The 244,987-nt window shown below is 41.5% G+C and overlaps 2 protein-coding genes and 1 pseudogene across 2 annotated transcripts; all 3 read left to right on the forward strand.

The window, feature by feature from the left end:
* The first annotated feature begins 58,375 nt into the window (after positions 1 to 58,375).
* On the forward strand, positions 58,376 to 65,380 carry FAM170B (family with sequence similarity 170 member B). The gene is made up of 2 exons (XM_075528007.1): positions 58,376 to 58,487; positions 64,638 to 65,380. Exons 1-2 carry the CDS (start codon positions 58,376 to 58,378, stop codon positions 65,378 to 65,380), a joined length of 855 nt encoding a protein of 284 aa, XP_075384122.1.
* A 24,715-nt stretch (positions 65,381 to 90,095) lies between these two features.
* VSTM4 (V-set and transmembrane domain containing 4) lies at positions 90,096 to 241,008 on the forward strand. Its single transcript, XM_075564174.1, has 8 exons — positions 90,096 to 90,222; positions 111,064 to 111,462; positions 140,127 to 140,195; positions 156,449 to 156,556; positions 171,856 to 171,889; positions 186,847 to 186,953; positions 189,102 to 189,163; positions 235,883 to 241,008. The coding sequence occupies exons 1-8, from the start codon at positions 90,168 to 90,170 to the stop codon at positions 236,006 to 236,008; spliced, it is 960 nt and encodes a 319-aa protein (XP_075420289.1). The 5' UTR covers positions 90,096 to 90,167; the 3' UTR covers positions 236,009 to 241,008.
* A 1,131-nt stretch (positions 241,009 to 242,139) lies between these two features.
* LOC142422724 (translation machinery-associated protein 16 pseudogene) lies at positions 242,140 to 243,506 on the forward strand (annotated as a pseudogene).
* Positions 243,507 to 244,987: the final 1,481 nt, after the last annotated feature.

A 244,987-nucleotide genomic window follows, 5' to 3' on the forward strand; every position in this document is an offset into this window, starting at 1 on the left:
CTTTTAAAAAAGAAAAACACAAATAAAATATTCTTATCGACTCTAATTCTAACCAAAATGCAAGCTGTCTCCAGTTAAATTCTGCTGGAAAGCACTCAGCGAAATCTATGCATTATAACAGTCATAATAATAAAAGAAATACAATATCACTTAATTATGTTTCAGTGTCTAAAACAGTCTTCACTGGAGGAGCCAGGGTTATTGAAGAGAGAAGAGACTTTTCTTCCTCTCCCCACCCCACTCAATTTGTAATGAAAAGATGGCAGGGGCCAGGGTACAGAGAATTAAATTCGTTTTTATCTTACAAGTCAAAGTAATCACTTTATTCTTTGGCTCTTAGTCCCTGAGATCATTGTAAAAATCTTTCCTGACAGCTTTTCCCGTTCGTTTCAACTTCCTGCCAAGACAATGACTCAAAGTCCTGTGTGGATTCCACTTAAAAAGAATTCTTGGTGAATTAGTTTCTTTTGCTGTGTAACAAATTATCCCAAATGAACAACAGGAAACTAATACAGCAAGATCTGGGCAAGTAGGCAGAGGGAAGAGGGAAGACACTGGGCCCCAGGAAGCAAGAAGAATTCCCTGATGGAAGAAGAATCCTCTTTATGACTTTCGTCTATTTTCTAATTGGATTTATGGATTTTTAACTGTTGAATTTTCAGGGTTTTAACATATTTATATATAAGCCCTTGTGATTAAATACGAGTATTTTTCTATAGGTGATCTGAAAATTCTTTTTCCCATTCGGTTTTCATCGTCTTCTTCAGATCTTTCAGATAGCAAAAGTTTGCTTTGAATTAAGTAAGATTTTTTTTCTTTTATGGATCATGCTTTTGGTGTTATGATTAAGAAATTTTATCAAGTCCTAAGCCCCCAAGATTTTCTTCTAAAATGCAATAGTTATATATTTTATCCTATCATCCATTTTGAGTTCAATTTTGCATCAGGTATGAAGTGTAAAACATTTTTTAATTCTTTGCCTATAAAGATTTAATTGTTGCACATCATTTGCTTGCAAAGGCTCTCTGATACTGGCCATCATTGTATGCGTCTAATGGATTTTCTTCCTTTTACACTGAAAAAGAATCCCTCTACCAATATCACAATCTTGACTCCTGTCGCTCAGTAACAAGTCTTGGATTTAGGTAGATTAATTCCCCCACTTTAGTTTCTTTGGAATTTTCTGCAAAGACCTTCATATCACCTGGAGGCTTTATTCCTTTCTTTCTCATCTTTCTGTGTATATTTCCCCCTTTTTTCCTTATTGGATAGGCAAAAATTTTCAGTTCTGTGCTGAGTAATAGTGGTGACAGTGAACATTTTGGCCATATTCCAGATCTTAGGGGAGAAGTATTCAATATTTACCCATTAAGGATAATATTAACTGTAAATTACTTACTGTGACTTATCAAATATAGAATGCTTATCCTAAAGTTGGTTTTCTGAATTTTTAGTAGATCTTAGGGGAGAAGTATTCAATATTTATCCATTAAGGATAATATTAACTGTAAATTACTTACTGTGACATCAAATATAGATTGCTTATTCTAAAGTTGGTTTTCTGAATTTTTAGTAGATGTGCCCTATCAAACAGAGGATGTTCATTTCTATTACTAATTTCTATTAGTATTTCTGGTCATGAATGGGTGCAGTAGAGTTTTGTGAAATGCTTTTTCTGAATTAATAGAGATAATTATGCAAAATTTCTTCCTTAGCCTATTAATATCTTCTTTAGCCTGTTAATGTGGTAGGTTATATGATTACTTTTTGGATGTTGAACCAGCCAGGCAAATATAGAATAAACTCTATTTAGTTATGAAATATAATTATTTTTATACTTGCTAAATTCTGCTTGCTAGCAATTTTTAAGGGTTTTCACATCACTTTTCATAAGAAATATAAGTCTGCAGTTTTCTTTTTATTGCCTTTGTCTGGTTTTGATATCAAGGTAATATTGGGTTTATAAAAGGCAATGTAGGGATGAGTTGTGTTTACTGTTGCTGTTTTAGTCTGAGTTCTTTCGAGTAGCAAAAGCAGTGAAACAAATATAAATATAAATGGGTGGTACAAAGCATTGCTACTGGGGTTCCAGTTCATACATGCACAGATTTATTCCAACCAAAGCATGGTTCAACATGTCATGGTAAGGCAGACAAGACTTCTGAGTAATACAATTGTCTTAATCTTGGTAGGTTGTCTTTAAAAATCATTGTTGAGGGGCAGGTGTCCACATAGTTGGGATTGAGGTGAAGAAAGCTGATGGTGCCTGGCTATCAAAAGAGATAGCATCTGGGGTCTTAAAGGCTTGAAGGTAAACAAGCAGCATCTAGCTCAGAAGCAACAAAGCCCACATGGAAGAAGCACACCAGCCTGTGTGATCACAGGCGTCAAAGGGATCAGGTATCAGGCATTATCAGAACAAGAAATCATATCATTGTGAATGAGGTGGGGAGTGCAGAGTGGAGACCCAAAGCCCATTTGTAGGCCGTTGGACATCCCCTTACAGAAGGGTCTCAGGGAGGAGATGAGCCAGTCAGGGTGCAATGTAGCAATGATGAAACAAACAACTTTCCTCTAGTTCCTAAATGCTTCTTCAACCCCTCCCCCACTATCATGATCCCAAGTCTACCTTACAAATCTGCCTAGACCAGAGGATGTACACTGGTACAGATAGGAACTGGAGAAACAGGGATTCCAGGGTGGATGATCCCTTCAGGACCAGTGGTGTGAGTGGTGATACTGGGAGGGTGGAGAGAGGGTGGGTTGGAAAGCGGGGACCCATTACAAGGATCTACATATGACCTCCTCCCTGGGGGATGGAAAGCATAAAAGTGGGTGAAGGGAGACGTTGGACAGGGCAAGATATGACAAAATAGTAATTTGTAAATTATCAAGGATTCATAAGGGAGGGGGAGGGCAGAGCAGAGAGAGATGGAAAAATGAAGAGCTGATGTCAGGGGCTTGGGTGAAGAGTGGATGTTTTGAGAATGATGAGGGCAATGAATGCACAAATGGGCTTTACACAATTGATGTATGTATGGATTTTGATAAGAGTTGTATGAGCCCCTAATAAGACTATTCAAAAGGACAAAAAACAAACAAACAAAAAATAATAATTGTTGAGTGAATACCGCTTAGCCCAAGGAATTTATATTTCCATAAGCTTTTTAACTAAAATTAAAGCTAGTGAAGATAAATTTATGTAATTAATCATCTAGGTGGACATCTTTGATTTACCAATATGAGCCAGAGAGCAAGGTCCAATCAAAACAGTAGCTTGATCCAGTTAAATTCAAGGCAGAGAGGTTAAATTCAGTAGACTTTTTTTTATTCCAAAGGGGTAATCCTGATAGATTTTCTCAAAGGACAGACAAGATCATGGAGGTAATTATGAAGAAATTTTCAGAAAATGTAAAGTTGTGCTGGTAACAAAAGGGCTAGGAAAGTCAAGAGGTTTTCTTACATTATGAAAGGTAACAAGGGCAGCCACGTGAGAATTTCATTTAGAAACCTTACCTCATAAGCCTACAGCCTAGATCTTTTTTTAAAATCATTTTATTAGGGTTTCATACAACTCTTATCACAATCCATACATACATCAATTGTGGAAAGCACACTTGTACATTCATTGCCCTCATCATTCTCAAAACATTTGCTCTCCACTTAAGCCCCTGGCATCAGGTCCTCAATTTTCCCCTCCCTCCCCATTTCCCCCTCCCTCATGAACCCTTGATAATTTATAAATTATTATTTTGTCATATCTTGTATTGTCCGACATCTCTCTTCACCCACTTTTCTGTTGTCTGTCCCCCAGGGAGGAGGTCACATGTAGATCCTTGAATCGGTTCCCTCTTTCCAACCCACCCTCCCTCTACCCTTCCAGTATCACCACTCACACCACTGGTCCTGAAGGGATCATCCGCCCTGGATTCCCTGTGTTTCCAGTTCCTATCTGTACCAGTGTTCATTCTCTGGTCTAGCCAGACTTGCAAGGTAGACTTGGGATCATGATAGTGGAGGTGAGGTGGGGGGAGGAAGGATTTAGAAACTAGATGAAATTTGAATTTTCCATCATTGCTACATCACACCCCGACTGGCTCCTCTCCTCCCTAAGACCCTCTGTAAAGGGGTGTCCACTGTACAGCCTAGATCTTGCCTCTTCTTTTTTTCTTCCCTAATTTCCCTCCTCTTCCCTCATCTCTTCTTTTCAGGCTCCTTTTTCTTCCATATTTCCAAGAAAATTTAACAGGAATATAATAAGAGACCCTTGAGGATACTAAAACTGCCTCTTTAATATGGTACAAATTGAGCAGTATAGAATACTTTGGGGCAGGATTGGAAAGATGAAAACACAGCCTACAGAAGTATATACGTGATATGTTGGATGATATTTTGAGAGACAATATCTTGACATTTTGATACTTTTGTATCAAGAGGGTGTTTAATAAGTTCTGTGATTTTGTAACAATATTTTTTGACTTGCCCTTAGAACATTTTACTTCAAGGAAGTGGTTCACACAGCAGTGGGGTCGAACAACAAGCTGTAAGCCTTTGCTGGCTCACAAGTGTCTGGGAGCACTGGAGTCCCTTAGGAAGCAGCCTGGGAACCTCTATTGTGTCACTAGATTGTTGAGATTAATGAATCATAAATCTACCTCCTTTGAGCTATGCAGGGTGTTTAGCAACTACTCCCACTGAAGTGGGCAGACTAGTCTTTCTGCTGCAAAAGACCTTTTCAGAATATTGAAAAGCAAGGATGCCACTTTGAGGACTAAGTTGGGCAGGACCTAGCCACGGTATTTTCAACTGTCTCGCATGCATGTGAAAGTTGGACACTGAATAAGGAAGCATCATGGTGCTGTTGAATGATATTGAAAGTGCCATGAACTATTAAAGGGACAAGCTGCCCGATGTCTCCCTTCACCCACTTTACTCTCGTCCTTGCCCCAGGGAGAAGGTTATATGTCGATCCTTGTAATCTGTTCCCCCTTTCTATTCCACCCTCCCTCCACCCTCCCAGTAACACCACTCTCACCACTGGTCCTGAGGGGCTCATCGGTCCTGGATTCCCAGTGTTTCCAGTTCCTATCTGCACTACTGTACATCCTTTGAAGGGAGTCAGGCAGTGTAAGATATGATAAAACAACAATTTATAAATTATAAAGGGCTCATAAGGAAGGGGGGACCTGGGAGGGAGGGGAATAATGAGGAGCTGATGCCAAGAGCCCAAGTGGAAAGCAAATGTTTTGAGGCTGATGGGGGTAACAAATGTACAAATGTGTTTGATGCAATGGATGTATATATGGATTACAACAAGAGTTGTATGAGCCCTCAATAAAATTATTTGAAAGATGCATGGCCAGAGTTCCCCTTAGAGGCAAGGAGGGCAAGACTTCATCTTACACACTTTGGAGATACAGTAGAAGAGACAAGTTCTTGGAGAATGGCATCATGCTTGGTAAAGTAGAAGGGCATCAAAAAAGAGAACGGGCTTAGAACTTCAACCAGATGGATTTTCACAGTGACTACAACAAAGGGCTTAAACATAAGAGCAATTGTGAGGATGGGGCGTGACAGGGAAGTGTTTTACTCGGTTGTGCATAGGGTTATCATAAGTAGGAGCTGATTAAATGACAACTAACAACAGATGTTAGTTAAAAGTTCCCAATTCTCACCGTTGACATTAGTGATCAGTGCATAACTTTGAATAATAGTTGTTTTAGTTTAGTGCTGAAATAAGAGAAATACCACAATTGAAAGGCTTTAACAAACGAATGTATTATCTCATAGGTTAGGAGACTAGAAATCCAAGGTCAGTGTGCTAGTTCTCAATGAAGGCTTTTCTCTCGACATTAGTTTTGTGGGAAGTTCCTATCTTCTGTCAACGTATGTCCATCTGTCATCAATCGTCTGCTTCTCTTACGAAGTTTATGATGTAGCGATCTGAGGTTCCAAGGACATGCTATTCCCATGGCTTTTCTTTCTTCAGGGAAGTAGGCTCCTCTAATACCTGTTCACTTCTCTCTCATTTCATCTCTTGTAAGATAAAAGGCATTGCAGGCCACCCCTAGGAAAACGCCCCTACACTGGATCAGGTGTTGCAGCTCACCTTTGATTGGTTTACTACACCAGCTCACATCACGAGGGACCTTCAAACAACTGTCAAATCATCGATGAGTATTGCCTAGCAAAACATGAGCCCCCAATAAAATGATTTAAAAAAGAAAATATATAATTTTAAATAATAAAAGACAACTAATAGCAAAAAAAATTGAGACGTGGTTTGAGGTAACACAATTTAATCTGTGACAGTACTATTAGCTGTTCCTCTTTTAGGTGCATAGCCATTTACTATAATATTATACTATAATATTATACTCTAACACTGGCAGTGTTTTAGTTCAGAATAGACGTTGAAATGTTCTGGGGTTGGGGGTCCTGTTTGTTTTCTTGACAATTAATGTGATGTCATTCCTTTTCAACTGTCATCCCAGGACAATAGACTATCTGATTATTCAATTCAATATGGCCAATGCCAGTTCACTTCAGCTAATTCTTCTTTATTTCTAAAGAATTTTATTAGTAGCTAATCCAGACAGCATACCATTCCACAGTTCAATCATGCCAAGCAGTGTTGTAGAATTGCTACCAAAATCAGCTTCAAAACATTGTTTTTCCTTCTTGAGCTCCTTGACATCAGCTTGCCCTCACCTTTCTCCTGTACCTCTCAGGAATCCTTACCGCGTCGCTGCCTCTACAGCTCCACCTATCCGGGGGTTCATATACTAAGAACACGTAACAAAGAGTCAAGATGGCTTCCAAGAAATGACAAAATACAACACAGATAAACCCCAATGTGAAAAAAAGCCCAAAGGAAAATATTAAAAACTAGATCAAGCCCAAACGCTATCAGACAGGAGATCAAGTGACAGGTTTTAACCATTCAAGTCAGATTTGCCTTTTTAATCTACTATAGTTGTCGCTCCAATACTCTGTCTGATAACCAGGTTATTCCCATCCCTCACTTATGGTTAAGTGAAAGCACCAGAAGCCTAATCCCTGTGTGGATCTGTCATCCATAGCCTTCTGCACACCAGAATCTCACAACTTAAACTCTGATACTATTCCCCCTTTGGTATTGGATTATGTAATTTACAATCCTTGGATCACGGATGTGGGTGTGCTTCTTCTGTGTGGGTTTAGTTGATGTCACACTTAAGTGGGTGCTTTTTTGGAAACAAATTTTAAGACCCTAGATGTTTTCTATCTGATAACCTGGCACCATTTAATTTCTTCACCACTTTTTATTATAGCACCCATTTCTTCGGTTTTTCCTTCATGGGGGTGAGTATGGAGCAGGGCTTTGTCATAAGAACTAATTGTCCTTGAATTGGTCAGCTCACTAATGGTTAACAAAACTATATTTGTTTTTTTCATTTTCATGTCTTCCAGTTGTCCTATATTCATATTTAGTATCTACCTATTATTTATGCATGTTTGCAGTGGTTCCTTCTCATTTGGAGTATGCCCCTATTATCCTTTAATTACCTATAGGTAATATCCTCTGTTTCAATCCTGATAGCAATTAATTGATGTCTTTTCTCCCTTTTTATGTTAGTAATGGTTTGCCAATTTGATGAATCTGTTAAAGTCCATCTTTTTGTTTTTCCATTTTTATTAATTTCTGCTCTTAGTATTTACTTCCTGTGGTAGTTATATATTCACGTGTCAACTTGATACATAGAGTAGCCTCTACTGGGTCACAACTTGATGGTACCTCCTTGTGGGCATGGTCTTCTCATAAGAAAGGTCCTGAGAACCTCCCCTCTGTCTCTGCTTCACCTTCCTGTTGATGAGCCACTTGGAGCCATGTTGATGGCAGCAAGAACCCTGAAGATCCATCTACCACCATTGGATCTATAAGACTTTGCACTCACCAGCCTGTGATTTTTCTGCATCACTGTGTGGTTGCGAGAGTCTGAAGAAAGATTTATGGACTAGGATAAGACTTATGGGCTTGATCTGGACTGGGTTGGGCTGTTTGCTTGATATATAATTGCTTTTTGGTATAAAGTTCTCTCTTATACATATATGTCTCTGGATTTGTTTCGCTAGTCGACCTAGTCTAACACACTTTCTTCTGATTGTTAGGACTTGTTGAACAATAAAATGTAAATAAATTTTAGGCTCTTTTTTTAAAACTTGATTATTTTAAAAGCTGAATAGCATACTACCCATGATTATATCATAATTTATATTGCACTTTCAAGTTAATTATAACTCGTGATGATAACATATCACAGAGTGAAACTGCTTCATGGAGCTTTCTTGTCGGTAAACTTTATGGAAGTAGATATTCATCTTTCCACCCACTGCTGGATGGTTTGTACAAGCAAACTGTGGTTGACCAGCAAGTGCAACCTGTTAGTGGCACCAATAGATCTTCTTTGCTTTCTTTAGATCTTCTTTTCTCAGCTTTTTTGAAGTGGGATTTTGATAATTAATTTTATTTTTCTTTTTTCTAATGTAAGTATTTAATGTTATAAATATTGCTTCAGTTACATCTCACATATAAAAATTATTTTCTCTTTTGTTCAGTCAATATTATTTTTCCTCTTGAGATTTTTTTCCCTGACCCATAGTTTATTTAAAAGAATCCCTGTGCTTGTAAAGGTTAGGGTATTTTCCTAATTCCAGTGTGATCAGAGAATACACTCCAAATGCCTTCTTCTTTATCCCAGAAATGGTCTATCTTGATATGTCCTATGAGGATTTTTAAGAAATATGTATATTATGCTGTGGTGGCATGGAGTATTCTACAAATGTTGATAGCCTGTGTTACTTGATGGAACCTATTTTTTTTTGTATATTATTGTTGATGTTCTGTCCAGTTGTTCTATCAAATGTTGAGAAAGTGGTGTTAAAGTTCATTTATCATTTCTTCTTTAGTTTGATAAGTTTTGCATTACATTTATGCTGCTCTACTGATTGATGCATAGATACGTTCAGTTTGTCTCCTTGTGCATTGGTCGATGGACTTATCACAATTTAGTGTCCCTCTGATTTAGAATTTACTAAATGACGATAATTTTATTAGGTCTCTGGCACTGATCAATTCATTTGCTCTGAAATTCATCTGGTATGAATATGGCCATTTCTACTCTCTTTTTAAAAACTTTTATTATGTATTGGGTCAAACTTCACAGAGATCAGTTTTTCATTCAACAACTCATAAACTTTTCATTTTATGGCACTGATTGCAATTCCCTTAATATAGCATCACTTATCCCACTTCCCCCTCCGTCTTCTGTTTGGGTTTCTACTTCTTTTCCAACCTTTCTGAACTTGGTCTTTGGGTAAAATTTTGCCCTTTTGATCTAAAAGGGCTGATGATTCTAAGAAGGGCAAGTGCCACCAGAGTCATTGTGCCCCTTGTAGCCTTTCCTCTTCCCTGGGACCTGAGAGGTCAAACCTTTTTTCCATGAATCCAATGGCATGGTTGCTATATGCTGGGCTGCCAGCTCCAAGGGGAACAGTTTAAAATCACCAGCAGCTTTGTGGGAGCATGGTGGGGCTTTCTACTCCCATACAGAGTACAGTCTGGGAAACCCTCAGGGGCAGTTCTACCCTCTTTTATTGGCATCAATTCAATGACTGTGAATTTATTACTTGGCTAAAAATTAAGCCTACTTTCTTTTTTGTTCATAAATCACTTTATTGGGGGCTCTTACAACAAACCATGCATCCATTGTATCAAGCACATTTTTACATATGGTGTCATCTTTTCAAAACATTTTCTTTCTACTAGAACTCTTGATATCAGCTCACCTTTCTTCTCCTCCTTCCCCCAACCTCTCATCCTCATGAACTTTGGTAAATTATAGATTATTTTTATATCTTACACTGTCTGCTGTCTCCCTTCACACATGTTTCTGTTACTTGTTCCCCTTGGGGGTGGGGGTGGGGTTATACATCAATCATTGCGATCAGTTCCCCCTTTCTCCACTTTCTCCACTCACCTTCCCCTTACCCTCATGGTATTGATACTCCCATTACTGTTCCTGAGGGGTTGATCATCTGTCCTGGATTAGTTGTGTCAAGAGCTCTTATCTGTACCAGTTTACATATTCTGGTCTAGCCAGATTTGTAAGGTAGAACTGGGGTAATGAGAGTGGGGAGGAGGAAGCATTAAAGAACTAGAGGAATGTTGTATGTTTTGTCAATGCTATACTGCACCCTGACTGACTCATCCATTCCTTGTGAACCTTCTGTGAGGTGATGTCCAATTGTCTACTGATGGGCTTTGGGTGTCAACTCTGATCCCCCACTGTTCACATTGATGTGGTTGTTTGTTTTAGGTCTTCTGATGCCTAATACCTGATCATGTTGACACCTCATGATCACACAGGCTGGTGTGCTTCTTCCATGTTGGCTTTGTTGCTTGCCTTGAAAGCCTGCTTTCTTTATATTAATGCTTGTGTGGTGTATCGTTTTACATTTTTTACTTTTAATCTACTGATGTTATTATATTTGAGATGAGATTCTTGTATACAACATATACTTAATTTTTATTCTGTTAATCTTTATCTTTTAATTGATGAATTTACATCATCAAGAAGTGGCAAGGTCAAAGAGAATAGAAAGTTTCAAAGGAAAACTCAAGAAGTCAAAGTAAAATATTATAATGAGTTGTGCAAAGATTCGGAGTTAAAAAACCAAAAAGAAACAGCACAGTATATACTCAAATGCAAGAACTGAAAGAAAAATCTTAAGTCTTGAGTTGCAATATTGAAACATTCTATGGGCAAAATATTGAATGATGCAGGAAGCATCAGAAGATGGAAAGAATACATAGAGTCACTGTACCCAAACCCCAAAACTTGTGAACATCCCACCCTTTATCGAATGTACAAATGTGCTTTACATAATTGATGTATGTATGGATTGTGATAGGAGTTGTATGAGCCCCTAATAAAATTATTTTTTAAAAAATGAGGAGCTGATATCAAGGGCTCAAGTAGAAAGCAAATGCTTTGAGAATGATGATGGCAACAAATGTACACATGTGTTTGATCCATGCATGTGTGTGTGTATATATATATATATATACACATATATATATACAGTGATAAGAGTTGTACAAGCCCCCAATAAAAAAAAGAAGGTAGCATATAAGTAAGAATCAATAGTACTGAAAGAAGAAGTTTCAAGCTGCATTGAAAGAATTAGCCAAAAATGAGTTTCCAGGAATTGATAGAATACCAATTGAAATGTTTCAACAAGCTGATAAAACACTGGAAGCACTCACTGTTATATGCCAGGAAATGTGGAAGACAGCTACTTGACAAACTGACTGGAAAATAGCCATATTTGTGTTCATTCCAAAGAAGGGTGACCGAACAGAATGCTAAAACTACAGAACAATATCATTGACACCATGCGGGTGCAGCAGTACATTGACTGGGAGCTGCCAGAGGTCCAGGTGGAATTCAGAAAGGGATTTGGAAAAAGAAATATCACTGCTGATGTCAGCTGGATCTTGGTTGAGAGCAGAGAAGATGAGATAGATGTTTACTTGTGTTTTATTGACTATGCCAAGCCATTCAACTGTGTGGATCATAACAACCTATGGATAATCTTGAGAAGAACAGGAAATTCAGAACACTTCATTGTGCTCATGTGGAACTTGTGCAGGGATCAAGAAGCAAGCAGAACAAGGAAATACTGCATAGTTTAAGATCAGTGAAAAAAGTATGCAGACATAATGAATTCAAAAGAATGATATTTAGGTACTTTCAATGAATTTAGAGAAAATTCAAGAAAGAGGCAGATGAAATCAAGGAAAGCCCAGAACATTTTTTTAGGATAACCTAGAGGGAAAAACAATAAGAAGAAACTGACAGAATAAATGAAAAATTAGAAAATATGCTAAAACAACAAATAGAAATTAATTGTTGCTCAAATATGCCAAAACAATAAATAGAAAATTAGTGCTTTTAAAAATAAAGAATTAAAAATATGGCAATACATTCAAATGGCAAAGGAGTAGAATTGAACAAGTAGAGGGTCACACTAATGAGCTTGAAGACAAATCTCTCAATACTAACCAGATAGAAAAAAAACAATTAAAAAAGTGAAAAAATTCTAAGAAAGTCAATGGGGGCACAAAAAAGAGGCATAATTTACATGTCACTCCAATTCTAGAACAGGAAGGAGATTCCCACCTCACAAAAGGCGCAAAAGAGAAAATTGTCAGAGTTGTTGGAAGAAAACGTCCTTAATATCATGAAAAGACAAGAGGATGATATGCATCCAAGAAGCTGAAGAAAACCCAAAAAGGATAGATAGGCTAGACCTTCTGAAAGAAAAGCTATAAGGCACATCCTAATCAGATTTTCCAAAGCCAAGGACATGGAAAGAACCCAAGAGTGCCTCAAGAAAGACATTTGAAAAGTATCTACAGAGAGTACAAATCAGACTAAGCCTGATTTATCAAAACCATGCAACAACCACGCAGGCAAGTCAATCAGATCGCATGTGTAAAATCCTGAGAAAAGAAATCCTACCAAGAATCATGTACACAGAAAAATTGTCCCTTGACTACAACCGCAAAATTAGCACATTTCCAGGTAAAGAGAAAACCAAAATCTTTGTTGATGAGGATTGGCCCAGTCATTTTCACAACGGACTTGATGATGCAAGCCCAAGGCAGCCATGTGTCCACTGGCATTTCTGAGTTGCTACTCCTCCCGCACGGAGTCTGGGTCCCGCACAGAGTCTGGGTCCCGCACGGAGTCTGGGTCCCGCACAGAGTCTGGGTCCCGCACGGAGTCTGGGTCCCGCACAGAGTCTGGGTCCCGCACGGAGTCTGGGTCCCGCACAGAGTCTGGGGCCCGCATGGAGTCTGGGCTATATGAGGCAAAACAGAAAATCCAGGGAATTCACCACAGCATCACATTCCTGGTGGCGCAATGGCGACGGTTTGCCATCTTCTCTCTGTCTTGGAGAGTAGTCTTATTTATGTTTAAAGAATGTAATATTCAGGGCTTTTAGTTGTACTTAATGTGAGGCATCGGGAAAAGTATACCTGCTTCATCTTTCTAGAGGTAGAAGTATGAAATGAATTTTGAAGAAACTGGGGAATAAGATGATTTCAAGTAATGTATCTGAGAGGGGGACTTACTCTGTCTAGCATCTCAGAGACATATCTGTGAGCTTGGAAGCTCCTGAAAGGGTCAGTTCTCTGTGAGGGAAGGCAGCAGAAGGAATGTCAAGAAAGCATCTTTGGGGGAACCCTACAATCCTAATGTCCCTACTGAAAGGCACTGCTGGGCAGCTAAGAGCCCACGTTGACCTGGAGGACACACAGACAGCATGCGTTCTACTGGCTCGCACATGAAACTACCCGTCCTTCTTCAACGTCATTGTAAGCATCAGTGGCGTGGCCGTGTTCTCATTTGTCGGCGTTCTCATTTGCTCACCAACATTGCTTGAGCTGCTCCTCGTATTAAATTTTATTTCATTAAGTAACCTGCTAATGTTCTCAGGAAGATGAACTTAGCTCACTCTCTTTGTATAAACATGAAATAGGTGGATATCTGGGGAGAGTCTATGTGATGCTCAGCTGTAAGTACCCCAGGAGCTGATGCAGACCCTTGAGATACACTTCAAGAAGTCACTTCCAAGGAAGGAGACAAACGCTCTGGAGCAGCGTCAATGGGATACTACAGAAGGATGGACACAGGTATACTGGGACTTTCTCTTTCCTTAAGCAAATATTGATTTTCATCAGACTTTTTGCTGGGCCACAAAGATAAGCAAAGCCCTAAAGTGATGGAGTTGACAGCCTGTAGGAAGTGAGTTTCAATTTAACATGCTAAGTACTATAAGGAAGGAAGAAAAAAGTCAGGCAAAAGAAACTCCTGGTTTATACCGGGTGTCCAGAAAGACTTCCTAGAGGAGGAGGCCGAGGAAACAGAAATCAATTCGGCTTCTGCCTTGCTGAAATTCTTCAGTAACTTCTCATCTCTGTTGGGAGAATCTAACTATTTTCTGTGGCCTACAAAACCCTACTTCTGTAGATCAGTCTACTACTACCCAAGCTCCATCAGACCTCCAACTTGGCACCTCTGTTCCTTGCATGCATAATGTTGTTAAGCATCAAGTTCATGGCACACTCCTTGCCGTCAGCCTTCCTCAGGGGTGTCCTCTGCCTGGAGTGCATTCTGTCTCCTTCTAAAAGGCTATGGGGATGATCTGACTTGTGTTAGAGCAGATGTCCCTTCTTTTTTCACCACTAGTCTAGCCCCTCACCCCACCAGTTTCTGTCCTGCAAGCCACACCCTAACGAGTGTGATGTGATTAGTGTCAAAGGTGAATTGAATTCTCAATTTCCAGATTCAATCCATAGGCACGATGGCAAGGATGGATCTGGCTGGGGAATGAGGGATGGAATCCTGAAGACTAGAAGCAGCTTTTGCTAAAGAGCTGGTGTGAGGAATAAAGCTGAGAAGTTGCCAAGCCAACTGAGGTGCTTGTTGGGTTTTGTCAGAAAGACGGACTTTCTGCAAAGGGTTTGAAACAACCTCGGAAAAAGAAAATCTGAGAGCAGTGCAGCAGGAAGGCTTATGAATGTTGTTGTTGGCTGCCAATAAATTGGTTCCCGACTCATGGAGATCTCATATGCAATGAAATGAACACCACACAGCCATGCAATTGGCTGTAGTTGTGACTATTATAATCTAAGGGTTTTCATTAATTTATCATCAAACTTTTCTCCCTAGTCTATATTCTTACTTTAGCCTGGAAGCTTTGCTGAGAACTGTCCAACATACAAGCTTTTATTGGCAGGTAAGTGGTGGCTGCACAGGTCTCTTGCTGGGCAGCTGGGAGGCAAGAATTCTACCCTGGACCCACCAATGCCTAGTGAGACAGACTGGTAAGGTGCAGTTACTACATCCTCGGGGATAGAGATGAGTGGCTGGGTTTTGTCAGGGCCAAGTAAGCAGGGTCTACCACTGGATTCTGAAAGTGCACCGGCACTACTGTGTTCTTTGCTAAGGCCAGACAGTGAGACTGTTTAACCTGAACCTGTCCTTGTCTCGCTAGAAGACTGTATGAAGTAGGTAGGCCAAGAGTTTGCAGATACTCAGAGGGACTCAGTAATCATACTCAGAGCCCTGGAGAACAGAGGCTGTCAATGTTTCAGAGGCCATTTAACCACATATGCACACCAACATGCTTTGTTCAGCCATGCCGGTGTGCAGCTCTTCTGTGGACTCACACAGACTAGGTTTGACTACTGGAGTTTATAACTGGGGTGAGTGACCCTGAGGGGGCTCCCGCCCTGTGACATGAGGCCTGCACCTCTCACACAACAGTCCTGGAATTAGAGTCTCCATGGATATCACACGTATGTCCAACATGCAGACTTGTCTTGCTCCCCTTCCAGCTTTTGCCTTGTGAGAAAGCTACCTGAAAGCTCAGCACCGCCTGAGTCAGCAGCACCCCTGAATTTAGAAAGGGCTGGCAGGTGGGCAGTGAGTGTTGGGGGAGGGCAAAACCACAGCTTTGGAAATACGAGTGAGTGAAAGGCAGCTTGGACTCCACTTGACTCCACTTGTCAATATGCATTTTTTGGCAGGCCAAATTCTCAGATAGCTGTGTTTCCTCCCCCTCCATGGCAGGACCTGTCGGGAGCACATTTACTTTGGGAAGGCATGGCATTTGGTCTAGAACCTGCCTGTGCATCTGACTGGATCAGCTCCAAACTGAGTCTTGGGGGATTCAGTTCTTCCCAGGAATCTTAGCCAGGTCCCCTTCTGTGTGGCACAGAAGAGTGCACACATCAGAAGGGGATCACCGGAGACAGATATGCAGGTTCTAGGGTGGGAAACAGGTGGGGCCATGGTATAACTTTGAAATATTTAGAGGTAGTGCACATGTTATCCAAAACAAACCAGTTACCATAATGTCGTTGTTGACCGTGACTGTGACATTTTAGAAGCAAATATTTAGAGAGACCATTCTTTCAAGGGTGGATTCAAACTGCTAACCTTTCATTTAGTGACACTTAACCAGTCACACCACCCAAGGACTCCTATGCAAATGTTCGAAACTGATTTGAAGGAAATGAAGGTCAGAGTGTCTGACCCAGTCTTTAGCACACAGTAGGGCCCTGTTAAGGACCTTTCCTAATACATGGAGGCAGACCATCCCACTTGACCTCCCTGACTCTGCCCAGGTCCCATTTTCCCAAACAGGAGGCCTGCAGTACTGATAGCTTGTCTGCCTTTCTCTGCAGTCTGGTGGCCCCCTCCCTACTGTCTGGGCCAGCTGTCCCACAGCCCTGTTACCAGGGCACATGCTCCCCCAGCCCAGTCCCTGAGGACATCAGAGGGAAGCTTCCCAGAGGCTGGAGAGCACAGCATGAATTTTGCATGAATAATAATAACCCTACCACTTAGCGGTTATGCAAGGCTTTCCTCTTCCACAATACTTTACCGCCATTAATTAGTTATTCTGCATGGCTTCCAGCCTCCCTGCTGGCTCTGGGAAGGCAGGCTCTAAGAGATTCCATCATGAAAATAGGCCTCTCTGGTCTGAGGCTCAAAAGTCAAGTGGCTTCAGGAGGCATCAGCACAATAACTTCTGGGAATTGCTGAGAATTATGCACTTGAAGGGTCGGGATGAGCAATTCCCTCTGATCCAGCCCCTCCCAGAGTCGCTCCTGGTGTACTTATCTCAAAGCCTCCCAGACAGCTGATGAGGTCAATGGCTGCAGTTGTGCTTGTAGAAAGACAAGACCTTCTCTCTTGCTCCCAACTCTACATAGCCTCATCTCAGGCCTGCTCCCATCCACTCTTGGGTGCAGATCAGCAGGCTGCTATGACTAGGCCCATTTCAGAGGCTCAAAGTGAGCGTCCTATTGGCCCCAAACCAAGAGCGGAGTAAAGAATGGCTGACCAGGGACTCAGGTCTTCTGGCTAAAACGTGTATTTCCTTCTTTTTGAGGGTCATATGGAAGTTTCTGGTCCCAAAAGAGATGAACTTAAGATGGAACATAACCTACCTCAATGAATGTAGGGCCTGGTTGGGGGTCCTGACCTTGAATCCCTTGTCGGGCCTTCCCTGATCACTTTCACCCATACTACCAAGGACCACTCCAAACCTTATTCTCATCCCCACTCTTGGACTTCCAGTTTCCCTCGGTCACTCCCTTAAGGCTCTAACAGCTACCTGGTAACATGTGGCGCACTGTTTCCATATGTTGCCTCTTCACCACTTTCTGGCTAGAGAGGGTAGGCACACCTCCCTGGTACACATTGGGAGTGTCCACCTCCCTGGAAGAATTTCCAGTACCCAGAGCACCTTAGTTCCACATTAGGCCTGAAGCCAGATGTCTGCCTCAAGCTCCTCCATTAGGCTGAAAGGGTATTGATCAGCTTGGCTTCTGTGAGCTGAGTGTTTTAATCCCAGTGTGTGAATCTTTAAGAATTAATTAGCAAAGATTGCTCAGGAAAAACAAAGTGGGCAAAAGACGATACAGTCTGGTCACCAACCATTATTGTTTTCCTCTTAATTACAAAGCTATTTCTGGAACCTAGAGGCATTTTGTCTTATGTTTCAAAGCATCAGGTCAGCCTCTTCATCCTCCAGGTGGCCTTTCTCAACCTCCCGCTCTTGGTTCCTTCCCAGGATGCCATGCCCTGGCCTGCTGACCCGTCACCAACACTGTAGGCTATGGAAAGCCCCAAGACCCTCCGCTTATCAGCTCAGGACAGCAGTAGGTCAGTCTAGAAGAGAGGACAGAGCCATTGAAGTAGAACACAATATGAACAGACGCCAAGCCCCTTCCACCACCAAGGAGCCATGTAGCCTCTTTTACTACAGTTCTTCAGACAATAGCTTTCCTCTCTATTTACCCAGGACCCTTACTACATGCACAGTGCCATCCAGTGTCTGTCTGACATGCTGCAGCCCCGCTATCCACTTCTGCCACCTCTCTGAGCCTGTCCTTCAGGCTGCCTCGGCTTCCCGGCCTTTCATCGTGGCTCTCCCTCTGCCTGGTTCTTGACAGTACCTCCTGTGCCCTCAAGTACTCTGCTAGCGAAAGGCTAAGAAAATGGTTCTGAATCGTGGATGGAGGGAGTTACAGCTTACTTCCAGTACAGAACTGTCCCAGAGAGGAGGCAAAGGACCAGCGCCATCCACCTTAATGAGGAAGGGAATAAATGAGCCCCCACCCACTTCATAAAATCCAGGCCAGGCAGTCTAACATGACAGGGTTCTGTTGTGACCCTTTGGGCCACGTCTTTTTACAGGGAGGTTCGCGATCAAGGGGGCAGAAAGCAGGAAACAATCTTTGTTGAACCCTTTTCAATTTGTCCAGATCTTAAGTCCCTATGTTCAGATGGGAAAGGTAAGGGCCAAAGTCCCACTGTGGTGGGAAACATCAGCGGACTCAGCTCCAAGTGCGCATGGAGATAGCCATGTTCTATTGTACGTTACTGGCCCCCTTCCCAGTTCTCCCTCCACCAGCCATATAAGCTGTGTTGGCTTAACACATGTGGGTGAGACCGATGTACACAGTGCAATTCCACAACGCCCAGATAGGAGCTTTCCCAGCTCAGTCATGGATTCAATGCTATCACTTGGTGTGTTTCTCCTTATGTGTGGGAATGAACCCAAAGGCACACAACAATGGGTGCGTTTAGCCCCTAACCTTGATTGCCATTCAGTGCGGGAAACCCGATCGTATCCATTCAACCAATTTCTACTTTACGTCTCAGTAGTTTGGGCGTAACTGCTCTGTCAATTCACATTTTTCCGTTCACCTTCACCTAACATCTTTTGAGAGCGGAATCTGTATTTCAGAGGATCTCAAATTTCACTCTGCAACTTGAGCATTCTTCATGACGAAGAGCCACCGGTGGTCCGGCGTCAGCAGGTAGATGTGATGAGATGTGGCAGGGATTGTTGTGGACCAATAGAACAAGGCGGTGGAGAGCTTCTAGCAGAGGCAGCTCTTGAGCTAGGCTAGCCATTTTCTGGGGACTGAAGAAGGCCCCTCAGGCAGAGACCCACGGCTGCAGACGCACTGAATGGCAGGCATGCTTGGCTTGTGGATCCCAGCTCTGAGGAAACAGTGCCCTGCGTCGTCTCTTCCCCTCTTAGTCAATATTACTCTGACCTTTATGTCTTTCGAGGCAGTTCCTAAAGTTTACATAGAAGTCCTTGGGCAGTGTGACTGGTTAAGTGCTACTAATTATCAGGATTTCTTTGATTGCAGATAAAAGGACCTTAATCTAAGCAAGTAGGTGAAACCTATGAAAAAGTAGGTGTCTGAAGGTCACTGGGGTGTTGGAAAAGTCCAGGGAGGGGTGCTTCAAACACGGAGGGATTCAGAAGCATAAAAACTACTTTAGGACTCAGTCTCAACTCTTCTGAAGGTGATTCAGTCTTATCAAGTCCTTTCACCTGATAATGGGGTGGGGGCTGGGGTGGGAAGGGGAGTCCGGGCTCTGTCATCTCCGGTCCTCCACACCGTCAGGGAACCACTGCCAGGAGCTAAGCATTCCTCCTCCTCAATGTTGTTCTCAGCGGCTCATACTTGAGTCTCATTAGCTGAATCAGATCAGCTGCACCATCCCGGCATTAATCACTACCAACAGGAAGAAGGGATATGATAATGGGAGGTCCTTGAGAAGTCCTTGTGACTTTCTGATCTTCTGAGTGATTCTTTAAAAAAATTCTTTTTAATTTTGTTGTGTGTGTGTGTGTGTGTGATTCTTGACCCTCTTCCCATTCAAACTTCAAGCCCCTTCATGGGGAGACATGGGGCGTGGGATGCTACTAAGACTGCCCAGCAACCCTTGGGCAGGCCATTCCTGCATGCTGCCCCTGTTAGGGGATTGAAGATGACCAGCTTAGCAGCCCCACACATTTCTGACCCCATCCTGTAGCTGAGAACTCTGGAATTCATGAGACCCAAAGTTAAGAGAGCTTCTGTAGCATTTCAGCTCCAAGTTGAGTGTGTCCAGGTATGAAATGGCCAACATGAGGGCTGTTTCTGCCTATCTGTAGTTCGGGTCCTTATAGCAAGCAAGCTGCAAGCATATCACTGCCTATAGCTGGGGATCCCCAGCCCAATTCTGCCCAAAGGATGGCACAGCAATGTAGCCCCTACCAAAGATGTCCTGCCAGATATTGTAACACAGAGGGCTGCCAGGAAGGGGTTCCCTGTGGGCCACACTCCTGGCTATGCCTTGCTCTCTTGCCTTGTGCTTATGTCAGTGACCAGTGTCCACTATGTGAACCAGTCTGCAACCTGCCTCTCACTTTCTGGGCCCCAGGTAGCATGAGACGCTCTTAGGAGGATCTTCCATTTTCAGGAAGGCCCTGAGGAGAGCGGTTTCATTCTGCTCTGCAGGGGCAGGGGGGGGGGGCGGGGGGGCACTGCAGAGAGAGCTGGAGACGGTCTCTGTGCAGTGAGGACACCGTGGCAGGTCGCTGAGCAACCGTAGCAGAGCGGGTCTGCGTGGACACTGACATGGAAGCAGTGCCCCTAAGTGGAGAGCCGGCAGAAGGCCTTTGTGCGCGTTTGCACAGGGCAGACCTTGAGGCGTGTGGGGCAGAGGTAGCTTGCAGGTGGCTAACTTGCTCAGAGAGCCTGTGTGCAGGGCTCTGCCTGACTGAGCAAAGCAGGGGGCTCAGAAGTGGTGCTGAGGCAGTGGGGGAAAGGCAGGCTGTTGGGTGTGTTCTGCAGCGGGGAGTCTTGTGCTATTGTTCTATATGGATGTAGAACAAGGGCCAGGGAAAGAGGGAGCGGGCGCTGGCAAAGGTGGCCTGCATTCAGGTTTAAGCAGGGCCTCCTGCTCTTTGATCCAGGGTGCAGCAAAGACTGGGTCATGCCTTGGCAGGCCTTCTGGTCACAGCTCTGGGTTTGGTTCCTGGTTCATCCTGGGCATTCTGGGAAGTGTGGTGCCAGGGGCATATAGGAGGTGGCAGGGTGTTAAGAGTGGGGTGAGGTGAGGACTGTCTTTCTGCTCTCCTGTTGTCCTAACAAGTCAACTGGTCAGCAGAATTCCTGTACCTTCCCCATCAAGTGAACCTGCCCGGATACAACTAATTACCACCCAGCTCTCTTGGATGCTCCCCGGGATCTGGCTCGACTCCTTTGAATCGCAAGTCCTTCTTCCACTGCTGCACAGGAGCCCAGAGAGTCCCAGCAGAAAAGGGCAAAGCAAAGATGTGAATGTCTGAACACAGGGACCACTCTACTTGCAACCCAGTCAGAGGCGTGCAAGAAGCCCAACTCTCCTGGAGCCATCCATCCTTCGGGCACTTTGCAAAACCAGGAGAAATCAAGTGTGGGTGTTTTAAGGCTTCTATGGTCCAGGAGGGGCTCCTCTGCTTTTGGCCCCAGTAAGAGGCAGGGACAGACAGAGTTAATATACGTATAAAAGATCTTTGCCCAGGGACTTAGAGCATAAGGGTCAGGCTCTGTGGAGATTGGAAGCACAGGAGGAGGAAGCAACTTGAGGGATTTGTCTCCCTGAGGAGGGGAAAGACTGCCGCCCTGTGGCAACCGGAGATCTAACAGAACTACCAAGAGCTGCTGGAATGAAGTTGAGGTGGCAAGGCTCTGCCCCAGCCTTCTTGTCTCTTTTCGTCCCTGAGCAAACCTGACCCACTATGTGTAGTTCCTGGAGCCTCTCTTTTGGACTGGAGGGAGCCAAGATGAAGAATAGGAGCACCTGTCTGGGGTCAGGACTCAGGTGAGCCTCATGGCTGGGTGCTGAACTCCCAAAAAGCACTGGGGACTTGGATGAGGGTACTGAGCTAAGCCCAGCAGGGGAACCCCTGTTAGGGAAGGGTAGAAGAGTCAGGTGCTCAAGAAGTCTCATTTGGAGGGTGAGGTTGATGTGAAACTGTGGAGACTGGCTGCTATGCACCCAGGAGGACAGGCTGCAGCCAGAAGACGGGCATTTTTAATAGATTTTATCTTCAGAGCCATTTAAGTTTACCGAACTTTTATATAGCAAATACAGAGTGCCCCCATTCCCCACTCTCCATCATGCATACTCTTTATCATGTTATTAAAACTGGCGCTCTTGGGATACATTTGTTACAACCGATGAACTCAAAACAATACGTGATTATTCACTAAACCTTATACAGCCCCTCTCACTTACTGACATGATTGGGTCCCAAAGAACAGATCCTCATGTGAAAATCAACCTATGAGCAAATGAAGGATGTCCACAGGAGATGGCAAATGAACAATGGCTACATCAGTCCATCACTGTCAAATTGCCACACCACCGAGAAACATACCCGGTGAAGCTGATACACAACTTTGTTCATCTCAGCCAGTGTTAGTTTTGCCTTGCAACTCAAAGTCATTGCTACAAGACATACTACATACACAGAATAAATGGATACAGTTTTTTTTTACTATTGCTGCAAATGTGAAACGTTAGGATAAGATAATTGGTACGTGGGGAGAAGGCACAGTTTGCGTTAGTATTCAGTCTTGCTATTGTGCAGTCCTATGGCATGATGTGTGCTTAGCATTGCAGTATCATGGAAACTTCTTTCCTTGCTTTGAAAATTCCCTCTTTTAACGACCACTACAGTTTTGCTAACGGTCGTTTCACTCATGGGCGTTCTCATTCCTGCTCTGGGCTCACTCTGGTGGTCTAGAACCCAAACCAATCTGACTGCCATCTAGTCAACGCTGACTTAGAGAGACCCCTCCTGGGTTTTCCAGCCTGTAACTGTTTACAGGCTTAGAAAGCTCAGCCTCCTACCACGAAGCTCATGGTGGTTTCACACTGTTGACCATTTGTATTGCAGTCCTATGCGTAACCACTACACCCTCAGGGCCCTTCTGGTGGTCTATGCTCCCTGTGTACATCTCCCTCTGTGTGTGTATGTATCTCTATGTGTCTCTTTGGTTCTGTTTCTGTGTGCGTCGCTGTGTTTCTATTTGTATCTCGGTGAGTGCCGCTATGACTCTCTTGCCCTTCTTGTAGCTCTCTCGCTAGCGACGTGCTCTTTCTTCTCTTTCTGCCATAGCTACATCTCAGACTCTTATGTGGTTTGGCTGACTATGCAGCCCAGACCCTATCAGATGGTAAGGACACAGTTTTCCCACCCCAGGATATCTCCTAACTTATTTGAAGCAGTAGACAAAGGGATGGAGCATAACCCAGGGCTTCTGAGAAATGACAGCATTGAGGTGGATGGACAATATGTGTATGCATGGTTGTGTCCCTTGTGGGGCAGTGTGCTGGGGGAGAGAGAAAATTCCTCAAAGTTTCCAAAAGATCTGGGACTAATGCAGAGCAGTGCGTTCGCTTTAGAATCTCCAAACTTAATCTCTCCACAAAGTTAGGCCATAAGAAAAATGTCCTAAACTAAGAGCGCCATCTCCATGCCCCTAAACAATAATAAGATGCTTTGTAACGCTTCCACAGAATCTATCACCTGGGGCGCCCACTATAGGGGGTGCTTAGCAGACATGGCTTTGCTACTCTTGAGGGACCAGTGCCGCTGCAGCATCTGCTCTGCCATTCAACCTCCTGAGGCTTAGAAATCAGAAGGCTGAGTTCTTGAGCTAAGCTGGAAAAATGAGGAGGTCTACTTTAATTTATAAGGTGTGGAGGAAGTAGCTCTTCCTGCTTCTGCTGCTACCTGAGGATTAGACATGAGGTTCAGGATTGACTGTCCCCTCTTCATCTGCCCTGCTCTCGCACCAGCCTCTAAAGTCTCCGGGTGCTGTCATTTCACTTTGCCATTAATGGTTTTGATTTTACACCATCTTCTGGCTTCCCTGGTTTCATTTCGGAGACCAGCAGGGCCTGGTTGGGCAGGGCAGTGTAGCACAGAGGATGGGAACTGCCGTTCAGACAAGTGGGCTCACCATCAAGCTCTGCTGCTTACAGCTAGCTCCCTTGGTCCTTCAGCATGTTGTCAGATACTCAAGTCACCAGTACCTTGGTTATCCAGAGGGAATGATTACAGTGCCTAGCTCATGCGTGTTGTTGTATTTAGTGTAGTAATACAGGCATTGCACCCAGTATCCTGCTTCAAGTAAAGGTCAATTAATGAGCTTCTTCCCCTGTAAGAACTCTGTAGGGTCCATCTACAGCAGTGGTTCTCAACTTCCCTAAGGCCGTGACCCTTTAATACAGTTTCTCATATTGTCGTGACCCCAACCACAAAATTATTTTCATTGCTACTTAATAACTGTAATTTTGTTACTATTATGAATTGGGCGATCCCTGTGAAAGGGTTGTTTAACCCCGAAGGGGTCGTGATCCACAGGTTGAGAACTGCTGATCTATAGGGACTATGACCGTGGCTTGTGAGCTGTGTCCACATCTCAACCTTCAAACACTAGCTAGAAGGGTGAGGCCCTTCACATAGCTGTCAGTTTGTCATACAGTGGTGGCGTAAGTGTTTCTATGATACCGAAAGCTATAGCACCAGTATTTCAAATACCAGCTGATCACCTATGATGGGCATGTTTGAGGATAGTTTCCAGACTAAGACATATCAGGAAGGATGGCTTCGTTATCTAATTTCAAAAATCATACCCCCACAGCTCCATAGATCACAGCAGAATATTATTTTATAGAATGCCAGAAGATGAGCCCCTAGATTGTAAGACACTTAAAATACCAAGTAGCAGCAACAGTGGACTTGAGCACAGTGGTGATTGTGAAAACAGCGCAGGACCAGACAAAGTTTTGTACTGATGTACATGGGTTGACATAAGTCAGAGTTGCCTCGATGGCAAGTAACAGCAGCATCTGTGCCTGTGTCATTCCTAGTGGCAAAACCATTTGCAGGGTGCTGTACCCCACTCAAGAGACTTGTAGTCTGGAGGTGGGGCATCAAGGAAAAACATTAAATGAACTAATAATTGAGAAGCACTTAGGACAATTCCTGGTATGCAGTGGGTGTCATGTAAACATTACAGAAACAATACGAGTATGATCAGTGTGATGGAGTCGGTACTATGTGTTGTGAGGGCACACAAGAGGGGCAGCTAACCCAAGTCTGGGGGAACACAGTATGTGTGATGGTTAGATTTATGCCCACTTGATGGTACCTGTGGGGTGGAATCCTTAGGGGTGAGGCTATTTTTAATAAGAGAGATATTGGAAATCTCTTACTTACTCTCTCTTGGCCTGTCTCCTTCCTGCTTGTTTGGACTCTGTGACTGCCTTCAGCGGTGGGCTCATGTGGGCTGCTGACCCTGGAGTTGTTGGTGCCCTGCCACATTCCCACCAACCTGTGTCCACAGGATTCTGCCTCTACTGACCTATAATCTCCATTCTCCCACTTCACCTTTCTACAGCATCACTGCAGCGATGTGAGTCTGAAAAGGGCTCTGGCTGGCATTGGCCCATGCACTTGAGTTGGCCTGTGCTGGGCTGATTTTTGGTTTTGTTTTTCTAGAAAATCCAAGCTAGCATACCATGTTACTAAGACTTAATCAAGGAGGGAAGTGGCAAAGATCAGGCCAAGCAGAAGAAAGTTGCAGAGAAGGAGATGACTGCTTATTTGGGGAAGTGTAAGATTAAGAGCATAATGTCATTCTTGGCTGCTAAATGAGTCTACTCAGAGGTATCTCAGAAGAAAGGCCTGGCAATCTACTTCTGAAAACCAGCCAATTCTAATCTGACACATACAGGGTCACCACAGGTTGGAGTTCATTTGATGACAACTGGTTTTGTAGGTGGACAGCAGGGAGCTAGAGAGATAGGTGGAGGGCGGATTGTAGGTCTTGGAAACCATTTTAAAACACTAGTTTGATTGAATTCGAAGACACAATATTCCTGGAATGAATTTTTTGAGAAGAGCTGTAATCTCCCACTATAGCTCCAAGGTGCTCTTTAACAATTGGGATCCCATCTATGTGCTCCTGCAGTGGTGACCTTGAAGGAAGGGATAAGTAAAGCCAGTTCCCCAGTACTTGTTTTCAGGGCGACTGGGAACATGGATGTTTCCTATGCCCATCGGTCACACACAGCGCAATTGTAACCACTCTGTGTTTTCTTTCTTTACAGATGCTAGGGAAGCTCAAGTGTTGGCAAAACTGAGTCTGTTGTCACTGAAACTGGTAAGTTGAGGCTGAAGGTCACTGTGTGGGGTTGCCATGGACATATAAATAGAGGGCTAGCCTTTGTTCCCCGTGCATCAGTACAGAGCAAGGATCCCTGAGTGGGTTTACCTGCTTATCCTTGGGGTAAGGTGCTACACTAAAGCCTGGGAGAGTTCTAGTCTCCGTCTCAAAGAGGATATGAAACATCACAAAAATGCCTCGTTGACTCTATGCCATATGAGCATCCTCAATTCTGCGATGGCCTCCCTAAAAACATGCATTGCCCTGGTCTGGATCCCAAAGTGCTGCTCCTTCCACAGAGACCCATCTACTTCTCTCATTTCAGAGGCTCACGTTGAGATGTAGAGGAGTAGGTACCTCTTTTTTCAGCCCAGTTGGTTCCGTTGTGTGACAGTAGAGGAAGTTCTTTGACCATTTTCTCCAGTAAACATCAAGTCCCTCAAAGATGGAGACAGGAGCTGCCTCACTTTTTACATTCAGTACTAACACACGAGCAGGTTCACGTATTTGAGACATTAGTAAATGAATGAATGAAGGGTTACCAAACAAAGGGATGCAAACATCAAAGACATGAGCCACTGAGGACGGAGTAATCAAACCTGTCGGGCATTTACAGAGGCCATCCTTACAAAATGGGAATGGATCGGATACCTGAAGGAACCTGGGTGGTGTTCTGAGAAGAAGGAGCAAACGTGCATGATGGGACAGGGGGAGAGTTACATTTGCTTCCTGGGATTGGAGGGTGACTTTGTCGTAAATAGAACGGAAGCCTTTGAGCTGGACAATGACTGGTTAAGCCCAGGGTTCTCTTCTTTCCTGGACTGCAGATGCCGAATATGTCATCGTGGTAATGATGCTGGGAGTTGCCATGTCCATGGATTTCCTGGGCCTGAAGACATAAAGCCCAGGTTTGCTACTGACTCAATGGAAAGGACTCCGAATCCAGCAGGTGGACCCCCATATCAGCGGAGGGCCTCCATATATTGATCAGAGGAAGGCAGAAAATCTTGGAAGACACAGAGCTGGTCAGACGAGGCAGGGTGCAGTGACTTTTGTCTGTGTCTCTGCCTGTCCCTTCTCTCAACACCCTTTCTTCCTCTTTCTCTACTCTCTCCCTTTTCCAGCCCCCTTCCTCCTCTCCCTTATATCCCTCACCACTTCTCTCCCTCCCTTTTCTCTACCCTCCATTCTGCTTCTCTCCTGAGCATCCTCTTTCCTTCCTTTGCTCTTTTCACATCTCCCTGTCTTTTTCATTCAGTTGCTTTAGTATTCCTGAGAATACTATTTCCTGGGGAAAAGAAGTCAGAAATGCTGAAATTAGTTCCATATAGAAACTTATATTCTGCTTTACAAATGAAACAACCAAGTAAAATTGCTCCCGGTGTGGGTAAGCGGTAGAAGGTACTCATCATGCAGGATTCACGTGATTTTTTTTAATAGTTTGAGCACATCCCACCCTGAGTCATGCTGAGTGAAGCCTCATGTCCCAGTCAGAGCTGGGCTATTTGGGTCTTTGGTCCTGTAGCGCTGTAGGGGAGTGAGCCTTTCAAACAGATGCCAAGTAGTTTGTGAGTTCTGATACAACGTAAATTTGCAACCACTCCTTCCTAAATGTGACCCACAAAAAATGACCTCTGTCATTAAAACAACTCAGCAGTTTTTCAGGATGTGTTCATGAGGGTGAGGAAGAAGAAGCCTCACTGTTTCAGGAAAATGTAATTATTAGCTGTGGAGGTATTCAGGGATAGGGATAACCTGGGCCAGGAAAAGGGCAAGGGTGAGGCAAGATCACTCTGACTTCCTAAGATGCTGGCATAGGCAAGGGTAGAAGAAGGTTAATGGGTCACAGGAGTTTGATCATTGATTTTTCCATCTCTATAAATAAACTGGGTGAGAAAACAAATACTTACTCATGTAGCAGCTAAGCAACCTGATCTCTGGAGGACAGCAACTAATAAGAGGGCCAGGACCAAAGGATGTAGAAGGTAGAACTGGGCAAAGACAGACAGAGAGAAATAAGGGACATCCTTAGTCCCACCTGTGTGCCTAGCTAACGAGTCGCAGTGACTGACTGGTCTGGATTAAAGAAGTAATTACTGTGGCAGAGGGGTCAGGGGTTAGTGCAGTGTGGTATGGGTGAGTGAGAGTAAACACAGAAAGTGCAAACAGCGGTTCATTTGGCACTCCTACTTTAATAAATGACTATTTTTAAAATCCCTATCATCCGTTAGCACAACAAAAACTTTTTTCAAACCTAAGTTTGACCTACAAGGCTAAATCTCCATTCTGATGTTGTTTTTGGACAATTAAATGTGCTCGCGTCAGAACCGTCATTATTACCCAATTGCAATGATTTTTGAATTATATGATTTTTCTGCACACTACAACCATGAGCTCTTGTTTTGTTGCTTCCATCATTTTTATAGTTCCTATGTCAGATTTTCCTTATATTTTAGCTACAATATTGTGGGAAATAGTATTTGTGAACCCACATTAATTTTTTTGAGAATAAAGTAGCATTTGAAGAAACACTAGTTAATTCAAAAGAGGCTTCTGCTAGGTAACAAATAATGTTATGATTCAATGTAGAAAAATTTTACATAACTTTTTAAAGTATTCACATAATCAAAGAAATATTGCATTTGAGCAATTTAAAACTGCATGACGTATTATATTATTAAAATCGATAGTAAACATTACTAAGTGCCTTAGACTAGGTTCTCTACAAAAGCAAAACCAATGAAGCTTATATACATACATACAGATAGATATTTAGATATAGATATCAAAACCAAACTTGCTGCCATTTAGTCAAAGACGACACACAGCGACTATATAGGGCAGGGTAGAACTGTCCCTGTAAATTTCTGAGAATGTAATTGTTTATAGATTAGAATCCCCGTTTTTCTCCTAAGAAGTGACTGGTGGTTTTGAAATTTGGACCTTGCAGTTAGCAGTCCACAGTGCTAATCAATTAAACCTCTTCAGATATAGATGCAGGTGTAGATAAAGAGGTTTACTTCAAGTAAATGATTCATGTGGTTGTATTGGTGGGCGAGTACCAAGTCAGTGGTTAAGATGTTAAGTTGGAAGCTTCTCCTGAGTCAGAGAGCTTCAGGAGCTGATAAATACAAGATATACAGGTAAGACCACAGACTGCTAACTCAAGCCGCAGAGAGCAGAGACTAGTGACTCCCAGGATCTGCAGCCAGATCATGATGAAAATTGAGAGAGCTTTGCTGTCTCTCTCTCTCTCTCTCTCTCTCTCTCTCTCTATATATATATATATATATATATATATATATATATATATATATATATATATATATATATATATATATATATATATATATATATATATATATATATGACACAGGCCATAACTTCTTTCAGTTGATTAACTACTCATAGAAAAATAATCATTGGATTACTTTATATTAGATCTCATCATGGGTATGAATACTGCATAACTGTGAAACCACTGAGACTCATGGCCCAGTCACATTGACACAACCTTAACCATCATTGCACACATCTTGTCAACTTGACACATGTACATGACTTCTTAACCATGTTGTTGTTAGATGTTGTCAAGAATAAAACAGTGTCCAGTCTTCTACCATCCTCAAAATCATTCTTATGTCTGACCCACTGTTGCAGCCACTGTGTTAATCCATCTTGTCAAGGGTCTTCTTTTTTACTGCCTCTCTACTTTACCAATTATATAAAATCTCTCTCTAAAAATAAAGAAGACAATAAACAGCAATACTTGCACCTGGCACTGTCAGGCAAGCATTGTGCTGCTAAGCACAAGGTTGGTGGTTCAAACTCACCAGCTGCTCAATGAGAGAGATGGGGCATTCTGCTAAAGATGTGGCTAGCAATCTCCAGCCCCAGAAACCCAACTTAGGGTCACTATAGATGAGAATAAACACACAATAATGCTTTAATGAGACAATCAAATCCTATTCTGATTCCTTGTTTTAAAACTTTAAAAGAAGAATCTATGGCTAATGGATCCATATAATAAACTCAGAGTGATCCAAGTTTATGTTACTTGTACCACCATCTCACACCCATAATAGTTACTACCGTATTTACCATTTGTTCTGTTTGAAGGTATTGGAAACATCAAGCAGCTCTTTTGGACTATAGTATACCTCTTCCTGGGTCACATTTTGTAGTTTGACCTTTGGTGTTTGCTAGGTATTGTGTCTAATTACAGATCAAAAAGAAATGGTGAATGATGAGGTTTTGTTTTTTGAGAGCATTCAGCAATGTCTTGCAAGGTGTCTGCTTCAAGGCCATTCCAGGCAATAGCTCAATGACTCATCAAGTACACAAAGTCTCAGCTATGACAGACACTTGTTCTGTTGGTAGCAGTGATTGGGTAAAATTTAGGGAATCAGTGTCCCCAGGTTCCTGATTATTTTCTCACATGTCCCCATCCTATGTTTCAGGATCTAATTACTTCCCGATAAATATGCTCACTTTAACTTCAGACACCAATTAAACTTGAGAATTAAATTGGTGGTACAATCCAACCACTCACAATATGGATTTCGTTTTTGGTGATATCAGTTCTGTTAATAAGGATTTCTTATAATAACAGAAGCAAGTGAAAATTTTGATGTCTTTTATGTGGTGTTTGGACTATTACTCTGAAACCCCGAGTCCAATCAGCATTCTCTACACATCTTGACAAACTTTCAGCAAAGTATTAAATATATGATCACCAAGAACTTTAGTTCTCACCAATGCTTGACCTATTTGTGGCAATATTTTCATCTTAATATTATCATCCATGTCTCTTTAATGGAGACAGACTTTTCAGGACCTTTAAGACTAGTCAAAATTGAGATTCATCTTGGAAAGCAACCCAACAATTTTGTTAATCAAGGGTCACTTCACTTCCGGTACCAAATGTCTTAGGTTGGTTTCTCTAGAAAATCAAAAGTAATGAAGACTATCTTGTATAGACTCATACTTCAACCCAGTGCTCCAAGATGTGAATGCAACATGCTGGCATGGAGTATGGAACCAGTGGAGAGGTCTGAGGGGCTGGCCCCAATCCTAACTATGTGGACACCTGCTCCTCCCCCAAGAAGAATTTATTTCAGAGGACAGCACTGAGGCTGCAGCTCAGGGAGTGGGACATGTCTGATCAGAGCACATGGGAGCAAATGAAGGGTGGAGAAAGAAAGAGTGGAGTACATCCTGGCCTACCATGCCTTGGGGACGATATTCCCACTCAGAGCAGTCAATCCTCAGAAAAAAACCTTATGTCCGGCCCCACTATGAGACACAACATCCCTCACTGACCTATAGCCCTACAAGGGACAACACTGGAGTCACAGTGTGGGAATTCCACCCGATCTGATCCCACCACACTGAGGCAAAACACTAAGGGAGTAGCAACACAACAGCAAGGGGAACAGAGAAATGAAGTCCCCAGGGAATACCAAAAATAGACTTTGAGGCCAGGGTGTGGCACCCCATCAGACTCCACTAGAAAACATTCCTAAAGGCCAACAAAAAGTCCTTGAACTAACTATAAACTTTTCTTTGTTGTTGTTGTTTTTTGTGTGTGTCATTGGCTTGTTGGTGTTGTTTTGTTTTCTTTTGTTGCTTTGTTTTGCTCTGCCTTGTTTTTGTGCATGTTATTATCTCCGCAGGTCTGTCTAGATAAGATAGGCTGGATGAACAACCTGGAGGAGAAAACAACAGGACCGACAGTTTCAGGGGGACATGGAAGAGGGGGAGGTGGGGGGAAAGGAAGTGGTGTTAACAAACATAGGGGCAAGGGAACAACAAGTGATCCAAATCAGTGGTGACAATGGAGTAGGAGGCTTGGTAGGGCATGACCAAGGGTAATGTAACCGAGAAGAATTACTGAAACCCAAATGAAGGCTGAGCATGATAGTGGGACAAGAGGAAAGTAAAAGGAAATAGAGGAAAGAGCTAGGAGGCCAAGGGTATTTATAGAGGTCTAAATAAAGGTATGTACATATGTAAATATATTTATATATGATGAGGAAGTAGATCTATGTGCATATATTTATAGGTTTAGTATTAAGGCAGCAGATGGACATTGGGCCTCCACTCAAGTACTCCCTCAATGCAAGAATAATTTGCTCTATTAAACTGGCATTCCATGAAGCTCACCTTCCCTACACAATTGCTGAAGACAAAAGGGGTGCATAAGCAAAAGTGGTGAAGAAAGGGGATGGTGCCCAGCTATCAAAAGATATAGTGTCTGGAGTCCTAAAGGTTTGAAGGTAAACAAGTGGCTATCTAGCTCAGAAGCAATAAAGTCCACATGGAAGAAGCATACCAGCCTGTGTGATCAAGAGTTGTCAAAAGGATCAGGTATCAGGCATCAAAGTACAAAAGTCATATCACTGTGAATGAGGGGGTATGCGGAGTGGGGACCCAAAACCCATCTGTGGGCAACTGGACATTCCCTTACAGAAGGGGTGTGGGGAGAAGATGAGCCAGTCAGGGTGCAGTGTAGCAATGATGAAACATACAACTTTCCTCTAGTTTTTAAATGCTTCCTCCCTCCCCCTTACCCACTATCATGATCCCATTTCTACCTTATAAACCTGGCTAGACCTGAGGATGTACACTGGTACAGATAGGAACTGGAAACATGGGGAATCCAGGACAAATAAACCCTTCAGGACTAGTGCTGAGAGTGGCGATACCGAGAGGGTGGAGGGAAGGTGGGATAGAAAGGGGGAACTGATTACAAGGATCTACATATAACCCCCTCCCTGGGGAATGGTCAACAGAAAATCAGGTGATGAGAGACAACAATCAGTGTAAGACATGTAAAAATAATGATTTATAAATTATCAGGGGGGAGGGAGGGAGGAAGGAGAAAATTTGAGGAGCTGATACCAGGGGCTCAAGTTAAAAGCAAATGTTTTGAGACTGATGAGGGCAACAAATGTACAAATGTGCTTGACACAATGGATGTATGTATGGATTGTGATTAGAGTTGTACGAGCCCCTAATAAAATAATTTTTAAAAAAATAGGAGAAAAACTGGGCTTTCTATTCCTGAAAACAGTTACTGTATTGGAAATCCTCGGAGAGTTGCTATGAGTCAGCATTGACTCAATGGCAGTAACTTTGTTTGTTTTAGAGGCTTGTCGTAATGCCAAGATCTACCAAGTATGCAGTTGTGAACTCACTAGATGTCCTGGTTCTGCTTATTGGGGTAGAACTCTGACCTGCAGTGGGGCTGGGTCACACTAGAAGTGAGGGGAACCAGAAGTGACTAGGTGCCAACAAAGTCCAGAACCTAAACTGCTGCCTTTACACTGTTCTACCTGGTGCCTCTGGGGCTGTATAACATGGGAGTCAGTTTTGGATGGTCATGTGTGTCTGCAATGCTCACTACATGGCTTTGGGGTTCTCTGTTGAGTTTTCTTGGCATGGACTACAATCTTTGATTATAATCAAAAGAGTTTAAGTAATGGTTGTGGATCTAGACTTCTTCAGTACAGTGGTCTTTTACCAGCCACAAAGAAGGGCTCAGAGATACACACCTGACCCAGCCAATCAGTTGCAGAGACATAGTGATGCTCCCAGTCACCAGGCCCCCTCCCCTCAATGAATGGACATCTGATTCTTCCCATGCTCTCTCCATCTTGTTTTGCTTCCTTAAGCTATGACTGCGCTATATGTGCTATCATGAAGAGAACACTGAAGGTATGGACACTATAGCAAGAGGTAGTGACAAAACCAGGTGGTACACAGCTATCAGGAAGAAAAAAGGAGCTGAGGTCTTAAAGACTTGCCTTAAAATAAGTAGTCATCTAAAAAGAGGCATCAGCTTGGATGAAGCACACCTGTGTGATCCAAGGGGGGTGGGTGGGAATATATATATATATATATAATAAAATTCAAAGCCCGAGGAGAGAATGACTATCCAGTTGTAACAGAAGGCTCTGGATGCCAATGTAAGCCAAAAAACAATTTGTAATGTCTACACATGGATTAAGCCTCCAGTGAATTCTCTCTGAACATAGTTGGAAGGTGTAATAACATCATATCATTTGATGTCTCTTTGACGTATTTTAAAGCTGTTTCCATTTCTAATATGTTCTGCTTCCTTTCTGAGTACGGTTTTTCTTTGGTTTTGTCATTGTTGATTTTGGGGGCTATGGTTTTCTGTATAGGTAAATCTACAGGGACAGTAGCTGGTTATCCTACCGGGGATAGGAGGAAATAAGTAGCTAACAACAATAAGAACAAGAACGAAGAAGGTGTCCTAAAATGTGTGGGGAACTAACACGGAGGGAGCTATGACGAGGACTCTATTCTCTGAGTGATAACAGGAAATCTGGAAAGGCAGTATTCCACCGTAGGAAAGCCTCCACTTTGGAGAGTTAGAGGTAACGTTCAAGTACATTATCCTGCTTTAAATATCATTTCCACGGACTCTCCCCTTAACAGCTATGCTGTCTTCAAGTGAGCACATGCTTGATTATATCTCCCTATAGAAGCAGACATTATCCTTTACTCTCTCTACCTGCGGTGACACCCAACCCCCCCTCCCCCCCCGGTACCTTCCCTCAATGCAGGTGTTACTGTAGATACCACCCACCTTGTGACACATGTAACTATGGAATACGCATGTCTTAAGGCTACCTATAAATGTCCCAAGATAGCAAAGGCTCGCTCTCACTTCTCCCACTTCCATGTGGTCAATCAAGAAGAACTGAGGTGAGCATTTACCATAAAATGTGTCTGAGTCTTTGTGTTGGAATAACATGTACCTGCTTGGGTTTGATCTTACCCCCACTGGATTGCTTGTCCCTCAATCAATATAGTGTGAGATAAGTGGCTTTTCTTCTATACCTACTGTGCCCATTATACTTACCTCAGGGGACTCATGTTGTACTTGTCCTTTTGTGATTGGCTCACCTCACTTAGCATAATTTCCTCCAACTCTCCCTGTGAAACAACATGCTTCATGTGATCATCAGTGCTTTTTAGTGATGCATAGTACTCCGTTGTATGTATGTGCCAGAGTTTTCTAATCCACACATCTATCGATGGGAATTTAGGTTGTTTCCAATTCTTTGTGATTATGAATTGAACCACAATAAACATTGGAGCACAGACGACTGGTCCTGGTTTATTTCTTACCTCTTCTGGGTGTATGCTCAGTAGAGGGATAGCTGGGTCAGAAAGTAGTTCAATTTCCATTTGCTTTAAATAACACCAGATTGCTTTCCACAGAGGCTGTACATATCTATACCACTACCAACAGTGGAGGAGATTTTCTATCTCGCTGCATCCCCTCCAGCACTTGTTGCTCTCTTCTTTTCTGATTTGGGCTATCCTCAAGGGTGTCATAAGGGGAGAAGGAGGGAGATGATGGCATGGGGGTTGCAGGGCACTAACCCATCCAGGGGGAGAGTATTGGTTATGTTTACACAGAATTGGGAGCTTGCATGCAAACCCCATCACAGCACACCAAACCTTGATGGAAACAAAACCACATGAAACAATGCATAAAAAGATTGGGCTACAGGGCCGGCCCCAATCAGAGCCAAACTGACCCCCTCCCTAGAAGTATGAGCTACAGAGGACAACACTAAACCCAACAGGTTGGGGAGAGGGGCCAGCATGCCATGCCCACATGGAAGTAAACCAAGAAGAAAAATGAGAAATGGACTGTCTAGACACCCTATCAATCAGCACACCAAGTCTGGAGGGCGACATATCTGCATGGAGCTGCTAAGACAGAGAGGACTGTAGGGTTGACAACAGTACTGACATGCTATCCCCTTACTGGAGCATACCACAACAGAGGACAATACTGGGGACACACAGAAGGGAGTTAGTTCGGTCTGAACCCCCATAGCAGGGCGAACCAAGAAGGGAAAATAACAGATCAACAATGGGAGCAAAGCAAAGCCACAAAGCCCCTGAAAATCCCCTAAAATAGACCTCAGGCTAGGAAGAGCAGCTCCCAGAGTTCCCCAGTGGGGAGACAGTCATAAAGGTCAGTGGACAGGCCTGGAATTATATATGCTTTTTTTTTCTTTTTTCTTTGGGTTCTTTTTTTAATCTTTTGTTTTCTTTTTGTTTGGTCTCTGTTATTGTTGGTTTGTCTACTTATATAAGATAGCCATGGGAAGCAAGCACAAGGAGAAAGCAACAGGACTGAGGGTCCCAGAGGCACTTTAGGAAAGAAGGTGGTGGGGGAAGGGAGCAGTGAACAAATAATGCCACAGACCAGGGAACAACTAGGGAACTAAAATCAACAACAAGGAGGACAAAGAGATCTTGGGCGTCTTGGAGCAACAGCAATCTAGTTGAGAGGAATTTTAAGAGGCAGAAGAAGGGTGAGCATGAGGGTGTGGCAAGAGGAATGTAAAAGGAAACAGAAGAAAGATAGAAAGCAAAGATATGGATACAAGTATAAGCATAGGTGTGTACATATGTAAATACATTAAATCATAAAAATAAAGGTATTGGTTTAAGTACATATATTTATATGGCAGTACAGTGAGGTAGTGGATGGACTTCGGACCTCTGTCATGCCCTCCTTCAAAGCAAGAACACTTGGTTCTAACAAACTGGCATTCTCTGATGGTCACTCTCCTAGCACAGTAGCTGAAGACAAAATGGGTGCATAAGCAAATGTGAAAAAAAACAGATGGTGGCCAACTATCAAAAAACACAGCATCTGGGGTCTAAAAGGCTTAAATTTAAACAGGTAGCCATATAGATGAGAAACAACAAGCCCAAATGGATGAAGCACACCGGACTGTGTCATTATGAGGTGTCAACAGGACCGGTAACAGGCATCAGAAGACCCGAAACAAACAAACAAACAAAACGTATTGTTGAAAATGAGGGAGGTCGGAGTAGAAAGCCAAAACCCATCTGTAGACAATGGGACATCCCCTCACAAAAGGATAACAAGGAAGGGATGAGTCAACCAGGGTGCAGTTAAGCACTGATGAAACAGGATATTCATCTGGTCCCTTGAGGCTTCCTTAGCTCCCGTTATCATGACCTCAGTACAGCCTTTCACTGTGGGCTAGACCAGAGCATTCGCATGGATACAGATAAGAGATAAGAGCTCAGGACACATAGAACCCAGGAAGTGGAATGGGAATAGCAATACCAGAAGAGTACGGGGAAAGGTGGAAGAGGGGAGGAAGGAGGAACTGATAGCAACGATGAACACATAATCACACACCCACCTCCAGGGTGATGAACAACAGAAACCATGCGGAGAGACAGCGATCCATGTAAGATATGAAAATAATAATAATTTATAATTTATCAAGAGGTCATGAGGGCTTGGGGGGAGATAGCAAAGAGCTGATACCAAGGGGTCAATAGAAAGTAAATGTCTAGAAAATAATGTTGGCAACATGTATACAAATATGCTTGATAAAATTGATGTATAGATTGTTTGTTATAAGAGCTGTTATAAAAGTCCCCAATAAAATGATCTTTAATAATAAAAAATGTGTCTGACTCCCTTATTTTACTTTCTCTCCTGTCTTTCTGAACCTCTATGACATTACCATCATCCCTATACATTATTGCCGCACATTTGCACCTTCTGGCCCTTCAGTCTTTGGAGGCTGGTTTCCTCTGACAAAAATGGATTGTGTTTATGATTGTACACGTTTTAAAATATGAATGAACTATTGAATTGTATATGTGAATTATATGTCAATAAGGCTGTCAAAATAGATTGTTATTCATTTTCTCTGTCCTGTAACACATACAAAACTCTTTCCAAAATACTGCCCCTATATAGCTACCAATAGCAACTTTGCTTATTCAACTGATGATTTCTTTGCAGTTCTTTTTTATAAAGTTTTACTGAGACATAATCCAAATATCATATAATTCAATAGTTCAATCATGTCAAGAAGTATAAAATCATTACCACGGTCACTTTGACACCATTTTCTTTTTTCTTGTATTCCTTGTTATTGGGTCCCCATTTCTTCACCAACCTCTCCTGCCATACCACCAGGAGCCATTAATTGAGTTACTCTATCTATAGATTTCACCATCCTGGATTTCACATACTGAAGAGCATGCACAAATATATGCACAAAGAGTGAAAACTAATACAAATAACAAAATAAAACAGAGCAAAATCCTGGTTGGAAGAAAAAATACTGAAAATAAGAACAACTTTAAAATTAGTTGAATGGGAGATCAAATGATAAGGCATTACATTTTATCTAGTTATATATGCTACATCCCTCTTTCCAATGCATTCTTTATGTTAGCAAGGTTATTCTATCCCTGTGTTCCTATTACGGAAACATAGTTAAATTTTTATTTCCACTTATACAGATACATAATATTTTTTCTAGAACTCATTTTTTATTAGATTGCTAATATATTTGACATTTATTGTGGTGTAAGGTAGGTGACAAAGATCCAATTAGCTTTCCCCAAATATCAATCCAATTATTTCAGTATTATGCTTTTAAACACCCTAATTTCCCCAGTAATTTGGCTGGTATTATCATATAGTCTAAATATCCATATTATCTTGGATATATTTCTAGAATTTATATTAGTTTAAAGTTGTATTTATGAGTATTTATGTGCTAACATCTTAAGAAAACCTATGGAGGGTTCATGGTAATTTCCATCTAGGTAGGGCTCTTCCTTTTTAGGAGTTGCTTAACTATTTTTGCACACTTAATCTTTAATATAAATTTCAGAATCTTTGTCAGATTCTATTTATATGAACAAAGATACTTGTTCATATACATAGACATTTTATTACTATTGCATTGTATTTATATGTTAAAGTGAAGGAAATTAACTTCTATAAGACATTAAGCATCTTCCAAGAAAAGTAACATTTTTTTAGTCTGCTTTTGGTATTTCAAGCAAGGCTTAAGACTTTGCACATCTGACTATTTCACATTTCTTGTTCAGTTTAATCATTTTATGACATTTTTGTTGCTTTCCTCCCATTATGTCTTCTGCCTAGTCAGTGATGCTATATTGAATTTGTGTGTGTGTGTTAACATTATAACTGGAAATTATATTAAATACTTCTACTGTCTTTGCTTTCTTATTAAGTCTTTTAAGTTTTCACAATATTATATCATCTGCCAATATACAGATCTTCCCAATTTTTATAACTTTAATTATTTTTCCTGCTTAATTATCTGAGCTTAAACCACCAAAGTTAAATAATAGTGAAGTAGTGAGCATATTTGCTGTTTCTGACCTGTGTTGGAATCCTACTAAGACTATGCATGCTGGCAACAGGGCTCAGACATATGTATTTCATTATGAAGGAAGTTAAGGAAGTATACATTAGTATTTACTTTATTGAGTTTTCATTCAGAAATGTTTGTTGGAATTTGTCCCATGTCCTATCATCATTAATGGAACAAAACTTATTCTCAGCAGATATACTTCAGGGCTGTCCTAGAAAGGAAAATAACATACCCATGGTTGTGCTTGTTTTTTTTTCTCTTCTTTTTATTGATCGGCATCGTTGTTGAAAGGTGTAGTAAGAGGCTTGTGGTTAAAAAGTCACTATCATTTACAGATGTCCAAAGTCTCTTTCTCATAGCGTTTCTCACAGGACTGCCTAATTCACTAAATAGTCCAGTCGGCAAATGCTACCCAAATCAGACTTGGTGTGTAAAGCATTTCACTGCAGGTTAGCTAGTCATCACAATTAAATCGATGTTTATCTTGCATTTTGGATAAGCCCTCCCTGGTGTCAAGCGTGGGAAGAGCTGTTCTCCTAATTCCCTGCACGTATGCTGGCTAGGTCGAGCCATTTTAGGCCTAGTCTTTACAACATCTGAAGAAGTCTTTTAACTCCGGACTTGTTAAAGACGATGTTGCTAGGTGCCATCGATTCACAGTGACCCTACATACAACAGAATGAAACTCTTCTTGGCCCTGTGTTACCCTCACAACTGTTGTTATGCTAAAGACAATAGAAACCCAAATCAAGCTGGCTGCCATTAAGCTAAGTTGGTTGTTATTTCTAGTGACCCTATGTAATATTTCTGAGACAGTAAATATTTATGAGAGTAGTCTCATCAAATTGGGTAGCATCTGCTGGCTTGGATAGTTGTTGAACTAGGCATACATAGTCTGGCTATCAAGAGACGTCCTTCCTTGGAGTAGCTGGTGGGATGAATCACTGAGATTGTGCTTAGCAGACCAATGGCCAACCCATGGTATTAAAAACAATGGAAAGAATTGACTGATATCTTCTCCTGTTCAGGCTGATGCACTAATACAAAGAAGACTCTGAACAGCTTATAGTACAGATATTAAAGTATCATATACAAATTACATGCCCTAAAGACCTGTTTACATTGTGTTTTGACAGATAAGTACAAATGCTTCAACTAAAGGATATGTCAATAGGTCAATAGGTCTCTGGGAATGGCTTTTTACCTTTGGTCATCAAAGTGAATGGGGTTTGAGGTCTTGGGTTTGGCAGACCGAAAATAAATATAGATTGAGCCCTACCTGAAAAATGCTCTTCTCCCAACCCCTTCTCTGTCTGACACTGGTTTTTAGGTTCCTTTTTTATACTGTACCAGGAAATGTTTCTTCTTGCTTGGGTTTAGTGACTGGTGCCTTCATACCTGCTTAATTGTGTGTGTTGCCTAATCTTACATCAAGACTAGGTAAAGCATAACTACTCTGCCAATAGAGCTTCAACATAATTCTCTTTCTCTTCAGACATGTCTAGGCAATCGAGATGTAGCAAAGCAGGTTCCTCAGGAGAAGTTCAACAATTTGGACAATTGCCCATAGTTCCCATTATGTTATCTTTTATCTGATTTGATAACAGTGTTGTACATTAACTTTCTTTTAAAATTGGTAACTTAAAGCAATAACAATACTCATTGTACAATACTGTGTACAAAATAAAATAAACCATCTTGTAAGGTACCTGTTAATTTATTTGCATCTTTTAGCAGCCCTTTAATAAAAACATCTGGTTTGTGCATAGTAAAGACACTCACAAATGGAAAGTGAATGCATCTGGATTCTCAGTAATCGTTTCTTTTCTAAATGCAAGCGAATCTCTCCCTACTGCATCTCTCCCTACTTTATATAGATTCTCTTGTACCACAAATGGGCCCTGCTTGTGTTTAACCCCCATATAGTATCTCCTGTATGAAGAATAGAGAGAAGTACATTAAAGACTAGCACTTCTTCTTGAGCAATAAAGGTTGGCATGTCACTGCTCGGGAGTGGAATATCCCTGGCTTATACCCCAAACTAAGCTTAGTGGTTTTCATCTATGGTAGTCCTGGAAGTTGTCTGAAGCTCTTCTTAACAGTCCCTGTTCATTGGAAAGGTGTTGGGAATGGGGCTTCAATGAGACACTCTGAAGTATTTGAAAACATCATCTTCATCTCTATTGGTGATGAAGACAATGTTGTCTTCATCTCTTTTGGTGCAACCTCCTGAATCATTAGGCAATTGATGCATGGCTGTCTCACCACTAGTTTGGGAATAGACCTGGAGAGGCCTTGGGCTTAAACAAACCCTACCTTTCTTCTTCTGTAGGTTCTAAGATCACAGGAACACATACAGATTCAGGAAAGCCTACCATGACCAAAAGAACATCCTGCCCAGAGGGAAGGGGACCAACAGCCCTCAAATGCTGAGAACAGTCATCCCAGCATGGGGGAGGTGGGCTACAAGACACTGCAGGCAGTCCAAATCCAATGAGATTAGTGGCTTGGTATGTCAGGACTTAGTACCAAGAAGAAAAGGTGGTATGATGGGAGAAAGTTATCTGGCAAAGCAATCAAATTAAAAATATGCAAAAATCTATACATCAAAATATGTTGAAGTACAAAGTCAACACATTTCGAAGTATGTATATGTAACTATGTAACTATGCATATTAGTAATACAAATATCACAGAATTCCAAGAAATAATGAGTACTTGAAAGAGTTAATAAGTGACTTCTTTTTTCATTATCAGACTTCAAAAATTACTAACTATACAAAAAATGTGAGGTAGATACTACAATATCAATGCTATTATGATTTTCAAATATGATCTGTTAATATCAGTTGATATCCTCTGGAGTTCTCTACAGCATCCTTGACACATTAAATAAGAGATGAGAACAGCTTAGATTGGGGTGCTGGTAGCAAGATGCATTGAGGACAGGCTGAGGTAGAGCTGAACGGGCTTGCTGTTGGATAGATTTGGTGGGAGTAGTGGAGAAAAGATTCACTCCTAGGTTTTGTTTTGTGTAATGGTCTTGATAAGAATAGGGTACCATTTATTAAAATGTGGAAAGCCAGAGTAGTTCTAGACTTTAAGAAATTTTCTGCCAGTGGGTGTTGGGTTTCTTAAATTATGATATCATTAGAGAGTTTAAAGTAGTTCTTCTCAATATCAACATATCAAATTTGGAACATATATTAGGAAGCCTACAAAGCTACAAAAATAATCTCAACAAATAATAAAGAATTGAATTTATGCTCTATATATTGATCAATCAAAGAATTAAAAATATTTAGGAAGATTGCACAAAAATTATTTCTTCGTTTGTGTGGTAGTTATATAATGTTGTGTCAATTTGAAGATATAGAAGTGAAGTGGTAGAGTTTAGGCTGTCAATCAGGTCACAGCTTGATGGTACCTCCTGGTGAACATGGCCTTCTCACAAGGAGGATCATGAGACTCTTCTCTCCCTCTCTGCTTCACTTTCCTACTGTTGAGACACTCCGAGAGCTAGAGGAGCCACATGGAAACCTCACCAGTACTGAGATACTTCCCCCACCACTGAAACCTCAAGACGTTTCACCTACCAGCCTCTGATCTTCCTGCATTCAGCATCATTGCATGTGCTGCATGAGTCTCGAAAGGAATTTAGAAACTATTATCGGACATACTGGCTAATATCGGACTTATGGACTGGATCTGAACTTGGTTGGGATGTTTTCTCAATATACAATTACTCTTCTATGTAAAGCTCTCTCATACATATACATAAGTGCCAATGAATTTGTTTCTCTAGTCAACCCACCCTAACACAGCTTTGAAATCTTAAAATAGTTTCAAAATTATCTTTGACGGATTCTAGAGAGTCACAGAATACTGTATCATTCTAACTTTTCTTCCAATAATAAATAATAAAACATAGAAAAACAACTCTTTAAAGGCACTGAAAAGCCACCAAATACAGGCAGAAATCAAGGCCAAATTGGTTCTTGAACAAAGAGAAGTGGGTGACTCTACATATAACTGCTTCCAAACCTAAGCAGACAGAGATATTGGTAGCATAATAGGTTATGACATGGCTGATAACATAAGGTCTACAGTTCAAAACCACCATTGGCTCTGAGAGAAAAAGATGAGGTTTTATACCCCTCTAAAGATGTACAGTCTCAGAGACAGTACATCTGCCTGATAGTGTCACAATGAGCTGGAAATGACTCAACTGTAGTGAGTTTGGTTTGGGAACCCAAACTGAAGCAACTAAAGTGGCTTCAAGAAATTTAGGAGAATAATCTAAGAAAAGAAGGAACATGAACGAGGGAAACTCAAAATCTGAATAGTTTTAAATACTTGGCAAGGAGCACCGATGACATAGGGGGTTGGCTACATATTGAACTGCTAACCACAAGATCAGCAGTTCAGACCTATCAAGATTTACAGCCTTGGAAACCTGGAGGGCCAGTTCTACTCTGTCCTACTGGGTTTCTATGAGTCAGAATTGACTTGATGACAATGAGCTTTGTTTCGGTTTGCTTTGAAGTATGTGACAGACTCCTAAATCGGACATGCACATGTTGAAATGACAGGAAAAAAATAAACTAGGTGGAAAACAACAGATGGAAGTCAAAAAAAGCTAAGCAGAACTTTGAACAGCTGTTCTCTTCCAGGGAGAGTTTGAGGTTTAATTCTTTTTTAAGGTAGAAGGACTTGCTGAACATATCCAGCTTGAACTTCCTGAGTGCAAATGGTTAACACACTAGATTCAAATGTACTTGAAGGAAAGGCCTGATAATCTACTTCAAAAAAAACAACAACAACCAGGCATTGAAAAGCCTTATAGAGCACAATTCTCTTCTCGCATACATGGGGCTGCCCTGAGCTGGAGTTGACTTGATGGCATTAGCTTTAAGAGTGGCTACTTTGTAGAGCGACTGCCTAGGGCAGTACTACATAGATGGCTTATATTCGGTAAACAAGTTCTGTTACTGAACTACCAATATCCACACTCACTCACAGTGCCTAACAGGACAGAGTCGAACTGCGGTATAGAGTTTCCCGATGCTGTAAATCTTCATGGAGGCAGAGGGCCTCCTCTTCCTTTGGAGGAGCGGGTGGTTTGAACCAGTGACCACGTGGTTAGCAGCTCAGTGCTTAGCAGATCAATACTTAAGCGGTATACCACCAGGGCTCCTCATGAATTACAGACTATAGGCTTTGTACATATTACAAGAATACAGGAACATAGAAGAGTTTTATGGAAATGAGCAAACCTAGATAAAATGGGTACATGGCCAGGAAAATCCAAGACTGCCTTTAAAGACTGTGGAAACAAAGTATAACACTACACAGACGAAATCCTGGGGGTGGGGAGAGGGCAAAATGAAAAATAAAAATTGTAGCAGTCACCAGTAAACTTTTCTTCAGTCTACATAGTTATTTTGCCTACTAACAGCACATAGGTAAATCCTTTCCCTATATACTTACCACTCCTTTTTGCCTTTTAAATCTCTTGATGTTTTTACTGATTAAAATTAATTTTGATGTTTTAGTTGGTCTTTTAAAATCTGTGTCGTCTATAAACCACATGCGTTCAAACATTTGGCACATATTTGAGAATTTCTCTAGGGCAGATGGGCTTTGAACTCCTAAATTTGGCCAGGATGGAGATGGTCCAAGTGATGTCACTATGGAGCATGCGGTCTCCCAGGCTTCTGGCCCTCTGCTGTCACACCAGAAGCATGTTTTTCTCCGGCAGCAATATGATAGCAACCCCTGAGATTTTACAGCTGCCCTTAAAGAGTGCAAGACAGAGAAGACAGGTTGCGTGGGAAGTTGAATGTAGTGGCTTCAGTCTTGGCGAAAAGTGTCCCCCATTCAGGGAGCAAATTGGACAGGATGAGCTAGGAGTGCACTGTGGCAGAAAGGATCACAACATGGCCAAAATAGACGGAAAAGCAGCCATCGGGTACAAGAGTAGCTTGTGGGCCTTGTTAGGGCAGTGGACCTTGGTCAGATGAGCGACTCTTGCAATGTTAATAATGGGGAGAATTATTGGGGGAACATAATACACAAAGATAAAATTCCACATGTTATTTTGGTGAATAGGGACTGGGATCTTAAAAGCTGTGAGTGTCTGTATAAGGTGCAATTGCTGGTATCTTCCTGATGGTGCAAAGAATAATGATGAAAATTGAAGGCGCATGGAAATAATTAGCCCAATGAACAATGAACCATAAATCATTGTCTTCATGACCCTGAGAACAGAAAAAGTGCTCAGTTACCCCTACCAGCTTCTCTGAAAGAGAGTGCATTAAAAGGCCCTAGTTACTGTGTGTGTGTGTGTGTGTGTGTGTGTGTGTGTGTTTGGGGGGGATTGTGGAACAAAACTTAAAGTTAAAAAAAGAGACCAGACTTGCTACCCAGACAGAGACCAGTACTACTAAGATTATGATCCATAGTCATTAAGTCTGAAAATAAACACACCCCACAAGGATCAATTTTCAGGCAAACAATATACAGGTGTAATTAGGGGAATAACACTAGTATGGTACTCACATATTAAAATAATCAATCATGTGATAAAAAGGTGGCATTTATACAAGAACAAGGTTCATGAGGGTTAAGAAAGAAACAGCATAGAAGCAGGAAATATTGAGAGGAAGTAGAATAAGTGATGTTTCATTGTGGAAATTACAATCAGTGAGATGAAACAATGTTTATGAATTATTGGATGAAAAAGTGCTATGCCTTCACCTAATTCACAGTAAAATGTTCTAAAAACAAAAAGAATATGTCTTGTCTCCTCTCTTTGGAGTAGTTAGCTTACCAGTTGCCAACCAGTTGATTATGTGGTCCCTAGAACTCTCAATGGTGGATTTTTAAAGTCAATCTCCAGGCCTTTCTTCTGAGGTGCCTGTGGGTGGCTTCAGACCTCCAACTTTAAGATTCGTTGTTAAATGTGTTGCTTGTCTCATCTAGGATCTTTGTGATTCATACTGCTTCAAATGGATGGTTTGGGAAGCAGATTGCTCCCCCCACCCCCACCCCACGCCCAATCTCTCATTGTTCTGAAGCTTCGATGAATGTGCTCAGCAGCATAGCAACATACAGGCCACTACTGACAGACAGTGATGATGGCATATGAGGTGAATTGACAGGATTGAAACCAGATCTTGATTTTCCCTGCAGCCTGGCCTACTAGCCCAGCTGTCTTTTATCATGTTCTGGCTGAGCCTTCACTTGCCTGTTTCGTTTCCTTATAAATAAATGCTATGCCTTTCCCATGTCTTCTTTTTCGCCAGCTAGAATTTAACGACTTCATGGATATGGCTGGCTTTCTACTGCTCCCTACCACCAGCCTTTCTGTGCACAGTCAGCCACATGTGACCCTGGTAAAGAGATACGAAAGCTGCTATCTACTCAGATTCCACGCTGAGGGAAGTGCCCCCAGAGCCAGGCCTCCACCCTCCTGGGGGTGGAGGGGGGAGAGGATGGCGAGAAATGTGAAGTTCTTCAGCATCTTGCTCGTGGGCCCAAATTTTCTTGGTTTCACATGAAAACTAGAAATAATGTAGGTGTCCTTGGGCAGTGCAACTCTGGTATACCGCTGTGTAAGCGTTGCTCTGCTCACTGGAGAGGCTGGGTGTCAAACCTGCCAGCTACTCTCTGGGAAAAAGACATATCCATGAGCGCCTCCAAAGATGTACAGTCTACAACCCTGCACAGGGCCCTGGACCGGAACGGACTTGATGGCAGTGATATTTTTAGAGGAGGCAGTGGTCATGTGGTGCTTACGGACTAGTCTGTCAGCCAAAAGGTCAGGGGTTGCAACCCACCCACTGCTGGGGGGAGAAAGATGTGACAGTTTGCCTCCGTAAAGACCACAGCCTGGTTGTATTCAGACAAGCAGCCATCTAAGGGAGGTGTCAACTGAGTGCACAGCAGTGTGTGTGATCCACAGATGACAGTAACAAACTCAAATGTGACAAAGTGGAAAGTACCAGAGCTGAAACTGTGAACACTGGATCTGCCAAAGGCTACGGATGACAGTGGGAGCCCAAACCCACCCGCAGAGTCAGGCGGATCCTCTTGCAGATTCCCTCCGGCCTCCATCAAGGGACTTGAAGGTCTGACTATCCGACAGAGATTACTGTAAACTCGATTATGGTGGAGCAAACGAAGGTATCACGTACTTAGTCAATTGATCTCCCTTCTCGGCTTAATAGTCCTTACTTGTTCCATGACAGATTTTTTTCACGGACTTTTAAAATGTTGTTGGTAGGCTTTTCGTTCTTACTCTTTATTTTTATCTTTCTATCATCAATTCCTCTATCTGTGTTACTTTGTATTTTGATTGCTTCTGTTAGAGTTCCAAGTTTATGAAGCCCAGAAGGAGTGGATGCAGAGAGACAATAACTGATGCAATGGTTAATCCAGGATGTGGGGTGGGAAGGGTGAGGAAAATCAGGGAGCAAACAATGAATGCTGGAGAGGGTCGGGAGCACTGGAACACAGTTGATCATGGGTAAAGGAGGAAGAGTTTTTGCCTAGGGGCCATTGAGTTTGTGTCATTAGTGGTGGAATTGTGTGGAAAAGGAGATCAATAATGGTTGTACAACAAGAATATAATCATTGGCACTGAATTATATTTGCAGAAGTTGTTGAATTGGAGAATGCTTGTTGCGTATAAAAATAATTACACAAATAACAAATGAGTTCAAGGAAGAAGAAAATGTTCTAAAATTGATATGGTCATGATTATACAATTCTTCTTGATATGATTGAACTACTGAATTGTATGATATATGGAATTAATTGCCAATAAAAGTTTTAATTCTTTTTTAAAATTCCACTCATGCAATCTTTATAGGGAAGTTCTATTTTGTCCTACAGTGTTGACGAGTCAGAACTGACACATTTGGTTTGGGTTTATGGGGTCACACAAATGGTGAGCACTCTCAGTTTCCAGGAAAGGTTAGAGGTTTGAGGATACCCAGAAACTCTTCAGAGGAAAAGCCTGGCAGTCTCCTACTGAAGAAGCAGGGACTTTTGGGTAGAGTTTGGACACGCATGGAGTCGATGGGAATCAGAATAGACTTGAAGGCAACTGATTAAATTGTTGCATTTTATTTCAAATTTATCAGAGAGTAATGAAATAAAAACAAAAAAAGGCAGTGCTTTGCTATGAAAAGGTAAACTTGTCAAGGCTTTGGTATGTGAAACTCTATACTTTGTGTGTACATGCAGAGATTTTCCATTCTGGGGTTAAACTGTGTGTACTTCCACTTAATATATTGTGAAGAGAGTTTTTCATGCTCTTAATTAACTATACTGTATTTCATTGCCTGTTTACTCCATACTGTACTGAACCCAAGAATTCAACATTTTAGCAAGCATGAGGATGAATCACAAGAAAAGCCAGTCAAAACACAGATTGCTGGGAGCACTCCTAGGTACCTCATCCAGTCCATCTGAGGAGGGAGCTGGGGACGGGCATTTCTAACACGTTCTGATGAAAGACTGAGTGCAGTCAACAAATCAAACAAACATTCGAACTTTAACATTGACGTTGCTTCTGGGTCTTTACTCTTAGCGACATTACATGGAGTACGAAAATGTGTAGCAAAATCTTGGGCATGTTCTTAATTTCCTTATGAACATAATTTCAGAAGTGGGATTGCTGAAATAGACAGTGTCATAGGTTTGTAGCATTTGCTATGTATCACTAGATGTGTAGATTTGTTTGAATGTATTTTTCCACAACAGATTCTAGTTCTGCCAGTGATGATCTTTTTTTTCTTTTACATGAAATACATCTACCTTGTCTAACTAATACAATCAAGAAAGCTAAATTCCATGTCTTATCCACTGTGTATGTGAGTCGAGGAAAGCTCCATCACCGATGTGAGCCTCAGTTTCACCATCAGGAGATATAATAGTTGAAGGGTCAGTGATGGTGGTTCAGTGGTAGAATGTCTATCTCACATGTAGGAGACCTGACTAGATTCTTAACCAATGCCCCTCATGTTAAGCCACCCCAAAACCAATCCGGGAATTACTATAACGCTTTACAGGCTTCATCAAAGCTTCTAGACTAAAATGGACTAGGAAGGAAAGTCTAATGTTCTACTATCAAAAATCAATTCACGGAAACCCAGTGAATCATTATTGATCATAGGGATGGCACAGGACTGGCAACATTGTGTCTCATTGCACACAGGCTGCCATGAATCACTTGATGGCCCCTAGTAACTGTTCTCCCATCCCTTTGGGTTGCCCCTAGAGTCATACAAGAATGGGCAGAGACACCCATTTAAAAATTGTAAGGCACATACAGATAGGAAGACTGAGCACTTCATTGAAGGACTGAGATGCAGCCTGTGTTCTCAAACGTTCCAAGTGGAGTGGGTACAGATTGGGCTGCGAGCTGCAAAGTCGGCAGTTCTGAAATGCCAACTGCTCTTAGGGAGGAAAGAAGGCTGTCTCCTCCCATAAAGAGCTACAGCCAAGGAAACCCACAGGGGCAGTTCTATCCTGCCTGATTCTGTCACTGTGCATCAGAATCAACTCGAAAGCAGTAGTCTGTTCTTTCGGTTTGGGAAGAGCTTCTGTTCATCTCCAGCCATACTGACTATGGTCATTTCCAGTGAGAGACTCCAGCGGTGAATGGTAAAAGTTTAGCAATCATCTCTTGGGGGTAGGGGTAAGAGTGGGTGGCTGGGGAGCCCCAATTTTAATGTTTCCCATGCCTAACTGATCACAAGTACCAATGTGTGTTAGAAAATTTAGAAAATAATTAGAAATTTATGAGGTTTTCATAGTTATAGTCCTTTTGAAGCATTATCTGTTTATATTATTTTAATCTTAAAGGTTATGTTTAACAACTGGTTTACAAAGTCGTTGCAATTTTAACAACCGACTTTCATCAGTCAGCACCAGTATGTTCCAGCGCATCACTGGATGCCCATCTTCATCATTAGCTCATTAAATGTAAGTCATATTTCCATCCTTAAGGGGAATAATGCATGAAAGCCCTCAACTTTTACGTTCTATATAACTGAGTGCTGCCCACTGGTGATCATAGTCACTTTGGTTAAAAACTTTAGACATTTATATCTTCAAATTATGTTAGGCTTTACATGGAGTCCTTAAGTAGTGTAAATAGTTAAAGTTCTTGCCTGCTAATGGAAGTATTAGTTCCCTCAGAAAAAAGGCCTGGCTATCTCCTTCCAGGGAGGGCCCAAGGGACCACCCGTTCTGACACACATGGGGTACTCCGTGTTCAGAATCAACTCAATGGCTACTGATGGAAGGTAATTTTCTTTTAATGGCTGACTATCCTGTAGTGTAGCCAAGCTCCCTTGAGCAGGGTTAGAAGATACCTTCCTGTAGACAGTTCAGAAAGAGCCGCTGGCAGTTTACTGAGATGGATGAAGGCACAGCCTTGCAGTCTGGACCCCATGCCTTGGCCTCAAGTCCTTTCTTGATAGCATTCCTGGAGGGGTTTTCCTTGGAGTGATCTGGCTTTAGGAGGAGACCCGCACACTGTCCCTTTGTCATTCCTGGAGGGCCTGGGCAGAGCTACAAAGCTTAGATGGGGCATGGAAAGAGAGAGCTGCTGGCCTCCCCTGGGACAGAGCTGCTCTCATATTCTTTCCAGTCCATCTACCCCACATAAGCTAACCGTTTCCCAGAGAGACTGGGTGGGAGGAAGTCTGCCTTCATGCAGGCCTGGACAGGATCTAATTGTGGGGATGAAAATAAATTATTCCAGTTATGCTCTGGGATGTTCTGTGGATATACACATATAGTACTTTCCAGAGGGTGTTGTAAATGTTTTGGATGTAAACTCCACGCCGCATGAGAACAAGCGCTGCTTGCTTAGAGCTGGCTCAGGGACTCCTGGGATCTTGCAGTCAGGAAGAACTAAGTCAGCCTAGGAAATGTGGAAGGGTCAGTTACATTGGGCCAGCAGTATCGATGGGGCTGGGACTACATGAAGCCTATGTGGCCTTAGAGAGGGAAGACCCCGTGCTTTTCCCAGAGCTCCTAGTTAGTAGGTAAGAACAAGTGGAGGGTGCAGTCAGATTCTGGATCTTCTAGCACCTATGTCATATCACACGCACGGCCTACAGTTGGGACATCCTTTCCCCCAACTGAGATCACCTTCCTAGGAAGCATAAGTTGGAAGAAGATCTGTCTGAATCCCAAAATCTCTTTGCTCATTCCCAGTCTCCCTGAGCCAAGAACGGACTGTAGGCAGGCTTTGGGTCAAGTTGAGGTCTGGGGACTGGAGCAGAGCCAAGGACATGCCTGAGGGTTCAGTCAAGGGGGCGTCCCCTTTCCTGATGACAAGACAGTCAGCGCTATTTGTGTGGGTGTGCTGAGGTTAAGGCAAAATCCCAGAGAGCTACAAATAAATAGCAGAGGGCCTGATGGTGTGTGTTGGGGGGTGGGCGGGCGGGGGGGATGGTGCACAGGAAAACAGCCTGTTATTAAGTCAAAGGGAAAACAAAAACCAAGCTCCTTCCTTAATTTGCTTGAAGGAGTTGGAGGAAGACTTTCTCAGCTTATATTTCTCTGTGACTGAGTTTTCTCTTCCACAGGCAACTGAGTCACTTGACTTTTAATAGTTGCAAGCAGCAAGAGAAAATAAGCCGCAATGATAATACCCGCCTACGCTAATCCTAAATATGACCGATTTATCCTGGGGCCTACTTCGTGCATTAAACACAACATCAAGGGTATCAATAATTCTTGTGGACTGATTTACTTTCACTCAGAACACTCCTTCCCTGGATCCTGGGGAAGCTCACTGCCCCCCTCTTCTTAAGAACTTTTGTGGATGGGGACAGCTTCTCCCTTCGAGCAGCCAGCCCTATTTTCTGACGTGAAGAAACCCTGGCATCACGATGAGCTGTGCACTGGGGTGCTAACTACAGGTCAGCATTTTGAACACACCAGCTGCTTTGCAGGCGAAAGATGAGGCTGCCTGCTCCCAGAAAAATTTCTTGTCTCAGAAACCCAAAAGGGCAGGTTCTAGTCTGTCATATAGTGTCACTCTGAATCAAAATTGAGTAAATGCCAGCTAGTACGGTTTGGGGTGTTTTCCTATAGAAAAAGAGAATTGCCCCTTTAGCATTTATATCTTACCCAAGGATGGAGCCATAGAAATGCTATAACGAACACACTAGTCCAACCAACAGCAGGCTCCAGGGCTAAGTGTGCACGCTATTTCTGGATCTTGGCCTGACCTGAGAGGAATGATTTGATTCTCTCTATAGTTGACATTATGACTGAGCCCATTTCTGGAATTAGAAGTGAAGGACGTTTGATGTGGTATCTGTTTCCTGTTGTGGCTGTGGCTGGTTTGTTTCCTGCGAGCCTTCTTCTCAGCTAAGAAAAATAGAGTGGATAGAATGTGTTTTGGATGAAAAGGCAAGACCGGGGAGCACTCCAGGCATTCCTGATGAAATTCTGGACCCAAAGGCAAAGTGTGAAATGAGCTGGCTGAAATTCAAGCTCTGAGAAAGTGCTGCGCTTGTCCTTTTGGGATTTTGAACACAAACGCTCTTGGTTGAGGCAATTGAGCACAAAAGCTCTTGGCAAGGCCAGAACCAGCTGTAAAACTGCTGGGTTGAGATTGTTGGGTTGAGCAGAGTGAGTGGACTCAGGTAATAAGCAATTCCTATCCTCCAGGGTGGGAAATCTGAGTGGGTTGTCTCTATTGAGTGATAGCACAGAGTAAGTAAAGGGACAAGACAAAGGGGTCCTGTGGATTTAAGGAGCGCCAAAGCTATGTGGACCATTGGACATTGGTGGTACTTTGCTCCAAGCCACTGAGAAGCAGCAGGTCCCAGAGATGGCAATAAGTCCATAAGGTCCTCATTGCCAACTCTCCATCCTCAACTGTCTCCTAACCCCTCTGAATCTCAACCTCCCTACCTGTTAAATAGTGTAATAATTCCTGGAGCCCTGGTAGCATAGTGATTATTCATTAGGTTACTAAGCTCAAGGTTAGCAGTCTGAAACCACCAGCCACTCCTTGGGAAAAACACGGGGCTTTCTACTCTCATATAGAGTGAAAGTCCTGGAAACTCACAGGGGCAGTTCTACCCTGTCCTACAGGGTTGATATGAGTCAGCATCAACTCGATGGTTTGGAGTTTGGGAATAATGCCTGGAGTCCCTATGTAGTGCAGATGTAGTGAAGAGAGAGAGAGAGAGAGAGAGAGAGAGAGAGAGAAGCTGATACCAAGGGCCCATATAGAAATGAAATGTTTTGAAAATGGTGATAGCACATAGATGGATGGATGGATTGTGATGAGCTGTATGAGCCCCCAATCAAATGATTTTTTTTTAAAGTGTGGAGGTTTGAGTCCATCCAGTGGCACCTCAAATAAGGGGCCTGGTGATCTGATTCCAAAACTCAGCCATTAACAATCCTATGGAGGACAGTACTATTCTGACACACTTTGGGCTGTTCTTGTGCCTACCATGTAGGAATACTATAAGGAGTAAGATTCTGGGAGTGGGGTGGGATGGGGGTGGTCCGGAGCATCTGACATAAGTAACTTTGGAAAATAGAATTTGGGATGAGAATTATAAGGCTAGTGATAAAAAACCACACATATAAACACTACTAGTTGGTAAAGTTGTTTCCAAGGTAAAAGTCCCCCCACCTCCTTAGGGATATGGGGATATAGTTCTGAAACTGATGCACATAAATTCTATGACTGAAGAAATAAGTAAATGAATGGTGAAATCCATGCTCCTGAATTGTCTCCAATGCTGGCCCTCAGGTTTCCTTGTTGAGGCAAGGAAAATAGCCTGCAGTAGACACTGTGGAATGAGCTCTCAGTAGAAAATATTTAAGTATTGAAAAGTTTAATAGTTGTTACAGTTCATCTCCATTGTGCGTGAGCAACCCCTCATGCATGTATGGTCATACCCAGTCCTTTGGTCGGTGTTAGAAAGACGTTCACTTGAAGGGCCATGTCAAGTCCTTCCTGGCACTTGCAGGCATAAGTCGTACAAAAGGTTGTATAATCTTCAATCTCACCAGTAGGGTTTTCAATTTTTTCTTACTTTGAGCAAAGAAGCCAGTGTCATCTGTACATTGTATAATCGTACCCGGTCTTCCTCTAATCATAGAGCCAGGTTCTTTTTCATATAGTCCTAATTCTTTGATGATTTACTTGGCAAACAGATTGAATAAATATGGTGGAAGGAAACAACCATGATATGCACATATTATAGTTTTAAGCCATGTTGTACTGTTTGACTCACTGTTGCTTGAGCTATGCACTGGTTCCACGAGAACATAATTCTGAAATTCTATGCTGATTTGCAATATTATCCATAATTTGTTATGTTTCACACAGTGGAAAGCCTTTGCGTAATCAATGAAAGCACAGATAACATCTTTCTGATATTCTCTGCTTTGATCCCAAATTCATCTGCTATCAGCAGTGCTCTTGGTCCATGTCCTCTTCTGAATGTGGCTTGAAGGTCTGGCAGTTTTCTGCAGCTGTGCTATTGCGACCGACCCCACAATGCAGCGGTGTAAAGACACCTTTGTTCATGTTCATGGTGTCTGCGTGGTAGAAATTTAGGCAGAATTCATCAAGAGTGGATTACCATAGACCCATGATGTCTGAGGCTCCACTGTAGGATTCAAGGGTTGGAAGCTAGATTCATCTGAAGGCTTAACTCACTTAGCTGGTGGTTGGTTGAGACCTTTGCTGGAGGGGTTCATTGAAATAGCTCCATGTGGCCCCTTGATTTTATCTCACTAGCTGGCTAGATCCACAGGTTAGGACAAGGAAAGAAAGAAATTAAAGCTGAGAATCCAGAGGAAGTCACGTATTTTATGATCTAGTATTGGAGACCACAAAGAATCTTTTCCTCTGCATTCTGTTGATTGAAGCAGCTACAAAAGTATTCCCAGGTATACGTTCACTCTAGAGGAAGAAGGGCATAATATTACATTGTAAAAGAGCGCATGGGAGGGGCATGCACTGGTATAATCACTTTTGGAAGATACAACATGCAACAAACAAATTGATTTCAGGTTAACTCTCATGCTAAACCTTATGTCTACAGTTAAACCACGTCTCATGGCACTTTTAATAGGTGGGGTATTTTTGGCGTTTTTAAAATACATCTCCAGGACATCCTTCTGAGACATCTCTAGGTGGATCCAAACCTCCAATCTCAGCAGGCAAATGTGTTAATTCTCTGTGCCACCCAAAGTAGCTTATGATCTGCCCCAGCCTCACATAATTATTCTCCTTTTCGCAATTTACTATAAGCCGCAAGGAGAAACCAGGCTGTACCTTAACAACATTGCTTGAAATCTACTCCTTGAATATCCAAGTTCACTGCTTGCAGTTTTGTTTTTCATTCAACTGTAGAACACAATTTAATCAAATTATCTCTCACTTTAAAGTAAGGATTTCTTTTCTCCCAGGGTCTACTAATATGTTCCTCATTTCCATCCGAGGTCTCACTAGGAGCACCTTTAATGTTCATATCTCTAACAACATTGTATATAATAATATATGCATTCTTTAAGACCATAGACATTTTCTTTACCATACACATCTGACCCACCACCAGAATGACCTTACATGTCATTATTTCTTTTACTTATTTACTTTTTTATTTTTACATGTCATTATTTCTACCAATTTTTTCTTTAATGCATTCTAGCTGTTTTCTATCAAGCACTTCAAAATTCTTTGGAATTATTGTCTAATTCCAAAGCAAATCCCACATTTTCAGGTACTTTTTACAACAGCACCCACTTCCTAGTACCAAAATACATATGTTTCCTGAGTCTACTTTAAAGGGCCACACACGTGGCAGCTTAGAACAATAGAAATATGTTCTCTGGAAAGAAGTAGCCTAAAAAGAGGATGACAGAAAGGTTCGTGTTGATGGCAACAGAAGTATGTGCGCTTCATACAACTGAATGATGGATTGTTAGGAAAGCTCCAAGAGCCCCCAATGAAATAATGAACTTTAAAAAAAGGAGGGCAATGCTCCAGCCAGCAAGTCCAAGATAAAAACTTGCCTAATTTCTTTTAGCTTTGGGTGTTCTGGAAGTCCTTGACTAATAACCGCATTGCTCTAGTCTATACCCCTATCTTCATAAGGTCCTCTGTGTCCATGTATCCTCCTTATTTAAAAAAAATCACTTTATTTGGGGCTCATACAGCCCTTACACCATTCCATACATCAATTGTATCAAGCATATGTGTACATATGTGGCCATAATCATTTCAAAAATATTTTCTACTTGAGCCCTTGGTGTAAGCTCCTCTTTATTCCCCTTCCCACCCTTGGGAATCCTTGATTGTATGTTATTATTCGTTCTTTTATAAAAATCATTTTATTGAATAAGGACATTAGTTTTTGTACTGAAGTCCCACTCTCAGTCCAGTGCGATAGCATCTCATAAGCCTTAGTTCAATACTATCTGCTAATTTGGAAATAAGGTCATATTCACAGGTCAAGACTTGGAAATATAATTTTGCTGGGTACTAGTCAGCACACTACACCCATTGTATCCAAAGTGGAAGGCAGGTTCATTTTGATATGGTTTATAACTGTATGTATACATGTGAAGGTAAGTGAATCTGTTTGTTTCTATGAATGCCTCGCTATGAATATGGATGTTTTTGTTTGTAATTGTGCATGTGTATTTATGTGTATGTCTATGTGCTTAAGAGACTATGTAAATTTTATTTGCGTATCCTGGTGTGTACAAAGGTACAAAAGTATTGCTCTGAAATCATAGAAAACTTTACTAAACAAAAACATCAAACTGTTAAGCTGCTGTTTCTTAGTATAGATGCCATCTAATCCCATACACTTCTAAAAGTGGCATTTCTATCTAGCTCTTCTGCAAAGAATTTTGTACTCAATTTACATCATCTCAAAATGGCAGTTTTGACTTTCTCAAAATGTGTTATTTTTAAATGTCATTTGGATTTTGAGAGTAAAAAGACTGAAGGGCAAGATCAAGACTTTAGGGTGGATAGAGTAAGGTTACCCAACAAAATTCTCATAGGATTGAGAATTTACGACCATCCAAAAATTATCAGGTGCTTTGTCATGAGGGAAACAATTCCTCAGTCTAACTTTCTTGGTCATTTTTATCTCTCACCAATGCAGCTTTCAAATTTCTTAGGACTTCTTCATAAGTACCTGTGTCTTTCAAGAAAATCTACCAAGATTTCCCCTTTGGAACCCACAAAAAAAGCCCCTGTAACATTCCAAGTTAAGTCCTTACGTTGAATTGGACAGGCCCAGCAGATCCTCTCAGAAGCCTCTCTTTTGGTTGGCCCGTGTTTCGAGCAACCTAAGTAGACTAGACAAATATATTACTGAGAGAAGTTGTCTGCCGTCCTCCACAGATCAGAGAGACATGTTTAAACATCTTTGGTTTAAAATAAACCTGTTATGTATAAACTGGATCCCCAAGCAGCATTGTGTTTTTTAACTTACCTTTACATATGTGTTTATGCATATTTTGCGTATCTAAGTGTGTACGAGTGATCATTTATATATTTGTGAGTCTGTGTGCATTTATGTTTGGGTAAGAGTCTATTTTTATGTGTCTATGTGTGAGTTTATATGCATGTGTGTATACACGTGTAAAAGTGTTTATGAGTGTGTGTCTGTGTGACTTGTGCTCATGCGTACCCTCATCGTGTACCAGGTAGAAAAGGCCCAAGGCCACGATGAGATCATGGTAGGGGCCTCTTCGGCCATCCTAACCGAGACTCTGCTTGCCATGAGTCACAGAACTGGCCAGTGTCACTGATGAGGTCACAGAATGATGCCGGAATCTTAGTAACTATGGGGAGCCCAGCAGTCACTCAGGCTGGGGCCAGCTGAAGGGCTTCAGCACAGCCCAAGAAAACTTTCATGAAACAGCTAGAACAAACCCGAGAAAGAACCCTGCGTGCTGGATTCAAATCATGAAACGCCACTTCATGGACCACACAGGAGAGAAATCACCACCAGATGGGGCCACTCTCAGCTTGGTCAGTCCTGAGTCTACTGATGAGAGTGTGGGAGTGTGTTGGTCAGGTAGGTCAAAGAAAGGAATTGGTAGGTGCGGCAAGGTATAAGGATGGAAGCTACCAACTTGCACAGGATATTGCTACATATGATACTCATAATTAGGGAGTTCGCACATGAGAAATGCTCACAAAACTCATTCATTCACTCAGAACAATTTCCTTTCGGCTATGTCCGCAGACTGACCTCTCTCTGGCCTTCAACTTCTTGTCTTGGCCTCTGCCGTGCTCAGGCAACGTCGCAAGGTCTTTTAGAGTTCCCAATAAGAGTCCCAATGACATGCCACACTACTAGAAGTCTCAGCCAGGCACTACTCAGCTCCAGCTTCCTGAGGCAGCAAACCAACTCCCTCAAGTGCCCAGAGTCACCCTACTCCATGTGCCAGTCTCCTGCTCAAAAGTATTCAGTTTTACTTGCACGGTGGACTGGGAAGTTAGCAGTTCTCCCGCAGGCACTGGCTGTGATTTTTGTAGGCAGGTTGGCATTCCACATCCTGATGATGAGTGGATGTTTGCAGGCGCACCTGAAGGGACCCTGCTGGCGTTTGAAATAGCGACATCCCAGCAGGTCACTCAAAGTCACCGAGTTTAAAGCAGAGGTTTCAGATGAAGAGAAAATACAAGGAAGGAATAGGCTTCTAGTTCTGAGGGATTGGACACTGAAAAGCTTAAGAATAGCAAGAAAATATTGTCAGATTTATTGTCATAACCTCAGCCCCACAGGATGGAAAACACTCAAAATAAAACAGATGAAGAACCACTTCCTCCTCAATCAGCAGAGTCAACCATAATGATATGCACAGAGTAAATTTTTCAGGCTTTCATCTGCTGATGGGGAACAACCCCAAATAATAACCCATTGCAAGCATCAGTTAATAATCAGAATGTGGAATGTATTAAATACTGATCTAGAAATATTGGAAACCATAAAAATGAAATAGAACACATGATATATCAGGTATTAGTGCACAGGCCTGGACAGGCAAATGGTGCTATTCCAGGAATAACAAACTCAAGATGAATGATATTGCATCTATCATCAAAAAACATTTGAAGCTCTCTTGAAGTGCAATGCTGTCTATTATAGGATACTATCTATATGCCTACAAAGAAATTAAGTTAATACAACTGTTATTCAAAATTATACCCGAGCCTCCAAATTCTTCAGTCTCAAATTGATCAAACATGTAACCAAGAGGCATTGATAATTATTGGCAATTGGGATTTGAAAGTTGGAAATAAAGAGGAAAGCATGGTGGTTTGAAAATATGGCCCTGGTGATACAACCAAAGCTGCACATTGTGTGATATAATTTTTCCAGATAAAAGACTTCATTGTTGCAAACATTTTCTGCAACAACCTAAATGGCAGAATACACAGGGATCCAATGGACTATATCTGCAGGCAGAGATAATGGAGAAGCTCCAGATTAGCAGTCAAAATGAAGCCAGGGGCCACCTGTGGGACAGACCACCAATTGTTCATGTTAAAGTTGAAGAAAATCAGAGCAAGTCCATGAGAAACAATATACAAGCTTGAGTACATCCTATCTGCATTTAGAGAACGTATCAAGAACAGTGTTGATATAGTGATCACTAATTACAGAAGATTTATGAGCTCTGTGATGACATCAAGAAGATGTTACATGAAGAAAGCCAAAGTTCGTAAAAAGACAAAAAGGAAAGAAAATATCAAAGCGAATGTCAGAAGACACACTAATATTTGCTCTGGAATGCAGAGTAGGTGAAGCAAATGGAAGACATGATGAGCTAAAAGAGCCAAATAGAACATTTCAAAGGACAGTATAAGAAGACAACGTATTGTAATGAAATGTGCAAAGACCTGGACCTCAAAAACCAAAAAGGACAAACATGCTGAACATATCTCAAATAGGAAGAACTGAACCTCGTTACAGTATTGAAGGATTCTATAAGCAAACTATTGACTGATGTGAACCCCAAACCCCAAACTCACTGCCACTGAGACACTTCTGACTTACAGTGACCCTGCAGGCAGAACTACCCCTGTAAGCTTCTGAGGTCATAACTCTTCATGGGAGCAGAAACCTCATCTTTCTCCTGCCGGTTTCAACGTGCTGACCTTGCAGTTTAGCCCATTATACTGTCAGGACTCTCTCTCTGAATAATGCAGACAACATGAGAAGCTCATGGCCATGATGAAGGTAAGGGAAAAAGTACTGCTACAAGGGTTCTGGTCATAGATGTTCGAGTTTCACAAAGAAAAGAAGAAAGAAGCTGGGAGGAACACAGGGTGACTGTACCACAGAAAACTGGTTGACATGCAACTCTTTCAAGGGGTAGCATAGGAACAAGGGTCAGTGATACTGACAAGAGAAGTCGAACTTGAACTGATGGCATAGTGACAACCACGGCTACAGGAATTTATAAAATATCAATTGAAATGTATTAAGCTGATGAAGCACTGGAAGCCCTTATTTATCTCAGGGAATTTGGAACACAGCTACCTGGCTAACTGACAGGAAGAGATTTATATTCACAGCCATTCCATATGAATGTGACCCAACAGAGTGTGGAAATTAATGAACAATATAATTAATATCATATGTAAGCAAAATCTGATGAAGATAATTCAACCACGGTTGCAGCATTACCGTGACAAGGCAATCTCAGAAATTCAAGCTGAACTCAGCAGAGGATGTGACAAGAAGGATATCATTGCTGATGTCAGGTAAACCTTTGTGGAAAGCAGAGAATACCAGACCGATGTTTACTTGTATTTTACTGAGGGTGCAAAGGCATTAAACTATGTGCAAACAAAATATGGATAACACTGGGAGCAATGGGAATTCTGAAACACTTTACTATGATCCTGTGAAACCTGTATGTGGACCAAGAAGCAATTGTATGGATGAAACAGGGATTTAAAGTCAGGAAAGATGAAATCAGGGTTTACACCTTTCATCATACTTATTCAATCTGTGTACTGAGCAAATAATCTGTGATGCTAGGCTATCCGCAGAAGAACACGATTGGAGGGTGCTCATTAACAACCTGTGACATGCAGATGGGACTACACTGCCTACTGCAAATGAGGAGGACTGGAAGCACTTGATGATAAAGATCAAAGACAATTTCAACTCAATATAAAAAAAAACCCTCACAACTGGACCAACAACATAATAATGAATGGGGAAAATGATGGAAGTTGTCAATGATTGCCTCTTGCTTGGATCCACAGTCAATGCTCATGGAAGCAGCAGTCAATAAATCAACATATTACCTTAGGGCAACCTGCTGCACAAGATCTCTTTAAAGTGTTGAAAAGCAAGGATGTTACTTTGGGGACTAAAATATGTATTGCCCAAGCAATCTTCACTCGCCTAATACGCATGTGAAAGTACGAGTAAGGAAGACTGCAGAGGAATTGAAACAACTGAAGCAGGCTGTTGGTGAAGAACACTGAAAGTATAAACACGTTTGTCTCAGAAGTATACTCAGAACGCTCCTTAGAAGGGAGGATAGCGTGATTTCATCTCACGTACTTTGGGCATGTTATCAGTAGAGACCAGTCCCTGGGAAAAGGCATCATGCCTGGTAGTGTAGCAGGGCAGTGAAAAACAGGCAGACCTTTCAGGAGATGAACTGATCCAATGGCTGCAAACAAAAGGCTCAGACATAACAATGGTTGTGATGATGGGCCAGGATTACGGTCACTATCAATGACAATGTACTAGAAAAAAATCAAACATTTACTAATATTCTGATTTCTGTAATGATATGAAAATATATTTAAAATAAATTTATTCAAGTTTAAAAAGCGCAATATTATTCCCTAGGAAGGAGTATTGAGATTATTCTTAAAGGTAACACAGTCTCATGTCCAAGAGCCTGGTGCCAACCCTAGAGCGTTCAGATATTTAACACTTGCTGTGCTTCAGTCTTCTAATCTGTAAGATAGTAATATATAATCCTATTTCTTAAGGTGTTTTGAACACTGAGTTAAAACATGACGGTGGGGGGAGGCTCATGAGGCTCAAGCATATGGTGATCCTGGGTAGGGATATAGAGACAGGTCACACGTGGTGTAGCAGATATACCCTTTCCATACATTGCTTGTAGTTCCTGGGCTTTGTGGGATTGTAATTTACATACATAAGCTTCACTAATATTAACTGTACAATTTGATGACTTTTGGCAGATGCATGCCATCAAATGGTCATCACATTTAAAATCATATGTGGTCACCGCCTCATAGGTTTCTTTTGCCCTTTCAGGCAATTCCTTCCCTAACTGTAGTTCTTGATAACACTATTTGCTATCTCTCTAGTGTCAGCCTTTTCTATAATGTCCTATAAAAGTGACATGTACAGCTAGTTTCTGATAGGGTTCCTTTCCATATGAATCTGTCTTAAGTCAGTTTTGATAGAAATTAAATGCTTTATTTTTTTTAAGTTTTCATTATTATTGCCCTTTATTACCAATATCTTTATAAATCCTATCATATTCTTTGAGGACTGAAAACTTTAGATATCAATTTACAGTTATATTTTAACTCTGTATTACTTTAACTTTGTATTGCAGTATGTATTACTAACAATAAAACTCATGGCCACCTGAATCAATTATAGTGACCCTATATCTAGTTTTGAAGACTGTAAATCATTAAGGAAGCAGATAGGAACTGGTGGTGGGTTTGAACTGCTGATGTTGTGGTTATTACTCAAAAAAACAAACAAGCAAAACAGATGGGTCTAAGCTGACTGTAACTCGAAAACTGTAAATTGAGGACTCCCTATGATATAAAGCCCCGAAAGTCGGACTCTCCATTTAGTGAAGTGCCTTTGAGATTCTGCCATAGTGTAGCATGCATCAGTTCATTCCTTTTCATTAATAATAATGCATTGCATCAATATACCACAGTCTACTCATCTATTCATCAAGGAGTGTCAGCACATTATGAACTGGGCTGCTAACCATAAATTCAGCAATTTGAATCCACCAGCTTCTCCATGGGAGAAAGATGAGGCTTCAACTCTCATAAAGCATTAACAGTCTGGAAATCCATACGAACAGTTGTACTCTGTTCTCTAGGGTCTCTGTGAGTCAATTTATTCATAGGCAACGAGTTTGGGGTTTTTTGTTTGTTTGTTTGCTTTGGTATATACCAGTTAATGATTACTGGTAGAAAAGTAATTAAGCACTTGGTTGTCATCTAAAAGGTCACAGTTTGAACTTAGCAGATGCTGCATGGGAGAAAGTGAGAATAGTCTACTTCTACAAAGATGCGCAGACTTAGAAATCCCACTAAACAATTCTACTCTGTTCCATAGCTTCACCCTGAGTCAGAAATACCCAGCACCAATCAGTTAGCAAGTTTCTATTGCTTATCTGCCAGGTGATGACCTTCTGGGGATGTTTTCAGAGCTTTTGTTGATTTTTACCAGTTGCTATTGAGTCAGCTTCAAGTTAAAGCATTCCTAAAGGCTACCAATGCTTGATGTTTTCAGAAGCAGAACTCTCAGACCTTCTTCAGAGGTTGTTTTGGATGAACCCAAACTTTCAACCTTCCAGTTGGCAGCCAAACTCTTTGTCCCACCATGGTATTCCTTTTGGTGTTTTCATCATTGTTTGATCCTTACGAGACAGGTGCTCTTGCTGTTATGAGGGGCCTTGGAGCGATGCTGACTCAAGCAACTCCTGCACAGCAGAAGACAACACTGCACTGAGCCCATGAATCTTACCAAGGGTCGTCTTCTCTTTTGCTGACCTGCTACTTTATCAAGCAAAATGTCCTTTTCCAGGCACTGGTCTCTCCTGATAACATGTCCAAAAGACATGAGATAAAATTTCACAATCCTTGTTTTATTTTTAAACATTTTATTAGGGACTCATACAACTCTTATCACAATCCATACATACATCAATTGTGTAAAGCACACACAATCCTTGTTTCTAAAGAGCATTTTGGCTCTATTTCTTCTGATAGACTATATTAAATGTTATAAAACCTGCCTTTTAAAATAGATATTACAAACAGGCCCACGGTGTGGTGTCACATATCCAAGGGTCCCTAGCACCTATACCCTTTTGGGGTCCTTAGCTCCTAAATTAGAATGGAAAGGTAAAAAATAGCATTTGTTCCCTTAGGCAGACTGATGAAAATGTTCTTTCCTTCTCAGAGACCATGAAGAGGGAGAAGTCTCCTCCTCCGCAGAGGCCTGCCATTCCCCACGATGAGCACCCCTACTTCTCCAGGTTTCGAGGGGTGCTCAGCTGGAGCAGCTCGCCCTCCTCCCAGTCCTCTTCTGAGTACCAGTCCTACTCCCAGTACCAGCCGTGCCCTTCATGCCTGCACGAGCAGGAAAATGGAGCCCAGCAGAGCACGTGTGCCTTCTACACCCACGTGCAGACCGTGAGGGGGGTGGCTGTTGCCTGGGAAACGGAGGATGGCTTTGAGTCGGTCAGCGCGAAGCCTCGCATTCATGAAGCTGAATTCATCAAGAGACAGCGAAGGAAAGGATCCTCCTTTGAGACAGCTTCTAACACCGACCTGCGCTGGGACTTGGAAGCCATCAAGAACTGCTGCCCGGAGTCGGATGACTCTGAGCTCCTGGGACCCCTGGACTGCTGCTTGCAGGAGCTGCGGGACCCCCCTGACTGGCTAGTCACCACGAACTTTGGGCTGCGCTGTGTGGCCTGCTGTCGTGTTTTCCCCACACTGGAGGCGCTGCTAGAGCATGCCCAGTATGGTATCAGAGAAGGCTTCAGCTGCCAGATTTTTTTTGAGGAGATGCTAGAGAGAAGGCGGGTTCAGGATCAAGCTCATGACCAGCAAGAGGAGGAGGAGGAACAGGACCCTTCAGGCAGCAGTAAATGGTCGAATCCCCCCAAGTTGTCTCAGTTACAGCAGAAGAACCAGTGAGCGTAGGGGTGATGTGCCCGGCTCTGTCCTCACAACCAGCATCTTGATTCCCTCTTACCCCAGCAGAGAACCATAGTTACCTGGGCCCGGAGAGAGGCCCACAGGACTGAGGAGGGAAGGCAGTGAGTGAGGTGCAGAGCAGGGAGAATCGTCAGAGATGAGGGAGAAGGATCCCTTCCACTGGGCATACCATCTCAATCAGAGCTCATTCCAAAATCTGAAGCCAAAGAGGAGGGCTTTGAGTTCTCCCGTGGCGGTCACCAGCTCTGGAATCCACAAGTGAGAGACTGCATTTATTTTTGCTGGGGATTGGAGAGTCCAGACTTGCTGGATGGAAGTAGCAAGACTCAAAAAGCAAGCCCATTACACAGGAAGCATCCTTCCTATTTTATTCACTGTGAGCGGCCCTTCATAATGCCTAGTTCTATGTCATAATGTTAACGAGATTAAACTTTAATAACTAAAAATTTAAGTCAAAGGCCAATTGAATCCGCCATTCTTTGAGGTTACGCCCATATGATACTGTTGTTTCTGTAGGTTCACAAAAGCAGCTTCCCAGAGGTGACTATGGGTGCTGGATAGTTCCTTCTGACTTAGGAGTTTTCATATGTTAATCAAGGTTTAAAATATTGATACAAAATTCATCTTTATTCCTTTATCTCGGTCAAGTCCAAGGGAAGCTATACTGTTCGATAAAATGCACTGAGGTCCTGTGTGTGTGTGTGTGTGTGTGTGTGTGTGTGTGTGTGTGTGTGAGAGAGAGAGAGAGAGAGAGAGAGAGAGAGAGAGAGAGAGAGAGAGAGAGAGAGAGAGAGAGAGAGAGAGAGAGAGAGAGAGAGAGAGAGAGAGAGTAGGGAATTGCAAGACAGGGACAAATCACACAAGGCATGTTGGGAGATCCCAGAGGGATCTTACACAAGCTGTCTAAAATGGATCGTGCTCACAACTTGAAGTGTACGTAGAATTAGAACAAGGTTTCTCATCTTTGACACTACTGCCATTTTGAGCTGAATGATTACTTTTTCATGATAGGATCTTCAGATACCCTCGGCCCCTACCCATTAGATAACAGTAGCATCTTCCTCTCCACTAGGGAGGGGAATGATTCACAAAATCACCTTGGTTAAAAATCAATGACTTGGACAAAAGTGAGGCTCTCAGAGGAGGGATTGTCGGAGGAACTGGAGTGATGGAGACCTTTATCCTCTTCTACACTAAAACCGCCTCTGTCTAACCCTGGGGAGATTTGGTGGTATAATGGTTACGTGTTGGACAGCCATCAGTATGGTCCACAGTTAAAACTCACTAGCAGCTCTGTGGGAGAAAGACTGGGCTTTCTACTCTTGTAAACAGATACAGCCTCAGAAATCCACAAAGGGTCACTGTGAGGCAGAATTGACTCCATGGAAGTGAGTTTGGTTTGATGTGCCAGCCCTAGGAGGGCTGGGGATGTAGTGGTTACATACTGGGCTGTGACTTTTCACTCCTGCAAACAGTTAAAGCCTTGGAAATCCACAAGGGGGTCACTATGAGTAACCCAGAAGCCCTAGTGATGAAGAGAATTATTGGTTGGAATGCTAATCATAGGGTCAGCAGTTTGAAACAACCAGCTGCTCTGAGGGGGGAAAAATGAGGCTTTTTGCTCTCATAAAGTTTTACTGCCTTACAACCCCTATATAGGGCTACTAGGGGTCAGGATAGGGGTTGGGTTTAAGGTTTATGCCAGTCAGTGTACTAAACATGGGGGGATAAAGTGAGTAAAATAGACCTTGATAATATTATGTGGCGCTTTTGGCGAGTGGGTGAAAATACAAATTGCCATTGACTTAATTCCTACTGATAATGCTCAAAAGAGATCCAAGGCCATATATCTTTATGGAAGCAGACTTCTTTCTCCCATGGAGTGGTTGGTGGGTTTGAAATGCCTACCTTTCAGTTAACAGCCAAGCACTTGATAACCACTTTACCACCAGGGCTTCTGGATGAAAATTGACTCTATGAGTATATGCAAATATATATATGAATATATAGGAGAGGGCTTGAATACAAGAGAACTTGAAAAAATCACGGTGATATGAGAGGGCTTTACATTATGAGTGCTCCCCCTAGAATCAGCCTCTTAGCTCCTTCTAGAACTTCTGTTTGGTTCCCCTTCTGCCTCCACGTGGCCCCACCATGTCATCCATTAGGCTAACTCAGAAGTCCTATAAGGTGCCCTCCTCTGGCCCTTCAGTCTTTAGCAGCTACTCCTATACCAGTATGCATGGTACCAAAAATTGCTTCCTGTTTTCCCAGGTGGGCAAAAGCAGCAGCAGCTCCTGGAGCAGCCTGGGAAGTGGCATGGGTTTGATCTGGGACTTCAGCTGGCAGGAGGTGTGAGGGGTGGGCATCACAGACATCATCTGAGCCAGAGCTTGCTGAGCCCCGTTACGCTTTAGATAGACATCCAATATCCAGGCCAGGCACCCCCAGGAGAAAGAGCAGATCCAGGACCTATCATTGACAAGGCACAGGATCTAGCGCAGCAGGACAAGATGCCAGAGATCAAGTCCAACGGAAGACATCTCATAGCAACATGGACAACATGTTCAAGATCTACCTCAATACCAGAGGCAGCAGCTGGATAAGTTGGGCCAAGAGCAACTGACATTGGAGGTCGAGCTGGGTAACATACATGAGCTAGTGGAGGACTTCAAGAACAAGTGCAAAGAAGAGATCAATAACTGAACAGATGAACTGGAGTGTCACCTGGAAGGGCAGACTGAGAAAAGTCCCCAGGAAACTGCATAGAGAGCAAGGAGCTCTCTGGGCTGTGGGCCCAGATCTCTGACACATCTTGGTGCTGTCCATGGACAATACCATTCCCTGGGTATGGATGGTATCATTGCTGATGTCAAAGCCAAGTTCAAGGAGGTTGACAACCACAGATGAGCAAAGTCTGAGAGAATATACCAGATCAAGTATGAAGAGCTACAGACACTAGCTGGGAAGCATGGGGTGACATGTACTGAAGACTGGGATCACTGAGATGAACCAGAGCCTCTGGTGAATCTAGGCTGAGATGGGGGGATCAAAAGCCAGAGGGCTTTCATGGGGGCTGCCTTTGCTGACATTGAGCACTGTGGAGAGCTAGCCAATATGGACATCAATAACAAGCTGACTGAGCTGGAGGCTGCCCTTTGGGTGAGCCAAGCAGGACATGTACCAGGAACTGAGGAGCATCAAGCTGGTTATCAAGATGGCCACTTGCTGCTGGAGGGTGAGGAGAGCCACTGAAATCTGGGATGCAGAACATGAGCGTCCTCATGAAGACTCATCAATAGCTACCCTGGTGGACTGACCTTAGGCTACAAGGACTTCACAATCATTGGCTTCAATTGGGTCCTGTGCTCCTGACAGTCTAGTGTCCACTCTAGTGGAGACTCCAGTTCCTTCACCTACACCAGCTCCGCCAAGGCTGTGGTGGTGGAAGATGAGTGAGACGTGATGAGAAGCTGGTATCTGAACCTTATGATGTCCTGCCCAAGGGATGGCCTGTGTGACCCACTGTCAGCCTAGAAATCCTAGGGACACGTGAAGGAAAGGAGCTGTGCAGGGCTTCAAAGGAAACAGAGACCTGAGGCTTGGCCTAGACCTAAGCCCACCCTGGGGTATTTCCGTTACCTACTTTGCCCGTGGCCCCACTCCCCAAATATGAGAGAGCTTCCAAAATTCATGAAAAACGAAATTAAAAATAGAATTTTTCTATGAATTTTTTGAAGTTGTGTTGATTCTGAGAGACCACACATAGGATTTCTGAGGTTATAACCCTGAAATGGTGACCTGTAGCTAGCAGTCCAAAATCAGACAGATTGTCACCAAAAAGACGATTCATTGCTACTGAGTCAATTTCAACCCGATACCAAAAAACTGCAAACTCACTGCCATTGAGTCAGTGCTGACTCCTAAGTGACCCTGTGGGACTGGGTGAAACTCTCCCTGGGGGTTTCTGAGAGTGTAAATCTTTATGGGATTGGAACGCCTCATCTTTCTCCCAAGGTGGTTTCAAACTGCTGACTTTGAAGTTAGCAGTTCAAACGGTTCAATGCATAACCACTACACCTCCAGGTTTCCATATTTCTAGTCATATTCCTTATTGATATTAGTACATGCATATATATATAGTTGGGATTTTCAAATTTAAAGGAACTGAAATTCACATAGACAATATTGAATTATGAAATACAAATGCTGCTTCATGATGGGCAGAGCCCTGGATAATCGCAGCCTTTGTTAACTCTTTATCATCTGTTAGTATTCCCTGTTTTCATTTTTATGTACAGATCCCAATGGCTTTCCTTCTTTCTTTAAATACTCGTTAGTCATTTTTCACTCAGACCCTTTACACCTGCTCTTTCCTCTTTGTGAAACTCAAACCTTCTCTGTCAGTCTTCTGACTGATCTCTATTTATATCTGAGGTTTCAGCATAAATGTCGTTTTTCAAACAAATCTTCCCTAATCATGTTGCCTTAGCACACACCTCATTTTAAGTGCAGCTACTTTTATGAAAATAAATCTGGTTGTGATGTAGACTGTGGGATTGTGACAAAGCAACAAAGTAAGAAGTGGGTGTTAGTTACGTGAGCGAAAATGGCGGCATGGATAGGAGTTGTGTCAAATTAAGAAAAATGCATTTAAGATATTAAAAAATAGAATGAAAAGGACTTCGTGATGGTGGAAGGTGAGCAGAAGCAAGGAGTCTGTCGAGGTGTACTCCTAGGATCCTGGGAAGAGCACATGGGTGGGTGCCTGTGGATTTCCTGCAATAGCAAACACTGAAGGGAGATCAGGTGTGCATGTATTTGTATGTGTGTGCTCAGGCATAAGTTCTGGAGTGTGGGCAATCGAGGTCACTTAGGACATTGTTCTTTAAGTGCTAAGGGCCTGTCCAAGTAAAGAGGTCAAGTTGAAAGTGGTTTATGATTCAGAACTCAGAAGAACAAGTCTGAATTTGAAACATAAGTTAGGATAATAGCGACACATGGATGGCTCCATATTTAAAGCCATGACAGTGACCTAGAGTGATAATAGCTGAGAGACAGAGACGAGCAAAGGCCAGGCCGGGGCCTGGGGTACTCCAAATGTTCGAGGTTAGAAAGGGAAGGAGTGCCAGCCGTGAGATGCCAGGTTTGTAGAAGATGACGGTGGAAACCCAAAGCCCATTTTCACTGTTCCCCCAAGCCTCCAGGGCATCCCCGTTGACCGTAGTGGGAGGGTCTGAGTAGCCTTGCTACCAGAGAGCATTTTAAAGTCAACTATAGCATATGCAAGGGAAGAAAAAGTGGGAGAGGATGGACTTTCTCTGTTTGCCTAGAACATTTCTTAGGAGCTTATTGGAGTCAATGAAACTAAGGGGGGAAATTGTTTCTTTGTTTTGAGGAGAGAGAACAATGATAAATCCTGAAGAGGTCAAGAGAGCTGAGGGCAGAATGGTTTCTATTTCCCTTGCCAGCATTGAGGCAACAGTGTCTCTGAGGAGAGTTGTATCATTGGGTGGGAGAGAGAGGGGCAAGATAGGTACAGGTCAGTATTGGACACCAGAGCAAGTACACTACCCAAGGCAAATGTTGGACAGCTCTGTTGGCAAGTGTACCTGAAAATAACAGTGATGATGATTGTAGCTTGGTGAAAGAACCATGAATTTTATAGGCCAATGTGAGTGATACAGTAGAAGAGATTCTGATAATGTAAGGAAAACAATGAGGTAATCAAAGGAGAGGAGAGAGCACTGTCCTGTGTGGATATATGGAAGCCAGCTGTGTTAGTCTCTGTAGACTAGAGAGACAAATTCATAATACACTCATATGCATATGAGAAAGAGGTTTATACACAAAGCAATTGAATATTGAGAAAATGTCCCAGCCCAGTCCAGATGAAATCCATAAGCCCAATATTAGCCTCTATGTCTGATACCAATCCATAAAGTCCTCTTTGGATTCACAAAATATATTTAATGATGCTGAACACAGGACCACAAGCCAGTGGGTTGGAAGTCTTGTGGAGCCACTGGTGGTAGAACGATCCCAGTGCTGGAAGGGGTCTCCATGTAGCTTATTCAGTCCTAGAGGTCCAGCTCCATCAGTATAATCCCATGTGTTTTATCAGTAGAGCATCTTTTAGGGAGTGAACCTAGAGAAGTGTGTCCCTACTCCAAGGAGGAAATGCTGGAGTTCCCAGAATTCTCAGGAGAAGGCCATGCCCACACAGAGGCCTCATTGGCTATGACTCAATTGACAGATTAGACACCATCCTTCATTCTTAATACTCTCAAGTCCCACATTGACACCAGATTATGTAACTACCACACCAGCCATTGCAATAGGCAATTGTGTGTTCTCTGTTGACTAGTAGACATCACATTGGGAGATGGGCAAAAGGCCTTTGGAGACAAAATTGGGAAATTTGATAATTTCCTCCTGGAAACTACAAGGAACTCGAGAACAATTAAGCAAGTCAGATTTACATCCCTAATTTAAGTCCACTCTGGTGAGCAGAACCAAAGATAGATTGGAGAGAACCTCACTGAGACAGGGTGAGTTCAGGAGACTCAGGAGAGAGCTATCATAGACTACAGTGAGTATTTGAAGAGGGTGCTTAGAGCAAAGGCTCCCAGAAGACCACCTGATTTCTTCCCAGATTGGTTGGTGAATGATGATGTCATCTGCAGCTAGGGGAATGTCGGTGAAAGGGAAGATTTGATTGGGGATAAATGCTGAATTTATCATGGAAATATTCAGAAGGGATACAGTTGTAAGAGCTTGAAAGAGTGGTAACTGGGTTGGAGATAAATATTCATCTGCATTGGTTTAATTAAGACCTTGGCTTTTCACATGGGCATCGTGTTGATGGCAGTCTCTCTTCTGGTTCCAGTATAGGAGGAAGCCTGGATGTCAGGTCAGAAGTAACATGAGCTGTTTTCTAATTGGCATTTTCAAGAGATGACAGAGGCACCGAATTTCTGGTTCCACTATGACAGAGACCAGAGGCTCAGCCAGAAGACAAGAGGATGGGATGATGGCACAGATTTTGCTAAACTCATCTCAGTGTCTGAGGGATCTCATTAGGGAGATGATACAAGGATAAATTGTTTAATTTGAAAATCAGTGTGAAGAAACTAAAATGAAGAATGACACCTAAGCTCTGGACTTTCAGCCCCTTTAAAAAGCATATTTATATTGTAAATTCATGTAGGACTCAACTCTGTTCTACACAATTTATCGAGATTAAATTTTATAATGCTCCCTCATTATTGCACCTGCGGTCCGTTTTATTAGCTCTCTTGGTAAATTAAGAGCTTGCGAAGATGACACTGCTGATCGAGGCAGCCTCCTTCCAGAGCCTCTGCTCTCACCCTCACCCAGAGAAGCTACACTTTACCATCAAGTCAGAGGCTTGGTATAAAGAAAAGCAAACATGTCAACTCTATAGGCTCTAATGTCTCTAAATTAGCAGCATTTGGTGAGAAATCAAAGGAAGATAATGGGAATTTAGGAAAAATGAAAGACAGCAACCTTTGGTTAGCAGAGTTTTAATGAAAAGATAACTAACTTTAGCTAACATGATTGGAGGTGGGGCAGTGTGAAGACATAGGATTATTGCTAGGCAGTAATTTTAAAATAAATTATTGGCATCGAATTCACATACCACCCAATTTAATTGTTCATTCACATTAAGAAGAGGTGTGTGATCATGACCACAATCAATTTCAGAACAGTCTCTTCTTTCTCATGCTTGTTGTTAGCTCCTCGATTTCCCCTGCCATGCCTCCAGGTAATTATTAATCCAGTTGCTGGCTTTATAGACTCACCTATCCTTGATTTCATATACAGAAAATCATACAAAACCCAAACAAGAAACAAACAAAAAATGACAAGGACAAAACAAAACAGAAAACCTTAATAAAAAACAAAGCAGAACATATTAAAAACTGACACAACTTTAAATTGGATCAAAAGGGGGAACAAATGATATTACATTTTAATCTAGTTACATCATCTGTCATAATTGACTTTACAATGCTCTCTAATAGCGAAGCTACCATATCCTTGAATCGCAAGCTGTGTGCTTCTTTGTTGACACCTCACTTGGAGGGAATAATTTCAATAACAACAACTCATCTAAGGTAAGTATTCAAGTTAGATGTTTTACCACTTCCATATGTGAAAACCTAAGACGTAAATCAGATAACGCTAGCATCAAAGTAAGAGGATTTCTTCCCGAGGGTTCTGTGGGCTTCAAGCCTCAGACCATTTTACTTGCTTCTTCCAGCACATAAAAGAGGATGCCACTATTTTTATGCAATTTAAGTAAATCTGAGGAACCCTAATGGTGCAATGATCAAACACAGCTGCCAACCAAAAAAGGCAGCATGTCCAATATATGAGCAGATCTATTGAAGAGATGTGATAATCTACTTCTATAAAGACTTACAGTCATTGAAACTCTATGGGCCAGTGTACTGAATATATAAAGGTGTAGCCACTTATGAAGAGATAGTCAACCCCATTTAAATTCTGGAAAGAGCATGAAGAGATCACTGAAGATATGGCTGCTACAGACGAGTGTGATGAAGAAACCAGGCGGTACCCAACTATCTGGGAAAGCTATCCCTTCAAGAATGGCCTTAAAAATCTAGTTTTACAACAAGCCATCTAAGTCAGATGTCAACCAAGTCCATATAGACGAAGTATACCAGCCTGTGTAAACGATTTTATGACAAGCATTATAAAAAATAAAATCCAAATCCAAAGGAGGGAACTGTTTCAAAGCTTAAATTGTGGACACCTGGTTGCAGAAAATGATGTGGAAACCCAAAATCCATTTGCAGGATCCCCCACATGGATTAAACCGCCAGTGAATCCCCTCTGACCATAGTGGGAGGATGAGTATAGGCTTGCTATCAGTCCAAGAGCATTGTAAAGTCAATTATGACAGATGTAGCTGGATTGGAATGTAACATCTTAATCATTTGGTCTCCCTTTTGGCCCATTTTTAAGTTATTTCAGTTTTTAATATTTGCTGCTTTCTTTTTGATTGAGGTTTTCTATATTTTGTCTTGTTATTGTGGTTGTTTTTCTGGTTTGTCTGTTTGCTTTCTGTCTATGTTGTATGATTTTCTGTATATGAAATCCAGGAGAGATACATCTTGCCTAGGGTCAAGGCAGGGGAGGATTGGGAAATGTGGGCAATAACAACAGTGAGTACCAGGATAAAATGTTCTGAAATTGATTGTAGTGATGATTACACAAATCTTCTTAATATGATTGAACAATTAAATTGTATGATTTGTAAAGTACATGCCAAATGAAACTTTAAAATAACAAATAAAATGAGGAAAAATTAGAAAAACACAGTAAATATATAAATGGGCATAAAAAATGTTCAACATCATTAGTAATTTATTCTTGTTAGGCATCCGAGAGTCCCTTGTGACCCATAGCAACCCACACACAACAGAACGAACACTGCCTGGTCATGCACCGTCCAACAATTGCTTCATTTGGAGTCATTGTTGCAGGTGCTGTGTCAGCCCATCTCATTGCAGGGCTTTTATCTGACCCTCTACTTTACCCAGCATGGTGACCTTTTCTAGGGACTATTCTAGCCTGACAGCACATCCAAATTACACAGGACTAAGTCTCACTAAACTGGCTTCTAAGGAACCTTCTGGAAGTACTTCCTCCAAGACAGATTTGTTTGCAATTCTGATGATCCATGGTAAGTTCAAAATTGTTTGCTAAAACCATAATCCAAATGAATCAATTCTTATTTATTGTCCAGCTTTCACATTATATGGGATGATTGAAGATACCGTGTCTTGGGTGAGGTGCACCTTAATCCTCAAAGTGTCCTATTTTCTGTTAACACTTTAAATAGGTCTGGTGTAGTATATTTACCCAATGAATTATATTGTTTGATTTCTTGACTGCTGCTTTCATGGGGACTGATTGCAGATCCAAGTAAAATGATCAACAACTTCAATCTTTTCTATGTTTCTAATGATGTGACCCACTGATCAAGTATGGAATCCACACTGAGGCTGTCATCTTTGATCTTTGTCAGCAAATGCTTCAAGTCTTCCACAGGTTCAGCAAGCAACGTTGTGTCATCTTCAGTCCACAGGTTACTAATAAGCCTTCCTTCAATCCAGATTCTGCATTCTTCCTCATGTAATCCATTTTCTCAGACTACTTGTTCAGCATATAGATTGAATAATTATGGTGAAAGATACATCCCGATGCACACCTTTCCTGATTTTACATCATGCAGTATCCCCTTTTTTATTTCAAAGGAATTTATTTCAAATCCCTTTTTGGTCTATACATAAATTCTGTATGAGCACTATTAAGGTTTTTGTAATTTCCATTCTTCAAAGTATTATCCATGGTTTGTTATGATCCATAGAGTTGAATGTGTTTGAATAGTCAATAAAATACAAGTAAATATATTTCTAAGTCTCTGGATTTACTCAGGACCATCTTGTATCAGCAATGATTGCCCTTCATTCCATATTTTCTTCTGAATCTGGCTCGAATATCTAGCAGCTCCCTGTCAATATACTTATACAATAGATTTTAATTCTCTTCAACAAAGTTCTAATTGCATTTGATAATAATTATATTGTTAAATGATTTTTCATTCTGTTAGGTCATCTTTCTTTAAAACAGGTGCAATAAGGATCTCGTCTAGTATGCTGGTTAGCTAGTTTTTTTTTCAAATTCTGTAGTACAGACCAGTGAATGTTTCCAGTGCTGTGTCAGTTTGGTGGAACATATTAATTGTAATTATGTCAACTCCTGGCACAATGCTTTTCACATTTGCACTTTCAATGCACCTTGATCATATACTAGCTCTTGAATGGTTGACTGTCAACCAATTATTATTTCTACAGTGACTTAATTCCTTCCACATTCTTTTAGTGCTTCCTGCATTATTCAATATATTTGGCCATATAATCCTTCAATATTGCATCTGTAGGCTAAATTTTCTTCAATTCTTTCAGGTATAGATATGCTAGAATATTCTTCACTTTTGGTTCTCTATGACCAACTCTGTGCACATAGTCCTAGAATGTCTTCTATAACTTTGTAGTCTCCAGATGCTCTTGGACAATTTGGGTCCGGTTCTTTACACTATCACTTCTTTCAATTTCTTTAGCTAGTCAACATTCCAGAACAAGTTTCAAAGTCTCTTCTGACATCCACTTTTATTTTCTTTCTTGTATTTTAAATGATCTGTATTAATTCTTTACCTATGATGTTATGTTCTTGATGTCATCCCACAACTCATTTACTCTGTTCAAATGTTTTCTTGAGATACTCTCTATATGTAGGTGGGGTGTACTCAAGGTCATACTTAGGACTTGTTTTCATTTTCTTCATCATCAACTCTAACTTGAATAAGAGCATTTTAAGCAATTTTATTGAGAGATAAGTCACATACCATACAATTCAGTAGTTTGAATGTATTAAAAAGAGTGTCCAATTATCAGTATAATCAATTTCAGAACATTTTCTTTATTTTTGTATTCATTGTTATTAATGTCCCTTCTCTCCCCCCTTCCCCCCTCCCCATTATTAACCCTGTGCTAGGCCAGTTTGACTAGAGAAAAAAATCCAGTGACACTCATATATGTTTCAGAAATAACTTTATATCAAGAAGTAAATGTGTATCAAGAAAACATCCCAGCCCAGTCTAACATAAATTCAAAAGTCTGATATTCATCCATAAGTCCCTCTTCAGATTCACACAGCGACATTCAACAATGCAAAATTCAGGAAAACCACAGGCTGGTGGGTGCAAAGTTGTGTGGATCCAATGGTGGTGGTAACTTCACAGTGCTCTGGCTGCAACCAGGATCAGCCAGCAGGAAAGTGAAAGCAGAGAGAGAGAGAGAGAGAGGGAGGAAGAGGTTTCAAAGGCCTTCCTTATGAGAAGACCACACCCACAAGGAGGTACTAACACACTGTGACCCGACTGAGAGGGTGAGTCCCACCCCTACACATTAATTTATCTTCAAGTGGACATAAAAGTATGTAACTACCACAAACCACAAGAAACGATTACTTTTATTACCATCTCTATCGATTTACCTGTTCTGGATTTTATATAAAGAAAACCATAACTGCAACCCCCAAATCCCCCCAAAAAACAACAACACCCTAACAAAAACAACAAAATAAGACACAGAAAATCCCTAATCCAAAAGAAAACAGAAAGTAATAAAAACTAGAACAAACTTAAAATTAGTCAAAAGGGAAAATAAATGATAAGATTATTTACATCCCTGGTCAGTGGTCTGATGAAAATTCAATGGAGACATAATTGCTGTGGGATCTCTGCAAATGGATTGTGGGCTTTCACTGTCTTCCACTGCCTTCTGCAAACCAGGTCGTGAAAAAGTAAGCTGCAATGCAATTCTGTCCTCTGATTTTGAGTTTTATTATTTACAATCTTTGGATCACACAGGCTGATGTGCTTTATCTATGTGGCTTAACTGACACCTCACTTAAATAGCTGTTATTTTTTTAAGACAGCTTTCAAGTCCCTGACACTATTCTTTCGGATAGCTGGCACCAACTGATTTATTAAGCATGTTTTGCTATAGCACCATATCTTCAGTGAGCTCATTCTGAGGATAAGTGTTGAATTGCAATATTTGCATAATAAACCATATTGTTTCATTCAAAGTGTCCAACACTAGCCCATTTCAGCTCAGTAGTGCTTAGGATATCTATCTTTATGCATTCTACTATGTTTTAAATGACATCTAAATTTACATTTTATATGTTCTGCATTCCTATTATTAATGTACAAGAGAGCTTTTTCTTCCAATTTGGGTCATTCTCCATCAGTAGATGAAGGTCTTGAAAGCTTTGGTCCATCTATGTCATCAAGGTCAACTCTATTTTGTGGAGACAGCTCTTTCTCCATTCATATTTTTAAGGGATTTTCAATTTGATAAGCTCATCTGCTGCTATTCATTAGGTTCAAAGTGAACAATCCTTCAGAAGTGGAAAGCATATTACTCCTTTCTAGTTTATTCATAGTCTGGAAACGCCACTGAAAACTATTCCCCATGGGTGATCTTTCTAGTATTTGAAATAGTGATAGCTTAGTTCCCAATATCAGAGTAACACATAAACCAGTGCAGTATGACAAACTGGGGTCATTGGGGAATTTCAAATAAAATGTGATACTACTCCAAATCCAATAGAACAGTTACCATAAGAAATATGGGCAATACAATAAATGTGAAGAGATGGAGGAATTATAATAGCAGTAGGGATCTAAAGAGGTGTAAACATTTTGGAAAATAATGTGTAGTTTCTTGTTGCACACAGTTAAGTATACAGCTGCTAACTGAGAGGTTGGTGGTTTGATCCCACCAATGGCTCCATGGAAGCAAAAACCTGGCAGTCTATTCCCACCAAGATTATAAACTTGGAAATCCTATGGGGGAAATTCTATTCTGTCCTATACAGTTGCTGTGAATTGACATTGACTCTAGGGCAATCAACAACAACAATCTCTCAAAAACGTTAAACTTAGGGCTTCCATGTGACCCAGCAATTCTAAGATTTTTTTATCACTAGAAAAGAGACTTTTACACAAATATTCATAGCAGCCTTATTCATTAAAACATAAAAGTGAAGAAAACTACTGACTTTTTAATCAACAGATGAGTAGCTAAACAAAATTCCATCTATTCATACAATGTAATATTAATCCCAAACTAAACCAAACCCATTGACATTGAATCTATTTTAACTAATTGTGACACTCTAAAGGATAGAATATCACTGCCCCACAGAATTCGAAGTCTGTCAATATTTATGGAAGTGGACTGATAAAGCTTCCACCCAAAGACTGGCTGGTGGGTTTGAACCACTGACATTTTAGTTAGCTGTCAATCATTTTAACCAATGCACCATCAAGGCTCCATTAATGGATTGACAGATGCTCAATATGTATTTGGAAAACACTGTTATGTGAAATAAACCAGAAACAAAAGCTCACATATAATTCCATACAGAGGAAATGTCTGGAAAAATGTAGATTAATATTTACACAAATAGGAAGAGATCGATAGAGAGTGGTAAAGGGTTTCTGTTTGAGATAATGAAAATTATCTGGGATTAGATGGTGATGACTGCACAACTTTTTGAATTATGCATTTTAACGGTTGAATTTTATGGCATGTAAACCATATTTTAAAACATATATAACAAAATATAATTATTCTCTATACATCCATAGACACTAAGAAAATACATTCTTAAGATGACATATTTATCTCAAATTAAACAGCAAAAATATCTACAAATGCTCTGATTGAATCAAGTAAAGGTTCCCATTTACTACAATTTTTTACTTCAAAAGCTATAGCTGATACAATAGAAATGAAGCAGAAATATCATGTAATCTAAAAAAGGGCAGGCCGTTATCATTTTCAGGAAAAGACAGTATGTTTATCTTGAAAGCCCAAGTTAACTAACTGAAGATTTATTGTAAAAACAGATCATCAATGAATTTGGAAATTGTATAACAAAACTTTCTTATATATTTGATATGACCAATTAGTTAATCAAATGGACAATATTCCTTTCACTAGATAAAGAAATATTCATAGTGAAAAGTCAGTACAACACAGTCTTAAACGTTACCTCAGACTTGAAGTAATGTTGGTCCCTTCATGGTCCACACTTCTCATCTACAGATCACCTTGGAGAATCTGGCTCTTGAGGTCTTTATCCTACAGAATCAAAGCAGAGCTAATTAGTTTTCAAGAAACCTACAACGAATAAGGATCTTACCAACTGAAAACTGTTCAATTAAAAGCCATTTTGAGGCCTTTCTCAGGTTTCTTAAAGGTTGAAAGTTGTGAGATCTGGAGAGACAGTCATAGTAGTGTCAATACTGCTGATCACAAACAGAGGAACTCAGTTGACATGTGTAGTTATATAATCTGATGCCAACTTGAGACTATTAAGAGTGAAGGAGTGGAGTTTAGCCTGTCACTCAGGTCTCAGCTTGATGATCTCATTTGGAGATGCTACGGAGGTAAATAGCTTGCTGGAGGCGACACACACACACACACACACACACACACACACACACAGCTTGTTTTCCTGCTTACAAGACACATGGAGGTATGCTGATAGAGCCAGATCCCTGGAGCTGGAGGAGCCACGTGGAGATCCATGCCAGCACTGATGCTTCCACCAGCACTGGATCCATAAGTCTTTCCATCCATTAGCCTGTGATCTTCCTGCATTCAGCATCATTGCATGGATGTGTGAGTCTAAAGAGGAATTTGTGCACTAGTATTGACATAAGAGGTAATATCAGACTTATGGACTTCACCTGGACTGGGCTGGGATGTTTTCTTAAAGTACAATTGCTCTTTGATATAAAGTTCTCTCTTACACATATGAGTGTCTCTGGATTTGTTTCTCTAGTCTCCCTGGACTAACACAACAGGTAAATACAATGATGATGCAAATAAAAAACAATCATGTCAATAGGGCCACTCAAGGACAAAAAGAGAGTTAGAAGAGGGTGTGGGGAAAGTATGAGGATAATCATAAAGCACAATAACTTGAAATCAGACATAAAAAGGGGTCCACATAGGAGGCATGTAGGGGTGTGTGAATGTCCTTTCTAAGATGGTGAGATTCAGATGGTCCTTTCCCTAGGAGACATCAGTTTCTGAGCGTTCAGCAGTGAATTCCGATGATGGTGAGCCAGATCAGGAATGTAGCAGCCAGGAAGACTCAAGGGAGCCATGATTCCTGGTCAGATATCCTTATGAGGACAAGGCCTGCAGCTTGGGTGAATTGCAGCTAGGAGAGGGTTCAGACTCTAGACAGACAAATAAAGGTCTCTTATTTGATGCAACTGAGACCTGAATTTGGTTGGTAGGTTGACTGGAAAATTAGTTCAAGCAAAAATTTAAATAAAAGATGTGACACACTCATGGTCATTGCAGCATTATTTACAATAGCAAAAGGATGGAAATAATCCAAGTGTTCATTAATGGATTAATGAATAAACTATGGTTCATATATACAAATGTATGCTATTCAATATTAAAGAATAACAGTGAATCTGTAAAACACCTCATAATACAGATGAACCTGAAGGGCATTATGCTGAGTGAAGTCAGTAACACACATACACACATATTATTCGAGGCCACTATAAGAAGTCAAGAAAAGGTGTACAAACTTAAAGAAACTTTCTTTGAAGGATCCCAAGGGGTGGGAGAGTGGAAGTAAAGCATTAACTAGAGCAGTGTGTCCCAAAGTAGGTGATACTGCCCCCTGAGGTCACTAGAAAGATTCAGGGGAGATACAAAAGCAAATTCTTAACTTTATCCTAGATTATAGGCTTTAGTACAAAAGATTTTAATGGGTGGGGGATGGTCACGAGTAATTTTTTCCTATAAAAAGGGCCACATAAATTTGGGACACTATTATCTAGAAAGCAAACACACACAAACATGAGTGACAAATAAGGCAATAAGAGGAAAGTAAGCAAAAGGGAAAGGAAGGCACTGAGAGGAACACAAGGGTTAAGGCAACAAAGGTAAATACTATTGCACACACAATCCTGCAGCAACAGGAAAACAGCGATCTCCAGGTAGATACATGTGCTAGTCTGGGCACTTTAGACAAACAAAACCTGACTGCTAATAATTTTATATATATTTGTACAGATAGATAGCTATATAACCTAAGAAATAAACAGTTAATTAAATTATAAAGCAGTACAATGGCTCAGTGCAACTCACTCACATGAGACAGCTGTGAGACACTGATAGTCCTTCAAGTTTTGAGGGCCGCCGTGTAGTCCTCTGTAGAGTAATTCAGGCTATCCCGGCACAGGCAGCAGACAGCAAGGCAGCTGACCAACAGTCAGCCAGATGACAGAGTCCGACAGTCCCCAGCTCAACAGATGTAAATTCCAATGGTGTGGCAAAGCAGGTCTTGAAGAAACCTCAAATTACAGCGACAGAGTCCATGGGTTTGGTGTCCCACAGTTAGTGTAGCTTGCAAACTGAGGCAAAGAACAAGCAAGGCAGCCGCACATTGGTCCGATGATCAAAGAGCAAGAGACTTAATTTTAGTTACAGGTCTTGCGGAAATAATGGGTGGTGAGGGTATTTCCTGGGTGCTCTCAGCAATATCTTGTAAGGCTTCTCCCTCAGGCAATACTACTGATGCAACCCCACCTGGCATTTCTGCTTGAACAATTTGGCTAATCTGCTCAGGTGTGTATTGTTTTATTGATAGTGAATTAGTACTATCAGCTGGGAGTGTTGGTTGGTTCTTTGACTGGGGTGGGTCAATTGATTCTAGGGGCTCAATATCCTCCTGTTCTGGATCATCTGCCCATATGTTCCCATCCCATGTTTCAGGGTCCCATTTTTTCTGATCAATGCCCTCACTTTGGTATCAGACACTGCTCTACATCTGCAATTCAGCTGCCGTTGTAATTCAGCCACTTGGATAATGAGACTCTGGACCTGGTTCTCAGCAATGTCAGCTCTTTTACTAGAGGAGAGAAGGCTCTCCTTTGTAGCACAGACGGAAGCTTTCAAATCTGATAGTCTGCACCTGAGGCGCTCTTCTGAGGCTCTGAGACCACCCCTCCCCTTAATCACACTTTCCATTGTAAGAAGGACCAGCCAACCAGCTTCCCTATACTTGTCATCCTGAAAAAACTCCTGAAGAATATCAAAGAATATCAAAGATACGATCACTGTCCTTAAACAGCACGTCATCTATCGGTGGTGCTACTGTAGGTACTAGCTTTGCTACATCACACCATGGACTAGTAAGAGTAGCAGACTTATCCATGCTTTGGGGCACTGAAGTAGCATTATTAGTGCTGTTAAGACTAATCAGGCTGGAGAGCCAATTTAAGAAGCCCATATTTATGATTTTATTTCTTTAGAAGCACTCCTGGTACAAAATGCATTTTTCTGGGTAACACATTCTCGGGACTCTTGTTTTTTGATGGTCGGACCAGGGTGCAGCTGCCTTAGCTGTTCCCTGCTTCAGCTGGCAAGGCTCACTTCCTGCAAGACATCCCTGAGAGGAAGCCACATGGACCTAACCCGATGCATCCCTGGGTGCTGGAGCACCTGGGTAGAGACCTCTGCCAGCGCTTGAGATGCTTACACATTCACTGACTTGACTTTCCTTCTGAAGTTGGCACACTGCCTCTGTTTTGTGAGATGGAGGAGGGCTTTGTGGATTGGTGTCGGACATATGGGTTGTCGGACATATGGGACTTGTGGGCTTGGGCGGCACTGGGTTGGGATAGTTTCTTTTTTTTTCTTTTTTTTTAACCCTAACCCTACCCTACCCCTACCCCTACCCCTACCCCTATCCCTACCCCTACCCCTATCCCTACCCCTAACCCTAACCCTACCCCTAACCCTAACCCTACCCCTCACCCTCACCCTCACCCTCACCCTCACGCTAACCCTAACCCTAACCCTAACCCTAACCCTAACCCTAACCCTAACCCTAACCCTAACCCTAACCCTAACCCTAACCCTAACCCTAACCCTAACCCTAACCCTAACCCTAACCCTAACCCTAACCCTAACCCTAACCCTAACCCTAACCCTAACCCTAACCCTAACCCTAACCCTAACCCTAACCCTAACCCTAACCCTAACCCTAACCCTAACCCTAACCCTAACCCTAACCCTAACCCTAACCCTAACCCTAACCCTAACCCTAACCCTAACCCTAACCCTAACCCTAACCCTAACCCTAACCCTAACCCTAACCCTAACCCTAACCCTAACCCTAACCCTAACCCTAACCCTAACCCTAACCCTAACCCTAACCCTAACCCTAACCCTAACCCTAACCCTAACCCTAACCCTAACCCTAACCCTAACCCTAACCCTAACCCTAACCCTAACCCTAACCCTAACCCTAACCCTAACCCTAACCCTAACCCTAACCCTAACCCTAACCCTAACCCTAACCCTAACCCTAACCCTAACCCTAACCCTAACCCTAACCCTAACCCTAACCCTAACCCTAACCCTAACCCTAACCCTAACCCTAACCCTAACCCTAACCCTAACCCTAACCCTAACCCTAACCCTAACCCTAACCCTAACCCTAACCCTAACCCTAACCCTAACCCTAACCCTAACCCTAACCCTAACCCTAACCCTAACCCTAACCCTAACCCTAACCCTAACCCTAACCCTAACCCTAACCCTAACCCTAACCCTAACCCTAACCCTAACCCTAACCCTAACCCTAACCCTAACCCTAACCCTAACCCTAACCCTAACCCTAACCCTAACCCTAACCCTAACCCTAACCCTAACCCTAACCCTAACCCTAACCCTAACCCTAACCCTAACCCTAACCCTAACCCTAACCCTAACCCTAACCCTAACCCTAACCCTAACCCTAACCCTAACCCTAACCCTAACCCTAACCCTAACCCTAACCCTAACCCTAACCCTAACCCTAACCCTAACCCTAACCCTAACCCTAACCCTAACCCTAACCCTAACCCTAACCCTAACCCTAACCCTAACCCTAACCCTAACCCTAACCCTAACCCTAACCCTAACCCTAACCCTAACCCTAACCCTAACCCTAACCCTAACCCTAACCCTAACCCTAACCCTAACCCTAACCCTAACCCTAACCCTAACCCTAACCCTAACCCTAACCCTAACCCTAACCCTAACCCTAACCCTAACCCTAACCCTAACCCTACCCCTAACCCTAACCCTAACCCTAACCCTAACCCTAACCCTAACCCTAACCCTGGGATGTTTTCTTGATGCTCACTTAACCTCTATATAAAACTCTCTCTTACACATGAGTTTCTATAGATTTGTTTCTCTAAAGTAACCAGACTAAAACAATACATAAACATGTATCTTAGATATCTAGTACTTATATTTTAAAAATTACATCAGTGATTTATTCATTATAAATAATGTTTTCAACAACATAAACTTCAACTATATACATGAACCTTGCCAAATTATTGATTACATTTTAGAGATGATGGATAAATTCAATATCATTAGCCAAATAGGCCAAGTAGCAAGAAAGACTATACAGTTCTCATATACAAGTTTAACTTGAAGCTGAAGAAAATTAAAACAAGTCCACAAAAGCAAAATTTGACCTTGAGTATGTTCCACCTAAATTTAGAAAACATTTTAAGATTAAGAAAGCAAAAGGTCATAAAAAGACAGGAAAGAAAGGATCAAGCGATTCTGAAAATCGCTCTTGAGTGTAGACTGCAAGAGAGTGAGGACCGATTAAGTACAAGAGCTGAACAGAGTATTTCAAAGGGCAGCTGAAGACACAGTATAATGAAATGTGCAAAGACCTGCGGTTAGAAAATCAAAGTGAATAACATTCTCAGTGTATCAAAAAGTAAAAGATATCAAGAAAAAATGCAAGCCTTGAGTTGTGTTTTGAAGTTGTGTTTTGGAATCTTTGAATGATGCAAGAAGCATCGAAAGAAGATGGAAGGGATATGCAGTCCATCTACTAAAAAGAATGGGTAGATGCTTAACCATTCCTAGTGGTAACACATGATCAAGAACCAACGGCTTTGAAGGTATAGGTGAAAGCTGCACCGAAGGCACTGGCAAAAGTAATGCTCCAGAAATTGACAGAGTAACCGTGGGAAAGTTTCAGCAAACTGATGCAACCACCTTGCTTCCAATTTAGACTGCAAGAGATCTGTATTTGTTCCCATTCCACAGAAAGGTGACCCCACGGTGTTGAAAGTATTGAATAATTAATACATTAATGCATATGTAAGCAAAATTATGCTGAATCTAAAAATGTATTCAGCAGTACATTGACAGAGAACTGCAAGTAATATAGGGCAGATTCAGAAGAGGTCAGAGTAATTAGGGATAACATTACTTATGTCAGGGGCATCCTGTCTGAAAGTAAATACTATCAGACAGAAACTTACTTGTTTCATTGACTATGCCAAGGCATTAGATCATGTACATCAGGATAAACTATGAATAATAGTTCAAGGAATGCAATTACAGACTTCACTGTGCTCATTAATAACCAGTACATAGACCAAGACACAGTCATTTGAACAGAACCCTGAGTAGTTTAAAATCAGGAAAAATATGCATCCAGGGCGTATCATTTTACCCTAGTTATTCAGCCTGTGTGCTGAACAAACAATCTGAGAGGCCGGACTATATGCAGAAGGTGACAGCAGGATTTGGAAAAGAATCACTAACAATTGGCAACATACACATGACACAACCACGCTTGCTGAAAGCAAAGGCAACTTAAAGCACTTACTAACCCAGGTAAGTAACCACAGTCTTTAGTGCAAATTACACCTCAATAGAATGAAAAGAAGAATCCTCATAAATTGACCAGTGAACAACATCATAATAAACAGAAAATATTGAAGTTTTGAAGAATTTTATTTTTATTCGGATCTACAGTAAATGCTCACCGGACCAGCAATCAAGCCATGTCATACCACTGGAGGGAAGTCTTCTGTGTGTCTTTAAGACGTGAAAGCTCAAAGGTGTCCCTTTGAGGACTACAGTGGCCCTGACCCCACCATGGTATTTTCAACTGTGCGAATGCTGGACAATAAATAAGGAAGACAGGACATGATGCATTTGAAGTATGGTTTTGCTGAATTTACCTGGTACTACCAGAAGAACAAACACATTTTCTTGGAGGAAGCATTGCCAGAATACTCCATGGAAGTGAGGTTGAGCTATATAGACAGACACACCACTACTTGGTTAAGTGAAGGCGCCCTGTTGGCATAGTGGTTGTACATTGGACTGTAATCTGGGAGGCCAGAAATTCAAACTATGAGCTTCTGTCAGGGAGAGGGACAGAGCGTTCTACTCCCACACACAGGTACAGTCTCGGAAACTCACAGGGGGCACTCTACCCTGGCCCCTAGAGTTGCTATGAGTCAGCATTGATTCAATAGGAGCAAGTTTTTGAGAATTTTTGTCTAGAGATACATATCTGTACCCTTTCCAAAGAAAGGTGACCCAACAGGATATTCAAATTATAGGGCTGTATCATTACTATTCAACAAGTTGCCGTAGTATTTGACAGGGCGTGCCGGAGGTTCGGGCTGGATTCAGAAGAGGGTATGGAACAAGGATTTGTTGCTGATGTCAGATGGATCTTGGCTAAAAGCAGAGAATACTAGAACTGAGTGGATCAGAACAATACGAACCTGGAGAAGAATGTAATTCCAGAACACTTCATTGTGGTCATGAGGAACTTGTACACGAATCAAGAGGCAGTTGTGAAAACAGAACAAGGGAATACTGCATAGTTTAAAATAGAAAAAAATGTGCATCCGGGTTGGATCCCTTCACCAGACTTATTCAATGTGTATGCTGAACAAATCATCAGAAAAGGCCCAATTGTATGAAGAAGAATCTTGCATTAGGATTGGAGAAAAGATTATTAATACTCTGTGATCTGCAGATGCAACAACCTTGCTTGCTGAAAGAGAGGTGGACTTGAAGCACTTGAAGACGAAATCAAGGATTGCAGCCTTCAGTGTGGATTACAACTCAATTTAAGGAAGATTAAAATAATCAAAATGGGGTTTATGGGCAACATCATTATAAATCGAGAAGTTTGACATTGCCAAGGTTTCATCTTGTTTAGATTCACAATCAATGCTCTCGGAAGTCAAGAGATCAAAGTACTTTTTACCTTAATTAAATCTACTGCACATCATCTCTTTAGATTATTGGACAATCTAGTTTGAAGACTAAGGTGTGCCTGGCCCAAGTCATGGTCTTTTCAATTGCCTCATATGCATATGAAAGTTTGACATTGACTAAAGAAGACTGAAGAAAAATGGATGCATTTGAATTGTGGTGCTGGAGAAGAATATTGAAAAGTCCTGCTAAAAGGACAAACCAATCTGTCTTGGAAGAAGTAAGGCCAGAGTGCTCCTTAGAGGTAAGGAGACTTTGTCTTCCATACTTTGCACATGTTTTTAGGAGAGACCCATTCCTGGAGAAGGACATCATGTTTGGTAAAGTAGAGGCACAGCAAAAGAGAAAGAGGCTCTCAAGATCGACACAGTGACTACAACGGTGGGCTCATGCAGAGGAACAATCGTGAGGATGGTGCAGGACCAGGCGCTGTTTCATTCTGTTGTGCACATGGTTGCTATAGGCTGGAACCAACTTGATGGCACCTAACGCCAACATAAATATTCCACCTCCCTCCCTTTCCTCTCACCCTCTTCCCCACTGCTGATGTGAAAGTTCTTGTCTTCACTTCTTATCCCTAGCATCCTACCCAGGGCCTTGTCACTAGCTCAGCATGGCTTCCTCGAATCCTCCCGCTAGAATGGCTGAAGAGAGGGAACTCCTAGTGCTGCTGCCTAAATGGTTAGTTCAGGCCCTGACTTCCTTTCTGCAGTGGATTCTGCTTTGTGTGAGGGTGTCTCAGCTGACAGATTTCCATGTTGCCCAGGGGACCTGTGGAAGTGCCTGGGAAACTCAAGTTTCCACCTATGGCTAAGACACTAGGTATGGGCTCAGAGTGACTTGGAATTAATGTCCTTGTCACCTCTTCCTGGCTTTGTGACTTTAACAACAACAATTGCTGACATCCATGTGTCCAGGTATGCACTCAAAAAATAAACTCACTTCCAGTGAGTTGGTTCTGACGCATAGCAACCCTACAAGACAGAGTAGAACTGCCTCTGTGGGTTTATGACACTGTTACCTTTTACAGGAGTAGAACACCTCATCTATCTCCTTCAGGCAGCTGGTGATTTTGAACTGCTGGCCTGGTGGTTAGCAGCCCAGTGTGTAACCCTCTAGCCACCAGCTGTAGTGTCAGAGGTAGTGCCCAATAAACAGAGACTCTAACTTAATCCTCTACATGTCAAGGGATGCACTCACGTTCTCCACTGTCCAGAGGATGAACCTGAGGTGCATGAAAATAAAGGGATCTTCTGAGGGTCTTACAGCTGGAAGAGTCAATACCTGTCTCTCTAGCCACGATTCAGTGACAAAGTGCAAAGCACGGGCAAAGCTCAGACTGACTCAGGGCACTGATGGTCATTACTGATGTTATTACGAGTTTCCATATACTCTGAACGGTGGGGAGCCTTTCCGTTTCCAGGGGTCTCATATCATGGACACCGTGTCCATTCGGACAGAGGTGGATCCTCCCCATTTCCGCAGCGGCTTGGCCCAGGCATTGCCTCTGTGGGGCTAACTGCCAACGGGCTAACTTCAGACCAGGCTTTGGAAGAGTCCTCCCTGGACTTCCCTTTACTCCATCTAATCTTGGGGCCTCGCGGTACCTGCACCCTCACAAGGCGTCACACACAACACGGGACACATTTTGTGGACGTAGTCACCTCTGGCTGAGGTGAGCACTTTGCAAAGTCTCAGTATTTCCTCTGAGACAAGGGAGTGGTCATGAAAAGGAGAGTGAAATCAACTGTGCGCCTCCTGGGGGCCACTCTCGGTGGTCCTGTGGCTGCAGGACCCGGGAGCACGCGCTGCTCTCCAGAGGGGGCGGGGCCTGGGCGGGGCCTGGGCGGGGCCTGGGCGGGGCCGGGCGGGCCGGGGCGGGCCGGGGCGGCATCCTGGGGCGGGCCGGGGCGGGCCGGGGCGGCATCCTGGGGCGGACCCAGCCCGGGCGCCCGCGGGGCTGCGTCACAGTGCGGAGTTGTGCGGAGGAGATGCGGTTCCTGGCCTGGGCGGCAGCCGTCCTGCTGGCAGGGCCCCTGGCGCCGGGTAAGCAGGAGCGGGAACGGGCGGGGGTCACCAAGAGCTGGCACTGAGGCCCAGGTCTCCTGCCCATCCCCCGGCCCCGGCGGGGGCTCCCGGGCCAGCCGCGCTTGGGGCCTGGAGCCGAGGGTGGGGGCCCTGGAAAGTGGCGCGTTGCCCATCTGGAGGGGGCTGGGCCCCGCAGATGGAGCCCCACAGCAGCTCTGCTGTCAGGCCGCCGCCTCTGCTGCTGCCAGCTCACATCCGTCCTGTCACCCTCGGCGGGCCCTTCTGGGTCCTAGGCACGCAAAGCTGGGACTTCAGACCAACTTTGTGCGGATGCTGGCGGTGGGGCCGCTGCTCGCGCACCCCAGTGCTCTGGCGTTCCTGCACAAACTCTGAGGCTCGGCTTGCCTGCCCTGTGCGCAGTTCTCGGCTTGGAAGATTTCGCCTGGGATGCAAGACCCTTGGGTTTGTGTTTCTCGACAGTCAGAACCGTCACTTCTTGGCTGGCTGGCTGTGCTCTGATTGGAAAGTACTTAGAAGATGGAGTCTGAGTGGCTGGATCCGCACTGATTAAATTGGGAACTTGTTCTTGGGTGCTTTAGGATGAAGAAGCTTGGAAAGAGGGTGTCAGAAATGGGACGAAAGGGGCTTTGACAAGAGACTCATGTCCCCCTCACTCCTGCGTGTTCTAGGGGTAACATTTCTGCCCACATTGACTTCCACTGACGATTTACTGCTCTCTCTGAAGTTGCTGAAGAACTTTGCCCGTATTCCCCAGTTGTCTCAGGGGTACAGGATCATGCTGGTAGGATGATTGTAATGATAAAAAACAATACTAAGGACTCACATTCGAGCGCTGGGGTGTGGTTAAGATTTGAGGTGCTAACTGCAAGGGCAGGATTTGAAACCACCAGCTGCTGTGGGAGAAAGACAGGGCTTTCCACCTCTATTTACTTTCTGTCAATAGTCTTGGAAACTCATGGGCCACACTATGAGTCAAACTCCACTTGATAGTGGCGGGAAGGACTCACCTTGAAGGAGAAAGACGAGAGGTTCTACTTTCATAAAGAACTACAGTCTCGGAAACTCACGTGGACAGTTTTACCCTCTTCTAGAAGGTCACTGAGTTGGCATTAGCTCTCGGGTAGTGAAAAGGGCTCACTTTGTGGCAGAAAGAAGAAGCTTTCTGCTCAAAGATTTACAGCCTTGGAAACCCACAGCGGGCAGGTCCAGTGTGCCCTGTTGTGTCACCATGAGTCATCCTCTGCTCATGACAGCGAGTTTGTGAGTTTGAAGGGCTCATCTTAGTCCCCTAGGTGCCTGCTGGTTCAATCATGTGAGACATGCGGTTTTATGTAATCAACACAACATTTCAAAGTAATAATTGCAAGAGCAACTACATGAAAAAAACCAAACCATTTTATTTGGACATAATCCAGACATCATACAATTCAATAGTTCAGTCAACTCCAGAAGGGTGCTGTACTTCCTCAATAGTTACCATAATCAGTTTAAAACATTTCCTCCTTGTGCTCCTTGCTATCGGCTTCCATTACCCACCACCTTCCTCTGCTGTACCCCTGAGGAACCCTAAATCTAGCTATTCTCTCCATAGATTCTCCCATCCAGGGTTTCCTGTACTGAAAAACATAGAAAAATACATAACAGAGTGAAGAAGGCTATCAAAACAATAACACAATACAGCAGAAATAAACCAGTTTGAAATGAAAGAAAATATTAAAAACCAGAGCAAACTCAAAATGTGTCATTACAAAATGTGTCATAGTTTTCATTTTAATCTGTAATCATCTCTACAATACTCTCTATCTGATAACCGTACTATTCTCGTCCCTTGATTATAGTCAGGGAAATCACTGGGGGCTCATCCCATGTGTAGATCCTGCACATGGATTTTGGGTTTCCACTGTCATCTAAAGCCTTCTGCAAACCAGAATTTCACAATTTAAGCTCTGATACCATTCTCTCAGATTTGGATTATATTATTTATAGTCCTTGGACCACAGGCTGGTGTGCTTCTTTCATGAAGGCACTTGTTGAGCAGGTTCATTAATTTGTAAGAACTAATTATTCTTAGATTGGAGCTAGGATGAAGTGTGAGCCCCAAATCCATTCCTACATCTATGTTTTATATATGCTTCTGGTTCACTGTGGAGACATCTTTGTTATTTTATATTAGAGAACATTATCAATCACCTTCTTGGAAAATAAGGTCCTTATATTTATACTGCCATTGATTTAGCCCCTGATCATGTATTTAAAACATAATTAAGAAAAGGAGGTCAAAACAGTGTAGGCTGGATACAAATTATAATACATGGCTTCTTGACTTGTATAGATTAGATCTTTAGATGCCTGGATACTATATACACAGTGATGAGAGTTGGTGGTCAGGCAAAACTTACAATAATATTCCATGGCAATGTCAGGCCCAGGTCTGCCATATCTTAATACACATTTTAATAAGGCAAGTAGGACATTGAAGTAGGAAGTAGTAAATGGTAGTCTACCTACCAACAATTCAGTATTCTTGGTTTAATTGTCTTCTGCTTCTTCCTATGTCATATAGTTTTAGCTTTAAGCCCTTGGGTTCCAGGTGCATTTGAGGTACAGCCAAGTTCACCTAGGGGGATTTCCAGATCATATTCCTCTGGTGTAGCCTTTGGAGAATATTGTCCAACTCTAAAACCCAGGGTTCAGCATCCCCGTACTTTATGGCACATGGCCTGATTTCCAAGGGGCTGTGCAGCATCTCAGTCCAGTGTGCTCTATTAGGAACATAGTACCAGGCATATTCTCCCCTTGGGGTCTATAGAAGGATTGGTAGTCATTTCCCCCCCCCCCACTGGGAGGGTGGTTCTCATTTTCTCCTTATCAGGATTTATACCTCATATTTGAGGGGTGACATAGTTTACTGTGCCAGCCTGGCTGATAAACACAAGTGGGATTAATTGAAGGGCAAGGAGATAAATGGCTTGGTGAGTCTCGCCTTTCTTGTCTCTCTTTAATCATCGGACCAGTGTGTGGCTGCCTTGCTTGTTCTGTGCCTCAATTTAGAGGGTACACTACCTGTGGGACGCCTAGCCTGTGGACTGTGTTGCTGTAAATTGAGGCCTGTTTAAGACCACACGATTGAAATTTATATCTCGAGCTGGGGACTGACAGTTGGTGACCTGGCTGATGGTTGATGACCTGCCTTGCTGTTTGCTGCCTGTGCTGGGATAGCCTAGTTCTCTCTATATATAGAGGACTACCTGACGGCCCTCAAGACTTGAAGGACTGCCAGTGTTTCACAACTCTCTCACGGGAGTGCGTCACACTGAGCCATTTGTACTGCTTTATAATTTAACTGTTCATTTCTTGTGCTATCTATATATCTATCTGTATATAATTTAACAGTTCATTTCTTGTGGTATATATCTATATCTATATATATGTTTATCAGCAATCTGGTTTTATCTCTCTAGAGAACCCTGTCTAGTACAAGGGGTGATTTTGCTGGACATAAGATTCTTGATTGCCAGTTTTTCCCCTTGATTTTTTTAGAGACATAGGCACACACGTTTGTGTGTGTGCGTTCCATTGTTTTCTTACCCACTAGATCATGCTGAAGTGTCTGAGCAAATTCTTACTGCTTTTCCTTTGTAGGTGATTTTCTTTTGATCGCTAGCAGTTCTCAGACTTCTGTCCTTTGATATTGACACATTTAAATACAATATGCTGCAGTGTATTTCTTTTGGAGTTCATCTTGTTTGGGGTTCTCTCAACTTCTTGTATTATTATATTTTCTCTTTTATGCTGTTAGGGAAATTTTCTTCCAGGATTTCTTGTACTATTTTCTCTGTAGATTTTTTGATTCCTCCTTTTCTGGATTCCCAGTGTGGTAGTTACATAATCTCTTATCAACTAGAGAGTATTAAGAGTAAAGTGGTGGAGTCGAGCTGTCAATCAGGTCAGAGCCTGACGATGTCCCTGGTGGGCATGGCCTTTGTATGAGGATTCAGGGGACGTCCTCTCCCTCTGCCTTTTTCCTGCTGGTGAGTCATGTGGCTGAGACTTGCCAGAGCCTTGTGATGCTTCCACTGTCATTGGATCCACAATATTCTGCATCCACTGGCCTGCGATCTTCCTGCATTCTCCATCATTGCCTGTGACTGCGTGGGTCTGAAAAGGCATTTATGGCAAGAATTGGACTTTGGGGCTAGTATCAGACATACGGATTTGTTTTGGACTGGGTTGGGATGTTTTCCTGATATATGAGGGTGTACTACAAAAAACTGGAATGTTTTTTCAAAGCTATGTATTTGATTTTTTTCTTTTTTTTACAAAGCAACGTTATCACATTCGAAGTACTCTCCATTATATTTAATCCATTTGTCAAATTGCGATTCTGTTCTTGGAAACATTTTCACACTCATCTGTTTGGATGGCCGACAGCACCTCACTCATTTTTCTTCACTTCTTCTATATCGTCAAATCACTGTCCTTCCATGCCTGTCTTCATTTACAGAAACTAAAAGAATTTGCACGAACCAAGGTCAGGTGTGTGTAAGGTGCATGGGACAAGAGAGGCAGGCTGGTTTTTCTTTTGGCCAAAACTGGCACACTGAGATGGCTGTGTGAGCAGGTGCATTGTCCTGGTGGCAAAACCAGTCCCCTTTCTGACACAAATCAAGCCTTTGTTGTCGTCATGCATTATTATGCTATCTTTTCAGAAGCTTTAAATAGAAGGTTTGATGAACATTCGGACCTCCTGTAAGGAACTTGCACTGTCTCTCTCACATTAAAAAAATACAAATGAGCATTGTCTTGACCTTTGATTTGATTTCACTTGATGAGCCTTTTTTGAGCAGGTGACAATGGTATCTTCCGCTGGCTTGATTGGTGTTTACTTTCAGGTTTGTAAGAATAGCACCAAGCCTCTTCACCTTGGAAAAAGTGTCTGGGTCACTTAGGAGCTGTTCTTTCAAAGCAGGGCTTGTTTCCACCTGATGCTTTTTTTGCTGGTCAGTCAGAACCTGAGGCACAAATTTTATAGTGACAGTTCTCATTTCCAAATTTTCTGTTAAAATTCACTGAGCCAAGCTCAAAGATAGTCCAGAAAACTCCCCCATCTCTTCAATGATCTGTTGTCAGTCTTTGAGCACAAGTGCACAAATTTTGTCAATGTCCAGAAAAAGGTTTGTCATCAATCATCATTTCACCTTTTTTAAACTGAGAAAACCACTCATACACTGAATATTTCCCATAGCCCCATCCTTGTAAGCTGTGTTCAATATCACAAGGTATTTCTGACGTATTTTTCCTAAGCAGGAAACAAAATTTCATAGTCACAGGTTGTTCTTTTAAACCCGCCATCACAAAAAGTGAGGTTTGAGCAAATGTGCTTTTATGAAACAATTCACTGTGACCCGAGAAAACTTTCCCAGGCAATGCCACTAGGTGCACTAACTCCAAGAGTGATTTGCTGAATGCTCGCCTAGTGGGAAAATCGTGGCTTTGAAAGCTCCGCTCAGCAATGTGTCTCTGGATTTGTTTCATAAGTCAACCCAACATAATACACCCAGTGAGACACACTTAATTTGTAGAATCTTTATAGAGTTCCACATACTTCTTAGAATTTATTCTGATTGCTGATTGTTCTTTGTAGTTTGGAATTGAGAGAATTATTTTTAAGCTCACTAATTTAACTTGTCATTTTTCAAATTTCTATTACTCTGTTATTTAAAAACTCTAAACCCAAATCCCTGCTATTGAGTTGATTCTGACTCATAGACACCCTATGGGACAGGTTAAAACTGCACCTGTGGGTTCTTCTTCTTTACAGAAGTAGAAAGCCGCATCTTCCTCCTACAGAGTGGCTGGTAGTGTGAAAGCGCTGACTGGTTAGCAACCCAGTGTGTAACCATATGCCACAGAGGTGTTGTATAATTCTATATTAGTATTCATATATTTACAAAGTATTTTTTCCTTCAGAAAATTCCTTTGGATCGTGGTATTGTTCACTTGTTTCTGGTGCACGTATGTGTGGACTGGTACTGACTGCTATCAGCATGGCAACATGGCACACCTGTAGAGGTTGGAATTGCTGCTAGCCTTGTAGGGGTAGTTGACTCTGCCAAGTGGTGTTGGAACAGAATAATAAAAATCACAAAACAAAAGAAGGAAGAAGTGAGAAAGAAGAAGAAAGAGGAAAAGAAGGAATAAAGAAAAAGTAATGAGAAAAACAAAAGCAGTTTGAAATAAAAAAAGAAAGAAGAAATAGGTGGGAAAGATTGTTATTAAAAAAAAGAGGAGGAAAAATTCTCTTTCAGTGTGGGTTCTGGCCCCACAATTGAAAGGGTCCTCAGGATGGTGTATGCAATTGTAAAATAAAGACAGACAACTCGTCCATGGTTCTCACATTATCTGAAATTAGGATCATGAGAGAGAATGTATTTTCCATTAGGTTTATATAATCATCAGGCTTGCAAGCCACGTCAATCACATAAGTAACAAAGTGGGCAGATACTAGAGGCACATATGTAACAGCGTGGGCAGGTACTAGGGTTAATTTGGCGGCTCAACCTTGGATGTCCCTGAGCTAGTTCAACCTTGGATGCTCCTGGACTCTCTCTAGGGGAACAGCCTGTGATTGGTATCAGGAGGGAGTGGGCTGTGCTTTGAGTGGGATGGACAATAGAACCTGATTACTCTTAGAGCTAGATATTGTCTGGGCATATAGTGAGCAGCCATATGCTTGTAAGAGGCATCTTTAAAGTAGCATTATTATGGGGGAATATTGTGGGGATGATTTTTAGTATGGAGAATGTGATTGGGAGTCATTGCTAGCTTACAAAGGTGAAGGCCTTCCTGCACCAGCCAGCCTTCTCTACCCTGTAATTATGAGCGTGGAGAATCTGGCCATATCCAGCCTTTTCCCCATCCTGTTTCCCACATTTAGGTCTATTCTTTACTCTTCCCAGAAGTTTTGCAGCTAAAGAAATGAGATTTGGGCAAGCAGAAGCAAGATGATTACGGTTTTTGCCATCCACCTGGATGTTGGCAGACTGAAAAGAAAGACAAGTGTTAGATATCAAAATTAAGAAATACAAGGAGTGGCATCACAACAGAACCATGTGAAATAAAAAAGATACAAATACAATATTATGAAAGCCTGTATGCCAACAAGTTGAAACTCATATGAAATGGACAATATTTTAAAAACACAGAACCTACTTAACCTACTTAAATTAGCACAGATTGACTCACCCCAATCCAATGTGACTCAATGTTTTAATATCACAGGCTACCTATATTTGCTCATACAAACCATTGTATTTAACTTAAAAGCTTTATAACAGTTTTCCTTAAGTACTAGCTGGATGTAAGTGAGACGTTCTTAACCTGCGGATATCCTATATGAGTATATATTTATACAGTCACATAGATGTGTAATATATATGCATGCACATAATAGACATGTGTAATATATTCATAGATGTGTAATATACATATATGTGTAATATATGCATGCATGTAATATGTATGCATGTAACAGATACACACATATATACACACCAAAAAACATATGAGAGTCCTCGTGGCTTAGTGGCTAAGCTCTCAGATATTTACTAATAGGCCTTTGGCTCAAAGCCACCAGCCACTTACTTCACCAGCCATTTCTTAGGAGAAAGATATACAAGTGTGCCTCCTTAAAGATTACAGCCTTGAAACCTACTCTATTATATCCTTTAGGGTTGCTATGAGTTGCAAGCAACTCAACAGTAGTGGGTATATGTATATCTATAGACATGCATACATGAGAGACCTTCAAGAAATTGAAAATGAGATAGAAGAAAAGGCCTGTATTTATGCATCTGATTGCTGGTGTTTCAAAATGATAGATGCCCCAGCAATTACCAACCGGTCTTTCCTGTGTTTCAGCAGGGCCTTGATTTGCTTTGAACTGATTCACTCCTGACTGATGAAGTGGAACCAAACAGACTCAATTTTTTTAAATTAGGTAATCCAGGACTATAACTGGAATGGGACATTTTCTGGGCCAAAGCCCTCAAATGAGAGACTTGGAAGAGGCATGGTGAACCCTTCCTGGAACCTCATATTTGATAGTGGATTTTTGCCAGGATTGTGGAGACTTACACTCATTCTAGTTGGCAGCCATATTTGAGCCAGGGACTGCTGTTTTGACTCATCTCGTCAGTAGATTTGGTCAGCATGCTGCATGTGCAGTGCTTGGTTTCTAAGTGGGGGTTTATGTTGCTAGCACGGCTTTGCCCCAGTGTGTTCCTTTATGTTCTAGTTTACTCTTATTTTAAGAATTTAGGTCTGTTGTGATGTGGATTTGTTGGCCAAATTGAATTGGGCTGAAGCAGTTTGAAGCCTTTCTTTTTTGGTGATATTGTTCACCTTCACCAAACTGTCTACACTTTAATCTTGTTTGGTGTTACCTGTCCATCCGGAGAAATAGCATATCTACTGTGTAGAGAGGGAATCTGCCTCCCACCCCCACAATTCCTAGTAACCATGAGTGAATGTAAGTTTCTGTAAATTTATTAACATTGTCTCTCTTCTCATCATACGAGTGAAGTCAGACAATGTTTTTATGTAACTGAATTATTGTGCTCAAAATTGTGTCAACCAGGTTTCTTTATGTCCCCAAATATTTTGGAGCTTATTTTTCTTTATCACTGTGGAGTATTCCATTTTGCTTATCCACTCATCCATTGGTGGGCACTTAGGTTGTTTCCATGATTCTAGTATAGGGAATGGTTCTGCTATGAAGCTAGGTGTGCACATTATAGGGATTAGGACCTGGAACACATTTTGCGGACCACACAACTCAGTCCAAAGCAATGTCCTCACCTATCCAGAGAGCTCCACAGGTATGCCTGACTGTGGCTTTTCCTCTTCCAAGCCTTCTTATTTGCAGGGGCTTCAGAGCACCTCTTTCATGCTCTGAGAATAACTCTAGAAACTTAAAGCTTAGAATTTGAGCTCCTTTCTGACCCACTGTGGCTTTGCTGAGAGCCACCTGGAGAATAGCAACCTCGGACTTTTCCAGAAGTCACTGAAACTGTATGCCCTCCCCCTTCACCATTTCACACAGAAGTCCTCGGTGTGATCCTCATGGGATGCTCTGTACACGCTCATGATAGCCACGCAGACTCCCATTTTAAAACAGCTCTATTGGTATGTAATTCACAAATCATACATTTCAATAGCTCAGTCACATCAAGAAGAGCTGTACAATCATCACCACAATCAGTTTCGGAACATTTTCTTCATTCTTGTGCTCCTCGTTATTAGCTCCCCAGTTTCCCCCACCCCAACCTCCTCTGCCACATCCCGAAGGAAACATTAATCTAGTTACTGTCTCTATAGATTTACCTATCTTCGATTTCATATACAGAAAAAATTAAACAAACATAATAACAAAATAAAATACCTAAAAACCCCAATTGAAAAGAAAGCAGAAGATATTAAAAACTAGACCAAATATAAATGGCTCAAAATGGAGATATATTGATAGAATTCTAAGTTTCAACCCAACTTCATCTCCAACGATCCACTTCCCATTGCATTCTGCATGGTATCAATGCTATTAACAACCCAGTCCATGGTCAGATGGGATTAATTGCCACACTCTTCTATTTCTCTATTGGGACAGAGCGGGACCTTAGTGGTCAAAACATTTACTGAAGGTTAGTTGTAGTCTAGAGTATTAAGCAGTTAAGAATGATCCTTGGAGCCAGGTTGGTTGGGTTTGTATTGTCGCTCTGCTGCATACCGTCTGCACGTGACGAAGTTGTTTAGGCTCTCTGTACCTCAATCTTTCACCCATAAAATGAGCATGTGCGTAGTATAAAGATAAATTGAAGAATTGTATCTAAGGCACTTATAACTGAGTTTGTCTTATACTTAACACCCGGCAAATGTTAACTTTGATCAGTAGGGAAAGGGGCATGTGTGCTCTAAATGACAAAAAATTTTAGGGGATGTGCTTAATGTAAATACATCATCTCATAGGTTGTGTCTGCAAACATCTTTGTTTTCTGCTCCATAACTACTTGCTGCTAGTGCCATGAGGTCTTAAGACACCCAGCTGTATTTCTTTCAGGAATTAACTTGTTATGAATTCAGATCATCCTAACAAGAACAAAATTTTTGCTTATTTGAAACGTAGAAGTTTCTGGCCCACTAAAACAAATATGGCAATTTTTTCAGGGAAAAGGGGGATATTGGGCACAGAGGACACCACTGGTCGGGTGAGAATGGAGAGGCCCATTTTCCGTCTGTCTGCCTCCTAGCCTGGTGAGGTGGAGTACCTTCCTTCTGTTGGGGGGTGGCCTGTGTCCCCTGCGTCTGGAAGTTGCTCTCCCTTCTGTGCTTCTTGTTGAGTAGATCATACTCTACGCGGCGGCTGTCTGAATATCTTCTCAGACTGTTTTCAGAGTTGGGTTAGTCATTTTCACATGATTGAAAGGTGAGGCAGATTTTGACCCCTTAACTCATTCATGGGACTTTAAGGACTCCTGATAAGTTTGGCTGGTTATACAATTTATGGGATACATTACAAGATGAAAACATTTGACCCTTTGTTCAAGTTACTAAAGCTTATTTATATAGATAAGCAGAGACTAACCTAAATTTGGGGTTGACTCAAGTTCCAGCTCACTTTCTTTTGTCTAACTCCCCGTCTGCCAGACATACAAAGCAATGCTGGTATTAAAAAACAAACAAACAAATGAACCCAACATTTCCCACTGGAGCCTTACATTCCCATGCAAGATCTTTCCCCTCTCATTTTCATATGAAGGCACTGAGCCTCCCAGAGCCTCCCACATGACACTGTGAATGTGTCTCCTGGCACATGAGACTTAAGCTGTGAGCCTCCCAAAGCCCAGGTCCGGGCACAGAACTGAGGGATGTCAGGACCAGAGCATGTACTTGTTAAAGGAAAGGGGTTTATTTCAACAGAGCCTCTCATTTCTGTGCCTTGATAAGTCTCTTCCTTGCTCATTTTTCTCATATTTCCCTTCAGAGTTCGTCTTGTGGCACTCAATTGGAATGGGGACATATTCCTATGTACAGATAGGGGTGGTTGTCTGAGTCGTGGTGCATGTGTTAGTCCAGGTTGACTAGAAACAAATCCATAGATACTCATGTGTATAAGAAAGAGCTTTATATAAAAGAGCATTTGTATATTGAGAAACATCCCAACCTAGTCCAGATCAAGTCCATAAGTCCGACAGTAGTCCATATGTCCAATACTAGTCCATAAATTCCTCTTTAGCCTCATACAGCCATACAATGATACTGAATGCAGGAAGATCACAGGCCAGTGGTGGAAAGTTTTGTAGATCCAGTGGCAGTGGAAGCATCTCAGTGCTGGCATGGGTCTCCATGTGGCTCCTCCAGCTCCAGGGCTCTGGCTCCATCATTGTGTCTCCATGTGGATTGTCAACAGGAATGTCAGGCAGAGAGAGTGTGTGTACTGCCTCCAGGGAGAAAGATAGGAGTTCCCAGAATCCTCAGGAGAAGGCTATGCTCACTCAGAGGCCTCATCTGCTTTGACCTGATTGACAGGCTAGACTCCACCCCTTCATTCAAATTGACAGGAGATTATGTAACTGCTACAGTGTGGCTCTCTAAAGGGCAGTAAGCTTTCCCTTCCTAGACTACACCAGGCCTGCTGTGAGGCTCTCTCCTAGGAATTTCACCTTACCCTGCCAAACTCAACCTTTAGGTCATGGCCATTTTCTCAGGGTCTCTTTCCTGATGCATAGAATAGATCTAGAACCAACCAGGATTTTCTTAAGTATATTTTTTCCGTGGCACTTGAAACTGTTGGTAGCTACAGACTTAAACATCTTTTTTTTCTGATTCACAACTGCTGTATCCACTGGATTCCAAGCTCCAATATCAAGTGTTGCTCAACAATTATTTGTTGGATGAATAAATGAACTGAGTAAATCATAAGCTGGTGATTGCAGGAGACCAAAGACCCTACTGTTCAGCTTGGTTCCTGGAATACAGTCTTCAGATCAGATCAGAGTGCCTTCAACAATTCTCTGTGCTTCAGAAAGAAGGAGCGTTGATGACACAGTGGATGAACACACACTGTAACCAAATGGATGATGAAGGAGAATTGTGAGTAGTTCTGGAGAGAAAATTAAAATTTTCTGGTTAAATTTCTGAATAAAAATTCAGAAATCAAAATAAAACACAATTCATTGCTATCAAGTTGATTTCAATGTATAATAACTCTATATATGCAGAATAGAAAAATCTCAAAGGGTTTCCATGTTTGTAATCTTTCTGAAAGTAAACTGCCGTATTTTTCTCCCTTAGAGCACTGGTGGGTTTGATGAACCTCTGATTTTTTCATTCGTAGCTGAGTGCTTTAACTACTGTGCCACCAGACTTGCTTTGCTTTCTGTAAAGGGCACAGCCTAGAGAACTTGGTGGGCAGGTCTATTCTGTCACGTTGTCACTTTAAGTGGAAATTCATTTTACTGTTTCTAACCACAAGAGGACAAGGCAGGAAAGAATCTGCCCGACTAAGATAGCTTCCTTTTTTAGCTGGTGTGGTAGTTACATAATCTGTTGTCAACTTGAAACTATTAAGAGTGGATGGGTGGAGTTTAACCTATCAATCAGGTTACTGCTTGATGACCTCATTTGGAGGCAATAAGGAGAAGTAGCTCCCTGAAGGTGGGACACACCCACACTCCCTGGGAGACATTCCTGCTGAAAAGCCACATGGAGCTACAGCTGATGGCAGCCTTGGAACTGGAGGAGCTACATGGAGACCGACACCAGGGCTGAGATGCTTCCACCACCACTAGATCCACAAAACTTTCCACCCACTCATTGCATGTGCTGTGTAAGTCTGAAGAAGAATTTGTGGACTGGTAACGGACAAATGGACTAAAATCGGATTTATCTTCTTGACCTGGACTAGGCTGTGATATTTTCATAATGTACAATTGTTTAAAGTTGTAAAAAGTTCTCTCTTACACACATATGAGTGTCTATGAATTTGGTTCTCTAGTCAATCCAGACTAACACAGCTGGTGTGAGGAGGGACCTGGGATTCAGCATGGACCCATTTTTACTCAGATTGCGCCTCTTCCCTATAGGTGAGTGCAGGTCCTTCTGTCTGAGACACAAAAATTAAAGGCCTGAACTCTTCCTTCCCAGCCCTCATCCTGCATTCTACTTGGCTGCAGCTGTCCATTGAGTTGTTCCCCTCATTCTGATTCCTGCTGGGGTTCTCTCTATTGAGCTTTCATTAACCTGACATTGTAGTGGGGCAGATGTGTATAATTTTCTCTTAATATTTAAGTGGACAGACCTTCAGCATATGCTTGCTGGGTGTCGCATCTTTGACTGCATTTTCTCTCCTGCCTCTTGCTGTGGTGTGCCATCTTCCAGAGATATGAGCATATGAACCACATTAGGGCGTTAAAAGTGTCCATCTCCTGAGAGCATTACCTACAGCATCGGCTTTACTAGGAAACCTCCAGCAGTTGCTGAGAATCTCCAACCTAAAGAGCTTGTGTCTCCTGGAAAAAACGTTATGACTCTGTGGGGACCATAGTCATCTCAATTTTAACCCATACCACCTATTCCTGGTGTTGAGGCACTATCCAGTGCAGTAACATGAGTCTTTCTGTGCAGAGAAACACATGCAAGAGACTCTAGGTTGAAACTAAGGCAGAAAAGCATGTAGACAAAATAAAACAGGAAGTTCATCTTGGAGCGTTTGTTCAGTTAGTTCACCCATTTCTACAAGAGCTCCAGTAAGGGATTGTGGAAACAGCAGAGGTACTGCTCTGCCTCCAGTATGGAATTTGGTCTCCCATGAGAGCTGGGCATGGGGCACATTCTCTTGGTTTTAGTCACTATAAATATCTGCTCCTGCATGTGGTGGTGATGAGTGCAGTTAGTCCACCCATCTCGCTTCATTTTCTGCCCTTCCTTAAATCTTGACTCGAGCGAGGGACCCTAGGGGACGTATGGGATGGACTGTGATTCTGGAAGCTGTGTTTCTGCCATTCTGCTTGCTTGCTAGCCATGAGACCTTATTGACCTGGAATTACTTGCTGTGGTAAGACTGTGTCGGTGCTTGCCAGGGGTGGACTTCAGCGAGAACCTTAGGATTCAGGAGTTGGTCCCCTGGATTGAAGTCTGCTTGCTGATTTATTCTGGAATGTGGTGGTTAGGATGCAGGGTGATGGTGAAGGGCTAGTACTTCTTTTCTCGTGTGATTGTCAACAGTGAGGTGGACACTAGAAAGCACACACTTCTCTTGAGGTCCTATTGAACCGCAAGTACTTCCTAAGGATCTCTGACCCGTCTCTTCCTCTCATCACTACAGCTATATAATACTTTGATTTCTGCCCATAAGGAGCTTGAAGTCCATTTCATCATCATTCTTTTCTGCATTTATTTTTGACTCTTTCTTTTAAGGTGGCAAAAGACTATCATGAGGTGAGACACTGAATAACGATCCCCAAATATGTCTAAGTTTTAATATCCATTACCTGTGAATAGATTATTTTACATAGTAAAAGCAAATTTCTGGATGTGAAGTTAGGGATCTTCGGTGGACTTTTTATTGGGGAGGGCAGTAGGGAAGGAAGTGAGGGCAGGGAGGCAGTGTGACGAATTGCCTTGTCTGGCCAGAGTCATTCCAAAGAATAGAAAGGGTGGGAGTGAAGTCACACCAGGTGGAGTTTGCCACCCTAGAACCTAGCACTCACACGTAGTTTGAAATAGCACTCTTGAGCAAAGTTTATTAGTAAAGTATGTTCTCTAGCGGGAGAATGGGCTACTCATTACCAATGAGGAGAGTCCCACTAAGGAACAAATTATGAGTCTTTATACCCCTTTTCCTCTGCCTCTTTAATTATTGAGAGCCAGTCATCTTATCTACTAAAACCGTTATCTGCATGTTCCTTCCCACAGTTCCCTCTGTTGTAATCAGATTTATAAGCTGACTGCAATGCTCATTACTTTGTGATGAGACAAAGGCTACAAGTGCTCATTGCGCATCCGTGCCAACATTAGGGAATTCCCTTTTTGGTCTAAGTTTCTTCTTATTCAGGATGAGTTGACCTGCCATTTTACCGTTCCTGTTTCTCACTGGGTAGACTGGAGCCTTTCCTCACTCCGCTTTTGCTTTTTGCCTAATAGGCGACTACCAAACTCCTCAGAGAGAACAACGAAAACACCCACAAATCATCTCTCTCGGAGTACGTAATGAATCAGTAGTGGCGCCATACAAAGAATGGTTCCTTGTCCTCGTGTTGACCTTCTTGGTGTGCTCCTCACCGTGAAGATGACCTTGTACACGATATTCTTCTCTTTCCCGCCCCTTGGTTGACTGAAAGACTGTTTGCCAGTGCTCATGGTTTGATATCTTTTTCATCTGTACATCTTGCTTCATTGAAGAACAAAACTTTGGTGACTTTTTGACATCTGAGATACAGGCACCCTATTTGATTTTGGGGGTGCCCCAGGTATATCTGCTTGTGTATTAGAAGGGTCGGTGCATGGATTTCTGCCTTGTACACATGTAAGGAAGGGATCGAACAAAAAGTAGTTCTGCGTTCCAGGTCAAGATGGCCAACCGGACACATGCATGACACGATTCCTTTATAAAACATGCAGAGAAAATCAAGATGGAAGAAGAACCAGGTGCCTAGAATCTTGGAAGAGAAGAGAGAGTGGGTATGGATAGAAAAGGGAGAAGAGGCAACTATAACAGTCCTGGGAGGTGGGTGAAATGGGGTCTGACCAACCCTATGTCTCTAGGGATTCTGTGTACTCTGGGGAAATACAGGTCCACAGGTTGGCAAGTGGTTGGGACTATAGAGTCTTCGGAGTGGGAAAGTCAATTTTAATTTTCTATTTTCTTTTTTTTGCGTGTGAAACTTTGATTCCTCATTGAACCCGAGCGTCTAAAACTAAGGATGGTGCCCGCTCACTCCCATATCACTCCCTTAATCCTGGTGAATAACAAACAAACAACAAAAGAAGACTTTTCTCCCCCTAAATCGACAGGTTCATAGGAAGATGCCAGGTCATCTCTATCTGTAGCTACAAATTGCCCACGCCTCTCCATGACCGAGGAGAGAACCCATCAACACAGAGCGCAAAAGAGATGCTGACGACATACCCCCTCCCGCTGTTCTCTGGGGCTGGGGCAAGGGCCCAACAAACAGTGCATCCCCCCGTTTGGGTTTATGGCTTTTACTATTACTTACCTCCACCGCTTGTTGGAGTCAACTGTCCCCACAAATCCAGGCACTTTCTTACTACTAGAGCTACATCATGATTTCACAGAGTCAGGAGTCAATCTCTTTGTCCATATAAAAATACAGGAATGATAGGGACACAACAGTGACCAGCACACTGATCCGAAGGAATTTCCTAAAGAAGAAAATGCTCTGGAATTACCAGAAAAATTTTTTTAAAAATGATGGTCAGGTACTTTAAATAGATGTAAAAAAAGAATGAAAGAACTATTGGGAAAATAGAAATTCAGAAGCCTTACAGCAAGAATGACAACAAAATAGGAATCCAGAAAATGAATACAAAGATAGTAGAATTAGATAGCATATTGAAAGAGTAAAGCAATAGAACTGATTAAATGAAAAGGGAGAATTAATGAGCTTGGTGATTGGAATCTCTTGATTGTAATCAAGAAGAACAATCAACAAAAAAGAGTAAAAAATTCTGAATAAAGCCTAAAAATGTGTGGGACACTGTCAAGAAGAACAACTCATGTCCCATTAGAATTTCAGAACAGGAAGAAATTAAAATATATGTGGAGAAAATAGTACAAGGAATCCTGGAAATTCAAAGCATATATGAGGAGACAATAGCTATGCAAGAAGGTGAGGGAACTCCAAACTGGATGGAGACCCCAAAAGAAAATCACTAGGACATAACATAGTCAAACTTTGCAGCATCATGCACGAGAGAATCCTAAAAGCAGATTGGGAAAAAATAGTTCCTTACAAAGAGAATCAGTAAGAAGACAATGGAAAGACATCTACAAGTATAAATACGGCTGTCTATAGACGAGAATGTTGAGAGTTTCAAAAGGACTGTCTTTCGTTATTTGTTTAGCCAGCTTTAGCACATGTATATTGATTTCTCTGACCTAGTATTAAAAACATAATGTGTGATAGAAATGAATATTGGATGTTATGATTGTAGAGTTTGTAACCCTGCCACCAGTTTTTACAATTGGATTTTCTAAAAGGGGAGATAGAAATTAAGAGGGGTTAAAAAATAAACAAAAGCTTTTGTTTTAAGCCAATGTAGATAGAGGTTGAACCTCACCCAGAACCTTGAGTTTCCGGATATTTGCATTTCAAACAACACTCAGACCTGCCCCAAACTGTTGAGAGACTGAAAAGGTGACTGGCTTTTGGATGGTGAATGAATGTAAGCTGGTACTGTTACATGTGGCTAGGCTGGAAAAGCCAGTAGCCATCACAGAATGTCCTTTATCGCACGCAAAGGAGCCTTCTAGGTTCACATGGTGATTTTCTGGATTCAGTTGTTGAGTGGAAATGGGGGAAATGCAGCAATAAGGAGGCAGATTTAGTTTGGTCACTCCTACCAATTAATCTGGTCCTTAGAGATGAGAGTGAAGAAATGAGGAAGTGCTGTCTGGTTTGAAGTTTAAAGAGCTTTTGCAGAACATGACTATTGGCATGACAGCCTGAGGGGCCTAGGGCTGCTGAGAACACAAGAAGAGGCCAGACGGTCTGACATGCAGGGTAGTTTATGTGTGAACTCCCCAGGTTGCTGCTGGTACCAATTGACCCAGCTTGGAAAGGCTAACACTGAGTTGATCAGAACTCGAGTGAATGAGAAGAAGATATTGGCCCTATGAACCTATGAACTAGTTGCTGCTCTAGATTGGATGTTGTTTAAGAATGCACTCAACTGGAATGGGGATTCTTCACTTCAGATAATACCCTTGTCTTCTTACACTGCTGCATTGAAAGGAATGAGAAATTTAGGCGTTGGATATTCTAGTGGGGGGAAATAAAGGCATGAGTTGGCTGGCTGATAAAGGTGCACAGGTGTTTTCATTCTCAACTAAACAGAACAAGAGAGGCTCTCCACTGAGTAGTTTTCTGTTTTCTGAATGTGTCTAGGGAAGGGAGAATGTGCGGAAGATGTTGAGACCATTATAGGTTTCAGATATAGGTCACTGTTAACAGATTGTTAAGTATCAAGTAACTCTCACATTTGAAATATAAGATGTAAGTGGGATGTGCTATTTTGGTTGTTTGTGTGTTGGTTGTATCCTGTATGCAAGTGTGATTTTGTTATTGTCTTTATGCAGATAATGTATTATTAAAGAGTTGTGTATAGGTGCCAAGTTGGCAAAGGTTACCTGTGATAGTTATTTTTTGCGTCAACTTGGTTACACTGTGCGACGGTATGGGCAGGGTCCAGTTTCTGAATCACAATACAGCCTGATGATGTTTGCTTGGGGGCGTCCACCCTTATATACAAGACACTGTGGAGAACTAGCCCAGTTTTGCTCTTCTTGCCTACCTCCTTGCTTGCATCATGAGCCTGGTTTCTGGGGCCGGCAGTGCTCTAGGCGACTGCACTCGCTTCCTGGATTCCGAGCTTCCTGCTTCACTTTCGGGCTCATTTGACCAGCAGTTGTATGTATCTGGAGGGCCTCCAGCTGGCATCTAACCCTTGGACTTGACTTTGGCCATGTTTTTGATTACTTGTTTTATATAAATTCCTTGCTTGCTATACATTTTCTTGTTATTCATATATTTGAGTGTCACTGGTTTGTGTTCTCTAGAAAACGCGCGTGTGCGCGCGCGCACACACACACACACACACACACACACTTCATGGCTGAGCAATAAATGATGAAACAAGAAAGTATCTCTTGGCATGGATTGCCCTGGAGAACATTATGCTGAATGAAATTAGTCAGTCTCAAAATGGAAAATATGGTATGGGACCACACTATAAAGAAGAAAACTAAGACAAAGGTTTTTATACCAAAGGAAACAGGCTTTGCTGTTTACTAATATGGGGGAGCATGGAAAGAAGATGAAGGTCGCCAGGGATTAATGGGGGTTAAGGGGAAGATAGTATTCCACGATAAGAATAAGAGAAATCAAAGGCAGGGGTGGGCAGGGCAAACTATTGAGGCAGTTTGATAAATAGTTTAACTTACTGTGTATAAAACTGATTTTCTGACATGTAAACCTACTTTATGTAAAATACAAAATTATTTTTAAATGTAGTTCTGGAGCATTCTCTGCAGTGTCCTTTTGTGAGCCTGAACCTTTCATACCTCCTAGTGGGATGTCAGGCAGGGGCATTGAGAATGTCAGGGCGAAATTGGGTATGAGCTGAAAATTTTTCAAAAGATTAATTCAAAACCTTTTTTATGTATAATGTTTTAAGTTTTAAATGCCAGCACATAAAAATATATACCATATATACTCAAGGATAAGGCAAAATTTTCAGCACATTTTTAATGCAATTTTTGTGGTAAAATTAGGTGCCTTGGCTGATATTTGGGTTGGCTTATACTCGAGTATATATGGTACATTAAGAATTAATTTAGTTATAAAAGAATATTTTAAAAATTAGTTTGGGTACCAGTTATCAGGCGTCAAAGAACAAAAAAAAATCATCTGTGGGTGCCCACCTTCCCGATATGATCAATGAAGACAAATGTGTGCATAAGCAAATGTGGTGAAGAAAGCTGATGGTGCCTGGCTATCAAAAGATATAATGTCTGGGGTCTTAAAGGCTTGAAGATAAACAAGCGGCCATGTAGCTCAGAAGCAACAAAGCCCACATTGAAGAAGCACACTAGCCTGTGTGACCACGAGGTGTAGAAGGGATCAGGTATCAGGCATCAAAGACCTAAAAATCATATCATTGTGAATGAGGGGGAGTGTGGAGTGGGGACCTACAGCCCATCTGTAAGTAACTGGACATCGCCTTACAGAAGGGTCACAGGGATGAGATGAGCCAATCAGGGTGCAGGGTAGCAACGACAAAACATACAACTTTCCTCTAGTTCTTAAATGCTTCCTCCCTCCACTATCATGATCCCAATTCTACCTTATAATTCTGACTAGACCAGAGGATGTGCACTGGTACAGATAGGATCTGGAAACACAGATGATCCCTTTAGGACCAGTGGTGAGAGTGGCAATACTGTGAGTGTGGAGGGAAGGTGAGGTAAAAAGGGGGTACTGATTACAAGGATCTACATATAACATCCTCTCTGGGGATGGACAACAGAAAAGTGGGTGAAGGGAGACATCGGACAGTGTCAGGTATAACAAAATAATAATAATTTATAAATTATCAAGTGTTCATGAGGAAGAGAGGGTGGGGAGGGAGGGGGAAAATGAGGAGCTGATACCGGGGGCTCAAGTAGAAAGCAAATGTTTTGAGAATGATGATGGCAAAAAACGTACAAATGTTTTTGACACAACAGATGGATGTATTGATTGTGATAAGAGTTGTATGAGCCCCCAATAAAATGATTTAATAAAAAAATTAGTCTGGGTCCTGGTACCAGCATTTAGAATCAATGTAGACCAATTGCCTCCTTTCACACCCTAGAAAACTACATTGTTCTGTCCTCAGGAAGGCAGAGAGTGAGTGTGTGGACATCCCGTAGCCTACCTTTCTGTAGTGTGGGTCCTCAGGGGTATTTGCGATCTTAGAGTTTCCCAGGCTCCTAAAGAGAGCATATTTCTATATGGAAAAAGTTGGCAATATTCATGACTTTTCCCTCCCTTTTCTCTACAGAGGTCTGTTGGGCCCTCAATGTCACTGTGTCTCCAGGGCCTGTGGTGGACTACCTGGAGGGAGAAAATGCTACTCTTTACTGCCACATTACCCAGAAGCGACGGAGAGACAGCCTGCTAGTTGTGCGCTGGCTTTTTGCCCTGTCTGACAGCCAGGAGACCTTGATGATTAAGATGACGAAGCTTAGAGTGGTGCACTACTATGGGAATTACAGTCGTAGTGCCAACAGGCGAAGACTACACTTCCTTGAAGAACAGCGTGGGACCCTGTACAGGCTCTCGGTGTTGATTCTCCAGTCCACGGATCAAGGCCATTACATCTGCAAAGCCCAGGAAATTAGCAAGCACAGAAATAAGTGGATGGCATGGTCCAATGGCTCCTCAGCTACAGAAATGAGAGGTAAGGATCGGGGACAATCCTATGGGAAGGATTATTGCTTTTCTGTTTACAAGGCAGGCCCTCAGGATCGCTCTGAGGTGCAACATTCTGTTTCATCTATGGGCCGTGGTCATTGAGTCAGGCCATAGGCATGCAGGACAGATCTTTATGTGGACATAAGAGCAGAGGTGTGTTGTGGACAAGGATGTAAAGTTAGAATAAAGCAAAGTCTAGCTTTTACACTATCCAACCCAGCATCTGGGCAATAGCTCATGTCTGAAACTCTAAGTTGACTGTGTGCTCACCTCCAAACTAAGGCCGTGTAGCCTTTTCCTCTGACTGGGACTTTTGGAACCCAGGGGACTTGGCCTTAGAATATGTGTCAGGTCTAGGAGGAGTGCAGGCTTAGACAGAGAAATTCACTGAGAAGAAGTAGCCCTGCCTTCCTGGATGCAGATCAGAAGGTGGGCTGCATTTCTGGAATGTCTGAAATACCAAGTAGCACATTTGACGGCTATAATTTTTTGTATAACAAACATTCTATTTTAAAAGACATACCTTGAGAAATTTTAGACTTCCCATTATGTACATCTTGGGTTGTTTTGGAATTGAATTTTATCAACACAGTTGAAATCAAATTGTGTGATCAAAAGAATTAAAAAGTAGAACTGATAGTGACCAAATATGAGAAGTAATATAATTTGATATTTTTCATGTAATATAATATTAAAGGTCATAATGGTATTGTTTTGATAAATTTTTAAAAAGGAAAAAAATATTTTGGTAAAATGCACAAGAAATATACTTTAATCCAATAAGTATTATACATGACATTGGTTACATCCTTCACATTGTGTCAGTAGACTCGTTATTGATGTTTTAGTCCTTTTTTTAATATTAACTTAAACTTACTGCTGGCGAACTTCTCATCTTTCCTTTAAAGTAACTATTGTTCATTTACTGAAATATATTTTTAAAGTGCAGTTCTCAAGGGTGGTAACCTTTACTTTTTGAGCTAAACTGTTATATAGTTTAAAGTAGTCTAAAGGCAATATTTATTTATTTATTTTTGACATCTTATTATCAGTGTATATTTACTGTGCATAAGATCAGACATACATGAACAAGATGTGACTTTTGGTAGTTACCTAATCTGGTATCATTTTAAGGATTAAGAGTGTAGCCTGTCTTTCTGGAGATAGCCAATGAGACCTCTGTGTGGGCATGACCTTCTGAGAATTCTGGGAACTGCATGTGTTTTGTGAGTCTGAAGAGGAATTTATAGATTTGTATTGGACATATGGGCTCATCATACTTATGGGTTGAGATGGTTTCTTAATGTACAATTACTCTTTACCTAAAACTCTCTCTTGTACACATATGACTTTCTGTGGATTTGTTTCTCTAGTCAACCCAGACTAAAAAGTAGTCCTGTTTTCCTTTTGTAGAGAGACATTCCCTTCTGCCCCCAAAGAAAGCAAAGAACATTAGTGCCCATAGGTAAATATAGTTAGTTCTGTGGTTAAAATGTTGAAATTTAGCTGTGCTGCATATTATATCATTCTTGTGTGTTTGAGTCAATTCCAACTCATTGTAAGCTTAGCAGACAGATGAGGACTGTCCATGGTTCTCCAATAGGTAACATTTATGTGTGGATCACGAGGTCTTTTCTCTGCAGAATCACGGAGGGAACCAGACCACAGTCCTTTTAGTTAGCAGCCACCTCCTCAACATTTGCCACCTAAGCTTGATTGAAAGCAAATTAACAAGCCTGACTGCATTATGCAGAATTTAAATCTATGTAATAAAATATAAGCTGCTTTTATTAAGCTTATTTGACTGTGAAATGTTTTTATGAAGCAAAATATAACCCTTCTCCAAATTTTTAATTGTGATTCGTATCTTAGGAAATGCCGTGGTGGAGTTAACTGATATCTTCCCCCAACCGCCCCTCAGGATGGCTGTATTGCTTTTAGATTGGACATCCTCAAATCAACTTGGAAAATCAATGAGAAATGCTTATTCTCTTTTTTTGTCATCTCCACAGTATAAAATTATGAATGATAGTTTTCTGGGGAATTTGATCTCTTTTTAAAAAAGACATTTTATTGGGGGCTTTTACAGCTTTTATCACAATGCATGCATACATCCTTTGTGTCAAGCACATTTGTACATATGTTGTCATCATCATTTTCAAAACATTTTCTTTCTACTTGAGCCCTTGGTATCAGCTCATTCCCCCCTCCCTGATGCACCCTCGTTAATTTATAAATTATTATACTTTTCATGTCTTACTCTGACCGCTGTTTCCCTTTATCTACTTTTCTGTTGGTTGTCCCCCTGGGAGGGGATTATATGTCCATCGTTGTGGTTGACTCCCCCTTCCTCCCCCACCTTCCCCTTCCCCTCCTGGTATTACTGTCCTCATTATTGGTCCTGAGGGGGTTAACTGTCCTGGATTCCCTGTGTTTAGAGCTCTGATCTGTATCCGCATGTGTGCTCTGGGTTAGCTGGGTTTTTAAGGTAGAATTGGGGTCATGATAGTGGTGGGGAGCTAGCATTAAAGAACTAGAGGACGACTATATGTTTCATCGGTGCTGTACTGCACACTTACTGGCTTGTCTCTTCCTTATGACCCTTTTGTGAGGGATGTCCAGTTGTCTACAGATGGACTTCGGGTCTCCACTCCACCCTCCCCGTCATTCACATTGATGTGATTTTTTCTTCTGGGACTTGATGCCTGATACCTGATCCCATTGACCCCTCATGATACACAGAATGACGTGCTTCTTCCATGTGGGCTTAGTTGCTTCTCAGCTAGATGTGGTGCATAAATTTTAATAATAGTCATAATACCTAATCTTTCTTGTAGGAATATGGATATTATTTTATCACAGACAGCATTATACATCAGATAGATCCAGAGACAGGCTTTATATAATGAATGTACTGTCATTCTTGTTGAATTATCATTCTTGGCAGAATAAACTATTTTATTATCTGTTTCAGAATGGCCAACAACACTCCATTTAAGTCCACTAATGCCTAGGATCTTTATCTTTATACATTTTATTTTTAACAACTTCTGATTTTCCTATATTCATTATTTGTACATTCTGTATACTGATGATTCATGGAGGTTTGATTTTTATTTCATTTTGAGTCATGCCACATCAGCAGATGAAGATGCTGAAGTTGATTCCACTTTTTCGAGGCAGTTCTTCCCATTTTATTCTTCCCGGATGACTGCCACACGAATCAGGCAGTGTTCTGCTGCTATTTATAGGAGTCTCAGAGGCCAATTTCTCAGAAGGGTATTTATTATTCCTTCTTCATAGTCTGCCTTAGTTGAAGCTCACCTACTCACCAATGGAAATCCAGGTGGAGTTTGAAATCCTGATCGCATAGCGTCCACTATCACAGCAAGAGGCAAGCCACCACAGTTCCAGCAACTGAAAACTGAGTCCGTGTGTTCACTTTATAGACCTTTCTGCTTTTTAGCTGAGCATTGAGACGTGGTGATATGTTCAGTTCTGGGGAGAAAGGTAATTAAGCCCTATAAGCACCCATTTCACTTTGCTGTCCTTCTTCTTACAACTTTCTGAAGCCATTCATTAACCAGGGTGATTTAGCAATCTCACTCCAACCAGTATGCTTGGTCTTTTTATGATTTTCAATTTCATTTAGAATTTTTCTCCCACTTTCCAGGATGTTAATATATGTCCATGTATTTTGTTATTTCTCTTGAGCTTTCTATTATAGATTCCTAATTTTATAATATGTGATATGAAATGATACTTTGTAATATTTTGATGTTTTTAAATTCTTTTGTTTTTACGTGCTATATTCCATAAATTAAAGGGAAAAATAAAAAATAAGTAAATGAAATTATATAAAGAGAGAAAAATCACAGTCTTAAAAACCTTAAAAAAAATCAAGTTGCTTATATGCTTCTAGATGTCTGGCATCTTTCTAGGGTATCTTGAGTGGCTTTATTTGGGGCTCACTGACATAGGCAAACTCACCCAGAAGCCTCTTCCAAGAAGGAGAGATGTGTGTGTGTGTGTGTGTGTGTGAGTATATGTATATACATATAAATACTCACATGTACAGATACATAACCTTATTGCTGTCTAGCTATTCTGATTCATGGTCTCCCATGTGTTTCAGAGTAGAACTGGGCTCCACAGGATTTTCTTTTCTTTTTTTTCTCTAGTTAATATTTATTCTTTATTTTTTATTTTAAATGTTTTATTAGGGGCTCATACAACTCTTATCACAATTAATACATATACATACATCAATTGTATAAAGCACATCTGTACATTCTTTGCCCTAATCATTTTCTTTTCTTTTCTTTTTAAAAATTTTATTAGGGACTCCTACAACTCTTATCACAATCCATACATATACATACATCAATTATATAAAGCACATCATACATTCCCTGTCCCAATCATTCTCAAAGCATTTGCTCTCCATTTAAGCCCCTTGCGTCAGGTCCTATTTTTTTCCCCCCTCCCTCCCCGCTCCCCCCTCCCTCATGTGCCCTTGGTAATTTATACATCGTTATTTTGTCATATCTTGCCCTATCCGGGGTCTCCCTTCCCCCCTTCTCTGCTGTCCCTCACCCAGTGAGGAGGTCACATGTGGATCCTTGTAATCAGTTCCCCCTTTCCAACCCACTCACCCTCCACTCTCCCAGCGTCGCCCCTCACACCCTTGGTCCTGAAGGTATCCTCCACCCTGGATTCTCTGTACCTCCAGCCCTCATATGTACCAGTGTACAACCTCTGCCCTATCCAGCCCTGCAAGGTAGAATTCGGATCATGGTAGTTGGGGGAGGAAGCATCCAGGATCTGGGGGAAAGCTGTGTTCTTCATCGGTACTACCTCGCACCCTGACTGACCCATCTCCTCTCCTAAACCCCTCTATGAGGGGATCTCCTGTGGCCGACACTTGGTCCTTGGGTCTCCACTCTGCACTTCCCCCTTCATTCAATATGGTATACACACACACACACACACACACACATATATATACATACATATATTCTTTTATTTTTTGCATGATACCTTATGCCTGGTCCCTTGGGCACCTCGTGATCGCACTGGCTAGTTTGCTTCTTCCATGTGGGCTTTTTTGCTTCTGAGCCAGATGGCCGCTTGCTCACCTTCAAGCCTTTAGGACACCAGACACTCTCTCTTTTGATAGCCTGGCACCATCAGCTTTCTTCGCCACATTTGCTTATGCACACATTTGTCTTCAGCGATCCTATCATGGAGGTGTGCAGCCAATGATATGATGATTTTTTTGTTCTTTGATGCCTGATAACTGATCTCTTCGGGACCACTCGATCAACCAGGCTGGTGTGTTCTTCCATGTGGGCTTTGTTGCTTCTGAGCTAGATGGCCGCTTGTTTATCTTTAAGCCTTTAAGACCCCAGTCACTATCTCTTTTGATAGCCGGGCACCATCAGCTTTCTTCACCACATTTACTTGTTCACACACTTTGGCTTCAGCAGTTGTGTCGAGAGAGTGAGCATCATAGAGTGCCAATTTAATAAACGAAAGTATTCATGCATTGAGGGAGTGCTTGAGTAGAGGCCCAAGGTCCTTCAGCCACCTTAATACTAAACCTATAAATGTAGACACTTAGATCTATTTCCCCATCCTCATATATATGTTTGCATGTACATGTCTTTGTCTAGACCTCCATAAATGCCCCTTGACTCCCAGCTCCTTCCTCCATCTCCCTTGACTTTCCTCCTGCCCCACTACCATGCTCCGTCCCCACCTGGGCTACAGGTATACCTCTTCTCTACGCAACCTTACCCTTGATCATTCCCCATCAGGCCTGCCACTCCCCCCTCACTACCATTTTGGGTCCCATGTTGTTCCCTTGTCCCTGTGTTTATTAACACCACTTCCTTACCCTCCTCCCCCTCCCCCACCCGGAACTGTCTGTCCCCCTGGAACTGTCTGTCCTATTGTTTTTCCTCCAGATAGTTCATCCAGCCTGTCCTATTCAGACAGACCTGTGGAGACACTAACATTCAAGAAAACAAGACAGAGGAAAACAAAGCAACAGTATACAACCAGACAACAAAACAACAAAAACAAACCACTGACAAAGAACAAAACAAAACATTTCACAAAAGAAAGGCTTGTAGTTCGTTCAAGGATCATTTGCTGGCCCTTAGGAGCGTTTTCCAGTTCAGTCTGTTGGGGCACCACGCCCTGGCCCCAAAGTCCACTTCCAGCATTCCCTGGTGACCTTGCCACTCCATTCCCTTGCTGTTCCGCTGCACTCCCCCAGTGCTTTGCCTCGGTGTGGTGGGATCAGGTCAGGTGCAATTCCCACAGTGTCTCCGGTGCTGTCCCCTGTATTGCCCTTAGTCACTGAGGGGCATCATGTCTCATAGTAGGGCCAGCCATGTTGTTCTCTCTGTGGACTGGCTGCTCTAATTAGGAACATCATCCTCACAGCCTGGTGGGCCAGGCTGTGTTCCACTGTCTCCTCCTGCCCCTTCATCTGCTCCCATGTGCTCTGATCAGATATGTCCATCTCCCGGAGCTGCAGAATCAATGTCATCCTTTGAAACAAATTCTTTTCGGGGGAGGGGCAGGAATCCACTTAATTTTTGGTGCTGGGGCCAGCCTCCCAGACCTCTCCACTGGTTCCCTACTCCACGCCGGGATGTTGCATTCACACCTTGCAGCACTGGGTTGAAGTCTGGTCCCACTTTCCCTGTGGAGATATAAACGATACCCTCCCCTTGGGTGGATTAGTGCCCCATGCCCCCACTTCCCTTTTCTTCCTTATATTCATCCTTTTATTTTCCTTTCCCCACCTCCTCCACTGTTGTCTACCATGTGCATCTCTGGTTTTGGTCTGGTCTCTGCCATAGTACACAGTCTTCACCCCACAAATGTTTGTATACAGTAGCTTTTTCCCGTATGCCACTTTTGCATTAAAAAATTATTTTTTAATGCTTACCTCAGCGGGCTCATGTTGTACTTGTCCTTTTGTGCCTGACTTACTTCGCTTAGCATGATTTCCTCCAGTTCTTCCCATGCCACTATGTGCCTCATACGTTTATCACTGCTTTGATTTTCAATGGCTGTAATATTTCATCATTCCTAGGAATTTCTTCAGAGGCACCTCTGGGTGATTTGAAATGACAGTTCTTTAGTTAGTAGGCAAGAACATAGTATTTCCATCACCTGAGGATGGAAATTCTCTATTAATTTGAATGAAAACAAGTTGTCATTTTATGTTTTAACTGTGCCGGTTGTAGAAATATGGTAGAGAATTGAGAATTTCCAGTAGTAAGGAAGAATTAAATCTTGTTTATCTGTAAGCAGTATCAGTGTGATATTGTGTGTTACAGGAAGACCCTCCTAATTAAACTGTTACTGGGGCAGTGATGCAGTAAATAACGGAGAGTGGGTATATGTGAGCCTTTACATGACAGTGGGGTTCTACTCGGCCTATCTTAGAGGCTTAGCATGCCAGATGAAGTTGTTAGTATCATTTTTATTACAGAAGAGTAGAAGGAAACTTGAACAGCAGCATGCAGTTTCTTCAACTGCTTGTGTCATGTGACCATTTCACAGGGAGAGAAATAACATGTAGATTAAATGAATGGAAAGGTCCTCAGTGAGCTGTGGCCTTGGAACCCCCTGGAGAAGTTCCCTTTGAAAGCACTAAGATCAATGTTCAATTTTATTTCATTTGTTTTATAAATGAGGGGCACATGTCACTCTAATGAATTTTACAGAAAATACAGAATTGGGAAGTATTCTAAATGTCATTGAGGAGTAAAACATAATAAAAGAGAATGCAGAGAGGTAAGGAATACAGGCAGGAAATAACAAAATGAGTTTCAATTTGGGAAGTAGCAGAGTAGTACATTTGGGGAACACAAATCTTAAACAGTCTTCAATAGTCAGCAGAAGGAAAGGAGGCCGTTTGAGGAAGGGGCTTGGGAGTGATAATGGAGAGTGAATGAGACATGCATTAGCAATGTGATTCAACAGCAGGGACAGTCAGTACCATTCCCGTCCATGCACAAATGCGCCTGGTGTCCCTGAGAAGGAAGGTGATTGCGTCTTGTATACTACACTGGTGGGCCTGTAGTGTGGACACCATAACCAGTTATAGGAACCTCATTTCCAGAAAGACTGATTGAGACTAAAGTGGCACAAATGACAAGGAAATAAGAAGCTGCCTTAAGACACAGGAGTATTAGTTTAGTCAAGGAAGCTTTGCTTGGGAAATAACAAAATTGCTTCATTAAGTATTTAATAAAGTGTTCAGCAATACTAAAAAATTTCCTTGTTGCTGAGGAAAGTTCTGACTTAAGATATCCCCATGTACCAGAGGGGAACTGTGCTTCATAGCGTTTTTAACAATGATTTTTTGGAAGCAGATCACCAGGTCCTCCCTCCAAAGCACCTGTGCATGGGCTTGAGGCTCCAATGTTTTGTTAGCAGCCAAGTGTGCTGAGCATTTGCAGTGCTCGGAGATTCATATTTCAACTCATTCATCCCTTTATTTCATGGGCATTGTATTGAGCACTGTGCTGGAAACTTGGGCGCACATGGAGTACATACAGACCGGTGGGAGATGCACAGACAGACTGCTATAGTGTACAAGTAAGGAAGGTATGCACAGGGCATTCTGGGAATTCACAGGAGAGCTCTTGGACGACTAAGGGAGAAGACACATTTGTAACTGAAGCTGGTGGTTTGTACTGTTTCAATTAAGGAGAGCCAGAACAGGAAGGCAAGAATAACTCTGGTGTAAAGGAAAGGTGAAAAAAGGCATGGAAATTGGAACCCAGCATGTGGAGAAATTTGCGGCCAGGGGCGCTGGAGTATGAGCTGATAAGCAGGAGTGGCCATATGTAGCAGAGGCTAACAGAGCAGCTCTTGGAGAGGCTAGCACGGGGTATTAAAACGTTCAAGCGTATTTTGTGGGCTAGTACTCCTAACCGTGTCTGTTGACAAGAAGCACCCAGGACTAAAGCGATAAAGGCCAGTGCAGTGAACAAAGGCATGGAGTGGGAACTGCACTGTGTTGAGAGACCTGCAGCGTAAGGGTCAGGATGGCTGGAATATGAACTGGCAAAATGAGTCGATACAACTTTTTTATTTTTACAGCGTTGTCTGATATAGTTTTGGGAGAAATGTTCTTTAGGTTGGATGATACTCCACATACACAGTGGGCACAATAATGGGCTAGAACATTCCAATGATTATAAAGATGGTGCAGGACAAGGCAGTGCTACTTCCTGTACTGTAGGAGGTCTTTGGGAGTTGGAGCCTGCCAAACAAGTGACAACAGTTAAGCAGACTCACAAGTATCTGTCCTGAAGAATCAAGCTTATAAGATGTAAGAAGGAGATCTGACTACTTAACATGCAGTCTAGGAGCATGTTTATAGTTAGACAGTTCAGCCACCCCTGCTTTGGAAAGTCTCTTGATACATCCTTCTGATGTTTGCTTGTGGGTGGATTTAGGGACACCACACTAGGGGTTAGGGGACAGACATTTGTAGTTATCCAGATATAAAGGAATGAAGGGCAGGATTTGGCAATAAGAATGGAGAGATTCCATGAACCATCTCAGTGTGAACCACCTTTCTCTCCCCTTCCCTGGTGTTTTAAATGGATATCATCAACACTTGAGCTCACCACATAGCAAAACGAAAAGTAATCCTTGTGTTCCATAGTCCATGCAGTTCAAACTCATGTTGTTCTCATTAGCTGATTCTTTAATACACCATTTAATTTTTCCGATAAATCATTTCCTCGGGGCTGTTAGAGCTCTCACAATCCATCCATCCATTGTGTCAGCACGTTTGTGCGTGTGGCATCATCACCCTCAGGACAGTTTCTTTCTGCTTGAGCCCTTGGTACAGCTCATTTTTTTTCCTTTTAATTTTTTTTAATGAAGTGATTAAGCCTCAGCTGGGTCCCCTCTTCACATAGATCAGGGATGTGAATAGCCTTGTTATCACAAAGCATACATTGGAAAATGGATTATGGCAGATGTAGTGAGGTTAAAATCCAGCACCTTATCATTGGATCTCCCTTTTGACCCATTTTAAAGCTGTTCTCATTTTTAATACTTTGTTTCTTTTCAACTATGGTTTTCCTCTGTTTTATTATGTTATTGTTGTTAGCTTTTTGACTCTTTGGTTTTTGTTTCAGTATGTTTTGGAGTGTATGAAATCCAGGATGGGTGAATCTATAGAGACAGTAACTGGATTAATGGTTCATTGAGGGTAAGCCAGGGGAGCTGAAAGGAAATGAAGAGCTAATAACTAGTACAAACAAGAAGAAAATGTTCTAAAATTGACTGTGGTAGTGACTGTACAACTTTCCTTGATATGACTGAACTATTGCATTCTATGATATTTGGATTATATCTCAATAAAATTTACATATATAAAAAAAGAAAACAATCTGGAAAAAAAAGAATGGAGAGATAGTAGGAGGTCAAATGTAAAGTTTTTATGTTTTAAAACGTTTTTTAAATTGTGGATTAGATGAAGGTTTACAGTGTAGACCATAGGTTTACATTCAAGGGTAAGGGGTGGGGGATATCCCGCACTATTCAACCAGTTAAGCCTACTCTCTTTTATAATTTTGAGTTTTCCTCAACTTTTTCCTCCCACACTATACAGGACCTACTAATGTGACCCCGTAAGGGCAGTTGGTATTAGTGTCTAGGTAACATTTTTTTCTGGTGTCAATGTTGCAAAAACTGGTGTTTGCCTTCTGACTACTGGACGTTTCCATTGGGCTAACTGTTTCCATGTACCTTTGTGTTTTCTTCATTCTTTCCTCTGGACAGCATATGACCAATCTTTACACCCTAAATAACTCTTTGTGACCTTTTAAACTCCATTTACTACTCAGTAGATTAGGATGTCGTTGTGAATAAAGTTATACCAATTGATCTTACTGTACCTTGAGATTATGGTTCTGATGCCCCAGTCTAGCACATGAGTAGCATCAGCTAGTTAGAGATGTGAGAGAGGAAGAGAACACTGGTGTGACACCAAGTCTCATTCTGTAAGTATGCCAATAACTGGGCATAGTTCACGGGGAAATGAAAATGAAAAAACCAAGGTGATGTGTAGCAAATACATATAGGTACAGGCCTGGTGATCCAGTCTGATCTAGCAGGCAGGAACTGATTTCTGAGCAACACAGGTGAAGCCAAAGGGTAAATAAGATATCCAAATTCAGGACCCATGACAGGGTTTGAGCAACATCAATACTTAGGGCAGAAGGACGAGCTTCCTGTGCTGTGTTTGTGTGGAAGAGCAAAATATTCTCAGTAGGGAAGCAACTATGGAGTTGAAGATACTGCAGCACTCACTAGAAGCCTAGAGGGTCAGTCTTGGGAGATGGAGAGAAATGCACTGTATTAAGGGCAAACAACTTGTCTCCTGGATCCAGAGTCAAGTTGACCTTGTGTCCTTTGTTTTTATAAAAACAAACAGTACAGAAAGGATTTTGAATTATCCTCTACAAAATATTCCATTATTGATATTTTTTGGTGGTTTTTTTTTTGCAACCTGGAGCAGCCGACCTGGAACCACTTGACTATTAGACTTTTCCCACATCACTAGACATAGCCAACTATGTCCTCTGGATGAATCAGTAGCTCATACACCACTAATAGCTGTATCAGATGCTACAAAAACAGCAGTTAACCACAGTAAACCTAAAAAATAAAGAAGAGTAAATGCAAATATCCAAAAACAACCCAAACAAAGGGGAGTATCCTGAAGAAGAGGTCTTGGGATTACCAGAAATTGAATTCCAGGAATGATGGTTACGTCATACCAAGAGATGTGAGGAACAGTGATGAGTATAATAGAATAAATAGAAATGCTAAAATCCATGAACCAAAAAGAATCTCAGGAGATAAACTGAGACATCAGAATTAGGCAACATAGATATAGAATGGAAGAAAAGGAAAATCAAGCCAGTAAGCTCAAAGACAATCACTCTGCCTCCAAAAATGAGAGAAATAAATAACCAAATAAAAGTCCACCGAGAAAGTACGAGAAATCATGGAAGGAAATTTCCTCAACATCACAAAGGCGGTTAAAATAATTATTCAAGAAGCTGAGAAAATCCCAAAAAAGATAGATCCCCCTCCCCCTGCCATTGTATCATGACATATCAAGTCAAATTCTCCAATTTCAAGGATGAGGAGAGAATCCTGAGGGTAATTAAAAAAAAAAAAGTCTTCCTACAAAGGAAAACTGATACGGGTAAGCTTGGATTTCTCAGCAGAAACTATGGAGGCAAGAAGGCACAGTTCTGAAAGAAAAAAGCCCCCTGCCAACAAAAAAATCTTTTTTTTAAATCGTTTTATTGGGGGCTCATGCAGCGCTTATCACAGTCCATACATACATCCATTGTGTCAAGCACATATCCATCCAAATTAAATATGAAGGAGAAATAAAGGCATTTCCAGAGAAGGGAAAACTAAAGGAATTCATGGAAATAAGATAAGCATTACAAAAAATAATATTAGCTATGGACACAGAATCAAAAACAGCACAAACAGGAGAGCATCAGAAAAAAACAGTAACACCCATAAACCAATATATTGAAAGCAGCAATAAAAGACAACACAGAAATAGAGGAGCAGTGAAGACACCAATAAAGCCACAAAAGAGAAAAGAAAACAAACACACAGTAAAATAATGGCAACAAAAAGGCATACATCAATAATCACACTGAATGTCAATGGATTAAATGCACCAATGAAGCGACAGAGTACTAGGCTCAATCAGAAAAAAAGAGACACGTCTACATGCTGACTACAAGAAAAACACCTTAAACTCAAAGACAAAAGTAGACTAAAAAATCAAAGGATGATGAAAAAACTACCAAGCCAATGGTAACCACATAAGGCAATAGTAATTTCTGGTAAGATAGGTTTAAAGGCAAATGACATAGAGACAAAATATACATAATTATTAAAGGAACAATACATCAGAAATGTATAACCTTGCACTACCTGACCTCAAAACCTACAACCCAGCCATAGTAGTCAAACCAACCTGGTACCATGATAGCTACATATAACAATGGAAAATCCAGACATAAAAGTATTCACCTGCAGGCCTTTCAACAAAGGACTAAATAACATTAAGTGAAAAAGGGACACTCACTTAAATGGGTATAGGAAAAAGTAGATCCCCACCTGTAGATGAATGAAACATGATACATACCTTGTCCATGAACTCAAGATGGATTAGAGAAGTAAATGAACTCAAGATGGATTAGAGAATTAAATGTGAACTCCAGAGGTATAAGGGTCATCAGTAAGAAAGTTGGGACAAACTAAAAGGCTCTATTGAAGGGCACACACAACTGCCAAGTGTAATAAAGGACACACACACAGTGGAAGGCAAAAGAGATGACTGGGATCCATTAAATATAAAACACTTAACATATCCAAAGACTTCATCAAAAGAGTGAAACAAGAGCCCATAGCTTAGGAAAAAATCTTTAGCAATGACACAACAGAAAAGGGATTAATGACTAAAATCTATAGAATCATGAAACACTTTAATAAGAAAAAACAAATAATCCAATTAAAAGGTTGGCAAAGGACATGAATCTACAGTTCACAAAGGATTACATTCAAATGGCTAACAAATACCATATATACTCTAGTATAAGCCAACCCTAATATCAGCTGAGGCGCCTTATTTTACCACAAAACTACATAAAAATGTGCTAAAAAAAACTCAACTTATACATTGAGTATGTATAAGGAAATGTTCATGATCACTAGCCATTTGGGAGATGCAAATTAAATGAACAATGAGACATCAATCTATAACCCACAATGATGGTCCAGTTAAAAAACAAATAGTAAACTAAAATTCTGAAGAGGATGCAGAGATATTAGAACTCATATACAGTGCTGGTGGGCTTGTAACTATGTACAAACATTGTGGAAAGCCATATGACTCAATTATATCTTTGGTGGACACATACTCCAAAGAGACAAAACATGGACAGAGCATGCTCGCTCATGTTCATTGCAGCACAATTCACATTAGCAAAAGTCTGGACTGGCTCTAGTGCCCATCAAAATGAGTCAAAAAATCCCGGTAGATAAACACAATGGAATATTACTCAAATCTGAAAAACAGTGATGAAACACTTCATGACATGGATAGACCTGGAAGCCATCATGCTGTGTGAAGTGAGTCAATCACAAAAGAGTAAATAATGTATGAGTCCACTGCTAAAGAGAAGGCAGGTTTCTCTTTTTCGGTCCAGTATTTCTAATCTGATCTGCATGCAACAAGGTAGATAGCCCACCTAGAATCTGTTAACTATATATTAGACCCTGTACACGTACATCTGAAAACAACACTTCATCAGAGGAGACCTCCCCTCAGCAGGAGCCAGTTTTCCAAGATGAAGGTAGAGGGAAAAGACCATTCAGTTGCTGCTATACGACATTGCATTAAAGTCATCCCAAATCAAAAGTCCCTCTTAAAAGAGTGATAAGCCAACTTGTACTGGAAATTCAAGTCACAATGGCAAGAGGGGAGCAATTATGTCTCAGAGAATGAGCTTATACTATTGTTGGTGTGTAAATGGGGAGGAGAAACCTCTAATTGGGGTGGGGGGGGTCACTTAACTACACTCATATAGAACCCAAGGGGCAATATGTCCAGTACTGTGCTCCTAATTGGATGTTTTTGACCTAGTTTCTATCCAACCCTTGGTGAGCCAGGCTGTGTGCTATAAACTACTAGGACTTTAGACTCTGTCATTTAGGTGCATGATCTGATGTGGAAACCCCACTAAGTGAACTGGACATTATTTCAAATTCACCTGTAGCTAATATGTGGAAATGACATTCCATTGGGCTTAAAAGACTGAAACAATCTACTGTGAGAAGAACCAGATGACTGCTATAGCAACGTTATGGTATTGGCATTCCCTGGACTTTGATGTTGGTGACTTGGGACTACCATATATTTACTATTTTAGTGCCCTTCTTGCTGTCTTATGACATGTATTGATCTTTTAGTCATGGTTCTGCCTTTGCAAATGATGATTATTCAAAATTTTGTCCTATCATGAACCCCCATTTTTATGTAAATAGTATCTAGTCATTAAAGTGTTTAATCTATATAAGCCACCAACAATTTATGTATAAAAGTTTGAAGTGGGTCTGTACTTGTATAATTTCCTTTGACCATAGATGCTTCTCTGACCATGGACCTTGCTATCTAACAGAGAGCATTTTAAAGTTGATTATAGTAGATGTGGTTAGATTGAAAGGTAATACCTTATCCTTTTATCTCCATTTAGACCCATTTTAAATGGTTTTAAATATTTTCTGCTTTCACTTTGATTTTTTATCACTTTGATTTCTACATTTTATGCAGTCATTGTTATTTTTGTTTGCTTGCTTGCTTTCTGTTTGTGTTTAGTATGATTTTTCTGTATAAGATATCAAAAATAGATCTATAGAGAAAGTACTGGATAGAAGTATGCCAAGGGAGAATGAGGGGAAATGCGGAGCTAACAACAATGAGTATGAAAATGAAATTTTCTGAAATTGATTGTAGTGGTGATTGCAAAGTTCTTCTTAATATAATTCATTGTTTAAATTGTATACTTGCAGTACAGTTCTGTAAAATTATTATTTTTAATCCTACATGAAGAACATGAAAAGTCAAAAAATTCAGGAAAGAAAGAGAAGATCAAAGTAGATGTCAGAAGAGACTCTGAAACTTGCTCTCATCTTAGAGTAACTAAGGCAAATGGAAGAAACAATAAAATAAAAGGATGACGAGAGGAAAGTAAAGGGAAATAGAGGAAAGAACCACGACACAAAGTACATTTATGGAGGTCTAAATACAGGCATATGTGTATATATATATATATTTAAAATGAGAGGGGAATAGAACTTTGTACTCATATCTATATGTTAAGAATTAAGGTTGCAGATGGACGTTGGGCCTCAACTCAAGTACTCCATCAGTACAAGAACACTGTGCTCTACCATTCCGGCACTCTGTGATGCTCACCTTCCCGACACAATTGCTGAAGCAATTATGAGTGCGTAAGCAAATGTGGTGAAGAAAGCTGATGGTGCCTAACTATCAAAAGATATAGCGTCTGGGGTCATAAAGGCTTGAAGATAAACAAGCAACCATCTAGCTCAGAAGCAACAAAGCCCACATGGAAAAAGCACACCAGCCTTTGTGATCACAAAGTGTCGAAGGGATCAGGTATCAGGCAACTAAGACCCAGAACAAAAGCATACCCATTGTGAATGGGGTGGTGGGGTGGTGGTGGTGTCATGGAGTGAAAACCCAATGTCCATCTGTAGACTATTGGAAATCTCCTCAGAAAGAGGTCACAGGGAAGAGATGAGCCAGTTAGGGTGAAGTATAGCATGATGAAACACACAACTTTCCTTTAGTTCTTTGGTGCTTCCTTCCCCCCACTGTCATGACCTCAATTCTACCTTACAAATCAGATTAGTCCAGAATATGCACATTGTTACAAACAAGAGCCTGCAACACAGGGAATTCAGGTTAGATAAACCCCTGAGGGTCAACAATGAGAGTACAGATACCAGGAGGATTAGGGGAGGGTGGGGGGAGCAAAGGGGAATGAGTCACAAGGATCAACCAAGAAACTCTTCTTAGGGTTCAAAATGATGAAAAATTGGGTGAGGGGTGATGAAGGATGATGTAAGACATGAAAATAATAATCTATAGTTAATCAAGGGTTCATGAGGGAGGGAGCGAGGGAGGGGGAAGAAATGGGGAACTAATATCGGGGTCAAGTGGGAAGAGAATGCTTTGAAAATGATGGCGGCATGTGTGCAAATGTGTTTGACACACTGGATGAATGTATAGATTGTGATAAGAGATGTAAAAGCCCCCAATAAAAGTAAGAATGATCCCAATTCTACCTTACAAATCTGGCTAGACCAGAGGGTGCACACTGGTACAGATAGAAACTGGAAACACAGGGAATCCAGGGCAGATGATCCCTTCAGGACCAGTGGTGAGAGTGGCAATACTGGGAGGGTGGAGGGAGGGTGGGGTGGAAAGGGGGAACCGATTACAAGGATCTATGTATAACCTACTCCCTGGGGACATGCAACAGAAAAGTGGGTGAAGGGATGTCGGACAGTGCAAGATATGACAAAATAATAATTTATAAATTATCAGGAGTTCATGAGGGCGGGGTGAGCTAGTAGGGAGGCGAAAAAATGAGGAGCTGATGCCAGGGGCTCAAGTGGAGAGCAAATGTTTTGAGAATGATGAGGGTAACGAATATACAAATCTGTTTTACACAATTGATGTATGTATGGATTGTGATAAGAAGTATGCGAGCCCCTAATAAAATGATTTAAAAAATTAAATTGTTGAAAATTTTTATGTAATGAAAAAAAGTAATAAAAAAGATATATCCAAGAAGACAGATATTAAAATCACTTAATAAAAATAAAGAATTCAGATTTTAATTAATGCCATGGAAAAAGGCAGAAAGAAATTTAAAAAGCTGAAGTAACTTTTCTTAGACTTCTATGAATAAAATGTCCTCCCCAAGAAGGGTTAAAATTAATTAATTGAAAGGATGAACAATAAATTTCAAAGGCATCTGGAGAAAACAAGGTAAAATATTACAATGAAGTGTACAAAAATCTGGAGCTAGAAAACCAAAAAGGAAAAATTCAAGCCTTGAGTTGCCATATGGAAACATTCTTTGAACCAAATGTTGAATGTTCAAATGTTGAAGTATTCAAAGAAAATGTGAAGAGTACACAGTCACTGTATTAAAATTACTAATCAGCATGCAGCCATTTCAAGAAGGATATAAGCAAGAACCAATGATACTGAAAGAAGTTCAAGCTGCAAAAAGCATCAACCAAAGAGCCAGGCTCCAGGAATGGATAAAATACCAATTGAAATGTTTCCACCAACTGATGGCAGCACTCACTCATCCAAGCTAGGAAGTGTGTAAGACAGTTACTTGGCCACTGACATATGTGTACCCATTCCAAAGAAAGATGATCCAGCAAAATACATAAATTACAGAACAATATCATATGCAAGTAAAATTTTCCTGACGATCTTCCAACAGTGGTTGCAGCAGTACATTGACAGGGAGCTGCCAGAAGTTCAGGCCTGATTCAAAAGAGGATACAGAAAAAGGCATATCATTGCTGATTTCAGATGGATGGCTAAAGCAGAAAGAATACCAGAAAGATGTTTATTTGTCTTTTATGGACTATGCCAAAATATTCAACTGTGTGGATCATAACAATCTATGTATAGTCTTGAAAAGAATGGAAATTTCAGAACGCTTCATTGTGCTTACGTAGCACTTGTACGTAGATCGAGGGGCAGTTGTGCAAACAGGACAAGGGAATAATGGTCTACACTTAAGTAAGGTGTGCATTAGGATTGCATCCTTTGTCCATACGTAATCTTGTACTGTGCAAATAATCAGAAGCTGGACTATATGAAGAATAACGCAGCATCAAAATTGGAAGAAAACTTCTTAACAATATGCAGATGAAACAACCTTGCATGCTAAACATGAGAAGGCGTTGCTCATGTACACCAAGAAGCACAGTCTTCAGTATATATTACAACTAAATGGCAAGAAGACCAAAGTTCTTACAATTTTGACCAAGAGGTAAAACCACAGACAATAGTCAGGCTTTCTACCTTGTTGCTTGGGCGACTGGATTAGAAGATGAGATGAACTGGGACTACACACCGTCCTTCATTTTGGTGGGTCTTTTTATAGTAGTGGACTCTAACAATATTGTCCTCCTGTAATTGACTCCCAGTTCCCTCCATGTCATGAGATGTTTCATGGTTTCATCACTGCCTTTTTAGGGATGCACATAATATTCCATTGTGGGTTTGTTCCGAGTGTCTATTCATTCTGCTACTGATGGGTGCTGGGGCCATTTGCAGCCTCTTGCTACTGTGACCTGTGCTGCAGTGAATATGGGAGAGCCTACATCTTTTTGTGTCTGTCTTTTATTTCTTTGGGGTATATTCTATGTAGTATCTCTGTTGCCAGGAATTTTAGATATCATTATATGGTTTTCCACAATGTTTGTACATATTTACAAGCTCACCAGCAATGTGTTAGCGCTCCAATCTCTGCGTCTTCTCCAGAATTTGTTATTCTTTCTTTTCCTTTGTGGTTTTTCATTTTGTTTATGGGTTTTTCTTGTTAATTTTTATCATTGCTTTTATTTTACTGTTGAACTGGATTTTTAAATCTTTATTTTGTTAATATTTTAGTATTTTCGTTCAGGTTCCTTTAAAAATATTTTTGCAAACTGCTTGATATATCCTCCACTTGATTGTTAAATACCTACTCGGGTTCCTCTTATTTTTTGTTGTCTTCCCTGTGGAATGTTGTCTGTCATTTCTTATTTTGCCTCTTATTGTGTTTCACTAAGTAGGGCGGTTTCTCAATAACAGTGCCTTGTGCGTTGATGTTAGGTTGCTGTCTGTTGTTTATACTGAACACCAGGAGAGAGTCTAAAGAACTCCCTTTAATATTTTGTGTATGACTGACCTTGTTTATACAAATTCCTTTAGTTTTTCCTTGTCTGGAAGTAATTTTATTTCTCCCTCATATTTGAGGGATAATTATGCCGGCCATAAGATTCTTGGTTTGAAGTATTTTTTCTTCTGAGATTTTGAATTGATCGATTCCCTGTCTTCTTACCTGTATAGTTTCCTTAGAAAGAGCTGAGCATGTTCCCCTCGGGTCACCTTTGTAGGTGATGTTTTCACTTTTCTTTAAGGTGAGAACGTTTGATATGTGCTGAGACTTTTTCTCTGGGGTCCATTGTGTTTGAGGTTCTCTGGACATCTCAGACACTTCTTTTCTGTTCGGTCAGGTTTTTGTGGTTGCTGTTGCTGTTAGGTGCCATCGAGTTGGTTCCAACTCCTAGCGACCCTCTGTTCAACAGAAGGAAACACTGCCTGGTCCTAAGCCACCCTTACAATTGGTCCTTATGCTTCGGCCCATTGTTGCAGCTGCTGCCTCAAACCATCTCCTTGAGGGACTTCCTCTTTTTCACTGCCCCTCGACTTTACCAAGCATGATGTCTTTCTCCAGGGACGTGCCATTCCTGACATGTTCAAAGTCCATGAAATGCCTTTCCAGCGTGCCTCTGGGGAACATCCTGTTTATACTTCTTCCAAGACAGATTGGCGTGTCCTTTTAGCAGTCCATGGTACTTTCAATATTCTCCTCCAGCACTGTGATTTAAATACTTTGATTCCTCTTTGAGCTTCCGTATTCAGGTTCAACTTTCACATGCATATGAAACAATTGAAAAGACCATGGCTTCTGTCAGGTGGAACCTTAGTCCTCCGCCGACTAACATTTTTGCTCTTCCATACCCTAAAGTTGTTATCATAATGATACCTACTGGTCAAGTTGTGATTTTGGTCTTTTTTCCATTGAGTCATAATCCATATTGAAAACTGCAATCTTTGATCCTCAGCAGCAAGTGCTTCAAGTCTTACTTTCAGCAAGCAGCGTGGTATCATCTGTATATCACAGATTGTTAGTAAGCCTTCCTCCTATCCTCATGCCCCATTCTTCTTCAAATAAGCCAGCTTCTCTCATTATTTGCTTAGCATACAGATTTAATAAATATTATGAGAGGGCAAAACCCTGACATATTTTTAAATTTTAAACCATGAGCTACACTCTTGTTCCTTTTGTACGTCTGCCTTTTGATCCATCTACAAGGTCCACTTGAGCCACAGTGAAGTGTTTTGGAATATCCACTGTTCTCAAATTTATCCGTAGGTTTGTTGGGATCCACACAGTTGAATGATTTGGGATAGTCAATAAAACAAGGGTAAACATGTTTCTAGTGTTCTTTGCTTTTAGCCAAGATCCATCTGACATCAGCAATGATATCCCTTATTCCATGTCCTCTTCTGAATCAGGCCTGAACTTCTGGCAACTCCTTTTCCACATACTGCAACCATTATTGGATGATCTTCAGCAAAATTTTACTGGCATATGATATCGAAGCTATTCTGTGAGCATGCTGTTGGCTCACCTCTCTTTGGAATGGGCTCAAATATGTATCCCTTCCAGGCAGTTGGCCAAGTAGTTGTCTTCCACATTTCCTGGCCTAGATGAGAAAGTTTTTCATCAGCTTGTTGAAACATTTCAATTGGTATTTTATCAATTCCCGGGGTCTTTTCTTGGCTCATACTTTCAGTGCAGCTTGAAGTTCCTCCTTCAGCATCATTGGTTCTTGCTCAGAATCTACCTTCCGCAATGTTTGAATGTGGACCGGTTTCCTCCTTTGGTAAGTGATTCTGTGTATTCTTTCTGTTTTCTTCGATGCTTCCTGCATAACTCAATGTTTTGCCCATAGAATCTTTTTAGACTGCAACTCGAGGCTTGACTTTTCCCTTTGTTACTTTTGGTTTCAGACATGCTGAGCGTGCTCTTCCTTTTTTGGTTTTCTAACCACAGCGTCGGCACACTTCATTATTAAATGTTCTACTCTCTTCTTGAGCTGTCCTCTGACATGTTCTCTTCATATCTTTGGCTTCCTCATTTCTTTCAGTTGCCGAAGCAGTTGGATCAGACATGGAAGCACTTGTGAAGACGGCATTGTTGCATTTTCTTGTGCATAAGGTTGCCGTGGGTGGGAACCGACTTGCTGACACCTACCACCAACAAGCTTAAACTTCAGTGTCAGCGTCTTCTGGTATCCTCTTGGGTCTTTTCTTTCTCTCCTATCTTTTTAATGATGCTGGTGCTTTCAAATTCACGTCGGATAGACTCAAAGTTATTTTTGTCTCTTGTGTGCTGTTTGAATTTTCTTTAGCCTTAACCTGAACTTCCATATGAGCAGGTGATGGTCTCTTCCACAGTCAGCCCCTGGCTTCGTTTCAGCTGCGGATAGCGAGCTTCTCCTTCATATCTTCCCATACATGTAGTCAGTTTGATTTCAGTGTATACCATCTGGAGTTCATGTGTAGAGTCAGTTTTTGTGTTGTTGAAAAAGGTATTTCTGATGAAGAAGTCCTTGGTTTTGCAAAATTCTATCCTGAAACATCCAGCTTCATTTCCATATCAAGGTCATGTTTTCCAGCGTTGTTCCTTCCTCTTTCTTAAAACATTTGCATTTCAATCACCAATAATTATAAATCCATTTGATTGCATTTTCTCTCTTTTTGACTGGGAAAGTTGGTACAATTCTTTAATTTCTTCATCATTAATTTTTTCATTGGTGTATAATTTGGATTTCCTTGAAGGCAGCTACATATAATCCATACACCAACAGCATGGTACTGCAAGGTTGATTTTGAAATGTCTTTTTTAACAATGAATGCAATGCCATTCCTTTTGATTATGTCATTCCTGACATAGTAAACTATATGATTTTCTGATTCAAAATGGCCATTACCAGTCCATTTCTGTTCACTAATACCTATGATATTGATCTTTATACATTCAATTTATTTTTTGACTTCTAATTTTCTAGATTCATACTTCACACATTCCACGCTATCATTAGCAGCTATTTTCAATTGTTTCTCCTTGTCTGGAGTCCTGCCGCATCACTCCCCTCCCACAGACTTTACCCCACTCCCATCACCAGGGTCAACTGCAGTCTAAGGAAGCAGCTTCTCCTCAGTCAGATTTCAGATGTCTGCAGCCCAAGGAACCATCCTCAGACAGTGTTCTGCGTCCATTCACTAGGCCTTCAGCGTCTGACAACGTTTTGAAGGTTTGATAAGGTTTTCAGCTCCTGCTTCCTTTGAAGTGAGCAGCCCAGCCCTGAGTCTTTTTTGTTGTCTGTGCTTAACCTGGAAGCTCAGCTGAAGCCTGTTCACTTTGGGTGGCCCTGCTGGCATTTGAAATATTGGTGACATAGTTTCCAACACCACAGAAAAACACAAGGCACCACAGTGAGACAAAGTGACAGACAAGCGGTCGTTCTTTTGTTATTAACCGTTCACTATCTGCAAGTTCATCGTAGTAGACTCATAGCAGATGTGTGGAGCTGTAGTGGGAGAAGTGCGTTCATAAAGTCACAGCCTAAAATGCCCATCAGTGGAAGAATGAATAAAGACAATTCGGTACATATACACAATGGCATATTAATTCTTACTAAAAAAATAAACAAAAATGACAGAACCATGAAGCACATCATGGCATGGGTGAAACTGAAGAACATACATTATGCTGAGTGAAATTAGACAATCTCAGAAGGACAGATATTTTATGAGACCACTGTTATAAAGAAAAAAAATGACAAAGATTTTCATATGGAATAGACTGTGAAAGTTTATGGGGGGTGGTGAGTCAACAGAGGAAAAACAATGGGTTAGCGGGTTGACAGATATTGAGTTGACTGAAGGGACATAAGTCCATAAGAGGGAGAAATCCGAGGATGCAGGCTAGGGTAAATGATTGGGGACTTTATTAGTAGTTTAAACTGTTAAATACCAAGTTGAATATCTGATATAACAGCCACTCCACCTAATTTACAATAAAATCATTATAAAAATAAATAAAATCAAATTTAAATATTCAACCAAAAACTGTTTAAAAACAGCTCTGCTGTTGATCTGTCTATATTAAACTATGTTATTTCATTATAATCTGTGGTCTCAGACATGGTTGGCAACTCAATTTGAAGATAATACAGGATTAGCAGCTAAAACAAGATAGTTATAGAGAAACATTTGGAAAATTCCTCAAGTTCTGACAGAGACTATGTAAAGATTATTTATTTTAGCAGGGACAGATTGAGTTATAATTAGTATTTCTAAGCATCCCCTGTGAACAAAGTTGCTGCATTTTTCATAAAACACTATATCTGCACAGGGTGGCAGGGTGATAAGCAGCTTACAAAGTTACTTTCTTATTGTTGTTCATTCTTCTCCAGTGTACTGATTTATTGGGCTCATGTAAAACCTGTACATGAATCAAGAGGCAGTTGTGTGACCAGAACAACAGAATACAGCATGATTTGAAATCAGGAAAGGTGTGTGTCCTCTTACAATATAAATTCAATCTGTGTTCTGAGCAAATTATCAAAGAAGCTGGATGACATGAAGAAGACTACAGCATTAGGATTGGAGGAGAGCTTACTAACAACCTGTGACCTAACCTTGCTCGCTGAAAGTGAGAGGACTTGAAATGCTCGGAGATGAAGATCAGGATTACAGCCTTCAGTGTGGATTACCACTCATGTAAACGAAACAGAAATCCTCACAACTGGACCAAATGGGTAGCATCCTGGAAAAAAAGGAGAAAATGTTGAAGTCAAGGATTTCATCTCCTTTGAATCCACAATCATGAATCATGGAAGAAGCAGCCAAGAGATCAAGAGATCAAACCATTCAAGGATGCAATTTGAAAACTAAGATGCACCTGACCTAAGCTATGTTATTTTCAATGGCCTCATATGCATATGAAAGTTTGACATTGAATAAGGAAGGCCAAAGAAAAATTGATGCATTTGAACTTTTGTGCTGGTGAAAAATATTGAAGGCATTATGGACTACCAAAATAACAGACACTTTGCTTGGAAGCAGTACAGCCAGAATGCTCCTTAGACACAAGGATGGTGACCCTTTATTTCATGAACTTCGAACATGTTATCAGAGGTGACCAGTCTCTTGTAAAGGACACCATGCTTAGTAAAGTGGCAGCACAAAGAGAAACCTCTGAATGAGAGGTATTGACACAGTGACTGTAACAATGGACTCAAACAAGAACAATTGTGAGGCTAGGAGGTGTTTCATTCTGTTGAGTCAAACTGACTAGATGTCACCTAACAACAATATGAGACTGGATTGCAGTTCCTTTTTGCATTTCTTTTCCCCTAACCTCCTGAGCTTTGTCTTTGGGTAAATGCTGCCCTTTCATCTTAAATGGTTGATTATTCTAACCTAGTGGTGAGTTCAGCTTCAGACGTGAAATGTGAGAAAGGACCATAGTCTTGTGGGTCTCATCAGTCCCCAGTCAATTAGTAAGTCTGGTCTCTTTTTTGATTTTGAGTTTTTTTCCACATTTTTCTCCCACTTGGTGATAGGTTGGGTTCTCTAGAGAAGCAAAACCAATGAGACTTATCTTTGTAAATATATTAAAAAATTACATCAAGAATGTAGTTTAAAGTGTAGAAATGGATAAATCCAATCTATTGCAAGTCTGTTCATGAGATGTTAAACTGGAGGCATCTTCTGGCTTGGTTCCCAGGCCCAAAACTCTCCCTTGAAGTGTATGGTGATTTATAAGAAGTTTCATGACTTGGCAGGGCATGATTTCTTGGTAACCATTTGGACAATTGAGGAGACATGCTCTGAGGTAAAGAAGTGATAAGGTAGGGCCAATCTAGGCTTGCTTTTACAGTGATACCATTCTTGCTGGTAAGAATGGCTCACTGGGTTTCAGGCACCATCCTGAGCATTTCACACATGCATTGTGACTTGTTACTGTTGCTGTTAAGTTTATTCCAACGCATGGCAAATCCAATTGTGCAGAGTAAATTTATACTCCCTAGTATTTTCAAGGCTATAAAGTTTCAGAAACTTATCACCAGGATTACTTCTGAGCATCCTCTGTTGATTTGTAATCTAGACCTCATCATCTGTGCCACATAGAGACTCCTACCCTGTATATTTATTGGTGCCATTGAGTTGACCGCTGCATAGCGACACTGTCCAGCTGAATAAAATGCTGGTTGCTCCTGTGCCGTTCTTCACAGTTTCTATGTCGCAGCCTATTGCTGCAGCCAAGGTTGTAGCCGCTTCATCATGCTGGGCTTCTTCCTCTTTTTGCTGGCCCTCTACTTTCAGGGGCTGGCCGTTCCTGATAACATTTCCAAAGCATGTGATATTAAGTCTCATCATCCGTACTTGTAGGCACCATTCTGGCTGTATTTCCTCAAGACGGAATTGTTTTTGCTTCTGGCTATCCGTGGTACTTCCATGCATCACCAGATTTTTCTCTGTTCATTGCCCCGCTTTCACATATGAAATAGTTGAAAATGCTATGGCAAGGGCCAGCTTTGCTCCTTAATGCGGCCTGTGAGTAATTGCCCCATTTTGCAAAGTGGGAAACTTCCCCAAACTCACAGGACCTGCAAGTAACAGGTTTAAAAACTCATTCAGATTCAGTAGAATGTGGTGGAAACTGATACTCCTCAGTTCTGACAGATCCTTGTGGATACTGTTATGGTTGATCCATGGAACACACACATACACACACACACACACACACAGATATGAGGGACCTTCAAAAAGTTCATGAAAAATTTCTGTTATCTTTGAATGTCTTTTTTTTCTACTAACTTTTTAAAGCTCCACTATATAATTCAAAGCCCATTGCCTTATAATCCATTCTCGCTCATAGCCACACTGTAGAACAGAGTATAACTGCTTCTTGCATTTTTGAAGCTATAATCTCTCACAGTGCCTGATGGAGTTTCCTTACTTGGTAGCAGCATGAGTTACCCATGTGCTGAAAGGGCCCACTATGTAGTCTCTCTCTCTTTATAGGTTTACATAGCCTTTATATATTATTAGACATTGTAAGTCATCTAGAGATGATTTAAGTAAGGGATAATGTACATAGGTGACAGTCAAATGTAAAGGATTTGAACTTCCTTGGATGTGGTGACACTGGAGCCGACCCATCTCCTTAAATATTGAGGGACAATTATACACAAACATAAATCCACAAGGAGGCTTCAAAATGTTTATGGGGCTACTTCTGATCAACAGTGGCCTGGTAGGGTGGGGTAGCACTCCTCTGCGGCTTCTGAGATGCTAACCCTTAGTGGGAACAGGAAGGGACATGCTTCTCCTGAGAGAAGCTGACAGGTTTGAACTGTGGACTTTGGAGCCCAATTCATAACCCAGTATGACACCAGGGCTGCTTCTGGAGACATCAGAGAATGAGAATGTGTAAAACAAGTTAAATGTATAGTCTAGAAATGAAAAACTCAATAAATTAAATTGAGTATAATACATGTCTTCAATCGCACAGATAAAGAAGAGATTAATAATGTGGAAGATAGGATAATAGCATATATTCAGTAGACCCTAGAGAGACCAAAAGAAAAATATATAATAAAAATACATGAATTTTGAGAATGATGAGGGCAATGAGTATATAAGTATGCTTTACACAATTGATATATGTATGGATTGTGGGCAAGATATGACAAAATAACAATCGATAAATTATCAAGGGCTCATGAGGGAGGGGGCTGTGGGGAGGGAGGGGAGAAAAAGAGGAACTTATGCAAAGGGCTTAAGTGGAGAGCAAATGCCTTGAAAATGATTAGGGAAAAGAATGTACAGATGTACTTTATACAATTGATGTATGTATATGTATGGATTGTGATAAGAGTTGTATGAGCCCCTAATAAAATGTAAAAAAAAGAGTTGTATGAGCCCCAATAAAATGATTTAAAATAAATAAATAGATAGATAGATAGATAGATAGATAGATAGATAGATAGATAGATAGATATTAAATTAAAAAAACACACATGACAATGGACAAATGCTTGTGGGAGAGGTAATAAATAGAGTTCCAGGTCATGTTCACCATGTTCCTTGCCTTTCATATTGATTCATTTCTTTAGTGTGTGTCCAACATTTAGTCTTCATCTCCCTTTTAACTACCTTTGGCCCTGTATTCAGATCCTAGATTCTCTTGTTTTGAGTTGTTCAATAAGATAGCCACTAACCACATTCAGTGATACACATTTAAATTTATGAAAATTAAGTAAATTACAATTTCAGTTTCTTACTTATTCTAGCCACATTTCAAGTACCCAATACTCATATCTGCATACTGGCTTTCAGAGTGGATAATGCAGTTATAAAACCTTTCTGTCATTAATTAAAGTTCTATTGGATAGCAATCTCATTCCCTGATAGTTTACTTTGTTTTTCAGGATACATTTTATATATATTTTTTAACTTGTGATTTTCTTGTCTGCTCTGAATAAAAAACATTCCATGTTTACAAATTTCCTTTTAGCTCAATTCTGTGTTTCCATGCCCATTTAAAAGCAGGCCCGACAGAATAATATTGAAAATTGGATGTTCATGCTATGCTCTCCCTCTAAGTCCAGTTCCGTCCACCACGAAGTGTTGGGTTAACCAAGGAGACCAGCGTCATGACTCCTTTCAGCATGCAAGACAGTTCGCAGTCTTAACATGATGGTAGGCTCGTCCAATGAGCATTAGTGGGGCAAGTAAACTTACTTTAGAAACACTCCCATGAAACTAGTAAAATAAACCATATTTTGGTTCCTGGAATTCTTGCTAAGGAAACTTTTATGTGACAGGAATATGAGGCAATTGAGGCTTTTATTGAAACATAGTTAAAGCCTGACGTTGCCATTTGCTGACCATTAAACACGGACAGCTAATGTCTGCTTTTGAGAGTGAAGGTTTATCATCTGTTTTGTGAAAGTTGTCGAATATGTGAACTGTGGCAAGTATGTGTGGTTTGGTGAAGATTGCTTTGTACAAGGAGGAGTTCTATTTGTAATGTGGGCAGATCTGGGGCTGCTCAACTTCATGCCATGCTGTTTCTTTGTGCCTTATAGTGACTGCCCTCAAAGTGTCTGAAGGTCCCTCCTTCGGGAAAAAGAAAGCGACCTGGGCTGTTTTTGAAGGTAAAGTTTGTTTATTTTTTTATTTTAAGACAGAGTCTCGCTTTTAAGTAAACGGAAAGTAATAGACTAGGAAGAAAAGACCTTTCTGTCTTACTTTTACAATAGTCTCAAGTGGTTTTCTACACTTACGCAGAAAGTAAAATGGGAATTTCTAGTGTCATAACTCCACAGACTTTCAAAGTTAGTCTCTGTGTTTAATATTATATATATATATATATATATACGTATATATATATATATATATATATATTCCTACTCCTAGTTATATTATTGGGGTCTATGTGATGTGTGGCATAAATGGTTTGGATATTAACTAAAAGATTGAAGGTTTGAGTTCCAATTGAGTCCCAAATATTGGGTTAGGAGCACCTTGGAAGAAAGCCTTGGTGAGCTATTCTGAAAATCAGCTATTGAAACCCAGTGTGACGGTGTTCTACATAATTGGAATCAATTCAGTGGCAACTGGTTGCTCAGTGGTATAAAAATGAAAAATACTGTGTGAGTACATTTTTTTTAATTTTGAAGGAAACAGTGAAATTCTTGAGCAAGCGATCGCAACCATGGGTGCATGTTGAAATCACCAGAGGAGCTTTAAAAGGAGCCCTGATGCCTAAATCTATTTCTGGAGATTTTGAGTGAGTTGGTATGTGTTGGCAGTGACTCTCATAATGTCTCCCCAGTCACATCACCATCACCTAGGGACTTGGTATAAATATACATTGTTGGACCCCACCCCTACCTTATGAATCAGAATCTCTCGGGGATAGTGATCAGCAGTCTGTTTTTATTAAGACTGCTAGGTAATTCAGATGCACTTTTTCTAGTTTTTGAGATTTAGAGCTGGTTCTGAACTAGGGATAATTTTGCAATCCTCTACTGGGTGATTACCAATGTCTGGAGACATTTTGGATAGCATCACTCTGGGGTGTGTGTGTGGTGCTACTGGCATCCAGTGAGTAAAGAGCAAGGATGCTATTAGGCAGGATAGCCTCTGTAAAAAAGACTTATCGTACCCCAAATGCCAAGAGTGTCTAAAATGAACAAGCTCTGTCTTAGAATACGGAAAGTTCACAGAAATTGACACAAGCATTTGACATTCTCAGCTATAAGCAATGTAAGAAAATACTTTTTCTGATTTCTCAGAGAGAGTTATTGATCGTTAAGGACCAATTCATGTTATAAGGTGATCAGGAACTTGCAAAGGAATATATCCTGTGAAGAGTTGGCATTTAAGTACCATTTATGGACCTGATTAAAGTTATGGAAGGAGTTGGTGTTCTTTGAAACGTAACATCTTTCTTGGTTCGCCAAACAGGTTATGGTGGAAGGGGAGCTGGACTTAGAGGGAGGACATTGGGATTCAATTAGAATCTTCCACGTACTAGTTACCATGGAATGATTTGTGAAAGAAAGTTGACTCAAACACTTCCAATAAGGTGTTATCTCCAATGGACTGTGGCACTTCCTTTAGAAATATAATCGTGAATGTGAATGTAGTTTGTGAATCACAAGTTGGCACTGATGATCTATAAGCTGCTTTAGTTCATTGTATAGTTTTATAATTACAAATATTTCATTTCTCAAATTGCCCTTTACTCAAATAAAAACTGTTTGTATTCCCTAACTTTTCTTCTTCGTATTCACTAATGGCCTCTTCATTTGATTACCTTTCCTAGGAAAATAATTTCTAGTTCCCTCCCTAGCTCTCATTCAGTGAGTACCTATTCTTTGACAAAGAGATGACGTGAGTTTAGTCTTCATAAATAAAACAGTGGAATAAACACATTTGCTCTTCTTACTTACTACTTAGTAAAATTGAAGTGATGTAGTTGATTGACCCCCACATTTCTGGAGCCACACCATGGCCAGTGCAATGAGGAAGTGTTTGTGGGGAGGGCCGTAGAGGGCCCCCACGGTGTGACAGTGGGAACTCCATTGATCATTAGATGCATAAGAATCTCGTGGGGACTGTGTTAGCAGTCTTGGCTCTGCGTGCTACCCTGAGATTCTGGTGTAGGAATTTTAGGAAGGAATTAAAACATCTGTGTTTGATCAGAGCCTTAGATAATTCTAATATAAATAGTCTGAGGACCATATTTTGAGAAATACTCTGGTAGGAAAACAAGACATTATATAGTTGGAAGGATTGCAACCTTACTCCAGACACGCTGGCAGCATAATTTCCATCTAAAAACACTTTGAAAAATTCACAATATCTGAAAACTCATACTAGAAACTGTCGGGTTACTCCTGACCCAACTCTGTGAAATTTGTAGACTAATTTTTACTATCTTCTCAACAGAGAGTAGTTGGCCCTTGGAGCAATGTAGAGCTGGAATTCTCCCTGCTTAATGCACTGAACAGCTGCTCCCAGAGCGTTGTTTTCCTTTGACTTCGGCAGCTGTGGTGGCAGCGGCTCTGTGGTCTGCCTTTTTAGCCCAACCACAGCTTCTGGCGAGTCCGTGACCGTTTTGAAATGCCCAGGCTTAGGACTTCAGGCTGTTGCCCTTTTGTTCTGTCATGGGAAAAACACAATAGGACTGCAAACAGATATCAGTTCTCCTTGGTCTTAGGCCTTTTCATCCACCGAACAAAAAAAAACATTGTTCATCTTCTCACCAAAAGGTTGGAGTGAGTTAAAATCTCGCATGGCTGGTGTCCAGGTATGTCTACCCCAGCAAGATGGTATTACAAGCTGAACAAAAAAACCCAGTGGCAATGTACATCAGGTGTTCATCGACTGCAACTGCTGTTTCCTTGGCATTGCCGTTTACTTTGATTCTGACTCAGAAATCACGCCTTTTACCCACGCATCTAGATAGGCCCAGTTTCCTGAGGTATGTGTTTTGTGTGGAGAGGGCTTGGATGCCTCCATTCTTCTGATTAAGTTTGGGCCTACCATGTTGCAAAGTGGCATTGAATGCACCTGCTGGGAATAGGGTTGCCCAGCAACAAGTGCTGTATGTCTTTTGTTGCAGTGGCAATAGCCTGTGCTATGTACTGCTGCCGCTCAGCATGTGGGGACGCTGGGAGCTGGCATGCTGACTCCCTGTTTCCCCTGTGTCGGCCTTCCTGTCATGCCTCTGCACGCACTCCAGCATGTCTGCTTTGCCATCTGCTGTAGGATATCTGAGCTGGGGTTGTGGGGAGGCATTTTCTGTGTGGCAGTTTGCATTTAGTCTAAAAATGGCATCTGTCCCTTTTGAAGTCAGTGACAAATGACAGAACTGCCAATGAATTTAGTGACTATAACCAGCTTAGTGCTGGCATGTAGGTCAAAAATAAAACAAAAACCTTAAGCAACAAACAAATTCACTACTGTGATGTAGAGTGAGACTTACAAGGACCCTGCAGGACAAGATAGAACTGCCCCGGTAAGTTTTTGAGACTATGACCATAACCAGGAGCAGAAATCCTCATCTTTCTCTTGCAGAGCAGTGGGGGTTTGAACTGCTGACCTTGTGGTTAGCAGCCTGGCATGTAGCCCACTGCACCACCAGGGCACCTCCAGATGTGCAAGTAGAGTTGGTATTTTAGAAATTCATTCCAGATTTGGATAAGTGCAGATTATTTTGTTAAAATGTGTGGCCCTGAAGGTTTGTGTTTCATCTACAAACAAGCCTTATTTATGAGGTTAAGGTAGTCTAATTAAAGTTTGAATTTCAGTGAATTTTATAAGAAAGATGAAGGCAAAGTCACAAGCTATAACAACATTGAGACCATATTTCTGCCTAAGACCCATTTGCCCCACAAGGCACACGGTTATCAAGAGCTCTTAGGCGCAGGACACACCCTTTTTAAGAGCTGTTGTGCAGGATGGGACTCGATAAGTCTTAGATGCCTGTGATCTCTGTCTGCAAGCGACATTGACTTTTATAGGAGACTTCTCACATCCCACTAGCTCAAGCTCCCTTAAAGATCAGTGCAGGTGGGCATGCCCTCACCTCCAGGTCCTCAGGCCTCCTCTGAAATGTCGCTTCCCTTTCACTTCTCCTTATTTCATTGACTACGAGCTTCACCTGCTTGTGCAAACATACGCTGGAAGCCAGCCACCAGTCTGCGTGCGTTTTCATTTTCAGCATTTAACGAACCGCTCCTCCAGTCCCTAGGGCTCTTGAGGAAGGCGCGTTCATGCTGACTGAGCTATTCCACTTCGAGAAACTTAATCTTAAGGACATAATGTGAGAGGTGCATTAAGGTTTCCGTTTATGAACGTTCATCATAGAAGCATTTATTCTGGGGAACAAGTATAAGCACTTTGAATTGCCAACAGTAGGATATTGTTAAATCACTTATGATATGCTGTTATCTTAGTTTTCAAAGCAGTTTAGAATCAATTCTTATCAAAGTTGATGAGAAAAGAGATTTATTATTAAAACAAGGTATAAAACTAAATTATCAATTATAATATTTACTTATATATATGGGTTGTTACTAGCTACACTAAAATCAGACCTTGACTCATAATGTTCCTAAGTATAAATAACCAAAACACTGCCCAGTCTTGTACTGTCCTCATGAGCAGTTGAATAATTGGAACATTGTGATCTATATGGGTTATTGGCTTCCATTTAGAGATAGGTTGCCACCTCTTTCTTCCAAGTCCATGGATAATCTCGGCTGAAATGTGTACAGGATCACAGCAACATGCAAACCTTTACTGATGGTTGATTGGTGACTGCTCACCAAAACTGGACCTCCCACTTGCAAGGCAAGAATTCTACCACTGATTCATTCTCAATCTTTATCTCTCTCTCTATCTCTATCTATCTATCTAAAGTTTTTCAAAACGTTCATAGAAAAAAAATTTAATCATTTTATTAGGGACTCAAACAACGCTTACCACAATCCATAGATACATTAATTGTGTAAAGCACATTTGTACATTCATTGCCCTCATCATTCTTAAAACATTTGCTCTCAACTTAAGCCCTGGCATCAGGTCCTCAGTTTTTCCCCTCCTTCCCCACTACCCCCTCCCTCATGAACCCTTGATAATTTATAAATTATTATTTTGTTATATCTTGTCCAACGTCTCCCTTCAACCACTTTTCTGTTGTCCATCCTCAGGGAGGAGGTCACATGTAGAGCCTTGTAATCAGGTCCCCCTTTCCAACCAACCCTCCCTCTACATTCCCAGTATCGCCACTTAGACCACTGGTCCTGAAGGGATCATCCGCCTTGGATTCCTTGTATTCTTGGTTCCTATCTGTACCAGCATACATCCTCTGGTCTAGCCAGACTTGCAAGGTCGAATTGGGATCATGATAGTGGGGGAAGGAGGAAGCATTTAGGAATTTGAGGAAAGCTGTATTTTTCATCATTGCTAGATTGCACCCTGTCTGGCTGGTCTCCTCCCAGAGACCCCTCTGCAAGGGGATCTCCAGTGGCCTACAAATAAACTTTGGGTCTGCACTCTGCACTCCCCGCCTCATTCACTATGGTAAGATTTTTTGTTCTGATGATGCTTGATACCTGATCCCTTCAACACCTTGTAATCGTACAAGCTGGTGTGCTTCTTCCATGTGGGCTTTGTTGCTTCTGAGCTAGATGGCCGCTTGTTTACCTTCATGCCTTTAAAACCCCAGATGCTATATCTTTTGATAGCCGGACACCATCAGCTTTCTTCACCACATTTGCTTATGCCCCCGCTTTGTCTTCAGCAATCGTATCATGGAGGTGAGCACACATGATATGACTTTTTGTTCTTTGATGCCTGATAACTGATCCCTTCTGTACCTCGTGATCACACAGGCTTATGTGATTCATCCATGTGGGCTTTGTTGCTTCTGAGATAGATGGCCACTTGTTTACCTTCAAGCCTTTAAGAGCCCAGATGCTATATCTTTTGATAGCAGGACACCATCATCTTTATTAACCATATTTGCTTATGCACCCGTTTTGTCTTCAACACTTGTGTCAGAAAAGTGAGCATCATAGAATGCCAATTTAATAGACGAAATTATTCTTGCATTGAGGGAGTACTTGAGTGGAGGCCCAATATCCTTCTGATACCTTAATACTAAACCTATAAATATATGCACATAAATCTATTTCCTCATCCTCATATATAAATATATTTTCATATGTACATGTCTTTATCTAGATCTCTATAAATGCTCTTTGCCTCCCAGCTCTTTCCTCTATTTCCCTTGACTTTCTTCCTGTCCCACTATCATGCTCAGTCCCCATCAGGGTTTCAGCAATTCCTCTTTGTTACATTACCCTTGATCATGCCCTACCAGGCCTCCCATACCCTCCTCATGGCCAGCCCCACTATGAGACATGACAACCTTCACTGACCCACAGCTCTATAGATGACAACACCAGAGACACAGTGTGGGAATTGCACCCAATCTGATCCTGCCATACTGAGGCAAAACACTAAGGGGGTGTAGTAGAACATCAAGGGAATGAAGCAGTGAGGTCCTGGGGGAATGATGAAGGTAGACTTTGGGACCAGGACTTGATGCCCCAACAGAGTGGACTGAAAAACACTTCTAAAGGCCAACAAACGACCCTTGAGCTAACTAACTACAAGTTTTTCTTTCTTGTTGTGTTTTGTTTTGTGGCTGTTTTTTGTCATTGGTTTCTTATTGTTGTTTGTTGTATATTATTGCTTGGTTTTACACTCTCTTGTTTTTGTGCATGTTATTATCTCTGCAGGTCTGTCTAAATAAGATAGGCTGGTAAACAATGTGGAGGAAAAAACAATGGGACCCACCATTCAGGAGGGCATGGGAGAAGGGAAGGTGGGGGGGAAAGGAAGTGGTATTAACAACAAGTGATCCAAATTGGTGGTGAGAAAAAATTTTTGAAGCCCATTTATATATGTACATATATATAGATGTCCCATGCCATCAAATGAATTCCAATGCATAGTATCTTATATATGTAATAACTATAAATTGTATATGTATATATGTCCCATGTAATTAAATGAATTTCAATGCATAGTACCTCTTATATGTAAGAACTATAAATCATTATAAGAAAAGGCAATTTCATCTTTCTCATATATACATGTATATCTCTGTGTGCATATATATGTATGTCTATATATAAATATAAAACAATATATGTGTAGTGAGTTATAGTCAATAAATATGGCTTTTCCGGCCATAATGTCTTATGAGGTATAATTCTGTACTTTATACACCATTTTGGACTTAGTAGAGAATGTGACTCAGGCCACATTCTTTGTTTCCTTGATGATATTTTTTAGATCCCACCTTGGAACTGGACATGAACCAGGCCACCTTCTTTGTTATTTTGGAAAACCAAGTTGGTGCCCCCATACAATTCCATGCATCATCATCTTGCCTGGAAAGCCAGACCCCCATTTCCTGACCCAGCTTTGGTAGGAGCAAAAGGACCTGCTGTGACTTTGGTACATCTTTGAGTTTGGGCTGTGGACCCTGCATCTGGCTCAACTCTGTCTCACCCTCAGATTATGGACTGAACAGCACCCACCAACACATGAGAAATTCTTCAAAATTTTGAGTTTCTGTCAGACATTGGAGTAATTTTCAAAATATGGGATGTGAGGGAATATACTTAAGGGAGGAGTTGGCAGGGTTGGGCATTGGTGTGTGTGCGAGGAGTTGACAGGGTTGGGCAGTGGGGTATGTGGGAGGAGTTGGCAGGGTCGGGCAGTGGGGTGTGTGGGAGGAGTTGGCAGGGTTGGGCAGTGGGGTCTGTGGAAGCAGTTGGCAGGATTGGGCAGTGGGGTGTGTGGGAGGCATTGGCAGGTTCGGGCAGTGGGGTGTGTGGGAGGCGTTGGCAGGGTTGGACAGTGGGGTGTGTGGGAGGCGTTGACAGGGTTGGGCAGTGGGGTGTGTGGGAGCAGTTGGCAGGGTTGGACAGGGGTGTATGGGAGGAATTGGCAGGGTTGGACAGTGGGGTGTGTGGGAGGAGTTGACAGGGTCAGGCATTGGGGTGTGTGGGACCAGTTGGCAGGGTTAGACTGTGGGGTGTGTGGGAGGCATTGGCAGGGTCGGGCAGTGGGGTGTGTGGGAGGTGTTGGCAGGGTCGGGCAGTGGGGTGTGTGGGAGGAGTTGGCAGGGTCGGGCAGTGGGGTGTGTGGGAGCAGTTGACAGGGTCGGGCACTGGGGTGTGTGGGAGCTGTTGGCAGGGTTGGACAGGGGTGTATGGGAGCAGTTGGCAGGGTTGGACAGTGGGGTGTGTGGGAGGAGTTGACAGAGTCGGGCACTGGGGTGTGTGGGACCAGTTGGCAGGGTTGGACAGTGGGGTGTGTGGGAGCAGTTGGCAGGGTCGGGCAGTGGGGTGTGTGGGAGGCATTGACAGGGTCGGGCAGTGGGGTGTGTGGGAGGAGTTGATAGGGTTTGGGAGTGGGGTGTGTGGGAGGTATTTGCAGGGTTGGACAGTGGGGTGTGTGGGAGCATTTGTCAGGTTCGGGCAGTGGGGTGTGTGGGAGGAGTTGGCAGGGTCGGGCAGTGGGGTGTGTGGGAGGAGTTGGCAGGGTCGGGCAGTGGGGTGTGTGGGAGGAGTTGGCAGGGTCGGGCAGTGGGCTGTGTGGGAGCAGTTGGCAGGGTTGGGCAGTGGGGTGTGTGGGAGGAGTTGGCAGGGTCGGGCTGTCCTTTCACATCCCTCTTCATTTGCGGAAACAAAGTAAATCATATAGATTGGGGTTAGGTGAGTAAGATGCGTGGAGCAAAGGAAGCATGCTGTTTTTCCAAAAACTGATGCACTGGGATGGTTGCATGAGCAGGTGCAGTGTCGTGGAGGCATAACCAACCCTCCACATCTGCCAAAAGTAAGGCCTATTTGGTCAGACACTGTTATGCAATCTTTTCAGAACCTCTAAATAGAAAGCTTGAATATCAGTCTGACCTGCTGGCACAAACTCCAAATGCACTCACTACAAGTCGACATTTCCATCCATTCGGGAAATTGGCGAGTGTCCAGAATGAGGTATATCGTCAATCGACATTTCACCCTTTTTGAAACGCGAAAACATACACATACGTGAGTTTTTCCCACAGCACTGTCCTTGTGAGCTGTGTTCAACATCACAGCATTTTCTGCGGCATTTTTCTGCAGAAAACAAAATTTCACAGCCATGCACTGTTCTCTTAAATCAGCACTCACAAAAAACAAGATTCAGCGAAAGTGCTTTTATGAAAAAATTCACTGTGACCAGTCCAATGCTACCTGTGTTAGGAGTATATCTATTCTGAAGAATGCCCAATCAATGCAAATATTCCTCAGATTTATGCCAATTTATGCAGCCATCTCAGTGAACCCATTTTTGGCAAAAACATAATGCTTCTCTTGCCAAAGTTCTTTCCTCACTTGACCTGGGTCCATGGGACTTCTTTCTGTTTCTGCAAATAAAGAGGGACATGAAAGAACAGCAATTTGATGACATAGAAGAGGTGAAGAAAAAACGAGGGGGGTGCTGTCAGCCATCCAAACATGAGTTTGAAAATGTTTCCAAGCATGGTATAACAAATTTAACAAATGTATTAAGTATAATGGAGGGTATTTTGAAGGTGATAAGGTTGTTTTGTAAAAAAAAAAAACAAAAAAACTTAAATACAGAGCTTTGAAAAAAAATTCAGGTTTTTATTTTGGTAACCCCCCCCCCCCCATATACAAAAACAAACTCAAAAAGACTAAGTTAAAGACCTAAATGCAAAACAAAGAAGCATATATCAATGAAAGAAATAGCAGAGTTTATGAGCCCCCAATAAAATGATTTTTAAAAAAGAAAACCAGGACAGATAACTCTACCAAGAAAGTAATTGGATTAGTAGTTTTTAAGGCTCTGGCAGAGAAGGCTGAGGAGAAATGGAGAGCTAGTAACTACAAATACAAAAAAAGTAGAAAATTGATTGTGTTTATGATCACACCACCCCTTTTAATAAGTAAAGCATTGAATTGTATTATATGTGAACATATATAATAAAACTTTTTGAAGGGGAAAAATAGCAGATTTATGTACCTTATTTCATGGCCTAAATAAACTATCAAAAAGGAAAATATAAACAACAGACAACAAAATTATGAGGAAATGTAGAGACCTCTTAAATAACAGACCCTCATGTACAGAAAACGATTTTATTAAAAGAGTAAAAAGAGGACTGAAGGACTGAGAAAAAAATGCGAAAGCCACGTTGAACATGGGACTAATTTCTAAAATTTATAAGAAGCAAGAAAAAGACAACCCAAATGGGCAGAGGATATGGACACTTCAAGAAGGGAGATATTTAAGTGGCCAAAGAAACATATAAAGAAATGCACTAGCCAATCAAAATAGCATTGAGGTATCACCGCAGCATTAATAACAGATGAAAGAAACAACAAAGACCCAACAAATTACAACAAGTGCTAGAGAAGGTAGAGAGACACAGGATCCCTCATATACTGCTAGTGGCAGTATAGAATGATGACTTCACTGTGGTCGGGGCGACAAATGCTATTGGACTACATACATACACCAATTCCTCTACTTGGTATATATCCTAGAGAAATAATTACAGCACCATGAATAGATATGTATACACACCTGTATTCAACACAGCCCAATTCACAATAGCAAAAATATGGAACCAAACTAAAGTCTATCTGTGGAAGAATAAATAAATGAACCTTGGTACATATATGCAATGGGATACTATGCCCCATTAAAGAATAATATTGAATCTGCAAGACTTCTCATAGCATGCATGAACCTGGTGGGACATTAGACTCAGTAAAGTAAGTCAGTCACCAAAAGGATAAATATTGTATGAGACCATTAATATCAAAGATGTAAAAATATTTTTACAATATAAGAGGCATTCTTTAATAGTTACCAAGGATGGGAAGAGAAAGGAAGGAGGGCAAGTCACAGACTAGCAGATAGTGAAGTATGAACTTTGGTGAAGGGCAAGGCGGCATGCCATACGTGAGAGGGAGATCAGCACAAGCTCATGAGCAGTAGTCTAAGGTGCCATGATTAGTCGCTCTCCATCCAGGGGAAAGACATTTGGTGAAAATTGAAAGGTGTGGTATTTGGATTTTATGTCAACTTGACACTGTGTATAGTGGAGGAGTCCAACCTATCAATCAAGTCACAGCCTCATGATATCTTCTTGGGGGCGTGGCCTTCTTATAAGGGGTAAACTAGGAACTTCTCTCTTGCCCTGTACCTTCCTGCTTTTTGGAACACTGTCTGCCCACATGAGGTCACTGAACCTGGGAGGTAACCTAGGAGCTGTTGGTACCCTGCCGTGTTTCAACTAACCTTGGATCCACATGACTCTACTCACTGGCTCGTGATCTTCTTGCATCTCACTTTGTCCTTCTGTATCATCAGCATGCAACTGTGTGAGTCTGAAGAGGGTCCCAATTGGCATAGGATCCATAGACTTACTTTGGACCTGGCTGGGATGCCTTCTTGATATAAAGCTGTTTCATATACATGTATGCTTGTCACTGATTGTGTTTTTATAGACAGCCCAGCCTAACATACAAGGCATATGGAACCAATTAGTCCAGTGTAATTGTAATGAGTTACCAAATCAATCAATGGAAACACCAAATCAATGTCATCAACTTGATTCTGACTCCATAAGGATAGGGTATAACTAACTGCCTCTCTGGATTTCTGAGACGAATTCTTTGCAGTAGTAGAAAGCCTCATCTTTCTCGAGAAGAATGGCTAGTGATTTTGAACTACTTATTTGGGGTTAGAAGAACAAAATATTAGATTTACGGTTATTAGTGTATTAGGCTAAGTGTTAGACTACATAACCCTGAGACTAGAAGTAGTGAATGGTGCCCAGCTACCACTACCAATTGCTTTGGAAAGGATCAAATTAGAAGGTCCTGGATGGAGTGGGAGAACAATGTGGAACAGAACTTAAAAATCACAAAAAAGACCAGCGTTACTGGTCAGCTAGAGACTCATGGGACCCAAAGACTATGGCGTTTATCACACTTCAGATCTGGAACCAAACTCACCAAATGTTAAAGTAATCAACCAATTAATATCAAAATGGGAGCCTTTACCCAATGACAAAGTTCAGAAATTAAGAGAAGAAAAAGGATCTGAAATGACATCCAGAAGAAAGATTAGGGGACATGATTATACATTGAGGGGATTGAACTGCATGAGTTGAAGTATAGCATGTATGCATCTGTGAATGTAAAATTGATTATGTGCTCTGCAAATCTTCATCTAATTCCCAATAATTTTTTGTCCCAACGAATGTAGGGCATTTCTATCACCACAGAGGGCCCCTTATAACTATTTCATCTTTCACTCTCCTCTCACCTTAATCTTTAACATATATTCTCTGTATTATTTTGTCATAGCAAAAATGTGCTCCAAATATACCACATATCATGTGATCTTTTGGAATTTATTTGTATCACTCAGCATAATTCTTTGATGAACATTATGCAAATTATTGTTTGCATCAATAGTGCTTTTTATTGCTGTGAGTAATCCCCTGTAGATGTAATGATACGTCAACATGGTAGCCAGTGGATGGCTGCAAACACATTCTCTCAGGAGTGCACTTGTTAGTATTCCTTCTTGTAAAAAAGTGCAATCAAAACAATGGCTTTCTAGAGCATCTGCTTTGCCAGTTCCGGTCAAGGCAGAGACATCCACTCAGAAGTAGTGACTGAATTTTTTCATCCCAAAGGGTTAATTTCTACAGATTTCCTCAAAGATCATAAAATGAGAACAAGGATTTTTAACTTCATTGGTAGGAAAATAACCTAGAAAGTTGCACTGAGGGTTATTTTTTTTTAATCACACTAATGTGCCTACTACTTCTTTGAGCTCTGGGATGGCTCTCCTGTGGCAGTCTCACTGGAAGCCTTACTGCATTCAGCCCACAGCCTTCATCTTGCCTCCGCAGAAGTTTATTTTCATTTCAAAACTTAAAGAAGCTGTAAGAGGTCCACTGTTCGATTCCCTCTAGGATACCCTCACTGCTCTTTCGGTGTGAAGTAAAAGAAAGGATTCAGAATTCTTCAGGGAAAGATAAGACATAATCCTTATTAAATGCATGGATGACCTTAGAAGTGTTGCTATATGGGATAGATGTTAAGAAACAATAGTGTTACCTTGTGGTATTTTGGCTTAATAAAGCTTTCTCTGATTTTTGTAGTAATACCGGCACTTTTTTACTTACTCTCGTACCAGTTTGTTTAGCCACTCTGTCACTTGTTGAAGGACTCAGTGCTGTTTCCATTTGGGGCTTTTATGAATAAAACTGTTATAAACATGCATAGGCAGATATTTGGGTGAACTTAGAGTTTCATTTGTTGGACTAAATTCCTCTCATGTAAATGTGATGTTGTGTGGTAGTTGCCTGTGCAGTTAAGAATTCTGCAAACTCTTCCACAGTGACTGGATCATTTTACATTCCCTCCAACAATCTGTGACTGGTCCAGTTTCTCTGCATCTTCACCACCATTTTATATTTTCTTGACTTTTTTTTAGCTATTTTGAAATATTTGTATTGCTGTTTCTTTGTAATTTTATTTTAATTTCTTAGTAGTTATGATATGAAACATTTCAAATACTTATTTGTCATATGTATATTTTCTTATTTTTAATTCATTAGTTGGGAGTTAATACATACATCATATAATCATGTTGAGTAATATTGTGCAGTTGCTACCACAATCACTGTGTTCTACAGGGTTCTCTAGAGAAATAAAACCAGATTGCTGATAATTATATATATATAAAGATAGATAGATATATAACACAAGAAATGAACTGTTAAATTATATACAGATAGATATATAATACAAAAAATGAACAGTTAAATTATAAAACAGTACAAATGGCTCAGTTCAACTCACTCCCGTGAGAGAGTTGTGAGACACTAGCAGTCCTTTAAGTCTTGAGGGCTGCCAGGTAGTCCTCTGTAGAGAGAGAGCTAGGCTATCCCAGCACAGGCAGCAAACAGCAAGGCAGGTCACCAACTGTCAGCCAAGTCACCAACTATCAGCCCCAGCTCCAGAGATGTTCATTCCAATCATGTGGTCTTAAAGGGACCTCAAATTACAGCGACACAGTTCACAGGTTAGGTGTCTCACAGGTAGTGTAGCTTGCAAATTGAGGCACAGAACAAGCAAGGCAGCACACTGGTCCGATGATCAAAGAGTGAGAGACGAGAAAGGTGAGGCTCACTGAGCCATTTATCTCTCCACCCTTCAATTAATCCCACATGTGTTTATCGGCCAGACTGGCACAGCAAACTATCTCAATCAGTTTCCAAACATTATTTTCCTTCTTGAACTCCTTGACATTGTCTCCCTTTTACCAACCCGCCCCCCAACCAGGATACTCCCCACCCCAAAACCTTTATTCTACTCGCTGTTCCTATAGGTTCATCAATACTGGGTCTCATATACCAAAAACCAAAAAAACATGTAACATAACTTCAACAGGGTGACCCCCCAGTGACCTAACACCTCTGAGATAAACTCTAATATGAACAAACCAAAAAACAAAACTAAACAAAAAATGGAAAAAACATCTTGGAAACCAGTTCTGGTCCAGGGTGCATCAGAGGTGGGATCAACTGACAACTGTTTAAATTGTTCAAGTCAGATTTGCCCTTTGATCTTCTGTACTCATCTCTCCATTGCACTCTGCTTAATAACTACTTTCCTCCCATCTTCCAATTGTGGGTGCAATATCTGCTCATGTCTTTTGGTATATTTTGGCAAAAAGGGTGTGGAGGTGGTGACTGATGTCCTCTAACTTCACAAGAAAAAGGAGAATCAAAGCCAGCAGTCCCAGATGATTTGTATGAGGTGGACTTCAGACATAACCTTCACCCTCCAAACTTTCTCTAGCATTAATTCTCTTTCCTATGGGAATCTATTAGCTTCAGTAATCTGTTGCAATAACACGGAATTCACAGTTATGAGATGTATTAGGTAATAAACAGGTTATACCTCGGGAGAAGAAATGACTCAGGATACAGTTCTTCCAGCAGAACAGCCTCTTCTCAGCAGTTCCTGCAGGCACCCTCAGACCCTGTAGCCCTTCGACATGTGCTCTGCTCAACGGAGTCTTACAAACCCCTTTCACTGTGCCAAAAAGGACCAAAAGTACTGCACTCCATTAACTAGTCTCCTGCCGGGAGGCACTGAATTCTTGTGTACCGCGTCCCGGGAAGGCCAGTACTCTGTTGAGTTGCTGGCTTTGCTGCTGCCATTTGTCTGCAGCTGTATATTTCTATCTCTAGATCCACAGCTCTCTTTGATCGAGGAGGTTCAGGGAAGAGATCTGGGGTCCACTCCTGTGTCTTCTTTCTTGATAGTAATGAGATACTCCTTTCTGACATTGGGATGACTGAGTTTACACTTAATAGGATGGCCAAACTCACTGCACCTCTCATTAGAATTCCATACAACTTATTTGCTTTGTCCCATACTACAAGGGTGCCGTATACTTTACATACAGTATTAAAAGCTGTTTAATCCCCTTGCTGGAGTTACAAAGACAATCACTAGAAGGGCCATATTAACTGATTTACAGCACTAAAATTTTCTAATTGGATTTTCTTTTCAGCCATTGAATTCTGAGGGTTCCTTACGTATTTCAAATACTAGGTCTTCTGAAGACATGTGGTGTGCCAATATTTTCTCCCTCCCTCGTGCCATGCCCTCGTCATGCAGACCCTTATGTGTATGCCGTGCTGGGTGCTGTGCGGGACTCTACAGAGACTGCGGCTTGTGTTCTTCACATAGACGTTCACAGAGCAAATGTTCTTTTATTTGATGACACCTAATTTATCAGTCTTTCATTTTATGGGTCATCATTTTTGTTTCAAGTACTTTTTGCTTAGCCCTAGATCCTGAAGATTTCCTCCTTTTTTTGCCTTGAAATTTTTCTACTTTTGCATTTTACATTTCGGTTTGTGTTCAACCTTGACTTCATTTTTTATATCAGGTATGTAGTTTAATGTGAGGCTTGTGGGAGTTTTTGCCAGTGAATGTCTAATAGCTCCAGCACCGTTCGTTGAAAAGCTGTCTTGCTGCCATCGAGTTATGTCACAAATTGACTGGACAGATCCTGTGGGTCTGTTTATGGGTACTGTATTCTGTCCATTGTTCCCTATGTCTACTCCATGCCAATACACATGAACTTCATCATTGTAGTGCTGGGGCTTATACAATACTTGTTTCTCACATGTTTTGTGCAAAGGACAGTTCACTTCTTCTGCTATGGCCTCTTACAGTGATGATGTCATGTCCTTGCCTTTCAGATCTCTATGTGTATGCCATACTTGTGTGCTGTGTTGGTATACTCAGCATTCTTCTATTCACACTGATTATCATCTGGCAGTCAGTGTTCAACAAGAAGAAATCTAGAGGTAAGAAAATGGATACTCCTTTTTTGGAGTGGGAGCAGCATTAAAGGCCTGACTTTGTACACACATGAATCATAAATAAGCACAGGATGCTGGACAGGGGTTTGGAGATGGGGGAGGTATAGTCATTTAAGGTCATTTGAATGTGACTAGTGAGCAAAGAGGAGTTTAAAAATGAGAAGATACTTTCTTCTAGTTGTTTGCTGCTGTGGACTTAACTCCCAAATCATAATGACCCCAAGTTCAACCAGTCAGAATGTTGCCCAATACTGTGCTTAACCCATGCTTTGAACAATCTCTGTTGTCATCCACAGGGTTTTTATTTATGTTAACATTTAGAGATTTTGGAAGTTGATCACTGGACTTTTCTTCCTAGTTTTTTATTTTTTTTTAAGAGCCCTCCTGAAACTTAGCATCAGAGCAACATACAGTCTTCCACTGACATAAAGCTGGTGACAGGGCATGAGGTTATGATATGGGAATCAAAACTACACCTCTAGCACGGAGAAAAGAAATCTACCACTGATGAGTGCCACTGCCTAATTTTAACTTTTCCATTTGTCAACAATGTCTCTTTTCTTGGTTTGTGAGGTTTCTGGCCCCTCCATTGTCCCAATTGAGGCTGTATACTCAGTTGAGTCTAGGTTTGACTCCTGATTCTGCCGTTTACAACTGATGTTGAGGCAAGATTCCCAACCTTTCTGCAGTACCCTGGGTTCTCTAGAGAAACAAAACCAATGAAGTTTGTGATGCACGTGTGTAATTTTTTAAGAAGCTAGCTTGTACTTTTGTACATATTGGCAAACGCTAAGATTGTGGGTTAAGTGTCAGGCTGGAAGCTTCTGACTCACATAGCACTAAGACTGACAAACCCATGATCAGTGGATTAGATGTCAGGATGCTGAGGTGAATTAATACAAGTTAGCAGGTAGAATAACAGGCTGCTGACTCACAGGTGGCAGAGGGTAATGCCTCCCATAATCAGTGGGCAATATGGCAGGCCACTGGCTCAAGTCCAAAGAACTGAAGATCAGATATTTACCAGCTATATGCAGGATGCATATTCAGTGAAAATCAATAAAGCTTTCCCAGAGCATCCACATACATTGGGAGCAGACCTTACCTCGGTGAAACTCCCGTTCAGTTGATTGTATGCTCATATCAAATTTCATCATGAAGATTATTATCCTGGTTAACATCATAGGAGATAACTACATCAAAATTACCAAACCACAGAACCATGGCCCAGCCAAGTTGACACACAACCTTAACCATCATGGCCCACTTTTGTAACGTTATACCTGTGTGTATCTCCTTAAACTATGCCCCGACTCCCCACCCCACCCTACCCCCTGCAAAAAAGCATCACTGCCATCAAGCCTATGCCGACCCTACAGGACAGGGTAGTTCTGCTATCCCTTTGAGTTTCTTGTCTTCGTATGGTCTTGGATTTTATTATTTATAATCCTTGGATCATCAACCTAGTGTGCCTCTTCCTTTTATACACTTATCTCACTCCTTACTTACCTGGCTTCCTGTTTTAAGATGACACTTTAAGACCCAGTTACTATTCTTTCTGATAGCTGGGCACCATCTGATCTCTTCACTACACTTTGCTATAGCACCCATATCTTCAGTGATCCCTTCATAAGGGCAAGTATCAAGTAAGGCCACATCATAAGAACTAATTATTCTTAGATTAGGGCTTTCAATTTCATATGAGCTCAAAATCCATTCATAATCTATGGTTTATATATGTTCTTCATCCATTTTAGAGGCAGCAGTATTATTTATTCAGAAATATTATTAAAAATTGTCAGGGGCACATGGTAATTGAATTAATGGTATAATTAATTTAGCCAGTGGTACAGAATTTTAAGTACTGTTGGGAAAAGAAAAGTATACATGTATAGGGCAGCTTTATAGATCAAAATACGTAGATTGTTGACTTGTACATATTAAAAACATGAGTGACTGAACACTATTATGTAAACAATGAAGTGTGGAGATAGGGTAAAACTTTCAATAATACTCATTAATTAAGGCAGAATTGTGTCTACTGGACTCACACATGTCATGAAAATTCAAAGAGAATATGAAAACAGCAAAAATATGGTGATCTTAAATTCGCAGTTATTGACCACCCTCAAAGCAAGAGATTTGAGCCAAAGTCCCATGATTTCTACCTACACAGCCCTGGGATAGTGTCCCCAGCTTAATCATAATGGAAGGAAAGGGACTCAGTCTTGTCTCCCGGAATCAGATGACATCATCATAGCATACCTGAGCACAGCCACCTCCAGTGGAAGGGACCTGGGGCTGGGCTGAGCTAATAAAATAGAAACACAAGTTCAGGACGTGTGGTGCTTGAGATTTGTGTGCCAGCCTGGTTGGGCCATGATTCTCAGTGGTTTAATAGTTATGATATAGTCATCCCCCATGAGCTCTGAAATGTAATTACTTTCATGGTGCCATCTGCTGCTGTGAGCACCCAATTAATTGGAAAGGAATTTCCTCAGGACTGTTGCCTACTTCCAATATATACACACTGACTGCCTAAGAAAAATGCTTGCTTTTTACTGAATCTGGGTACTGTGTTTGCCATCACTCGACCTCTGGTTGTTGGTGTTACTGGCCTGACTATCTTAGTAGGTCCTTAACCAATGCAGCCAGTAACCTGCTGTCCTGCCTGCTGATCTAGGGTTCATCAATCCCTGCAGCTATGTTATTTGATTTCTGCTCTTTCAATACCAAGATTTGATACAAATAGCAGTTCTAGAAAAACAAAATCAAGTGGATGAATTTTCTAAATTGGTTCTCAAGCCTGACTGCTTTTAAAGGCACCTCCTCCATTGTAAAGGGGTTGCTGCTAATCCACACTATAAGGTGGCAAGGTCAGTACGCAGTGAGAAGTGAGGCTCTGGATGATTATGTGTATGTGGTACTTTTGTACAATTGTATCAGCATGAGAAGTACAAAGAAGCTGGAAAGTTGGTCTTCCTTACACTTGAGAAAGTACTAAGAAACGAGATGAGTTCGGAGCTTCTGAATTACAAATCAACCGCTATATAATGGATCCCAAAGTTTTCAGGAAATCTTACATTAACAGAGTTGATATTGTCAAAAACTAAGCTGAATCTTAATGTACAAGTGACTGAATTATATCACCATTTGAATTCCAACCCTGGAATGATGACCAAAGTTACAGAGAAGGCATTGATTGGGAAGAAATGAGTACCTGAAACTTGACATAGGGATATATTGACACATAAGCAGGAGGCCTAAATGCCGTTGGAGCACCCCTGTCAGCAGTCAGTCCTTACCTTCACATGATAAATTAACTTGGTGGGTGTACCTGGTGAATCATTGAGCTATTACCTAGGATCATGCCTGAAGCAGACGTCTAAAAGATATTACAGAATGTTCACAGGAAATACCCCCACTGAATATTCACAGGAAATTGCTTCTAGGTCTATAATTAGATGACAAGTATAGAAAATCCCAAAAGGAGAAGCATAAATGTTTCCCAGGAAGAGATTCTACTCTCCAAAAGAGCTGCTTGAATTTTCTAATATATATTAGAAGAAGCCCGAGAAACTTGTGTGGAAAGCACCTAATAATTCACTTGATTGGCTTACTTAAGTATGGATAATGTGGCATACACTGTTGCAATATTAGCAGTAGAGCTAGTTCCCCAAAGACTTTGGGAAATTGGCATTTCAGTGTGTATTTGTCAGGTTTGATCCGTAGATCAGCACATGGAAATACTCAGAAGGTGTCTTCACCACAATGGTGAAGAACAAATTTGTGAATGGGGTCTCAGTGACCTTGAAAACTGGTATAATTGGTATTTGTTCTAAGTCAGATTTGATCATGGGAACTGACCTAATTAAATGAAAACACCCAACCACAAAGGAGCTGTTTAGGCCCACGGTAGTAGTAGTCAAGTGGCAGCACTTGATTGGTAAAAACTGGGTTGGCATTATTACTGTATTGGACACCGGAGTCAATGAAGTAAGCAGAATTATTTACTTATACGGACTATGGCAGCCCTATAAGACATGGTGTTTGTAGGGTACAATGCAACTTGCTTGATCAAGCAATAGAATGATCTTCTATAGACACAATTATGGTGTCAGATAGGTGGTAATACCTTGCAGGGTTGGCACAGTATTCACCAAGAGGCTCCAAATCTTTATCCAATATATGTTACTGTTTCTTTAATAGCCAGATTCATCAACCCAGAAACCACGAGGTATAAATGGGCATGGCACTTTTTTTTTGACTGCTGGAAGAAGGTAGTTCTAAATACCAGCTGTAAACACTTGTCCAATTGCAGAAATTAGAACTATGGTTGCTAGGAGTATTTGTTTCTTATATGTGTGCATCAAATAGTTCTGTTTTCATGTACAAAATGCACATGGGACTATGTATGTTAGTTGCATCATGTTGGATGCAAGCATGACTTTATAATTGTTTTTATTTACAGATTGTGCCTAAAGCCCCACATCTGATCATTTGTGTCCTATGGTGACTTTCATGTTTCTATGATGCCAGAAGCCATGCTACCTTTATTTAAAACACTAGTAAAGTCACCCATGGTAGACAGGTCTCACGTAGCTCCCAAAGACTAAGAACAGACTAGGAAGGTAGCAAAAGCTGTCTGTTTCTCAGGGACCAGCCACTGAAAACCTTAGGGATCAAAGCAGGCACTGTCTAATACAGTGCCAGAAGATGAGCCCTTCGATTTGGAGGAATTGAACATGTGCCTCGGGAGGGGCTACCTCCTCAACAAAGCGGCGCCACAACCTTCATTTGCTCATGTGGCAGGAAACTAGAAAGAACAGCTGCAAACATCCACGAATAATCAGAGCATAGAACGTAGGAACTATGAACCTGAGAATATTATAAACTCTTAAAAATGAAATCGAACACATAAAGATCTATGTCCTAGGCGTTAATGGGCTGAAATGGTCTGGTATTGGCCATTTTGAATCAGCTATCATATGGTTTACTGTGCCAGGAATGACAGATTCAGGAGAAATGGCATCCCATTCCTCATCTAAAAGAACATGTAAAGATCAGTTTTGAAGTACAATGCAGAATGTAAGCAGATAATATATCTGTTAATGCAACTATTATTGCATGGTTGGCTGAAATACATGGAATCCAGTTGGATGGATAATTGCTAGTGATTGTAGTGAGAAAATTAGAAGTAAAGAGGAAAGATCAGGAGTTGGAAATTAGGGCCTCGATGACAGGACTGGAGCTTGAGATTGCACAATAGTATTTTACCAGACCAATGTCTTCTTCGTTAAAAATACCTTTTTCAAGCAACATAAACAGTAACAATACGTATGCACCTCACCACATGGCATGGAATACACAGGAATCAAATTGACTACATCTGTGGGAATAGACAGTAGCTAATATCAGTAGCCAAAACAAGGCCAGAGTCAGACCTCCTAGGTTATTGGACCCGTGAACCCTGAATCTTGGAAAAATAGCACTATGTACGGGCTCAGGCTTAGGCTGAACAAAATTAAAAACTAGTCTGTAAGAACCAAAATAGGAGTTAAGAGTCTATGCCACCTGAACTTAAAGACCGTCTCAAACACGGATTCGATGCATTAACATGAATAACTGAAGATCAGTGAGTTATGGGATGGCATAGGACAGGGTAGAACTGCGAACGGCCCTTGTGAGTTTCTGAGACTATAACTTAAAAAAAAATTTTTTTGAGACTCTAACTCTTTATGGGAGTAGAAAGCCTCGTCTTTCTCTAGTGGAATAGCTTGTAGTTTTGAGATTCTGAATTCGTGATTAGCAGTCAACTTCCCCTATAACCTTTTATAGTCCTTGCGGCTCTTTAGGAAATTTGGCTTTGATTTGGGCTAAGTTGTGCTACTGTGGGGTGGACCCTGCCTCATGCTTCCTTAGAAGCCAGCCCATCTCAGATGCACCCTGAAGCCAGCATAGGGACTGTTCATAGGGCTAGGCTTTCCTTTAAACTGAGTCCAATTGTTATTGTTTTTGGTGTTATGAGACTGACTTGATTCCAACTCATAGAAACTGTAGGTCCAACAAAACAAAAAACTGCTAGTCTTAAGCTATTCTCATAATTGTTATGTTTGAGCTCATTCATGCAGCCACCGTGTCCATCCACCTCATTTAGAGTCATCTTTTTCACTGACCCTCTACTTCATCAATTATGAAGTCCTTCTCTAGGGACCAGTCTCTCCTGATCACATGTCCAAAGTATGTCAGACAAAGTCTCCCCATCCTCTCATCTAAGGAGCATTCTGGTTGTACTTATTCCAAAAGTTTGTTTGCTTTGTTTTATTTTTCTGGCAATATATGTTATATTCATTATTTTTGACAACACCGTAATTAATGGTCATCAATTCTTCCTTATTCAATGTCCAGATTTCACTTGGTGATTGAAAATGCCATGGCTTACCGTAGGTCATGTGCACTTTAGTTCTCAGAATGACTCCTTTGCTCTTCAACATTCTAAAAACATCTTGTGCAGCAGATTTTCCCAGTGCAATACACAGTTTGATTTATTAACTTCTTTGATTCATGATTTGTTAGCTTCTATGATCATTGATGTGCACCTGTGTTAGTTATGGATTATGTCAACTAGACACTCCTGGCTAGGGGTAGACTTAAACCTGCAAACAAGTTACAACCTGATGATACCCCCTTAATGTCATAAGCCTTTTGTATAAGAGAAGGCTAACACTGATGTCACTTCATCTTTTTTCTCACTGGGACTAGAATGGGATTTTATATCTGCCTCGAGAAGTAGCAGAGCCTGAGAGGTGCCAGAACCCTGCCATTCTTCCACTGACCTTTGGATCCATGTGGTCTTATGACCACTGGCCTGTTATCTCTGCTTTCCTGATTCACCATTCTGCCTCACCAGCATGCAGCTCTGTGAGTCTGAAAAGGGACTTATGGACTTCAGTTGGATTCGACTGGGATGCCTTTTTGTTATAATTACATTGGTATAAAACTCATATATAGATAAATGTCACTGGATTAGTTTGTCTAGACAACCTAGCATAACACAGCATCAAGTAGAATTAAACTTGACAACTTCAATCTTTTCTTCCTTTACTGTGATGTTACTTATTGGTCCAGTTGTGAGGATTTAAAAAAATCTTTTTGTTGAGTTGTTATCCATACTGAAGCCTATAGTCTCTGATTTTCATCAGTAAGTCCTTCCAGTCCTTCTGAGTTTGAGCAAGGAAAAGTGTGTCATCTGAATATCATAGGTTGTTAATAGCATTGTTCTTCCTCCAGTCGTGTGACTTGTTCTTCTTCCTGTAGTCGAGCATACAGATTGAACAAGTATGGTGAAAGGTGTGACTGTGATAAACACCTTTTCTGATTTTAACCAGACAATATTCCTCTATTCTATTCTAATGACTGCCTCTTGGTCTCTGAATGAACAAAATTTTGGTTTTGCATGAACAAAGTTAAGTTCGATGTGATTTCCATTCTTCACAATGATATTCATAATTTCTTATGATGCACATAGCCTTTGCATGATCAATAAAACACAAGTAAAAATCTTTCTGACATTTATGAAATCTATTCACCATCATACAGTGCTGTTTGTGATGAGATATTGCATATCCACATTCAAGAAAATCCAACCAATACAACTATTATTCAAATTTATGTACCAGTCACTAAAGTTAGTGATGAATACATTGAATAATTCTAATATCATCAGTGTGAAATTAATCAAACAATCAAGATACATTGATAATTATTGGTAATTGGAATGCCAATGTTGGAAACAAGAGGAAGGAACAATAGTTGAAAAATATGGTCTCAGTGATAGAAATGTAGCCGGACCAACCTGAAATTTTGCAAGACAAACCTGCCCACTGTGATACCCACCTTCTCGACACAAGCACTGAAGAGAAAATGGGTGCATAAGCAAATGTGGTGAAGAAAGGGGATGGTGCCTGCCTATCAAAAGATATAGTGTCTAGGGTCATAAAGGCTTGAAGCTAAACAAGGGGCCATCTAGCAGGGAAGCACCAAAGCCCACATGGAAGAAGCACACCAGCCTGTGTGATCATGAGATGTTGAACGGATCAGGTATCAGGTATCAAAAGATCCCAAATGAACAATTATATCAATGTGAACGAGGGGGTTCTGAGTGAAAGTCCAAAGCCCATCTATAGACAATTGGGCATACACACACAGAAAGGTCATGAGGAAGGGACAATTCAGACAGGTGCAGTATTGTTTAGCACTGATGAAGCGCACAACATTCCTCTAGATCAGGGGTATCAAACTGGCAGCCTGCGGGCTGCATGCGGCTCCGAAGGTAATTTTTTGTGGCCCACAATGCTCTGAAATAATATGTAATGAGGGAATTGTGTGGACAGTATTGCCTCGATGTCCCCTAAGCATTATTTTCTTCATAACAATATTTTGCTCTTGATCATTAGTGCTTCCTCCCCCCACTATCATGATCCAGTTATACCTTACAAATCCAGCTAGATCAGAGTATGTACATTGGTACAGATAAGAGTTCTGGACACATGGAATCCAGGACAGATAAACCCTCAGTAACAATAGTGGGAGTAGCAATACCATGAGGATAGGGGGGCGGTGGTGGGGTGGCGAGAAAGCGAGAACTAATCACAAGGTTGGATATGAAACCCCGCACAAAGGGGACAAATAATAGAAAGGTAGGAGAAGGGAGACAGCATACAGTGTAAGGTGTGAAATAACAATAATGATATATAATTGATCAAGAATTCCTAAGTGTGGGAGGGTAAGGGAGGGAGGGGGAAAAGAGCTGATAGCAAGGACTTAAGTAGGAATGAAAAGTTGTTGGAAAAGATGATGGCAACATATGTATAAGTGTGCTAGATATAATTGAATTATGGATTGTTTTAAGATCTCTAAGAGCCCCAATAAAATGATTAGTAATAACAGAATTTTGAAAGACCAATTACTTCTTCATCACAAATGCCTTTTTTAAAAACACAAAAAGTGACTATACACATGAACTTCTCCAGATGAAATACACATAAATCCAGTTGACTGTATCTGTGGGAAGAGAACATAGAGAGCCTCGGCATCAGCAGCTAAAACCAGTCCAGGGACTGACTAGGGAACAGACCATCAATTGCTCTTACGTAAGCTCAAGTTGCAGTTGAAGAAAATGAAAACAGATCCCCAAGAACTCAAATGTGACCTGGAGTCTATCTCCCACCTGAATTTTGAGAACATCTCAAGAACAGATTTGCTGCAGTAGACACTAATGACAGAAGAGCTGATGAACTGTGGGATGACATCAAGAACATCAGACATGCAAAAAGCCACTTTAAGAAAAACACAAAAAAACAAATGAGCAAAGAAGATGTTAGAAGAGGCTGAAATTTGCTCTTCCCTGTAGAGCAGCTAAGGCAAATGGAGGAAATGATGAAGTCAAAGAATGCACAGAAAGTTTCAAAGGACAGCTTGAAAAGACAAAGTAAAATATTATAATGAAATGTTCAAAGACCTACAGTTGAAAAATAAGAAAGGAAAAACATGCTCCACATATCTTAAACTGAGAGAAATCAAGAAAAAAATTCAAGCCTCAATATGCTATATTAAATGATTCTGTGTGCAGAATATTACATGGTAGAAGCATCAAGAAGATGGAAAGCATACACCGTGACTGCACTGAGAACTGATCGACACCCCCATTTGAACCAACAGTTCTGAAGGAAGAAGTTCAAGCTGCACTGAAAGTATTAGCCACAAACAAGGTTCCAAGAATTGATGGAAAACCAATTGAAATGTTTTAACATGCTGATGAAGGCCTGGGAGTACTCAATCATCTATGCTAGGAAATTTGATAGACAACTACTGGGACAGCTGACTAGAAGAGATCCATATTTGTACCCATTCCAAAAACAAGTTGACCTAGGGGGATGAACAGATTATAGAACAATATCATTTATAGTACATACAAGTAAAATTCTTCTGAAGATCATCCCACAATGGCAGAATCAGTGTACTGACAGTGAGCTGTGAGCTGCCAGAAGTTCCGGCCTGATTCAGAAGAGGACATGGAACAAGGGCTATTATTGTTGTTGTCAGATGAATCTTGGGTAAGAGCAGAGCAAAATGTTTACTTGTGTTTCATTGACTGGGCCAAGGCATTTGACTTTGTGGATCATAACAAAGTCAGCTTTGAGAAGAATGGGAATTTCAGAACACCTCATTGTGCTCATGAGGAACCTACCCATGGATCAAGAGGAAGTCATTCAATTAGAACAAGAGAATACTGCTTGCTTTAAAACCAGGACAAGTAGTATAAATATTGTATCCGCTAATCATACTTATTCAGTATTTATGCTGTGTAAATCATTAGTATTGGAGGAAGGCTTATTAACAACCCATGATATGCAGATGACACAACCTTGAGGGCTGAAAGTGAGGAGGACTTGAAGCACTAGATGAATATCCAGAACTGCAGCCTTCACCCTTGATCACAACTCAATGTAAAGGAGACCCAAGTCTTCGCAACTAAACCAACAGATAATATGATAAATGGAGAAAATGTTGAAGATGCCAGGGATTTTGTCTTGCTTAGATCCAAAATTCAGTGCTCAGGACAGCTTTCGGCAAGAGATCATTGCATTAAATAAATCTGCTGGACAAGACATCTTTAGAGGGTTGAAAAGCAAAAATGTCACTTTGAAGAATGAGGTATGCCTAATCCAACCCATTGTACTTTCAATAGCTTCATGTGCATGTGAAAGTTGGACATTGAATAATAAAGAAGAAACAATGCATATGGTGGGAGCAAGGAATTTGAAAGTACCTTGGACTGCCAAAAGAACAAATGGCTCTGTCTTGGAAGAAAACAAAACAAAAAAATAACTACTGACAATGAATCAGTGCAGAAACATAACTACTGGCAGTGAATCAGTGCGGACTCATAGAGACCCTGCTGGGCGGGACAGTGCCCGCAAGATGCAGGGACTGTAACTACCCGTCACCACGGAGGTTCACACCTCATCCAGTTTTCAAAACTGTGGTAGATTTTTCTTCCAAGATCCCCATGGATATTTTTGGTATAAGATTAAGTTAGTAATTGCTTTTGCTATCCAATGTGATAGGTTTATAGAAAAATATAATTATGGAAAAAAGTTTGTGGAAAAATATAATTAAAAGATGGAGTTTTTCCAGGAAGTTTTTAAGAACACATACACAGACACGTAATAACCGTGTGACGGGAACAAGTGCAATTACAGGCTGGCCCAGGTGTTTCTGCCTTTATTGGCTCTGCCCTGACAACCCCAACTGTTGATGAAGTTGCCTGATTTCCCAGGGGTCACAGTCATTATAAATTCACTCACAAATCTAGGACATATTAAAATGGAGCAGAAGCAAAACGTGTATGTCTGTATAAAATGGGCATAGGTCTAATGCTTAGAAACTTATGAACATGGTTTTCCTCATCATAACGGTTGAAGAAGGGTGCGTATGCACTCCAGACTCCTGGGGGAGAAATATTTCTCAGCTTGTATATTAGTATTTTCCATCCCTTCTTTCTACCTTCTATAATCAGTTATTATCCCCATAAATGTGATAGATCCAGCCCCCTCAAAAACAAACTACCAAACAAACAAAAACAAAATAACCCTCACTGCCATCAAGTCAATGCTGACTCATAGTGTCCTATAAAACAGGGCAGAACTTCCCCTGTGAGTTTCCAAGACTGTGACTCCCATAGAGCGATGGTTGGTTTTGAATCACTGACCTTGTGGTTAGCAGCCCAATGCAAAACCACTCCCTCACAAGGGCTCCTTGAGTAAGACAATTCAGAGTTCCAAATGCTCCCCTGTAGCAAGGTGATTCCAACTGACAGGTGTGGCCTTTGAGCAAACTACCCCAAGTCAGCTGCTCTATCATCGAACAGGACAAAGGCAGGCCTTCAGGAATCCAAGGTCGGTACCAGGAGAAAGGAGTCAATGGAATGTGCTCTGTACGTGAATCTGTAAGGCCTCTATATACATTACAGTTTTATTATTGCATATAAATACACATTGCTCTATAACAGCATTGCATCATCTTGATGGCAGTGACTGAACTCTTATAAAGCATTTGGTGCTTTTGCTTGTTACTGTCAAGTTGACTGTAATTTTGGGCAGCGGATGAGCAAGTAGTAGCCAAATGGCATCCAGTGCTACTTCGTTCTTGTGAGACTAGCATGTTTGAATACATTGGCACAGCTCTTGTGCCAGGCCATTTCCCTGAGAATATCCATTGCCCAAATTAGCTTTCTGTCCCTAAAACACAGTACCCCATAACACCTCGTGGGCTCATCTCACCAGGTTCTTCATGTGGTAGCAGAAGAGCCCTGCCAACAAGATAAAGGACAAATCAAAGAGCATAAATGCCTTTGAAGTGTCTGATTAGGAAGCCTTTGGTTAGCTCATTGGCTATTGTTCCATTGATTAGAGCAAATTGTGTTCGCAAGTCCAGAGTCAGTGTGGGACAGGATGGATAGAAAGGTACATGGAAGTGATTCAGTTGGGTCCTCTGATGCAATCAACTGCTACAGAACCCCATGGCTCTTCTAGCTGTTTCTGTTTTCTTTCTATTTGATGTGACTCAAGTGCATGCCCCTAGTGTGGCCACTTGTTGGGATCTATGCTTGGGTTTCCTAATTGCTTCTGAAGCTAAAACCAGTTGGTTTTACTCAAGGAAATCTCCAGTGGAGGTAAGGTTTGCTCCAAGACTATTATATCATCCAAGGACTTCCTAACACTATATTAACCTTTACTGAGCATTTCATATATGGCTAGCACGAAAATCACTGCCATTGAGTCAATTCTGACTAAGCGCCACCCCCAAGACAGAGGAGAAACTTCCCAAGGCTGCAAATCTTTGATGGGTGCAGACTACCAAATCTTTGTCCTGTGAACGTTCAAATTGCCAGCCTTTGGGTTAGCCTCTGAATGCTTCCTACCTTTATTATCAAGACTCCTGTGTTACAGCAATCAGCAGCCTTCAAGCAGCATCTGGATACCCCTGGTCTCTCTTAGGAAGAGCAGTTTTGAGATAGTAAGTTTCCATATCTGCCTCCTCCATATATATCTTTCCCTCGAATTGATGTGGGAATGTGTCAGAGGTGACTATATTCCTTTCCCACCTTCCCTTTCCCATTGCTTTCTCACCCACCCTGAACAGTATATCCAGACCTGTAGAGAGTCTCCGGACTTGTTCTGGGTAGCTGAGGGACTGACTTGAAGCCTGGGATTCACGTACAAAGAGTGGTTCAGGGTGGTGATCCCAAAGAGCCTCGTGGCAGGGGAGAAGTGAAGTGGGGAGGAGAAGGGAGTCAATGAAGAGTACATCATCAGGTTACCATTCACAATGGCGTGGCTCTCAGCATGACCTGGTCCAGAAGTTCTCCGCTCCCAAACTACTGTGCAGCACAGAGATGAAATTTTGTTTGTATTTCTTTTCACTGATGATGTTTGGGCTTTAAAAAGTTGGGTTGCTGTCTCAGCTCTCTTGATATGAAAACTGTGAGCACTTCAGGACGCATGGTTTACCCTTTTGCTGCCCAAAACTCCACCTTTGAGGCCCTGCAGTTTACAGGCTCTGTCGAGTCCCAGCCTTCCTGGTGACTCATATTACTCACCTAGACCTGTCCTGATCACCACCGTGCACCTCAGTTGGCTGACTCAGTACACAGAGTACCACCCCTTGCCTATCATCACACATCCTTCATAGCATACCCTGGCTGGACATCCTTGGTGTGGTCACTATTTTCCCATCCACTAATATCTATCATCCTAGTAAATTTTTTATGATTTTTATTCCATGTTTTTTATTATTCTACCTACAGCCTTCTAATATGATTCGTATGAGAAGTTGTTAGTGGGAGATATGCACCATCTAGTTCTTCTTGTCTTGGGGTTGTGGAGACTAAGGTTCATGGACTAATTGCTTCTGTGTATTTTCACCACTGGTCTTCCCTCTGGATGCGGAGACATGAGCAATTGCTCTTAGATGGATATTTATTAGCTTTTAAGTCTCCAGTCACTATTAACCGAAAATTTCTAAAACCAATTTATTAGGAGCTAATCCAGATATCCTACCATTCCATAATTCAATCATATCAATGTTCTAGATTCGCCACCATGTCGGTTCCAAGACATTTTCTTCTTCTTGAACTCCTTGATGTCAGCTCCCACTTACCCCGCACCAGCCCCCAGTGTAAGCCATGAAATCTTCTAGTTGTCACCTCTATGGGTCCCCTGTCATTTTGTAAACAATGTTGTGCCAGGTGGACTTGGTGTCCCCTCAGAGCACGCTGAGGCCACAGTCAGTGACTCATTCCCTCAAAAGGCGTGGTTTTTCTAAGTTTTTAAAGCTTTTCCCCTGTATACTCCGCCACATTCATGGATATCTTTGCAGCAAAAGTAAATAGAGATCTATTTTTTTTACTATTAGAATTAATATCTAACTTAACTTGCCTGCCATCTAATAAACTGTTTAGATTATGTAGCAGGAAGTATGGGTTTCTGGCTTCATCAGACTAATTTTGTGGTCTGTCCCATCCCGCGGGACATTCAACGTGGATCCTGGAGGAGAGAGTGGGAATTGGGTGGGGGGGGGGGGGGGGGACAAGAGGCACAGAGAATGAAGACAAGACAGTATCCTGATCAAGTCTTGTTTTAATGAACAAAGAGTTACAGCTTATATCAGCCAGCAAGTGGGGGCGGGGGGGAGCATCCGCCACACATGCAAATTAGGCTACTTTGGCAACAGGCCAATCAGGGAGTTCAGGGGAACAAGCCCTGCCCGAGTCAGTAAGGGCTTACAGTCTTCAATTAGGTACTCCTTGGAGTGGCATGTTTATGCAAATAAAGCACAGGTGGGGACAATCTTTTACCCAATCAAGGGGATGCAGGACACAGGTGCTTATCTCAAGAGCATCACCCCTTGTTTGCTCAAGCTTTACAGCTGCAGTGCTGCAGGCTGGGCCGGAAGAATACCCAGAGCTCAGGCTAGTGAATTCCAAGTAACGGCCGGGCCTCATGGCTCCGGACAGTGGTCCAACAGCATGAAAGCACTGGGTTATTTTTGCTCTGGCTCTGCTGTACTCCTCCAAAGATAAGCGATTAGGCCCATGTAGTTGGCTTGTACCAAGACTAAGTAACTACTTAGTCTCAATAGTTTCTAGTAGCTCCTAGAGCACATTCATCTGAAAGTAGCTTTTATTTACTTCTTTTTTGTTTGTTTGTTTCTTTTCACAGTGAGACATTATTTGGTGAAGTGCCCTCAGAACAGGTAGGAATGTTTTCTTTCTTTGTTTTTAAAATGAGACTATTCTGTTTTATTTTATTTTTATGTTATTAAAAAAATCTGTTAATGGCTGCTCTCAGTGGGAATGTTGTCTTCGAAGCTTGGTGGGCTAGGATGCTGTCCACTCTCTATCTCTTTCTCTCTCTTTACCTCTTAGTTTGCTCCTGTGCAGTTTGGGCAGACCTGCCACTCTCCCCCGGCTGTACCTTCAGTGCTGTCCTCTACAGTGCATTCTTCACCATGAGATACAACGTCCCCTTACTGACCCACAGTGCTACTGGGGGGTGTGGGTGGGGGAAGCACTGGAGACACCGTGTGGGAATTATGCCTGCTCTTATCCACCAGGGCATAACACAAAGGGAGAGCAATATAGCAGCAAGGGGAGCAAAACAAGAAAATTCCCGAGGAATTCTGAAAATAGACTTTGGACTCAGGGCACAGGGCATGCATGGCACTGTATCAGAAATGACCAGAAAACATTCTTAAGGTCAGCAGAAAGACCTGGAACTATTCATAGGCCTCCTCCCCCCCCCCCATATTGATCAATATAACATAGGCAGGATAAGCCATCCCAAGGAGAAAACATTGGGACTAGTAGTTCTGGAGGGATAGGAGAGAGCAGGAGGTGGGGAAAAGGGGGGAGCCAATAAACTCAGGGACGAGGGAACAAGAAATTTCACTTGATGGTGAGGAGGGCATAGAATGCCTGGTGGAGTTCGATCAAATGCAATGTAGTTGAGAGGAAGTACAGAGATCTGAATGAATATTGAACATGATAGGGCAGGAGGAAAATAAAAGAAAATAGAGGAAAGAACTAGGAAGCAAAAGACATTAATAAACATAGGCATGTACATATGTAACTAAATTAAGGTATAAATATGGTCATATATAAGGTATAAATATGGTCATATATAAATATATTAATATACAATAATAAGGATATAAGTCTATGTACATATATTTATAGGCTAAGTATTAAAGTAGCAGACAGACAATGGGCCTCTACTCAAGTCCTCCCTCAACACAAGAATGCTTGGTTCTAATAACCTGACATTCTGTGATGTTCACCTTCCTGACACGATGGCTGAAGACAAAATGAATATATACACTAATGTGCTGAGGAAAGCGGATGGTGCCCGGCTATCAAAAGATATAGTGTCTGGCATCTTAGAGGCTTGAAGTTAAACAAGTGGCCATCTAGCTGAGAAGCAACAAAGCCCACATGAAAAAAGCACTCCAACCCATGTGATCCCAAGGTGTTGACAGGATCAGGTATAAGACATCAGAAGACCCAAAACAAATAACCATTTTGATGGGAACGTGGGGTGGGGGCGGGGTGTCTGAATGGAGACACAAAGCCCATCTGTAGACAATTGGACATTCCCACACAGGAGGGTCACAAGGAAGGGAAAAGCCAGCCAGGTTGCAGTATAGTACCAACAAAACACACAACATTCCGCTAGTTCTTTAAGGCCCCCCACCCCACTAACATGGCCCGATGATCTTAAAAATCTGGCTAGACTAGAGCATGTGCACTGGTACAGATAAGAGCTCTTGACACATAGAGTCCACGGCAGATAAACCTCTTGGGACCAATAATAAGATTAGTGATATCATGAGGGTAGGGGGAAGGTGGGGGCAGACAGGGGAGAAAGAGGGAACCTATTGCAATGATTGATATCAACTCACACACCCCCACCAGGGGAACAAACAACAGAAACGTGGGTGAAGGGAGACAGCAGGTGGTGTAAAACATGAAAATAAAAATAATTTATAAGTTATCAAGGGTTAATAAAGGTGATAAGGTGGGAAACGGAGGGGGGAAAAGAGAAGCTGATACCAAGGGCTCAAGAAAATATTTTTTAAATGATGATGGCAATATATGTACAAATTTGCTTGATACAATTGATGTATGGATTGTTATAAGAGCTGTAGGAACCCCCAATAAAGTTGATTCATTAAAATAAATAAATAAAAGCAAAAACCTATTAATAATTTTATTTAATTAGCCTTCAAAATCATACCACATAAGTCCACAAAATAGTCTAAAACTGTGCATTCTGCATGGATGCAGACGTTTCCTTAGTTTGGAGATTGGGTATCAGCCCCAGAGAGCTCAGAGAATATGTGACTCATGCTGGCCCAAGGTGATGCTGACAGCGTTGGTACACGTACCTGCAGCCGAGTGCGTGAATGGGAGTAAAATGAAGGTGTCTCTTGAAAAGGCAATTGCTTTTGTTTCCTGCATGCTTCCCACAATTTTGTTTTTCAGATTGCACATAAAATCCCTCCAGTAGCATAGAATGTTGACATAGTTTTCACCATGGCCTCTCGACTAGTTTTAGGATGCATTCGTTCGTGAAGGTCAAGCTAAAGAATGGTGCCCCAGAGCCAGATAGGTGCCAAAAAGAGACTGCGAAGTGGCCAGTAGTTTTTCACCTAATTGACTTCTTCTTATGAGTTTGAGATAACAAAGCACTTCATAAGTGTGAGATATGAAAGTGGATATTCAACTACCAATGCCAAGAGAAGCTACAGCTGCAGTTCTCAGAGGCTTCTGAATGCCGTGTGGCGCCTACACTTTATCACGGATAAAGAAATCTCGGGGCACAGACGACTCATATGCTGCATAAGTTAGAGGCACCGTTTCAGTGTGCACTATGAGATTACTTTAATGCATTTTTTAGGCTGTTATAAACCATCAGAGATTTTTAAATATACACTGACTATTACAGTGCGGGATTTGATAAATAAGTTATTTGTTTAGGGTCTTAAATGAAAGGTAGAACTGCCAAAGAAAATCTAGGGATTAAATGACAACCTGGATATATAAATACTTGTTTTATTTGTATATTTGGTAGTAGCAGAATTTCAAACATTTTTTTCCCTTCAATGGAAGGCAGTCCGCTAGCATGGTTAAACCTTGGAGACTACTTTGCCTGATGGAAACCTTGATTCTACAACTGGTCTTTTTTATGCTCTTACCAAGTTCTTTAATCTCGCTGTCTTAGCTCATAAATTCACTGGGCTGATTAACATGTGTTAATCTATGTAAAATGTTGAATAGTAAAGAATGCAGTAGTGAACGTGCTGAATGCAAATGTTGACTCTTGTTTTGCAGTATGTACTTATTAAATTGTTGGCACTTTGTAAGGTCCATAGAGCAAAGATGAAATAAGATACTGTCTATGCCCTTATGAGGCCCGTGTGTAATCACACACACACACACACACACACACACACACACACCAGATCTTGTCAAGTCAATTCTAATTCATGGCAACCTCATGTGTTACACAGTAGAACTGCCCTCCCACTTGGTTTTTAATTCCTGTAAAATTTCAAAAGCAGATTCACAAGTCTTCTGAGGTGCTTCTCTGTGGGTTTGAACTGCCAACATTTTGGTTAGTCGTGGACGTTTCACCATTTATATACATGGAGTCACAGAGACGTTAAAGTGCCAGCAAATCACATGGAGGGTTCCTATAGAGCTGTTAGGGTACCCAGAGAAGTTCCCTGTCCCTTCTCTTTGGGCTGTGGGTATAGGGAGAGATTTCTAGAGATAATATTTGGGTCAAATCTTCTAAGTTCAGAAATGTTCTCTTATTTGAAGGTCAAGTAGAGGAAAGCATGTACGGTTGAATAAGAGGAGGGTGTGATGGAGGGAGCAGGGTACAGCATAGCAGGTCGAGTGCCAATGAACTTGGTGAAACTTCGGTCCAATGGGTTAGAATCACAGGAGAATCCGGGCAGAAAAGGAGAGAGAGGGCTACAGTTGTTGGCTGGGCCAGACAGCCATGGCGTGGGACTAGTCATATTTTTAAAATATCCACCAAATTAAACAAAAAAGAAAATCTCACTGCCAGCGAGTTGATTCCAACTCATAGCAATTCTACAGGACAGGGTAAAACTGCCCCTGTGGGTTTCAAAGACTATAACCATTTACCAGAGTAGAAAGCTTCATCTCTATTCCACAGAGCTACTGGGGTTATGAACTACTTACCTTAGGGTTAGTGGCCAGTGCATAATCACCCGGTACAATAGCCACTGTGATCTTTAATACATGACATATTCTGGGCCCAGCATAAGCATGTGTGTGTCTCCAGTCACTACCACAATCTCACAGGTAGGTGCCGCCATTATGCCCATTTTCCAGATGAGAAACTTAGACCTAGAACACTGGTGTTTGCTGTATGCACCTCACTGAGAATTGGATACCAGCAGCAGTTGCCAGCCAAGTTACCTGTCGCCAAGCCCAGAGCATTGTGGCAGATAAGTTAGATGCTTGGGTATGATTGTGAGTGTTTGTAATGCTGGCATGAGCACAAAGAAGGGAGGGACCTGTGGCTGTCCGAAGAAGCAGAGCGAAGTGCCCCGAATGCTGGAAATAGTTGCAGCTCTCTCTCACGGCGGCCTGAGTCTGGGTGGCCAGTGGCCTCTGAGTGTAGCATCAATGTCCTAAAGTCCACTTCGTTGGGTGGTATTTTTTGTCACTGTGGATTTGATATCATTAGTTCTCACAGGAGCATTTCTTGAACACATTTCAGCACTTGGGGACAGTCACTTTCCTCTTGAGAAGAAAGTTATATTCTAAGGAGAGTCTTCAGTCTCAGAACCCATTAAAACACTAAACAGAAGTGTTTGGGCACCAATTATTTTATGTTATTGCTGGATTATGCTGTATGGCCACCCCTTAGCAAGCCTGATGACAAAGACCAACCCAGCTGCGTGTGTCCCACCAGCCTCTCTCTCCTTGATGTATACCCCACCCCACACCATGCAAAAGGGCCCCCAGTAGCCAGGGCTGATTGTGACGCATGGTACAAACAAAAATACATTCTAGTTTCCATTGTAGTTGCACCGTCCCAATTTTATGATTTTAGGCATATCCCTGAACTTCTCCAAGAATGTTTTATCTTTCAAAAGATGAGTAAAAACTTCCGTATATACTCAGTATAAGTCAACCTGAATATCAGCCAAGGCACCTAATTTTACCACAGAAATTGCATTTAAAAATGTGCTGAACATCCTGGCCTACCAGGCCTTGAGTACGATGTTCCCACTCAGAGCAGCCAGTCCACAGAGAAGACCATGTGGCTGGCCCCACTGTGAGACACCCATAGCCCTACAGGGGACAACACTGGAGACATAGTGAGGGAGTTGCGTCCAATCAGATCCCACCACACTGAGGTAAAACACTAAAGGGGCGCAATAGAATAGCAAGGGAACAGAGCAGAGATTTCCCAGAAAATGCTGAAGGTGGACTCTGGGGCCAGGGCTTGGTGCCCCAACAGACTGGACTGGAAAACACTCCTAAAGGCCAACAAACAGTCCTTGAACTAACTACAAGCTTTTCTTTCTTGTTGTGCTTTGTTTCGTTTTTTGTCATTGGTTTGTTGTTGTTTATTGTTGCTTGGTTTTGCTTTGCCTTTTTTGTGCATGTTATTATCTCCGCATAAATAAGATAGGCTGGGTGAACCATCTGGAGGAGAAAACAACGGGACTGACAGTTCCGGAGGGACATGGGAGAGGGGATGGTGGGGAGAAAGGAAGTGGTGTTAACAAACCCAGGGACAAGGGAACAACAAGTGATCAAATCGGTGGTGAGAAGGGTGTAGGAGGCCTGGTAGGGCATGATCAAGGGTAATGCAACCAAGAGGAATTCCTGAAACCCATATGCAGACAGAGCATGATAGTGGGACAAGAGGAAAGTCAAGGGAAATAGCTGAAAGAGCTAGGAGGCAAAGTCATTTATAGAGGTCTAAATAAAGGCATGTGCATATGTAAATATATTTATATATGAGGATATGGAAATAGATCTATGTGCATATATTTATAGGTTTAGTATTAAGGTAGCAGATAGACATTGGGCCTCTACTCAAGTACCCCCTCAATGCAAGAATACTTTGCTCTATTAAATTGGCATTCTATGATGCTCACCTTCCCACCACAATTGCTGAAGACAAAGCAGCTAATAAGCAAATGGGTGAAGAAAGCTTATGGTGCCCAGCTATCAAAAGATATAGCATCTGGGGTCTTAAAGGCTTGACGGTAAACAAGCGGACAATCTAGTTCAGAAGCAACAAAGCCTACATGGAGGAAGCATACCAGCCTGTGTGATCATGAGGTGCCAAAGGGATCAGTTATCATGCATCAAAGAACAAAAATCATATCATTGTATCCTCACCTCCCTGATATGATCATTGAAAACAAATGAGAACATAAGCAAATGTCACAAAGAAAGCTGATGGTGCCCAACTATCAAAAGATATAGCATCTGGGGTCTTAAAAGCTTGAAGGTAAATAAGCAGCCATCTAGCTCAGAAGCAACAAAGCCCACATGGAAGAGGCATACCAGCCTGTGCAATCACAAGGTGTCGAAGGAATCAGGTATTAGGCATCATCAGAACAAAAAATCATATCATTGTGAATGAGGTGGGGAGTGTGGAGTGAAGACCCAAAGCCCATTTATAGGCCACTGGACATCCCCTTACAGAAGGGTCTCAGGGAGGAGATGAGCCAGCTAGGGTACACGTAGCAACGATGAAACATACAACTTTCCTCTAGTTCCTAAATGTTTCCTCCTCCGCCACCATCATGATCCCAATTCTACCTTACAAATCTGGCTAGACCAGAGAATGTATGTACACTAGTACAGATAGGAACTAGAAACACAGGGAATCCAGGGCGGAAGATCCCTTCAGGACTAGTGGTGTGAGTGGCGATCCTGGGAGGGTGGAGAGAGGGTGGGTTGGAAAGAGAACAGATTACAAGGATCTACATATAATCTTCTCCTTGGTGGAAGGACAACATAAAAGTGGGGGTAGGGAGACGTTGGACAGTGCAAGATATGACAAAATAATAATTTGTAAATTATAAAGGGTTCATGAGGGAGGGGGGAGGGGGAGGGAGGGGGACAATGAGGACCTGATGCTAGGCGCTTAAGTGGAGAGCAAATGTTTTGAGAATGATGAGGGCAATGAATGTACAAATGTGCTTTACACAATTGATGTGTGTATGGATTGTGATAAGAGTTGTATGAACCCCTAATAAAACGATTTTTCAAAAGTGCTGAAAAACTCAGCTTATACATGATTATATACAGTAGTCAGTTCTCTGTACTGTTCAGGATAGTGGAGAGAATTCAGAATTTTGTGTACTAATTCATAATTCACAGTGTGCCCAGGAGCACTTTATGGGATTTATTTCTAGTCCTCATAAAATCCCTGCAAGGTACAAATTAGTCTCCCTAGACTAAGAACATTAATAAAACTGTCAACTCTTAGATGAATGGCTAGTACTCTGTCTTATGTCAGCCCCAAAGTAAGGGACAGAAAACCTAGCTCAGTGTCCCACCCATGTTCTGGCTGTAAGGAGTGGTGCTGCAGTGGGTAGGTCTTGTGCCAGCAGAGTGGTAATTTCTGTACCCCACACACCTCTTGCCTCTATTGCCTGCAGGTGCATGACTCTTAGAAGAAATAAGTGCCAACAGGTTTGGGGTCATTTGGTTTAGTCCAAGGTCTCCAAAAAAGAGTTGTGTTTTCTCTTCCAAACCAGTAAACAGAACTACACTTCGCTGTTACAGGAATATTGGGGTGAGATTGTGCTACCTGGGGGCTGAAATCATCCCCCCTAAACCCACGGCTTTAATTTGGGCCATGAAAGGGGATGTTGGGGAGGTAAATCTAGTGTTTCTTTACTGGTTATTGTGATTATAACCCAAGCCAGGATGCTGGCTAGAATCATTAAATGGTAATGAGGCACTTCCAGTCTCACTATAGTCACCGGTGTTCAGAGTCATTAAACTCGTAAGGAAACATTAATCTTGCAAAACTGGTGGGAACTGCAGTGTATCAACTCCCTGGTATTGGCCATAAGATCTTCTTTCTTGCTACTCTTCAAGGGCCCTCAACCACACTTCCTGAGAGATGTAAAGAGTTATGTAAAGGTCCGGGGTAGACTGTGGACAAAGATGGCTAGGCCAGCACTTCTCAGAGGAGCGGCACGTACTATAATGGTGTCAGAATATCCTTGCAGCAAGGGCGACAGGATCAGCAAGAATGTCTACCTAGTGATCCGAAGGGTCTGGAAAGGCTTTCCTGGGCACCAGCTCTGGGAAAGCTGCCCAGGAGGTTACCTATGCCCAGCTACTAGGGCCAAGGACTCAGCATATAAAGTTTATAAGAATGATGATAACAATAATAAATTTAAAGGAATGAGAGTGCCATTTATTCAGACACAGTTCTATGTGCCTGAACGTGCTAATTTATTTAATGGAAAAAGAGTTGTTTAAAGGAAGTCACTGAGAATAGATGACACCATTAATTTATCTTGAAATCTGCCATGTGATCAAGAAGCCCTTGTGATGTAATTGGCTATGAATTGAGCTCCTAACCACAAGTCAACAGTTTAAACCCACAGGTCACTTCACAGCAGAAAGGTGAGGCTGCCTGCTCCAATAAGGATTTAGTCTTGGAAACCTAAAGGGGTGGTGTTATTCTGGGGTTGATATGAGTAGATATCATCTAAATGATTTTGATTTGGGGTCATGTGACTGGACAGCCCATAGAGCAAGTTCAAAGGCCTAAAACCAAATATCAGGAAATGTGCATATTTGCTGGAGTCCCTGGCCTTTATCAATGGTAACTGACCTTGGCAGAGGTAAGTGTAGTTATTGATAACATTTTTCTTGTTTTAAAAGTGCATCCAGTTGCCCCCAAAGTTGCTTTGGCTCATCTTCTACCTGTAAGATGGCAGATATAATGTTGCTGGTTAAGCTGTATAGGGTGGCAAATGTGCTGAGTGAAGGGTTCATGGGAAGTTGACTGCAAGACAGTCTTCCAGTATTGGATGTATACTCTTGAGACGAGACCTCTTTGTGAGATATTCTCTTTGCTGGAACTGAGCTACATAGTCAGGAAGAAAGAAAGCTCACTGACATTTCTGAAAGTAAAATGGACCAACTGAAGGAACTGACTTTGAAAGGAAAAGGACAAGGCCAGGACTAAGAAGGCTGATGAAAGTCGTAGAACCAGAATTGGCAGAGTTCCCTTGGCCCCTCTAAGCATTTTCTGCCTCGGGTGCTCCTGCCTTACAATCTAGTTTTCCATGTAGTTTCATGTGAGACCACAGAGAGCCCTTTGTGCCCATGTAAAACTTTCCTAAATGTCTTTCCACAACAGTTGCAGCAGGACATCAGAGATTGAAGGCAGTTTCAGAAAGAGGTCATGAAACAGGGGAATCATTGCTGGACTCAGATGGGTCTTGACTGAAAGCACAGAAAGCCAGAAAAAATATTTAATTGTTTTTTTGAGTATGCAAAGGCATTTAATTGTGTGACCATAGCAAACTATGGATAAAATAAAAAACCTAAACTCGCTGCCGTCGAGTCAGTGCTGATTCATAGTGACCCTGTAGGACAGAGTAGCACAGCCCCTGTGAGTTTCCGAGACACTCACGCTTAGGGGGTAGAAAGCCCTGTCTTTCTCCCGAGGAGTTGCTTGTGGTGTTGAACTGCTGACCTTGTGATTAGAAGCCCAATGTGGAAACTACACCACCAAACTATGGATAGCGTTGAGAATTCCAGAATACTTCATTGTGCTCATGTTTCATGAACCAAGAGACAATCATTTGAACAGAACAGAATGGCTTAAAATCACAAAAGGAATGAATCAGGAATATACCTTTCACCATATTTATTCAATCTGTATGATGAGAAAATAACCAGAGAACCCAAATTATATGAAGATGAAGGGGACATCAAGATTGGAATAAGGCTTATTAACAACTTGTCATATATAGGTGACACAGTCTTCCTTGCTGAAATTGAAGAGGACTTGAAGCACTTGCTGATGAAGATCAAGGATTGTAGCCTTCAATGTGGATTATAATTCAATGTAAATAAAATTGAAATCCTCACAACTGGACCAGTAGACATCATGATAAACAGAGAAAAAAATGAAGTTGCCAGGGTTTTCCTCTTGCCTGTGTATACAATCAATGCTCATGGAAGCAAGAGTAAAGAAAGCAAATGATGCATTACATTGGGTAAACCTGCTTCACATTTGTTGAAAAACAAGGAGATTCCTTTGAAAACCAAGATGCGCCTGACGCAGGCCATTGTATTTTCAATTGTCTCAGATGCATGTGAAATTTGGACATCAAATTCTTCAGGAAGACTAAAGAACAATTGATGCATTTGAATTAAAGTGCTGGTGAAGGCTATTGAAACTCCCATGGATGTCAAAAGAACAAAACTGTCATGGAAGAGCAGCCAGAATGATCTGTAGAAACAAAGATGGGTGAGATTTCGTCTCAAGTACTTTAGACATGTATTAGGAGAGACCAGTCCCTGGAAAAGGACATCACATTTGGTTAAGTAGAAGGATCACAAAGATGGATTGACATATTGGCTGCAAGAGTGGACTCAAACCCCAAAGCACAGTGACATTGTGAGGTGCAGGACCAGGCACTGTCTCATTTTGTTGTACACAGAGTCTCTAGGAATCGGAAGTAGTAACTTCATGACAACAAAAATAACATCTTATGTGATATCCTTCACTAAAACCAGACTCACTGCCATCAAGTCGATCCTGACTCACAGAAACCCTGTATGATACAGCTTCTAGTGCTTTCAAACTGCTGGCCTTGGAGTTAGCAGCCCAGCCAGTAATCCACAGTGCTGCCAGGCCTTCTTCTGTATCCCTCACTACCATTGAGTGGGTGCCGGCTCATAGTGACCCTATACAACAAGTTGGAATTGCCCATTTGCCTTTCCAAGATTGTAACTCTTTATGGGAGTAGAAAGGCCTGGCTTTCTCCAGAGGAGTGTCTGGTAGTTTCAAACTACTGACCTTGTAGTTAGCAGCCCAATGTGTAACTACTATGCCACCAGGACTCCTAAGACCCTAATAATACCCATGTGAGTTAGATAACATGTCAAATCTCCCCACTGCAGATTGGAGGATTGAGGTATAGGAAAGCCAAGCAAATTATTTTCTAAGATCACCTATGTAGTCTTTGTAGAACCAGAGTGTGTTTCCATGTCTTATCCCAGTACTTAGTTCACTGAATTAGACAAGAGTTTCCAGAGCAACAGGACAAAACTTCTGTGAGCTGATGACATACCATAATGACAGTTGCCCAAGCCAGACCCCTGGATATCTCACAGAAAAAAAGGGGAGCTACATGTGCAGAATCCTAAGGACACAATCCTGGATAGACATGAGCTGCCCACAAATCAGTACTTGAATTTATAGGAAGCTGCTGAGCCTACTTTTCCACTGTTCTCGGCTTTGCTGGCTCCTGTTAAGCTTATTCCATTGGAACCCCCCATGAGAAAATATAGCTTTGTGTTAACCAAAATGCAGAATGACTTTTCTTGTGAGTCATACAGTGGGCTCTCTTATTCCAAAATTTTACCCACCCAAGAAAAAACTGCATATCCAATGACACTGTGGTGACACATTTTCACATTTGGAAGTAGCAATTTTTAGAACTCAGTGTAGTTTAACTCAGTTTTGTTTTGAATGAAAACAGTGGTGACAAAGCAAATCTTGTTCTGCTTCCTTAGCATGATAACATAAGAATGTATAACAATGATTAAGAAACTTAAAAAAATTTATTACAACTTCATCCACATATCATACAATTCATATCAAGAAAAGTTGTCCATTCATCACCACAATCCATTTTAGAACATTTTCTTCTTCCTTGTACTCATTGTTATTCTTGCAATTGTTTTTCGTGTGCCAAAAATATATACAACAAAACATTCAATTCAACAACTTCTACATGTATAATTAAATATCATTAATTATGCTCTTTGGGTTGTACAACCATTATCTCTAGCATCTTGCAAATTATTCCACCACCATTAACATAAACTTAATGTCCACTAACCAAATACTCTTCCTCTTTCATCCTACTTGACAGTCAGTCAAGTTTGGTTTCTTTTTTTTTTTAAGTAGTTTTCTTGATATATTAGTCACATATCATATACTCCCATAGTTAAATAACTTTAACAAAAAAAGGAGCCGTCAATAACAAGAGGACAAATATTATATGAGTCTACTCTATAAAGAGAAGAACCAATTAAATTAATTTTAGAGACCAATTCCCTAACAAAGGGGTAGAATGTCTGTCCACTTGCCATGAACCATACATCACCCACCTTATGTGCACTTCATATAAACCATCTCAAAATAGGGGAGAGGACAATGCACTCCACACTGTACAACACTGAGACAAGGCCATCAAATCAATAACAACTCCCAGAGGCCCTATAAGACATAGTAGAGCTACGCCGTTGGCTTTCCCAGGTTTACAGAAGTAAACGGTTACATCTTCTACTAATGCTCTGCTGGTGGGTTTGTACTGCCAACCTTTTGGTTAAGTGCTTTAAATGTGTCACCGGGGCTCTTAGCAACAGAATTAGTACCCCTATTTGTTAATGGTCTGTCTACAAAGTCGTTCTCTCTTTGGAAATCAAATTGACAGTGGATTTTTTTAAAAATTCAAAAATAGTCTTTTTGACTTAGTAATTCCAGATATGAGAATTTAACTTAAAAGTAAAAAGGCTAAGAATGGAAAATCACTATGCACTAATATATTTATAACAGTATTATTTATAGATCAAAAGTGGGAAACAAATTAGATGTCAAGGAATGGGTCAATAAGACAGTATGAGGATGTTAGCTACATGAAAAATAATAAATTAAGTAAAAAAAGATATTGTCACCCAGCCTATGGGTCCTTTATTATTTATTAGTCAAATGAAATAAAGCCGATATTGTGTGCATGGGAAACAGAAAGGAATCTTATTGTCTGTGCAGACAAGGCATTGCTCAGGTCTGGTGGTCAAAATCCTACAGGCTCCCTGAATTGCAGATCCCTGGGCCCTGGTGGTGCAGTGGGTTACATGTTGAGCTGTTAACCTCAAGCTCAGCAGTTCAAAGCCATCAGCCTCTCCACAGGAGACATGAGGCTTTCTTCTCCCATGAACAGTTAAAGTCTCAGAAACCTTCGGGGCAGTTCTACTGTGCCCTATAGGATTTCTATGAATCAACAGTGACTCAATGGCAGTGAGTTTGTTATTGTTGTCTGCAAGTAGGGAGTGTCTCTTATTGCTTTAGACTTCCACTAATGGAGAAAGGCGGGCGAGAGGGGAGGAGGAAATCAGAATTCTGGAAGTCTATTCAGTAGGGTTGTTATGAATTGGAATTGACTCTGGCAGTGAGTTTATTTGGGGGGTTTGGTTGATGAGTCATGACCTCCCGCTATTCTCTAGATGGCGCTCTCACTTGAGAAATAGCAACAGGAGGAACAGTGAGCAGATCAGTGTCCCCTTCTGTGATTCATAGGTCGGGGGTGAATGGCAGCACACTGATCCAGAGACTGCACATGCTCTCAGACTGAGTCCAAAGGGGGAGGGCTTGGGAGCCATTCTTTGCAGAGGGGTCATGGGATGAAATGCTGATCATCACAGTTCACAAGATACAAGATTAGATCATTGAAGAATGGCTCACAGAATACCCAGATCAATAAACAGGGGTATTGGTCTGAGGTTTTCCATAGCAAGCGCAAAATTTTATACAGCATATGTCAAATAGTAAAGTAGTAAGACCAAGGAAGAACAAAAAGCCTGGAGTTATCTTGGAGGGTGTTGATTACAGAACTATAATGAACTCCTTTCATCTTCTTATCTATAATTTCCATTTTAAAACATGAAAATGCATTACCTTATAATGGGGGAAAATAAACTTTTGAAGACTTTTATATGCTACAGGACAAAGCTGCACAAATGCTTGTAAGTTTATGCAGTTATGGGAATCTCTCACTTCTCCCCTTTATCTTACTAGAGTTTTGTAAACTGACATTCCTTTTGGCTATTTGTGAATTTATACAGATTGACACTATGGTCTTAAGTTATGGCTATTTAGAATTTTTATGCCTAACAAAAATAAGCCACCGTATTTTTGTCACCTTATCAGTGGCAACTGTATTTTTTGAATTTTTCCATGTTAAAAGCATAATCATGTATTAGTTCAAAAGAACTAACTTGTCTGATACTTGATTCCTCTATGATTTAATAATACAGTCACTATGCATCAGAATCAACTTAATGGAAGTAAGTTTTGTTTTATTTTGTTTTTAATGATTTAATAAACAATTTTCAAATTAGAGGAATGTTTCCCTCATGTGAAAGAATCTTGCTTCCATAGAATTCAGAGATTTAAGCTTTGAAAAGTTAACCCCCCAACCTCTGTGGTTCAAATACACCAGCTACTCCTCTGAAGAAAGATGAGACTGTCTGCCCCGGTAAAGATTTATAAAGCTTTAGAAACCCCATATATGTCACTATATGGCAGCGGGTTTAGGCTATTTTATTCCAGTAACTTTTGCTTAAAGCATACAGGTTTCAAGATAGTGAAAGACATACTTGAGTATTGTGTTAACATGAAAACGGTATCTTCCACGGAGATTTGACCTTCCACGCACTTGCAGTCTCAACTTGTGGAAATTGAAAAACAAGCCTGAGTGTTTTGTTTTTTTTTCATTTTTCCCATTAAATCATACAGATAAATTGTTTTGCTATTGTCTGCACTTGGAACATTAAAGAGAAGTGTATTTGCAAGTTTGCAAGTTTGGGTGAGAGAGAGAGAGAGAGAGAGAGAGAGAGAGAGAGAGAGAGAGAGAGAGAGAGAGAGAGAGAAAGAGAGAGAGAGAGAGAAACTAAACTAGGGGGCTTTGTCTTTAGATTATGAATCACCAAGACTAGTCATCTTGGTCCAGGTGTCAGTACTGGACCTCCAGAGGGCCCTGGGTATAAGCATGCAGTGAATCCAGCCTATGGACCTTGTGAGCCACACAAATTACTGCTTCCTGAACATTTCCCCTTTGGTGCAGTGCATTTGACTTCGCCAGGATCTTTTCTTCCACAGCTCAGGGGAAACTGTCACCAGCATGGCCAGCTTAGCCCCACTGCAGCTCAAGAAAGGCAAGAGGTGGAAGGAAAAAGCCGATGTTCCTCCTGAAGTCCCAGCCAAAGGTATGCAGCTGGCCAACAGTTTCCCATGTCGTGATTGTTAGGTGCTGTCAAGTCAGTTCCAGCTCACAGAAAACATAGGGATGATGGAATGAGACACTGCCAGTTATTTGCAATCTTCACAACTGTTCAAATGTTTGACCCTTCGCTGCGGCCACTATGTGGCCACGATCTTAGTGAGGGTCTTCTGTTTCATTGCCCCTCTGCTTTACCAAGCATGATGTCCTTCATTAGGAACTGGTCTCTCCTGATAATATGTTCAAAACACATTCAACAAAGGTCTCACCATCCTTGCCACTAAGGAGCATTCTTTTGTGCTTCGTCCAAGAAAGATTTGTTTGGTCTTTCCTCAGTCATGATACTTTCAAAAGTCTTTGCCCACACCACATTTAGGCCACCATAATTGACCTAGTGGTATCTAGGTTTTGATATGGGATGGATAATACGATGACATGGCATTGGATGATTATATAGTTTCAGACCTCCCCTAGATTCTGAACATATGGTGCTAGCCTATTTCAGCCCTTTAGCCTTATCCCTTAGGCTAGGGGGTGACAAACTGCTGCTCTTGAGCCATATGTGACTCTTTCGGTACACATATGTGGCTCGGAAGAGCGACTGAAAATGAAAAAAAAAAAGTATCATTGTTTCATTTTCAAATTATGGTGATTTCATTTGATGGTAAAATATATTTATGGCTATCAACTACATTTTATATTGTTATTAGGGACAGGATTGTCTTTTCTGTCTAAAATCTTGCTAACCTGTCCTAGGCCATTGAACCAGCAAAACTTCAGTAGTGGGAAGGATCAGCCTCCATTGAATTAATGTGGCATTCCCCTTGAGCTGTTAAAATACTGTCCATGTTGGGACGAGGACAGGGGTATCAGAAACATATTTATCTATTCAAGGATTATTTGGTTTCATAAAGATGCAAATATAGATTACAATTCACTACAGATATATTCAGGAGAGAAAATGAGTTTACTGTGACTTCAGCAATCATTTAGAGAAATCTAATTGAGGAAGATGGGTGATTCTGGAGGAAAGAACTGCTCAGGAAAACTAAGACTTGTCCATGTGAGATCCTAAAATAGCAGGGACCTACTGAGGAGCAGTTCATGTCGCAAACAGTTTGAAATATAGTTAAGAGTTCAAGGATTTCTCAGATCAACGCTTTAATAATACAATATAATAAATGTCATTCCTGAATTGTGACTTCCTGGGAAGGAACAATTGGAATCCCATAGTGGGCAAAGCTGCCCCCGACTATACGAAAAAGGGGCTGAAAGGCATAGTCATGTTAGGGAGGAAGGAGAGTGCAGATCTGGGAGCGCAGGGGTCAGGAAACACAACCCTGAGCCACTATTAATTACACTGTTCTATTGCCTAATCAAAGAGCCTTGGTAGTGCAGTGGTTTAGCATTGGACTGCTAATGACAAGGTCAGCAGTTTGACACCACCAGCTGCTGCTTATGAGAAAGATGAGCTTTCTACTTCCTTAAAGAGTTGCAGTCTCAGAAACTCAGCAGGAGCAGTTCTACCCTGTCCTGGAGGGTCACTGCCAGTCTACATTGACTCAGTGGCAGGGAGCTTTTGGAATTTATTGTCCTATTCAATCCTATTTTGCCTTTTGTCTTACAAAAGGTGAAAATGAGACCTAGGAACTTGGGTGGTAGGGCCTGCTTTAGAGGGGGGTTTTCTGACTTTTAAGGTCAAGGTCAAGTTCCAGCTCATATAAGAACTAGTTGTGCGGAGAGCCTCTGTTTCTTCCTCTGTTATATGGGCACAGTAAGAACCCCCTTAATTAGGTCACATGGCACCTGCGAGGACTGAAGGTCGCTTCTATTGATGCTATTCATTTTCAGTCAGGAGGGGCTCTGAGGGAAGGCGAAGCTCTCAGCCTGTCATCAGGCCTGGCCTCATAGTATGCAGCAGTGGTTTTGCAGAGCGCCTCTGTTGACCTACCTGAGGGGAATGGAGGCGCATCAAGACTAGGTCCTTCTGAGGGCCTCCATATGGCCTAGGAGTCAAATGCTGGAGACTTCCATGGCTATAGAAGGGGTCGGAGTTTTCCTGCTCATGCTGCACAGTGGTTGTTGACAGCCCTAAGTGAGATGCAGAAGATAAAATCTGGACCCATTTCCACAGTGCCAATAGCTGCCGCCTTCCATAAACCGAAGCTGCTGAAACCACAGAGGAAAGTCAACTTGGTGAGTAGACATTTTCTTTATTATCATTCCCTTAAGTTGTAGGCTCACTTCATGGTCCAAAGAATGCCTTTATTAACTCAAAACATGAGGAAAGACTGGTTTTGTTTTTAATCCTCTACAGCATAGACTTGCTTTCATCTTACTTCAGATCATCTTTCGAGTCAGCTTTTCTCCATGTATAATTTTCATAATGCCTTTTTTAATCTAAATGGAATTTTTATTATTTTTATTATAAATACTACTTTTAAAATAAAAAATAATAAAGTGATACTCAAATACATAAAATAAAAAATGCACCTGCTTATGTAATTGGTAAATTCCAGCAAGTTGGAGCCAGTATCTGAGTCCCTCTGACTTTACAAGAGGACGGGTCATCAACACCAATGGGTCCCTGTGACTGAGGTCAGACGGTCTTTTTAACAATCATTGTAATGGACCTCGTACAACTCCCATCACGATCCATCCTTCCATCCACTGTGTCATGCACATTCATACATTTGTTGCCCTCATCGTTCTCAAAGCATTTGCTTTCTACTTGAGCCCTTGGTATCAGCTCATTTTTCCCCTTCCCGCTCCACTTCCCCCTCCCTCATGAAACCTTGATACTTTATAACTTATTGTCATTTTGTCATGTCTTATCCTGTCTGACAAGGTCAGGCACTCTTCTACCCTTCTTTACCAACTCTGACACCATCCATCCCTCCAATAGCATTCTGTACATCTCTGCCGGGGTTGGTAATTCATTTTGGTAATTCACTGCTAGGTTTGACTATGACAAAACTCACGTCAGTCAAAATTAAAGTTCAGGATCAGAAATTCTCAAGTTTCAGTTCTTTTTAAGAACAGGCTATTCCTAGTCATGCCCATTGGCAAGCCTTTCTCTGGGCCTTGATTTCTCAGAGCTCTTTTAATGGCCAAAGGGCACACCACTCTGCCCTAAGCTTGAGCCTGAAAGGGCTAAGCTCTGTGTACCAGCAAATACATCTTCCCAATTTTCGTATATGCCTGAGTATAAGCCAACACGAATATCAGCTGAGGCACCTAATTTTACCACAAAAACTGCATTTAAAAATGTGCTGGAAAAACTCAGCTTATACACAAGTATATATGGTAAGTGCCTGAAGATAACTCATTCTGTAAGCAAGTCTCCTCTTGTCTGAAGGGACTTAGCTTTCCTTATTCCAGTGGTTCTCAACATTTGGGTCATGAACCCTTTGGGGGTCAAATGACCCTTTCTCAGGGATCACCCAATTCATAACAGTAGCAAAATTACAATTATGAAAAAAATAATTTCATGGTTGGGGAGTCACCACAACATGAGGAACTGTATTCAAGGTTCGCAGCATTAGGAAGGTTGAGAACACTACCTTATTTAGCAAAGCCAGAAGCCAACCATTTTGTTTTCTGCCTAGGCTTGTTGTTCTGCTGCTGTTACTCCTTGCCACTGCTTCATTGATTCTCTGGTGTCACCGCTTTCTGTCTCCAGGTTGTAGGAGGCTCAATGTGCAAGGCTCTCAGGTCCAGAGGACACAATCCACTCTTCTTTCTTGATGGTAGTGAGACTCCAGCAGGATGACAAAATTGACCGATCCTAGCATGAATTCTGAGTTTGCGTAACCACAATGAACCCTATTAACAACAACTCACAGCTGAATTGTGTATGCCTCCCAATATCTTCCCCCCTGTCTCTTACGCAGCCTTATCATCTAAATGTCATTTTGTGGGCGTCACAAAGACTGACTAGAAGAGCCACATCAAGAAATGTGCTGCCCTCCACCGAGCTTTACATGAGCGCTAGAGTAATTAAAGCCGCCATCGCCCCTTGTCCTCTTGGCACGCTGCAGTGGTTGCTGCGATGCTGGTAGCTGCACTAGTGGAGTTCCACTGCCGGCACAGCTGCGATGAGCAAGTTTCCTTGGAGCATCCAAACTGTGACACACTAGGGCGAAAGCCCTGAAATCCACTTCTAAGCGTTAGTCCAGGGATCGTAACAGGCTAGTGTGTGACACAGTGCTGGAGAAGGGGCTCCTGGGTTGGCAGGTACCCGAAATGCACGTGGCTACAAAAACTGACTTGAATATATCAGGGGATTAGGGGACGTTTCACTTTATGACACAAAATGACCAAGAGTTAGAGATAATTCAATGGCAATGGATAACAGCAACAACAATGAATATTATGTAGTATTGGCACACTAATAGACAACGGGATCAAAGGAACATGAGTCCCAAGCAGATCAAGATACATAATATCATTTAATTTATGACAACAGAGACAAGGTAGTGCAGTACAGAAGGGGTTAGTTTTTAGGTATTTGGTGATAGGTCAGTTGAAGAACCATATGTAAGAAAAATGATCCATGACTTTTACTTTACCTCACACACACAAAATTAAGGAGAGATCATAACTAAATATGAAAGGCATGACATTGCTTCTTAAACATGACATTTTTAGAAGGGTGTGGCAAAGACTTTTTGAAATTATATTTTTATTGGGATATGCTTCACATATCCTGCAATTTAATAATTTAGCTATGTTAAAATTTGTGCAGTATCCTCACAAAATCACAAAATTTCAGAAAATGTTCTTCTTATCTGCATGGTCCCTAGTCCCCCACACCCACACCCATGCCCACAGGTGCTTACCATCTATAGAGATTCTGGGCTTCATATACAGAAACTCATAAGTAATACAAATCGAAATCAAGCAAACAAACTCAATTAACAAAGACTAGACAAAATATTTAAAAGCCTCACATTTAAAAGCCTCATTCCAAAGAAAGCGTAACACAAATCGAAGCAACTTGAAAATGGGTCGTAAGAGAAATAAAATCCTAAGGTACATTTTAACCTAACTCTAGCTGGTGTGATCAATTTTACAATTCTCTCTGTCTGATGACAAGGCTGTTCACAACTCTCTACCACAGTCAGAGGGCCTCAGTGGAGGGTTAGTCCACACAGGGACCCTGCAAATAGGGGTTGTGCTTCCACTGTCATCCTCAGCCTTCTGCAAACCGGGTGTTCACAACTGAAGGTCTGATCCTTTCTTTCAGATTTGGATTTTGTTATTTACATTCCATGGTTCACACATGCTGGTGTGTTTCTCTCCCATTCGGACTTGGTTGACACCTCATTTAGATGGCTGCTTGTTTTAAGACAAGTCTTTAAGACCCCGGATGTGATTCTTTCTGATAGCTGGCCACCACCTGGTTTCTTCCAAGTGGTAAAGTTGATTTTTTAACAAGATATAAGAGCACCAATCATAAAGGGGGAGACTGTATAGCTAATTATATTAAATTAATCATTTCTATTCAATACATTATATTAACAAAAGAATGAAAAGGATAGGCCATAGATGGAGAGAATTTATCTGTCATGCATCTGGATGGCAAATTATTCATACCTACAATATGTGAAAGGCAGCTGCAAGTCAATAAGAAATAATACAATTTTAAAAGCCAACACAGAAAACAGGCAGAAGACTCAAACATGCACTTGACAAAAGAAAATTTACATTCAAGATGCAAGAACGACTAAACATGAATGACTGGTGGGATAGTGGGTAATGCATTGTCCTGCTAACTGTGAGGTCAGCAGTTCAAAACCACCAGCCATTCCAAGGGGGGAAGATGAAGCGTTTGTGGGTTTCTAAGACTATAAAATCTTTATGGGAGAAAAGTAACATTTCTTTAAGTACCATTTGCTCTTTGATCATTTAAGATATGGAGACTTAAACATTTTATACTAAAATTTCCAGCCACACATCCATTTAGGAGTCAGTTTGTACCTGTAATAGTGCACAGTGAAGAAAACAGCTGATCCCAATTGGACCTCTGTCTGACCCGAAGATTAGAGTTAAATTTTTTTTTAAATATAGCATCTGTACGTTTTTGGAGAATATTAATATTTATTTTCCCAGAAGACCAGCACTGACCTTAATTTCAATTGGATCAATATTTGTCTCTTTAATCAATACATTTTGATGGTAGCTGAAACTAAAGTTGATGGCTACTTGTTGGCTCACACAGACCTTGGATGGTAATTGAGAAAATAACTCAAAGGCATCTATTCTTTGCCTCCTGGTTTGCATATTTGATTCTGCATGTATTCTATTTCTCCATCAGCTCCATAGCATGAGACTTCTGAGGTAGTCGTAGGCCACCCCATTTGTTAGGATGCTGCTGCCACATCCTCACACCAATCAAACGACTTGCCAACCCCCGTTAGCATATTGATCGGCAAGGCCATGAAGAGAGGAAGTAGGCTGATGGAAAGAACATTTACTATTGAGGTGCTTTGAGTCTCACATTCGCTCTCACGTATGTCAAGTGCCCACATCCTCGCCACTGTGCAACCAGGTGCCTTCGGCAAACGTTATAAACATAAGTGTTCCACGTTTTCACCCCCGAGGTGTTAACAAAGGGAATCTTAGTTTTCCAAGATGACAGAATTCAGTGAAAGGTGATGCACAATGCATTGGTATTTCAAATAGGCTCGATTCCTGACCAGTACGCCTCCTGTGCCGCTCCGGCGGAGCTGTCAGTGGACGCATGTGTGTTGCTCTGACACCAACAGGTTTCAGTGATGCTTTGAAAGGAAGATGGACCAAGAAGAAAGTCAGACAGGGACCACTCTACAGATCACAGTTTGCAACTAATCACTTGGATGATGCAGGATTTTCATGCCACTGTGAATGGGGCCCCCATAAATCTAGAACTCACTTAGAAACAACTGATAACAACATATGCATGTATCATATGTATCACAGAAAAAATTATAATCAAGATATCTACACTCCCGCCATTTTAGCAACAGCAACAAGAAAAATCGAACTCAGCAACCTGATTTCAAAGTTCGATTGATAAAGTACTGAGGCCACCTTGGCTTTCTGACTAATGATCCTATAGGACAGATTAGAACTACTTCCTAGGGTTTCTATGGACAAATATTCATAAGAGAAGTAGCCTCATCTTTCTCCCATGCAAAGTCTAGTGAGCTGGAAATGCTGAGCCTGTGGTTATCAGCCCAGCTCATCCCCCACAATGCACCTTTAAAGGTATACAGTTGGTTATTATACCAACTAAGTCAATGGCTCATAATCTTTTGGGGTCAAGAATGCACTTTCACAAACACTGAAAATGCTCTCTGCAGAAGATGCCTGTGCAGCATCCCTTTAAACTGGAGGTAAGGAGTGCTCACCGGTTCACAGACTCTCCAACGGTTTCAAGGACACTGGTCTCCTCCCCCTAGTTCACTGATATGCTGTAGAGCTTTGGGGACCACTGAGGTAGTTTACACACTTCCAGGAAAAGCAGTAATTGTTTCCAATGAACCTGAGAAAGTCCCAGCACATTGGATTTATTTTTATTGCATTAGGTCAGTTATTGATTTTGAGACTGAGTGGAGGAAGAGAAAACTTTTTTTTGATGTGGAAGCAAAACCACAGTTTTTAAAGAAAAATGGAAACAAGGTGTGTTAGACTGGATTCTTTAGAAAAGCAAAACCAGTGATACTTATGTGTGTATGTATATAGAAATATATTTATATTAAGAAATGGCTTGCATAGTTGTAGATGCATACAAGTCCAGTCCAGTTCCAGTCCATGAGTCATATGGTAGACTGGAGGCTTTCCTGACTGGTTTAGCTGCAGGGATTGATAAACCAGGAAGCAGGAAGAACACAGGCTAATGAATACAAATTCAAATCCAAGGATGGCAGTTTGCTGATGGTTCCTGGGATCGGCAGGCAATATGGCAAGAGGCCAACAAACCAGATTTAGCATCCAAAATCAGGATAACTGAAGCTTTTCCACAGACTCTGCTAAAAAGGGAACAGACCACAATCCTAAGGAGTCTTTCTTCCAATTGTACCAAGGTTGAAACTAACTAAAGGGTCTGCATTCTACCACAGCAGCTGGCTGCTCACAGAGTTGATTATGTTATATTAGATCCCATCATGGAGTTGATTACATTATGTTATATCACATCATGGAGGATTACTGTCAAACTACTGAGAGACCCTGGCCCATTCAAGTTGGCACAAATCTTAACTTTTACGCAAGGTAGGAAGATATTCAGCATCCCAAAATGAGCTCAATCAGAAGTGTGTGCAGTTCTTAGGGCTTATATGCAATACTCCATCCCTGAGATCAAAGTTAGGACCTGCTTCACCAATCTTTCTATCAGTAATTCACCTTAATTTCTCCTTGTCTGTGAGTAAGTCACCAGGACAAGCCAGATGTGGAAAGATCCAGCCACACCACCACTTTCCCGGGGGGGGGGGGGGGGAATCTTTTGTGAGCAAGAGATTGGAGACATTGAAAAATCAGAAACATTGTGGGCTTAATTACTGCAAGATCCCCATTGAGTCTCTTATATTCTGTCTCTCCCCCTCTGCTCTATCTTCTGAATTGCTGCCTGGGGATTTTTCTAAAGCACAACTACAACCACGTCATTTCCCTACTTAACATCTTCTAATGGCTCCCTCTGGCCTCCAGGATGAAGTACAACTTCCTGTGACATCCATGCCTGCATTTTGTCTCCAAAGACCTTTTGGAGCTGAACCTCATCCCACCCTTCCTCACCCTCCACAGAGATACCAGACTCAGACACAGTGTGTGTGTGTGTGTGTGTGTGTGTGTGTGAGACAGAGAGAGATACAGGAGCAAGTCAATACTTCTCCAGTTCTTTCTCCTCAAATCTAGGTTTGTCCAGATAACCAAATCATACCCTTTCATGTCAGTGACCTCTCCACCTCTTTCGGGCACTTTACATCATCGGTCTGTTAAGTCTGCCCTCCTATGTCACTGACACTGCTGAGGCACATACTTCCTCTTGGCTCTTGTTCTTTTTGACATTGTTAGGTTTCCCTTATCCCCTTCAGTGTTGGCCTGCTGTGAGATTCTCTTCTTGTGTGAGAACACGCATCCTGGGAGAATCTACACTCTTTCAGACGCAGTGACCGCGATTACAGCCACACCTTTGGTTAAATCAGTTCCAGACCTACTAGCTCAGCACTTATAAGACCTCATCCCTGGAAGGCTAAACAATCTCACTACTGTTGTGGATTCTGACCTATATCAGCCCTGTAGCATGGAGTAGAACTGTCCCATTGGAATGTCAAGGTTATAATTATTATAGAAGCAAACTTCCACACACATATTTCACCCCATAAGTGGGTGGTGGGCTTGAACCATAGACTTTTCAAGTAAGAGCCCCAAACTGCAACCACCATGCCAATGGGCCTCCTTGGAGGTCACAGAGGCACTTCAAATTCACTCCAATGAACAATACAATACAAACCCGACTTACCTGGGCTATTCCAGGTAATGGCAGTCCCAGGAAATACATTCTTCTCCTTCATCCAAAATATCTCGATCTTTTGCCAGACAGATGCCAGCAAATTAGACTCATGCAAATTAGACTCAGCCAAAAATTAGACTTAGCCAAAATCCAACACTGCCATCCAGTCAGTTGTAACCCAAAACATCATTCTTGACAGAATAGAACTTGGGTTTCCAAGATTTTTAAGGGAATAGAAAGGCTCATCTTTCTCCCAAATTGTGTTTGGTAGTTTCGAACTACTGACCCTTTATTTCATAGGGTTTCCAAGGATGTGACCTTTTGAAATGTGATAACCAGACCTTTCTTCTGAGGCAGTTTGAACTGCCACCCTTTCCGTTTATACTCTAATGCTTAACCACCACCTAGGAATATCTGATCAGTCTACTACTTGCCAATATTCCTCAGGTGTTTCCCTTTTCCCCTTTCAGTCTTGTCACAGCTTGGTTTCTAGAACGCCACCTTCTGGCCTGTGTAATAGAAATTTCTTGGACACAAACTGAAAGAATAATTCTGAATGTAAGATACACGTGGACCAGGTTCCTATGAGATAGGTGAAAAGAAAATTGTCATTCTCCAGCTTCAACACCATTTCTGACCAACCATTTTCCCCACAAAACAAATTCTCAATTGGATTGATAATTCCTTGGAAGAGTCACAGATAACATACAGAAATAATATAACTAAAATAACTTTATTAACAGAGAAGGACAGAAACATAAATGAAGATATGCAAAGGGTATATTTGGAAAGGGTCATACCATGGGTCCTTACTATCAGAAAGGAGACTTGCTCTTCCAAGAAAACAGTGTTAATTTTCTCCCATCAGGGACGTTTTAGACAGGACACTCATGACTTGGCTTTAGTTTGCTCTTCTCAGCTTTTGATTTTTCTCTTGACGCTCTGCTTCCACTAGGTTGACCTTGAAATTTCATCTCCATTGCAAGTTTACTGGCTGGGAAGTTCCTAGCATAGATCCTCCATCTTCAAGAATTTGCTTGTTCTCGCCTGGGTCAGGATATGCTTGGTTTTTTTTATGAAACATCAGTTAGACTCCCCACCTAACTCTGCCAGACCTATGAAGTCCACCAATCAATCACAGTGAAGGTCAACTACTAAATGGGGCACTGTAGCCAATTCAAGTAAAGGTCAGGCTAGATGGGATTATTCAACCAATCCAGGTAAATGCTGGGCTATGGAACTAGGACCAAAAATACCAAATGGATATCTTTAATAAGGTAGTTCCACAATCCATTAAACTTTTCCGCCCTCAGCACTTCACCTTGAGCTCCTATAGTATGCTTTCCTGTATTTTAGCAATTCTTTCTATGTAGCGAGGCTGTTTGAATTGCCAGTCTCATCAAATAAATGACATATATGTTTTTAATACTATAAAAGTCATATATAATAGAAAATATAGTGCAGAACATAGAACTTTTTTAACTTTTATATTTTAGCAGTTTTATTGGCACATAATTTACATGTCAAATAATTCTATTGCTCAATCTTTAAATAATTTCAAGGAGAGTTGTACATTCATCACATCAATTCTAGAGGATTCCCCCCACTCCTCACCACATGGTTACTTTGCCTTCAAAATGAATTGTGCAATCACAATCCATTTTAGTGCTCCCTCCCCATTCCCACTTTCATTATTTACCCTCAATATCCCCTCTGTCCCTCCCTATTACCCGTGTTTTCCCTCCCAGCCCACCCCTGTTTTCCCCAGACACACTTGTAACCCTATATCCCCTTTTATCACTTATTATCATTATGCATCCACTCTTCCTGTGCTTCATAGCTGGGAGATCCAGCTGAAAACAATAAATACAAATCGTGCTAAGGTAGTAAGGTTCAGAACATAATAGTTTACAGACAAAAATACAAATAATGTGTAAGAAGGGAAAGATTCCCAACATCACTCAAAAAACCAGGGAAGAAATTTCTGTTGTGGAACCAGTAAGAGATACTTGCACCCAAAGCAGATTCAGGTCACGTCTAAAGGGTGGTCAGCTTGCCAAGTTTTGAGTTCCAGGCACCATAATCAATATTACAATGGTCTCTACCTGAGGGTAAGGCTGCTTGAGACTCACTCGTGCCTGTGGCTAGAGCAGATCTGCCAGTGGCTAAGTTTGACTAGATACTCTAGATAAGGGTTTGGGGCTCCCACCGTGCCCCTTAGCCCTCCACAAATTGGATGTTCATAATTTCTGCTCTGGTGCTTTTTCCCTCATATTCGAACTTTGTAGTTGCCATTATTGGATCACACAAGCTGGTGGGCTTCTTCCATGTGGACTCAGTTGAATCCTCACTTAGATGGCTACTTGTTTATGTACAAGCCTTTGAGACCCCAGACACTACTCTGATTGAGAGCCAGGCACCATCTTCAGCGACCACCTCATGAAGTTGAACATTAAGCAAGGCCATGATGGCAAGAACGGAATATTCTTAAGTTGGAGCTAGGATTTAGTGTGACTCCCACCATTCCTGCATCTTTGCCTGTCTTCCTTCCTTCTTTCCTTCTTTCCTTTCTTTCTTCCTTCCTTCCTTCCTTCCTTCCTTCCTTCCTTCCTTCCTTCCTTCCTTCCTTCCTTTTTTTCTTTCTTTCCTGCAACCTGGGAGCCAATACATGTTATATCATTCCATAGTTCAATCATGTTAAACACTATTGTATAATTTCTTCCATGATCATACATCTTTCCCAAAACATATTCTTCCTTCCTGGACTTCTTGACATCATCTCCCTCTTATCTCCCCCACCCATCTATATCCCCCTTTCCCCAAACCCTTGTTATATTTTCTTTCATTGTAGACTGAACTCCCATGGGTTTCATTGACTGAAAAATAAAACAAATAGTGCAGCTTCAAGACAGTGAGCCCCAATGGAGAGGTGCCTCTGGTGTATGCTGTAATATAATCAATCGCGCATAAGCAAAATCTGATGGAATGGCTGTCACACGATTGCCGGAATAATGCTTATCTTAATACAGCATACAGGGCGTTGATGTACCAAGACCTTGTTTGCTCTCCACCCAAAGGACACCGCTCTTGGTACGGCTGTCTTCTTCTACCTCAGGAATCTTGTTTTCCGGCTTAAGTCCTCAGGTTACAAGTGTGTCTGGGGTAGAGTCCAGTTCAGCCAGTGGAGTTCCTATTTGGGGTCTCACTGATGCAGCCTCTGAAGCACGATGTGCACCCAAATATCCACGCTTCAGTGTCCCAGAGTTATGTGGCACCCAACCTGGGTTCCTGGGCTACTCCCAGACACCCTATGTCAGGTTTGCCTTCCAGCTGCACGCTATTAAGACCCTCCCTACCTAATGATCCCAAGAGCTTCCTCAGTCTCTCCTGCCCTGACCAGGCAGCCAGCCCTCCCTCCCATCAACAGACATGCACCTGTGTTCACTCAGGCTTGACCATTCCCTCTCCCCTCTCCTGCACTGCCCCTCCCATCATCCCTCTGACAGGGCTGCCTCCTTCCCTAGGAGACCTCACCCCAGATACACATGGCTACCACTCTACAGACAGCATCACAATCCCTTTCCCCCAACCATTTGATGCCAACTGCCTTGAGGTGCCTCCGGTCAAGTGAACTACATTATACTGACCTGGTGCTGATCCTGTACAAGGCTGTCTGGGCTCTTGCCAGAAGGCCTGCAAGCTTAGGCTCGTGCCAGTTCTGCAGCTTGTTCCTACCACAGTGGACTCATAGTGTCCTTTTGTGCTTGACTAGCTTCACTCAGCATAATGTCTTCCAGCCCCCTCCCGGAGTTGAGGTGTCTCATGGTTCATCGCTGCTTTTGACGGAAGCAAAGTACTCCATTGTGTGTATGTACCAGGGTTGTTTTAACCACTCTTCCATTGATGGGAATTCAGGCTGTTCCCAGCTGCTTACTATTGTGAACTGTGCTGCAATGAACATGGGGAAGCAAATGTATGTCCATGATCTGTTTCTTATTTCTTTTGGGTAGATTCCCAGTAATAATATTGCTGGGAATCCTTTGAAAATAATGAGGGCAAAGAATGTACAGATGTGCTTTACACAATTGATGTATGTATGGATTGTGATCAGAGTTGTATGAGTCCCTAATAAAATGTTTTAAAAAATGATAAAAAAATAATATTGCTGGGTCATGCGGTAGTTAAGTTTCCGTCTGTTTTAGGTACCGCCATATCACCTTCCAGAGTTGCTGTTCGTATTTACAAGTCTACTAGCAGTGGATAAGAGGTCTTATCTCACGACACTCTCTCCAAAACTTGTTGTCCTGTTGTTGTTGTTTTAATTAGGATACTGTAAACGACATTAGGTGGTATCTGATTGTTGTTTTGACTTGCATTTCCAAGATGGCTGACTACTTGGAGCAATTCCTCTTGTGTTTATTGGCCATTCTAGTGTCATCCTTTGTGAATCGTAAGTTCAGGTCTTTTGTGTACCTTCTCAGAGGGTTATTAATTTTTTTCTTATTGTAAGCTTGTAAAAATTTATAGCTCTTAGTAATTAGTCCTTTCTCTGTTATGTTGTGACTAAATATCTTTTCCCAATCAGTGGGCTCTCTTTTCACTCTCTTAATAAAGTTTTTAGAAGTACACAAGGATTTTACCTCTAATAGGTCCTATTCATCTATTTTATCTTCCACAGAGAATGTTTCCTTGGTTAATTCTCCTAGCCTATGTATTCCCTGCACTAAGGCTCCTAGCTTGGTCCTAATTTTCTCACTGATGATCCTGATAACTTTGGGGTTTACATCTGTGTTTTTAATCCATATTGAGTTTGTTTTTGTGAATGGGGTGAGATATGGGTCTTGATTCATTTTTCTGCATGTGAATATCCATATTTTCAGATACCGTTTATTGAAGAGAACATCTGCTTCCCATTCAATGTTTTTGAGGCCTGTCAAAAACCAGTGGTCTATAGGTAGATATTTTCATTTGGGGATTTCTGTCCTTATCCATTGATCCATGTATCTATCCTTATTCCAGTACCGGGCTATTTTGACAAGGGTGGTTGCATAGTAGGGTTTGAAGTCAAGTAGCGCAAGGTCACTTACTTTATTTTTCTTCTTGAAAAGTGTTTTCGCCTATCCTGGATTTCTTCCCTTCCTATATGAAGTTGATAATCAGTTTTCCATTTCTTTGAAGAATGATGCTGGAATTTGGATTTGGATTGTATTGACTTTGTAGATTGCTTTATGTAGTATTGACATTTTCACTGCATGGAGTCTTCTGATCCATGAACACAAATATTCTTCTATTTGTGTAGATACCTTTTGGTCTCTTGTAGTAACGTTCTGTAGTTTAAGTTGTAAAGGTGTTTTGGGTTTTTTTCTTACATTTATCACTAGGTACTTCAGCTTTTAATTGTGAATGGTACTGTTTCCTTGATAGCTTTTTCTTTATTCATATCATTGGTATATATGAATCCTGTTACTCTACTAAACCCCACTATTGTTTCCAGCAATCCTATTGTGGACCCGTTGGGCTTCTCAGTATATATAATTGTACACTCTTGATAACTTGTCATTGTCATGTGGCTTTTGTTAGGATTTCTCACACTAAATGAAAAGGCACTCTTGTTGAGTTCCCTTGTTCAATGGAAATGTTTTAGCTTTTCTCCATTGATTGTAATATTATCTATTGTTTTTGGTTTATTATGTATCTGGCTTTTATTGTATTGTGAATTCCCTCTTCTAATCCTATCTTCTTGAGAGTCTTTATTAGGAATGAGCGTTGGGTGTTATCAAATTTTCTTTGCAGCAATTGATATGATCATGTGTTTCTTTTCCCTTTTCTGTTGATTTGGTGGATTATATTAATTGTTTTTTGAATATTGTACCAGCTCCACATCCCTGGTATGAATCCCATTTGATCATGATGTATTAGTTTGTTTGATATGTTGCTGGATTCTATTGGCCAGGATTTGTGGGGGGGGGGCGGGAATTTTAGCATCTATGTTCATGAAAAAAATATCTGTCTGTAGTTCTCTATCCTTTTGGGGTCTTTGCCTGGTTTTGGTATCAGGTATGTTAGACAGGGCTCTCTAGAGAAACAAAACCAGGACACTTATGATTTTATATATATTTAGATAGATAGATATACAACATAAGAAATAAATAGCTAATTAGTCTATAGAGCAGTAAAAATGGCTCAGTGCAACTCACTTCTGTGAGACAGCTAATATTCTGGAAGTTCTTGACGTCTTGAGGCCTGGGTGCAAGTCAAGGAAGAAGACAGCTGAGTCCTCTGTAGAACACTTCAGTCAATCCAGCTACAGGCAACAAACAGCAAGGCAGGTCACCAACAGTCCGCCAGATGGCAGGGTCCCACAGTCCCCAGCTCAAGCGATGTATACTCCAGTACCATGGCAAACCAGGTCTTGAAGGAACCTCAAACTACAGCAACACAATCCACGGTTGGGTGTCCGACAGGTAGTATAGTTCACAAGTTGAGGCAAAAAACCTGAGAAGAGGTCTATGCTTATTCTTATATGTTTACTTTTACATGTGACTGCTTTTCCTCTGTAGCTGCTCTCATGCTTCTGTCCTTTTCCTTGGAATTGGATAATTTGACTACTATATGTCTTGAAGTGTATTTTTTAAGAGGGTTAAATCTAAATGGTGTTCATTTGCTTCCTAAATGGTTATTGTCTCCTCCTTTGTGATATTTGTGAAATGTTCCTCTAAGAATTCCCTTCCTATTTTTACTGGAGGCTTATTTATTTATTCCTGCTCCAGGATCCCAATGATTTGAATATTATTACGCTTCCTGGAATCCCCTTCCTCCTCAGACTTTCTTCAGTGTCTTTGCATTTGCTGAATTCTGCCTGGTTATCTTTGAGATCACTGATTCAGTTCTATCATCTGTTGTGGATATCATTCACGTTTTTATCTATTTCTGCTATGTTATTCCTTCATTCCCGGATTTTCCTTCAGTGTGAGGTGCCAGTATTCCTATTTTTACATTACTATTCAAGATTGATTCCCTAATTTCCTATACAGCACTTAGCAGTATTCTCAATCATTCTTTCACTGACAGCTCTAGTGATGCTTCATCTGTGTAAACCTTTGGGGTTGGGTCGTCTTCAGTAATTGACTTTTGTTCCTCTAGAATTTTTACAGTAGCTGCAGGTGTTGGGTGCTGCCTGCATCACATCTTCAGTGAGCTGAAGATGGAGTGTAATCTTCTGACTTGTGTGGGAGGGGAGGAACTGGTTATTTAGCTTAGGGTAGGATCACCTAGGTGCTGAGAAATATATTTTGCACAGATGAGGAGGGAGTGTTGGTTGGGTGAGAAGGATAATTAGAATTTAGATGCCCTGGAGTATGTTTTAAGGGGTGGTATTACTCATAGGAAGTCTACCCTAGTGTCATAGTTACATAATCTTGTGTCAACTTGAAGGTATTATAAGTGAAGGGGCGGGGTCTAGCCTGTCAATCAGGTTATAGCCAATGATGACTCTGTGTGGGCATGACCTTCTCATGAGGATTCTGGGAACTTCCTCTCTCTTGATTCTACCACAAGAAGAGGTGGCTCACACTCTCTCTACTTCCTGTTGACAAGCCACATGGAGCCATGCTGATGGCAGCCAGAGCCCCTGAGGTGATACCACTGTCACTGGATTCACATGACTTCTCAATCCACCAGCCTGTGATCTTCCTGCATTTGGCATCATTGCATGTGCTGTGTTAGTCTAAAGAGGAATTTATGGACTAGCTTTAGACATATATACTAATATTAGACTTAATGGACTTGGTCTGGACTGGGCTGGGATATTTTCTGAATATACAATTGCTCTTTCATATAAAACTCTCACAAAAAATATGAGTGTCTCTGGATTTGTTTCTCTAGTCAACCCAGACTAACACACTTAGGTATAGTAATTTTTAATTAGTTAGAGAAGAGGGTTGCGGAAGATGCAATTTTACTTGGTAAGTTTAAGGAGGTTGTATGTTGCTGACGTAGAAGGAACAGATTCCAGAGGTTATCTTGGTTGGGGTAAGGGAAGCTGTGGCAGTTATGTAATCTGTGAACTTGAGGAAGGGATAGAGACCAGCCTCTCAATCGGGTCATAACCAATGAGACCTCTATATGGGCGTGGCTTTTTCCAGAGGATTCTGGGAAGTCCTGTATTCCTACCTGGAGGTGAGGCACACTTGCTGTGAAACATTCCTGTTAATAAGCCAAATGGAACTACACTTATGGAAGCAGAGTCCTAGAGCTGGAGGAGTCACATGGAGACCCACGCCAGCACTGAGATTCTTCCACTGCCACTGGATCCACAAGAGTTTCCACCCACTGGCCTGTGATCTTCCTGCATTCGGCATCATTGCGTGTGTTGCGTGAGTCTGAAGAGGAATTTATACACTGGTTACCAGACGTATGTGTTACTATTGCACATATGGACTTGAGCTGGACAGGGCTGGGTGTTTTCTCAATATTCAATTGCTCTTGGATATAAATCTCTTTCTTATACACATATGAGTATCTATGAATTTGTTTGTCTATCCAGACTAACACAGAGGAATATAATAAATCTACCAGAGTCCCTTATCAACCCTGTATATTGTGTAGGTACGGTGTTTGGTAGCATATTATTTTAATACCTTGTGATCTTGTAAGGTGCCAGAGTGTGGTGAGATTCAGGCTCGGGGGATGATTTGGTGTGTGGAATGGCTACAAGAAGCTGCTGCCTGTAGTCCCTTGTGGTTTTCCCGTGCTTATGTTAATGAACCAGGTGTGAGATGGCTGAATTTCAGAAGTCAAAGTAGCTAACAAAGCCCCAGAATGGCAGTGCTTTTTAAGGTTTCTTTTAAGGGCTATTAGGGTGTTATGGTATGGGGGCTGTGCTGCACTAAACCCCAGGGAAGGGGGATTAGATTGAGACCTGGGTCTGAGTCTCACTGGGTATGCAGTCTTTGAGCCTGCCCCTGGCTGTCCAGTCAACTCACCCTTGTGCAGCTCAGTAGGCTGTGTTCCTGGGGTTTGCATTCCACAGTGCAGAAAAATGACCCAGAGGCTTCCAAAAGGCAGCTGTTGCTGCTCAGTGATTTTAGCAAATTTGTGCCTGGTTATCTTTTATTGCACCTTGTGAGACGCTGGGGTAAAGAAGGAGTAGGGTGGCCAATGCTGTCTCTCTGGTTCTGGCAAGGGAGGGGAGGGAGAAATCTTGTGGATGTGCACACACAGAGAGCAAAGCGCCAGGGTGACTCTTGGGGTTGGCTTTCTTGCCGAGGCTCTCTGTGGGGCATAGGACTATGACCTGCTCTTGGGCAGCAGTTTGGGGAAATTGCTACATGCTGGTGGCTTGTAGATCTAGGTGAAGTGGGGGTGGCGGACATTTTCCCACTTGTCCTTGAGGGGGATGAGGAAAGCCTGTAGGCAGGCTCCGTGAAACCAGAGCCCCACAATTTACTTTCGATTCACTCCGTGGGTGAAAATCTGAAGGGGAAGTCTAAACGTGAACCCTAGGATTCTGGGATTGCAGTTTAGCACCCGGGTTCCCAATGTGGCCCTCCTGGCCTCTTGAATTTCTGGCCTAACAGTGGGAGACCACAGCTGGTGATTCTACATGGGCACCATCTTCCTGGAACTCCCCAGAACTGTTTTTTAAAGTCAACGAGAAACTATCCTATTTGTCACTGTGTCATATTTCATGTTTTCATAGTTGGATATTTTCTAGACTATGGAAAGTGTCCACTCAGCCAGTGTTTGTACCAGGAGCAAATAAATAAACAAGAGCATTTGATTGGAGATTTGAGTCGCCACTACTCCAGTGTGGTGCATGGACCAGCAGTTTGGCCCTCATCTGGGAGCATGTTGGTAATGTTGAATTTCGGACCCCACTGTGGACATAGCAAGTTTGTTGTTGTTGTTTTTAGCAGTTATTGAGTTGACTCTAATTCATGATGACCTTTTTGCACAACAAAGCAAAATGTGGTCTGATCTTGCGATATCCTTAAAATCTCCAGCAGGCGCCAATTTATCATGATAGCTATTGTGCTAATTCATCTCACGAAAGGTGCCTCTTGCCCTTGTTGGCCTGCTACCAAATAAGTCCTCTTCTAGCACTTTATCTTTTTTTTCCCCAATCCATATTATTATGTCAGTTTTTGGTTTGCTTTTTTTTAAACAGGCTTGTTGGCATTTAATTTGCATATCATAAAATTCAATAGTTCAGTCATATTAAGAATACTTGCACAGTTTTCACTGCATTCTATTTTAAAACATAACATATTCTTATTTCCTGTACTCATTAGCTCCCAATACCCCCACTCCACCCCCACCCCCAAACCATTAATGTTTACTATCTCTACAAGTTTTATTATCTTGGATTTCATAGACAGAAAACATACCAAAAGCAACGACAATAACAAAGTAAAGCAGAGGAAAAAACGGAATCAAAAAGAAAGTAGAAAACATTAAAGAATAGAACAAATTTGAAACGAGTCAGAAGAAAGATCAAATAATAGTTGTTAAACTTTTTCTACTGCTTTTTATAGTTTTTCAAGTTTCATTGGCATATAAATCCTATCGCACCATTCAGTAGTTCAATAATATCAAGAAGAGTTGTACAATTATCACCACAATCACTTTTCAATCATTTTCGTCATTACTGTAGCTCCCCATTTCCCAGCAACTTCCCCTGTCATATTCCCAAAGAACCATTAATCTAGTTGCTCTCTCTATAGACGTGCCTATCTTGGATTTCATACACAGAAAAACAATTAAGAAACAACAGGCCAAACAAGAACAAACGTAACAGGAATAGCATTCAAAAGCAGATAAAAAGCACAATAGAAAAGAACACAGAATTCCTTCAGGCATGCTTGGAAAGCAGAGGGTGGGAACCCCCTCCCACGTGCAGGCACGAGCCGCTTGGGCCCTGGTGCCCAACCTCTTACTCGGGCCTCTGGGCCCCTGGGAGGTTCCTGGTTCCCCCCTCTTGGTTTTGTGCTCCTGTTCCTGGATTCTTTGCACATGGTTTTTGGCTTTCAGGCTCAAACTCCTGTGAGGGCTCCACCCAGCCTTACATGCTTCCTTACACGCTTTCCTGAAAGAGCACGTACCTTTTGAAACTGTAATACCTGAAACTTCCCGTTGCCTCGTGCAAGTCACTTGGATTACAAACCTGCTTCTGCCACGTGAATACTTTCAGCGTTGTGAAGCAAGAACCAAGGTGTCCCATCCAGAAAGCTAACAAAACTAGGGTTGGAACATTTGTCCAAGCAGAGCAGAGGCCAAGGGACTTCGAGCTCAGAGGACAAGGAAGGGAGAGGCATACCCAAAGACATGGCTGGGAAAGGCCATTGCTACAGACAAGCCAACTGCATCTCCTCCTTCTCTGTGTAGCCAGAAGAAGTCAGACATAGCCCCCAACATGTCTTCAGTATCGCAAGGATGGTCCCTTTCCCACGTAGGGTGCCCTGTCTGCAACGGGGATGATTTGATCTGCCTCCAGTCTTGAGGTAGTAACAGCTGTCTTGTGTTTCAGGTACCATTTAGGTGGCCTCGTGAGTGTGCCTCCTGGGAAAACTGCTGTGACCCCAGGCTGATGGCCTCCTTCATCGGATGACTTGTCTTTGTCTTGATTTTGTCTTCCTTAAAGACTTACTCAAGGGTATCTATAAGTTACAGTGGAATTTGAGGTCTATTTCCCCCTTAAGCCGGCAGTCACAGTGAAAAATTAAAAATGCAAGCTTTGGAACCGAACATTCAGAACTGAAGTACAGATTTTGGAATTCAAACATAGATTTTGAATCCTGAGAGCTTGGGGTGGTGTTCTGAGTACACAACTACCTAATTAGATTCCTCTGTCATAGCTCTAAGCCTCAGTTGCCACATCTTAAAATAAGAATAATATTTGATGTGGTGTCGTTAAAGCTGAAAGAAACAAGGTGTGAAAGTCCCTAACGTAGTGCCTGACACACGCCCGTTGCAAAATTCACTTTGACTCAGCCCCATGTGTATCAGAGAAGAACTGCTAAGGAAAATCTGTGACGTTTTCCCCCATCACCCTTAACAGGGAGGAATAAAAACAAGAAAGCAGAAATATTAAAAACCGCAACAGATTTAAAAGGATCATAAGGGAGATCAAATGGTGGGATGCTGAATTTTAACTAAATTGCACCTTAATCACCATTGGGTATTTCCCCTTCAATATTTATTTTATTTCCTTACTTGTTTATTTTTAGTTAGACTGAAACAGCTTTAAAGAGGTCAAAAAGGAGATATAAAGTGACAGACATTTTGACCGAAGTCCGCCCTAATTAACTTCACAGTGCCCCCGGCCTACAATAGGGCTGCTCACACTCTTCCACTCGGGTAGGAGGGATTCTCTGGAGGCTTAATTCATGTGTGAAGCTTGCGAATGGATTTTGCTTTTCCATTGGCATCTATGGGCTTCTTCAAACCAGGCGTTCACAACTGAAGGAGTTAAACTTCAGTCTAACTGCATCTACAGCGGTTCACTTCACAGTGTCCTCCGCACGGTCACAAGGCTAGCCACCTCGCTCGCATAGAGGCTTAATTCACGTGGGTTTTCCTTCACTTTGTTTTGTAACTGAAATTACTTTAAAATAGGTCCGAGGGGGTCAAATGTTATAGTAGTCTAAGCTATAGTCTAACTATGTTTGTCATAACGATTTACGATGCGCTCTGTCTGGTAATAAGGTTATTCACACCCCTCGACTGTGGTGAGAGGAGAGTCACCAGAGGCTTCATCCAAGTGTGCACCCCATAAATGGATTTTGGGCTTCCACCAATATCCATAACCTTCTGAAAACCAGGTGTCTGCAATGTGAGCTCTGATAACATCTCCTTTGGATTTGTCTTTTATTATTTGCAACCCTTGGATTACTTAACCTTGTGTGCTTCTTCTCTGTGGACTTAGTTGACACCTCACTTAGATGGCTGCTATTCTTTACAATAGCTGGGCACCATCTAGTTTCTTCGCCACGCTTTGCTATAGCACCCAAATATTCAGTGATCTCTTCCAGAGGACACACATCAAGCAGGACTATGTTTTAAAAACTGATTTTAGATTGGAGTTAGAATTGTTAGTCCCAAATCCATTCATATATCTATAGTTTCTATATGTCTCCGGTTCACCCTACAGACATCATTGTCAATCTTTTTTGATGATGTGTCTAAAGCAAGTGAGTTGCTTAGTGTTCTGTTGTGATCTGTATATGGTTTCATTGGCTGATTTTCAAAAGTCGAATGTTAGGACTATATTCCTAGTACGTCTTAGTGTAGAAGTTCTGCTAAAACCTGCCTCTCATGGATGATCTTTCTGGGATTTTAAATACTAACGGCATAACTTCCAGCATCTTAACAACATGCAAGCCACCACAGAATGACAAATTGACAAACTGGTGGAATTAGAGTTATAAGTGAATTAGAATCCATAATTCAAGAAGATAACCTCTACCCCTCCAGAAAATTCAAGTGACCATTAGGGTTTGAAATGTACTGCTCTGAGAAACTTATCAAGCCTAATATCCATCTCTGACAAGCTCAATGTCATAATGCCCACAACTCTGCTAAGAGGATTCTGCTTAAATGTTAGTAAGAGTATTCATCCCAACACAGAGTGGTGATTTTCTTATTCATCAACAAACACGTAACATGGGTATCTGCTTCTCAAAGATATCTGGGTTTCCTTCATTTCGAAAGACCATATCCTTACCTGAGTAGGTGTAGCCCTGCCCTTCCATCTCCTAGAACCCATGGCATGTAGAGAATGGGGAATTCCCGCAATTCTCAATAAAGTCAGCAATGAACACAACTTCTCATATGGAAACTCAAAGATAAGGCACTTAAAATGGACAGAAGGGAAGCAATTCAGAACCTGCCTGATGACTCTACTTGGACATCACTTTTCTAACAACCCCTGAGTTGCTTGTGCCTCATGTCAGAAAAGCTTCTTCCCCATCTTTGTTTTCACTGTTGCAAACATACACATTTTCAGTGCTAAAAGAGTTTTACTCTGATCGGTAGCACAAAAGGGCTTTGAGGAATATCAGACATTGGTGATGGAATCCTGAGAGGATTTTAATAATAACCTAACTCCTAGCAAAATTGTTTCCAGAGGATATGCATTTCAGGTTTCTTGAAGTATGTTTATAATAAGCTGGAGAATTTCTCTTGTTGTCGTTAATGTGCCAGGACTGGTTTCAGTTAAATTTTACATGAAAAGGATATATTAACCTGCATAAAATATGTTCTTAATCTCAATTTAAAATTAAAAAGAAAAAAACATATGTACAATATATTGCCCTCAAGTAAAAGCCTTGGGAAAAAAACAAGAATTTTGCCATGTCACATTAGTACCGTTTTTATAGAGATAAAAATGTTATGCTCCCCTCAGGACCCATGTACAGCCCCTTATTGTCTCCGGGAGTTGGATGTGTAGATTACAGCAAAGAATCGATGTTGAGGCTTCAAAAGGGATGAGAAAAGGGAAAACAGAAGTTGTTTGGTTTTTTCCTTCAGTCCAGAGAGAGCAGGTAGTTGTGACCTTCCTCGAGCTGGGTCTGGTCAAGATGAAACCTGACATTCCTCACAGTAAAAGTGGGAGCATCTTGTATTACAGAGTCTGTTAACCGTGAAAAAAAGGACTGCCTTTAACCACATGTCGTGCAATGGGTTCTCAGGTCTCTCTGCTTCCTGCTGTTTCCACATAGCAGATTTCTCTTAATGTTTCTCAGTGGCTTCCGAGATGAAGGGAGATTGGTTGAGGCTTTGCTGATTTTCTTTAAAATGTGTCCGTTGAAATGGTTACTTTTTAAAAAATATTTTATTGGGAGCTCTTATATATATCATAACATTCCATCAATCACATAAAACAGTATTGTACCATTGCTACCACAGTTGGTTTCGAAACACTTTCTTTCTTTTTTCTTACATAGATGGCATATAATATTTAAAAAATACTATTAAACAATGTATTACTTAAGGTTAAGTATAATATGAGGGGATTTTTTTAATGTAGAAAAAAATGAATTAAAATCGTCTTAAGAAGTCTTTTCCTGAAGACTGGCTGACACCTGACGCACTCCTTTGCTACTGTCAGCTACAGTCCAGACAGTTCATGCATGCTGACCCCATGCACAACAGGACAAACTGTTCCCTGGTCCTGACCCATACGTGCCATAAGAATTTGCCTTTCTTTTTAGTCCATCTTAGTCTGTTAACTCCACTGAAAACTTCTTAACATCATAAACACGCGCGCATGGACACACACACACACAGCCATTAATCATGAATAGAGTCTGAGTCTCCTACACAGAAGTTGCAAATTCTACCACTGAACTGTCATTGCCCCAAGTGCACCTCAGGAGCCCCCTTTGGGGATACAATGAGAAATGTCTTCCAGAAATGTTGCAGAGATGGCTTCACACCATTTGAGAGCAGGGACATGTTTATTATCCTGAACAGACAGGCGACATTTTAATGGAACACTGTAGATAGAGCCTCATTGTGTAGGGATTACCCCTTAGACTGCTAACCACAAGACCAACAGTTAGAAACCGCTGGCTGCTGCATGCAAAAAGACAAGACTGTCCATTCCCATAAAGTTACAGTCTTGAAAACCCACAGGGGCAGTTCTGCTCTGTCCTTTTGAGTAACTATGAATCAGAACTGACTTGATGGCAGTGAGCTTGGTGTTGGGTTTAGTGTTCCTCTGGTCTGTTGCGTCAAGGGTACATCCATATCAACCTTCCCTACTTTCACTAATTCCTTACTGGAGCATTAGGCACCAGCAGCAGTCGGTGTGTTAGATGCTGTGGAGACAGTTTGGTGTCACCCAGCAAACTTGGATGAGTGGCAGAGAATGAATTCCAGACTTCTTAAGTTGGCCCTGACTTTCACCAGGCCCAAGCCCAGGCCCAGACGTGATTATGAATGGGTGCCTAGGCCCACCACTTTGGGGACTTGAGAGTCTTGGAAGGGCCTAAACCATCTGTGTATGGAATCTTTCCATCTCAGCTCAGCTGATTTGCTGCCTTTATCAAGAGTTTCATTGCAGTGATCATTGCTCTGTTGGGATTTTTCTTTTTTTACTGTTTTTATTTTTATAATCTCACAAAACAATATCATGTGTGCTCACATTTTATTTTTTAAAGCCTATATTATTTAAAGTCTCTGTTTTGAGCACAGAGTACTCACAATTGTTATTAAAAGATTTTTTCAGTCTCAAATAGAGACATCTCCAGACGGGGTGCCAGTCGGGAACAAAAGAGATAAAAACTATATATAATCTGTAACATCAAGCGGATATGCCCAGAAAAAGGGAAAAATGTCTATGTAAAATTCTAAGATCATAAAAATAAAACACTGTGTTTTAGGGAATGATTTTTTAGATTGATTCAGTCTAATCTACTACAGCTTCATAAAGCGTAACTTAAAATAAGAAGAAACAGCTGTGAATGCCCATTAATAATTGGAATGGGACTGTATGAAGTGTGACTCAAGGAAACGGAGAGGCTGTCAAAAATTAAATGAAATGTCTAAAGATCAATATCCTAGTATTAATGAGCTGAGATGGATTGGGAATGGGACCTTTTGAATCAGACTATCCTGTCACCTACTTTATCAGTGAGGGTAGAAGCTGTGTCCTCCAGGTAAAGAGGTAAAAGGAGAATCCAACTCCCGTCTGCCCAAGTAGGAGTACAATGAGGCAGAAGTCAGGCATTCCTCCATCCTCCAATCTACTTTGCCTTGTTCTAACACCAGCTCTCACTCCCACAGCACTCTGCTTCTCTGCTGGGTTCTGCAATCCACACAAGACTCACAGATATTGCTCATGATCATGAGATTAATTAGGGAAACGAACAGGTTACAAATCCAAACTCACTGCCATCAAGTCAGTGCCCTATCGAGAGTAGGACTTCCTTGCCCCTTCGAATTTCCAGAACGAATGGCTGAGGGATGTAGAAAGTCCTGTCTTTCTCCCATGGAGTGGCTAGTGGTTTCAAATTGCTAATGCAGATCACAGGCGAGGTGTAAACAAGACAGCACTAGGACTCTGGGAGAAGGGAGCGCCTTCGACTCGCACCAACTGGCAGTCTCAGAAATCCACAGCGGGTTCTCATGAGTCAGCATCACCCTGACGGCAGAGAGTGAGTTAACAGGTTATAAAATATCAAGGATACTTTTCTTTTGTCTACTGCACCTCTTCTCGGCTCTTTAAGGAGACTCACCTCTCCCTGGTTGGCCTCTCGGTATATGGCACCGTGCCTTTGCCTGGCTTGGTAAAGTATCGCGGAGCTCCTTTAGCACTGATACATGTCGAAAGGACACCAAGGCAGCCTCCTGCCCAAAGGCGCGCAGTTTTACTCAGTCCCTGCTGCGCTGCCTCACTGTCTCAGCATTGCTCCTCCGCTCTGGTTCATGATCCCAGCGTGCTCTTCTCTCTCCATACAAGGCTCTCAGACGCACTTCACCCTTGCTTCTTCCTTCTTTCTTGTCACGGGCTTCCCTGTTCCTGCTTCTGAAGTGACAAAAGGGACCTTTCCTCAAGTTAGAGTCCTCTACACCTCTTTTCTGGTTTCTCACCAGTCATTTGGTGGAAGATACAAAAATGGTGCATAGAAAAGCTGTACCAAATAATTTCCTTTCCCTACAGCCAAGAATGACCAATTGAAGGAGTGATGCTGCATTCGTTACTGAAAAGGAACATTTACAGATCTATCCTGAAATACAGCTCTGTCAGTTTTAATAAAATAGAGGGAAAAGGATCCAGAAGAAACCCCAAAACTTGACCTTGATTACAGAGAAGTTGAAACAAAGGGGAAACGATGCAGTGAAAGCTCGCCCAGAGATGTCAAAGAAGAGTCCAATAAAACAACAGAAAACATCATAATGAGACGTTCAAAGACTTGGAATTAGAAAACCAAAAAAGAATCACATGCTCTACATTTCTCAAACTGAAAGAACTGATGAAAAACTCAAGTTTCCAGTTGTAATATTGAAGGATTCTGTGGGCAAAATATTGAATAATACAGGAGGCAGCAACAGCGATGGAAGGAATAAAGAGAACTAATATATCAAAAAGGATTGTTTGACATTCAACCATATAATGAATTAGCAAGTGACTTAAAAGCAATGCTACTGAAGAAAAACTCTAAGGTGCCCTGAAGACCGTGTTGAAAATCAAGGCTCCAGGAACTGACAGAGTACCAATTGAAGTGTTTCACCAAATGAATGCCACATTTCAAGTGCTTACCCATCTATGCCGAGAGATGTGTCCATTGCAAAGAAAAGTAATCAAACATAATGAGGACATTATCAAATAATATCAATACTATCGCATGCAAATAAAATTTTGTTAGGAAAGGATTGGATATTTAAGAAAGATTCAGAAGCCATGGCATAACAGATATCATTACTGGTGTCAGGTGGATCTTAAGTGACATCAGAAAATGACAAAAAGGTATTTGTTGTCATTTGTATGTGCCATCAAGTCAGCTCCAACCCATAGTGACCCTATGCGCAACAGAATGACGCGCTGCCCCATGCAAGACATGAAAAACAATAATTTGTAAATTATCAAAGGGTCATGAGGGAGGAAGGAAGGGTGAGGGAGAGGGAAAAAAGCAGGATCTGATACCAAGGGCTTATGTAGAAAGAAAATGCTTTGAAACAATGATGGCAACATTGTACAAATGTACTTGATAAAATGGATGTATGTATAGATTGTGATAGGAGTTGTACGAGCCCCCAATAAAATGATTTTTCTAAAAAAAGAATGAAATCCTGCACCATCCTTACCATTTTTCCTGTGCTAGAGTCCTTGTTGCAGCCACTGTGTCCATCCATCTATTTGAGGTCCACAAGGTGAGTAGTTCAAAACCACCAGCTTCTCTGTGGGAGAAAGGTGAGCCTTTCCACTCCTGAGAGTTCTACAGTCTTGGAAGCCCACAAGGGCAGTCCTACAATTTCCTATTGGGTCACTGTGAGTCTGAATCAACTCGATTGCACTGAGTTTGTTTTTCTTGGTGTACTGTTTAATTGATTCTGCAAAGGCATATTATTCTATAATAACAAAATATGCATAGCATTGTGACTATGAATTCCAGAATACTTAACTGTGCTCATGACAAATTGTACATAGACCAATAGGCATTCATTCAAACAAAACAAGGTTAAATTTACAAATGGTTAAATTAGGAAAGGTGTGCACCTGGGTTGTACCCTTTCACCATAGTTATTCAATCGGTATGCCGTGCAAAGCATCGAAGAGGGTTGTTGTTCTTGCTGGGTGCCACTGAGTCAGGTCCGTCCCATAGAGAGCCTGTGTACAATAGACCAAAACACTACATGGGCCTATGCCGTCCTCCCAATTGTTCCTCTGCCTGAGCCTGTTGATGCAACCACTGGTCAGTCCATCTCAAGGGCCTTCCTTTTTCCTGCTGCCCTTCCACTTGAACAAAAATCATGGCCTTCCCCAGGGACTGGTCTCTCCCGACAACATGTCCAAAGTAGGTAAGACAAAGTGTTGTCATCCTTGCTTCAAAGAGCACTCAGCCCTTATTTCTTCTAACCCAGATCGGTTTGTCCTTTTCACAGCCCATGGTGCTTTCCGTCGTCTTCTCCAGTGCCCCCATTCAAATGCATTGATTCTTCCTTGGTCTTCCTTACCCAGTGTCCAGTGTCCACATGCCTGTGAGGCAATGGAGAATACCGTGGCTTGGGTAGGCTGTGCCTCAGTCCTCAAAGTAACATCCTTGCTCTTCAGTACTCTAAAGAGGCAGTGTGCCGCAGTCACTTAATGCAATATGCCTTTTGATCTCTGACTGCTGCTTCCATGAGCGTTGATTGTGGAGCAAGCAAGACAAAATCCTTGACAACGTCATCCTTTTCTCCATTTATCACGATGGCACTTATTGATCCATTTGTGAGATCGTGATCTTTGCATTGACTTGTAATCCATCCCGAGGGCTACAATCCTGCATCTTCCTCGGCAAGTGCTTCAGTCCCCCTGCGTGCAAGGTTGTGTCCTCTGCCTATCGCAGGTTGGTAATAAGCATTCCTCCAATCCTGATGAAGCACTCTTTTTCATATAAACCAAAAATTCTTTAATGATTTGCTCAGCATATAGATTGAACAAGTGTGATTAAAGGATACAACCCTGATGCGCACCTTTCCTGATTTTAAAGCATGCAGTGTCCCCTTGTTCTGTTCACACAGCTGCCTTTTGATCCGTGTACAAGTTCTGAATGGGCGCGTTGAAGTGTTTGAGAATTCCCATTCTTCCCAAGGTTCTCCACAGTTTCCTTAGGGTCCACATAGTCAAATGCCTTTGCATGGTCAAAGAAATACAAGTAAACACATGCATCTGTCATCGGCACTGATACATGCTATATTGTTAACCATATCCTCTTCTGAAGCCAGCCTGAATTTCTGACAGTTCCCTGTCAATGCACTGCTGCGGCCACTGTTGGATTATCTTCAGCAAACTTTTCTTTGTGAACAATATCATTGATATTGTTCTATAGTTTGAACATTCTTTTGGGTCATCTTGCATGAGAATGGGCCCCAATTTGGGTCTCCTCCAGTCAATTGACCCAGTACCTGTCTTCACATATCCTGGCATCAAGGAGTAAGCGCTTCCAGGGCTTCTTCCGCTTGCTGAAACACTTCGATGGCTACCATCAATTCCTGAGCCTTGTTTTTAGCTCATGCATTTAGTGCAGTCTGAACTTCTTCCTCCAGTGCTGTTGGTTCTTGCTCACGTCCTACCCATCCCCCCTGAAATGGTGGACTATGGACTCGTTGTTTTGGGTACAGATACTCTGTGTATCCTTGCTAGCTTCTCTTGGTGCTTCCTGCATCGTTCAATAGTTTGTCCATAGGATCTTTCAAAATCTTCCAAGAAGGTGGACTATGCAGAAAAGAAGGCAGAATCAAGTTTGGAGGAAGACCTAGTAACAGCCTGTGATCTGCAGATGACACAGCTTTACTTGTTGAAAGTCAAGAAAACTTGAAGCACTTGCTGGTAAAGATAAAGATTACACTTTCCACGTCAAGAAAACAAAAATGTTCAGAACTGGACCAATAACACAGTAACAAATGGAGAAAACGTTGAAGTTCTTAAGGACTTAATTTTGGCCATCCATGATCCATGGCCATCAAAGCAGCAGCCAAGAAATAACACTGCACTGGGCAATTCTGATGGAAAAGCCTCTGCAAAGGGTGGGATAGCAAAGATGCCACTTTGAGGACTAAGGTGCATCTGACGGATGCCACCGTATGTTCAGTAGCCTGTGAAAGATGCACATTTAATAAAGAAAAATAGAGAACACTTGATGCATTTAGGGTATGCTTGTGTGTAATATTGTTTATATTATGTCCTGCGAGAAGACAGAATAAATACATCTTGGAAGATGTATAGCCAGAATGTGCCTTAGAAGTGATGATGGTGAAAATTAATGTGATCAGGGGGAGGAGTCCCTGGAGGATATCATGTTTGGTACAGGGTGAGCAAGTAGGAGGAAAACCCTCATTCAGTAAGATGGATTGACACAGTCCACCAATCTAGCCAAAAGCTTGCTGAGGCCAAGCTGTTCATTCAAAGTTGAAAATGTCAAACCATGTGAGCTCTAAGCTTTAGTAGCTGTTGCATCAATGACAATTTCACTGGGTTCTTCCACTGCTTTCTGGACCTCATCAGTGTTGTCGCTTATTAAGGTGTTGATCTTCCTTCTCTTGGCTCATCTTTGAGGTCTGCAAGCACAGGGAATTATATAATGTGTCTCCTCTAGCCATTATTTCTAACTCCCACCAAATAACCTTTCCCTGCTTGGGTCTGAAAAGAAGGTGGAGGAAGATACTGATAGGGTACATGTGTGAATAATTGTGATTAGGGATCCCTGGAATGCCATCCTGCTGTCGATACAGTGAGCTTTCTGAGGCGGAAGAATCTTACTGCCGGCAAGAGCAGGAGTGGAGCCTATCTCCGAAACCTGCAATCCCTGCGCAGTGAACCTCAAACAGCAAAGGAGCAGCAGCAGAGCCAGGAATCAAAGCAGGGAACAGAATGATGGAGCGCCCAACCCGACAGGCAATTACAGCTGAGTGCCTGTGAGCACTTAATTCAGAGAGTTGGGCTGGCTGACCCATGGACTTTGAGCTGAAAACCTTTGGGTTGAGGCTTACGAAAGAGTGGCATATTCCTTTTGGCATTTATTAGCAGATAGGAAACAACATTGTAACATGTTCTGATAAACAGCTCGACCATGAGTAATAATTGATATTACAATTTGTTCACTTCCTTAATAAATGCTTTAATCTTGAATTTTATCTGTGAACTCTCTGTAGCCATTGAAATGACGATTAGAACCCAGAGAAGTAAAATAGAAAACATCAAGACGTTACAAGGCTTTCCCTACCTTCCTCAAAAGGCTTTACCCACCTCCAATTGTTGTTTTACCTGGGGCAGCATTTCTGTAATCTTGTTGCAGAAAGTCAGTGATTTAGGAAGCGATCCACTTGACTTTCCATATTAACTCTGCCCTCAAATCTACACACACACACACACACCCCACCCCATGGCACAAGATTGATCTTTTTTAAGATTCCTAACCAGAATGAGACAAGTATGTTACATAGAAAGCTTATCGGTAGCCATCCCTGATCACTGAGACATATGTAATTACTTGTCCTTACAATAATCCAGTGCATTTATTAACCAGATCCCTGGAGGCAATGCTTTTTTATTTACCCTTATATCGTGTGAAAATATATCTATACTCTCACAAATTACTCTTCCATTTTGCTCTTTTACCTACATAACATGGGTTTGACTATTTTCCAAAATCTTCCTCAAGTTAGGATGATTTATATCTCTTTGTTTCTGTATAATCAATCTATATTCTCTTGTTTCTTTTAACCCACAGAGGTAAAATGTGAAATGCTTCAAAATGTGTGCAGCAAAAATGGAATAGAAAGTTAATGAACTTTTGAAAGCCTTCTCATATATCCACATATTTTTAAAAACTGTAATCAGTAAATCCTGGGTGACTGCTTCCCCATCTGGTGATCTCATGAACTCCGTTCCATGGAAAAATTAGGAGCAGAATGGAAGTTCCTCATGTCTGTGAGACCTGTGCTATCTATAGAAGTTTCATCATGTAAAGACCAGATTTTTTTCATCTTTTTTACACATCTATGCATTCTTTTAAAAATGTTTAGTGAGTACCCACTGCCGTATCCAGTGGGATCACTAGGAATGGTGTTACCCAGGGCAGTAACTCATGGGATCAGCCCCTTCCTCTGTGGATCTCTTCATCCTGCAGACTAAAGAAGCGTTAGTGTCTCTACTGGGTTCTCTAGAGGAACAGAACCAGAGCATGTGTGTGTAGTTATACTTACATAGGTAGCTATGTGTGTGCAATGTATTACACTATGTTATATATACACTTACACACATATAGTAGTATGTATCAAGGAAATGGATCACATAGTTGTAGAAGCAAACAAGTTTCAAGTCTGGGTCAGAAGTCAGGCTAGTGGCTTCTCCTGACTCACAAAGTTGCAAGGGCTGATAAGCCCAAGATTGAAAGGACAGATACAGGCCTCTGCTGGCAGAGGTGAGTAAATCCAGGATAGCAAGCTACTGATGACTCCCAGATGCAGCAGGCCACTAGCTCTAGTACAAAGAATCGAGGTCAGATGCAGGATTCAGAAGTCAATGGTCAGGCCATACTTGGTCAGGAGCTAGTGGTAGGCTTGAAAGAGCCGGGTCTCGGTAACTTGCCATCAGTTATGGAAATATCCAACTATGAACAACGATCTTTGCCCAGAAAACCAGTTGTTAAACATTGGCCGGCAACGCCCTGGATGCGGCAGTGAACAAGTGTGAGCCACTGGTCTCGTGGTGGTCCGAAGTGTGCCACTCCTTGGCTTTAGCCTCTCCACGTGCAAAATGAAGATCACAAGAGGGCCTGCCGCATAGTGCTGCGGTTGCTCTAAGTAAGCAGGGAGTGCTATCTTCTGACTGGAGAATAATGGAATTGACAGTAACAGTAAAAGAACTAAATGGACAGTAACTTATAGTGCCAGAAGTGACACATGCCACGAGGGTCAACAAAGCTGACAAAGGGTAGTGGAGCGAGGTTGTGCAGAAAACCACACTGGAGTAGCATGCCGTGCTTTGATGCGGGAAACATTCCAGGCAGAGAGGACAAAGTCAAGTTTCGGAGGTGAGCCTGAGCAAGGAGTGCTAGCCAACTATGCCTGTTGAGCATGAGACCATGTGACAGCCCTGAGTGAGCAAGGGGGAACAACATGGATGAGAAGGACACAGGGGACCTGGTTAAGCTCACACAGGGCCTGCCCATCCAGATAAGAGCTTTGGAGTTTAAGTAGGACTAGAATATGCGGAAGGATGTTGTTCATGGATGTGATACATGGATTGACTCGTGTTTTTAAAAGGGATCCTGAAGCTCGGTGTTGTTTGTGTGATAGTTCTGGGCATGTGTGATAGTTCCCTAAGTGTGAAATAGTGTTATTAACAATAACAATAATAATCACCAGCTATCTTTAGGTTGATTCCAACATGTAGCTGTTCCATGTTTCAGAATAGAAATGTGCTCTACAGTATTTTCAATGTCTAATTATGTTTTTGTAGTAGATTTCCCATAGTGCCTCTCAGTGGGCATAAACCTTTTGGTTAGCACCTGAGAAGCATGAAGTCTTTGTACCACCCTGAGACCCCAAACTGAAAGAGTTAGCCACTTCATGAGTAAAAGGTTTTCCCATCTGCTTCCATAAATACTGCAGCTTTGGGAACCCTGTAGGGCAGTCCTGCTTTAGAATCTCTAACCAAAAATCAAGTACACTGCCATAGAGTTGATGTCAACTCATTAAAATCTTTAGGAGTCAGAATTTACTTGATTTTTGCTGTTTTGTTTTAATAATGATAGAACACTTGTATAGTGTTTACTATATACATAAGTATTTTTCTAGGTACATGAAATGTATTAATATAGTCAATTCTCTGGTGTCTGCTACCTGATCCCTTAAACACCTTGTGATCACACAGGCTTATGTGCTTCTTCCCTGTGGGCCTTGTTGCTTCCAAGCTAGATGGCCGCTTGTTTACCTTCACACCACAGAACAAAACCCGTCATTGTGTGCTCACCTTCCCCATATAAATGCTGAAGATGAATGTGTATATAAGTAAGTGTGGTGAAGAAGGCTGATGGTGCCCGGCTATTGAGAGATACAGCACCTGAGGTCTTAAAGGCTTAAAGGCAAACAAGCGGCCATCTACCCAGAAGCCATCTACCTAGAATTGGGATCATGATAGTGGGGGGTGGGGGGAGGAAACATTTAAAAACTAGAGGAAAGTTATGTTTCATCATTGCTACCCTGCACCCTGACTGCCTCATCTCCTCCCCACAACCCTTCAGTATGGGGGTGTCTAGTTGCCTACTGATGAGCTTTGAGTCTCCAATCTGCACTCACCCTCATTTACAATGATATGATTTTTTTGTTCTTTGATGCTTAATACCTGATCCCTTAGACAGCTCACGGTTACACAGGCTGGTGTGCTTCTTCCATGTGGGCTTTGTTGCTTTTGAGCTAGATGGCCACTTGTTTATGTTGATGCCTTTAAGACCCAAGACACTATATCTTTTGATAGCCAGGTACCATCAGCTTTCTTCACCACATTTGCTTATATATACATTTTTCTTCAATCGTATCAGGAAGATGTGCACCATGCTTCCTCTAGTTCTTAAATGCTTCCTCCCCCCACCCCACTATCATGATCCCAATTCTACCTTGCAATCCTAGTTAGACTAGAGGATGCACAGTGGTGCAGATGAGAACTGGAAACACAGGGACTCCAGGACATATGAACCCCTCAGGACCAGTGGTGAGAGTGGCGATACTGTGAGGGAAGACGGAAAGAGGGGGGCGTAGAAAGGGGAAACCGATTACAAGGATCTACATATACCCTCCTCCCTGGGGGATGGGCAACAGAATAGTGGGTGAAGGGAGACTCCGGGCAGTGTAAGATATGATAAAATAATAACTTATAAATTATCAAGGGTTCATGAGGGAAGGGAGAGTGGAGAGGGAGGGGGAGGGAAAAAAGGAAAATGAGCTGATTTCAGGAGCCCAAGCAGAAAGCCAGAGTTTTGAGAATAATGAGGGCAAGGAATGTGTAAGTGTGGTTTACACAATCGATGTATGTGTGAATTGTTGTAAGAGTTGTATGAGCCCCAATAAAATGATTAAATATATATGCAATTCTCAGTATAATCCAGTGACGTATGTACTGTTATTATCCTCACTTTACAGATGAACAAGCAAGGCCCAGAGAAGCTAAGTAACATTTTCAAAGTCACATAACTCATAGATGACTTTCTTTCTGTCTCCAAGAGGCCTTCTTATTGAACACCAATGGACTGACCACAGTCAGATAAATTTAGGAAAGTGTTGAAATGTTCAGCAAATTCTCAGTATTCTCAGACTAGGCCTCTATGCAGAACTATATAATGAAACACACACTTTTTCTAACTATAGACATCTCCTTGAATAATTCCGGCAGTTAAAGTGCTTTTGGAAAGCTGTTAAGCATTTATATGTCTGCAATCCACAGGGAAGAGAAAGTGAGTTATTCAGTTAGATCAGAGGAGTAGTATTTATAGGAGCAGAATTATGAAAAGCTTCATGTATCAGGACCTTGCCTAATATATAATCATACTTCTGAACCATAAGGGGGTATACTTGAAGGACAACCAGTTGGCTGTCAGCTGTGGCGCACTCAGCAGCTGAGCACTTTTACCAGCGTCTCACCCCTGCCTCGCTGCCTGGTTTTAGCAAGGACTGCAGTTGGTCACTTCTTTCCTTTGATGAGAGCAGCTAGCCTGGGCAGGTGACTTTCTGTCGTATCAAATTTGTTCTGGGAATGCATTTTACATTGTTTCTTTGTATCTTCCAGGCTCAAGACCATGGCATGAATTTGCTTTGCTCTTTCTGAAAAGCTAGATTGGACTTTGAAATCCTCATTTCCATGTAAAGCTTTTTTCCTGAATTCCAGATTTTTGTTTCCAATTTTCTAGTTCTTGTGGAGTTGTAGAGAATAAATCCAGGGTTATTGACCATTTGTCCCTGGGTAAGTCACTGAAGTGAGAGCCTAGAAGATAGATTCCCAAGGTGTAGAGATGGCTGAAGCAACAGAAGACTGTGGATATTGTGTCTTAGAAGGTGCGTGGGCTCCCACCTGCAGTGGCTCAAGACTCCAGTCTCAGGACTCTTGCTTAGATGTAGATATTCTCATAAGTCAACCATCACAGCTGCATCCTGGATCTGGGCAGTGCAAATGAATCCCAGACCTGACCTCTGAATACCATATCTATCAAGCAATAGGAGTTGGGGGGCGGGGGTGGGGAAGTCAATAGGGGTTACGCGACTAGAGCCAGGGCATTCATTGGTGAGGAAATGGGGAAGGTAGCAGGCTATGTGACTACAGTGGATTCTTAGAATCATGCCCTGAACTGCTCTCATTCTCTCCACCTGGCACCTAATCTCATGTTTCTACCTGTTCAGCAGGCACCTCCGATCAGAACAGGCAGCCTAGTCAAATCCGAGCTTGCACTTTTCGGGCCTGCATACACTGCTGCCAGAGGTGCCACCTGTTCGATTCTTGTTCTAGTCTCAAACTAAGAGTCTGGAGAAGCTAGATTTGGGGGGGGGGGGGGGGCTCACCTGAGGCATCCCAATAGATTTCCTTTTATCGTTACGGCTCCTCCACTTAGTGACTGGTCAGTTGTGTTTGCCATGAAACGTCTATGAGTTCTTTTTCCTGATGGCCTCTTGCCCTGTCCTCCCTACACACAAACACCAGATCAACCCCCCTGTTCTCTGAGGGGGACACGACCAGCTCCTTGCTCCTTGCCTGCCTTTTTGGTTGGTGTTCATGTTGCCTACCATGTGGCATGGGCTGTCCTGAAACTGGTAATGAATTCTCCCAGTGATACCTTCCCTTCTGCTTCCATGAAAGCCGTGTTGTCTGTTTATAGACAAGAACTTCTCTGTCTATGAACTGTCGAGTGGTGGGCACTGCTGGTCAACAGGACAGGAAAGAGTGTGGTCCCTGCATGAATGACTGGTTGGTTTGAATCTCTGTGTCACCTGGAAATGACCATGTAACCATTAGCAAGTGACAGGCCTCTTTCTGTACATATTCAGATTTATGTACAGCATTCTTACATTTCCATATAGGCTTGGTATGGTTGGAATTGTCCCAATACCAATTTTGCTAGGTTTGGGGGGTGGGTGGGTGTTATGTTTCCACAAATATTCCTTTTATTTTCCTTATATTCCTATGTTTATCTGTGAAGTGGACTTAATAATTGAATACTTATAGGACTGGGATGAGAATTAAGTGAGACAGTGAAAATCAGCTGCCATTTGCTGGATTCTTATTTTGTCAACCTGAGACTTCTGTACTCAGAGAACTGAATCTTTTTTTTTTAAGAACTGAATCTTAATCACCATACTCTTACTATTTCCAAAATCGAATTTGGATTATTTCCTTTTTGCTTTCACTTAATCTCGCTGTACATTTTATTTTGTGTGCTAATTTTTATTTAGCATCAAAGAAATTTACATTCTCTTTATAAAATGTTTACATAAAAATAAATATGCCAGTTGACAGAAATGTGGAACTGAAAGTTAAGCCAAGTTCATAAGCAAGGCGTATTGAATCAAACTGAACTGATAGATACCATGACAGTTTTCTCTCTTGCGTTTGCAATTACAGAGACTCACTGCTGAGGCTCCTGTCCCAAGCAGAGCCTGCTTACGCACCTCAATTTTATTTGGTGGACATATTTTTCTGTGCATTCGATTTTTTAAAGGCGGGGGGTTGGTTATTGTTGCAATTGTTTTTAATCAGCCACTCCTCTGTTGAATAAAAAATGAGTACTTATTTTAAAGGGGGAAGAGGAAGACTGACCCAGATTATATGTAATTCTCTCAGGCAAATAGATCCTGATAGTTCAGTGCTCTAAAAGTGCGATCGCATTTTTTGACTCCAACGTGATGTTAGAATGAACACCCTTATGTCCTACTTATTGATCTGTTGCTGTGATAATGGTGTTACCCAATTGAACTTCTGACATTGGAGAACTTGCAGTTACCACAATTACATTTTTCTTTGATTCCTATGACTTAAATCCACTTGCTCATTCAAGTGTGGTAATTATGATATGATTGGCAAGAGTCTGCATAAAGGATTGTTAAATCTCTCTCAGTAAGAATGTGGACTTTGGACTGGTTTTCCACATTTTCTGTGTTTTTTGTTTTGTTTGGGTTTTAGTTTTTTTCATGTTGGGTTTTATCTCAGATATATTTTGTCATTGGGGGTAACACTTTAGAATTTTTGTTATATGTTTTACTGTTTTTCAGTACATGAAACCCAGGATTGGTGAACCTTTAGATTCAGCAAGTAGAATAGGGGTTCCTGGGATGGGGGCAAATGGGAGTTGATATCAAGGAGTTCAAGAAAGAAGAGAACATTTTGAAACTGACAATAGTAATTGTACCATACTACTTGATATATGATTGAACCATGGAATGATATGATATCTGTATTAGCTCCCAATAAAATGGCTTAAAAACAAACAACAAAACTTAAGAACAATATCCACAAAATTAAACATGCCGAAATTATTATGAGCTTGAAGTGTTGTGCATTTCAAAGAGATGTACAACTTCTGAATACTTTGGAGTTGACTTTTTTTTAATTAATAAAGATTTTTATTGGGGCTCATACAACTCTTATCACAATCCGTACATACATCAATTGAGCAAAGCACCCTTATACATTCATTGCACTCGTCATTCTCAAAATTCACCTTCCACTTGGGTTCCTGGAATCAGCTCAGTTTCCCTTTTTCTCCCCTCCCCCTCCCTCCCTGCTCCCCCCTTACCCCTGGTCCCTTGATAGTTTATAAATAATTATTATATCTTATCTTACACTCCCCGGCATCTCCCCTCACCCACCTCCCCATTGCCCATCTCCCAGAGAGGAGGTTATACACAGATCTCTAAGATCGGTTCTCCCTTTCTACGCCGCCTTCCATCCTGGTGTCGCCACTCCTACTTCGGGTGTTGAGGGGTTCATCTGTCCTAGATTCCCTGTGTTTCCAGATCCCTACTACATCCTCTGGTATAACCAGGTCCGCAAGGTAGAATTGGGGTCATGATAATTGGGAGGGGAGGAAGCGTTCAGGAACTAGAGGAAGGTTTTGAGTTTCATTGTTGCTACACTGAACCCTGAGTTGCCCATCTCCTCCACACTACCCCTCTGAAAGTGGTGTCCAGCTGTCTCCAGATGGGCATTGGGTCCCCATCATGCACTTCCCCTCATTCACGGTGATGTGATTCTCATCACCACCCTGCCTTTGTTGTTTGAGACCTGGTCTCCTCTGCCCTTCACAATCACCTATGTTGGTGTGCTGTTTCCATGTGGGCTTGGTTGCTTCTGGGCTAGATGGCCGCTTGTTTGCTTTCAAGCCTTTAAGTCCCCAGACGTTATATCTCTCAGTAGCCGGGCACCATCAGCCTTCTTCACCACACTTGCTTATGCACACTTTCGTCTTCAGCGATTATGTGAGGAAGGTGATCACACAATGATTGTTTTTGTTCCTTGGTGTCTGCTACATGGTCCATTCAACACCTTGTATTCGCTTAGGCCGTGTGCTTCTTCTCTGTGGGCTTTGTTGCTTCTGAGCTAGATGGCTGCTTATTTGCCTTCAAGCCTTTAAGACCCCAGACGCTATATCTTTTTGATAGCCGGGCACCATCAGCTTTCTTCACCACGTTTGCTTACACACATGTCTGTCTTCGGTGATCATGTCGGGAAGGTGGGTATCATGCAATGACCGTTTAGCTTGGCAAGGTGCTATTGTATTGGAGGAGTATGCGTGAGGAGGCCCAATGTCCATCTGCTACCCTACTACTGAACCTATAAATTTTGTATGTTAGTGGCTTTTCTGATTATCAGCGTGTTGGTGTTGCTGCTGTTGAAGCCATGTTCATATGTGCCACTTAGGCACTGTCAAAGTCATCTGCATTTGTATGCACATATTGCTATATCAGCAGGTCCACTAGACAAGATAGGCTGGACAAATAATGAGAGAAAAAAATAACGGGACCAACGGTCCTGGAGGGACACGAGAGCATGGGAGGTAAGGGAAGGAAGGAGGTTTCTCCAAACACAGGGACCTGGGAACTGCGAGTGATTCAAAACCAGAGGAGGGAGGGGAGGGGAGGACTGGTAGGGAGTGCCAAGGGCAAGGTAACTGAGAGGAATTACTGAAACCAGAATGAAGGCTGAACATGGTGGTGGGACAGGAGGAAAGCGAAAGGAAATAGAGGAAAGGAGTAGGAGGCAAAGTGTATACAGAGAAGCCTAAATACAGACATGTACATATGTAAATATATTTATGATTATGGGGGCAATAGACCTATGTGCATATAGTTATAGGTTCAGTAGTAGGGTAGCAGGAGTTGACTTTTCTATTACTAGCCCTATCAGGAAATACCTTCTCTGTGGACATACTCTGCATAAATATTACTCTTAAACTGGTGGAAGAAGGGCTGAAATTAGACATTGGTAGTTCAGTTGGGATGGTCTTATCTGCTGGTATGCTGCTGCAACTATTCATAAAACAGAGACATGACATAATATCTCAAGCTATAAAACTTCCATATTTGTTTGTTACATCTTAGACCCACTAGGTTCCATCACTGTATTGGAAAAGTAGCAGTGGTAATTATTTCCTAATATTTTGAGGGGAAATTTTGAGAACTGAAAAATTACTCTGGCCTATCATCTGTGAGTGAACACTTGAATTTGATTCTTGAATTGCAAGTCTCTTAAAGACAGCCAAAAGCAAGTTCCAGCTCCAGTAAATGCCTACTCGAACCCCAACAAACTCGCTGCCACTGAGCCAGTGCCACCTTACGGTAGGCCCTATAGCACACAGTAGGACTGCCCTTGCGAGTTTCTGAGACTAGGACTGCTTATAGGGCTTACAAATCCCATCTTTCCCCCAAATACCTTCTACACTGGCTGACGTTAAAAAAAATAAAATAAAAGACAAAAGCAGTTGCTGACAAGGCTGTAGAGTAACTGGAATTCTCGCTTATCATGGGTTGAGGGAAAAGTGGTGTAGCCATGCTAAACAAAGCAGTTTGAGAATCTCTTTTTAAAGTTAAACATATATTTTCCCTTTGATTCAGTAAGCTCACTATTCGTGTAACCCTCTAGAAGGGTGGTGGGAATTTTCAGCTTTGGGGTTTTATAAAGTCTACCAGTAGGACCCTTGAATGATGTTGAAAATACCCAATGTCCCTTGGTAGAAAACCGTTTCCTCTCTTCTGCTGTAGAAGAAGGAACCCGTCACCCAGAAAATCTGTACACAAATAGTTCTAGAAATTATTCATAAATTCCCAAAACTTGAAACACCTCAAATGTCCTTCAACAGGTCAATAGGTTAACAAACTGGTATATCCATGCCAAGACATGCTGCTACTCAGCAATAAAAAGAAGCAAGCCATTTTTGCACACAACAACTTAAAGAGAGGTCCAGAGAAGGGGTTGATGACTCTCTTCTGCATCTTGATTTCCATGGTGGCTACATCAATCTCGTTGTGTTCAAAATGTGTGGATAACATTCATAGAACTGTATACCTAAAAAGTCCATTTTACCACACTTTAAAAACTCCTTCATGAGACTCGAAAGCATAGTAGGATGAATGAAAGGGACTGTAATCATGGGCTACAGGGGTGTACACATGCATGCATGTACAAGTCCAAATGGGTATTTGCATGTATAGGCTTGCATATGTATCACACCTCACATTTCACATAGTTGAGAACATAGCTCAGGAACACGCTTAGAAAGTTTTAAACTTCCATTTCTTCCTTCTTTCATCAGTGAAGAGTTCTGGGGTTATTGTGTGAGGGAGAGAATGGCAGTGGGTTCAGTACATGAGCAGGAGATTTTTTGCGGTGCAGCATTCGTGTGGGGAGTGTGTGGTGCTGGCTTATGTCACAGGGTGAGGCTTGACTCAGAGAGCAAGCGTTCACCAAGGGGGTTGAGGGAGGCAACCTCCTGAGGGTGAACGGACACCTAAACTCACTCCACTTTTTAGAGCAGCATCCAACGGAGAGCTTAGGAGAAAGACAGGGTGGGGCTCCAAGGTATTTTACATCCATGGCTTAACAAGTAATACATTAGATTTTGCCAGGTTGTCAAGAGTCAATAAGTGCCTTTTCTTGGAGATTTTCAACCAATAACATTTAATGGTAGCTAATCCTTTAAATAATCCAAATAATGGGTCAGAAAGTTTCTCCAGGGAATGTCAAGTTTTCTGTATTGTGAAGAAATACATCCTTCTGGTTCATGTTAATACCTCTCTTTTGATTTGGTGAGAAGGATGTGGAGTTTCTCAGCATAAAGGACATGGGCTCTAGGAGACTGTGATTATTGAGAAGCTTAAGAGGACATCCCACTGAGGTCTGGCCATCTCAGGTCACAAAACCTTGATTTAGTTCATGAATCTCACCTTGTCTTGAAACAGATTGGGGCATTTGTCTTGCACAACAACATACGCTTGGCATGTCGGTCCCATGGCTTTTCTGTATAGACTACAAGAAGTTGCCCTTTCTGGATATACATAAGACAGAAAGTCCTGTAGAGTCTTACAGCTGAGAAAAAAATGTGCCTGAATAGGAGATGAGTGTTTACTCTTAACCACTTGAACGGATGACCCTTGGGAGATCCCCAAGCTGGTCTAGTAGTTTAAAGGCCATCAAAAATAATGCCTCTTGTTCCTCCCCACTCCCCTTAGCATAATGACCTTGGTTATCATTCTTGTTACATCCTCTGGTGCATTTGTTTTTCATGGAAAAGGAAGAGAAAGCTTGCTCGCAAAGGGCTGAGAACCCATACGTTGACTGACACTGGCACAGCCTAAGACCCCTTTGCCCTTTGCCGTGGGATGTATGCTCAACCTCCCATCGGCCTGCATGTTCGCATTTGCTGTTATCATCCTCAGGACTGACAATCAGCAAACGCTGATTTCCCAGAGGGTGAAGAGTGGCAGGGGCGGAACTAGTCAGTCTCTCTCTCTCTCTCTCTCTCTCTCTCTCTCTCTCTCTCTCCTTCCCTCCCTCCTTCTCTCCCTCCCCTCCTCCCCTTCTTGATTTCTTTCTGAATTGCCTGTCCTTATCAATGAAAAGGAGGAGAGCTGTGTATTCTGCACTACCCTCTCAAAGTATAGTTCTTGGTGTCAGGCCTGGTACTGTTAGTTTACATTGTGCTGGCTCCTCTATCCTGGCGACACCTTGCAAAGCAGAACCGGACCATTGTAATCCAGAGGTTTTTCATGGACTGATTTGGGGGGAAGGAAAGAGAGCCAGGCTTTTCTTCTTACCTCGTTTAGTCTGGAATACGCACTAAAGTCTGTTCCTCATCATAGCAACATACATATCCAGTGATGGCTGCCTAAGAAATGCATTGGCTGGGAATCAAACCAGGTATCCCTTTTGTAACTCTGATACTGGATAACCAAGGCTTTCTGAACACAAATATCAAGCCTTTGGGGAATACAGTGAGATATTGACCTGAAATCTCTGCAAACCGGCTGAACACGAACAGTTCTATGACAGAGGAAATGGTGGGGTTGCTTTGCATATATTTGGGAAAGTGTGGGACTTCAAGCAGTTGATCTGCGTCTTCTGCCTTTTCTTCCCCCTTCCTTACTGTGAGCACAACAGCTTCCAAACATAAGAGTAAATACTCAGGCATGAAGCCTGGAAACGGTACTTTCATTTCTGTTTTTAGTGAAGTCTAAAGTTGTCTCAGGAGTGTTGGTCAACAACCAGTTCAGGATTATGTAAATCTGTATTTTGAGTACAAATGCACCTGTGTCCTTGGGCACTCCCTGCACCCCCAAGGGTAGTTTGGGGTCTTAAACTAGGTCATTCTGAATGCCAGAGACCCGCAGAACCAGAAGGACTCTCTCTACATCAGCTTCAGAAAGCCACTTTCTGTCTTCCTATTGTTGAATTGCCACCAATGCCAGGAGTGATTCCTTAGCTGAAGTTTGGGTTGGGTTTGTACTGTCCACATTGCAGTGCACAATGGGTTGGGTTTGTACTGTCCACCATTGCCAGCATGGTACATAAATGAGGTCCGGCAGCGGATCCCTCCACCTAGTGCTGCCCCATTGTACTCACCTGCTCTAATCCGATACATTTTCTTCTTGGCTTCTGGTTTCAGCACCAGTCCTGCAATTCTTGTCTTGCCCGTTTGATATGCCAACAGTTAGTTTGGTTGGTTTTTGCTTTGTTTTAAACCCGTTCTCAGGTGCACTTGTCTTCCACTAAACTCTCAGTGCAAAGAAAGGTAGATTGGTGAAAAGTAGTGATAGCTATAAATTTGCCTCTTTTCATGGACTTTTGGGAAATTATTTCCAGTTAAACAAGCTCAGGGAAGGTAATTAAACACATGGATGAAGGCTCTATCCAAGTGTGTATACAGGAAAACAATAGATTCTTTAACGTTTCCAAGGGCTGATATTATGCATTTTTCTGTTGAAAACTATACACTTCACAATTTTGAGCCTCCTGTGTTCTGCCTCATATATTCAATCAAATTATTATATTTCAGAAATATGCATAAGGGAAATGATTCTACACATTTTATGGTGGGCTGTTGCTTATAGCAGTAATTGAAGTACCTTTTCCACTTATGAAAGTGCTAATTTTATTTGTTTTTATTGCTTTTCTAGATGCAATTATTTATTTAGTATGCTTTGACTTTATTAAATTATGTTTACTATAGGAACATCATAAAAATGTATGAAAACAACACATCAGCCAGGCCAGTTTGGTAACTTATATTGAGAAACCTACTATTATTTTTCATATCCAAGTATAATGGAATAACTTAAGAATAAACAGATAACCTACACTAGAAAACAATGCAATTTCAAGGTAATGTAATAAAACACCTGGACAATATGATTTCACAAATCTTGGTTCTAAAACTTACATGAGTTGGGTTTTGCGTGCTTATTGCGGACACATGGCATTTCTAAATGGAATCATTATGATGTGAAATGTAATTAAGCTGAGAGGCAGGCTGTAAACTGTTTTGTGACTGGTAAGATATGAAATGTAAATACTTCTGGTGTCAAAATGCAGGCAGAAATTTCTCATCCCTGTGAATTTCCTTAACTTGGACATTTAGCAAAGGGCAGGCTGTTTGTGGAGCTCACCTGGCATCCTCTCTTTTAGGAGTTTTATATATACATACATATATATCCCTTCCCTGTCTCCTGCTCCTTGAGCCTATTTCTAGGTCATTTTAAAAATTAAAAATTAAAAGGTCCGTTTGCTCTTGATCCTCTTTTGCAGAAAGTCTAATTAAATGCAAATGGCTGTGTTGTTAGTTGCTCGCGAGTTGACTCTGACTCTTGGAGACCTCACAACACAACACAAGAGAATGTTGCCTGATCCTGCACTGTGTTCACAATATTGGTGTGCTCTAGCCCAGTGTATGGCCCTTTGTATTTCAAGTGCCTTTCAACATCCAGCACTGTCCATATCTGTAGTGTTCTGTTGTGATCATAAGGCCTTCAGTGGCTGGTTGTTCAAGTGCAAATCACCAGGCCTTCTGCCTAGTGTGTTTTCGTGTGAAAGCACTGCTGGCACCTTGCCCATGAGTGATGGGGCTGGTGTTTGAAATACCAGTGCCATAGCTTCCAGCATAAGTGCAGCATGCAAGCCACCGCCGTGTGGCAAACCGACAGACCGGTGGTGGGGAAAGGATTTATTAGGACAAAATAAGCAAAGTCAAAAAGAATCAACTACAGAACCAAAATAGAAACCAAATTCAAGAAGAAATTCCAGTTTCTATAGAAAGCCAATCTGCTAATGAAAGTCATGTGTTATTATCACTATAAATTAATGGCCAATTCATAGTTTTTATATTATTAATTAAACATCGAGGCATTGTTTAAATACATGTGCCTACTACAGAATTCAAAAAGACCCCAAAGATACATCCAAACAATAAAGAATAACTTTCACTATTATTCCTGCTCCTAGCCATGAAGTCCAGTTGCTTTCCCTAGAAAGATCCTTGTTTCTCAATTTCTCCTGTCTCTTTCCAAGGGCCTCCAAAAATATGAAGCATATGCATGTTTGTACAGATGACAGTAAAATGTGTTATGTGCTTATGGTGAAGCCAACCTGGTGAAAGCCTGTGCTGTCTGTTCTGCTGTGTGCAGAATCTGTCTTTTACTGATGGCCATCAAAGTGCTTCCAGCTTTTTGCTTGATCAGTAAACACTGCCACACAATATCAGTTTGTACTAGCAATCTCTCTTTTTAAGTTTGGCAACTCGTACGTTTATTTTTTCTGATGTTATATTTAAATTTAATATTTTTCTAGAATGTTGTCTATTTTACCCTATATTTCAAATTTTTTCCAAATAAACTGAGCAAAGTAAACCTTTTAAATATTTGTTTCCCTCATTTATGTTTATGCCCATTTCTAATATTGCTCATTTATTTTTTTCACTCTTGTGAGCAATTTATTTTATTGGTGCTTTTCTAAGCACCAGCTTTTAGAATTTTTTTAAATAAAATTTTATTTTAGTGTTTTATTTATTTATGCAATCTGATTTTATTTCTATTGGTTTTTTCCTACTGCTTTTCTTTAATTTGATCTGGTGTTCATTTTCTAACATCTTGAATTGAATACTTAATCCATTTCATTTAGATTGTTTAATATGAGTACTTGTTAAAGGAGATGTGGTGGCCCAGAGCATCGGGCTGCTGTCATTCAGCTCAGCCACTCAAGCCCACGAGCCTCTCCAAGGCAGAAAGATGAGGGTGTCAACTCCTACAATGATTTACAGTCACAACGTGCTACAATGCACACAGGGTTGCTAGGCATTGGAATGGACTTGATGGCAGTGAGTTGCGTTGTTGTTAGATACAGTTTTGTTCATTCCAACTCTTATTGACGCCATGTGATAGGACACAACAGTAGAACTGTTGTTTTCTAGGCTGTAATCTTTATGAGAGTAGATTGATCTTTCTCGCATAGAGTCAGTGAGTAGATTCCAACCTCCACATTTTTAGTTAGTAGCCAAGTATTTAAGCCTTGTTCCACCAAATGTCCGTAATATAAACACGCAATGTTAATGAATTTTTCTGTGAGCATTGCTTTAGCAATTCTATTTAGGTTCTAGTAAGTAATATTTCCTCTATCATTATTTTCAAAATAGTCTGAAACTTTTACTTCATATCTTAAATCATTTCTCTTAAAACTACTGTAAGTAGTAAAAATCCCAAGTAGCATAGTGGTTACACATTCTGCTTCCATCAAATAATACTGTAAGTAGTAAAGACTTTTATTTTTTCTAGCTTTCATTATTAACTTTAAAAAGTTTTTGTTTTCAGAGTGCATTGGAGAGAAGCATATAGAAGATTAAAGACATAAATCTGACTCGAACAGTTAAAACCTTGCCAGTTGATCCCACCTCTGATGCACGCTGGTCCTGATTTAGTTTTCAACATTTTCTGTATCTTTGTTTTGTTTTGTTTTTGTTTGTTAGTTCATATTAGGGTTTATCTCAGAGGTGTTCTGTCATCGGAGGTCACCTCCTTGAAGTTGTGTTACCTGTCTTTCTGTGTTTCGGTATATAATACCCAGGACTGATGAGCCTATAGGGACCGCAAGTAAAATAAGGATTATTCCAGTGTGGGGGGGTGGGGTGGGGGTGGGGTGGTAAAAGGGAGGTGATGTCAGGGAGTCTAGGAAGAAAAAAGAATGTTTGGAAATTGACTGTGGTAACAATTATACGATTTTGCTTAATGTGATTAAACTGTGGAATGATATGATATTAACTCCAAATTAATAATAAAGTTTTTTTAAAAGAAAATACAATAACCAACAATTTTTTTTAATTTAAGTTGTATATACCCTTCAAAGGATCTCTAACAGTGCAGTTGTTGAAGCGCTTGTCTGCTAACTGATAGGTCAGTGGTTTGAACCCACCAGTCACTCTAAAGGAGAAAGATGTACAGTCTGCTTTCACAAAGATTATAGCTTTGGAAATCCTGTGAGGCCATTCTACTCTGTCCTGTAAGGTTACCATGGATCAGAATTAACTCAATGGCAATACTTCTTGGTTTATATCCTTTAATTTTTGTGTGTGTTTGTTTCCTTTTGAGTCCTGAAATGCTGGGGAAATTTATATTTGATAAATGAATGATAAATGAATGAACTCCTTCTGGTCAGCTCTAATTCTGTTGTTTTTTGTGTTGTGTTGTAGCCAAAGATTGCTGAGGAAAGCTTGACCTATGCGGAGCTGGAACTGATTAAACCCCACAAGAAAGCCAAGGGTGTTCCAACCAGCACAGTCTATGCCCAGATCCTCTTCGAAGAGAATAAGCTGTAACATCACACCTTCTTCATCGGTCCTATTTAATATGCCTGCCACCCCAGCTATTTATGATACCTTGGAAACAAAGCTATTATTTTTGTATTTTTACGTGTGTCTTCTGTGTGGTGAGAACTCTTTATATCTGAATTCCAAATGCATTAAAAGAGGAACAAGGGTGCTCCCCCACTGAAGATTAGGGACCATGGACTTTGGGAGAGTCTCCCAAAAGAAGAATTTTTTGGACCCAAGCTCTGAGGAGTGCAGAATCTGGTGCTAACAGTGCCTGCGGAGATTCTCTGCTGAGCCAACTCCAATGTGTATCTTCTTCCCTTGGGGTTGTTTTTTTAATACTTTGTCATTTCAATTTTAATCTTCTCTTCCTTTATTGTGATATCAAGTACAAAAGTTTAAGGTGGCAGTCAAGCAGCACTTGTTTTTCAAAGCCTGGGATTACCTGGGTCAGATACCAGAAGCAAAGCAAAACACGGGTTGCGTGCAGTCACTCATGAGAACACCTGGTATTTTCAACAGATGGACCCATGCTGGTGACATTATGGGGAAAGTCGGAGGTTACAAATGATAGAGACCTCTCTCTCAGTTCTGCTTCCGGATCTATGGTCCCTGCAGGCGATAGCACAAGCTGAATGCTGCCCCTTTGGCAAGATAGCTGGTATAGCTCCTGCCATCAAGTCATTTCAGATTCGTTGTAACGCTTCGGGTTTTCTTAAGACTTTACAGACACAGGTAGCCATGCCTCTCTTCCATGAGCTCATTGACTGGGTTTGACGTACCCACTTTTAATTTAGTATCTGCTCACAAACTGCTGGCATTATCAAGATTCCTTCTACTGCTATAGAGATTTAGATTCTATAAGAAGTTTATACTCATTTTTTTCTCAACAGGACATCAAAATTCATCCCCAAATGGCCAGTATACCTCCTCAGGTCTATTAAGCTCTAATTGAATCGTATTCATTTGAGAGCAAAGTACTATGCCAGGTTCCCTCACTGTACAATAGGTTGTACAAGCCAAACTGGGAGACTATACCCTTAAGCCCCTTCTGTTGTAAAGTGCCTTGCTAAATTCATGAATTCTAATGAGTTGTGAGGGGTTGAGGATTAAGGAGTGAGAGTATATAAACCCTTCATGTGGAAGATACTTTGTGTACTTGTAAGAAACACAATAATCTTGGACGACTCACTGAAAGCAAATCCATTCTGAAAGAGTACCATCATAGAAACTGTGTTACTGTCGATAACTATTGATGTGAGAATGTCCTCTGGTATTTACTGGCAACTATAAAAAGTGTAAACGACACTAATGGCAAGATCTGATAAGCTGTGAGAGTCCATCAAGACCATCATTCATGAAGATAGTGAGAAGACAGCAAAGAAAGAAAAGATCAAAGTAGATGTCAGAAGAGACTGAAATTCGCTCTTAAGCATAGAGTAACTGAAGCAAATGGAAGAAAGGATGAAGTCAAGGAGCCGAACAGAAAATTTCAATGGGCAGCTCTAGACAACGAAGCCAAATATTAAAACAGAATATACAGGGACCTAGAATTAGAAAAACAAAAGGAAAGACCGTACTTAGCAAACTGAGAGAACTCAAGAAAACGAAAGAAGTGCGATCTGGAAAGCTTCTGCAGGCAAACTATTGGATGCCGTTAGAAGAATGAAGAAGATGGAAAGAATGCATAGATCACTCACTGTACCCAAAAGAAGTGGTCAGCAGCCACCATTTCAGGGACTAGCATGCGAGCAAGATCCAGCACCCACTGCATTAGCCAAAAAGCTCCAGGAATTCACGGAATGCCCATTGAAAGGTTGCAGCAAGCTGCGGAAGCACTGCAAGCACTCACTTGTCTCTGCCAGGAGATTTGGAAGACAGCTGACTGGAAGAAATCCATATTTATTCCCATTGAAAAGAGAGATGAGCCAGCAGAATGCTCAGACTATAGAACAATATCATTGGTATCCCACCAAAGAAGATTCTTTTCTACAGCTCACCCAACAGCAGTTCAGCAGTAAGTTACCAGGGAAGTGCCAGAAATTCAGGCTGCACCCAGAAGAGGACATGGAGCAGGGAAAATCATCACTGATGCAGATGGGTCTTGTCTCAAAGCAGAGAATATCAGGAATATATTTACTTGTACTTCATTGACTGCGTAAGGGCATGTGTGAACCAGAATAAATGGTGGGTAGCCTTAAGAAGCACGGGGATTCTGAAACACTTCATTGTGTTCATTTGGAACTTGTACATGGATCAAGAGACAGTCGTGGAAACAGAAGTCGGGAATACTGCACGCTTTAAAATAAGGAAAAGTGCGCATCAGGGTTGATCCTTTAACCACACTGTTCAGTCTATGCTGACCAAATCATAGAGAAGCTGGATTTGGTGAAGAAAGGCACGGCATCAGGCCTGGAGGAAGGCGCATGAACAACCTGCGATCCGCAGATGTCACAGCCTTAGTGAGGTGGACTTAAAGTACTTGGGGATGAATCAAAGACTGTGGCCCTCAGTATGGATCACTACTCAATAGAAGAAAGACCAATTGGACCAATAGATAACATCATGATAAATAGAGAAAAGATTAAAGTTGTCAAGGAGTTTTGTCTTACTTGGATTCACAATCAATGCTCATGGAAGCAGCAGTCATGAGATCACAAGATGTCTTGCCTTAGGTACATCAATTTCACAAGACCTCTTTAGAGTATTGAAGAGCAAAGATGTTACTTTGAGCACTAATTTGCACCTGACTCAAACCATGATATTCTTCATTGTCTCATATGCATGTAAAGTTGGACATTGAATAAGGAAGGTGGTAGAAAAATTGATACATATAAATTATTGTTCTGGAGGAGAATATTGAGTGTCATGGACTACTAAATGGACAAACCGATCTGTATTGGAAGAATTAAGGCAAGAGTGCTCCTTAGAGACAAGGATGGCAACACTGTCTTACGCATTTGGGATCTATTGTGAAGCGAATCCAGTCTCTAGAGAAGGACATCATGTTTTATAAAAAGGAGGGGCAGTGAAAAAGAGGAAGGCCCTTGATGAGATGGACTGACACAGTGGCTGTATGAATGGGCTCAGGCACAGGAACCATGTATAGATGGCACAGGACTGTGTGGTGTTTCATTCTGTTGTGCTATGGGTCACTATGGGTCAGAGAGCCCATTCAGTGCCATCAAACACCAACAGAATTGCTAAGGGACTGTTAACTTTTATGAGCCCAAGACTCTATGTTTGTTTTAAAGTGACTGAGCACCATTTGGGATACATGGGATAATGAGTAAAATGGAATGAAAATTATTTCAATGTGCTTGAGTGTATAAATTGCTATACAGATGTAGATTATATTGGCATTCACACTAATGCCAGCTGCAATTTTGAGGTGAAATATTTTCTATCGTTTGTCTTTCTTTACAATAGCTTTAAAATATAAATATATTTTTCAGCTATTTTAGCCTTAGAAGAACTTTCCTATAGCCCTGAAAAAATGGCTTGCAGGCACCTTACATAACTTACTGGAAAGGGTTCAAACTGGGAGCTTTCAAATTGTCTTGGTGAAGAAAATTAAATATATCAGGAGCTTAAAAAAAAGTCTTGGAGGAAGCACATCCAGAGTGTGCTTTGAAAGTGGAGATTGCTTATTTGGATGTATAATCAGGCAGGACCAATCACTGGAGAAGGATATCATGTTTGATTACGTGAAACATCAGCAAAAAAAAAAATTGAAACCTTCAGTGAGATCGATTGGTGTTGCCTTCAGTAGACTCAAATGTACCAGTGATTATGAGGATGGTGTGGATGTCAACCAGGTTTCATTCTATTACATCCAGGTCACCATAGGGCTAAGCAGCAGCCCTGATGGCTTAGTGGTTAAGTGTTAAGCTGAGATCCACATGGTTGGCAGTTCAAAACCACTAGCAGCTCCTAAGGAGACAGAATGGGATTTCTACTCCTGTATACCCACACACAGCCTTTGAAACTCACAGGAGGTTATTATGAGTCACCACTTGATGGCTGTAAGTTTGATTTTTTTTGGGGGGGGGTGGGTGGAAACAGACTAATGACAACTAGCAGCATTGCTTTTCCAGAGGCAAAAATGACCTGCCTTTGCAAAGAGGGAACGCACACGTCCTGGTCTGAACTTCCATTTCTTTCCCTCACTGGACTTCAGCCTACCAAAGGAGTGACGACACTGTGTGATTTTATGGAAGAAAGACTGGAAGAACTGCCTAGAACTCCCCAGAGCATCTGTTTGGGAGTGGGGAATATAAGGTTAGCACATCATTCTTGTCATCTACCACAAAGCCAAGTGTACAGTCATAGAGTCGATGCTGACTCATAGCAACCCTACAGAACAGGGAAGAACCGCCTCTGTGAGTTTCTGAGACTGGAACTCTCAACGGTGAAGACAGCCCTGTCTTTCTCCCACAGAGTGGCTGGTGGTTTCAAACTGCTGACCATGGCAGCCCGATGCTCGTGGATTGCAGCCCAATCCTTAACCACTCTGCCAACAGGGCTCATGCCATCTTATTCCTTTTATATTTTCATGACAGTTTTCAAGTACATGATTTTTATTAGTCTTTCAAGGATGGCCAGTGTGTATTTTCCTTAACTTTCACAGAAGAGCATTATGGGTTGGCAGGAGCTGGTAGTGAGGGCAAGTAAGTAGAGTTGATAGAGAAAGAGGAACAGAATGGGAGGCAGTATCTTCTGACACCCCCAGGCCTCTGAGAACTAAATTGAACTTTAATAACCTCTCCCCACACTCACCTCCTCAAATTCTGTGGGAGCTTGGAGCGATCGAGTTTGGAAGCCAATGCGCCTTACCAAAAGAAACACTTCCGGGGATGAATAGCCACCTGCATCTAACAAGGCCACTGTACTTTCAGTTCAGCCTCTTTCTCTCAAACTTTGACCCAAACACTCATTAAATTGTGTAAGTTAAGGCCTTGTATTCTTTTGGTATAAAAATAAAGATCATTACCTCCTCCTAAAAATGTTTTCCAAGGCCGTTATGGAAGTTACTGGCAACGTTGAAGCACAAATTGCCTGACAATTATCTCCGCAAACCATCCAACCTCAGCTCAGAAATGAAGACACTGGATCATTTACACCTGGTGCTGCTTTAGGGCGATAAATCTTGACATCATTGCCACACGCTTAAAAAGAGGGTCAACTCCTTGTGATCAAGTACCCCAGCAACCAAGCTTTGGTGTTTAAGGTAAATAAGGAGCTATATATTGGCTTATTGTTTAAATGGCATGTGCCTTTGCATATGAACAAGGATGAGTTCTTCAGTTTGTTTCTGTGGTAAGACATGAGTAATTTTGTAGGTGGACAGTTTCATACACATTTAAGTAATATTAAAGCAAATATGAATACATTGCTTAAGATGTACTGGCTTCTTGCAGTCATGTGTATATGACTCCAGATTGGAGATGAATTTGGGCCTTGACCGTATATGGCATGAAATTATCACAGGAAGCAAGGTGGGATGTAAGAGTAATTCATTTGAAAGAAACGGTTTTCCCCGGTCAGAGCTACAAACCCTGAAATAAAGCACCTATGGTTGGAGGAAAGTACTTTAGGATCACAAATGCCCTAGACTATCTGACTTAGTTAAATCACATGTAGATAAGGGCAAGCCAGGTCTCTCATCTGTGTCATTTGCTGGCACTAAAAGGACTTGAGCTTGATTTTTTTCTAGCTTGCACACCGATAAACCCAAAGATTCACTCTCAATCAAAGCATTAAACCAATAGATAATTTTCTGAACTATTCATGACCTTGTCCATTACCTAGCCCTTGCCCCTCCTGTGCATGATTAGTTTTCACTGGGCTACATTTGGCACACAGGCCCGAGGTCACATACAGCATGGTCTAGGAGAATGGGCATATTTGGAAGGAAGAAACCGTCTTTCCCATAGGCAGCTGTTTTGGGATGCTGAGTATCAGCTCTGTCTCCAACTCCTTTTCCTTCCAAGCGGAGAAGCCATCAAGAATGAACTTGACATTGAGAAAGAAGCAGGGAAGAGAATATCTCAGAAGCACAGAATACCAGCTCCCAACTTTGCAGCTCCTGCTACACGGACTCAGTGTAACTCAGTGTATCCTCTCCTGGCATCAAAATGCTGCTCATCAGTAACGAGACACATTCAAACCTCCAGGATTGGAAACCTCCCAAAGAACGGAAAACCTTGCGTTTGTGGTAGGGACACCAGTAGCAGTAGAGCAGTGCCAAGAGGTGCTGGACGTACCAGCTGTACACAGTACAGCCTGTGTAAGCCCCGCAGTTCTGTTAGCAGCCTGACTGATTGAGTGAGCCTTCTTAATTTGGTCCAGAAATTTAGTCTAGTTTCCACATAGTTCTTGCCTTTATAGTACCTTTGATGCAGGAGGCAGTGGTCAAAGAATGACCCAGTTCTGTGTTATTTCGAGTCCATTATATAGCCATGCAGCCTTATGATTGATACTCCCCTGTCATACATGAGACAGAAATGTTTATGGGGTTGATGAACAAAGATTAACTTATTTGGAGATAAGGATCTTCATGCAGGGTAGACATGTTGAGCTTGTTTCTGTGGGACACCTGTAATAATGTACATCTATAATAACATACAGTGCACTTAAACTTTGTAAATCACATGAAGTCTTGGTAGACTGTAATTCAGATTCACCAGATCTGGGCTGGGATCTGAGGTGATGAGTTTCTGTCAAACAACTAAGGGATCACAGGTGTCACAGTGGTTAGGCATTTTGCTTCTAATTGAAAAGTTCAAACTCACCTAGCATCTCCACAGGAAAAAGATTTTATGCTTCCATAAAGTTTACAGTATCCGGCAGACCCGCGAGCGTGCAGCCTCCACTTGCTAGGCGTTCTGTAGTCTTTGCCTATTGGAACTGGGCCCACGAGGATGGCATCCTGCCTAAAGCGCCCAAAGGGAAAAGTAGAGGTCGGGACAAAAGATTCATTCACCCACATGGTAGAAGAGCAGCACAGATTACCAGGCAGTCTCACAAACAAGAAAGAAGGGAAAGAATAAAGAATGAAAAGTGGCTTCAAAATCATCTTGGTGCCAAAAAAGTCGAATATTCAAAGAAAGACAGTGGTTCATTAATTGGAAGTTATTTAAATAGATTCACAGTGAGTTGGAGCAGATTGATTTACATAACAGTATCAAAGATAGGCAGGACTGGCGACACGTTTCCCAGGGGATGATTATCAAGCAGACGATGGAGCAGGAGCAACAGCAATGTGAGGGATATGGCCTTGAGATTCCAGACATTGTAGATGCAGGTGATCTGAAAACATTTCGGGAATGGGATTTTGATCTGAAGAAATTGCCAAACATTAAGATGAGGAAAATCTGTAAAAATGATGCAATTCCCAAGAAATGCAAGAAGAAAAACTTTACAGCTGTAGACAAAGTCTTAAAGGAATTGGAACTAAGTGACGAATCCAGCAACTGATGAGGAAATGACTTCAGTAACCTAATGGACTATACTTGACTTGTGAATAAATTTGAGAGCGCCAAGTTAAAAAAAAATAGATTACGGAAGTCTTAGGTTGGAGTCTGTAGAGAAGTACAATCAATGATACATAAATATCTCTATCTTTACAGAGAGAAAAATTACATCAACAAAATGGCTCAAACACAATTTTAGAAACAGGTAATCCAAGTCTAGAGACAGGTCAGCGGTTAGGCCAGGGACTTCTCCTGGTGAGGTAGTTTCAGGGGCTGATGAATTCAAGATGGCAGAACTTAAGGCTGGTGATTGCAGCTGTGGATAAATTCATGGTCAGCAGGTGAGTCTTTTGGTTGCAGAATCAATTGAGTCCAAGGTTGGCAAATAGATGGCAGACCCCTGACAACTTCCAGGATCATAGTCAATCAGTTAGGTCATTGGCCCAAGTCCAAACAACTGGAGGCTAATGAGTCAGATACAGGGTTCAGACTTGGCAAAATCAAGCAAGCTCTTCCACAGCGCCCACTTATATTGAAAGCAGTCCACACTCCTGTGAAACATTCCTTTCAGTTGATAGTCTCAGGCTAACTCTAAGTGAATCTATTTTATCCTCCCTAAACTTATTTCAACTAATTTGCTGCACAAAGGAAAGTATTTTATGGAGGTGATTACATTGCTTTAGGTCAGTGGTTCTCAACTTTCCTAATGCCGTGACCCTTTCATACAGTTCCTCATGTTGTGGTGATCCCCCAACTATAAAATTATTTTCGTTCCTTCTTTGTAATTGTAATTTTGCTACTGTTACGAATCAGGCGACCCCTGTGATCGGGTCGTTCAACTCCCAAAGGGGTCGTGACCCACAGGTTGAGAACCGCTGATCTAGAGGGTATCCATTTGATCGCGTGATATACCCACCACTTGTGACAGGAATGAATGTGACCTTTGGTCCTCACCTCAGTCTTCGCATCTTAACTGTTTCCATTGGCCAGTCAGCCCTGCTCAAGCCCACAGGGGCTCCAGCTCCTTGCTGTCTGCTTTATGTGGTGGAGAGCCCTGCTGGACCTGGGTAAAGCACTCGGACATATCCGGCTCCGTAACGTTCCTTCGGCTCCCCTGTAAGACTGAGCAATTGTCAGGCCCATAGGTCTTATGGAGACATCTCTGCGGATTGCTCAACCCACATTACTTCTGTGTACCAGGCCCTGAGCAATCATGTACGCATGAATCCCTCATTTCCCTTCAGAGCTACCTTATTCCCAGTGTGGAGGAGGTTTACGTGACTTGTTCAACGTCTCATGCACACAGCTAGTCACCGACAAAGCCAGGATGCAAACTCTCTGGTCTCTGGCTAGAAAGTACACTGTCTGCCTGTGCCCTGGTCCCACTGATAAGAGGGCTTTTCCAGCCTGAGCCCAAGTAAACCGACAACACTCCTGCCCAGCTCTTCTCAACCACTGCAGACTTTGGGAGGTAACCACTTAAAAAGCATAGTCCCAACCCACACCCACC

This window comes from Tenrec ecaudatus, chromosome 12 (assembly GCF_050624435.1).
Source record: "Tenrec ecaudatus isolate mTenEca1 chromosome 12, mTenEca1.hap1, whole genome shotgun sequence".
Lineage (NCBI taxonomy): Eukaryota > Metazoa > Chordata > Mammalia > Afrosoricida > Tenrecidae > Tenrec > Tenrec ecaudatus.

Bases quoted from the DNA above. Each gene is read 5' to 3' on its own strand.
- FAM170B (XM_075528007.1), top strand. From the start codon at position 58,376: ATGAAACGCCACTTCATGGACCACACAGGAGAGAAATCACCACCAGAT. The intron at 58,488-64,637 runs GTAGGTCAAAGA...TTTCCTTCTCAG, and splicing joins TGTGGGAGTGTGTTGGTCAG to AGACCATGAAGAGGGAGAAG.
- VSTM4 (XM_075564174.1), top strand. From the start codon at position 90,168: ATGCGGTTCCTGGCCTGGGCGGCAGCCGTCCTGCTGGCAGGGCCCCTG. The intron at 140,196-156,448 runs GTAAAGTTTGTT...CTTGCCTTTCAG, and splicing joins GACCTGGGCTGTTTTTGAAG to ATCTCTATGTGTATGCCATA. The intron at 186,954-189,101 runs GTATGCAGCTGG...CCATTTCCACAG, and splicing joins TCCTGAAGTCCCAGCCAAAG to TGCCAATAGCTGCCGCCTTC.